The 288,358-nt window shown below is 41.6% G+C and overlaps 3 protein-coding genes across 13 annotated transcripts; all 3 read right to left on the minus strand.

Moving 5' to 3' along the window:
- Positions 1-2,444: 2,444 nt before the first annotated feature.
- On the minus strand, positions 2,445-7,625 carry LOC134150638 (uromodulin-like 1). The gene is made up of 5 exons (XM_062594700.1): positions 7,321-7,625; positions 6,487-6,723; positions 5,439-5,595; positions 4,122-4,251; positions 2,445-2,827 (listed from the first exon to the last, which is right to left on the minus strand). The coding sequence occupies exons 1-5, from the start codon at positions 7,617-7,619 to the stop codon at positions 2,676-2,678; spliced, it is 975 nt and encodes a 324-aa protein (XP_062450684.1). The 5' UTR covers positions 7,620-7,625; the 3' UTR covers positions 2,445-2,675.
- A 7,724-nt stretch (positions 7,626-15,349) lies between these two features.
- Positions 15,350-35,730, minus strand: TTC12 (tetratricopeptide repeat domain 12). Of its 5 annotated transcripts, XM_062594687.1 has the most exons (21): positions 35,572-35,729; positions 34,999-35,150; positions 34,408-34,438; positions 33,828-33,905; positions 33,210-33,331; positions 32,286-32,345; positions 30,697-30,768; positions 29,946-30,006; positions 29,527-29,715; positions 28,872-28,941; positions 28,041-28,129; positions 26,759-26,927; positions 25,069-25,161; positions 24,472-24,535; positions 23,348-23,482; positions 22,706-22,810; positions 21,850-21,918; positions 20,931-21,032; positions 19,426-19,525; positions 17,004-17,229; positions 15,350-16,037 (listed from the first exon to the last, which is right to left on the minus strand). In XM_062594687.1, exons 1-21 carry the CDS (start codon positions 35,633-35,635, stop codon positions 15,962-15,964), a joined length of 2,127 nt encoding a protein of 708 aa, XP_062450671.1. In that variant the 5' UTR covers positions 35,636-35,729; the 3' UTR covers positions 15,350-15,961. The 5 variants fall into 5 exon arrangements, with proteins under 5 accessions (XP_062450671.1, XP_062450673.1, XP_062450672.1 ...); XM_062594689.1 differs by lacking the exon at positions 20,931-21,032 and having other exon boundaries at positions 35,572-35,730; XM_062594688.1 differs by lacking the exon at positions 21,850-21,918.
- A 14,688-nt stretch (positions 35,731-50,418) lies between these two features.
- On the minus strand, positions 50,419-192,606 carry NCAM1 (neural cell adhesion molecule 1). Of its 7 annotated transcripts, XM_062594620.1 has the most exons (22): positions 192,313-192,583; positions 116,571-116,645; positions 114,728-114,946; positions 113,855-113,998; positions 112,892-113,029; positions 112,267-112,384; positions 111,276-111,445; positions 110,233-110,375; positions 104,809-104,838; positions 100,052-100,202; positions 99,210-99,394; positions 98,778-98,874; positions 97,763-97,933; positions 96,729-96,860; positions 95,434-95,448; positions 90,864-90,899; positions 88,770-88,811; positions 73,828-73,952; positions 70,562-70,742; positions 56,896-57,103; positions 56,250-56,366; positions 50,420-50,742 (listed from the first exon to the last, which is right to left on the minus strand). In XM_062594620.1, exons 1-22 carry the CDS (start codon positions 192,362-192,364, stop codon positions 50,622-50,624), a joined length of 2,670 nt encoding a protein of 889 aa, XP_062450604.1. In that variant the 5' UTR covers positions 192,365-192,583; the 3' UTR covers positions 50,420-50,621. The 7 variants fall into 7 exon arrangements, with proteins under 7 accessions (XP_062450603.1, XP_062450604.1, XP_062450605.1 ...); XM_062594623.1 differs by lacking the exons at positions 50,420-50,742; positions 56,250-56,366; positions 56,896-57,103 and adding an exon at positions 61,440-67,521; XM_062594619.1 differs by lacking the exons at positions 88,770-88,811; positions 90,864-90,899; positions 95,434-95,448; positions 104,809-104,838 and adding an exon at positions 53,414-54,190 and having other exon boundaries at positions 50,419-50,742; positions 70,562-70,739; positions 192,313-192,606.
- Between the last annotated feature and the right edge of the window lie 95,752 nt (positions 192,607-288,358).

The raw sequence follows: 288,358 nt of genomic DNA on the forward strand, positions 1-288,358 counted from the left end.
TAAAGAAATTCTTCCTCACATTCAGATAATCAGGCTGCTCTAAATCACACGCCTGTATTTAGTTTATGACGCCTACTTCAGCTTCCAGGGCTTTTTGTTCTGAATACGTATTCCTTTCACCCTTGCATAAGAACTCACGCACATGAGGAAGAAAGAGGTAGAATGCCAGCTTACCAGTGTTTTTTCCATACCCTTTGAGTGCCAGAAACTTGGCTTTCCAAAGCAGGAAGCCATGTGAACATCATCTTCCGAGTTTTAGTACCAAATCACCACAGATGGTTCTATTTGACAGCCTGAACTGATAGAGCTGTAAGAGACCAAACAGTTACCTCTCCACACTGGAGTCCAGTAGCAGATACAGAGAGCATTTCACTGCATAAACTGTTCTTCACTTCTTGTGCTTGACTTGGTACATATGCCCAATGCCACTTTAACCCAGTCCTCTTCAAAATCCTCCTTATTAAAAAGACAGTTAAGCTGCTCAGATGCTGATCTAGCTCTGAAGTCAGGCCTGCAAACACAGCCTTGCTGGCTGCCTCCTGCTCAAGTGGTATCAGAGTAGAATTAAGAAGCTCTTCCTACTTCAGATTTGCTTAAAGAGGTGGGGAGTTACCTGAGATGACTCACCTTCCTCACTGCCAAGAGGTGGATTCTCAGAGTCCCTTTCAGTCCTAGATGAGGGAGCTGCATTACTGCATTCCACGCACCCAGGCCAACTACTGAACAGGGCTTGGCCACACCGGATGTGGACATCTGGCTACGTTTCCATAAAACTGCCCCTCCCTCTCATAATTAGCAGTAGATAGAAAAACGTTAAAGAGCACAAAGTAAAAAATGGTGCAGTGGAGTAACCTTCTTGCAATTGCAGCGTGTTGAAGAAGGGAGCCCTCACCTCAGCTGTGAGTATGCACTAAGTGAAAGCAAGGCAGACTGACACTTAAAGGAAAGGTAGGCTTTAAACAGAGAGAAATCCACAGATACTCCTCCGCAGCATAGCCCTTGTGAGCTGGATGAAAAGGCAGGGTGGCAAACACTCCAGGAGGTCAAAGAACAGAGAAGGCCCCAGTACACGTTGGGGAGGGGGGGTCCCACATGGGGACCATCAGTGCATGAACCTGAGGAAGTATTTAAATAGAAATACAACAAGCGAGGAGAACTAGGATGCTTACTGCAGGGATAAAGCATGTTACTGAATGCCTGCAAGGGGCATCTGAGAAGATGAGAATTTCTAATAGCTGGCCTGGGCAGTTTAACAAGCATCATATCAGCACAGGTATCCAGGACAAGTTACTCATATTCTGCCAGTGTGGCTTATAGTTTCAATTGGACACAATGCCTGACTCCTTGAGAACCACAAAGTGTTCTTTTCTGTGTTCCTAAGATGCTGCTGTACTTCAGATGTGGCTGCATTATGGTGCCAAAAAGCAGTATGGCTTTTTACAAGATATTCCTTCGGCTGCTAATTTTAACAGAACCTGCTGCATCAGTCTTAGGGATTCTGTTGACAAACCTGTTTTAGGAAAGAGGAGAGCAGTCCTTTGGTTGAAAAACAGGGCAGGGACACAGGAGATCTGAACCTGTCCTGGCTACGTAAGAGTCTTGATCCATATGTGCTTTTAATTGTTTTATACTTTGACTCCTCATCTGCAAAAAGTACCCTATAATGACACTTCCCTGGGCCTGTGCATTTAGGTCATGAATGATTTAGCACAGAGACTATTTTCATTTTACTTAGGTAAATCCATGTCAAATATAATGTGCTACCACTTCCTTTAGCACTACTGAAATGCAGATAATTGCTGTTTCTGAAAGGTTAATTGTCGTTGAATCTTGTCCCAGCATTTTTAGCTGCTTGGCAGACCTGAAAAAATTCTTGGAGGAAAGATGATCCAGAGAGAGGTGCAAGCTATGTTTTTGTTGCATATGACACAAGCTGTTCTGGCAACTGCCCCTCCACTGCCTGCTGTTCTGACAACAGTGGCAAAGAAACTGGGCCTAGGATTTGGGTGTGGCGAGTTCTCTTCTATGCGCTCTGAAATTCAGACTTGTGGAGAAAACTTCTGAATTTTTAACTTTCATTCACTATTTGGATTTTACCAACAGACAGCTACGGGAAACTTGCTTCCACAGAAAGTGAGAAAACATTACAGTGAGTGAAGCAAAAGGATAAAGGGGACTCGCCATCTTAGACATGAGAAATGCTGATTAGTTGAGTGGTTGGAAGTCTGCAGCTCTCAGACCCTTGTCCACATTAAATAGTAATCTTGGGTTTTGTTATTTTTTCATAGCCATTTGTTCTCCTTAATGTTATGCTTCTACTTTACAATGTTTTATTTTACATTTCTCTTCTGCACTTTGATTTCCTGTCGGGTTTCCCATTTCTGTGAATAGACTGGATGCTGGTGCCTTGCAGACATAGCATTCTAAGTTTTGATCTCCTTTACAGCTGTAGCCCTACTACAGCCCTCTTTCTACTCTGCAGTGTTTGGACTGTCTTCTGCAGAAGGAAAGAAGGGAGAGATGGGCTGAAAGCAGAAATTGGGTCCCTTGATCCATAGGTCAGCAGAAGCTCTACAAAAGCAACACAGTGTGCAAAGCAAAATCAACTGCTTTTCTGATCAGTGTAGTAGTGGCGTGCAACCTGCAGGAGATGGCAGCTGCATCTGCCTGATAGTTCACAGGCCTTGGATTTCTCCAAGTGGTGGATAATGAAGGTTTTTAGTGCTCTGTCTGTGATGCAGCCAGAGGCTGAGGAAAACACCACCCAGGACAGCAAAACCAGTAAGGGATCCCAGCAGAATGGGTACCAGCATAGCAGAATCAGGACCTGAAAAGAAAGAAGTGATCAAGCCATGAACAATATTAAGAGAGGCAGGCCGAGGAAAGAGGAAGTAAAATCACATTCTTCTTTATACCATGCCAAGCAGGTATGGCTAACTCTTCTTCCATAGAGTAATCTGAATGTGTAGTGTCTTTTCAAACACAGTACCTTCTTTGCTATAAAAGCCCAGCAGTAAATATCATATACATAAATTCATCAGAGACACAAGAAGCTAAGTGATGCTCGGGGATTGTGCCAGTGGATTTAATAAGTCTCATGTTCATATGCCAGATTGAATCTTTCACATTTCTAATAGCTGGTCAGCATGACAAGAGGCAATGGGCAGAAACTGAACCACAGCAAGTTCCACTTGAATGTGAGGAGGAATTTCTTCACTGTGAGAGTGACAGAGCACTGGAACAGAGTTCCAGTTGCCCAGAGAGGTTGTGAAGTTTCCTTCTCCAGAGATAGTCAAGGCCCACCTGGATGCAACCCTGTCTACCATGCTCTAGGTGACCCTGCTGAGCGGGGAGGTTGGACTAGATGATCTCCAGAGTCCCTTCCAACCTTACTGATTCTATGATTCTAATTAACACAAACCAGCTGCCGTATTTCACCTATGCACAAAAAGAAGAAAGAAAATGCTCCTGGCTAAAGAACAACCTCACCTCCTCATTCTGCTTCTAGTGTTCATAAATGGGAGTGAGATTTTTCTCCAGTTATCTGGAGATGGACTTACCTTGCTGTACCAGGTAATGACCTCTAATTTTGGGGACTCATCCCTAAGCTCAGTACAAGAAATGACAACATTGCTTTTTGATTCTAAAAGCTCCAAAGCTAAAAGGAGGCCTCTATATCATGTCTCATTCTTCCTATCCCATCTTGCTCAGAACTCTGATTCTTGAAGTGAAGAGTTAGCAGATATCTCTCACAATTTAATATCACTCCTCATCCTCAGAGAATGTATTTCGCCAAAATACTGCAAAAGCTCTTTTCAGCTAGAGGATACTTTTCTTTGTTTTCCCTCCCTTTCTTTATTCTAAAGCCTGACTCCTACAGGGAATAAAGTTGGCTGCATCTCTTGTCTGACAGTGTATGAGATTTGATACTGATTAATCTGCCCATCTGGGATTCAGGAAGGCGAATGCAAACATGAGGAGCCATTTGGATAAAACTTAGCCACATTAGTGTCAAGAAAGCTGTTAGACGTGTACTGGTTTCCTAACAGATAGAAAAGTTGTATGTTGAATAGAGATTGCAGCTTGAGAAGGACAGAGACACAAGAAAATGAGACACTCACCTTCCACAGGTTTATATAGAAACCTGTTTTTCATTCTCAAAATTGGACCAAATGAGATCAGGTTGTGCAGGTTTCCATAGCTGTTCCTATTAGTTGGTGGGGGAAGCATCTCCACACTTTCAAAGCAGTCCTAGGAAAGACATGCAAAAAAAAAAAAAAAAAAAAAAAAAAAAAAAAAAAAAGAAACTAAACATGTATTGGAGGTGCCTGAACAGGATCTCCTGCACTGGTGACTGTGTGTGTCCACAGCAACCATTGTGTCAGTTGGAGCAGATCTCCTCTGACTCAGTTTTTGCCTAGCTCTGCCATCTTTCCAAAAAGCTGATTACCTAACGTCTGGAGAGCACACATGCGTGTCTCTATTCCCCCGTTACTTTTCTTTGGGGATTAGCACCTATTGCTACCTTTTTGTATCACTAACATAACATATACTCATCTTCCAGGCTTTTAACAAAGGGATTGACCAGATACAGGATGCTTCTATCTGAGGACTTTGTCATAAGGAGTGGTTGAGTTCTTCCCAAAAGTGTCTGACTGTGGTTATAGGCTTATAATTTGTCTGCACCCTAGAAGTGCTGTTAGAGCAGCCAGGACATATGGAAGATGCAGAAATTCATCCTTCACAAACCTCTCCCCAACTGATTTCTCTAATTCCTGCTGAAGTTCCTTAAAGCCTGAGCCTGAGTGAATGAAATTTCAGAGCCTTTCTGGCTTTAATGGGGGACTGGAGAACCACTCAACCTTTTGTGAATAGATCTGCTACACCCCTATCAAACACTCCTGTACCATTTAAATCTACAGTGTTGCTCATGGCTAAGAAATCAGACACCATGCTAAGTGTTTCACAGAAACACATATCAGCTACCTCATCCCTGAGACCTCCAAGCTTGCAGAAGCCTGAAAAGTCCCATCTCCCAGATCCAAGACAATCCAATTTAGAGACAGATTTGAGCCATTTTGTGTAATTCTGCAATTCAAAAGTTGCTACTTGCTTGTTTATTAGTGTGCTTCTTCAGCTGATTACACCATACAGTGGTAAATAGTTTGTGAAACAGTAAGGTGAAAATAGGGCACTTTGAGCTCTGTAAGCTTAACTGAAAGTAAAAAATTCAGTTGGGGCTTTAGGAGACACACAGCATGCAGAAGATTAAGAAAGGACTGTGGAAGCTGGAAGAAAGCAGAACTCCTCAATCTACCATCACAGATCTTTGCTCAATCAATTGTACTTGGTGAAAGCACTCAATTCTTCCAAGAAGTCCTAACTGACAGACATCAGTCACAAGACCAGTGAGAGAGGAGAGGACTCTTTCCACATACCTGTTCACACCCTGTTTTGCCACGCAGACAGACATTAAGTTCACAGTGCAAATAGGCCACTGAGTGATTCAGCATCTGGAACAGCTGGACAGTGAAGCTAGCATCTTTGGACTGGCTGCTCTGCAGTAACTGGATGTGTCTGCATTCAGATGGCAACCTGGCAAGGACAAAAGGAAAATAGTTTCAACTTCCAGCACTCCTCTGAGATTCTGTCAGGAAAGATGGAGTCTGTTGGCACAGTTATACACAAGTTCTAAGCCAAGCATCTGCGTCTACACAGTCAGACAGACAAAAATCCACAAAATCACAATGTTTCAGGCTAGACATGTCACAGCTGTAGAGGCCAAAGTCCCAGAGCAGCAGAATTTTTTATGGAAAGTTGATTTTGCTAAAGCCATTAAAGGGACTGATGTAGTGTGGCAATTGTTCCCTGATCCATGACATTGTTGTGGGTGTTTCCTACAGGCCACATTAACAGGAAGAGGAAGATGCTGAGGCCTTCTACAGACAGCTGGAAGTAGCCTCACGATCACAGGCCCTGATTCTCATGAGAGACTTCAGTTACCCTGGTATCTGCTGGAAAGACAACACAGCTAGGCACAAACAGTCCAGCAGGCTCTTGCAGAGCACTCATGGTAACTTTTTTGACAGAGGTAGTGGAGGGGCCAACGAGGAGAGGTGTGCTGCTGGGCCTTGTACTAACCAACAAAGGAAGACTGGTTGGGATTGTAGGGAAGAGTGTTGTGCCCAAGATCATGAAGGCTACCTGAGAAGTGCCACTGCTCATTTATAAAAATCAAAAGGTGGAAGAAGTAGAGAGATTTTTTGCCCTGGAGGCCCCAAGTCTTATCAAAGCCTTAATATGGATTACAAGACAGTTAAAAGAGCAGTGCAATCTCAGATGCATTCTTACTGCTTTTAGCTTAACCTTAACTACAGAGAGATCACAAACTCCTTGTAGCTAATAAAACACAAAGGAAAGCTTTCTCTAAGGATTGAGATAATCCCTATCGCATTTCGAGCACATCTCTGCAACTCCATGTCTGACCTGTGGAACAGACAGCATGTGGCATCTGGTCCCTCTGGCCTGCTCATAGGGGTCACACAGCATGACTGTATTTGTAGCACAGGGTGGCTGCTGTTACTCTGCAGCGTGATTAAAACCAGGTAAGTCTCTTGGGAAGGAAATGGTCCATGGACCTCAGAGCTTGCTTCTGTGGCAGGGCGCAGGCTCATCTGTACAGTGTAGTTACCAGAGCCACAGACATCAGTCACAACTGCATGGCTGAAGGAAAAGAGGAAAGAAAAGGTGAGACCCAGGCATTTTCTGCAGCCTGTTAAGAACAAGACAGCATTACAGTCTCTTTCGTCAGTTAAGTCAAACAGAAACATGAATCCAATTTACAAATAAGTTGAAACAAACGAACAACATCTAGACCTTAGCATAATTGAACTCCCATGGCTAGAAACATCTCTTGCCTCTCTGCACTGTCAAATCATTTGAGCTGAGGGAAGCCCAGAAATATTTTACTGAGTGAGAGTATCTGTTTCCCTTGCTAGCACGTTTACTTAGCTCTATTAAATGCTGCCACTTACAAAATTGCGTATAGAATTTGTGTGGGGGACAGTCACAGAATAGGAAACTACTAAGGAGAAAAGAAAAAAAAAAAAGGCCTGAAGAGCAGTATTAGGATCTGAAATGCAGAAAGGCCCATCTTTTATATATGATGTCAATCTAGAAGGAAATAAAGAGTTTTTAAAATCACAACACAGCTTTCCCAAGTTACTGAGCCCACGGAGCAATCTGGATATTGCCTCCCCTCCACCCTGCCTTAAATTATGTAGCATAAAGATGTAGCAGCAACTCCACTGAGATAATTACCCATTCAGAAGGACATCATCTGACTGCAAAACACTTCTCTGGCGTGATTCACTCAGCAGTGGGCTGGACTGAGAATCCAGCAGTGTCAGGATGGTTACCAAGCCATCTGCTTCTTCAGTCACTTCATTTGTTTTAAACATTTCCTCTGTTTCTGTGTTCGAGAACGGCTCCTCTGAGCGTCTACTGTTCATAACATCCGGCAGAGAATTTCTCTCTGGTGTAAGTGCCATCAGAATCTGAGAATACGAGTGGCTTTCTGGAGTTGGAAGGAACTGGGTTAGATCTGGGGTTAGAAGCATCTTAGCATCATTGACAAGTACTGCGTTTAAGGCAGGTGACTGATACGTAACCTTACTTACAAGCCTATTAGCAGAAACTGATTTTGTTCTAGATGACCCAGTGGCCTGCATGACAGTGTCAGGACTTGAATGACCAGGTTCATGTTCAGCGTTATCCTCCAATACTATTTTCTCCAAAGGGTGACTTTGTAGACTTGCCGATGCCTGATGTGATGAAAACACAGGTGCCTGAATGGGCAGCTGGCCAGTTGCTGCTGAATATTCCTCTTTCACTAACATGCTGTCGCTCTTCCCTATTGATGGTGAGAGTACATTTGCTTTGTTCAACCTGGCAACCATAGGCAGTGTCACGTATGGATCAGGTCCGATAGCTGATGTTGGCAGGAGATAGACTTTTTTGTTTGTAAGTGAAGCAGTCTTAGCTGCAAAAGTCATTGCTGAGAGAGACTGTGATGTGCTTTGTGTTAATTTAGGCTCTCTCTCAAAGGCAGCAGATCCTGCAGACACAGATGGCTGTACTAGAGTTAAAGCAATCTTATTGCCAAGAACTGCTGAGGGGAGTCTCTGTGTCCTTGTGTCAAACATGGCTGGCAGAGACATGCTTGTTCCCAAGAGCGTACTAGTTCCTATTTTTCTTGCATTTATGCTTATTTCAGTTGGTTTTGCATTTCCACCCATGTTGGCCAGTGAGAACAATTTAGTAGGTGCTAGACTAGTTTGCTTATGTTTCAGGGCTGATGGCAGGGGAGCATCTGTCAAAACAGATGAAGCTAGGCTTGCATATATCCTTGTATGGGTAATTGTAGCCAGCAGTTTCCCAGAAACAGCTGTTTTCATTTGGACTTTGGTTGAAAATGGGTCATGTATGGGTGCTACTGCTGGTCTCTCTGTCACCATAAAGGACTTAGGCACAATAGGAGTAAACGCTAAACGTCTAGTAAGATGAGGTTTTATAGAAGTAGTGAGTGTTTGTACCACTGTAGCATGTGCAGTGATTCCTCCTGAATGAGCACTGCTTCCTGCTGCTGAATCCTTAAGGTTGTTCCCAGCTGGAAGTGCTGAGAAAGCTGGCAGTGTGCTGGGCGCAAACTGTACTTGTGCTGGCCGCCTCTGAAGTGATGCCATGCTTGAGACACTTTGTGAAGTGGACTGCAAAGGCATGATGTTTGTGGACATCTTCAATGGCTGTTGTGTGGTTCCAGCTGAGCGCAAGTTCAAACACTCTGTACATCGTGTATTGATGGAAGAAGATGTGGTCACTAGGCCTTGGTGAAGGCTGGTTGTTTGCAGCATTAGTTTCATGCTGTGCTGAAGCTGATTCACACTCCTTCTCACAGTAAATAGAGGCTGAGTTGGTGTTTCAGAAGCAGGGAGTCCCTTTGCTAACAGTAAAGAAGTTACAGAAGAAGAGCTTGGTTTTTCAGCTGTGAAAAATACTTTTGGGGAGACAGAAGGGCTAAGCTGAGTAGACAACACTAGCGGTGGCACAGTAGAGGTGAGAGCCTCTGCAAACACTCCCTTGAGTAAAAGGGTATCAGTGTCTTCGCTGTCTCGGGAATAGGGAACAGATAACTGAATCCCTTCAGGCAGACTGTATGGATGGATGGCCTGCACTGTACTGCTAATCCTTGTCAGTGGATATAGCAAGTGATCTGATGCTGAAGTCACACCTTGAAATAAACTAGTGGTGACTGTAGAATTAGTATTAACCAGCATCGGCCGAGAATTTACTTTCATTTTCTCTACTGATTGGTTAGAAATAGCGAAGAGAGTAGTTTCAGGCCACAAAGGCTTACTAGAGGAATAAGAGGACCTAGTTTTTACTGAAATATCGTGGCTGCTTTCAGGTGTAATCAAATTCCGAACTTGCTTGTTAGTGAAAGACAAAGCAGTTTTGTGCTCATCTTCACCTTTAGCAGAGTGCAATACCTGGAACCCTGGTCTCTCAGTGGGAAAAAGGATAAATACAGGTTTAACCAGAATTAAGCTAGAAGGACTCAGATTTTGCAAGTTGGCAAGATCTACTGCTGAAGAACTGGATGCTGTCAACATTTGTTGAATGGAAACCAGAGTCCCAATGCTAGTGTTTGGGAATCCTGTAGGCAGAGAGGAGTCTTGCATGGGTTGCAAGCACATTGTGCCATTACTGTTTCTAAGCAGAAAAGACAAGTACTGAGATGATGGTAGGACTGTAAGTTGATCAACTCTAAAGTCACTGAGGTTTTTGGTAGCTACATCATCCAACATACCAAACTGCTGAACTACTGCTTGTATCAGATGTGCCAGGATCTCATGAGAGCCATCAGGCAGCACTGGTTCAGGATGTGCTGTTGAGTTGAGTTGCCTTCCTTGTGCACGGAACAAGGCTAGTTTTGGAGGAAAAGATTCCAAGCTGACAGGTTGCTGGTTCCAGGACACTGAAGGGGCAAAGCCAGGAAGAACTTCTTTCTGGTTCTTGTTGTCATACAATACAGGGGGACTAGTGGTTGTGCTGGCTTGTGGACTCAGCTTAGGAGAACCAGCCTTATCTATCTGATGTGGGAGACTTATCTTTCCCTTGGAGTCTTTCACTGTGCTCATCTGCAGCTTCATAGGAAAGGTTTCCTGAGATCCAAGGTGGGCAGAAATGGCTTGAATTGGAAACCCAGAACTAGTAGCAGCAGATGAAATCGGTATGCTAAATCGCTTCTCAGCGGAACTGGAGATGCCTCTTAGCTGCAATCCCACATAGACAGGAGCAGATGTAGCTGGTAGCTGATGTCCTGCATGAACAGAAGCAAATGTGCTTAGCGGCTGAAGGCCTACACTCAGAAAAGTAGAAGTACCTGGAAAGAAGGCAGGTGTTACTCCTTGCTCTCTAGTAGTTTGGGAAAATTTTAACTCTGACATTTGTGATTGAATTAATAGGGATGAGCTAGGAGAAGTCTGTGGGCTCCTAGGGGATCCAGCTGTTTCAGGTTTGCTTTTAATTGTCTGATGATTAGCATCACCTTGCAAAACTAGCACTCCACTTTTTGAGCTCCTGCTGGTTTCCTGAGAAATATGCTTAGTACAGGTCAGAGTCTGGAACAAAGAGAGGGACTGTGATCTATCAGTTGTGCTCCTAGGCCCCTGAGTTGAGGATTGCATTAAGTCATCATGAACTAGTGTTTCCAGAGGTATTAATAATGAAGAATGTACATTGCCCTGTGGAAGTGTCTGAAGAGCAGCCAGCTGGCTTGGGGGTTTAGAGTCCTTCACTTCAGCTACTGAGTTTCTGGCTTTACTGTCTGTTGGTTCTTCCTTCAGAGATAAAGTAGGAGAAAACTGGACAGCAGTTGATTGCATCATTCTGGAATAGACTGCATCAAGGTTCCCTGAGGCTGGCTTTTGGAAGAATGCAGAAATTTCAACTCTAGCATCCACCATCTGAGTCTTCTTCAGCGATGCAGGACTCACACCAGCTTTAGTATCAGGCTGGGCTTCTGGATTTGTGTCTTTTGGCCTTTTGCTGGTGGGAGGTGTTAATGTTGGTAACCAATCCACCCTAGCACTTTCGAGAGCCATTTTAACTCTGGCGGGAAAGGGAGATCCTATTTCTTTTGAATGCAAATTTACTGCTGAAGTCAAAAGAGATGTTTTAGGATTTGGCATCTCTGTCTGCTTGAGAGCAGGAATGGAAAAGACAGCCGCAAACTCCAGAGAATCTTGATGCGCTCCCCCACTGTGCACAGGCTGGAGCAACCCAGCACCAGTGCTGGCAGGTCTAATACTGGGCTCAGTATTATTGTCCCTTTCTGGTTTTCCTGGTAATGTCTTCTTGGGCTGCTCCTGATGGGTGGCAGACTGTAATCCTTGCCTCGAGATAGGGATGTTTGTGCTACTCAAAAGCCTGCTAGGAAACACGTCTCCGCCCTGGAGTTTTAAAGCTGCTGCTTCTTTGTGCAATTGATAAACCCCTCCAGGGTATCTAACCAATCCTTTGGGCACCATAGCTGTTAATTTCACAGCTGTCTCTGTTTGCACAGGAACGATGTCAGCTGTCATTTCATTGGTAGAGTGAACTGCTGGAGCCTGAAAACTAAAGGTCACCTCATCTAAGTTATCTTCTGTAATGGAAAACATTTCACTGGTCACTGGGCTGCTCTCAGCTCTCAGTTGGGCTTCTCCAGAAAGGTTCTGGTCTACCAGTTCACTGACATGATGTTCATTTCTGGAGGCACCTAATGAACAGAAAATAAGCCCTTTGTCTCTTTATTTGTATACAAACTTTTAATAGTTTGGAGCAGCACTTTGCAACAGGTCAGGAGAGGTGGAAACATAAATAGCCACTAGTTCCATTTAGAAGCACACAGAAGGGAGGGCCAGCACTTCTGGCACTGCCATTCTTATGGGCAGCTGCTATAGATCTGTTTACATTCAATGTTATGCAAAGGTGACACTTCATACCTGTGCCCTACTGACGCAAAGGATTAACTAGTCAGAAAGAACCCTTTGTCTTCACTGTTCAAAGACACAAATGACAGCCTAAGATGCAGGAGGAATGAAGCCCTAAGGTTGCTCAGGGCCAGGCTGGTGAATGTTATACAGCAAAGCAAGAATGAAATATACATTAAAGAGCTCACTCACCTGGCCCTCCTTAATCATTCCTCCTCTCACAATATCCCAGTGCTATGCTGAGTTTCCTGATTCATGCTGGCTGATCAGGCCACCTGTAATTGTCCTGTTTCCATTGAGTCTTAGAAAGCAGAAAAAACATTGAAAACAACGTTCCCTTTTAAGGGCTAAACCCTAAAATAGATACACCAGGCTTACAAATAATGCAATAGCCTTCTCCTACAGACAGGTCACAACAAGCCTTTGGCTTGAGGAAGCTTGGGATCAGGCTACTTAAGGTTCGGTATCAGTACAGTATGAAGCTGTTCTGTTTTGCCTAAGTGACACAAAGCAGAACACAGTAACCTCTCTGCTTCTAAATTCTCAAATCTAAAGCAGACACTGTCATTTTAGAGGCAGACTTGTGACTGAAAAGGCTATTGTTTTATGAACAGATTTTATTTTTTTCTCGTTCACATTCACAGGGTCGACCTTTGGCATGCTTGCCAAATCATGGCCTAAAATATTAATGTACTTTTCTCCCCGCAAAAATTTAAGCACTTCCCCTTAGGCATTTGCCAGCAAATACAGTTATAGAAAAGCTAAGAGGTGATTTGGATCCTTCAGATGGAACCCCAGGGGCTCACATCCAAGTATTGTGCCTTTACAGCTTCTCTGTGGTCATTTGATAAACTGGTACTATTTTGGTCAGGTATAAGCAGGCTAAGCTAATATAAAGGGAAGCCAAAAGAAAAAAAAAATCTAGTTTATTGCTAAAAATAAACAAAGGTTAACAGATGGAGACTAGTATGTTACATGTAAAAAATAGTTAGAATTGTGATTTTGTACAGGAAAACAGAACTCCTATGGTTTGGCCCAGGCACAAAGAAATATAGGTACTGTCTAAAGGTATAGACAAACTCAAATACTTATCTGAGATCCTGATTCAGTGGAAGTGTTATAAATATACATAAACAATTTTGCACAGGAACAAGGTGTGTTTTTTTTTTTTTTAAAAAAGAGCAAAAGACTAGAATTTCAAGATGGATAGAATACTCTTTGAACACACTCAAGCTTATCTTTACTTAAGAGATGTGTCCTGCTGAAAATACACAAGACTACTTAAATGAGCCAAGTTAAATTTATGAACGCTTGCAGATAATATGAGGTAGAAAGCAGAGACTGACTGGTCTGCTACGAGTGACAGCAGCCCCAAGAACTCATCTGAAGCATGACAGCATTACAGACTCATCATTGATTTCAAGCTGTCAGAAATATTCAGCAAGACAGCTGTTTCCAGAGAATAATGCAGAAAAATGTGGTACCACACAGTGAAGAGGAAAAATTCTGCTTATTTTAATTAACATGAACAGTGGTGCCCAGAAAACTGGATTCTAAACCAGGGTTCAGCAGATGCAAGTTCGATCTTCCATTTCACTATTAAACTACTGTGATAAGTCACCCCCCCCCCTTTTTTTTTTTTTTTTTTTTGCTTCTCCCCCAACTGCACACTACTTATAGCAGAGATTGTCTCTTGGTATGTAGCACAACTGAGCCCTGATTCAGGGCCACTAACACTCCCATAACAAGTCCTTTAAATCACTATTTTGAGACTTCCAGGACAGCTCTATGTACAGAGAGAAACTGCTCCCTCATCTTATTGTGGTCACACATCTGAGATTGAAAACGCTTTGTAAGATACTTAGCTATCATTCACAAATACTGTAGGAAAAGAAGGCTGGAAGACATCACTTGAGGTTAGAACTAAATGTATCACTCACCAGACAAATCCAGTAGTTCAGCCGCAAACAAAATCAAGATGGGAAATTTTTCCTGCATCTTGTGAAGCAACTCCTGAATCAGCCCAATAACAGCATATTCAGACAGGTAGCAGCTGGCTAAGGAGTCACTGCTGTCTTTTTGTAATGGGCATTTGCAGTGTTTGTTCTGAATGGACAGGGTATTGAGTTACTTTATAACAGCTTAAGCCAGACAACAACCAATAATCTGTTGCGCAAAAAAAAAAAAAAGGAAAAAAAAAGAAAAAAAGAAAAGAAAAAAAACCTGCACCAATTGGAATTGGAATCAATTGATTTTTAACAAAATAAAGCTACTTAAATACCTTTGAAAAGGCTGTTTCCAGAAGTTCCACCTCTCCAAGTTTCACTCTGCTTATTCCTCTAGCTGATAGCCTAAACATTGCTTTCCCTGAAGTGTCTTCCCATAGCTGGCAGTGAGGCCAAGCCTATATTATTGTGCTATCTAGACTAAAACAGATATTTTGCATCTTAGATACTGTAATTAAATTGCGATTTACAGTTCAATCTGTATCACACTCACAGATGAGAAGCAGCACAATAAATCATCAGTAGATACTGGAATTGCAACTGTTAAGACTAAACAGCAGGAACCTTCACAATTATAACTAGAGAAATAATTCTAATGGAAATAGTGGTATTACTGTCTTTGCAGACCACTTATGCCCTGAAAAGGCATTTCTCTATATAATATGTATAGGATAATCTATACTATATATCATGTGCATCTGCTTATATGTAAGGAGACTATTTGTTAATATACAAAATAATCTATACTCTAGGTCACATAATCTCTTCACAAATAAGCGGATGTACTTGTTAAATTTGAAAGCCTTCAGCTGACAGCATTATAGCTACTCTTCTGTCAGCAACACTGCCATACAGTCCTCACTAGATGCACTTTCCAGAAAATCTTGAACACGAACTAAAGCTGCATTTTTATGATTTACAGGCAATTATTGTGTATTCCTTGTGCTTCACCTTGACTCCAAGGCTCTTTATTTTATGGTTGACAGTGAACTCCAGCAATAAAGTTGCGATGCTTTAGTGCAGAAAGCAAACTCTTCAACCTCTTACAAGGTTTAAACTGCATTTTGGAACAACACGTAAGAGGTAGGAGCAATGCATTACTAACTTTCTTTTCAAGTTACACTTCACTGTTAATATTAATTCACTATCAACCTCTGTAGGAAACACACACACTAGAAGGGCGTTGCCATTTGTGTTACTCTTTAAATAAAGAATGACCATACAGAATATCAAAGATGAGTACCAGGGGCCATGACAAAGTTCCTAGGATTAGGAAAGTCAACTACTGTACTGACACCACACAATAAGAGGACAAAGGAATCTGATTAAGTTTACTAAGACAGTAAATACAACACTGCTAGGAAAGAGAGCTCATAATTCATCTGTAAACCTCACTGCCATAAGATTATCATTGACACTGATCACTTATGAAATTAAGACCAAAACACATCAGCAGGTTAATATGAGCACCCACAGGTTTAAGCAGAGCACAAGGTGGTATCAAGCGTACTATCCTGAAGCACAGTCTAGCTGCTAGTGCACAATATTTGTATTTCCTTCTGAAACACTGGGTACTGGACACATGAACTGGAAAGCAGACTAGACAAGCCCTTGGTCTAACATTGCTTGACTTTTAACATGATTTAACAACAAGGAACTTGCCAGTAAGAAATGGCACCATCATTTATTACAGCAAAGACAAGTCCAGTGCAAGCTCCTATCTTTAACTGTTAGCCTAGAATACAAATGAACTTTTCTTCTTGTATTTATATTGATGTTGTTTCACTTGCTTCTATAAAGGAACAGCAAAAAATGAAAAAAGGATTAAAAGTCCTATGAATAGTTTTATTAGAAGAATGAAGAAGCAATACTCAACAACAAATGGTATTAACAACATGTACCGAAGCTTTCTTGAGAACTTTAAACACTATGCACGTATTTCATAGAGGAGTTCAGAATGGCCATTCCATTGAGCTCCCGCAGTTGAAAAATATGCCTGAAAAGATCAAAACAGAAAGGAAGGATAAGATGCTGAGATGATGTAAGACTGACCAAACAAAAATTCTAAGCTTCCATTGCTCTGCTTCATCTCATGCCCAAACTGTCAGGGATGTTTAATGCTACACCCAAATTCCTCCTAAAGATAGCATGAGAAACAGTTTCTAGATTACTATTTCCCGCAAGAAAAAAAAAAGAAAATTAAAGTTCTAAATACTTAAATGATCAAGCAGGTGATACTTCAAATTAACAAAACCAGCAAAACAAAGTTCTTCCTTTTCAGTCCTCAGGAGTGTTTCGCAAATCTCAGTAGATACTTTCTCTACTGCTAATTTGGGAAGTCTGTCTACCAGCAGAAGCAAGGTTCTCAAACTTGTAAAGCTAAGCATTATCCCTAGATTTCTAGTATAGTAATTAAGAAGTATATTAATATGCTGGAACTCAGTTCCTCTGTCTGGAATGCAATTCAATACACAATTGACAGTTTGCCTCTAGCTAGGACTCAGCATACTCTCAGCAGCACAGACCTTCTTTGCTGACATTTATCTTTTGTGCTGTTCTCATTTCTCTGACCCCTACAAACTTGTAACACGACTCTTCTTCCATTCTTCCAGCAGAAGTAACATCAGAAAACAATGCAAAACGACCTTTGAAAAACCATATAAGCAAGCCAAATAGTAACACAGGAATCCTAAGGCAGGACTCAGGGAACAGTATCACAAGTGGGAATTCCAGCTGGTAGGAGGGTGACAAATTCCACAGGATATTTATTTGAACTGCTTTTTTCCCCCCACTCCCTGCTTGCTCTACAAGTAAAACTGAGTGCACCAACTAGGTGATACTGGATCCCCTGTTTATTCCTCACTGGCCTCTAGTTGCCAAATAGGTCCTCACATCAGTTCAAGAATTCCCACCTAGTAGTGACTGGTTGGCACATGAGAATAAATAGTCTGTTTTACAATACCTTGGTTCAGCAACACAAAGCTTCCCCAGAGCAATTGCTGCATTCTCCTGCACAGAAGTGTTTGTAGCATCACCACCAGCATGTTTCAACAAAATCATCACAACATTGGAATTCAGTAAGGATGTCGCTGCTCCAGGAACTACGAGGCACTGTCCAAGGCAGAAAGCAGCATTTCCTACAATCATTTCATTCTCTGACTCCAAGAGCTTCAGCAGCACACCAAACCCTGGGAGGAAGAAAGCAAGCGTTCACATTTTCTCCTCTCTTCATCTCAACTCTGATAGTTTCAGTATCCCGGATCCCAGAAACAGTGTGGCAATTACTTGCCCATGGCTATTAAGCAAACAGTGAAATAATCGCAACAGTATTAAGAGAAGTGAAGCTGGCTGGAACAGTGACATCTATTCCTATGGAAGTAACAAGAGCTCAAGGAACTGAAGAGAAAGCTCAAATTAAGAGGACTTAAGTACATATGGGGCAAGCAATACAAGAAACACATTCCAAAATGCTTGTTCTTCAGACAATCAGATTTAAAAGCTAAGCATAAACACTTGATCCCTGAAAAAATAAAACAGTTAATCCTATAAAATGCAGATCAATGGCATTAGATCGCAAGCCATTTCATTTCCATAGGAAAAGCCCTGCTCCCAAAAAGTAGGCCTCGCATCTGAAGGGATATTTTTCTAGAAAGTCTGGAGGAGCGGAGTAATTTCCTAGCAAGGTTCTGGATCCAGGATGATGTCTCAGATTCTCCCACCTAGATGCTGTTCTCACAAAATTGAGAGAAAAATTTACTTTCAGAGGGTCTTCAGCATAAGTTTGTTTCTCCATTTGTTAAATGTTTCCCTGAAACTGAACATGCCACATTTCCTGCTTGCAGACTAAAGGGATCTTGCACTGAACTTAAAATCAAGCCCTCTCACCCCATCATAATAACAGCTCAAGCATAGAGTAGAGCACCTTTATTGCCAAGCTAAATCTGTTAAGACAGAAATGTTATTTTGGAAAGACTAGATGGAAGAAAACAAAAAAGCCACACTCTCCTCTCCCAACACCCCTCCCCCCAAAAAAGAATTTACACATCTTTATCTAACATTAATCAACTCAGTTCCATCTACTTCAGTAACCTATGCTAACATATAGGAGCAGAGTATTTGGTCCATACTCTTCATACAGAATTGTATGGTTAATAGTGGCATCTGTAAATAGCAGTTACATCTCCTCAGGCCACAAAATTTAGGACCATTTAGAGAGGCTGCTTTCAAAATACAATACAGCCATGGCCTTCACATGCAGGAGGTTTCCCTGGGGTTACACAAATCCTCTTTGATTTCATTTCATAGTCCCATCTGTTCTACCTAATCATATCACACTTTCCCTTTTTTCTGCTGCAACAGAAAATCTTACGAAAAGGCAGGGTTGCTCCAGACTGCAATAGTGGTACCAGCAGTTGCTGGTGCAGAAAGCTGAACTAACCAGCCCAGCTGGAATGCAATGTAATGTCATAATACTATAGCTTGACTCCAAAGGGCTCATAACAGCAGGACAGCATGTAAGTTTGCAAACAGATGACAAAAACAGTAGCTTTACGTAAGATGAACACCCAGAGTGAGTTTTGGTTGAAAAAAAAAAATCAAAGTAAAGTGTCACTGCTTACCTAAGGAAATGAAAGCTTCATCTACAGATGACAGTGCTACTGACATGGAATATATAACAGGAAGATGATGCTCTAAGAGGATTTTAATGAACTAAAATCCTTAGGGTTCAAGTGGAACCATACAAGCTGACAGTTTCTTGACAGATTCAGCTATCCAGATAAAACTTAAGCATTTTTAGCTGTAATTACTTTATCACTAATTGAACCTAGATTTTAAAGCCAAGTAGTGTTACTCTAACAATTAGAACAAATATTAACAACTCAAAATACCCAAATACACCTGTTTGATATTATTACTCTTCCTCGGTACCCATTTCCTTTTAATATCAAGACAAATTTCCACATGTAAGTTGAAGGAAATTAAGAAACTCAACCATTAGAAATTAGAAGTCTAAATGAAGTACCTTATTTCAGCCACTAACTTTTGGACATAGGGCCCTCCCCTGTTATAATTAACAATTAGTATTTTCAAAATATACAGATTTATGGCCCTGGGGGCAAGGAGGGGGGAGTATCAAGCCATTCTACTAAAGAACGGTTTCTGTAACTCAGGCTCATTATCTGACGTGTGCACTTTTATCTACACAGTCAAGGCTCATTAAGCATTGCTTCTGGAGATAAAAATGGCACATTGCTCAGAAAACATGGCTGAAATCTTGCAGGAGTGAATCAACATTCAGTTGTTTGAGAAGGGAAGAAAGTATTCAGATGATGCTTAGACTGCCTCTCTTCATTCATTTTCTAATTAGTAAAGTTGTCACTTACTTTTATCTGACTTCACCACTTCTTCTTGAGCTTGGCTGTTACTTTTGGTGCAAATGGAAAGGGTCTTTATAGCATAATTGGATGTGATCTGTCCTCCAGCCTAGTTTTTTATTGAAAAAAATAAATAAATAACAGTTCATATCCCAGCTTACTCAAGGACAGAGAATAGCCTAGGTACCATGGAGATATTAAGGTATTATGCCTAAGCACAAATACCAAATTAAGACCTTTGTAGAGTATACATCTCAGCTCCCCCTCCATCTCTTTTAATATATTAGCTCATGACTACTCAGACACAGACCTTCAGTGACTCAGACCTTCATGCTATAATAACCTGACCTTTAATGGGACACCCACAAGAATAAATGTGCTTTTCAAATTGACATCACGGGAGTACTGTCAAAAATTAAAAACTGATAAGGGAATAAGACTATTAAAGTGGCAGATTTACAACACAGTGAAGGGCAGAGTAAAGAAACTTTGAGGAGAGAGAGGGGGAAAGTGAGTGTGTTCATGTGCATGTTACTTATGAAGCTGACTCTGCACTGTACAATACTGAAAAAAGTTAAAAAATATTCACAGGAGAAATTCAAGCTGTAACCAGGTCGCTCAGGACACTGGAGTTTAACACTGAATGTAAAATTAAGAGCTTTGACCATTTAAATGGAGAGGATAAAGTACAATCTCAGAATAGGCTGAAAATGAAACAAGAATATCTCTTTTCCCACCCTCATTATACATAAACAATTCCTTTAAGCTCTGGAGCCTGCTTCCTTTGATGTAAGCTATTAACTTCTCTGATGCTTGCAAGTTATGAGAGCTGGGCTGGGTGCCGTAGCCTTTTTCTATACTGATTTTATCTGCATCATAGTGATTCTATAGCATCCAGACAGGACTGAGTGGATATGCATTAGGCTTGATACACAGATATAGAGCAAAACAGTTTCTGCAGATTAAGGTATGTATAAATTTAGAGACAAGTTTTACCTTAGCCTGATTCAGCATTCATTGATAGATCTGTGAGGAGGGCTCCACTGCCTTACAATAGTCTGAATTAGACTACCCTAGCCTTAGGATTTAATCCTCAAGGTGGATCTGCAATAGCAAATTTCTGAATTTACAGGTCTCCTCAGTAGAGCTGTGTGCATGGGCACAGGCATCTGGCTCATATGGGAACTACTGAACAAACTGGGCTACAGACTACAAGAATAAGGCAGCATATAGGTGTCAAGGCAGTAGTGTCACAGTTCTTCAATGCCTTCCCTTCAGGGAAATAAGGGTCTAAGACTAAGTCAGTCTCCCCTCTCTGGCTGCCTATTCTTGTAACTCCTTAAAATTGCATTTGAGAGCACAGTTCCTCTGGCACAATGGACAACATGATGCAGATGTACATCCAGAGTAACAGTCTTTCTTGGAAAAGGAGGCTAAATACAGGGGAAACTTTGATCGGCTTTCCTCAGGGACTATAAAAGTAGAATCAAGTGAAATTTGCTAAGTTAATTTACTTTCAAAAAATTGATCATTTTCTTCACCACTCCTCCTTTTACTACTTCTTCTATTGCTGAGGAGGATGCCGGCAGGATGCGACTTAGCACTCCGATGGCTCTCTTAAGGAGAAAAGAAAGATTATGCTTATTTGTCAGAAGTTTTCAAAAAGAAAATAATTTGCAGTTTGTACAGTAAAACCAGAAGTGATAAAAAAATTACAGAAATATAATGAACAATACATCTTTAGGACATTACTCGCTCTTCTTACTGGAAACTGAACTCTGCATTTCTAAAGGCTCAGTGTAAAGGGGAGACTAAACTGAGATGATGACAGCTCCTCGCATATTTGTTCACTGAAATTCACAGGAGAAACTAGGCTAGCACTGCCGGTATCGAGTCAAAGTCAATGTAAGTAAAACAGATCAGAAATAAATGTTCGTGTAAGCTCAGCTAGAGGCGACAGCACTCCCATTTGAGACCATATCTACTCTTATCAATTCACCTTTCTGTAGGAGTTGCACAAAAATGAGAATACAGTCGTCTAAGAATGATTCACATGCAAGAATTGTAAAAAGAAACAGCTGTTAAACACCCAAATTGCTCTTGTTCCTTTGCCTCTAGATTGATTTAACACTTTGAAAGAGTTTTGTAATGAAAACCATCGTAAAAAAAAAAAAAAAAAAAAAATCAAATGATTTGTAAGAACTTCTATAAAAAAATTTTAAGAGAATACGGAGAACCCTACTGTATCAAACATAACATCAAGAACTGAGCAATACAAGTGCTATATTTCTTTACTGATAATAATTGCATTTTTTTAGGCTTCAAAGCCTAATGTGCCAACTTCAAAAAGGTTGCACAGGGCAGCAGTTTGCCCTGAAGAATTCAGTTCAAGTCAGCTTACACATTCTTTTTAGTCCACTAATATCCACTTACTGTCACAATCCTTCCATCCTTACTGCTGAGGAGACACATGCATCTCCCACTTATGTCCACAGCAAAATACTGAAAAAAACAATGTAAAAAATTCAGGTCCAACTGACCGCTTCAGGTCCAACTGCCAAGTGAGATGTTAGAGCAGAAATGGACTGGAAAGGAAAGTTAGCCTACAGGAAAGAATCCAAAGAAGACTTTAAGGTACACATGGCAGTAAGTTACTAACTCTTCAGTACCCATATGTAATTTTAAAAAATTCTACTTTCTCGATGAAATCTTTAGTTTTACATTATTTTGGAATATGCTAAGCATCTGCAAATACTGAGTAACTGGAGACTGATGTAAAACACATTTATACTGCTATGAAGATGTACTGTATGTACTCTATGCTATTTTTATAACAAATGTGTGTACACGGCAGGTGAAGGTACGGAAAATTCCTTAAATCTTTTCGCTTTAGATTTTTCAAACTGTCAGTTACCCTTAATGATCACCTTAAACACCAATAACCTTTTTTTTTTTTTAAAAAAAAAAAGTTAACTAAACACCAGTAAAACCCAGTGTTGGTGCTTGCAGTTCCTCAGCAAGTTTAAGGGAAAATAGGGCTCTAAATCTTTACAGCACAGCCAAGCTCTCCTCCCCTGTGTAGACTGCAAGGTTCATGATATTCCATGGTCATCCCCTCTCCACCAGCCTCCTACTTTTGAATTTTCTGGTATGATGTCAGTGGTTTTGTATCAGGTCCGTTTACAGTAAAAAGGGAGGAAGATACTGTAACTGTTCAAGCAATTCTAAATCTCCAAGGAAATAATTAAAGTAAGAAGGCTATCAAATAACATTCACACATCTTGTTTACCTGGATGGCTGCATTTGATTCAAGCAGCAAATTCATCATTAGGCCCAGTACTGCAAACAAGCACTCCTGGTATTTGAGTTTACTGCCACCAGACAGACATTCATCCTATACACAGAGGAGAGAAGAGTGCATCCAATTCAGAAGTTGAGAATGTTTATTTCTGTAGTCTACTGTGTGCTTACCTACTGGTAAGTGTTCCTCTTATGTACTGTGAACTGGAGGGAAAATAAAAAAAAAAATAAAGTTCTATGAGCAGAGCTGAGGAAGCTTCTTTCTTATTTGTTCTTATGGTTGACTTTGGTGTCTAAAGCTGTACAGTCCAACTGAGACTTCTGATATTTAGACAATTCAGAAAACCTTTTCCCACACACTGAATTCTTTGCTTGCTAAGGACCAAGTTCATACTGCATCCCTACCCTGAAAGGGACCACTGATGTGACCTCACTCCTCCACCCACCTACCAAGTCAACTTGCATGAGCAACAGACAACTCAGACCTTTATCCCTCAAATCTGACAAATGGATAAAAGTTAAGAGTTGTGAGTTATTAGGGGAGGCAGACAAAAAAGGGTCACACAACCATCATTTCCACAAGATAAGAGTCTTAAAACACTGTTTTGAGGGTACAATCAAGTCTCTTTACCATAAGCTTTAAGCAAGCCTGCCAACACTCTTGGCAGTCAGCCATCTGCTTTCGTATGACCACATCAGCACACAGATCTCCCATGATGCCAATACAATGGGCAAGCGCTGTCTGGTTCACCAGCTTGGCAGAGGTCTAAAAACCAGAAGAGCAGAGTAACAGTTTTAAGAACAAATGACAAGAAAACAACAAATGGGTGTTCCTACCCCTTTGGCAACGGAAACTAGGATTCTACAATCAGTCTTATTTGCATTAAACCCAAACAGTTTGAAGTTTGCAAGTTACCTTCATTTTCACAACTAAAATCTCTGAGCCTGTTTTGAAAAATTCACATGGCTGAAGAAATAGTTTGTGGTCCCTGATCTCGGACTGCAAATGTTGCCCACTGTCACATATTCAGATCACAGAACATAACAGCTTCTGCTGTAAGGTGTGCTCAGACAGAGAACAGCAAGCAGTGAAGAAAAAAAAAAGGCTGTTATTGCTGTATTTTCTTCATGCTCATTTGAAAAACCAGAAAAATATTTTACTTTCTAGCTATAGGTATACCTGCCATTCTGCAACAGAACCCATGCTCTGTGTTATCTCTCCACTCCTCCTGGAGACATGTTTTTGCACCAACAGTATTGTAAGTAAGTTTCTAGTGCAAATAAATAGTAGCCAATAAAGAGATCCAAACCACTAAACTTATTTCGTTTGTGACCTAATGTCATCTTTTAACCCTCAGATTAGGAACAGAAAATCATCCTCCAAGATACAACCAGTTAGTGACAGTAGATTAAAGTCACAACAAGGACTGTCTAAAGCAAAGTTAAGGGGTGAAATCTTGGCCTGACAGATTATCAGTAGGACTCTCCAAGAGTCTAGAGTTTTCACTGTTTATGAAGTCAGTACTGGGTATCAGCCAAGCTCTAAGTACTGAGGACTGAGAAGAATATTTTCTGAGGCAAGTTTCAATAACATAACTGGATTTCTTGCTTCTACAGAACAAGGCAAAAATATAGTAACCACCTCTACCACAGAGGAGTTTGATCTATAAGCAAGTGGCTATGACACTGAAAAGAATGATTGAAAGACATTATACAAAAGTTAACAAGAAATACAAGAACTGAGATCTTTCATACCAGCAACTGGCTGAATAAAGGTAAAACATCTGTGGAAAACTTGATGCGACACTGGGTTTTGAATCTGTTCAGGATAAAGAAAGCAATAATCAAACACGTAGAACTTTAGGCAAAAATCACAGAAATTAAGCCAACACAATAGCAATAAAGAGACAAGTTAAACAACTTTACTGCTGACAAACCATCTAGGTACAGGAACTAAGTCCTAGCTACCAAAGTTTAAAACAGCATGGATAATTTAAATAAGCTAATACATTTGTTTTCTCAATTATCCTCTTTCAGTATGAATAAATACTGCCTTATGATCTAAACTAATAAGTCAAATTTCTTCAGACTTACACCTGGGCAAACTTGATGGCACAAGTTTGTATCAGCCATAGAAACATTACAGGTCTTTGTTTCCAAAAGATACAAAAATCCTTTCATTTCCACCACAGCTTCTTATCTATTAGTACACTTTAAAATGGTTCTTTGTCCATGGGACAAAGAAAGCATTCAAAATATAGCTCTGCAAGCTGCCCTTAGAGACAGTGATAATGTCATCTGGTATGTTTCAAAGCACAACGTTCTAGAAATAAATGCAGAAATGCAAGTTACTTTTCCTCTTTGGTTAGATCAGTCAGTATGTTCATGGCACTGCTAGCCTCGGCATCAGTGCTGCTGACAAACATCATCAAAATCTGTAGCCACCTATAAAAAAAAAAAAAACACACAAACTTAGGTCAGTTTTGGTTTAAGGTTCAAAACTGCAGCTTAAGTGCACTGGTATAATCTGTGATCTTGAATGCCTTCGAGTTCAGTAGGATTTCAGCCAAGCTGCATATACTCCATGCTCCAAACATACTCAGTCACCTAACTGCCATTGGGAGAAGGTCTTGGCATGAGACTCTCTTACAAAACTGTACTTCCTTGCACAACTGCACCGATTTTAACAGAGATGCACCAATACCCATCAGTGTTAAAACATTTCATCAGCATGTAAGCTTCAAAAGACATTTGAAACTGGGCTGCTTTACTGCTGGCAAACTTCCTGAACAAAGATAAGCAGAATGCACCAGTCAGGACAGGACACTGTCAGCCCAGTACTCAGCTTTCAATAGACTATAAACACATGCAAGGAAGGTCAGAGTGTTGATACCTGAACAGCTGAAAGAAACAGACTGAGTAAAGGCAACAGTCTTGGGGAGAGGTTAACCTTCCCAAGCAGCAATGGAAACTTCATCTCCTGCCGGAATTGATAAATCATCATACCAGTTACCTTTTCAGCTCTTGGACAGTATGCTTATGTGATGTGAAGCTGCATACAATTCACATGATTTCAATACCTCATGCCCCTCCGCTGAGCTGAAATTTCCTGCCATCCTCCTCCAAGATTGCAGTTCAAAAAGAGAACTACAGTCTCCTCCCTTTTTGGCAGTGAGCCCAACAGCTAAGAAGCTCAATACCTGCAACTTCACCTTCTGAACATCCTCACTTTTCTAGCAATTAGTCCTAAAATCTTTTCCAGAAGCTGACACAAGATTTTTTTTCCAGGTTCCTGATATTCCAAGCCACAGCACTGTTATCTGCTTTTATTAAACTTCCTCTCACACATGGCTCATGTCTTAACTTTCCCTTTGAGGAACAATATCTAGGAGTTAACATGGTATATCATACACTAAAGTGCATATACCTGTTGAAGAACCTTTTCTGTTCATTAGTTACTTAAAATCATTTAATACCAACAAGTACATCAGATTTTCTCCTCTGCTTAACTGCAGAAGGAAATAGCAAGACAACAGTACAGAGGTAATAGACTAATTTCTTTCTCCACTTAGTGAGTCATTGCAGCACTGTCAATAATCAAAAATGCCAGCTGCCACAGGATGAGAGAGTAGCAGCTTGCAACCCCAAGCCATTAACAGATAACAATGTAAGTCCTTGCTAGAGTGCCACACAAACACACTCTTACTGTTTTAGAAAAGTAACTATGCCTCAAAATTATGTACGCACCTCCGAGAATAAGCTCTTTCTATTTAGCTTCACAAGCGTGTTCAGGTGCAAAATTTACCAAAGCAGCTGTCCCTACATACCTAACTTCTTACCTCTGCTGTTCCAGTACTATAGAGTTTCTGCTCAAGCAGGCCTACCACTCTAGGGCAGAAGTCTCAAAGTTATTGGGTTACTACAAATTTGCAAAAAGCTTGCCAGCTATTTACTGCTCAGCTACGTGCTAGTGGAATGAGATTGAACCTCTGGGAGCCCAGGGAATATCAAAATTTTTCTGAATGGCTGTAGCATTAATTACTTGGTTAGGTCCTGGTGCCTAATCAGCAATCTCCTCCCGTTCTCATTCTCTGAATAGAGGGAGATTAGTGCCAAGGTCTCCTTCTGGATCTCTGGTACCCCAGAAGAAAGTAATTCGGACAGCTGTACATTCATGTCAGGGTGAGTTAACAGAAGACGCTGATTTTCCCCTGGAAAAAAAAATTATGATCAACCATGTACTATAAAAACCCTGTTACTCTTGGGGTTTTTTTTGTTGTTTTTTGTTCCTCCCCCACCTCCACCCAGAGGTGGATTTAAAAGGCTTAATATCTTCTTCATCCACTAATGGGATCATTCACTATGACTGCTGTGTTCACCTTGCCCAACATTCCTACAGAGCAATGGTAAGGTAGAACATCCGCTACTCTTCCCTCAGCTCCATTGCTTTAATACATTTAGATGTTTAAACTTCTACTCTCACTCGTGATATGCCAGCTTCCTGGTCAGTGTGCACTGCTACAAAAGAACAGTCAGTAGAAGCAAGAGCACAGAGCGTTGCTTCTCTCCACATGGTTATTTCATCAGCTGTCTGCAAACTGCTAGGCACAAAGCTGCTCAAGCCCTGCCAAGCACACACATGGAGCTAAACCTTTATTTGAACCTGTATTCCCTGCTAACCATCTACAGGCAAAATATAAATCATATCTCCTCCATTACCTGAAGCACAGATATGCTCTTAGGTGTCAGCTGGATCCCATGGCATACAGGTCAGGTGAAATGCTGACTCTAAGCATTCCAAATCTTCCTTGTGTGCCAGACTGCTACATTTTCTCCACTAGCCCCATTCCAGTACATTTCTCTCCTATCTGCAAACCTCCTAGAACTGGAGGCAAAGACTACCTTCCAGTGACTACTAATTCCCTAGTTGCCAAAAGATATCAACCTCACCCTTTTCCAATGTCATTTCTATACAGACCCGCTTTTCACTAGTTTAACTTCTTAAAAAAAAAAAAAAAAAAGAAAGTGATAGTATCCTAACAGCAAGCAATAGCCTTGTGTAACTTGCTTTCCACTCCTTAAGTGGTCTTAAGATGCAACAAACTCACAGGTGTAAATTTCACCTTGTGATAGATACAACAGGTGAAATTGCAGTTGCAGCTAAAGTTCATCTCCAGCACTTGCACTTAACCTGTAAAACTTTGTTTATAGTAAGGTTTACACCCAAGTGCTCTGAGGAAGGGCTATTCATACAAAAGGATTTTAGACATAGTAAGGGCCATATTAACAGTGCATTAACAATGATTAGCATTGATTAGTTTTACCATTCCCAGTGCAGACAGCTTGCCAAAGGAAGAGAAGTGAAACAGACAGATCCACCTCAGTAGTATTTTTCCTCTCTGCGCAGAAACCTCTAAATCAGAAATGTTAGTTTTTAAAAAGAGCTAATGACTGTTGAAACTTCAAGAACAGCGCTTGCTCTGTTCAACCACATCATGTTCAGAACCAACTTAGTTGTACAAGAATTTCAAATCACATCTTTTGCACAAGTCTTGTTTCCATTGTCTATCTGAACCTGACTCAAATACATCTCACAGAACAGATCCCATTTAAGACAGACTTTAGGGAGCTATTTAAATAGCTATTTGTCAGATTTCTTTCTTGATTACCAAAATGTAATTTAACATGCATTTTCTTAGCTATCATTATAAAAAGCAGAAGACAAGTCCCCAAGGATGATCTTTGTTCTTAAATTATAGGATTAAGTAGTTTTTCAGATTACATTACAAAGCTAGGATGCCAGATATCGACCTATGTCAATTTGTAGGAGCCAGATATGCTCAAAGTAACTAAGCTTTTACATCAGAGGTTCTTTTGCAACTGGTTAACAAACCTCTCTCACTATTAGAGATGGAGAAATAGGAGATCAAAGACAGAAGCACAAATCCATCAATTTTGTCCACTGCAGCCAAGAGAGCATTATTTGTCTAAAGGTCAGATAGAAGTCAGTCAATTCAAACATTAAAATCTGTTATTACATTATCTTTCAGTCATTTCATCTGAATTTCACATGGTGATTGTGTTTCCTGAAAATATCTTTTCGTTTTCTTACTCCACTCTACTATTCTCCCTGTTCTCCTTTGGAGAGCACTTACCGTCTTACGACCTTGTTGTCATTGATGATACTGAATCCATCATTTGTTCTAAATAAAGTTTGCTCAGTGCCTGGGGGAAAAAAAATGATATAACCAAATAAGCCCTGTGATCCATCTGGGTGATGCACCAAAATGAAGGCAGACTCCTGCTCTTCTGTAATACAGTCTTAAATGATAAGTTGACTGGATCAACAGCCTGGGGCAGGGTAGAGAGAGGCTGCATTTCCAGAAGAGGAAAAGAGATCACAACACTAGTTGAAGCAGAAACAGCTCTGAAGCTGAAGACTGTTCTAATTCATGACTGGTGCTGCATAGAGTGATTGACAACGTTAAAGGCTGAACATGAAACTAGCTTTGCAAATCAATATGCTATAGCCATCATTTCAAAAGAAATTAAACATCTGTTAAGTGACCCACATAAACATTCAAACCCCTGAGAGGCCTTAACAGCTCAGTTACGTTATCAATTTAGGGATTAAAAATAGATCTACTGCTCAAAGCTTTTGACATATCAAACATACTGTTGATTTCTATTTTTTAAAATACAGGGACAGTTTTTCTGTTCCTTCAAAACCTACTCCAATTTTCCTAAAAACATCTGTCTACTTGGATTACAACACCCCTATAACTAACAAACTTTGCATTAACTACTTACAGCCCTTCATGGCTCCTGTCAAAACTCTGATCCCTCCCGTATAGTAGAGGATGTTCTGGTCAGGCCTATCAAGTTTGTGCAGAAGTTCTTTTATGGACAAAGCTGTAACACTGCCAGACTCAAATTCTTTCAATGCTCTCTCTTCTTCGTTCATTCTTTTTTCCTCTAAGTTTACTTCATTCATGCAATCTTGGAAATCAAAATGAAGTAATGCAAGTTAGATTAACCATTCTAACACAGTAAAGTTTCAAGTCAAAAATGAAACTGGCTCCATGACAGAGGGAGCACTCTGCTTTCTACAACAACCCATGGCTGTGCTGAGTTAAGCACAGGGCTTAAATACAAGCAACAGTTGGACAAAGGTTGCATGAGAAGACTCCATGAAAAGTTTTGAAAAGTATAAAATTTAGATTTCTTACCTTTAAATAGGCTTTCCTTTTGGGGATCAATTTCTAAGATCTTCTGATAGCACTGCCTGGACTTAACAGAGACAAGGAACAGACTCTTAAGTTAAGATGAGATGGGAAAATAATAAAAAATTTTATCCTAGAGAAATTCAACCAGTCTAAGTTGTACAGCTGTTGGATCACAGTACTTATTAAAAAGTGTGAAAAAAAATTATGAAGAGAGAAGTCAAAACCTTTGCAATTGGTAGAGCCAGATGAGTATGATTTTCAGTCACTACTTAAGCCTGCAATTTTAAATGAAAATTTGAAACGCAAAGCCAGGAATAAGCTAGTAGGAACAAAACAAGCCAAGTTTCCCGTGATAAAATAACAAATAAGGTGTAACATTAAAAACGAAGGAACTGCAACTATCCGCACGGATTTTATTTGTGTGTCTTGCTAATATGTTCACAATTAAACCTATCACAACTTTAGGACAAGGAAAAACCTTCATAGACTGAGCTGCCAGGAACTCCAAGGTAGACTTGTGTAGATTTGTGGTCCATCTTCTACAACTACTTTATTACAAGCATTTCTGAAATGATCAGAAATGCTTTTGATCTTGACTGCTCTCTTCAAGCACATAGATCTTTTCAGTATAACCTCTACAGACTTCAATGTAGTAAAGTATTTTGCAGTGAATCACAATTTGTTCCTCTCATCCAAATCATGTTGAAAGCAAAATAAAACATGGTCATGTGCCCACAAGACTTAGCCAGCTTACCTCACTGAAGTGCTTCAGTGCCAAGTGAGCTTTCCCCATCTGAAAATAGGCTTTAATACATTTTTCATTGCACTGTGGAAAAAAAAAATCTTACGTTTCCAGGCTTGGGCAGTTAAAACTGTGTTAGCCTGAAAAGTACTAGTAAGCACAAAAGCGGGTACATCAGGTTTGGCTCTGATCTACTTAAAGGTTGAAAGCAGCTGGTACTAACATCCTTCCCAGAAAACTGTCATTAGGTAATTCCAGCAGACTCTCATGCTCTTAGGTAACATTTAGATCTGCATGAATAAGTCTAGCAACACCTTCACATGAACAGGGCTCTCGATCTGTAATGCTGACGTTGTTTCCCTCTTCCCAAAACTGGCAGCTAATAGATTTCCTTAGCATCAAAATTCACCTAACAGTAGTAAGATCTTACAGTCTCCAAGGAAGGTATCTAAGACCATATTTTATCAGGACACAACACAAGCTTAAAATGCAGTTCAGTAATCCAGGCTGAATTTTTTCGAGTATGTTTACCCCGCCATGCAGCAGTTTATTCTCATCCACTCATAAGCACTTTACATTTCTGTACTAAACTATAGCACGAAACAACAGGTGAATTGACATTAGGATAAAAAGCGATGGGGAAAATTTCAAAAAGTAAAAGAACACTTCCAGGATTTTGTACCACAAGGAAACTGATGTATTTTTTCATTCTAAAGAAAAATGACGAAGGCAGAATCACAACCTAGAGCTAGGGAACACCCTCATGTTTTGAGGTCAGAAGCATTCACTAGATGTTTACAGGCAAGAAAAGTCTTGCCAAGAACTCAGCTGTACAGTAAGATTCTCCAACTCCAGAGCAATTAATAAAAGAGACTGTTTTGACTCTATTATAATTTCAGGAGTGTCTTTGTATTACTGCTCATTTTCTGCAAGCAAGTCACTTTCTGCTGTGTAAAGTTTTTATATTAAGCCTTAATAGAACTTCCACTTCTTTTGATTAGCTCTAGAATGACATGAGTATTAATTGCCAGCAGCTGTATTAAAACAAACACACACACACACAATCACAAACACACACACGTATAACTCGATGCTAACAGACCGGATTATCTTTTCTGGTTCAATTATCTTTGGAAAAAACAGATTTCTTGAAATGCTGTTGTCAGTATTATGATCTCTCAATCACATTGCACTCAATGGGCATAGCTGATGTAACAACTGGATGTGGATTCAGCTTTTTAGTATTTCATAATCTTAACCTATTACCATCAACACATGAAAAATTCCTCTTTGTGGATTTAAACTTTTTTTTTTTTTTTTTAACGGACACAACATTGTCCACCAATTTGTGCGATAATTAGTTTACTATCACTTGTAACAAATCTTTCAGTGAAAAGTTCTTGAAAAGTAGAAAACTTTTTGCATGTAGGCAGCACTGAAACATTTCTTTATAGCAAACAAGTTAACGCAGGATGCGCAAATTTGTATACCATTACCACATTCTTTCATTTCCATTGAGCTGTCTCTACATCATCATTATACGCAAACTATATTCTCATTGGCGCTTGACCTGATTGCAAGAAACAGAAACCTGAAGTTACCTTTAAAGCCCATTCACAGTCACTAATGGCTTTTTCATATTCATGCATCTTCAGGTAGGCCTGAAATTAAAAGCCAAGAAAGTCCAGACAGAAAAATTAGACTATTTAACATGTCTTCCCCAACTGTGGTACAAACAATAACTAAAAATTAGGCTGTTAATGTACCTAATACATGGATTTATTTTCAGAATAATTACCAGTGGTTTCTTAACCCTTCTTCCATCTTACTGTGATTGTTTGTCATTTAGATTAAACATGAGGAAAAAAAAAAAAAAAACAGAATTCAATATACACATATGGATTAAACTAGGCAAGTAGAGAACACAAAACAAGCATTATCATTCTACAAAAATGGTAATTTAAAGAAAATGCAGTACATTTTAAGGAAGCTATAACACAAGACAATTTTCACTCCTTTTGGAGGAGCAGGGATTGATCTGTGCTACATCAAAGAAGGAGAAGGCTTAAATACATACTCAGCAAAGACCAGTCACAGTAGAAAAAGCTTTCTGGAATTCAGATACATTATTGGATAGAAAGGAAGTAATTTACATCTCTAATGATCTTTGTGTAGCTCTTCCATTAAGATTGTAAAGTGACATTGAAGTATTACAAATGAGTCATCCTGGCAAGTAAGACAAGTGAATACTACAATCTCTTGGCAAGAAATCAAGTATCTAATGCAAACCAACTTGTATGTGGAAGTCCACCTCTATTCAATTTCCCTGAACTTTTACTTTTCAGATGTCTTTGGATATGTGTTATGAATGTCACAACACATTGCTATCTTTTAAAGGTACACAAGATGCAAATAAATTGTGTAATGCATCTGCTGAAGCACTTGTACCCAGAGGAACTTTGTGTTCTTTCTTGGCAATACTACCCTGAAAGCAGTATACTGGTGGCTCACTTTTGTATGCTGACCTGTGCTCTGTTTGTGTAAAGCTCCTGCTTGTCCTTCAGTTTTTCTAGGCCTTCGGTGTATTTCTGAATGGCTGTTACATAGTCTCCTTTCCTGAAGGCATCATTTCCTTTCTCTTTCAGAGCTGCAGAACAACACACACACACACACACACATTCAAAATCATATTAGTTTCAAAATGGTGACTGAGGAAGAGAGAGATCATATTCTCCTTTTCCAGCAACCACAGCTCCCTTGCAGCTGCCATCAGCCATACTTAGTAAGAGACTTCTGAGCAATCCAGTGTACACAGCCTCCGTTCCTCCATTAAAATGCAAACTCTGAACATTTCTCTTTTCTTTGCTTAGTCCTACTTTCAAATACTGAAACTTTCTCCCTCCATCCTAAAACTTTATCATAAGAAGAGTAGGAAGAAAAATGAGTTTTAACTGTATGAAGTATACAATCTTGTTTCAGCTAATCAACACTGTGCAGAAAAATCATCAATCTCAAAAATGCCACATGACTACCTCAGTGTGTGTTAGAATGGCATTCAGAAAGTGGCACAACAGCCTCTTAAGTCATCCATTTCCTTCTAAATAGTTTCTGAAGGCATTAGCTAGAAAAACTTTAGCAATTACCATCTGCTAAATGTTCATTTCTCTTTCTTCGTTTAGCACGCTCTCTTGCATCCTTTTCCAAAGCTGCCAGAAAGCCATCTTTGAGTCAGGAGATTTTATTGCCGGTTCAGTCAAAAAACAAACAAAAAAAATCATTAAAATCAAACTACAGATGAGAAGAAGTCATTTTTGAGGTATTTCTGAATCATTCTTCCATAAAGAAACTGGAAGGTGAATGACAATATACTATACATAAAGGTCATCCTACCATCTCAGGATTGCATACTCGCCTCTATGTAGTTCATCTCTACAGATCAGCTTGCTTCTTGTAATTTTAGAGTAATGAATTTCTAGATGAGAAGCCAGAATATGATGACAAACTACAGCAAGAAGCTTCCTAACTATGAACAAATGCAGCCATACTGCTAAGACTCCTGAATGTGTTGCCTAATCTGACTGAATGTTCATTAAGAAGAAAAAATAGCTTTGACTGTAGTGGGAGTGAGCTTAGGCCTTGCATGAAGTAACAGCAATCCTCATCCTTAAGTTAGCCAAAACAGGACTGAAGAGAAGGCAAGTATCACAGGGAACACCGTCCTACCTGAATTTATTGTCTCCACTTGTTCTATGTCCTAAAAAAACAGAAATACAGTACATATATGTACACATACAGATATCTAATAAAACCCATAGCAGCAAAGGAACATTTGGTTCAGTTATTCAAAGTGACAGATGCACTGAAATACAGTGGAAATGCCAAACTGACACTTTAACAAAGGATGTAAGGGACTTAACTTCATCTTTAATGAGCTAAGTCATTGAAATCCAGACCCTACTGCATGAATCAAAGCCTAATGAAATTAATGAAAAGACTCTTTTGTCCTTAACTAGTTTTGCTCAAGTCTCTGAAGTGCAAATAAGAGCTACATGTTGCAGAACCAAAATGCCTGCATCTAACTTGGATAAGTCCAAGAGAAATATTTTGTGTTCATAGCAGTTCTTGGACAAACACAAAATACAACATCAAATACCTTCCAGTAAGATTGCTCATGAAGAAAATAAAGTCACTTTCTAATATATGTGTATGCATTTTCCCAAGCTTTTTCCTCTGGGGCAAGATATGTGGACTCATGTCATTTAAAAGATCTCAACTGCACACAGTTTAAACTGCAAAGGAAAAGTTAAACCTTACAGAAGCTCGTGAGTTGATCACCGTTCTGTTCACCTTCGTCTTGCATTCTTCCTCCTCACTAGCCTCTTTCTCACAGAGCCTTTTCTCTGTCTCAGCAAGGGCTTTTTCCTGAATAGCTGGGTCTGTGGACTTCAAGCCTTCAACTAAATTGGCTAAAAAAAAAAAAAAAAAAAGGCACAGACACATGGACTTGGGTGACCCCAGGAAACCAGGAGCTCAGTTCTGCCTCGGGTTACACATGCTTCTGAAGCCACCGGCGACAAGGAGAGCATTTATAAACGGGAATATTCACTGACAAGCGTTCTTCCCCCTCCTAAGAGCTATCTGTAGCTTCCACATTGGCAAAAAATTACCTATAGCTCCAGGAAGCAGCTCGACTTGCGCACAGAACCAGCCAGGCCGAGGTGCAGGGCCAGGCCGCGCGGGCGGGCGGCGGCACCGCTCCTCTTCGCCATTTCGCGCCCTTTCCCGCCGCCAGTGCGCCCGCCGGCTCTTCCTCGACCGGCCGGTACCCGCCTGGGCGCGCCCGGCGCCCACAGCCCCGCAGCGCAACTCCCCCCCCGCGCCGCTTACTGATGTCGTCGACGCGGCGGAGGAACCGCTGGAAATCCTCCTCCTGCTGCTCGTCGCCCAACATGGCGGCGCTGCGGCGGGCCGGGGCGCGCAGCCCGTCCCGGGCGGGAGCCGGACCCCCGCGGGCCGCCGTATGTACGCGGCGTTGCCATGGGGACCGCGGGCTGCTGGCCACGCCCCTCGCCGCGTCCACGGGCGGCGCCACGCAAGGGAGGGCGTCTCCTAGCAACGCCGGCCGGGGGGCGGGCCGCGGCCTGGGCGGGCCTGGGCGGGCCTGGGCGGGCCTGGGCGCGGCGGCGGCGGCGGCGGCGGCGCCCGGCGCGGGGTGCGCCCTTCGCCGCCTCCCGCGCTACCCGACGGTAGCCGCCTCTTCTCGCAGCCCGTCCGACGCGGCCTCGCAGCCGGCGTGACTGTTGTGCGCGGCCTGGCGCCCAGGCGCGCTCGCTCGCCGGCGGTCTCGTCGCTGGCAGCAGCAGCCTCTGCCGCTGGATCGGCGCAGCCCTCCCTGCTTCCAGCTGCTTTCCAGCTGCCACCGGCAAGAGTGGCCACGAGCGTGGCGTCGCGGTGCGCAGGCGAACACGGGTTGCCGTTTGAACTGCGGCTCTATCAGGCAGCAGCACGGCTGTTTGCATCAGCGTCCGTTCCTGCTTCCTCGTCCTGTCAGACTCCGCTGAAGCCCACGCGGGTTCCCGGAGGTGCTCTCCCAGCCTTTGTGGCGATCCGTTAATTCCCTGCAGGGGGATTTGCTTCCTAACGCTCCTGATGTGCTGCTCAGAGCGGAGAAAGGCCTGCTCCTGGCCCTTCCTTGCCAGCTTGTTTGGAGACGCAGAAAGCAGCAGTGTCCTCTGGAGCACACGGAGCCACGGGTACTGCGCAGGTTATGCCTGTGTGTTAGAGATTAGGCCAGCTGGAGTAAAACTGGTTGCTGCTCTTCTGCACATACCTAGGGGGTGGGATGGGGGATGTCTGGACACACAGTGAAAAACAACTCTTACCCGTATCGACCCCACAGCAGGGAGGCAAATGGGGACACTGTGGCAGAGAGACACAGCTCTTACCTAAAGCAAGGCAGAGCGAGAGGCAGGAACAGCCCTTCTCTCGCCCTCTCCAAAGGGATGCTGGCACAGGAACCTACGATGGGAAGGAGTAAGTGCTCCTCACTGATGAATTCCTGTCCCCATTCCCACTGAACGGCCCCTGACCTTTCCATCCTTCTTGCCCCATGCAGGGGGATGATGGAGAGCACAGCTGCAGAGTAACTCCTGCTTTGCTGCTGGCAGTCATGGGAGTGAGCCACCTACAACCTCACCTCCAATTTGCACTGAACTGTTGCTTCTGTGGCACAGTTCTTCTCTTCAGGATGCAATACGAGGTCCCTCTTCTGGCCCAGTGCAGGCAATGCCATGCACAAACTGGCTTGCACTGTGCATCACTGCTCCTCACTTTGCAATCTGGAGAAACTTCGATCCCTGTAAATCCGGTGCTAACCCTCAGCAAAGAGCAGGCTTGGGCAGCATGCTCTGTCAGCACCTGAACATCTAGCTTTGCTCACAGATGCACAGACCTCGCACACACCTTTACATGACTACTGCTTACATAGTTTAAGCAGCTGGGTGGAAAATTAAGTTTGTGTATACTAAAATGGTGATGTACTGAGCACAGATGCTGGCAAACCCTCAGCTCAAGAGGAAAGCAGCCCTACAGAGTTATGTTGCTACAGGAAGAAATAGACTTTTATATTTGCAACATATGACAGAGGATTACGCAGCTAACTTCTTTTCTTCCTCTCTGTTGCTCTTGGATATAATCTTTTTGATGGGAAGTAGTGTTTATATTCCTACTGCAGCGGGATAGCTGGCCCAGCAGAGGCACAGCAGAGAGGCTCCTATAGAAGAGCTGGTAGACATCCACTCTCTTCACCCTCTTTTTCTTTGTACAATTTCAGGTGTGAGATCTCAGACAAATTCTTCACTGATTCCCCACTGCTGCTGAGTTACAGTCCTTTTCTCTGCTAAACAGGCCAGCCTTTGCCTTGCAGCTAGACTGTATGCAAACCAGAACTGAAATCTTCTGCTGCTCCTCCCTCTTGCTTGTTGTTTTATCAAAACACACATCTGGGTTTAATTTGCCAGAGTGAAGAGGAAGGCTACCCTGCTGGAAGCAAACAGCAGAGAGCATATCAGCAGAGGCGGCGGGGTGTCATTTCTCCAAGGAGCGTTTAAGAGCCTTTCAGTCTGCATTTTAAATACCCAGAGTCTCCCTCTGCTTATACTAAGCAGATAAGAATGGAATAGCACTGGCAAAAATGAATGAAAGCTGCCTCTTTGGTCAAAATAAAGATGTTGTTGTACTGAACTGTACAGAGCTGCTACCTGAGAGACAGAATGCGGTGTAGGACACATTAATGCTCATCCATAGCAATATCTTCTGGCCCCTGTTGCTGTGATTTTCTGCCAGACTTGAATTTCTTTAAAAATACCCTTTAAAGACGAGGATTTTCTCAATCTTCTACTGGAAAAGAGAGAGACTGGAATCACAGAAAGTTAAAGTCTTAAATCATTCAAAACCAGCACTTCTTTGACCTCTTTCCCCCTACCCCCAGATACCTGGATGGGTAGGTCAGAGAAGAGGCCCACCTGGCAGCAGCAATTGCTTTTTCCTCTGTGCTCTGAGATCGTCTCTGACAAAGCAATTGACCTGGCTTCCCCATGTTGTGCCTCCTGTGGAGGCGTACTTAAAACCAGCTTTGAATTAGCCATTTTGAGGCTGTAGCAGCACAACTGTGATGATACTGACTGCAATACAGGTTGCAAAACCCATCTGAGAAGCAGAGAAAATAACCTGGTTACAGGGAAGCAGAGGTGCTGCCAGTGAAATCTCTTAGTTGGAAACTCCCTGTCAAGGGTGAGTGAGGAGTGATGCACTTTACTCATAAGAGAGAAGCAGCAATGTGTTTTATTGATGTAAGATAGTGATTTAACAAAGTTCTGTCCTAAATAAGACGATGATTTAACAAGGGTTGATGGCAGGGTACACTTGTTTATTTACTGTGTGGAGGACAGGGTCAAATGAAAGTGCCAAGGAGACCCTCCTGTTGAGTCATGAGGTTCAGAATGGACCTCCTTGCTTTCCAAAGTCCTTCTCAGAGGAGTCTGGGTGCAGCTGGATCCAGTCACAGTCCCAGATTTGGTCAACAGTTTATGTCTAAAGGATTATGTTCACAGTCAATCAGAGATGTAACTTAGCAAAGCTTGCAAAGTTTTAGCATGCTGTTAGTCATTTACTGAGGAGATCGCTCCTCAGTAAGGGATCTCTCAACCTTGAGGAGTAACCTTGACAGACGTTCCTGCTCAAGGGGAGATTCTGCCATGCAGCCCACTGCCGTGCAGAAGAGCTCAATGGGCTCTGGGCTGCCTCCTATTTGTGGGGTAAGACGGTTGACTCATAGTCATATTTGTGTACTAGATGGATTTTAGTTGGCACGTGCTTAATTAGCCCCTGCTCATGTGCTGTTTACAAAGAGGTTGGGGTTGGGGGGCAGAGAGCACACCATCACACTCCCACAGGTCGTGTGCAAGCCTCTCTACAGAGTGGGCTCCTCAGGGGCCAGGAGCATGAGGCCATGGTTTGCCTCCCATCTATGCAACTGACTCTCAAGCTGACCAGCTGTCTCGGAGGGCCGTGGGGATGCCAGTGAGTGCTTGCACACACAGTTTGCACCTGAGGTGGGTTTCCAGGCCTGCAGGGCCTGAAGTGTCTGGTGCCAAGGGAGGCTTCGTGTGTCCCCCAGTGCCAGTGCAGCCCTTCCCAGTTTGAGAAATATGCTCTGTCACAAGTGAGACAGCCAGAGGGTGGCACCATCCACCAGCACAAAAAGCACCTGGCCAGATCTCCCCACACTCTTATTTCAGGCCTTTTGCTGCTTTGTTGTCTATGCCCTAAAGCCAGCTTGCGTGGCTGCCTGCTGGCAAGGCTTGTATGTTGTGTGTGCTGGCCAATTCCTAGCTATTAACTCAGCTTTACTCTGGGCACGTTATCTGTTCGAGTGTACCCAGGAAGGGAAACTCAAGGCTGGCTATCTCCAGTACAGCATGCAATGGCCTGGGGAAGTGTCTCTGAACCCCTTCCAAATCTGCGGGCCAGCTACCCTTTCGGGAAGCACCCAGCCCTGGTCTGCACCATGCGGTGCTGACAGGATGCGTGAGACCTGCGGTTCAAAACATAGTCTGTGCATCCAGCCTCAGCTCAGACAGGGCTGTCACACAAAGCCTGTCCTAATGGTTTTCTCAGTCAGCCTCAAGCCCACTGAGTTGTTTCCCACTGCTGCCACATCATTTGCCAAGGAGAGATTAACAGTCCAGTGCTTGTCTTTCCTAGGCTTCCTCAGCTGAGCAGGCAGCATTAATTCTCAACGTGGAGCTCATTTGTGCTTTGGTGGCTGAGTGATGCAGAGCTCAAATGTGTGCAGGGTTGTTCTAATTGTGCACAACGTTTGTAGTGCAAAAAAGGAGATGATAAATTGCTGGAATGCTTTTTCATCTGTTTTGTCCATGAATAGATCCATACCTCTCCTTTCACACATCCATTTTACCTCTCTTCTCTTTCTGTGAATTTTAATCATTTCTGCCCCTCTGCTTTATGATATGACATCTAAGCTACAAACCTAGAATACCAAGTGATTCATTACTGTGCATGGAAGTACCTGAACTTACCATTTTCCTCCCAGCTAATAAATATTTATGAAGCACTGAGTGAATTACGGGTTGGATGTTGTTCTGAGAGAGATACCAGGTGGAAACAAAGACGGAGAGTCAAACAGAAGTGGACATAAAGACTGGAGTCTTTCAGGTCTAGGTCAGCGGATCAGCTCCACTCCATCCTCTGGGAAAGGACAGGTGGTGCTAGCGTTCCTCAGGGCTGTCCAGCTACAAGCTAGTTTTTCACATGTTCGTGTCCATGGTTTAGCATCTCACTGTGAAACTGTTAGGGAAATTGTTCACTCCAGCATCCGTAACAGGTTTGACTCTTGGTTTCAGCTTTATCCAAAAGATACAAAACAACTTCTTACCAAGACAGTTTTATTAATATTACAGCTTGAGCCGGGTGCCTCCTCAGAGAGACCCCGAAAAGAAATTTCAGGTACAATTACAGGTAAAGTTCTGTGTCCATTCTCTGGTTTTTTTCCCCTTTCTTTCTTTCTTTTCCATCAATGATGACTTGACAAGTAGTAGTTTCTTCACTCTTGGTTGTTTTCCTCGTTGCCTGCAGGCAGGTTTATGGTACTTACTGATCATTGTTGAAGCTGTTTTCTTATTTTCTTATCTCCTTGTTCTTTCCTTGTCCGAGCCAGCTCAAACAATTTAGGCAGAAGTTAGCAATGTGCAGCCTTAGGCTTCAGTAAATTTAGATACTAGTGCCAAGCAAATGCTATTATGTACAACAGAAAAAGGTACAAGTCATGAAACCCTAATCCTTGAATAGAAGGGATTGTCAGGGTAGGTTTGAGAGATAGTAATGAGGGGCCTGTGGAGTGATGCAGTATCACCACAGCTACCTCTCCTAGCCACCTGACTCAGCACCCAAAGCAACGTATCTGTTCCTGCTGCTTTTCTCTGGTCACTGTTCTTTGCACCAGCAGCTCTTCCCCCTGCAAGCCGCGCTGTTTTATCAAACAGATCACCGATAGCAGTGCTGGCTACTCCTTGCTGCAATTAGAGGAGAAATAGATCTTGCTTTAGCTGCAAATTCAATAAGCCTTTTCTATGACCGCTCATTTCGTGGCCTGCTGAAGTTTCGTATTCACCAAGTCTAGCTGGCTAAGAGAAGGGATATAGATGGGTCCCTGGCTAGGGGTTGATGGGCAGAAGGGTGTGGGCTGAATTAGGTGGAAGCAGAGTGGATACACTGGAGCAGCAGAAGAAAATGATATAAGAGATGAAGGTAAGTTATTACTGGATGATGAGCACACTGCCGTTGTCTTGTGAGAGCTGAATGTCAAAAAAGGTTATATGGACAAGCAAACACATGGACATGGATACTCACATGCTTCTCCTCCTTCCTTTGATTCTGTGGCAGTGAAGTTTGGTCATGAGCACAATCCCAGCAGCCAAAGCGTAGAAAAAGAATAAGTGCCACTCTATTATCAAAAGGTGCAAATGGTTTGGGAACCTACTTAGCTACTTAATTGCCTGAGCTGAGTGAAAGGAAACACGTGGTTAACATGTTTACAAGTTAACATGGTACTTGAAGCTGTCTTACTGCTGCATGTTTTCTCAATGTTGTATTCCCCTGGCAGGTAGTTACAATGTTGATCTCTCAAAGATGCTTAAAGGTCACCAACTCCGGCACAGCTGGTGAGCTTCCCACTGCGACATAGAGATGGGGGAAGCCAGTGTTAGGCTGTGTGTCTCTGGGCCTCCTCGTCCCCAGCACAGAAGGTGCTGGGTCTGCACACGGGCCAGTAAAGGCTATCTCGGAGGGGAGCAGATCACAGCAAAAACATGTCCGTAACAAAGCAAGCCCAGCTTAGCTTGGTCATGTTTAGTGAGTCCTGCATCTGCTCTCTGCTTTCCACTGCTGTGGCCTGCAGGCTGTCCTGTCAAGAGCGTGGGTTATTTCCTCGTCAGAAGGAAGCGAGCATGTATACTGATAAAAATACTAACAGATTCACCAGTCATTGCGCTGCCTAGATGTCTTAGGAGGCCACGCTGCTGTGAGTTAGATGAATAGTCCAGTGGTGACATTTTACACCAGGATCCTCACTTACCTTATCCCATTCCTGGATCAACATCACCTTCTTAATATGAATTGAATTTTTAAATGCCACTTTATTCTTATTCAGAGAAATATCCAAGGCAAGGAGAAAGATAATCCTCATTTCTGTGGTGCCCTTGAAGAGACGAAGGAAGTTTGATCCAACCCAGAATATAGTGAGAGGGTAGGTAGGAGAGGTCTATCCATTTGTCCATCCATCCATCCATTAGTGGATGGACCGGTTAGTCCAGCAAGAGGTATGAATGCCCTCAAGCCCTTTACAAAAACTGCAACTGTTTTTAATTAAGACTGTCAGTCCACCCTGGAATACATTAAACGTTCACACAGCTGGAGGAGAATTAGATGCTGTCAGGTTGGTGGATGAGCTCTGGAGCATAGCTTAACACCGAGTTACAGATCCCATCTCTCTTTCTATTATTAAAGAGGGCTGCATCAGACATATTTCAGGGCAGGACTGTATTAAAATGAAGGTCACCAAGAGATTCCTCACTTTTTGTGCTTCAGAGACATCTCTGGTCCCATAGCCATGCTGGTGGTACAGAAACTTCATGGTGGAGAAGGGAAAGTGGTCTGTCATGGCTCTGTCCCACTCCCTGCCCTGCAAACGCAGCTTTTCCTCCTAGAGACATCAGCGCCCCCCCTCCCTCCCGTTTAGCCCCGTTTCCTCTTGGTCATGTATTGCTAGTGCTACTCTGTCCCCACACCGTCCTCCCTCCTCCAGCCCTTCAGCACAGGGTTTTCGGTTAACCCTGGGCACAAGGAGGAACATCTCTGTCGTGCCCATCCGGCTGCTTCTGTTGTTAACAAGGAGCTGTGCAGCAGCCAGGCAACCAACTTGGTGACAAGGGGTGGGCTGTATTTGTGAGCTAGAAGTGTTGTCAAAGCAATTCTCAGATTCAGTCAGATTCTGTCAGATTGCAACAGAACAGAACAAAATCCAATAGGTTCTGTCAGATTATGTTACAACGCGACGAAATGTAATAGATTCTACCAAATTCTGCCAGATTCTTTCAGCTTCTGTTAGAATCTGTCACAATGCAACAGAATCTAATAAATTTTGTCAGATTCTGTCAACTTCTGTCAGATTCTGCAGAATATAAAAGAATCTAATGAATTCTAAGATGTGAGATCTGAGAGAATCTCTTAGATTCTGTTGCATTCTGAGAGAATCCCACAGAATTTGATAGAATCTGTCAGAATCTGATAGACTATATTAGATTTTCCTGCATTCTCACAGAATCTGACAGAATCTATTAGATTCTGCTGCATTTTGACAGAATGTGACAGAACGTGACAGAATCTATTAGATTCTGACGGGATCTGACAGAATCTTACAGAATTTATTAGATTCTGCTGCATTCTGACAGAATCTGACAAATTCTGACAGAATCTAATAGAATGTATTAGATTCTGTTGTATTCTGAGGGAATCTGACAGAATCTGATAGAATTTATTAGATTTTGTTGCTTTCCTACAGAATGTGACAGAATCTATCAGATTCTGCTGCATTCTGACAGAATCTGACAAATTCTGTCAGAATGTATTGGATTTTTTTGGATTCTGACAGAATCTGACAGAATCTATTAGATTCTGCTGCATTCTGAGAGAGTCTGCCAGAATATGACAGAATCTGACAATGTATATGATTCTGCTGCATTTTGACAGAATCTAACAAAATCTGACAGAATCTAATATTTTCTGTTGCATTCTGACAGAATCTGACAGAATCTGATAGAAACTATTAGATTCTGCTGCGTTCTGACAGAATCTGACAGAATATATTAGGTTGTGAGGGAATCTAACAGAATCTGTATCAGATTCTGTTAAATTCTGACAGAATCTAATGAACCTGTTAGATTCTGTTGCATTCTGAGAGAATATGAGAGAATCTGACAGACTCTATTAGATTCTGACGCATTCTGACAGAAAGTGACAGAACCGGACATAATGTGACAGAATGTGACAGACTGTATTGGATTCTGTTGCATTCGGACTGAATCTGACAGGATCTATTAGATTCTGTTGCATTCGGACAGAATCTGATAAAATATGACAGGATCTATTACATTCTGTTCCATTCTGTCAGAATCTGACAGAATCTATTAAATTCTGATGGAATCTGACAGAATTTGTGAGAATCTAGTAGATCCTGCTGCATTCTGCCAGAATCTGTCAGACTAATAGATTCTGTTAAATTCTGACAGAATCTGGCAGCATGTGATAGAATTTATTAGACTGAGTCACATTGTGTTGCATTCTGGCAGAATGCAGGAGGGAATCGGACAGAATCTGTTAGATTCTGGTGCATTCTGATTGAATTTACAGAACCTGACGGAATCCGACTATTCTGATTTGAATGGTAGTAACAACCATTGGTCTATGTATTGCGTTATGAGTTAGATGCCAATATATATTTGAAGTCGAGCTCTGAAATCCTCAAAGTGTCCCCGGACATCTCGGAAGAATCTTGGAAGACTCTGATAACAAGCCAACTCATTAAGATTGCTAGACGAGACAAGGAAAGAAGACTATTTTTATGGCAGACCTGCATCCTTCTGCTTTTAAGAAAATTTCCACTATATTCTAGTTTTGCAGGGAAACACACAAGGTTACAGTGCTGTGCAAGCGGAATATCTTGTCTGACCTTGCCTTAGCCCTGTTTTTCATACAAAGTTGAAGATCTGCAAAGCAGCCAGTTTAATATACCAGCAGTGCAAAAAGTTGTTCAAAGATAATACCAGAAGTACCAATTCAGCTAAGGAATAATTATAAGATGGACCATATTAGGCTGGCATGATACTATCACGTACTGTAACACAGCAAGGGGATTGGTAGATTCTTAAATCATGGATGGATCTGGTGGTTAGTAAACTAGTGTATTGAGTATGTAACAACTTACTATCAGTTAAAAGTTGTAACAAAAAGCTGCTCAGGATCCCTTCTTGTGCTCCCAGCCAAGAGACACCTTATTGCTAGCAATAAAACTTTAAAAACTTAAAAATCTGACTCCTGCTGCTCATTACTGGTGCCCATGAATGAACAACAGAGAAAAGATGATTTTAGCACTACCTTCAGCCTATCCTGCAGTAAAAGGAGTCCAAGTGATCTGGGACATAGTGACTCAGGCTGACAGCAGGGTGCAATGGGCTCAACAGGGGGAGAGAGAAGTAAAAAAAAAAAAAATATATTAAGAATGGCAGGTCTGAAGATTGATGAATGGCTGAATAAATACAAGGATCTAGTAAAGAGTTTTTCAATCCTATTTGTCATTGAGCACAACTGTGACTTCAGTTAGAGAACTCATCACTCTAACACATGGGCATGTGCTCTGCAGAAACAATAAATTAGGCCAAGTGCTGCAGGCCCCTCTATTAATCTCCGAGAGAAAAGGAGACTATCAGGCTCCTGACAAGGATAAAGGTGCTGCAGCAGGAAACAAGTCCAACACTAGGGAACAGAGTCCATCCACTAGGCACTGTGCAGAGTTGGGACTGGCAGGATTCAGGAAAGGAGCTGCTACAGCCAGGCACACTACTAAAAGCAACCACAGAGACTTACCTTGAAACAGAATCAGTGACTTCTATCAATTAAAGCCTCCTGACCAGAAATCAGTTGAAAAATCTTTTGTTCAAAGGATTAGACAAGGGGAAAATACTTCTTTTTCAGCAAATTGGAACCTTTAATCTGGAAATAAAGTCTGTCTTAACTGAATTTATGGAGCTATTAAACAGACACCTCCTCCCATACAAATCTAGAAAAATTAAATGAAGTTTCATATTTTGGTAGATCTGGGCCAAAAAATATTTTGAAAAAAAAAAGGAAAAAATAGCCGAGAAGAAATTCTTTCTTAAGCAGCGCTTGACTTTGCAACTCTCCTGCAGCAGCAAGATGAATGATTTAATGGCACAAGTGAACCTGGGTCTGGGACTGACAGTATACCACATGTATCTTGCCCACTCTCCATTGTCTGTGGTTCACAGGTGAGCTCGTCAGTATGTGAAATATGGAATTGTCCACAGTAGATACCATGCAAAGCTGCTTTGGCAAAGGGTAAACAGTGGAAGGTCAGACCATAAACTCAAATTGCCATGGATGTTAAAACTTCCTCCTAAGTGGAAGCACAGTCTGCCTGTTGGCTAGCCACCTTGGTTGTCTCTGTGAGGGCTGGGACTCGGAGAAAGGCAAATTGCTTACGTAGAACGAAGTATTCAGGTCTTGAAAACCAGAGAGCACAGCACACGGGTCTGTATTTCAAACAGCCGTTTTTTCTATAGGATACTATTGTATGAAGAAATTCTGCACCACTTCGCACCACTTGAATAGCTGATCAGTGGAGTCGTACGATATCAGGTACTCTTTCTGCACGCTGCCACTGTTGCTGTTTAGAGATGTACCAGCTTGAATCATGCAGAGCGATTGCTCACCAGCACGACTGTGCAGATAGTTGCAGGTCCCTGCATACCTTCCACCTGGAGCCTCAGGCACATGCTTACTTCACGCTGTGAGTACGCCACAAAGCACACATGCAACCACAGGCCTGGGATGCCACTTTTGGGCACATGACATAGCAGACTATGTAAAGAAGAGTAGACTTTAGGCATGAGCTTTTTTGTAATTTTTATTTGAACACAGTATTCTGACAGAATGCAAAGTCAAAATCCTCAGTTAGTATCAGTATTTACACCGGTGAGAATGGGAACAAAGGTGGAATTGATGTTTCACTTGGTAAAAAGATTTTTTGTTTTTTTGTTTTTTTAACAAGATAGAAGGCCCCCAAAAGTAGGGAATGCTGGATAAGGATGTCAATGGAGGGTCTGAGAACAACTATCAAAACAGCCTAGTGTGAAAATCTGGGGTCTGAAGGCTCCATAGAAAAGTGTGAAAATAAAACTCCACTCTAAAAGCTGAACAACTGGATGCACTATTATTTCATCATCCTACATATGGTGCAGCATGAAATGTAATCACCCCACAACTAGAAGCTGATCAGTCTGAGTTGCCGTATAGATATATATATGTATGTCATAGATACATATATAAACATACACAGCATAAACGGCATCAGGTTGGTCCCTCTTCACAGGTTTAAATAAAAGCAATGAAGCCTAAACTATCTTGGAAGTGGGATATTTCTAAATTTGAACAAATTATTCTCCATTAAGGGCAAGTATAAAAACACTCTTGAGAGTTAATCTACAAGCTTTGGGTATTGGGAGGTGTCGGGCAGGCATTAAAAAGAAGTTGGATGGACACTCCCAGTGTTCAGGCAACCACAGGGTTCATGTCTACTCTGGAATGACACTCTGTGAATCTTGACACAAACCCACCGCAGTCAGCACAATACTTTCTAATCGTGTGGCTGGATGTTGGATTGGGCCTTGACCTGGTTACCTTTTAAGACAGAAATGCCAATTCAGGTAACAGTTACCACAATTTTCACCTGGCGGGTGCTGACCAGTGTCACTGGAGATGTTCCTCATCACTGGCGTTTTGCAGCATTTGTTTACTATCTGCTGCTCAGCTCTCAAGTGGCTAGTAACTCATGAGGTATAACACACAGTTGACAAAACCAGTCAACAACTTCACAGAAAAAATGAACAAATTGTAGTGGTCATCCCCAGAAATGGAGGTACACACTGTGTGCCCACTAGTCCTCTGCTGTCCCAAGCACCTTCCCCAGCTGTAGACCATCGTAGCTTTTTCTGCCATATTTATGGACTGCTTTCTTAGAAAAAGTATTCCTAGGGACCATGGACCAAATTTCCCCTTAAATACACTGACACTGTGGTGATGGGTCAAGCAAGGGTGAAATTTGACATAAGGCTTTGAATTGAAAACCCAACTGCTCTGATGGCCTGTTCAGGATGGGTACTGCATGAGTGTCTGTGCCTATATATACAGTCGTCCTTCATTTCCATCCCCAGGAACTGAGGAAAAAATGCAAAAAAATCCCACATTTAGCAAATGACAAGACCATTATTTTTCACAGTTTGAAATTACAATCTAGTGATGTCACTGTTAAAGACTGCATAATTAGAATACACTGACCAGAGTGGCTCAAGGTATCTAAGCCAAACTACAGTTGCCCCGCTCCCCATCTCCTTCTGTTCATTACCTTAGCACAATGGAATGGATGCCAGAGTCAGCTCAGTTTGATTTTTCATTTAAAGGCTTCTGTTCCACATAAGAGTTGTTCTTTTTTTTTTTTTTCCTGAATATCTTTTTTCAAATCTGAACTATCCGCTACACCTTCCACATCCAAACTATGTTGAAGCTTTTATTATTTATTTCAATACTATGACAAAAAACACGTTTCACACTAAAAGTCACGCACCCACAGTGCACAAGCTTGCAGATCTAAAGTAGAATAAAAAAAGAAAACAGAAGAGAAAAAGAGAAAAAAACCCCCCACAAACTCCCAAAACAACCCCCAGAAAAAGGAAGGAACATCTCTATACAATGGGCTGGTCTTCTCCTACTTACTTCTATTTTTTCCTTGTTCAAGCCTCCTTTCTCCAAAATCTCAGTGTTACTCTGCAACTCCGAATGGTAACTGTCACTGATAAGGCCCTCCTACGTAATAACATGCATCCTACATCAACCTCCTTTTCTGACTGTCAAAGACATGATCCAAAGACCAATGTAATCAATGAGAGTCCTCGCATTGATTTCCAAGCTCTCAATCTCAAGGCTTTGATTCTGCAAAGCATATACAGATGACAACACACGCAATGGAGCTGCCCTTTCAGGATGTGTACGCAGCATGACTTTTATGCTCATGAATCTGACACACATGAAGGGAGGACACTCCCTTTTCGGTGTACCACTCCTCAAACTATTTTCCTGAAGTGCATAAACTCTTTCCTTTTAAATCTGCTTTTTAGGGTCAAAGTAAATGGTATCTACTGACCTGCTAGGAGAGAACTGATACAGTCATACACCTGAGACTAGACCAGATCAGACCAGCCCTAACTGTACTAACTCCCTTCTGCTTGTCAAAGCTCTGGGAAAGTTCCATTAAGAAAAGGGTAGAATGTCTTAGAAAAGCAGAGATTATATTTCTCTTATGCAGTCAGGCCCAAGTCCAGCAAGGGACTTAAATTTTTGCTAGCTTTAAGTATGTAAGGACTCTCACCAGCAACTCTCCTGTTCAAAGTTAAGTGTGTGTTTACGTGGATTGCTGGATAAAGACCTTGATTTATGATAAGTGGTCTGAATACCCACAAAGAAAAAAAAAAAGAGAAAAGAAAAATAAAGAACAGCATTACTTTTCTTCTTACTCCAGTAAGAAATAATAATAATAATAATAATTAAAAAAAGATAAAGGGGAAACAACTACTGTAAACATCCATATTTAAAAATGTCTCCCTCTGCAAAGCAAGCATGCTACTAACCTAGTATCTATAGACCGTATTTACTTAAAAAAGGCAGCTATTTTACACATACATTTAAACACAACAAAAGTTAAAAAAATTTGTCAATTGTAAACACTGGAAAGAACAAAAGTTGGCAAAAAATTAACATAAATTTTAAAGAAATGTAGAGTCTGAATACTGCAAATTGAAATATATCCCCGAAGCTGCAATTTTGGCATTCTTCCTAAAGAAAAAAAAAAAACAAAAAAAAACCACCCCAAACCCAAACAAACATCTAACGTGGAGAACAGGATTCAGTCACAAAGAGCACAAGACACTTTGCATACTGAACAAATACAAGGTGAAGAGAAATCATAACTTATTTATGAAGCTTTACATATTTCAAACTTGACAGAAAAGTATAAAAATAAATTGTGGACTTTGTTCATTAAGTACCAGCTGCACCAAGTAGTACAAGTGGTTATATCTACTATACTAACCAAGGAAAGAATAGGGTCTTTTCTTTCTTTCTTTTTGTCTGAGACTAGTTGATTTTGAGCTTCCTAACCATGCTATAACTGGTATTTGCAATTTTGCTTATTTTAATATATACAGGGTAAGCTAAGCCCCGATTTGGTTGTGGGTTTAACCCTGGCTTTAAAATGTATTATTCCTTAAAAGCAAGTGCACAACAAATAGAATCTTTCTAGAAATTAAAAAAAAAAAAAAAAAAAAAAAGACAGAGAGAGAGAGAGAGAGAGAGAGAGAAAGAGAGAGAGATTCCCCCCATTTATGCATTTTCTGTTTTGTTTGTTTTTTAAAAAAAGGCAAAAGACACTAGAGGAATGAGATGTGTGGTGTGTTTTGTGTTTTAAATGCTCCGGTGAAGTTGTTCTGTCATTTGTTTTCATCTGTTGCTAATCATGCTTTGCTCTCATTTTCATTTGTTTGTGTGGCTTCGTTGGGAACCGTCTTGACTTCTGCTGGAGGTGTCTTAGTTTCCGTTGCTTGCACTTCAGATTTGTCTTCTACTGGGACTTTCCTGTAGAATAATCACCAAAATGGCACAGTTTAGAGACAGAGATTATCTACTGGCGTATCTCTTTTTAAACGAGATGAATTGGTGATAACAAAAGAGTAAATTCTGGAAACACTCACAGATATCTCCTTGATAGAGCAAGATGATAAATGCAACAAAATTAAAATAAACCTCCCTTCCCCTCTGTTTAGCTCTATGGAGACGTTTCTTAATTTTCCTTCTGCCCTCAGTTAACACAGCAAGATGAGGTCTCAGGCAGCAGCCAGGATGAGAAGCACGCTGTGGTGTGAAACACCACAGAAGCAAAAGGAAAAACCACACGCAGTTGCAAGGAATTTAATTTTACCTATCACTCATTTATGTGACTCAAATGTCCAATTGAAAGAGACTGTAGCACAGACTTTTTAGCAGTAGATCTTTTTTCCTATAGGAAGCCAGTCCCCAAATTTCACACTATGTTGCAGGAAGAGAAATATAGCAGAAGTGCAATTTGTCTAACATATTTTCAGATGTCAAAGGCAGGTCAATATCTTCACAGGCTAAAGCTCACTCATCAGTCTGATTTTAGGCACTTTACTGAATAATCAGAGAAACTTATTTGTCCCATCCCTTCGCAGTCATGGGGAGTACTACATAAGGCAGATCTGGTTTTAGGTAGACAAAGCCTCCTCTTGAAGTGCCTACCTCATCTCATAAGCCACAAATTTCTCATGAAAGTCTTAATTTATCCTGCCTAGCAGGTGAGGTGAACCTGAGCCCACAGTCAAAATACTGATTTGCACCAAGGGGAGCAGATGTGCGGCACAAGTTCCTAGGTAAAAGGTGGTTGTACTGAAATTCTTGGAATTCACAATGGCATCCAGCCAAATGACAGAAGCTACACGACTACTCCAATTTACACCAATTAGAAAGACTGTTGGAAGCTCTCCTGCCAAAGTAGAATCAGTGCACTACCTTGTGTGCCAAAACAATAGGCAGTTCTGCTCTCTCACTGACACCAATGTGGTACCTGCTGAGCGCTCTCATCTTTCTCCATTGTTTCATGCTGACTTCAGGGGCCCAAAGTCTAGTTAAGTCAAGACACAGGTGTTTTTAGGCTCAGATGCCATATAAGTACTTTGGGAAAAGGAATGGGGGACTCATTGTTTCCTATTTCCCAATAAGCTCTCATTTCTTGTGCTTAAAGCCCTTCTATTTAAACCTACCATGAGGATAAATCTCAGCAAAATTAAGTAAGTGCCTTTGTTTTTCCTCCCTTTCTCTCTCTCCCCACAGAAAACTCCTGGCTTGGGATTGGTGAAAGAAAGGACAAATATTTTGTTTCCATCAGTGGAGGCTGTTAAGATCATCCAAGAACGAGCTGTCCGGGTGCAAAATGCTTTAACCAGAGATGGAAGTAAATATCGGTCTTGGACACTACTCATGCATTCCTAGCACCCTGGTTACCTTCATTTGAGGGTCTAGCTAACAAGGAGACTTCTGGGTCTTTGTTTCACTACTTTTGCTTTGTTCACTGTGACACTAACCTGTTAGTTGTTACTGACAGCTGTGGAGGAACGGGAAAGGGATGGCTCAACAATAAAATGCTCATGTGGCTAAAGCTGTCCTTTCTGAGGTATTTTCATAGTCCTTTTGATTCTGGGACTCATCTGGGTTGGACAGAGGGCAGAAAGAGTACAGTTCTGCATTTCACCATGCCAAGAATTTGTTTTACACGGTGCACATCAAGCTATATTCATTCAGTTGAAACACTTCCTCACTATGGGCAAATCATTTTCTATCTTCCTTCAGTTCAAGTTCAAACAGTGAAAGCACTCTGGTTCAACATCTGCATAACAACTGGGGATCCTCCCTTCAGTTACCTGGGCGAGGAGTTAATGCTGCTTTCATTCTCTAGCTACAGTGTCTCCAGCCAAATAAAGTGCAGACTGGTTACAGCTAAGGAAAATGCATCCTCTCCAGATGGCATATGGCTCCAAAGGACCTCTAGAACTGTCCTGCCTAGAAGCATGCTGATGTTTTCCAAATAAATCAGCTGAGTAGAAAGGAGATCTATCACAATGGATGCAGACTCATTCCTACTACATCAGAACAACACACTACCAAGTTATCCTTACCCTACTGTGATGCTGACTGCTTCCCCTCTCTGACAGGATCACATTGCCTTACCCTTTTGCTAGCTTAGGGACGAATCCAGAGAGGTACTAGGCTTCTGTGTTTCAAGTGAGGCTAGCTTCTGCTCTGCCTTACAGTGAACTAAGTACTGAATGGCTCCAACTATCATGTTAACAAACTGAACTTGGGTGACTGTGCTCTGTGAACTGAAGGAACTTAGTGCCTCTGAGAACAGCACCTTCTTTGCACCAAACTGAACCATTTCTGCTCTCTTTCACAGAAGAAGAATCCAGAATTGGACAAAGCTCGAAAAAAATCTAAAGAATAACACATAAATGATAAATGCCTGAAACTGCCTTTTCTTTGCTGCTCTGACACAATCTGTTTCTGCTTTCCTCCCGGACTTTTAAAGCCAAGCCCTGCCTAGTGGGTTCACAGGTGAGTTAGTTTGCTAAGGAAATAATGAGATTAGTTAAGAGAACATCCAACAAGAACACAGCACAAGCACTAGTGCACAAGAGACAGCACACAATCAACAGAAGATTAAAGGCAGCCATACTCGGTCTTCTCAGGTGCAGCAGGTACAGAGCTGTCTGCAGTGGAAGAAGCAAGCTCATGAGCCTGCCCGCTAGTCACACTGGCAGGAGTAGTAGTGCCAAGAGCTGCAAAAACATCCTTTGCAAGATCAATGTCTGGTGTCTTGAAGGTCCCTTCGTCCATTTTAAAGTCCTCATTCTGGGAGGGGATTGTGCTGCCTAAAGCAGCCTCGCTCTTCAAATTGCTTGGGTTCTTGGCTGTCTCTGTTGGGCTCTTCACTGTACTAGGCTGTACAGCTTCCTTTTCGGGGCTCTTGGTGCTTGAGAACTCCTGCTTGGGCTCTGTTGGAGCTGGAGGACTAGCGAGGTTTGCAGGGGTTGGGGCAGCTGACTTGTTACCAGGTACCACTTTGGAGGTCTCGGCCATGTTAGCAACAGCACTGGGGCTGAGCACTGTGCCTTGGTTGGCCAGGACACTTGAAGACAAATTATTAGTAGTTGGAGTAGAGCTTGGGGTATCACTGAGATCAACAAGGGGGGCCACCTTTGGGGTGGAGGAGGGTTGTGGTGAAGAGACTGAGGCAGCTACCCCTTTGGCAGTGGACTGGCTAGGCGACATGGAGTTTGAGTCAGGAATGGCTGTGGCTGGCAGGGCAATACTGGAAGTCAGTGTAGTGGTCTCGCTGGTAGGGCTGTTCTGAGCAGTGGCAAAAGTTTCAGTGATAGTGTCAGAGTTAGTGGTGCCCGTGGTTACAGAAGGCAGCATGTCCTCAACGGTAGCTGCAGTATCAGCGGGGTGCCTGTGAAGAGGACAGGAGTAGAAGAGAAATAGAGACAATGAAGCCCATAAATGACAGTAGGTGAAAGAGGAACAGAACATAAGTGCGAGAACGCAGGCATGCGGCACAGCAGCAGCAGCATGACGTGTGATTACAACACACACAGAGAACATGGAGGCAAAGGAGGAGAAACCCTTCAGAAGTCAAACGTGCAATGGGTAACAGGTGCTTGCTGGGGAGATCAAAAGGCAACCAGGAAGAGTAGGAAGAGCAAAGAGGACACATCCTACAGGAATGGCTTGTTCACATAGATTTTGGTGCAAGTCTTGGCCAAACTTAATCCCAACTGGCAACTTGTAAAAAGACTCTTTCTCTTTTAGTCCAACTTCCTTCCTCAGTCTTTTCCACCTAACCTCACAATGAACCTTTCTCCTCATTACTCAGGCTTGTAGCCCTGTGCCATGTCTCACCATGAACAAGGTCCAATGTAGGGCCCTGAAGCCAGTCCCTTGTCTTGCCTCTGCCTTCTGCCTGCAGGTCTAAGGCCTTCATCAAGCCACACAGTATGCAACTCTTTCTGAGACACACACATAATATACACACATGCAGCTTTGGGATGATGTTTTCTAACCTTCTGAGCAGATTCATGTCTGTTGTTCTAGGTGTAACAGGGGTTACTTTAGGACTATCAGTAACAGGACAGTGTAATCTTGCTTTAGCAGCCATAAGTATATTACTGGCTGAACGTATGGGAATGCAAGGCTAGAAAGGAAATGGTTGGGTGAAAAACCAGCATGCCTGAGAACACCACTTCAGAGTTATTAACCAAGGAAAAACCTCTATAGAGGCGGAGAATTGAATTAGAACTCTGATAAGACACTCCAAGAAAAATATGAGAATATAAATCCATATATTCCACAGAGCTGCACAGCTGTATTTCAGTGTTGCTTGTGGACGTGGCTTCCTCTCTCCTCTCACCTCATAGAGATTTCCAGCAGTCATATTACTAGTGAGTCCTACTGCTAATCTGACCATCTCACCACTGTGATTGCTCCACTGAAGGAAGAAAGGACCTCAACTTGTGCCATCAACCCCAAACCTGAGCCAAGTATTAACCCCTTAAAGTAATTATGTCTTCTTCAAGAATTGAACGTTAAACCTGTGGTGAAAATTTCAACGTATAAAAGAATGTTGTCAGTGCCCACAGAAGCTTCGTAACGCATCTAATTTCTATAGAACAGAATAGTTCCAGCAATCTAAAACCTGATTAGGGTGAGCTCTTTTCCTGTTCATGTCATAATCAGCTCCAGATAAGGTCATTTGAAGCCAGCTTTATGCCAGAGATGATGCAAACATACAGAAATGGCACAACTTCTCTGTTAGCTACTACCCCACAGCATTTCAACAGCTCTTGCCATTACTACCCCAGAAGCTGTGGAACAGGTACCCAGAGGGTACTAGAATTGTAACACTTTAGGAAAGGGCCTAACGTAGACACTGGGCAACTCTTAACCAAACCTTGCCAAGCTCAGGTAGCATAGATACACAGACCCAGGCTCTAAATAAGTTCTCTGACATAAACAAAACGTGTACATAGCTTTCAACCCTCTCTCATCTCAAGGAATAATCAAAATTGCCATGCCACCCTCAGCATCCACAGCATAGCTATCCCTGTTGCTATCAGTGAAGACAGGTGCTGTCAGGAGGTGTTCTCGCACTCATTTTGCACACTAGAGAAGAGCTTGGCCAGAAGTCAGTTTCAGCTTGGGGCTGCTTTTGCTCTTGATCACTTTCAACGAACCAGGAGGGGTGACTGATTTACACTCTGGACAGAACTGACAGAGGCAGTCCTTCAAAGCAGCAGACTTCATTCTCCTTCTTTCCCTTCCAACACTAGAAATAGAAGAGTCACTAAATCTGGAGGAAGACACAAGGGATTTCCTCACTGCTATGTCAGAAACGGGGCATGGACATTTTCTCCTCTCTTCCTGCCCTGAATCGTGTACATCAGAGATCAGGGATTAAGGCAATTGAGGACGCTGTATTGACCCTATGCTAAGATTGCCTAATATCAACATACTCTGGCTCCGTCAGCGGTGTGGTCTCATTGGGCTCTGTATGTTTTCCCCCATCATGGTTAGGAGTCCGTTCCTCTTCAGTCCGCACTTCCACAATAGGCTCCTTGGATTCATCTTTCCTGTAACAAGGGAATTGCATGGAGATTGGTTCCTGTCCATCCTAGATATCCTCCAGCAAAGCCATGCCTCCAACAGATGGTAACTGACAGAAACAGATTTGCCTGTACAGCAACTTAGTTTTTTGCCACTCCACTTTCCAGCTGTTACCTACAGCACAGAAGAGCACTGCAGCATCCAGCATCTGGGTCAGCCATTTACTGGCCTCTAACAGGAATGGGACAGAAACGAACACACACCCGAAGAAACCCCTGCCCAGATATATAAAACAGAACCAGGGTAGCCCCAAACCTTTTCACAGCCCCTTTCTTCAGAGATGGGGCAGGCAGAACACTCTGAAATACATTTCTCCCCAACCCCCAGAGTTGAAGAGATGCCTTCAGAAGTGTAAGTTTCCAGGAGAAGGAAGGACCACAGGTTCAACCTCTTCTGGATTAAGTGTGCCAAAAGGTACCATAGAACCACTTCAGGCTGAAGGGATACAGTAATCAACAGAAGGACTGAGACAAAGGAAGCAATGACAGTACTCACGAGAAGGCAGCTTTGCCCTCCTCCATGTCTTTGCCCTTGGCTCCTGGGCCAGATTTCCCACATAAGTTGACAGCAATGCACATCAGCAGGCCACACTTGTTCAGGAAGTAGCAGGTGACATCCACAGCCACCAGGAGCAGCACAAAGATGACAATGAGGATGCCTACGATGGCAGCAGTCCCAAGGCCTGATGTGGGGCTAGTGCTGGCTTTAGAGACCAAAAAAGAAGAAAAGAAAGCATTATAGTAAAAAAAAAAAAAAAAAAAAAAAAAAAAAAAAAGTGAGTTGGGGCCAGCTAGGTCTCAACTCTGGCTATGCTGAGGTGAGTACGTATGGAAATTTTCAGAAATCATACCTTCTCGTTAGCAGCCTCATGTTATAACAAGTATTTTATCCTAGCGACATATGGTAAAATTTGCCTGAAAAGATAGATTCAGTAGGATTTCTCTCATCTCTACTGGGCTACAGCCTGGAAAGTAAACTATAGGAAACTCTTCTACTGTAGCATATACCCAACTGAAGACTTCTTCTGAAGACTGAAGAGCCCTGAAGACAGGGCTCCTGTTCCCCTCCACCACTTCTCCTTCCCCTCCCAAGGGAGAAGGGTCTACAGAATGACTTTGGCACTGCCAGTTGGTGTAAGGACAAGTGTCATATCTGGAAATGAAGCCTGGACTCTGCAGTAAAGCTTGCCCTGCTGGGACACAGAACACAGTGAAATATTTGCAAAGTCCCAGTGTTGATTATCCTGTTATACACAGAAAATAAACCCAACCCAAGTAGTTGACTGGCTCAACAGGCCTTATTAATAGTATGGGTCTTGCATGGAGCTCCCAGTCTCTCAGTAAGTTCCTGCTTCCAGGCAAACACTCATGTGCGCAATGCCTCCTAAGTCCTACCACTTGAGGTCAACTTCCACCAGCATGAAAGAGACCAAAACAGTCCTTGGCAGAGATAGATTGGCATCTCGCAGCATCCAGGGATGTGATCGAGGCATATAGCAAAACTGGGACTCACAGTTCATGAAATGACAGGAGGAGCCAGACTTTCTAACGGGTCCCTCGGGTCCCTTCTCCCCAAGCCTTACTCTAAAAACCACAGAACTGGGAAGATCTGCTAACTTCTGCAAAAGTATGTTTTGAAAGAAGGTGGTGGTGGGTTTGTCCCAGAAAGGAGGACCAGTAGTTCCTGAAGAGAGAGGAACTACTCCTCTCCTCTCCTCCTCTCACCGAAGGCACATGCATGCCTACGTGTGTAGAGGGAACAGGGCCAGCAGGCACCTCTACAGGACAGTCATAAGCGCAGGATTTCTACAAAATGAAAACTCGAGAGTTTCTTCAAAGCAGCAACCAGGCAATAAGCAATGAAATCCAACACAGAGGTAAGAGACTTAAGCTCATATACATTCTAGTATACAGTCTGACTGAACTTCATGCTGCTATCTGAAACTCACAAACTTAGATGATTTTGAAATCTGAAAAAAAAAAAAGCGAGACATTTACATACGTAACACAAATCTCCATATTTACAATAGCAAGGCAAATCTATCTGGCAGTCTAGAGTAAGCCCTCTAGAATCAGAGCATGAAACAGTAGTAGAGCAAGATGACCTCAATCAGGCAGCTCCAGAACTGCCTTTTCTACTGCTTAATTACAGCTTCCTCTGACTTCATTCCATGTTGTGCTAGCAAGACCTGACCATCCCCCTGCTGAAAGAAACCCTTTGTATTCCATGACTCATTTGCAGTCTGCAACCTGTCAACACCTTCATTTCCTCAACAATATTCTAACATGTATCTGAAGGGAGAACAGTTACTGAGACAAAAATCTAAAACCCCAAACCAAATGTCACAGTCAAACAAGACTTGAATCTTACAGTTCCTATTATCTGTTGCAGATATAGGCAGCTTTTAAATAGCAGAGTAGTGTAGTCTAGAGTCTTTGACTCTGCCAGAGCCAAGGTCTTGGGCTCTGTTTTTCTCCAGAGTAGGCCACTGCATTACTGTGCATTTGACTTCTTGTTGTGTATTTACTTTATTATTATTTCTTTCTCTGATAGGGGATGACAGCAAAAATGAACAGAGATTGGATATGGTTCAGCATCTGGAAAGCAGAAGAAAAGAGGAAGAAAACTCCTCCTTTCTCATGCAAGAGCCAGCTATCAAGAACTGAATCAGAGAAACAAGAGTGAAAAGCAGAAAGCTTCTCTTGTCTAATTCAGAGATCTTTGATCTGATCAGTTTACGTTCTAGGAAGCTGGGAGTGTTGTGGCTTGGATACAGACAACCTAATCCAAAGAGCCTTCTGAGGAGGCAGACTGTAAAGATGAGCAGACTGTCACTCTGTTGACATTATTCTGGTCATAGTAGCTGCCTGCTCCACCACATCAACCTCCAAACACACTTCCCCAGCTATGAAACTGACAAAAATACCCAGCTTTTTCCAGTAGAAAAAAAGAAGGGCAGCAGGTAAGAGGAGGAGCTGAAGAAGATTCAGAAAATACGTGAGATTGTCCATAATGATAGTAAGCTTGGGGAAAGTGCTTCCTGATTGCAAAATGTCACAGGCTTTCTTAGAAGCAAGGTGTGGATGAATGTATCAATTCATCACATTAAAGACTGCTATGTGTATTGGCTTTGTGACCATCGAATCAAATGCTACCAGCAGGGCCTTCCCAGCTCCCTTACTGTCATGCTCTGAACACAAACTACCTTTTGTTTCCCTTGTTTTGTTCAGAATGACTCATCTCAAGCTGCTGAACTGTAGACACAGCATTTGGCTTTTGGATCATACAGGTTAGCTTCTATCAGATGTACCAAATCACTCCAAAAGCAGCTTGTTAGTCTCAGAAGTCATGTAATCCGCTTCTCATAATTGGGTTGGGCACTCAGCAAAGGTGTGTGCAGCTGACAGATGTTTACTTAGGCCACTGAAGAGGATCAGCATGCTTGTCTTTGTCCTTAGAGGTCTGCTTTTCTTTTTTTTTTTTCTTTTTTTTTTTTTTTTTTTTTTTTTATTTAAGATGCTATTCTATTACATTTTTTACTGCTGCATATCAGACACCCTAAACATCTGAAATCTCTTGTACACAGAACAAGCCCAGGAAAGCACTCCTCTCCCTCAATCTTTAGTCCAGTACATGTTCACTTTGGCTGTAGAGAGATTAATCCCAGTGCTCAGAGACAGAGGGTCAATCCCCACGCCTCACAATTTATTACTTAAGAATTACTTCAGAACATCCTCAGCATGTGGCAGATAAACCTTGTTCCATTTTGAGACCCTGACACGTATTGAGGAATCCAAACTTCCATAGAAAAGTTTCTTTTTACATTCAACTCCATCTAAAAGCCACTCTGAAGTATCAGGCTCTGATGCTTACATCACAAATCCATTAAATATTCAGTAGAATGTCTGTGCCAGAGAAAGATTGATCCCTGCCAGCACCTTGCATCAGGCTACATAATTAAAAGAATTCATCACCCTCAATGCGTGCAGGGATTGAGGAGGTCACATATTTGATCTCATGTATTCAGGAATCTTTTATGGATTATTTAATAGTTAACATACTCTTTTTCACACCACTTCCTGGAGGAGAAGCTAGAAATGTGTCAAACTTCTCATCTACAAGTTCTTTCTGAGAATGAGCTCTGTGTCAGACTAGTAATGACGCACAAAGAAAAGCATCATAGGGGCACAGAATTATGCTTTTCTGTTGTGCCTCTACAACATACGTCATCCCAGTCATCATGGCTAGGGAGAAACTAAAGATGATGTTCTTGGACAGAGGTAATTCTCCCATGTGCTAGAAGACATCTTCTGGAGAATGTTCCGTTTTACAACTCCTCCTCTTTGCTTTCTCTCCCTACTCGCTTTTGTAAGACTTGTCAGTGTTAGCTATAAGCTCCTTAGGTCAGGAATTGTCTGTGGCACAAATCACATCAATAACCTTACACCTTGCCTACATCTTGTCTCCGGACCACTACAAGTGACCCTGCAAGAACTGCAAATCCAAGTTAGGACAAACAGCCACTGTCAGTTGGGCACAGTCAAAAGCTCAGATTCCTCATCAGGCAGGGCAGCAGGGGCTGTTCGTATGCAATTTAGTCTTCACACATGGCACTGGACTTGGGCAAGCTGCTTTACATGAATAGTAAGGAAGGAATAACTGACTCCTCCTCTGGACAGCTATTGGCTGTGCTGCTGGAAATCAAAAGGTTCAGGTATTCCTAAGGCAGCCTGGGCCAGCCTGTTAGCATCGCACTCCTGGCAATACCAAATGTGTAAATAGGGATTGAAGGAGCTGGAAAAGAAAGGACATCCCACTCTTTGGCCTCGGTATGGGGAATCTGGGAAATATAGCAATATTCACCAAATTCAAAAAAGGTGATGAACAGTAAGATGAAAAGAGCTAGGAAATACCACAAACTTGATTAAAGAATAGAAAAACAGACTCAGTAAACTCAATCTATTTAACTTAACAAAAGAAATGTGCAGAGATGAATCAAGTCAGTCTAGCCTTATGAACACCTACATGCAACAGAGTAATACGTATAATAAAAGGCACTTTATTTCAGCAAATATACAACAAGATTCAAAAGCTGGGAACAGAAGCTAAATGAGTTTAGGCTAGAAATAATGAACTTTTATCAGTGAAGGTAATTAAACACTGAAATAAGGTTGTCTTAACTGGAAAACATTCAATCAAGATGGTGGTAGACTTTATCATACAAGCTTTGCATTAGTTCAGACAGGAACGGATGCTGACAAGTCTTTGAATTTATACAGAATAAGTTAAATAAGCATAATTGGCTCTTCAAGCTTTATAAATTAGGAATATATGAAATTCCAGAGTGGGAGTAAACCATCACTTTTTTCTCCATCAAGTTCGGTTGAATAAAGATCTGGTTCACTTTCTCAACAGGAATGCTATGCAGATTACTTCGCACTATTGCAGAAAAGGCTGCCCTGATACTAATCCTAAATGGGGAGAGGTAAGTAACAGAACGGCCCAAACACAAGGCACTGCAAAAATGGAAGAAAAACGTGGTTCCTGCCCCAAGCAAATAACAACCATGACATTTAAAACAGCAACGGTAAGTTCTCTTGTGTTTGTGAGTGCATGATCACATGCATTTTTGTCACTCTTTCTTTATGCTTGGGAAGTACTATACTAGTTCTCTGATAGTCCTTGCCGAACACTAATATCCACTGAGACAGCAAACTCTCTACCCTGCATTAAAACCCAGTAACTATCAGATCTCACAAAACTACTCATTTTGCTAATGGGGGCAGTGGAGAAACCACCAGGCCTGTATTCAAAGAGATGGCTTCATTATTTGATCTACAGTTTATTTAAGTTTTGCTTTTACCTGGCTTTTATCAGTTTCTTGCGGGGCACTAAAAAAACTTAAGAATGAAACATGAACAAAATCTTAAATGTCCACAGACAGAAGATCTGAAAGCTGTTGCAGGTATCCTGTGGATTTATGGAACTTGTCCAAACCACAAGTACACTACTAGGTAACCTGCAAGACCTTCCTCACATGAAAGATTAGAAAGACTAGCAATAACTGAGGAAGGACGGTCTTGTGATTAACACACTGGACACACACACACACACACACTCTCATCCAGGGTCAGTTCTCGACTCTGCTGCTGATTTTCTGTGCAACCCTGAGCAGCCACAGAACAGCAAAGCCTCAACTGTTGTAACTTTCAGAGCTCTGCTGAAACTACTGCAAACACTGGCTTTTACCACTTAAAGATCTGCTCTGCTGTCTTTCTGTTCTGTCTCAGGATTCTATCTTTTATTTTAGGCTGCAATAGCATAAAACATATCTAATGCTGCATTAGAGAGGCTCCCATGTAACTGCAGAATAATTGACTCTCCTCAGTCCTTTTGGATTAATGAGCACCCAAGTATTGTTCTGATACAGTTGCTTTAAAGAAAATTTTACTGAAAGTTTAAATGTAATTTTCAGTAACTCTCAAAATCTCCTTAACTAGTTTTGCTTTTATAAATTTTCATTCATCACATGATCTAATATTCCCAGTCTTTCAGAGACTAGCAATATTTTTAATAAGAAGGAACAATTTAAGAATCGTTAAAGACCTCATAACCTTGGAGGCTGATTTTTTTTTTCTGTGCATGTTTTGTGAAAAAAATTTGCTGTTGCTAAAAAAATGGAAGAAATTCAGCTTTAAGAACTAGCATATTTGATTAAACTAATGAAACAAGTACTTCAAGAATTACTCGCATCATCCTATAGCTCAAATAATTTTGTATTTAACCATGTTAACATTTAACTAGTTTGGTGTGGCATAAAATAATTTTATGAAACTATATTAGGATATAAATAACTTGTCAGGTCATTGAGCATGCTAACACTATGTGTATATAGATGCATGCGTATCACAGGTGATGGTGGAAGTTTCTGACCTGATCCAGAGCCCATGCAACCTCATGAGGATCTTTCCACTGATTTCAAGTGATGACAACTTGTCCAAAAATGTGGACTACACCCCAATATGCATGGTAAAGGGTAATTATTTGCAAGCTATAACCCAGAGCAATATGCTGTTTCACTCTTAGTTCTAAGAGGAAAAATACCTCTATAGGTCAAGTAAGGGAATATAGAATGTTAAAAAATGCTTCGAGTCCTTAATTCTAAAGAAGCGAAGAACTTCTTTTATTATTCCATGGAACATGAGCTTCCTGCAAGAAAGGCCTTCCTAAACACCTTTTCCTTAAAACATACAGCACAATGACCAGACTGTGCTTCTTGCAATTCTGCAGATATCTGTCCTGTTAGATAGGACAGAGCCACTCAGATATGTCTTCCCCTTGGGGTCTTTGCTAAAAAATGCTTAGGCACAGGCAGACATAGAGATGCAAAAGTGATGGACAGAAGCACCTGAGGTTCCAGGCATTTCAAAGGTCCTACAACATTTGGGAGAAAGGATAGAGACACACAAAATAAATAAAAATGAATTGGGTGCATCAGAAAAGAAAGAAAGTAAAAATCCCACAGAAAACCCATTTGAGGGTGCTAACAGCTTTAATTTGCAAATGCTTAAAGTATCCGTCAAACAGGTAGAGCCAGATTTTAGAGATGTTATTCTCTCCAACACCTTGTACAATCTCCAGTAGAGAAAAGCAAGATGCAAGCTATCATCTATTCTATGTGACAATAGCTTCTGTTTCCATACAGAATTAGGCTTGACAATTGATGCTTGCTTTAAACTCAGCTACTGGCAGCAAAAACACACAGCAGGCTCTTGAATACTCCTTCCAAGACAAGAAGGCAATGGATATCTTCTAGAAATACTACTACTTTTAGATTGTCGCTAATATTGTATGGGCTTCAGTGGTTTGCTCCTAGATTCAAGCTGTGCAATTTTCCTATGACTACTTCCTTTAGGAAGGATGAAAAGGAGTATGCAAGCATACAGAGAGGGAACAGTGTCAGCAAAGATCCTCTCTTGGGGAGTAAATATGACTACAAATTTGAACAGCTGACCCACACAGTCTGACATTCACCACAGTTGCCCTTCCTCTACCCTACCACAATACACACACCTCAGAGTGCCACTGGCTGCTCATTCTACTCCACTAGTTTCAACAGTCAGGAAAGCATCACTACTTCATTTTATCTAGTAGAAACTAAAAGGTGCTCAGTAACTGATGCTGGTAGAGCAGAACATCATCAAACAAAGCCTTGCTGCAAAATGAAGGCAACCAAAGTAACATGTGAACAGACACCTCTGAAATAAAACATATAGACCTGACAATAAATTGAGGGTACAGCTGCTGGAATCCCATAGGCCATGTGAGATTCTGCAAAGTTCCAAAGTTCATCTCACAGAGAGTCAATGTGACAGCAAACATCAATTCTAAGTCTTCCTGGAGGTATGACTTGCTCCTCCAAAACATGTGCTTGCAAGGTTGTGTGTGTGCCAAAATTCTAAGTGAGTGAACCTATTTTGGTTCCAGATCTAAATCTGGTTTCAGATCTAAATCTGCATATCACCTCTGAGTGAGCAGAGCAAACAGACATGGTTTTTCTGTAATTTTTTTTTTTTTTAAACAGCAGTGATGAGCCTGGCACCTTGTTTAATCTTGACTGTCAAATGTCAAGGATCTGACACATACAATATAATAATCCATTTAAATTGGTGGTGAAAATATCAAGTTAAACTCCAGAATTCCACGTTGAGTGGATTACTGTATTCACTTTAGCAGGGGATTCATTTCAAGTACTTTATCCATGTAAACATATCCTATCTACATTAATTTTCTGGGGTCTTGTCTAGTCACCAGACCAACGCAAGCATCTTAGAAGGTGATTCTTCTCTGCTGCCTTAAGCACATCTCTTTGAACAGGAAAGAATGGCCTCTGGAGGTACTGGTCTCCCTCCATGGAAAAGAGTTATCTAAAGAAACAGCTTATTTAATTTTAGTAATTAAGAATTGCATGAGATATACCTCAACTAGTAAGCTCTGTCTGTGAGAGAGCTAGCAAAGGGGAAACCCACAAAACAAGCCAAAACCAGATCTGAAGATGAACTTTTAAAATGCAGCTACAGAGGAAATTCACATTACTTTATATGATTATGATTATTCTTGCTGTATTTCAGTAACACTAAGATGCTAACTGAAAAGGTCTAACCTATCTTCTGTGCTCTAGAACACTGTGAACAAGTTAATAACCAATAGGATAATGTTGTTGATAACTAAAGATGTAAAGATGTTACAAATTTTGAAAGTGTGAGTCTATAAACCAAAATAAGAAGCTCCAAAATGAAAAAAAAATAGAAAGTGAGCTAAAGGCTGCTATGGGAACTCAGGGATGCTTGTTTGCGCTACTCTGATTTTTACCGAACCTACACAGTCACTCCTGTCAAAGGATGCAGGCATGTAGAAAGATCTTCCACTGAGATTCTGTGCCTATACACTTTAAGCAGTACAATCAATTCTCAAAGCCTTTCACATCCCTCTGAGCTTTTTGTCTAAGGAGTTATCACAAACATCACTAATGTTTTCCATGGAAGTCTGTGTTGCAATACATCTTCTACAGTATGAAGGAATGAAAGGACAGTTTGGAAGCAAGATAGTTTTTTGAAAGAAATCCACATGCTTACGTATGCAACAACACCCGCATAACGTTTTCGTTTATAATTCAGATAGAAAAGACTGTCATAAATTATAATGGTCTGACTGAACACAGCCAGAGACTTATGTGCATAGCATAAAGTGAATAGTTAGACAAAATTAATGGCAAGGGGCTTTTGTTGTTTGTTTTGTTCCCAATAGACTTTTTTAAAGAAAGATTAATCCCATTCAAGAGCACTGATACTATTTGACAAATTTTGCACAGATATTTTACAGCTGTGTCTAAAACATGTTTACAATTTCATTCTTTGCAATCTCAGGCCCACTTACAGAGAGTAAGAGAGAGAAAGGGAGAGAAACACCCATTTTGGGAGGCTTCAGGGAACAAAGCCAAATGGATTTCCCATGACAAAAGACAATTCACAAAGGGTATAGGTTCTTTTTTAAATAAAGACAAGAAAGAGAAGGAAAGTCAGTTGAAATTGGTTGAACGAAATGCAATACACGAGACTTGATGACAAAGCTGCATTATATTGTCAATTTACACCATGGATCAACCCATTCTGGTAGTGTCACATGCACAGTTTACCACGAATGTTATTAAGGATCAGTAATAATCACTTAGATGGTCAGGTTACTTGATCTCAGCTAATCGTTTCTGTTCAAATGTGAAAAAGAGATCCCTCTATGAAGGTGATAATACAGCAGTGGAAATCCAGATAGAATGTTAGACACGCATCCACTGCAAATCTGTGTGCTCCTGGGCTGAATTATGCCCAAGATGCACTACGAGACCCTTGATCACACTTGAGGGGCCAGTGAAGTTCCAAGGGTTGAACTACATAAAAGAAAGAAAGAAAACTCTTACATGCAGTTCCTATCAAGGTGTTTTTCTTCAGGCCACTGCATCAGGAAAACCTTCTGATGGCCTTAAATTTCTATCCACATGCAAAAGCTGTCAAAGAAATTTGGGCAACAAATAGGATTTCCTCTGACAAGTTTTCTTTTTTTTTTTTTTTCTTAGACTGTGGGTTTAGATTTGTGGATGGGGCTTTAGAAATCTTTTCCACAATAAACAGTGATGATCAGCACTAGATGTCTGCAGAAATCAGCAGACTAACATTTTAAAGGTTTTAAATAGTGTACCTTCCGACGATGAAAAATAAAGCAAACAAAAAATCTCTTTTCATCCATTAAAAAATGGCAAATTGATTTTAAGTAACAAAAATTTTTAAGAGAAAACACTTGGCTTAAACCTTTTCCACCCCTTGTTACAAAATATTTACTCCTTCAAATAAAATGATCTATTGTTTTTATATTTTGTGGGGTTTCTTTCTGAAATGACAGGATCCTCCAAAGCAAAACTATTTGCTTTCACGCCTTTGTAGGAGCCAGGCCTTTTAAAGCAAATATTGCTGTATTTTGTTTTCAGTGCCTAACAGAGCAAAAGGAGAGTCATTGTAGAAAGAAGCAATGAAACAAAGGAGGACGACGTTGATGGACTTCCCAAGGTCGCTGCAGGTGCCAGACAATGGTTCCCAGGAGGGGAAAATATGGTTGTTTAAAAACAAATTTGGTGCATGTGGCAAGCGTGGATGTTTCCCGTGAGGTCCAAGGTGACATGTATGACGACAGACATAGGAAAGGAACAAGGATAAGAGGGGAGGGGGAGGGAAGAAAGGACGAGGAAAAAGAAAGAAAAGAGAGAGAAAGAGAGAAAAATAGATAAAAAAAATTAGGTCATAAATATAGAAAATATAAGAATCAAAGGTTTATTTAGTTTAGTAAATTAAAATGGTTAAAGATTAGAGAAGAGCATTAGCACATTCACACTGACAAACGGGCGGGTTCAGAAGCTCAGCAATGCCAAAAGCTGCAGAGCAGGTTCCAAGTCAGGGTTTATGAGGTTAGCAAGCAGATGGGATTAAAACGAATGATAGAATAGGAGGCTCGGTGAGAAATGTAAGAAAATGATTATATGGTATTTGAAAGGACAACATGGCCTCAAAAAAAAAAAAAAAAAGAAAAGCGCAAGTCTTTACAGAACAGACATTCTATCTAACACCCTGTCCTTCCCCAAAGTTTGTACCAAGGACCTGGATTTTAGATCCAGCTGAGTATAACTCTGCAAAAGCAAGATAGTCTCAAGAATACAAGGCTGACTTTTCCACTAAGACTTTCAGCTGCCTGCAAACTACTCTAATACAACGTTTTCTTTTATAACACCCTTATCTTTCCAATCACTTTAAGGACATTGTGAAAACTGTACAGATGTCATACTACAGACATTAGTTCCGATCTCTCCCCTGTGTAGCTCATTTCAAAATCGAAATATAAAAGCTAAACTCCATGAAAACTGTAAGAGATGCTAAAGCAACATAATAAACAGAGTTCCTTCCTTACTGCAATGTGACATAGCTGCCTTCATTTCAAAAGAGGCCTCTGATTTGCATGCCAAAAATCTAGCTACCTCAGGGAATATTTTTCCTAGCATTATTAGTTTGGGGATTGACTCAAGAAACCAAAGTGTCTGGAAATACTTCTGAAAATCTAATATAAACCAGAATACTCTACAAAATTAAAAAGCTAAAGCAGCTAACAGCAGTCACTTTACTGTGCAGTGCTCTACTTCCCTCTGAAACAAGGCACATTCTTTCTGACAATCCAACTGTTATCAATCAGCTGCCTTAGCCCTGCAGGAAATACGCACTCTGAAACAAAGGCTGCATTTCAAAGCGCTTCCCTGGGGCAAACTGCAGCATTTAAAATGACAGCCTCAAATCCTGATTCCTCCCCCCCCCCCCCCCCCCCCCCGTGTTTCACATCAGAGAAAGTGTGGAATTATTACAGGGAGGCTAAAGAAATTACACCAATGGGCATTTTTCATCCTTCCATTCATTTAGAGAGTCCTTGCCCATGTAACTGTTGCATTTAAAAGGCTCAGTGGAGGCTCACTGCTCCTCCCATTACCAGGGACTACTGCATGAACGCTGTGTATTTCAGAGCAAACAGAACTCTGACAGATCACTAACACACCCAGTTGTCCCAGGTACATCCTGGCATCCCAGTGAAGCATGTAAGCAAGACAGAGAGAATATCTGCACACCGGCTACCCACTCTCTCAGACTGACCTGCACTTGTCATTTTTCCCTGGGCAATACACAACAGTGCAAAAGAACCAGCTTTCTGCTGTTCCCAGGCTACTTTCTTTAACTGCTCAGGTCTGAAAAAACCTTAAGTAATGCTTTGCCAAACTACCCCTACCTTCCCACCTCCACCACATCAGTCACAGTTGTCCTTCAAATATGTGACAGTAATAAGCATTAGCAGTGTTGAAAATGCAAATCAGAATGTAAGTTGTTTAAAGTGTTACTGAGTGTCCTTCCATCCAGGATGACAGCTTTGTTAAAATAAACATCTCAAACTCTCTTGTGTCCCATCTCCCTTCCCCTTTCCTGCCATCCATATTTTCATGCCCAAGCATCTAGTTCACTCTTTCTATGCTTAATTTTGTTATTTGACTTAATCAAGTGGAGTTTCAACATGCATACACACAAGCCCTCAGCTTCATCCTTCGGAGAGAAAAGGAAGGAAGGAATGTAGGGAAGAGCAGAGGCAGACCAAGAATTGATGTTTCAGTACAAGGGAAAGACTGAGAAAAATTTTTATCTGTTTTGATGAAAAACATGAGACTTGCAGTTAAGAATCTAGAGGACAGAATGAAATCAAATCACTCCCTTCAATATGGGATGTCCACACCAATCTTGGCATATACATACTTAATTCTGGCTGTGAAGGGAGGACTTACTATGCTGACTGACCAACTCACCAGGTTTCAAATTTTGTTTTTCACAGCACTATGCTTTCTAAGGCTAGAGCCCTAAAAGGTGAGGTCAGTCAGAAACAGCTCTAGCAAGGGACTGATGCAATTTTTTTCCCTCCCCTAATGGACTACTCATTGTTAAAGTAAGGCTGTTTTTAATTTACTTTAATTTGATCTCCATTTCATTCAATAAAAACCCTCTACAGAAGAATCTTAAACTCCTCCCTTTTTGACCTCTAGCAAGATCCTTAAGCCTTTACTCCTCCAAAGACTGAACTGGATGGACAAATGAACAATAAACAAGCACAAAGCAGGCTTAGAAGAGAAACTTGCATTATGAAAAGGGTCACATCAGAGATCTGAATGTTCTTTTTTTGCTTTCGTTTGAACTGGAAATCCTACTTGCTGTTTTCAGAAAGCTTTTTTTTCCCCCTGATTTTTGCATTGGACAATCCTGCCACTGTGATACAAAGAGCCAACATTCCTTGTGAACAGTCAGACAAAATTTGGCATGTAGCATTCTTATTAGTGTATTTGTAGTGCTGTACATACTGTAACATGGACTATAATACAGGTATGTACAAGGCACAACTAAGCTCTGGATGGGTAACTAATTATGATAATGGCTTTAAGCAAGCAAGTTGTCTGGGTTTACTCAGGCACATTAAGGGATGCAGCACTGTTGCATTAATTGGAAGCAGAAAACAACGATAAAGCTAATGACCACCGTACCTGGGATGACAGTAGGCTGAGCAGAAGTTCGGAAAGCGTAGTGAGCTGGTTTGGACTTCCCTTGCTGGTTTTCAGCTATTACATAAACCTCGTACTCTGCATTCCAGTCCAGGGACTTGAGCATGACATGGTCACTGCCAGAGGGAAGTCTGATCTCTGGTTTCCATTCTGAAGAATGCTTCTGCAGAACAAGGAGAGGCAGGCAGAGATGTGAAACATACAGCACAACATTAGTAGTCAGTTTTGAGATTAGGGTGACAGTGAACTAATGAATGTAAAAGTAGGAGGGCTTCTATGCAGAAGCCCTATGCATGCTTCTCTGCTTCAGGGGTGCTAAACTCATTTGCTGACACCTGTAAATGGAGAGTACAACAGATACTGAAGCATCCTCTTTCCTGCTCACAGTCCTGTTTCCTTCAGCATTATCAAGTCTGAAGAAAATCTGTCGATTTTTTCTCTTATCTTTGCCACATTACCTGACTTTTCAGAGAGAAAAAGCTGCAATCTCTGTGTGTCTTTGCTCTGCAAAGCACTCTAAGACTGTTTTTTCAGGCCTTAGTATGTGAAATTTAAATCATTTCAAGGACAGAGATTTACCTCGTTGACAGTGGTCTGGCCTAGCTTAGCACAAACGTACTGTCCTGCCTCTTAAAAGGAGATTTTAGAAAGTACCTATCATTAATAACTTTGTTAAGTCTTACTTCAGTTTCAGGGAATCCAGATGTCCAAATCACTCAAACGAATCTGAAAAATCTACTGCCAAGGTATCCTGAGAGAAAGTCTAAGGCAGCTTCTGTTTTCTGGATAAAGGCTTCCCTTCTGTAGCTCTTGCAGAACGAAAGGCAATCTGAAATGCTCTAGCTGTGCAGCTCATCCTGCTATTACTGTAAGGTTAACAGCAGGGTTATGTCAGGGTGCTCCCACATCTCTGACAACGTTTGGACAAGACCAGGATAAGGTTGGTTGGTTGGTTCCTCAAGAACCAATTAGAAACAGGTTTCTGAAGTCCATGCTTCCAAGGAACCTCACTGCATGCCTGTGGGCTGCATAAATACAGGAAAAGTACTCCAAAAGAAGATACTGCCTCCTCTTAATGCTTATTTACTACTTCAGGAAACACTATTCCCATGAAAAGTCTCTGCACATAAGCCAGCTATTCACAGCAATATTTCAGCCTGCTCCTTGGTGGGGGGGGGGGGGGGGGGGGGGAAGGAAGGTCCTTTGTGTACAGCTCTGTGTACAAATACATCAGCCTGGTAATGCCTAAGGGTAGCAACTACACGCAAGGAAATCAAGGAGAGATAGGCAAGTTCAAAACAGAACTGGTGGTAGCATGTGATGGGAAATGAAGTCAAGAGAAAAAAAAAACAAGAAAGTTTCTTGATACTTTTTCAGGACAGGCGGGACATCCATAGCCATTGTAGCTGATTTAGCTTTCTATGTAACTCATACTGCAGACTTATATCCAGGAAATCTTCCATCAATCCTATACATTTTGCCTGCACAATGAGATATCTCCTGCAAGGACAATCACCTACTCTTCTGGAAAGATTCCAGATCACAAAGAACTTGTAATATTCCTACCTTTAGGGCCTGAAGAATGACAAACACTATTGGGCAAAATGTTACACCAGAAAAACATCCTCCTTAACAAATGTTTATCTCCTCACTGGAGGAGAGAAACAGTTAATCCCACCACACACACATTTCTTCCTGCAAAATCATCTGCTATGTATCATCTTTGTGAACTTCTCATAAAAAGAAGACAGGAAAAACTTGATAAAGAACAATGTTTGCTCCACTCAAGATCTGACAGAGCAGAGAAAAGCTATTTTCTGTATCTTTGCAGTTATATTGCAATTAACGTAACTACACCTATTTGACACTCTGTGTCAGCGAATGTTTTGAAGGTCTAGGTGGTCCAAACTCACCCAGTCTCCCAGACTTCTAGAAGGGACTGGAATGCACTAACAAGCTTTTCCATCTCCACTAGAATTCACGGTTCTGTCACAGTCAAGTGCCTTTTAAAAATTCTAGAGACCCTCCTATTCCTGAGGAGCTCCGAGTAACTTGAAAAGCACAAAATGGTGGAAAGGAATATTCTTATGATTTCTAGACAAGAGTATCAAGTTCACGCTGTGACTCTAAGGACTGTTCATTTGCAATACGTAAGGAAATGATTACCTAATAGCTGAAATAGACTAACTTGGGAGCACATCTACCAGACCCAGTCGTAAGTGTCCATTTTTTTTTAATAGCTGGGAAGCTTCTACGTTTTACCACAAAAGCATTGGTGCAGCTGAGCTGTCCCTAGATGTATTAATACTGAGACAAAGCATACAGACAATAGAATAAAGCTTCAGTAATTTCTAACAATTCTTCCTGCTGCTTTAAGGATTTTTGGATTTTCAATGACACTCTGCCAAGTTCGTATTCCTCAAGCTAAGCAATCTCTCTGACTGGCTGTTATTTCATTTCCTGTGGTAGAAACAAAATCAAATACCATCTAACACAAAACAAAAGTGTGTTTAGCTTACAGCAACACTAGCTGCTCATCAAATGGAAATTCTTCCCTAGATCAGCGCTGAATGTTTTGTTTAATCACAGAATCATGTGTTTTCCAATCCCTGGCAATTTACAATTTACATAGGCAATGAGAGCTAGCTTAGCTATGCCTAAAAGAGAATTGCTTCAAATAGCATCTTCCATATGGCTACAGATACGGACAACTCTTATCTTATCTGAATCTCTGCTAAATACACTGAATCTGCTACTCAATAATCTGTGGAATAATTTAGTACTGAAACATCCATTATGCAAAAATTTGGCAATTTGAATGACACACAAAGAGGAGTGGTTAGATACGTGTCTGAAGACAAGCAACGCTCCACACTATGAGCCTTTGGTCTCAAGGTATTTCAATTGTTGCTGGCAATCCTGTTTCGTAAGTATTTGAAGTGGACTTATGCTATGTGCATGTAATTGCCATATGCCCACAGTTCTGCAGGAGGCACTTAGCATGGAGGAGTAATCTTTCATAATCAAAGTCAAGGAAAAGAAAACAAGAAAGATTTTGGATGTTTCTCCTTTGCATGTAACATCTCTTATCCTATCCATGATCACTCCATCTGCTTGGCGTATTTTCCTGCACTGACCTACCTGTATGTTCTAAGCTTTAGGATCCACTGCGGTAGCTGCCTGTATAACGAAGCCTGAGTACTCAACAGGCTAAATAAAAATCAGGCTTGAATGTCAGACATACTTACAGCTTTGTATTTGATCAGATAATGCCTAATTGGGGAGCCACCATCATCCTGCTTGATAACATTCACTTTAATGGAGTTTCCATCTTCTCCCATCTGACCTTCCAGTTTGGGTGCGCTGGGTTCCCCTGAAATAATGGTGGATTCATGTTTAATTGTTCAAAAATTTCATTAGAAAAGAAGTACTAATCAAAATCAGTAAAAATGCTTCATCAGAATCAGGCACAAAGTAGACTGTGCACATCTAGGGACACAAATATTTGTAAGACCCAAGTGTTTTCAGCATTTAGCAGCTCTTTTTCATTTTTGTGTGTGCCTAAATGGACACAGAGGCTAAGCAGAAAGGACCTCAAGGATGTCTTGGAGCAACAAACCACTCTTGATTGTTTTTATTCTAAAATGCTGTTGTGAAACATCAGGAAAATGTCAAGTTAGGGTACAAGGCAAACACGCAATCTGCTTCTCTGAAATGTTGATGAAAGGAGCATCATTGAAAAGGAACATGGTATTTGTCACACAGACCTGTATTTGTACTTAGAGTGCTGTTTAGGCTTTACAGTCCTTTCACCAGAAATTCACTTATGTGGTCACTTAAATGGATGTGAAAAATGGTACTGAATCACAGCCATGCAAGTTTTCACTCAGTTTGCACTGGTGTAACTAACTGCAAGGAATACAGGCTGCAGAGAACTAGACCCCTTCATGCTTCTGTAATAACTATTTAAGAGAAACAAACTATCATTTCCTAATTTGCATTCCCCTGACATCAGCAAAAAGAAAGAAAAAAAAAAGAAAGGAAAAAAAAAAAAAAAGAGAGAGATTTCCCTCTCCTCTCCAGGTCTTGCTCACTTACAACTGCAACCTGTCTCACCAGAGTCTCTAAGAACTGTCATTTTATAGACAGTTCCCCCATAACCTCCACAGATGTACTGGAGAAGATGGTTCCCCACTCCCCAGCCTGAGTATTTCCTTCTTGTACTTTTACTATACCTCCCTTGACAAAAGTCAAATCCACACCTTGTCTATTTATTTAGAAAGCTTCCTTTCAGAAATACTGCAGTAGATTACTGAAGACATATGCTTTCTATTTCCTCTTTCACATTACCCCAGGGATCAGTTGTTCCCAAAGTGGTTTGATAGCCTGTAAGCTCACTGTGGAAGAGGAATTATTACCTACTTATCTGTTTTTGTGAAAAAAGAAACCAGTCAAACAAACAACTCCCACCCCAACATATATATTAAACTAGCAAAAGACTTAAATGGTAAATGAACAGTTCTCTCCCTTTTCTAAAACAAAAGACCACAAAAGAGCTCAGATTCTGCTAACCGTTGGTCAGAGCTGGAGTGCTTGCTTTACTCCATTTTATGGAAAGGCAAGAAGACATAGTTTCCTCCATGACAATACTCCTCAGAGATGGGACTTAGAATCATATTCCTAAAGCTCTGAAATGTCCCATGAGCTTAAATGCCAGTGAAAATTAATAAGACTTTGCAAAATTTCTTTTCTATTGAAACTTGCTAGTTTTTTTTTTTTTCTATACTACTTTCCGTTTATTTATCACTATCTCTGTGATATAACCTAAGTGCTCAAGTCATTGATTCTGGGCTTTAAAACTGCTTAAGATTTTGGACCATTTTAGCTGTTATTTTGGCTGCCCTTCCTGATTCAGAAACATGATATTCTTTGTTAAGCACACATATACCCTAAACCAATAAAAGTGCATGGAGAAGTCAGCAATACACTATTACTAATAATGGTGTGTATAAGCACTACTGCAACAAAGCATTAAGACCACAGTGAAGATACTTCCTGTCAGAACATATCTGTCTCATCTAACTAATACATTTTGGGAAAGGAAGCAGACAATGTTGACTGCCATCCGTCCAAACAAACAAGTGTTAAACAAATCTATCGTTATTTGTTCCAAAACTACCAGGAAGAGGTATTTTTCACTGTCCTGACAGCCATGTTTGTTTATGTAGACTTAAACCATCATGTCAGCTCAAATTCATCACAGTGAGCAGTGCTGAACACAGCTCACGCTCCCTTCTCCCTGCAGGTGTTGAGGGAAGGAAAAGGGGGCATTACCCTGTCCCCTCCAGGGACCTGCACTTTTCTGGCACCCAGCAGAAGCCTGAAGGACACAAACCATAAACTCCAATGGAAACAGGAACATGTTCATGAGCAGGGCTCCTATAGAGCACCTACAGAGAGGCAACAAGGCAAACTGGAAACAGGGCAAACAGTCAGAAAGAACACACTCTCCTTCAGCACAGACTGGTGATCACTAGTGGTTTTACACTGAACGGCTGGTCTGCAAAATCAAAAATATCACTTGCTAGGATTTTTCTCAAAACAGATGAGCAGAAAGCTACACGTTTAACTCCTTCTCCTTTGTTTTACTCCACTCTGCTTTCTGAATCCCCATTACCAATACAGGATAAACAATGACTTCTCTCTCATACTCTACTGCATCTCTGGTGCAGTTTTCTTATTGGGAAAGTCTATGTCTGAAGAGCAGTGGTCAAAGTGGTACTTCTAAAATACCAGCAAAAAATACATCCAAAATAATAAACAAACAAAGGCAGCACAGCAAGTTCTTTCCGTTTTTCCTCTGTGGTAAATACCAGCATTTCTTTCTAAAGCACTCATGTTTCATCAGCATTTCCTTTCTGAAGATTCATCACTAAGGAACTAAGACAGGACTGTCTTATTTCAGACCATGCCATTTGCACTTGCAAACTGAACAATTTACTTGGGAGCCACTCAGTGGGTGTTAAATACCTGGACAGTTTTAGAAACACTTTTAGGAGCCTATCTACATCTTCAGATATCTAAGCAGTTCCAACACCCTGTGCTGTAGGATTAACTGCCAAAGTCACTTTTCAGGAAAACAAATGACTTTATCTATCATGAAGAGCCACCAAGCCTTATGGAGTACATGAGCAAGGCCCAGAACACAGCAAAGGCACAGACCAGTGCTTTGAAATTACCTTAGGAATCCTGGTTAAGAAGGTGTTTTAGGCTTCCTGTAATTTCTACCCTCAATTTAAGACTGAGATGTGTTTGGGAAGGTAAAGCATCCATTTGGGGATACTGGGAGCAACAGATATACTTTACAGTACATCTGTCACAGAAAAGTGGTTGTAAGATTTTTATTTTAGTATAGTGTCACATTATCAGACTCATCTCTAAAATGTCCCTTCTCTCATTCTCATTACTTAAATACTCTTGCACTGAAGATTTCAACCCGTTAACTGTTCTGAATCCTCTCTATAATTCACTCTAGTGTTTTCAAGGATGATAGTTCCTACCCTTTCTCATCCCAGTTCATCTGGTTGGCTACTTTATTCCATCCTTCCACGCTTTTGTATTTCCTCTTTGCTTTCTCAACAAAAAACTAACACAAGCAATACAATGTGATCTAGCATAGCAAAAGTAGTCAAACTTTTAGTAAAATGTACTGCTGGGCTCCTGATGCTTATCCACTGCAATCTATTGTTACTAACAATGAAAATTAGGCTGGAAATTGATTAAACAAATTGATAAGATATATTTTGTGCCACTAACTTGCCTCTCTTTAGTTAGGAGCTCCTGAATTTTTCCATGGGGCCTTATGCTAACTGGTGTGAGTGAACAGAGCTGCCTTGAAACGATGGGTATAGAAGATTTAGTCTTAGGTGAACTTAAGAGTGTGTTTCAGAGCTAACCAAAAGAAATTTAAGTATAGAGCATACAACAGATCACGCCCATGGTGTGTTTTGCTGTGCACCCTGAATCCAAATACACTTCCCAAATCTTTACGGCTCCAACTGTTGGATATTGCGTACAAACTTCACCATTTCTGTTCAAAACAACCTATGGTTCTGCTAAAGCACCTCTGTCTTCACTTGCAGTGCTACTTTTGATTTGGACAATGGCCTTTCTTGAACACATGCTGACAGATAATCATGTAATCATTTAACCTAATTAAATGATGACCCAATTCTTAACATATCCAAATGAGAACAAGATCAAGACAATGAAATGGTAACATCTGCAACTTAAAATCCTGAACATATCGAAAGGAAAATGAGGCCAAGACACTGAAATGATAGTATTTTGACTTAAAAGCTTGGTCTACTGCCTGGAGTAAAACCTTTTAATACTTCGTTCTGTTGAGTTATTCTAAAAGTGAAAGGAAATAATAAGCCTACAGTTATATTAAGATGAACTATGCACTCTAGCAGCTAACTTCAGCCATGGAAATTTATGGGAGCTCCTTTCAATCCAAGAAACATTCTCAATTCTAAATCCATTCTGTCTGGATTTGCATTCAACTGGTAACGGAAAGCACGTGCAGATTTGATACGCAACAGAAATGTTAATCTTTCAGTATCTTTCAACACTGATCTTTGGAAGTGCTTTCAAGCCCAAGCTCTTCTGCTCTCCCTCTCCCCCAAATAAAAGGAAATCAAGCAGTTTTTCTTGAAATATCAGTGAGAAAGATGCAAGGCCTAGACTGAAATAGTAATTTAGGACTAGTTCGATTTCCTTGCAGGCTAACACATGCTCTGGCTAACATACCAGGTGCTCCAAGAAGGTAATTATAATCCCATGGATGCACAAAGTTCTTTGATGTGACACATATACTCGTGTTTCACAATGTGGTGTATTTTCTTAAAGATATAGAGATTGAATGGTCCTTTCTTCCATTCTAAATTTTCTGTTCCAATCCCTTGCATCTGTCTACATCCCCATTGCAAGATAACTAAGACAGCAGGAGTGGACACTCAAGAGCTTCATTCTATCCTGCAATAGCTTCCTCAGTGACAGAACCTTGAAAATACAAACGTAATGTTTTCTGGATGACTGTGGAGTTGCCCTTGCATGGATCTCTGATGCACTTTGAAGTAGACAGCACATAGGAACAGGCTTTTGTATTTGTGTTATAAGAGGTACTTTGTACTCCATTGGAGCTGTCCTGATTCACAGAACATAGATCTGTAGAACACAGGGCCAACTGCATTCATATCACTGGCAAGGACGGATAATTTCACAATTAACCTATGACCAAATGTGATCAAAGGACTTATTTTTTCTTAAAAAAAAAAAAAAAAAAAAAAAAAAAAAAAAAAAAAAAAAAAAAAAAAAAAACCCTTTACTGCCAGCTTAGCAAGGCTGCATATTTGAAAATCTCTTTTCCAGGCTTGGCTACTCCTGGAATTATGAAATGCTAAGGTGAATACCATTACAGACTGAAAATTAAATGGAAACAGAAGAGTTTTAAATGAGCAGAGTCACTTTGCCTGGATAGCCTGAAAACATCAGATAAAACAAGCAATCATTGTCCTTCCTCTCTTTACTGCATCCTAAAAGAAAATACCACTGTGAAGGTTATTGATTGAAATCACTGAGTGGCTTCAAGCTGAAGATACTGTTACTGAAATAACTGCTTCAAGACTACTAGCCAATAATTAAACAAAAGCAGAAATGAATGTCCTGTTCTGCCTTTTCCACAGAGGAAACGAGCTCTCAGTAACAACTGGGGGCATTCACAGCTAGTTATTTTGCTGGACACTGAGCTACTCTAAATGCGTGAAATACTCATGAGCACCAATGCTCAATTCTGTCCTCATGTTGCTGTACATCTAGTAGACTTGCTTCAGTAATACCTAAAAGGTACAAAATCAGTATTTCCTTGGTACTCTTTCTCATTCTCATCTCAACAGAGAGATAATCATTAATAGCTAAATAGACCTTAAAGTGGTAAGGAAACACTGTAATTACAGAGTTTGACCTCTTATCTAACACAGGCCAGAGCATTTTTTCCAGCTGTCTAGCACCAAGACATGTGAACAAACATCCTTTTGAAGCATACTCATTCTTAACAAGATTTCAAATGTTAGAGAAACTACTGTACCTTGCACACAACTATTGCAATGATTAATTACCCTCTTTTCCACTTAGAATTTCTCTACTTTCTAACTCCTGATTCCTTCTTTTCAGGATACTTTAAACATACTTTTGCTCCCAGAAATAGTCCCCCGAATAGAGAACACAGACCACTCCTGAAATGCAGCAGGTGTGGCAGTGCAAGCCCTGCCAAAGAGTATTTTACAGTTTTCCTTCCAAAAGTGCGTAGCATCTCTCTTAAACAGGCAGACGTAATCCAAATATAGGGCTGTAAAATAAAAATGAGTTAGTATGTAGTTTCAATCAAAGGAGGAAGAAGTTTAGTGGTAGAAGTTTAGTCCAGTAGAACCAGCATTCCTATTGTGAGTCAAAGTGTCAGTAGCTGAAGAGAAAAGGTTATCAGGTTAGAGAAGGAACTCATGCTCACAAAACATGCACCCTTCCTACAGGAAAGGAGCTGGAAATAAAGAAGTGCATTACAAAGGAGTGTTACATGCCCAGGGGTCTCCAATTTACACTGAGCCACTAGACATATTGCAGAAATCTGCATATTCCAGCCATACAATTTGGGATCCTTAAAGAATCCCCCTTGTGATGGTGGTAGTTAAGTTACTGGGAGCACAGAACTCCAACATGTTAGACTTCTCTCAAAAAATCATTTTACAAACACCAACCAGAATCCACAACTTAGAATCCACTTTGTTGCAGGAGGAGGAATGCAGGATCTTATACTTTCACCATAGGGTGTGATAATGCTGAGTAATCACTTTTCAGCCAGATCACACGCCGCATGGCCCTCTGACTATGCGCTGTCCCATAAAGAAACAGTGGCCTTTATTCAGCCCAGCACTGGGAGCAGCTAGAAATGGCAAGTGGAGCCTACTAGAATGTGGGAGGACTCAAGCAACTTAAATATTCACCCCATACTTTACTTTCCTTGAAAAATAAGAAGGATTTAACTCAGAGAAGTAAAGTTTACAGATTTCAGCTACTTTACAGACTTCGCTAGAGCTAGACCACTTTCACTGGATTTAAATTTCACCCACGGGACTTGCTTCAGCAAAGCAAACTGAAGTAAAACAAATAGGTGCTTTATCTCCGAGATGATGTGCATGATACAGTGCCTGTTTTTCCCAACTTAAATTATCTCTGACCAATCTTTCTCTCTGAAGCCCAATTCAAGGAAGCTCACGAAGGCCTGTATTTTGAAAGGCACCTCATTTGCTCTATGACGGTTCTTCCAATGGTGCCATCCTGTCATTGCCCAGAACTGATCAGCTGTGAATAAGCTAGCATTAAATCTCACTGGTGCCTTTGGGGAAAAAAGTTCTGCTTCCGCTCTCACATTTTCTACAGCTCTAGGGTTTTTTTCTTGGTTTTTTTTCCCTATTACCCCTCTTTTCTCTGTCTTTTATGGCCAAGAGCAGTTGCATGAGGAAAACAGAGTCCAGCTCTTCACTGCTCACCACCCTCCTCCTGCTGGCCTATCACAAAAGAATAATGGCATCAAGAAAGACTTCTGCAATGCTGGTTTGCTTACTACCAGATTTTAGTTCAGAAATTTCTTGCTGTCCAGTGTGAGACACAAGACAGTGTGTCTAAGTGGCTTTAGCCTTCTTTCTAGGAAGTAGCACAATCATTTTACTGCTTTCTATGAGAGCTACCCGAGTGTTACATTGTAAGAGCTATCAGTTTTCACTATATATTGGATCCCAGGAGCCTTACTGCACAGTCTCTTCCAAGAACCAAGTTTGTAACTTTCAGGAGGACAAAAGCCAATGCTTTGCCTGCTGACAATACAGGCATACTGCACGCACCTCAAGTGAAGAGTTATTTATGATGACATTGCCACTGCCGCGTCAGGGTACACCACTGATGATTCTATGCTGCTCTGAGTGACCAATTCTTTGTGCTTCAAATGTAAACTATAATGAATGCAACCTACTGTATTTGAGATAACAAACAATTCCGAGGCTCTTAAAGCCTGTATTGTTACCTGTTAGATCCTACACATAATATGAGAGCATCTGAGGACCACAGTCTGAGTCATTTTGTTTTCAAATTGGTTTTATCCAATCTTGCTAAGCCACTAGCACCAGCAATTTCCTAACAAAAGTGGTAAAGGCTTCCTGGTGTCCTTTTCATGGTTATTTTATTTAACAAAGTGCTTCCTTGTAATATTAGACTGATTTGGTCGAGATTTTATAAGAAGCTGGTGGTTTTCAGAGATCTGTTTTTCACAGAGAGCCACATGTACCTGAGCTGGAATCAGCTGTTCTGAAAACTTGAAGTGAGGAGGGAAGAGAACATGAGAGCGCAACACAAATTTTCCCTAGTCACAGGACACTGAATGCATGTTGAGCCCCAGCAGTGATAGCAGTGCAGATGATGGAGATGTTTTATCATATCTTTTTATCCCTCCCAGCAAACATGTTCCAGTTGTCTGCTCTTTAAAAACAGCTCCACTGCCAAAAAAGATCCTGCATCTCTGCAGTGCTTTGAAAATACAATTGCAATCAGTCTATGGTCATTTATGCAATATGTGAACAAGGAAGCAGCTGATTTCTGCAGTCTTTGACCATCGTGTAAACAGGACTAGATTGTGATCTAGTGTCACAATTTGAAATAAACATAAGCCACAGCTATGCAAAATTTCCACAAGTGGTAAATACACAACGTTGTGAAAAAATAGGAAGAGAGGATCCAGAATGCACACAGGAGAAGCAAACATCAAAAATAAGAAACAAAAACAAAAGGACATGCAAAACAAGACAGCCAAGTCTTCAGTCCTTCTGGATGTCACCCAATCAGCTTTCAGAGAGGGAGAGACCCGAGGTAGAGGGGCTACTTCCATGCATGCAGTCATGTGGAAAGATTACTGGTGTTAGTTTTGTTTTTCCTGGCAAAACTCCACCCAAATTCTTTCCTGGCAGTGATGCAATACAATAAGGTGATTTCAGAATTAATAGATCGAAAAATAAAGCTAGCTGCTTTTTGGATTTCAAAATAATTTGCTTACTTGTGGAAGTAAAACAAGCAAGGGCTTTCCCCTCTCTTTAGGGTATGCATAGAATGTTAAGTGAAATTTCAAAAGTCAGTGTTATTGATTTTTTTTTAATTTTATTTATTTTTTTATTTTTTTTTTTTTACTACCACAAGCTTTACTTGGACAGTAATCTCATCTCCACAGGTCGCAAAGGTCAGTCTTTTGCTTCTTGATTGCCTGGAGTTCACCAGCTACTGTGACTGTTAAAAATTGTTAAGGACTGTTAAAATGATTTCCTGTCTTGATTAAATCCCTTGCCTGGCTCTAAGAGATACTGTATGGGAGGAATGAGATGCTGTGGCAAGAGACATGTAATACTACTTCTGATGCAAACAGTATGAAGTGTTGCTTTCCATTATGTACTCTGAGTATGTCAATATAGGTATGATTTCATGAAAACACAATGCCTACTCTAGCTGTATCTAAATTTTACTCATGCTAGAGAAATTTCTTTCTTAAATCAGAATGGTATGTGCCTACCAATGACCAAGTTTCACAGATAAGGATTTTCTGATGCTTTTGATAGGCTACTAAAACATATAGCTGTGAAAAGAAAATGTTTCCAGGAGCTGAATTAGCACAGGAAAGGTAAAAATGTTGCTAAAGCAAAAGACAACACGGTGGTTTGAGTATGGTTCGCATGATTTCCTATGGATTAGCAGTCTGAAGCCAGCATACTGGTCTCTTAAAAGGTAAAAGGATTTTCACCAATAGTTTTAAGGGCAGAAAGTGTTTTAGATCATTACTAGGGCACTGACTGTTGGATTCTGGCAATAAAAGAAGCAAATGATTGAGCCGCATTAGCTTTGTTTTGTCATGTTTTTTCCAAGTTTTAGGATCCTTCAAGCTCAGTACAGAAGACTGGAGTTTAGTTTGCCACATGCAGACAGTGGTGAGTAATTTCTCCAATGGCTTGTAGAAGGCTTTTAGAGCAACAGAATTTGGAGGTCCCTCATTGCTGGGCAGAGGGGATCCTCCCCCCAGATGTAGTCAACCAATCAGAACAAAGTATTTTACCTTCTGTTCACCAGCGTGGACGACATCATCAGCACCATGCAAGCCACATGACAAAGTCACATGATACGCACGCACATGATTGGTTGAAAGGAAAGTGGAGGAGGTCACATGGAAAAAACAAAAAAATTAAAAAACTGATGTAAACAACGGGCAAGGGAAAAATCAACAACAGAATTACAGACTAAATAAAACAAACAAAATCAAATTAGCCAGTATACATCAGAAACATTGGGGAGACAGTAAAATTGCCTGGAAATATAAGAATATTAAACCATAGAAAGCACTGAGTTATGACCCCACGAGTGTTAGGCACAGCTGCATCACTGCTTATTAATACCAAGTCAGAGAAGAAATAAAAATTATTGTGAAGAAGGACTCTGCCCCAAAACTTGGACAGCTGAAGGAATCCACAGGACTGTTGGATACAAGACTGTTGGGAAAAAAAAGGGAAAACATGTTATTCAGAAACAGTCCAGGCATCAGAGGTGAAATGGTTCAAATTATAGCCCACATAGTTCAATGAGGACAAATCACGATATTTCATTCTGATGTATTCTCCCTTCTGCAGAAACAAACATTTTTCTAAATATTAAGAATAGTAATGACTGAGAAATGTGAAAACCTACTGTGTGTAAACACTTCCAAGGACAGAGCTATCGATTAAAGAGCTGCCACAGGATTTGGTCAGGCTAACAGTTACCACTAAAAGCACTTGAGCTCCATCCAATGTGGTCAGCCTGAAGATTCAAGGATATGGAGTGAGTCACGTGCAATGAATCACACCAATGATTTAGTGTGTGCAATGGGATGTTCTGTCAATGAGGAGAGGAACGAAGAGTTCTGCACTGAAAGCTAATGACAAATATCACCTGAGAAAGACACAGCTACTACTAAAGGAGGTGAAAAAGTGGACAGACTGAATGATAACCCATCACGAAAAAAGCAATTGCTGGACTGGACAATACCACCCACTCCATGCACTGCCTCCCTTCCTGAATTACCATCTACTTAATAACATGCATTTTTCATGACAGTTCTGTCTCATCTTACTGAGATTACTTAACTGCTCTGCTACTTCCCTGTCAGCTGGGTGTAAATGAGAATTAAAATGAGGTGCATGTACTGAGAAATGTGGATGACCAGAACCCAAGATCCACACCTGCAGTGCCTCAAGGCAAGCAGTGCTGGGGTTGCTGCCCTCAAAGGAATGTAATGTACGCAGACAACTCTAATCTAAAATCTAGTTAGAAAGATCCCTGCATGCCGTTATTGGGGAAAGATACAATAGGACAAAATGTAAAATGTTTTGTGTATCTAAGCATTCAAGCCATCTTCTCCAGTTATCAGTGTAGGCTTTCTCTAGTTATCAGTACATGCTCATGGAACTCCAGGCAGGGGCACCATGAAGGGGGAAAGCCATTACTACTAGTTCTCCCAGAAAGGTATGCAGCGTCTTTTGATCACGAGGAAACAGATTTCCAAATCTGAAATGAGCTTACTATTAAACCTTACAGGCTACTAATATATGAAAAGGCATAAATATGGACAAGGGAGGCTACCTTTGAGATCATTTCCTCTCCAGTGAAAGCTTTAGCTAAAGATCAAGGGCAAAACCTGCAGTATACATCTGCTATAAAAGCCAAGTTGCAGGAGGCTTCTAAGACACAGAAGAGTTTTGTAAACATTAGTCTAAAAAGCTGAAATTCATCATGCTGCCATGGGCTAAATTCAGGTAGTCAGAACACCAATTGCCTTGGAACTTGCGAAACGAATGTGGTCATAGTACACATCAGCTTCAGTCTCCAGGCAGTACATACTGTGGTAATCTGAAAGTACAAGGGCTTTCATAGTGAGACCTACCTCTCAGGATTATTGGCCAAGGAATCTAATGTCTGTTATTGCTACTGTTATTATCAGGGCTTAATGAGAGATATAGGCAAGATATCTGCTTACTTGCAGACCATATTTAAACAAAGCACGAGAAGGAGAGATGTAGTCTTTTCTGCTCTGGAAAAATGCTCACAAACCTCCCTTAGTCTCACTTTCTAACTAGATTTTAGATTAGAGTTGTCTGCGTACATTACATTCCTTTGAGGGCAGCAACCCCAGCACTGCTTGCCTTGAGGCACTGCAGGTGTGGATCTTGGGTTCTGGTCATCCGCAAGCAGTGGTAGAGAACATACACATCTGTAGTTACTTTCTGGCAAATCTGGAATGAGTGAAATGATGGGAAGGAAAGGTGAGGGTAAAAGAATGTGAAACACAAATGAATTAACAAACAACCACTATAAAAAATTTTCAGAGTTTTTCTTTTTCTGTAAATAGACTACCTCTACCATTTCCACCACAGATAACAAATTTTTAGTGACCAGCCCCATTTCTTGCAGAAAGAAATTCCATAGCAAAAACAGTTACCATCTCTACAGGATTCCCATGCAATCTTTCTCCAAGATACTGTGAGCTGATCGGGTGCACAGTGCAAGATACAGTAAGAGATTTCATGGAAAAATCTTACTTTGTTTTTTATCTGCCTGTCTCTTGCTCAGTGTCCTCAACCTCCCTCATCCTTCAACTTCTGAATCTATTCACCACCTTCTAATAAATAGAACAAAAATCTCTGTAATTTCCAGAAAAAAAACAGGAGGCTAGATAGAGGAAAAGATTCAAATTAGTACCTCTATTGAAAAAAATATTTTGATGTGACCTCAAGAGTACTCAAGGCAAAACAATCCACAGAGGAGCAGCTGCAAGAAAATAAGCTTTGTTAAGCCACTGATACGGAACTACTTATCTGAACAGCTAAGATGATTAATTCAAATAAGGTCCACGTCCTAAACTCCCTACATGATTTTGGACATCTCCTCTCATATGCTATCCATCACATATCAAAGTCAAAACTCACTAAAGCCAGCGAAGAAACACTCTTCAGCTTCATTAGGTTTTGATTAGATCTACTGTTCAGTTTTTCATGGTGCTATGAAGCATGTTCCCCTAATTTCTAATTGCTCCTGATTTCATTAATTTACCATTGAGGTTAAGTTATGGTAACAGACAAGCTCACTCAGCAGTGTCATCCATAATTAAATGATGACAAGTTCTAAGAGCATCTGCCCAGTGCCAATTCCCTGCTGTTGCATGTAGTGCATTAATATGCTGCAGAACAGCTTAGCATATGAACAAATGCACCTACTGTTTACATAAACAGATTATACATACAAATGACAATGAATCAGCGAAAGGCCAAATCTGCTCCCATTCAGCATCAATCTGAATTTTGATGCAGGTAAACTCAGAAAGGTTTACAACGTAAAACAAAAAAAACAAACAAAAAACATGGAAAATATTTATCGTGAACTAACTTTTAATATCTTTTTTGGATAAAAAGGCCCATTCTTTTTAAAGGAACAAAGAATGTTGCACAAAACACAAATACAACATTTTCTCCCACATGCAAAGCTATCTCCTAGCCCCACACGTGAACAGGCATAATGGAGCTCCTTCTTCCTAAAGAAAGGATGAAACAAGAAGCATTGGTTGAACTGCTTGCTGTCATCTTTCTCTTTCCCTCTTCCCTCTCCAACCCACTCTCAAAGTGTGATTAGAATGAAAAGTTGTCCTCAACAGCACAGAATGACTGCTGCTTCAGAAATGTCACGAATTAAGATTCTGCATGCTGTATACATGAAAAATACTGCAAGGAGGAAAGTATTCACTGCGGTTACGGGCAGATAAAATAACATTTCACATGATACGTATGATCACAGAGTGTACCATACTGTTTTAATAGTAATTGTATTATCCTCCTCTACTCTATCCCTGACCCAGAAAGAATCACATACTTCATGCTTTTAGTATTTTCTGGTTAGAGGTGATGACCCATCTTCTAACCCACTTTAAGTAAACACAGCTTTACTCTCAAAGACCATATTCACACATACTCACACAAAATGTATTACTGCAAATCAAAGGAAAAATATTTGAGTTTCTAGTAGTGATTAGTTGTACAAAACACATCCATGTGCAGATAAACCTATGTCTTGCTAAGTGTTTTGCTTCATCTTCCAGGACTGTGTTGCAAGTAATTTGCTTGGTTTGTGCATGATGTGATCTATTACAAATCTCCTACAGGTAGGGATTAAAATTACACATTTGATATACCCCCAGTGTCAGAAAGCTGTGTCACTGAACTCTGAACATCTAGTCTAAAACAGACATTTTGAAATAGTTCTTTTGCCTGCAGATCTACTGATGCATATTTTAGCTATTTTTTTTAGACTACTCAGGACCAGCACGGAAGCATATGCTTATTTGACTCAGTTCCACCAGGAGCAGCCATCTAACCAACCAGTACTGAGCAGGAACTGAAGCAATTTGAATCCAATTTACAGTTCAACTACAGACTTCCTGTGAAATCTTGAACCAGTCTTTTAATACAGAGAGGGCATCACTGGTAAGATGGAGTAATACTCCTTTCTCCCTGCAGTCCTTTCTCCTGGAAGATATTCTACCTCCTCATTATGGTCTTCATTTGCATCTTCTCTCATCACTTCTCATCTTCTCTCAACACTGCGGCCCCAGTATCAACTGCATCTCACTCCCTAAATTCACGGAAAACAAGGCTAGGCAGGATATCATGTCCATGTCCCTTTCGTGAAGGCAGCTTTCAGTCTAAAATTACTGATGGAAATCAAGCAAGGAAATGTTCCTTTTGGAAACAACCGTTTAAATTCTTTTTCCTTGCTCTTTCCTTCCATGTTTCTTCTAACAGTTGCTATCACATGGCTTGGTAGGACAACAGGAGGAGGAGGATGAGTAGCACCATGCCAGATTCTTAACACCTACATGCTCACACAATCCATTACTGCCCAATTGTTGATTAACAAACATCAAAATAACATGGCACAGTGCTTTAATTGTCTCAATACAAGGGCTAGAGCATAACAAGTAGCACTCAGGACCAATGCGGAGCAGTTCCCATCTACTCACTTGGTGTCTCTGTGCTTTCGGATTCAATAAAATGCTGAGTTGCTAAGGAAACATGAAAGATAGACAGGACACATAAAGGTGAGTATAGCATGAAAATAAATTACGAGAGATTGAAGCAGGGGCTAAAGGAAGGAAAACAGTGAGAAGTTCTAGTAAGGAGGAAATGAGAAAAATGAATAATGAATCCCTGTGCCAGACGTGTACTGCCTGAAGAGCCAACAAAAACGCATCGTGCTGCTAGTATTTTACAACTCCTCTCTGTGGGGAGAGTTCTGCCACCTAATGTAGTCCCCTCTTAGTCCATAAAGAAGCAAGCCTGAGTAGTATAGTTCCTCCAGTAAGCTAGCCCTCCAACAGTCCTCATGGATTTTCATCCTTCAGCATTTTAAAGCTCTGATTCCAATTTCAGGAACAGCTGCAGCATTTTTGCCTAATTTTGTCACAAAAAACAACTTAGGTTCACTTGAAATCTGTTACTAGCCAGGTAAGTACTGGAATTTCTAGGAGGCCCTCTAGAGCAGCATCCCATCTGTAGCTTTAGCCAGACCTGGCTACAAAAGAGGTAAGAGTAAGGTGTAACAAGAACTTACCCTCCTGATACACAGTTCTTCCTCACCTCCATGAACTGGGGCCAAAACATGGCCAGAGGGAACAAGGGGAAAAGATCTTACAGCCCAACAAGGATTGAGTACCCTTGTTGATGGGTTACTTCACCCCTTGTTTCTGGCTGTTCATTACCAAGGGGAAGAAACAGCCTTGGATTTCAGTTTGTTACCCTTGTTCCATCAGTATCTTTTAACAGGAGCCAAAGAAAACCTCTTGGTTATCTTTGGTAGACTTTCAGACTTTTTTTGTACTTCTCTGGTCACAAAATAGATATGAACAATGCCAAGAGAAGATCAAACATCCACCCTGAACTCCTCTTTCTATTCACACAGATGGACCAGAGTTTTCAGAAAGCAAGCACTAAATGTGTCTGGTTAGCTTTAAGGGAATGTCTTCATTTCTGCTACTTGTGCATTGCCAGAAGATAAACTCCTCTGTACTGTGCATTCAGAACCTCCTTTCCTTTCTTGTTAGTCAATACTTTTACAAAAGAAACAGGAAACAGAATTCGAAAAATGACTGTTCCTTTGCTCTGTCAAAAAAAGAAAAAAAAGAAGGAGAAGAAAAAGACATGCATTATAGAAAGTACTAAAACAAAGAGAAATGAAGTATTTGTGGGACAAGGTGATAGGCTGAAAGCCCCGTAGGAATACTACTAAACACTCCACTCCCAAGAAGAAAGGTAGGCTGTATGAGCATCAAATTTGAGGATTATCAGGAATGAAGGACAAAGAGGAGTGAATATAAATATTTCCAAAAGCCACAGGGAGAATGCAGCATAATAGAGAAAGCTATAAGGGATTTCCTCTACTATAGTATGTAACATCTTTAAAGATAAAAGACTTGTGGTAACTTTTGCACTGGGCAGAGAAATGCTACAGCTGCAGAGTGGGGTAAATTAGATGTCTTCGGTTAATCTCTTCTCCTCTCCCATGCTGCCATCACTCCTGCTGATGTGAAGGGAGAACAGGAGACACTTGCACAGTTTGCAGCTTAAACCTGATTATGTAGTTTAAAAAAAAGTGACTTAGCAACAGGCTTAGGGAGGCACTAGTCATTCACTTCACTTCTATTTAGCTAAGAAGCTAAACTCTTTTGTTGTTTATTGTGCCAAGGTGATTTCAGGAAACGTAGCCTTACATCACAAAAGCTGAGCACATCTCATAAAATGTTCCTGAGAATGGAAAGCTAGCTGTTAGGAAATCTCAATGATAAAGGCCAGGCACAAAGCACTTGCTAGCTTTGATATGGACAGAGTTGCACTTCCTCCACAAGGCCAGTGCATCTGGAAGCTGTTTATGGCTTTTCTGTCTGTCCTGAAAATCAAACTTGTGCTTATTTGCAGCTCCTTCACCAGAAGGTTTAGTTTCATCTCAAGAAAAAAAAAAAAAAATCACTCAAGGATGTTAGGCAGACTACACCACAGCCAGTGAGGAGACACATGCAGAGCAAAGTGGAACAAAGATGACCTCTTTCCATCATACTCACTCTCTGCTAAACAGGAGGTAGGGGCAGCAGCACTTGCTAAAGAAAGAGAAATGAATGTGAGCAGAGGAATGAACTTCTGTTAAGTATGCTCAAACTACGGAATACAAAGAGTAAATTGGTAAGATTTTATCTAATCAAAGCTCTCTGCAAAGAACAAGCAATATAAATGCTGCTTCTTAATCTAGAACTTTATACTTTGCCAAACCTGAGGCTGAGGCCTGACAACTCTCTAAATATAAACCTTGTCCACCCAAGTTACTAGCACTAGAGTAGCAAGTCCTAACTGTCGGTGGAAATGAAGTGGAATACACCTAAATTAGTGACCACACATGTTATTTTTAAGCATGTCCCTTCCTTTGACTCTTCTCTTATACTGCCCTTTAAGAAAGTACTGTGTCCCATTTATCAAATCTTATGGTTAATCCTTAGACACCGGAGTCTGTTCTTCCTAATGTTAAGTGATAATACAGATCTCATCAGCAGTAAAACAAGAGAATCCAAGCTCCGCAGTGTGCCGCTGACATTTGGGACCCTACATGATATTCAATGACCAAGACCAAAATTAGTTTCAAAAAATCCTTATTTCATCTGATAGTCCATCCTGCCAATAATTCCAGCTGTGTACCAGGTCCTAGTTTCTCACTCAGCAGGAAATATATAAGGTCTAAGGAAAAAGACATGAATAGATCCTGCTAAGCAGTTTTGAATATTCCCCCAGTCCTCACTGGCATCTTTGCTTTATGATCCTAAATCTTTATCAGAGGCTAGTATTCACTGTGTCAGATAGATTTATTTTGAACCTTATAGGAAAGCCGGTATTCCTCAGAGTCCTGCCAAGAATCCTTATAGAGTCCCAGGGATGTCAGGATTCAGTCTGAAAGCGTCACCACACGATCTATAATAAAGGTGTAATGGTGCACCATTTCTGTGGATAGTACTGCCCTTTTCACAACACATTCCAAAAGGTTCTTCTCATAGCAACTAAGAAAGCCAGAACACTGACGTTATGGCTGCAGAATCTCAAAACTTGTTGTGATGCAATCAGCTGTCCTTTCACATGTGGCTACACTTCTAAGAAGCCTTCTCTTGATTGGAAGTTCTTTAAACTATCCAGGTAAAAGTAGTTTGCTCTTAAATTCTTTAAGCCAATTACATAAAGACATGGTTGTGGGTATCAATTCTATTGCTAAGCTAACCATCAAGTCAAAAGCCCTAAGTGCTGTGATCTCACATCTTTCACGGTTATCTCTGTCCAGCTGGCTCATTCCAGCAGTTCACAAAGAACATTGAGAGGTTTGAATGCTGTGATATTTTCATAACACCAAGAGGAAGTGTGATAAAACATTCAGATGTTTCATTGTTCTGCAATTTTTTTTTTTGCTGCCAAAATTACAGAAGTCTCCCCAAAATCTGCTCCATATTTAATGTTAAGCAGGTCTGTATTGACTTTCAAAGAACAGACTGTGATGGTAGTCATCATTATTATTTTGAAATATTTTGCCACAGCATTTGTAAACTTATGTGAAGGGATATCTTCTTTGACTCTCTCCAAGGTTTCTTCTGTGAGACTCTTGCTCAGTATGAAAAAGGGATTCAGAATCTCTTTTTACATGCCAATCTCATCAAATATACTTCACATGCTCTTTCCAGAGTACTGAGTTCCCAGTGTGAATCCTTGCAGAAAGCACAGTTCAACGCTTTTGAGGAAATTTTGCCCAAACCTTCCTTTTCCTTGAAACAGTCTCATAATGCTCACTTCGATGAGATGTGTGACAGAGGCGCTGCAAGCAGAGAGCATTCTGCAGGATATCAGGGGCTGAGAAGAATCAATGTTTTTTTCCAGCATGTTTGAAGATTAGTTTGGGATTGCAAGGATGTGGTAAATTTTCTTCCTTAAAGCTTACTGTCTCTTTAAGGGAGTTCATTTGAATCAGTCATTTCAATGACTTCGGCATATTGGTACACAGGAAGTAGCGTATGCTACCGCTGATGACCCTGCATTATTCAGTGCATAGTCAGGGCAACTTGGCTAAAGTGGCATAGCATGAACCACAGAATGCTTTTCCTGACTTTTTCTTTTTCCTGGTAAGGAGATCAACTCTGCACGACAGCAAGTCTTTGCAATCATTCAACATTATTCTTGGAGCTTCTGGAGAGAACTCAGCATAGGGCTACAAAGAAGATCAGAGGACTGCAGCATCTCCCCTGTGAGGAAAGGCTACAAGAGCTGGGCTTGGATAGCCTGGAGAAGAGAAGACTGAGAGGGGATTTTATCAATGCCTGTAAGTAACTGAAGGGAGGGTATCAACGGGATGGAGACAAACTCTTTTCAATAGTGTCATGTGACAGGACTAGAGGCAACAGGCATAAATAGAAGCTCAGGAAGTTCTGCCTGAATGTGAGGAAGAACTTCTTTACTGTGAGAGTGACAGAGCACTGGAGCAGGTTGCCCAGAGAGGTTGTGCAGTCTCCTTCTCTGCAGATATTCAAGGCCCACCTGGATGCAACTCTAACATGCACTAGGTGCCCCTGAGCAGGGAGATTGGACTAGATGATCTCCAGAGGTCCCTTCCAACCTCAATCATTCTGTGATTCTGTGACTCCTAAGGACCTTCATACAAAATTCTACGCATGAAGTTAACAGGATGTTCCAAACAATCCTTCACTGCTATTTATTCCCCACTTTTCTCTGTGACTCTACACTTGGCTGTTTTCTTCATATGTTCTCCAATACACAATCAAAAAATCCTCACTCTGTTGGCATCAAATGTTCTCTGTGCCATCTCTCAGCATTGCTTTTGTCCCAAGATTTTCCTTGTCTAATCTTCTACAATTCCAGCTGATTTAGCAATCGCTTGGCAGAAGGGATAGCTGTTCACATTAGACTAAAAATACTCATTGGTAACTCTGTACCTGTTGCAAATAATGCCATGATCACAAAAGGTGTATTTTGGTTTTGCAATCTGAATTCAAACAGCTATTGTCACAGTAAAAAAGCAAACAAACAAAAAACCCCACTATGTACTACAGGTTTGATTTCATCTCCTTCTTCATAAAAACCACATACTAGCATTGAAATGATGAATGAGACTTGGCAGACAGACCTCTAGATGTGGCTGCAACCAGGCTTTTGAATCTCTTTTCCCTCCTCTGCGTAATTAGAATATTTTCCTTTTCCTGTTGCAGTAATCAGCACAGAGACTGAATGCTTATGATCTTATCTCCCTTATATATCATTAAAGGTGTCCATTGCAGAATGGCCTGTGAAACCATTTGCCAAATGGATATAATACTAATCACAATTAACTTTATATAAGGGGTAAATTGGTCCTGATGAAATTAATAAGCTCTGAACACTTCTGGACAGCATACTGCATATCAAGGAACACATCAGGTAAGATAAATCTCCCGGTCTACTATGCGCTTTGTTACTACTGCAATTTGAAATTCTGTCTGTACATCTGTCAACTCATTCATCCACCTTGAGACATACCTCTGAACCTATCTGCTGATCCATTCATCCTGTTAGTTATCCACTAATTCCAAACTTTTGAATGACACCATAAGCTAATGAAAAATAGCTGATATGTGCTTCAAATCCTGCAGTTAGGGTAAAAACAATCTTTTTGACTTCAACTTCAGAAATCTCAAAGCATCCAACAGCAGCTTCACAGAGCTCATCAATCCAATCATTGGAAACTGTTTCCAAACTGTTGGAATAACAACAGTTCATCCCACAGATATCTGTTTGAATACAGAGAGTAATGCTTAAAGAGGTTTCTTCTGCTGCCATTGTGTAACTCTGATTTGAAAGAAACAAAGCTATGGAGCATATATTATTATACCAAACTTGACTGACAAATACATCCATCAAATCCACTATGACTTCTCTTCAACTGATTTTTGAATTTTCCTGGGAGGACAAAGAAATGCATACTTTAAAATTTAGTATAGTTTTTTTGTGTATGTGTGGGTGTGTTTTTTTAAGTGTCAATTCTACACAATTGTTGGAAGACTGCCTAAAGCCTTCTAAACGTAAAGAATATTAGAAAGAAAAAAAGTGAAAATTTTTCGAAGTTTATTTCTGTTTCAAAATTTTGAAAAAGTTAAAATTCTAAATTTTGATTAGCTCTTTGGTCTGAAAAAGATCTGTAATTTAGCTGAAGTTTTCTCTCTCTCTCTTTTTTTTTTTTTTTTTTTACATTTTATTAAAATTCGAAAAATTTGGATCAATTCCTAAAAACGAAGCCTTCCACTACTTCACTCTGTGGTTAACAAGCTAATCTTTACTATCACAAAAATCATGTAAGTTGAATATTTCAATTGCATGCTATACAATAAAGAAACAGGTGTTAATCCCTAGATCTGTTTCAAACAGAGCAGTATTAACCAGAGTAGAAGAACGGCTACTCTAGTGTCAGTCTTGTTAGGAAATGGACAGTACTGATTACTTCATTTCTAAGGACTGTAAGAGGAAAATATCACTAGATTAAATACTAGTGCTATGTATGTTACAGGAACACTCCAGGAACAGAAAAAGGGAGTGAAAGAAATGCAGAGAGGCACTTACGTGAATGAGATATGCCTGCGGTTTTTCCATGGATGGAACACAGACAAAAAAGAAAAGACAAAGATAGAAAAAAAAATGTAAAAGACATGAGAAGAGGAGATAGAGACCATGGAGCTGGAAATTCAAAACACCACACTGGCTGTTCCAAACCCAACCCTAGTAAGTGGGATGGGCAACAGGAGTCATCACAACAAAATGGACATCAATTGTGAGGGCTGGCTCGTTGTGCAGGTCTTGGATTTCCAGGCAGCAAGGCACATGTGCTGTCCCATATTGCTCAGCAACTCTCGTGAGGCAGAAGTTGATAAACCAAATCAAGATCAGACACAGTTCATAGGGCCTCAAAGCATGCACATACATGGGCTGGGAATATTGTTAGCTCTGAGCTCAGGGAAAGGTCCTGCACAGTAGTTTCAAAAGACTTATGAAGTAAGTGAAGTATGGGTGTGACAGTGGGAAGAAGAAGAGGCACTAGATTTAAATGCAAATGGAACGGAGGAGAAGAACCCCAGAAGTTGTGGTGGGTTCATTAAGGATCCTAAGTACTTGGGTGAGGCTTTGTACAATGGTAAGAGATGCACCCCACCACATCCCTGCTTTTGTCACATCTGCCCTAGCCACAGCTACACTTCTTTTCCTCCCTCGCCCCTCCCACCCCTGTCACTTGCTGCTCAAGACTCTGTTTTTTTGATTCTTGCCTTCCCCCCCCCCGCCCCCAGTTGTAACATGAGGGAAAGTGTTAGGCCACAGTAGAGCATCCTGTCTTTGGAGTGGAAGATCGTGCAAATAAAGCAGACAAGAGGCCCTAGAAATTGCCTTGTGTGCTGCAGTAAGGCTGTAACCTGCAGAAAAGAGAAATCCCCTCTCCCTTCCTGCCTCCCTCCATAGTTCATGGCCACTCTTGTGATAAACCTATCAATTTCTATTTTGGTAAAAAACAGTCTTGCAACAATGAAGAGACATTACATTCTCTATGACAACATACTTAATTCACTGCTGGTTTGCATTATTAAAACATTGCTGAACTCTTCATTGCACAATCCCATCTTTTTGACAATATTAAGTTTATACTAGTAATCCAGGGAACAGACTAGTGCAGATAGCTCCTCTGCTTCCTACCTTCAAAGAAGAGTTTAAATTAGTGATGAAAATTCACTACTATCAAAAACCACAACAAACAAAGGATGCAGCAAGGTCTGCAAGAGAAGGTGTCATTCATGCGTGGTAGAGATTCCCTGGAATGATGCAAGGAAAAGAATACCAGAGAGGCAGAGGTAGGTCTCAGCATTACTTACGAACTGGCTGTGTCTTGAAGTCAGATGGCAGGCTAATCTCACCCACACCCTTGCCATTGACTGCAGAGAGTCTCACAGAGTAGGTTGTCTCAGGTTTCAGGCCAGTGATGGTGATCATGCCCTCCACATTTGCTATTGCAAAAACAAAAGAGGAAAAGCAAAGAAAAAGGCTCAGGCCCCAAATCAACAATAAATGCAGTATTCCTATCGTACTCTGCCTCTTTCACTTCATATAATGGAGCCCCCCTTCCGGGCCCAGTCTCAGAAAAAACAATGCATACAATGAGAAAAGCCAAAACTACCACCTCTGTGTGACACATTTTATTACACAGGTGGTATTGCCACAAGGCTCATGGTAGACACCACAAGGAACTGGCCCCTGGCCTGTTCCAGGGAGCTCTTTGATCACTGTCACAGGAGGCTCTGATTGTAGTACACTTATCACCATCAAAGCTGTTGGGCTGCATGATCCAAGCCTGATCTCCTTCACTGAGAATAGCAGCCGCCTTCAAAGACCACTGGCAAGGTTTAAGGCATTAAGCATTCAGGTGGAACTAAGACTGCTACAGCGGGCAGGAGCCTCACTCCTGGATGCAGAGGAATATGTAACTGCTTGGGAAACTGCATTGTGAAGGCAAGCACAATGAATCCTGCTTACCAGCATTTAGCTATATACAACTATCAGCACTGTAGGGCCCTCATTTCTAATTGGGAATACAAGGTATTGCTACAAAGCAAATGTTAAAGAACTAGTCTGGGGCCTTAATTTATGTTCTTTCTGACCATGCACATCCATGCTAAAAGGGGAAATGGCAGGTCCAGTCTGGACGTGTAGGTCAGCTGGGAGACAGCTGCTCCAGAGTGGCTTCAGAGTGCTATTAGCACACTGATAGCAATGGGATTCTGCAAAATCCTCAAACAGGTGCTGAAATTGCACAGCTACAGAACTCTCCTCTGCTACTTCCCCTTAAAGAAAAAAAAAAGGTCTTTTGAGATGCAAGAAGAGGGGACAACACCTTTCTTTGGTATCCTACCTTCTTTTGCATCATACAACCTGGAATGCCATTCTCCCTCGCCCAGTGCCCTCCACTCCGCTTTGTACTTGAGGATGGGCACCCCACCGGTAGCTTCAGGCTCATCAAACTCCACTTGGGCAGTACTGGAATAGGGCTCCACTCTGTCAATGGAAGGAGAGGACGGAGTATCTGGAGGAGGAAGGGGAAATGACCAGTGATATACAAGAAAGGGAGCAACAAGGACCCCCAGCTCCAGTAGCAAAAAAAAAAACCCAGAACAAGAATCTCAAAACCATTCTTGTCATGGCCTCATACGCAAAGGGGAAGAGAGGGCAGATATAAGGCTTCATCAGAGGGCTTGTAAGAATGCTAATTATGCAGCACAGAGGCCTTCATCTTCTCTCTTTTTTAAGAGGCTATAGACTTACCTTCTTTAAGGTCACACGTTTTCTTCAATAAAATAGGACAACCTGAACAGGGCAGCAAAAGCATCCTGGATGCTGTTCTGTCTCTGCTAGTCTTGCACACAGCACACATGCACACAGCATTCCAATATAAAGCTTGACCATTCCTAAATCTGTCCCTATGGCACCACTAATTAGTTAGTCCACCACGGGCCCTCCTAGTCTGTCAGTAAGTAAGAAAGGGGAGCTCCTTCATTGGCACATAGCTCTCTAAGGTGTCTAGTCTGGCACAACCTCAATTATATAGGATATTTTGCTAAGTTTGAGCAGTACATGCACATATGCAATGGCTATCTGAAACCAAAGATCACAGCTCTGCCAGAGCGCTTGCGTGTACTAAAAGTGCAGAAACAACAAAGGTCCTCCAGAGAAAAGGGTACAGAAATGGCAAGGATCACGTTATCTGCAATCCATCCCAACTAAAAGTCTATCAATCGTTTCCTTGATAGTGAAAGCTGGTTGTCCTGTGTGTAACCCCACCAACATAAATCAGAAAAGAACTTTCCCTCTGTCACCCCAGCTCAAGGGCTGCCTGCCCATTTCCTTCTTACTCTGTCCAAGATGCTTACCTGCCTGCACAAGGATGAACTCTGAGGACTCCTGGCCAATGCGATTCACAGCAGTGCAGTTATAGTTTCCAAAGTCATTTTCAGAGTCTGGTGTCACCTGCAGGAAGAACAGATCAGAAAGTCATTTCAGTCTACCAATACCCTTTGCATTTTGTTGGAGTGAAAAGCAACAATAAAGTATACGTGCTAACACTCTGAAAGCTGTCCGTGGAGAGGAGAACCACAGAGGGCAGAAAGTCAAATGCAAGGAGGAACTGGTGTTTTCCTTTATCTGGTTCTCTTAGCATTTGTATGCCAGAAACAACACTCAACTTCTAACCTACTAACAGGGAGCCCTAACAGAAGACTGAATTCCTTCAACATCAGGTATGTACATCATCTAACAGCACTAAACCCTCCTGACCACACATCTCTTCCCTTGCTTTTCCTTACCTCCAGGTAGCTTGCTGATGGAGTGTTGTAGATATTGATGTTGCTGTAGTTTGAGCTAGGAAGCAGCTGTCCATCCCGGAACCAGGAGATGACAGCACTGGGGTAAGCAAATACCTCACAGGTGATGTTCACTTGATTCCCTTCCCAGGTATAGACAGCCACAGGGCCCTGAAGCTTGGGGGCATCTGAAACAAAGACACATTTTTGAAAGCAAAGTGAGCCACAAAACCTTCTAGTAGCCCAGTCAGACTAGCTTTAAGGAATCCTTGACTAGGGCACGATTTAATGTTGGGAAAAGAATTTAATGTGGGGAAAAGGGACAGCACTCTCACGCTCCAGGGGGTGGTATTTTGCTGAAGGACTTGAAGTGCAAAAGGAAGCCTGCTCAGCCCCAAAGCTTTCTCCTACCAGTGTGGTAAGATGAACAGACAGCACACTACGTATCTGGGAGAAGCATCACTGACACACCCAAGGAATAAGACCATGGCAGCTACACTGCCTTCCTCAGCTAGCCTGCAATGCAGGAGCACTGAGGGATCTCAGGCCCATAATCTTCATAGGGTGCAAACAAAATCCCAGTTGGAGACAACCAGTGCAATCATTTGCATGTATGCACACAGCAACCTATATCTCCAACAAACTTATTTCAGGCTGAGCTGCTTCCCATGCCCTCTACCTGAACAACATACAGCTCCAAGTGGCCTAGTGCAACAGCCTGCAGACAAGATGCCACCTGTGCCACTCCTACATTTCTGTAGCTGTGGGTGCCTAAGTCTCAGAGGACAAGGAAATCAAAAGACAGTTCCCCTCTAAAGACAGGAACCCCTCCCCTCCTTTCTTACACTGCACTTCGAGGTACATGGCTTGGGAGTCCTGCCCGATGGTGTTGCTGGCTGTACATACATACTCTCCGGCATCTGTGTACTGAATTTCCTTGAGCGTCAGGGACGACACCCGGGCATGGCTACGTACTACGATGCGCCCATCCAGGGTCTGGCAGGAAAGGAAGAGAAAGTCAGAGGCTGAGCTCTGAGTCTGTGGTGAGACTAAAGGGAGTAAGGGGATGGGACTGAATGCAAATTATCTCCCACCAACCCTTCAGTGCTCAGTACTTCAGAAGTGATCTCTTCAGGCCAGATACCAAATCATGGGCATGGAATGGCATTTGCAACAGCAACAAGAAGATTCCTTGTTGCACAGGGCTGAGTGTGGTTCATTCCAAAGCACCCAGGTGACAGGAGAAAATGAAATAACTTATTCTGGGACATGTCTGAGGAAGGACCAAAGTGCCAGACGTTACCTTTCTGATGACAGCTGCATAATGCCAAGCTTTTTCTCAGAGTAATAATTTTAGAGATCTAACTCTGGTTAAAACATCTTTGCCAGCACGCAATCTTGTAGAAAACTGCCCTAACTGATATTGTTTCCAGTCAGAGAATTCAGGCCTTACTCTCCCCTTACTGATGCTCGTTTTATTTCAACATCCTTGATTCACACTAGCATAAATAAGAGAATCTCCAGACCTCAGAGTTGAATAGGTAATCAGGCAAAATGAAAGCTCAGAACTTTTCCCCGAACATGACACTGAGCTGAGCATGGCAATGACCAAGGGGAGAAAACTAAGAGACCCTTCTAAAAGTGACTCTGCTTCAAGCTCTCTTAACTTTTCAAGAAAATTCTACAGTGAACCACACTGGTTATATGGCAGTTAAGAAATTGCTCCCATATGCAGGCAAGTGCAGGGATGTCAATGATAGAGAGGCAAGGATATATAACATCCAGATAACCAGATGTCCAAAGGGATTGCAGTCATCAAGGGTTCCCATCCCACACCACTGTCTTTTTCTCTTCTGAAATTGGATTCCTAACTCCCCAGTCTGTTACCAAACTCAAGTGCTTACTCAGTTCATGAAGCACAGAGTGTCATGGACTCCTCCCTCCGTCCTGGCGCTTGTGCAAGCTTCTGCAGCTTGGGCTTCAGCTTAGAGACTTTAAAGCACCAGCCTTCTCTTCTCATTTCCAAAGTGACGCAAGCAAAAGTGAATAAACAGGTTTCGCTACCCTTGTGGCTGTGCCTGCCACTGCAGCCTGCTGCTGCAACAGCCTGCTATACTAAAGGCAAGCAATGCTCCAAGAGGGTCCTTTTTCTTGGCACATTCAAAGCAAACACTGAGATTATGAGTAAACAGCCTGAGGAAATTAAACAGCCAAGTGCAGTGAGTATAGTGTAGAATACATCTCTGGTACCTCAAGTGCTCAGATCCTCTGGGCCTGAGGACTCTTTCTGTTCTGAATTAATGGTTTCAAGCTCTGAGGTGACTCAGTTTCTGCAGGTAAATGTGATTATCTGCTCTTTATGAGATGTACTAAAAGACAAGTCAGGAAATGTTTTTTTAAACTCTCAGCTCTGCATATTATTTCATTTGAAGTAGTCAAATTTCATACACAAATAACATCTTTTGACACAAAAACTATGTATTTTTCTTCTTCTCTTTCCTCTGCTGCACGCAGGTCTGCTGCAATCCAGACCAATGCCACATGCTAATGACTTCACCCTCTCTCCTGTGGCTGGTTCCTTGCATTGCTGGGAACCTTTTATTGTTTCATGAACACATGGTGTTCTGTGTGCATCACTTTCTAGAGCCATGAAAGGATCTCTTAACATGGCATTAGTCCATTGTGGTATTTTACACAACTGAATTGTGCTTTAGTATTTCTTCGGCAGCTATGCTGTGATTATTTTGCTTGACCGGTAATTTGCTTCTAAAATCCAGCTCGTTTCTGAAACCATTGCAGTAGGATCCATAAATGTCAAGACTCCATATCCGTAAAGGCTCACAGCTTTTCTCTCAGCTCATAAGGGAGAGGAATAATCTAAGTATTTGCTACTATGACCCTTTCACTAGGCAACAGTATAAATATAGCAAAATATTAGTGCACGTTTACTACAGCAAAGGTAGTTTTACATTCAGCGTCACCTCTCTTTCCCCAAGATCCAACACAATAAACAAATCAGTGCTAGGCAGCCATGATAAAACAGTAACTTTTTAATTAACGCAACCAGTACTGAAGACGAGGCAACACTTCCCAACACAAAGGGTATGTGGTAAGAAAAATAAAAATTAGGGAAAATACTTCAAAGAAGGGAGAAATATCCACCGAAGAAAGTATGCTACCTGCTTTCTTCTTGCACATTTCATACCATTCACCAAATGTTAATAATTTCTGACTAATAGAGACACAGGTTAGGCAGAAACTTGCGAACCAGATACGCAGAAGCCTGTAATGCCTTTACACAGTTTCCTTGGTTTATATGGTTTTGAATAACTGTGAATGCTTCACAGCAATGGCAAGAAAATTTAGGAGATGAAGGCAGTTAACTTATTCTGTATCAACTGCCTCTCTATAGAAAAAGGTACGATGACGCCTCATATCTGTGATTACTACAAGTTATCCTGAGATACGCATAGGTATTTTTCTCCAAATTTTGACAATGCCATGTCATACATAGGCATTATGTAAACAGTTGGCCTAGATTTCAATGCTTCAGTGCCAAAGAAGCGGAGGAGACAGATGGGAAATGCATTTACTGCATTTACTTTAGGATTTTTCAGTCCTTTCCCAAAAACATACCCATAACTTAGTTTAATACAGTCATATACACTCCTTTGTCACTTTCCACACAGCTACTGTTATTAACAGAACAGCACCTGGAAGTACTGACCACAGCTGCAAATTCCAGTGGACAGAGATGAGCGATCTCTCCTAACCCTGTGGTTTTACTTCACTAATGAGGGCTTGCTGTCGTCCTTATCTTTGGGAGGCTGTGCCGATTGCCAGATAACAGAAATACGCCACTAATTCCTGTTGGAATTGATGTATAACTTTCCCTGTAACTGAGTTTTCAGCATTAGATAGTGATAACAGTTTGTTTTGTTAGTATCTGCCAATAAAGTATGACTTCCATCCATTCTCCAGTACATGCAGGACTAGAACGGTGAACTAAGACATCATGGGCTCTGCAGCTGACTGTGGTTTAGAGGAAGAAGCAGCCAACTGCAATTATACCTCTAAAGCAAGGAAAGCATGATTTAACATCCATTATCTGCTGCCCTGACTGAAGCTCATAAAATTTCCTTACTTTAAACTAGCTGATGCATTAGTGAGAATGAAACAGATTTAATGTCAAGTATTCACTCAGCTTCCTGGGAACTGAACTCGTGCTGCTGAAATGTGCTGCTAACAGTGCCCACACTAGTTATTTTAAAGACATGTCTACAGAAGCTACAACTATAAGTTTCAAAAAAAAAAAAAAAAAAAAAAAAAAATCACAGAACCCCACTCAGATACTTTAAAAGCCAGAGAAGGTGAGAAATTTAGAGACAGTAAGCTTAATACTGTTAGTGTTCACATTAATAAAAAGCTTGAGACAGAGGGCACAGGAAACACTGCAGGTGTGGGTGGGTGGCAGGGGAGGAGCAGACAAACATAATAGGGACTAACATGAAGCCTGAAGAGATACAACTACTCAAATTCCAAATCTTTCAACACAAAGTGGCCTGAATAGAGGATGCCTCCACTTACCACAATTAGCAAATTTCAACAGATTATTTCAAAATAGGAATGGGAAATATCAGGTCCATATGAAAGAATGACAGTGCTTAAAATAGAGGTTTCCTACATCTGGACCGCATCACACACTATTTTAAGTCAGGGTTTTGTTTTGTTTTGTTTTTTAATCAGTATGCCCATAATGTTGATCCTACAAGCACAGACTGGAGTCATCCAGTTCTGACAGCTATCGCTGTTCTACCCCTGACTCTTACTATTTGCTTGGAACAGAATTTCTGGTCCATTTGGAAGCAAGAATTCTATAAATCAGGTGCATGTAAAAGTAGATTTTTATTACCGAAATACAGCACTGAATGTGAAATAAGACAACAGCAAATCACATTCACATCAAAATGAGTTATTGTATTACCCCTGCATCCCATCACTGATCCTTACCAACGAACCGTAACAGCAATTTAACAGTTGAGATTATTTTCTGGAGAAATATAACTTGGGAAAGATTTAACTGCATTGGTTTTGAAATGGAAATGTGATACAGTCGCTCTTTAGGAGAAGATCAAACCTAAAAAGTGCCATGAGCAAACAGATGAGTTGGCTGGAGTGGAAGAAGCTATGCTTAGAAAAAATTACCATCCCAAAATACATGCTGTAGGTAAGTCTCGAAACTGTAGATGAGAGACACGACCCACACTGGTAGTATGGTACAGAATGTTATTCGTCAGGTTTCATACCTGTTGTTTTCTCTCCCCACCTCTTTTTTTCTTCCTAAGTGACAAGCAGGATCACTAACTACTGATGTTTACTCACTCCCAACACAGCTAGTTTGCTCATTCAAAAATGCATCACTACATGCTAAGCAACTGCTAACTCTATTAGCCAATTCTTTTATGTATTGAGTTTTAATTCATATTATTAAGGCTGGTTTAGTTGGCATAGTTACTGGACTAGAGATATGTTAATCTGTAATGCTTATAAAAACGAACTCAAAAAACTAAGAAGGTTGTCTAAAGATCTGATAATCTTATACCTCTTGTTTCTCGGGCCGGGTCCACGAAGCCTGGAGAGAACAGATATAGAACACAACAAAACAACAGAAAAAAAAAAAAGCAGTAAAAGTTTATCAAAGGTTGCTTTTAGGTATCATACTGTATGCATCACGCTTCATTCTGTGCGCATGCAGGCTCCAAGCTGTATATCCTACGTGTGTTGGGGGGTGATCAAAATTTTATTTCCATTTCCCAATATAATCTCAATTTAGATTTGCACTCAGAATTTAATATCCTATAAATCAAACTTAAAATGATCAAGCAAAGACTAATTATATCTAAAGACTCCGTGCTTCTCACAGATCAAGTGACTGTGTATTCCCTTTGCCGCATCCCTCCATTTCTAGACATCTCCAAAACACTAGGGAAGTGATTCTGGTGACCCAGGTGACTTAATTACAAAGACATTCATTGAACTGGTTTCCTAACACTGATTTGTTAGCCTCTCAGACACACCGGTCACCATTAATACTCATAAGGTAGACATGCATTTGTACAGGTCTTTACAAGCATGCCATGTCAGGAGTAGGAAACTTCCACCTGCAGAGCAACAGAACATTATGACTCCCTGGACAGCAGACAACAGGTTAAAACCTAGTAACTTCACAACAAGATGTCCAGTTCACTATGCTTAGGAATGTTTGTGTCCAGTCCTTACTGGGCTTGGAATAACCAAACTACAGGCAGACAAACATGCACAAACCTTACCAATAAGCATATATTTCCCCTTCAGAGTGGGCCAGCAGCAGCGTGGACCATTACAGAAAAAAAATTAAAGTTGCTGGGTTCCCCTTTTTTATATGAATCATTTTTCAAATGGTTTTCTACTCATGTCTATTTCAATTGTAACTTGATTCATTTCAATTCAGGAGTCAAAAATCACCTGCTAATATCACAGCCCTTATGTCATTATTGAATGTGAAACCCAAAGGCACAAGCGTTACTGACAGTTGGATGTAACAGCATACACAAGAGTGACATTACAGAAATGGAGATGAAAGTTTTGGAAATGAAAATAGGAAACACAGTATTGTTTCCACAGTGAAATAAATTGCTTCCAGTGAAATAAATGCAACTAGTGAAAACAGTGAGAACTATTAACATACAATACAGACAGTCTCATTTTAGGATGCCTTTGGTAAAGGCAGCTTGTTTACTTGAAACTAGAGGTCTGAGGTGGAGCCACCTGAAGGAGAAGCTCACCAGCACCTGTATGGACTAGGACTCTGCCCAGCACTTATGTCATCTATCATTTCCATTTCTATATACCTTTATCCTGTTGAGCCCAAGTTCCTCAAAAGCTAAACAGGCTAAGTATTTTATAGCACAATCCCTTTTTTATGTACCACAGTCATTTATTTTGTCTACATTATGCCAGAGCTAGCAGGCCCAGTATTTGCTCTGAAGCCTGAGCTCAGTCTCACAACACAGCTCACCTTCCTTTTTGGCCCTCCTGCCTGGCATCCATCCCAAGATATTACTGAAAGGGAGTTGTGGCTAGGAGATGGTGACTGGGTGAAGCACACAATGAGACTGCATGGCTAAAACATATATCACACTTCAGACTCTACCTCTGGCATTTCAAACTGTAGCTTCACAAGATCAAGCACAGAAGCTACTTCACCAAGCTAGGAGGCCAGTGAACCTGACCATTGACAACCTGGAGATATACTATTTGCTATGCGATTCTCCAGATCCTGTCCTCATTTCCTTTCAGGTAAGCACTTCCTGGAAATGATCGGCAGCATGTGAAGGGACAATGGCATGCCAGGAAACTGCATTGTTTATACTCGGATCCAAGTTCCTCTCCAACTCTATCCACTGTATTCCTACAGCATCAGCATAGTGGGTTAAAAACAGATGCTCTGTTCTCTTATCCTTTCACTGGTGTTCAGTACCTGTCAACCTACAGGAAAATAGAGGAGGGAAAAAGTGTACTCATATGCTAGAGTTCGCTGCTTCTTTGTAATAGGGCTGGTGGTAGAATTACAGCTCCATCATAGAGTTTCATGCTAACCCTCCTCCCTGAAAGAAATGTAAGTTCAGTTCACATCAAGTAAGGAAAAGGCCTCACACATGCTACCATCTACCCTTTGAAAGCACGGAGTTAAATTGAGAGTATCTTCAATTATGACAAAGTTCCTGGGAATTGCCTGTGTAGCCTACTCCCTGCATTACTAAATTCAAAATTATTCACACGTGTATTTCATGAGATGCAAAGTACAAAGCACATGTAAGACAGGAAACTGTGTGGAAGGCTTAGAAGAGAATCAGGAAAATGAAATTTAGATGAAGCTAAAATGTGAAATGTTAGATTTGCTGCAATACTTCTAGAAACGTTTTGCTGAAGACAATGCACCAATGCTCATTTGTGTCAGCAGAGGACTTAGCTCTTTTCCGCTCTTCAATTTACTTTGTGTTCTAAATTACTTTACTGCTATATTTGAACCAATCTGAACTGTGCAATGGAATGAATCCCTTTCATATTCTGTTTGTTGTCCCCTAGCATGCTGCTGCAACACTGGTAACCCAGTACCGACGCCCTAGCAAAGGGGGACTCCTGATCTGGCCGGAATTGATTCACGTTGGTCTAAAGATTTTAAGTTTTGAAAAACTTATCTCTTTGTTTTAGCTGCCAGCAATATGGAGTTGAAGCCACTGGTAAACAGCGGCAACCTTGAAAACAAGCAGGAGGCGGCACTGGCCTGTTCTCAGGATAGCATAAAGGAGTCTATGTGATTCACCTGCTAAAGGGGTGAGTAAAGATATCTGTTAATCACATAATCTGCCACCTACCACAGGGGCCTCTCATAAACTATGCTCCATTCAGAAGTCAGACATCTGCAATTTCCCTACTTAAGTTACAAGGTAGCTTCTGGGATGGCCTTTGTGGAAGAGACTCAGCAACAAAGTATAGTATAGGTTAAACAGCAGCTAGTGTAAAGGAGAATAGCAGGGCAGATCACTTCTGTTCCAATTCCTTCACTCGGTTGAGTAAAGGTTAGCATTCTCTTTGACTTGCTTTGCAGAAGATGATAATATGTGATGCTGCTCCTGACAACTAGTGTGGGAGGCTAGAGAGCCACGCTGAATAAGATGCTAAGCCATAAGTATTCCTGCTGCAAAATGATATGATGCTAAAAGGCCTGCGGAAAAGCACCACCTGTTATCTCTCCTCCCATTCCTCACACACTGAGCTACTCTGCTCTGCAAGAAACTTAAAAACTCTCAGTTACTGCTTCATGAAAGTGCAAGCAGTTAAGTGATTGCCTCATCCAAAAAAATCCAACAAGAAAGTCATGTCTGTCTTGAAACCGTAAAACTTTTATATATCAACATACAGCAGATCAAAACTGTACTTATTGAATAAGAGTCGGTATTCTGCAAGAGGAACAGAAAAAACATCTCTTGAATAGGAATGAAATACCACGAAGCTGATAATAGATACGGTATATTCTCTCAATTGACATTACATCCGGTATGACGAAGAGAAAGCAGTTTTCTCCTTCCCACAGTGGCACAGCAGCAAACACTTGAGGAAAGATAAGGTCAAGCCATTTCAAATCATCATGTTAATGACCTTCTGGAGCTTCTAGTTCTCACTATATTCTTCTGCAATAGTGATATACAGGTATCTCAGCTTTATATGGCCAAATGTTTCACATAAATAATATGTTTCTGCATTCTCAAAGTAAACTGCATATAATCAAATCTTCTCTCTTTTACTCACAGACTCTAGAAAGGAAAAGAATGCAAACATACAAATTACTAGCAAGAGAAAGCTTTGGCCATGCCAGTATCTGGAATTTTTGTCTGCACATCTGTGCCAATACACAGCTGCCAATCATCTCATTTTCCTAGATCACAGCAATACTCACTCACCCTTACAGAGCACCCTCAAAACAAAAGATTGTTTGGCCAAGGCATGCCTTGTGGAAAGGAGAATCCTATGCTGGCTGTGTGCGCTAAGACATCAAAAGGTCTCTCAGGAAACCCTGGAAACATTCAAAAAGCTGTGACATTGGCAACCTACGTATCACCTCCTGCTCCATGTTCACATGCTGGACAATCTCTCTTCTGCAGCAGGGACTTGGGGAAAAGAACTGCAAGCCAGAACTGTGTTTTTTTTTTTTTTTTTTTTTTCCTGTTGGTGGTAGTTTTTGTCTGTTAGTTTTTAGGTACTAAAGTACTAAATATTCATGGGAGCTAAAGCATCTCTAGATCTTTCAAAAAAAATGGACTAAAGCATAATTACAGAAGTAAACTTGTAGCAAGACAGATGCATCTAAACATCTAATGTGTGCTTAAAAGTGAGGTTTGAGCTTTTTCAAAAAAAGAAGAAAAAGTACTGTTTGCTCTACACTGAAGTTCATCCATTTCCCTGTGCTTTCTCAGACACAGTAAGTGGAGGGTAATATATACCTATCACTTCTCTTCCGTAGCCTACCATTCCTGCCTTCGTATTGAGTCAGACCCACTGGAATGTCCAAGCCTGAAGCATCTGAGCCTTGAAGCATTCTGTCCTTAGAACATTATTGGTATGCAGCAGTAACCAATTTCTCATCAGTCTCTTGTCTAGTTTTACTTTAGCTGAACTATTCCTCCTGGGCAGCCTATTACACTCCTATTATGAAATATCTACACTAATAGAAAACACCCATGTCTGGTAAAGGGGAATCATGGCCAGTAAAAAACAGCATGATATTTTAAAAGAAAAAACTTAAATTTATTTTTTGCTTTTTAAGAATAAAATGGTATTGATATGGGATCAATGATACAGGTGAACACAAAGGCAGCCAAGCTTTTGTGCTTTAAATACATGCAGTGCTGGTGTACAATACAGAAGGGCAAGAAGGAATTAACAGGTTCATTTTGGTCCACTACATCTCTGAGAAGCAGCACCCCCTCTGTCTCCATTTGCCTCAACATCTGCCCAGATCATTCCACCATCATGATGACAGCACGAAGAACACAAGAATCAAGGTTCTCTCTACCACCTCTCAGCTTGGAAACAAAAGAAATCTTTCAAAAACCTCCTACATCTGAATGGCCCTTTGGAAATTCCTCTGAAAAGGCTGCAGGGCCTGGTTCTTGGCAAATTAATTCAACTCAGAGTGACACAAGCAAAAAAACAAAAGCAGGTCCTCAGTTGTTAACAGGACGAGATAGTTCTTTGAACAAAAGGGTATCAAAGGCACTATGGTGATTTACTTCAGCTGCTGAGCTGGCCCTTTACTGGATGGTCTGTGCAGAACAGAAAATATTCTCACTACAAAAGGGGAAATCACCATGACTTTCATGTGTATCTGCCTGCTGCCATCATGTGCTCTGGCTCAGCAGAAGCAAGCAGATATGAGCTGCACTGAACCCAGTCACCAAGACCCTGGTTTTGGGAGTGGTTATACCTTTTCTTCATTGCTGATGTTCCGTGTGGAAGTTCTCCAAGTGATGGATGGGATTGGGTCCCCAGATGCCTCACAGGTCAGTGTGATCTGATCCTCCAGCTCCATGGCTGTTTTGTTCTCTACGTATGTGATTTTGGGTTTTGCTTAAAATAAGAAAAAACTCCATTCAGTTGCTGCTCAGAATGAGGCATGCCTGTAAACAGCAAAGCCTGAAAAGGCAACATTGCGGAAAAGGGCTTTTGCAATGGCAAAATTTCACTGCTATAGGCAAAATGGAGTAGAGTGATGTGTGACCAAAGCCCAAGAAGAGAGCACCTTAGTGCAAAACTAGGAGTCCTCCTCCACCCATGCTTACAGCTGAGACTTGTAGCAGAAGACTAGAAGGGGTCACCATCTGCTACAAAGCCCACGTAACAGTGTTGAAATGATCAGTCCTCAGCTTCTGAGGTCATCAGCTGAGTCTTCTACCTCACCATCTATACCTTTTCTGTCCCAAATTAGCCCACTCCATGAGCAGCCTGGTTGACTGGCTACAGAAGCATAACTAGGGTGCAGCGGGAAATGATATTCCTCAGCGCTCCTGAGATTCATGCAAGGTAGGAAATATGCAGATTCACATCAGCAATTGTGAAGTCCTTCGCACAGTGACAGGGTGGAGTTCACCTCACTGCCCAATTTACAGCAAGTCTTGTGAAAGTGCTAAAGCTCCTTTTACAGCAACTTCAATTGGATTTGTTTTCAGCACTCCCATCTTTGAAGAGATTCCAAGTGGCACGTGAGTCTCACACAACCCCTTTGCACAGGACTGAATTTCTTTTATGAGGGAAGAACATAGCTGGTATCTGTTTTACAGGTATGCTCAGAATCTGTTTTGCTATGCATGATGGCACAACGGTACACAGCATGACTTGGGAAAGGGGCAGCACTGGATAAATCATGTCAGGCATTACCTGGGACAAGCAGTCCCCTTCCAACTTGCACCAGGTAGCTACCAATACCCAGCTGGCTTGGAAAGGAGGGACAGATAGCAAGATCATGTTTACCAAAAACTTTAAGGTGAATGGTGGCATCCTGCTCGCCAGCCTTGTTCTCAGCAATGCAGATGTACTCTGCTTCGTCACTCTTGTCCACCTTCTTGATGACCAGCTCAGAGCCATCAGAGTTGAAACTGTATTTCTCTTCGTCATCCTCCTGTTCTATTGGCTCTCCATCCCTGCAGGTAACAAAGCACACACGGCTGTTTAGAGAGAAGCAGCAATCAAAGGCTATTTATTTTAGGTATTATGCTAATATTAGAACTGTTAACTACCCTAAAGTGCCTCAGTTTGGAAAATACCTCAACTCTTGCCCTTCTGCAGGGCTAAAAGGCCTTCATCTTAGTCTATTCTTCGTTTTTCCTGCCCTACACCTCTGGGCTGCAGAACCTTTCACCTTCTAACACATGGCATATTCTATAGGCAAGACCATCACCAATGGGGGCTTCTGTCCTTTCGTCTTAAGGCAGTATTGCAAGTTTGCTGTCAGCTTTTTCCACATTATAGATGGTCTTTTACCAAAGGTTACATGAACTGGAGAATTGGAATAGCAGAGGTATATTCCACTGACTGAGAGTCAAATTTTGAGTCCATGAAATAAAGGGAAAACCTTTGGATCAGAATGTCCTGACACGCCAAAGACAAGTTACAGCATCCACTCCTACCTCATTTTGCCCACCTGTGCAATAGATAAGAATAAATTGACCCATACGACAGGTCTCGTCACCATGAAGTTTCATCGCTATTTGCAGCGTGGGAAAGGATGCAAGGGGACAGTGAATAATTGCTTTTGTTACTGTTGTTATTCTTGTTTTTTCTAGAAAGCTAACACTGAAAGCACTTTATTTCCCCTGTTGTGAGACCATTCCTTCTCTTGTGAGAGAAATGAGCTAATGGTATTCCAGTTAAAAAGTTGCTGTCCATTCTGCATGGTTTTTCAGGGCCTTGGTGAAAACATCCATGCTCACACATAATCAGGACTCTGCAAACAGCATCTTACTTTGTCCACGTCATGGTTGGCTCAGGAAAGCCATCAGCATCACATGCTAAGGTGACAGACTGGCTGAGGTTGGCAGTGGCATTCATAGTGCTCTGTCTGGCACGCACAGAAGGAGGCACTAGAAGAGAAGGAATTCACATTAAGAATAGAAAAGGGGACAGAACATGTGAGCAAGAACAAGACCTGGAAGGCTCAAGGTAATCTCAGCAGTACACATAGACGTCATTAGAGATTCAAGCTCTGATATCATCACCTGCAGGTCTGCATCAACAGGTTTGATGCATGAGCTCTCCAAAGCAATAGATGGGGAAAGAAAGGTCCTGGAAGCAGCAGGGGAGAGATCCACAGAAAATTGTTATTATGGACAAAACCACCTATGAGTTCAATGATGTCAACACCTCACTGAGTCATGAGACACTTAGGCTTTCCCTTGACATGCTAATTTCCTGTAAACATCTTGTAAATGCTCAATTTCATGGTTGTTTTTTAATTTGACATAGTACAGAAAGATTAATAAACTGGTGGTAATTCATGAGTATGAATCTACAGTAATACTTCCATCAGCAGCCTAGAGCATAGGTGGTTCAGACTCTTCCCCTCACTAGTCTTACTCTGAGCTGCTCACCATTCACAATGACTTGAATATCTTTGAAGTTGATCTCCCCACGAGCCAAGATCCGACCCTCACAACGGTACGTTCCTTCATCTGTTTTCTTGATTCCGCGGATCTGCAGGTAGTTGTTGGACAGGACTATAAATCGGACTGGAAGAGAAAAGGAAGGTTCATCCAAAGATGCTCAGGAAAGCTCACTGAAAGTAGTAAGTACTTCTCTCCTTGCCCTTTCTGGGTTGGAGAGGAGGCCTAATGTAATGAAACTTTCCTTTCCATCATGCTAATAGAGATGCTGCTGTTATCAGATACAACATTGCCAAGAAAGAAACGGTAGCAACAGACAAACCACTTTGGTATTTTATACCATGTGTACACACACAGAGATAGATGGGTGCAGCCACACAAACACGTTTGTATTTAATCAGAATCAGACAACATTCAGTGAGCAATCTGAAACTTGATCCTCTTGCCTGAGTAAGGCAGAGTTCAAGTCCTACTACAGCTCCTTTGTGCCTGCAACAAGCAGATGGGGCAAATACTGCTGAGGCTCGAGTGCTCAACTGATGGAGTCAGGGCTCAGGAGTAAACTCTGCCAGTAAAATGCCACTCTGGGTATGACAGTCCCCAGCATCTTCAAAGAAAGGGAAAGTTTCCTGCCATGAGCTTTTAGCTCCTTTTCCTTAGGAAGGCTAAAGAATGTCACAACATGAAGTTTTTCTGTCCAAGAGAACCTCTTATGTGAGATTTCTAGCATTCCATAGTCTATTCCAGTGTCAAAGCCTGGCTGCCATCTTTGTGAGAACACTACCGCCCTGCACTGCCAAATCACAATTATGTACGTATTCTCTTCTCCTCCCTTGTGACTGCCACCATTTTGCTCTCCCAAAACCCTTGTATCAGCCTAATTTGGAGCTCTGATGGCAGATGGACATTTGACCCTTGAATAGGCAAATACTAAGACCTCTTGTGCCTTACCATCTTTTTTTAGGATAACATCCCTGCCTTTGTGTTTCCAGATGATGGTAGGAGGCAGTGAACTGACCACATCACACACAATCACAGCATCGTCCCCTTCCTTGAATTCCTGAGGGGTGGGAGCATTCTTGAACATTAGTTTTTCTGAAAGCAACGGAAGAAGAAGATCACTGCAGCTTCTTCAGCACACCTCAAGCTGTGCCACTGATTCAGGCTTGAGTAAAGCAATGACATCCCGGAGAGCACGTTCCATATACAACCCAAAGTTCCCAGAGCAGAGGAAAGAGGCGCTCCTGACTCAATACACTGCACTGTGATGCAGGAACCCCGTTTTCCAGCCCTACCTCCCAGGTTAATCAATGAGCTGAATCAAAACTCTATTCACCCCACAGATTTACACACACTGGAAAGAGTAAATGGGAATGTGGAGATGCCTAGCTTCTGGAAAGGAAGGGGAAGGGGCAACTATCACAGCTGGCTGGAGAACATGTTAATGGCTAATTACAAGCCTCCTAAATGTGTGATCCTCTTTACTGAACACTGGATGTTTGCTACCCACAACACATGTTCTGCTCACTCCTCCCAGAAGTTCAAGATGCATTAGAATCTTTTGCTTTTGCCCCTTGCCCTCCAGAAGAATTTAAGCAGTAGGCAAGCTGGTAAACCCCTGACAGGCAGAGGTCTCAGTTTCCACTTTTCCCCCAAAGATAAGATAAGAAAGAGGATTGTATCTTCTTAACATTCCCCCTTCTCGTCACCCTCTTTCCTCCTACTTCGAAATAGCCTTTCCTAGGAAAATAGAGTGGTTGCCTCAATAATCTTGCCTCATAAATATGTGAGGCAGATCAGAAAGTCTGAGAGTTGCTCTCTTACGGAAAATTTTCACATTGACTGTGGCCTCAGAGTCTCCTTCCTCCACACTGCTGACAACACACTTGTAGATGCCAGCATCATCGATATTGGCGTTGTAGATGGTGAGAGTGGAAGAGAAGTCATCATTCCGCACCACTGAGATGCGCTGTTGGTTGGGTGTCAACTTCTCACCATTAGGAGAAAACCAGGAAATGTCTTTGTATTTGGCTTCTCCTGCCACTAGGAACAATAAAAGAAAACAAAGCACATTGAACAGCGTTCCCAATACATCTGCATATAGAGAATCAAAAACAACCAGTAGCACTACACAGAAGTGCTAGGCCAGGGGAAGGGCTTCCACTTCCTGAGAATCAGACAATGAAAATCCTCTCTCATAGCAATGTAATGGTCAGCTTCTCTCTTGCAAAAACAAACAGGCTGGTTTTACAATCTGAAAGGGGAACAATCCCTATTTCAGCCCAGGATGGCCCTCTATGCAACCTGCTATTCTAAATCCCAGCACCTCCACTGTACAGAACGTCTTGAGAATTAAAAAAAAAAAAAAAAAAAAAACAAACAAACAAAAAAAAAACAAAACAAAAAAACCCAAACTTTTCCTCCTTCAGGTCCATCATATTTTCAATAAAAAATCCTATTGGCAACCTGCGCTACCTTGCATATCGAGATGGTGAAATTGCTGTAGCAGCAGCTCTGGCACTGATTAGCTTAAACCTGATGCTGAAAATAAGAATTGCTGCTAAGTGGTTCCAGGCTGTCTCTTGCAGCTCACATCTCTGCACTTCCCAGTGTGGCTTTTTATTTAGGATAAATTCCTATTATTGGAGAGGACTTAACTGATCCCACAGTTCTCTGAATTGGAGTGTCACCACAACAGCAGTTACTCAAAGTGTACTTTCATTTTCAAAGCACTAACGTTAACAGATTACAATGCATTTGAGCCCTCCTGGATCAGACAACATCATTACTTGTCCCAATTTATATGCTTCTGAGGAACTTGTGGTCCTCTGAAAGTATTTTGCTCCCACCAACTTATTACAGCACCAGTTTGCTCTGTGTCATGCTCTAGGATACCATCACACCCATTTCCCATCCTCCCATTAGAAACCAGGCCAGCTGCTTTCATGAGAACCCTGAAGAGTATATGATGATGCTGGTATGGAGAGTGACACAAATTGTCATGCAGGATCCACATCGGGACACATGGAATTAATCAGTACTGCACTGCCTTGTGCAGGACAACAGACTGGTTGGAGCAAACAGTAAACTGAGGGTGGAGCAAACAAATTGTCATGAGAAAAACAGGTTTTCAGAAGCATTAAAAACCCTTAGCCACAGTGGTGACTATTTTCAGGACACACTCGACATCCAGCAGCTTAGCTCCCCTTACTGGTGTTAACAAGTGATTAGAAGAATTATTTGTCAAAAAACAAGCTTTATTCAAAAGATCAAGTACCTATGGAAAGATGCAAGATGCTACTGTTGTGGATACTGCTCAGGTTTAGAGATAGCACTTCAGTATCTGCTTTTGATTTAAAAAGCTGTCTGCTAGAGCTATTTTCTACTGCCATCTCTCAAGGGAGTTTGCCTTTACTGTCCCCAGTAAACAGTATCAGTTGCATTTGTAATTAGCAAGAGAACAACAACTGGAGAGAAACTACAGGAGAGAAAAACAACCGGAAAAATTGTGTCCTATGTCTTAGCTCACATAATTTTGTCTTTGTGATCAAGCAAGAAATCCTGCAGCTATATCCAGTGCTAGAGCTTTTATTCCAGACTTAAAACATTGACTGGCTTTCCTAGCAAACCCAGATGAAGATACCTGATGCCAGAAACGATCTCTCACCTTGACATAAGAAGAACTTGGATTCTCCAACGCTGATCTCCCCTTGACTTGGTACAATATCCACTTGTAGAGAGGCTGAAAAAGAAACGAGCACAGAAGAGGATTAGACAGCAGGAGCTTTCTGCAGTAAAAGAGCTTTATCAACCTTTCAGCCCATGTGGCTTGTACTTATCCCATAGAAGAGCATAAGGTAGAGTGTTCTTGGCTTTATACTCATTGCTCCTGATCATGCTTGAGTATTCCTTGCCACAGATCCCTAAGGACCCAAGTGAACTTGGTAACATTTATTTATGGTCGCTTCTGACCCATTATGAAACTACACAGAACCACACAGAAAAGGCTGATCTACTTTGCAATCTCTGCTATACTACAACACAGAATGCAGAGGGCAGGCACACCAGAACATCAAGCAGCCTTTGAATGTAAGCTGGACACCTTTGAATGCAAACTGGCACTGGCTCAAAGGCATATTCTGGCACTACTGTATGTAAGCTATTTTTGCTTTGCTGACTTTTTTTTTTGCTATGTGTGATTTGATATTCATAGCCGTCCTGTTTACCAACCACCACAAATCTACAGTGGGACCTGCTGGCATACTCTGTGTCCTTGTCAGAAAGACCCTATCAGGCAGGAACCTGGTTCAAGTAGCCAACAAATCCAAGATGCTTATAGCAGCCAGAGCATTCTTGGATTAAGAAAGAGATTTCCTCTAGGTCATATTGACAAGGACTACAAGGACAAGGACGTTAGTTATTTTGGCCTTCATAGTATTGGCTATGACTTGTTTCCAAGGTCATCCAGGTACATTTCACCTAACTCTATCCTACAGCAGGGATGAAAACATTAGCAATATTTTGATCTCTCCTGTTGTCTTCCAATGGAATAATACCAGTTTGTGGCTGTTATGTTAGGCTTTTTTTTTTTTTTTTTTTTTTTTTTTAATAACAAACTGAAGGTGGTTGGGGAAGACAGACCCTTCTGAATGGAGCACCTATTAAATGCTTGCCTGTAACTGAAGGAGCCTGAAGTTAGTGAAAGAAGTTGTACCTTCTCTGTTCCCTACAAACAAACTCAGCCCCATCTAAAAAGAATCATTTAAAAATAATACAAGTCAGAACATAATTGCATAGAGAATATTTGAGGATCATATTGCTGCAAGAAATCAAAAGGGTCCTTAGACCTTTTAAATCTTCCTTTGGAAACTGGTATTTCACTCACATGTCTTGTCTGAGGTTACTCTTTCACCTTCCTGTTTTCAATGAAGTACTACCTCTTTGTTCCTGCCTGTTTTATTTCTGTGTAATCTAATTCCTTCCAATCACACTACTTTAATACAACTCCCTCCCAAGCAAAACTGCAAGTACAAAGAACCAAACATAACCAAAAGGCTAAACATCTATTAGATTCAGTGCAGTGAGAATTAAATAGCCTACTTCTACAAGTAGAATTTTTCCTGTTCTTCCTCTTCTTCTATAAATCCTTCTGACACCTCTGACATCTAAATTTTATATCCTGAATCATATTCTTGGCTCCTCTTCCAGGGAAGGTCTCTGATGAAGGGAATCATTACAAAGCTATCACAAAGAACTCTTAACATCTGAAATATCAACCACTGAATTCCTTCAGACCAGATTTCTGCTTTGCTGCACCATCTGAAGAGGTTTACCCTCCTGCTTTACAGTGGAACTAGATTCAAGCATGTTCACCGTTACGAACTCAATGAATGTCACTCGGCAGCAGCTGCAGCAGTATGTAATGATACAGTTACCCCAGAATGACATTACAATCATTTTCCAGTTAAACACTCTGGAAGCTGGGGGCATCAGTAGAAGACAGTTTTTAATAAAAATGCAATCTGGAACATTTTAAAGTTTTTTTTTTTAAATTATCAATTCAATCGTCTTTTATGATCTTCAGTATATAAGTGAGGGCTCCTGTTTAGAAATGAGGTTTACAGAACCAAGAATCCTCAGTATCACCCAAGTGAAAACAATTTACCGAAGAATATTTAGTGAATAGTTAATTGTTTGTTAAAGTTTAGAGGCTCCAATAATTTCTGTTATGAAAGCTTTCTAACCTTCTCTCAGAAAGTCAAAAAGACACAAATGCCAACGTTGACAACAGGAGCCTGAAGTCAGATTTCTGATTCTATATCTAGGTATCTAAATGAAAAGTTGGGCTTTCAAGAGCAAACAACCCCTCTAAGCTGTCTTCTGAAAAGCAGGACAAGTTTCCTATCTCAACACCTTAGCACAATTTAGGATCTTAGATTTGGAGTCCTATTCCTAAAAAAAAATCTATGCTTTTTTTTTTTTCTTTTTAATGAAATGAAATTCACTAGCCTTACTGGAAATCAATAGCGAAAACAAAACAAAAAGGCTGAATTTGCTTGAACAATCCTGTTTTACTACATTACGATGAGAACAAAGATTCAAATCAAAGCATGTTAAAAAGCCAAGGGAAAAAGGTAACCAGATTTCTAGCCTATGTTTTGTATAGTCCAGTTTTGTATAGACTGCCTATTTTCCCAATTGAATTACACTAGGACTGTACAAGCAAGAAAGAAAATTATGCTTCCCCATTTGTGATTTACATGCAATCAACATTCCACAGAAGAGATCCAAGGGCATCCTATGCCCTTTTTACCCTGCAACTTCACAGTCTTCATCAACGCATATATTATGATCCATTAGGCATAAACTGTAAGTGGATTCTGGCTTTCCTCCAGTTAACGTTTCATGCTGCAGCAGCTCTGTGGTGTAAGACGACTAGGTCAGGTAAGAATTTCAGGAGGCCAGAACTAATTGCCTTTACTCCTAAACTGCAACCATGAGCTTGCAGAAAACAATCATCTTAATGGAACTACTCCTGTATCTTGTGTAGCTAGAGCTCTTACCACCACCTCCTCTGCAAAGGCTTCCTCTGTCATTCTCTGTGTTTTCATGCTGTAGTGCCCATAACCCTTCTCCTAGAGCAGCTAACTTTACTGGTAGACCAGAGACATTAGTTTTGACAGTCAACTGCACATCTTAAATAAATAAATAAATAAAACTGCTTCAGAAATTAACAACTGTCATATGCCAAATGCATCATTCCTTAAGGTACTTTGGAAATAGACACCTGTGCAGTGGCATTCAGATGTTAAGCACACAGCTATACACAGAATGAAGGACCACTGTCTGCCACTGTGGAGGGGGGAGAAGAGTACACACTCCACCACACACTGTGGGTATGACAAGGTGGGTGAGTGCATTTCTTTGGCTAATAAACACTCTGATATGGCATTTCTCTTTCTTCAAAGGCCATGAGCAAATTCAGAACTGTTAACTGGAGCAGTAGAGCTCCAGAAGGGATAAAAATAATCTATGGTCCAATCTACTTTCTAGTTTTACTCTCACCAGATTTTAGTAAGGCAGTCTGAAAAATAGATCATTTGAAAAGAGTAGGATATAACAGTAAAGAAAAACAATCCAGTCAAGAATACAGTGAAGATGCTTTTGAAACCACAGCTTGCAAGTTCCCATAGCCCAGGTCAGCTAATATTTGCATGCTGCATATATCTTGACTAACCAAGAGATTTTCAAGTAGGAGGAAATACCAAAGCACCCCTTGATCTCTTGAGTAGAAGCAAGAGGCTTATTAGAGTCCCTCTCATTCTGTCTGGCTTATAACACACTCTGAGCCATGTACTTTCTATTGTGAGAACACACTAAAATTGTGACTGGATTCCTCCACAGCACTGCCTTGGAATACCAGACCAGCTCTCAGGGAGGGCTTTTAGACCAGTTATCAGCTTGCTTTCTACTCAGTGAAGCACTGCCAGCAAACAGTGGGGTGCTGGAAAATTGGTTCTGACCTACTTTCCCATAAGCTAGTCTGAGATCTTGTATAAATCCACGCCTCTCTTCTGCTACCCTACAAGATACAATGTATCAAGCATATTGTACACTTCCCATAAGGGCTGCAAGCTGGGAAGGCAGTAGCAAGGGGCTGGTGTTACTGCTGTCTTTCATTCCATTTGCAGGTGTTTTTTGTCACAGCTAGAAATGAGGGGGAAAAAAAGCTTTATGAAGAGCACTGAACTTTTCATCACCGCAGAATTCAGTGTTACATCCATTCTCCACCTTACATCCTTTTCAATGCACATTTGTGCCACAGTAGGTATAAAGGATATGAATCTGCTTGTCAGATTCATGGAAATAGCATACTGTAAGCACAGCCCAAAAGGCCAGGTAAGAGTTCAGAGCTGGAGGTAACACAGTCCGGTTCTCAATATTTTCCTGTGTTTTACAAAGGACTCAAGTCCTTTGGTGCATTTAAGTGAGAGGTAGGTTTTCAAGATATTGTAACCTAGAAACTACTATTGGGACATAGAAAGGGAATATGTTTTGGAGTTCTAGAAAAGAGAATGAAGAGCATCCTTTCTTAGGCCTCCTTTAGTCAGTGTTGCTACGAGGCCAAGAATTCCCCCCCGTTCCCTCCCTTAAAGCTCCATCAGCTGCAAAGGCATGGTTAAACCTCCTAATTACTGGCATAGGGAGTGGCAATTTTGGAAAGCTTATGCGTAGGGCCACAAATCACATCTCTAATAATCCTGTATGTTAGTCCAGGTCCTTCCACCATGATAGGACGGAGGTGGGGAGGAAATCTTTTGTTATTATTACTAACACTTGGAAATACACTCGTCAAACCTAGCAAGCACCATGACACAGCAACTGAGCCCTAGTACCAGAAACAAGACGCTGAAATAACTTTTGAAAGAATAAGGTAACTCTGATGCATACTGTGTACGCTGTGACTTCTCTTAAAGGATACTGCTGAAACATACCATATCATATTGCATCACTGGTGCCTTAAGGCCTAGTTAATCCCCTTTACAATGAATCATCAACCTTAGCAACCTTCTCATCAAACAATGGATACTTCTTGCTAAACAGATTTCATGAGTCAAGTTGAACAGGCGACACTACATGAATCTCTGACACAAGCAGAAAACTGATGTGACTGCTGCCTCTTTTACTAAACGTAGTAATTTCACCACTGTCTTTTTCATCCACTAGCAAATCTATATGCACTGTTACAATCTGTCTGACTATATTCAAAGCACATTATCTGTGTGTGCAACTTATAATACGAAGCGGATGCACCTCAAGCACATCTTTTCTAGAGGCTCAACAATATACAGTATTTCACCTACACCTGCGTCCATTTACATCTTCAAATATTTTTATTTATGGTTCCCACTGTTTGAAGAAAACCAAAATTATTCATGGATCTACTATATATTAGAAAAGTGGACTGATTTAGAAGGTGCCTATGGGTAGCTGTGTTGCAAATAATGCGCTGTAAGCTTATACCCTAATGGTACTTCAGTCACATGTCAATGCTTCTGGGTTACTATCATGCCGCTGGGACTACTTGTATGTTCCTATTTTAAGGAGCTCTGCCCTCATATCTTCTCTAATACCCACTTACTTTCTTTAAGGGACAAGCTGGGGGGGGGGGGGGACAACTGGAAGAAGCTCTCCTCAAGCACTTATTCAAAGAGAGAAAGTGCTGACACATATGAATACACTCCCTTTACACTTGATTTACCTTATCCCAGAAAAACCGCCCAAGACCAGTGTCATTCTTACAAAAAACTGCTGCTGTCAGAAGCACTGATTTGGCCTTTAAAAACGTCACTGTCTTGTCGAACACTGCTATTAAATAGTGACAGCTTGACAACAAAGTCACTGGCTGGGGAAAGAGTGCAGAATAGGAGTAGCAGTGCTAGCCTGGGTCTATCTTTTTCAATCTCTTTGTGTTTTCTTGTAGTACCAGTTCTCTGTAGGAGCCAACATAATAGATTAGATAGGCTATCTAGACAGGTGGGTCTGATCCAGTTTGAAACCCGCCCTGGCTTTTGCTCTGTGTGTTTGCAAAAAAATTTGAGGCTTTCTCCTACAAATTGCATTAATAAAAGGCTAGGAAGGAGACACCCTAGGGAGCAGATTAGGCACCCAGAGACCTCAGCCGGGTTTGCCAGGAGTCTTCAGTCAGGGAAGCCAAAGACAACGTGGAAATTAGGTATCATGTGAGAAGTAACGTTTCTCTGAATTATTAACATCAACCTCATCTGCACTCTTCATTCTACAAAGGGAGAATTCAAGTTGTTCACTGTGAACCAATTGTTCAGTGACAAAGGCAGGCTGAACCAGTTGCTGGCATGACAACCTGAATGAACACGTTATGATGAACTACACATTAAATTACACAAACAATTGCTCCCTACCTGCTAAGCTTTATTGCTGAGTATACGATCAAGCTAACAAACCCAGTCCTTCAATGGATTTTAATCTCTAGTTAATCATTATTTTTGCTCCGTAGTTCAGGGAAACAGAGACCTTCTTCCCCCCTTTTTCACTTAATAGGCACTGTGAGCCTATTTGTATTCTGCTTCCAAGTTCAAGTAATAAAGGCCTTTTTAGCATCACATAATTAGCATTAAATGCATTAAAAGGCTTCTTCATAACCACACAGTAACACTTTTTATAGCTCTGCCCTCCCCCGTATCTTTCATCTACTTACAAAGGTCCCCCCCAACCCCCCAAAAATGCTGAATATTTCTGCTTTGATTTGAAAAATTCTACCAATGCAACTTCATGTTCATTTGTGGTTAAATATAATTAGTTTTGCATTTCAACAAAAGAAATGAGCTCAAATTACCCCATGATTTTGCTAAGAGGCAGGGAGGATGCCTCCCTGCTGGGCTAAAACTAAGGCTAGCACAGCAGGCTTTACCTGCTAAGTAAATAACATGCCACTTCAAGTGGAGAAAAGTGTGTTAATTGCTAGGTATTGGCTCTATATGTCTAAATTCATAATGACTCAAGTGAAACAGCATATATATGAACTGCAGCGGGCCATAGTTACCCTTCCACAAAGTAGGAAAGTTAGTTATACACACTACTCCAGTAAACCTATCTGGAATAGGAATACTAAATATTCCTAAAAATGGATTTTCATCAATGTAAAATTAGTATGCGGTTATGTGCATCAGAGCTCTGTAGGGCAAATATGCATTCGTCCCATCTCATCTCTGCCTTCTCATAAAGTTATGACTCCTTTAACCCTCCACTATATTGCCAATGGCCCTCAAGGTTCAGATTTGAGCTTCTGAACTAAATAAGCACCTAAATTGTTTTGAGCTGACATCATGAATTGGCATCATTTGCCACGCAACATGGCAAATCTAAGTTCGTCTGCAGCTGAAAGAACTGGTCAGGAACTTATAGCACAAGGCACGTGCACATGACAGGTAGCCTATCCCTCTCTATTTCACAACAGATTTTGCTGCAAATGTCATACACTTGTACTTGCTTTTTGAAAAGATTCAAGTCCTCCAGCTCCCAGACAACCAATTTCAAGCAGAGACAGGAGGCACCAGCAGTAATCTGAAATCTGGCTAAGCCAGTTACTGTAATATTTTTCACCTTCCTCTCACAGAACTTGTTTGCCTTTTAGACGAAATACTGGGCTGAAGAGCATAGGTCTAGCTACTCTGCTTTATCCATCTGTCATATTGTCACGTAAGAATTTGTCCATGGGCTCGGGAAAAAAAAAAAAAAAAAAAAAAAAAGGAAAATCAAACTGGAAATTACACTATGGTGGCACCTGCAGACAACTAGCCTCTGCAATAAACACTGACAGATTCTCCAGGGGTTTTCTTTTTTTCCAATAATCTTAAAAACAACACTTTTCGAACACATCATCCAGCTGAAGAGTGGCAAAAAACAAGGAAAAGAATCATCCCACATTCCCTGTTCATGTCCACTCTACTAAATTCCTATTCTTTCAGTATAGTAATAGTACTGACAGAAACACTTATTGACCTACAGTTGAAATGTCTCCGCTCATTAATATTTCTAGTCTCCCATCTACCTTCCTGGCTTAATGTGAAATATGGATATCAAAACACAGGAAAAAAAAAAAAAAAACACACACACACACAGGTAAGGAGGGGCTAGTATTCACTGACAAACACAAAAGCCTCTCTGTCACATAATAAATAGCAGTCTCTTCCTTGCCTAAAGGGATGCCTTTTTCGTACCTCTTGCAGAGTGTCACATTGTCTTCACAACAGTCTGTGTCAACATCAGATATCCTATGTCAAAGCCCTGCAAATGCTGTGTAATCTTGGTGACATATTCCTTTGCACAGCAACATTTCACTCCAGGGTAATCTGACCCTGACCAGATTGGCCTGTGGCAGTACAATACCTTTCACTCAGAGACCCCTGCTTACAGTAAAGGCCTGTTTTGAGCAAGGGTCAGTTTCACATACTAATACCTCCCCATACACCTTTCATTTCATTCCTGACAAACATATCACCTGCTGAAGCACTAGCTCCCTCATTCACATCTTCCTGAGATGGGACTCATGCTTGCTGCTGAACACTAGCCTGGCCAGAGATGCTCTGTCCAGCAGAACAGTGTTGCTTGAGACACTCCTAGCTCCAGATTGCTTGCTCTGTGAGTAAAGAAGCCTGAACATGGGACTCAAGATACACAATTGCAGCTCAATGGCTCAGACAGCTTGGGAACAGCCATGAAAGAAGTCCATCCGTAATATCTGCTCCTCACTACAGACCAGCCTCAGCAGTAAGGGAAAGCGTAGTGATCCACACCAGCCTGAGGTAGTTGTGCAACAACCAGAGTTGCTACACAGGGCAATAAGAGGAACCCTTATATGCATTTTTCTGCTTACTACATGATTTGGCCCATTATCTTCCTCTTATGTGTTAAAATAGCAGGTCACCCTAGAACCACATAACCATATGTCTGCACCTTCAGCAGCAGAACCGATGTGAAGAAAGCCACCCCAAACTCAGAGCTGTGAGCCTGTCTGGCCACTGAGGTGGTGAACAGAAAGAGTAGTGAAAACATAACCCTGCCACCTCAGACTCTAGTTCCACAGATGCTGGCTCTGTGAATATCACAGTACAGAGCCATTTGCTGGTAACATTTTTCTGAACGGAGATGAGATGAACACTGTAAAGAAAGAAAATATTTTCAGAGAAAAAATTTCCACACCCCACAGCTATGCCTATGTGATCAGCTCCTTCATTTTTGAACCACAGAGGAAAAAAAATCCCAGAATCCTTCTAAAAATGGACCCAGGCCATAAATCTGCGAGTCACGTCAATCGCTTCCATGACAGCAAGCACAGAACAATGCATTGCCTCTGCCAAATCTTTGCCATAGATCCTGCTCTTACTCCCACAGATGAAGAATTATTGTGATCAGTTGGATCTAAATGGCTTTCAGCACCTTCGAGCTTGATGAGACAATTCTCTAAAAGCTTAGGATGTTAATCTGCCTTGGTGCAGCAACTCTCACAACAGCCCAATAAAGCAAACTGACAGAGCACTTTGTATGTAAAAGAAAGAGTCACTGTGGCCTCAGCAAGCGCAAAGGCTGAAGCAGATAGACAAGAGGAGGTACAGAAAGCCAGATTCATCCTTTACACAAACACAGCAGGCAGGACTGTAAAGGACAGCCCTGGAACTGTGGAATGCTGATACAAACAAAATTGTCATTTGCAAGAATCAGCCACTCATGCTCTTTCACTGGGTGTCAGCCACTTCTTAATGTCCCCAGGAAGCATCAGCAAGCAGGTAAATTAGTGGCTTCAACCATTCAGAAGAAAGTAACTTCATATAGAGTACCAAAAATACCTTTCAAAACACAGTTCTGTCCTTCTCATAGCTTTCTCAAAAACAGTCTTTGAAAATTAAAATAAATCAAATACGAGTAAATTATTGGGTAAAGGAAAACATACAGGAAAGAAAGGTAAATACAGAGCAATAATTAACAGCAAAAACAAAGCTATTTCAAGCTGTCTGAATTCACTGTTCCAACTCCATAGTCATCCTGTAATAGAATAGCTGACAAAAGCCTGACTGCAACAGCACCAGAAGCATGTCTTAGGAATATGGACTCACTGCAAAGGAACTGGCTGAATTTGAGGCCTGGTGATCAAACTACGCAATCTTCTGACATTAAAATTGTGGAAGCTGTGAATTATGCACCTATTTTCTGTTAATTTAAAGGCAGCCCTAGAGTATGTGCATCTAGAACTGGCTAGAGAAGATTCAGCACCTACTCAAGCACTGATATAAGCAGGGATTTTTCAAAGTTGTTCATCCTGCTGGCCGACATGCTATTGACAACTTGGAAACAAATAAGATTTTATGGAAATTGCTGGCAAAAAATATGGAGTAGAAGTTAAAAGCTAGAAATAAATCAACTAACAGTACAAACATTCAGTGTTAGGTTTAGACTAGATTTTTCTGCAAGACATACAAGTGAAGCTATGAGAAAAATGCATCACCTTTTGGCAAGCAAACAGCAGTATTCTAATGGCAGGCAGCAAGGGTGAAAAAAAGGCTGATCTGACTGATGTGGTCTACTGGCCTTGGGCTTTAGAATAACAAATTCTTATAAACGGTACAGCAGTGAAGGGCGAGACAGTAAGTTCTAGCTGGGAAAAGGATTCTACTATGTTCATGAACAGACAATACCCACCATCGCAGCCCAAATAACCTGGCAAATTAGTCATAGAACAAGATGTTACATAGGACTCAGGCAGTGTGGTTTATCTTCCCAGCCCTCTTAGTCATCTGTTTTGCTGGCACTCTAAATCACCTTATCTTTCTGTGCCTGCTTCCGCTCCTCTCTCCTTTGTCCATTTTGTCTATGTAGCTGTAAGGTTTGAGGACTAGTCAGAGACTATTTCTCCATCTTCCCTACATTTGAGCTCATTACCTGCAACAACCCTCACAGCCAACAGACTGTCACTCTACAAACATGCTTTCTCAGATCTATTTTAGACATCTACGGTAGAATCAGATAAATCTGGATGCAGTGTGCTAAAACTCTCCCTCTGACTAAGAAGAGAATGCAGAAAGCAAAATTCAATCTAGACATCTACAATTGGGTGGGGGGAGCAATCTCCCCTTTTCTGTCTGGATGCATGGCACATTGCACAGTAAGACTCTAGTCATACCTAAGACTATTTGAACATTACCAGAGTAATATAATGTGTCAGCACTCAGCAGAAGTCCTTAGCCACATTTTGCAGTGCAAGGGTAAGGATGTTTGTTTCCTTGATGCTCTAAATTCGGTTCTTAAAGACCATACCCTTTCATTTGGTGTATTTTGAGCAGCAGTTCCCCAGTTTAACTATGAAGTGCCCCAGAAATTAACAAAACCAAGCCAAAACCAAAACAAACTATCTACCGAGTCTAATGCACGCAGCTCTTTGAGTAATGGGTAGCATTTGTAAGGCTTGTGAGTTTGGCAGATTAGGCAGAGGCATTCAGGATTTAATATACAACAAAGGCTCAACAAGACAAAGACATGCCTCCTGTACAGTGTCACTTTATTAAAAATACGCTGACTGTTCAGAAGTAGGAGGTAGTCAGTCAGCCAGGACTGATCTCAGCTGGTGCCCCAATCCAGTTCTTTCCTCAGTCACCATGGTAACTGCTGGGTAATTCTGCAATGAATTGGAGGAGGGAATTGTTGATACCTTTGGGAATAGCAGAACAAAGATTCAGAGGGTAAGCGAGAAGCAGTTTGCCACAGTAAATTGTCTTTGCCATGACAAAATGCAAAGAGAAGGAGATAACCAAAGCAACATCTGGGGAAGGGCTGACTGAAAAACACAAGCTACAAGTCTCATCTCTGCAGCTCATACTCAGAAGATATTAGGCTGAATTGGAGAGTGGTCCCCCCAATTACAAATCACTTATGTCATCATTTATAAGAACACTGAACTTGCAGTTCCACACCCTTCCCACCCCAAGATCAGATCTGAAGTCAAGACCTCATTAAACATCACTAATTCATACATACTTTAGGAATTAAATCAGAAAGGTTTCCTTGAGTGTGCATTTTTAACCACTAATTAAGATCAGTTCTTACTTTTAGCAACTATCCATCTAAATAAATATGTAACCTAAATTCATTCAGACTGGACTGAGTGATAATGCTGTGATCTGGCTCTTCAATAAGGCTTAACTTCCTGAATGGCCTGGGCAAAAATATTTTGCATCAGCCCAGAAAAAAAAGTGTTTCTTTCCTTCCATGTAGATACCTCCCAGTATGTGCTGAACAGAAATACTAAAACTGACTTTCCTAGGCCCAGTATATATATATATATAAAAGCTCCAACAGAAAGATGCTGTATAAACTGCATTTGACATCAAAACGCATGCCTGGCACACCCCAACATTTTTGAAGATAAATCTGACTTTCTCCTATAAATTCAAACATTTACACTCAGGAGTTTTCAAGCCATTTCACATGAAGACTGTCTGTATTTAAACATAACAATTCTACATTTTCCTAGCTTACATCCTCTGACAAAAGTTTCAGAAACTAATTTTGGTTAATCAAAAACCAAATCTTGCTGATCAATTCAACTGCTAGGAAAACAAACCAAAGACTGCAATCAGGAGTTATGCAAGATCACCAATTTTGTATGATACCATTTAAAACAGTCTGTTAACTATCTGTACCTGTGCTTCCCAAAGAGACATTTTACATCTTGGTAGAAATACAGAAGACATGTCTTCTAGTCAAATTTTTCTACTTATCACAGTGAGAAGGATGCTTCAAGAATCCTCTCAGGCCTGATTTAGGCCATGGTTTCACAGACTATAATCAAGAACACAGGATGCAAGTATAATAGACTGTATACTATTTCAAGAGAAAGACATCCAGTCAAGCCTTCCAGAGTGCCAGAGGGCCAATATCACTCTGCTGTAACAAGAGCAAAGTCAGCGATACCACACTAGAAATTAATTTGACTCACACCCCCTGAAACCCATAGCTGCACATTTTACAACCAAAGCAATTTCTACATCCATAAAAGCCTTCTTGCTACGTAGGATGTACTGCGTCAGCATTTCTTTTACAAATTTGTCATCTCCAGAATATAACTTGGCTATTAAAAAAAAAAAAATTACCTTAGTAGAATCTTGACACACAAGCAACTTGAACCTAAAGCATTAAGGAAGGCAACTAAACGTAAGGTTAAAATTAGCGGTGGAAACTTAGCCCGGGAGAGCGCAAGTGAGAGCGCCTAGGGAATTTCTTCTCACAGTGCAAAAACTGAGGGAAATGTGTGAATAGCCACCAAAGGAAGTGTGTAAAGACTGCTAGCCTTGGAGTATACCTTGCCAGAACAACTGGCTCATAATGCGCACGCTGGAGACCTTGTTCAACTGGCATTAGTAAAATAAGGATTTGTCAAGGGAAGTGAAGCAGCCAAGCTAGATTGCAGCCACCAATAAGCAGATGCTGGCCAGCTAAGATAACACTCAGGGAACAGAGTTTCCAAAAGGTGATTCCTGATCATTCATCAGTAACAAAACAAGGAGAAATATGTTGACAGTTAGCAGGATCCCAGAAAAAAAGAGAGATGTTTTTAATAGTAAAGCATAGATAGAAAGAACAAGCACTACAGATTTATAGCTGACTTCTCTATACCAAAAAAAGGAGTTATCACTATTGCCTTAAAATCTAATATTGCACGATTAAACAGTCCCTTTTCTCCTCACTGTTTTAACTGTAAAGTAAACAATGCCTTCCCTTACACAATGTTCTCAGTGTGATTTTGCACTTCACAGTATAAAACTGCACTGAAACAGTAAAAGATAAGGGAAAGCAAAAAACCCAAGAAAATATGTTAGCATTTGTGAGGAAATCCTACATTAATGTCAGTTTTTTCCAAAACAGCACAAGAATGCAAACAAAGCCATACCTCTAATTATTACACAGACTTCTAGCATTAAGGACCTGCATTTTGCGGCCACTAAATCAGAGGACTTAGCGCATGGGGAGCTGTAGGAATGTGCCTGAGGGAAATACCACTTCCTTTTATTTCCACCTCTCAAACCTCTCCATTGCAATGCATAATTCCCTGAACTGCCACAAGGCATGAACCGTGACAACACACAAGATGGCTAAAAGAGTTCTGCTGGTTTTAGAATTTACAGCAGGTTTCTTTATCACACAGCTTACCTCACCACTGTCTGTTTTTGACACCTTAGTAGGTCAGCTGTAAAGGGGGATTTGAAATACCAGACACGGTATGCAGAGGTTATCATCTCCACTCGCAAATTCATAGTAAGATCCACTGTTCTGTTAATCTACTGCTAAATTCAGCCAGTCTTCTAAATTCAGAAGATTAGTCTCTTCACTCTCAGGAAGTAGCCTGTAAGAAAGTCAGTATCAGCTACCTTCTACCACACATTAGCCTCCCGATATATGATACAGTTATTACCATTCTGGAAGGCATCCGAAGAGAAACCAAAATCTGAAACCTTGAAAAACAAGCTTCATAACAGGCTCTGCAAAACAGTGGCATCTCAGCATATCTGATTCTGAAGAGAAAAATTTAAGCAAATGCTGGGTGACTTTGAGTGAGGAAAAAAGGGAGCTGAATTCCAATTTACAGAATCTGAGAAATAAGGAAAAGCATGCCTGCAGTGAAGGAAGAAAGCAGCATTGCACACTTGAGACCAGCATTGCCACTAACCTGTTGCATGAACTCAGGCAAGCCACTTAATATCTCTAGTCAGCTACCCCACAAGTGAGTCAAGAGATATGACTGAAAGCACCTGTAATGTTTCACTATAAAACAGCTGCATGAGAAAACAAGAGAAAAGGGGAAAAGAGTGTGTATGGAGGGAAATAATTTTCATATTAAAGGGGGAAAGTGCTAGCAGCATTTCAGGTGTTCATGCAGAACACAGCATCAACGCTGAGGCAGCTGTTTGATGGTTCCATTAAAAGCAAAAAAAAAAAAAAAAAAAAAAGCAAATTCAAAGCAGTTGCATGTCCCTGAGATCTACAAGTCATCAAGTCTCCCCATCTCTTGAGAATGTCTGCTAGGACCTGTCTGTTAATACTACCTCAGTACTGTGCAACACTGTAAAGACAGAGAGAGGCATTTACAAATGTGGACTGACAATAAGAAAGGCACAACACAAAAACTGAAGTGCACAAACATACTAGAACCACCACTACATACTTCTAAGGATTCCTTCATCCATCCTCCTTTCAAGTTTTCAGCCTTTTGGCTTTTATAGCATCCGTGGAAAACCAGAAGCAAATATAACATGGCTTACAGCTTTGAAGGAGACTTGTATAAAAGCAAGATGGTCAGAAAAACCATGGTTTGCAACAGTTTGTGTTACTCCAAGCTCTTTGGCATTTAGCCTCCTTGTACAATTCTAGTTTTCAGTTTATTGTTTTTTCCTGTCTGGAGATGAAAGACCCAAGTAAATGATGGAAGTAAGCAAGCACTTAGCTGATGAGACTGGAGACACTGCAGATTTGATCAGAAGCAAACTCAGGCAGCATGGATTTTGTTCTTCAGCTCCTTCAGTTAAGAGTGAACTTGTTTTGGGACAAGTGTGGATGTGTTAAGAGTGTTCTAGTGCCACACCAGTGCAAGCTGGAGCCCTACTTTCCATGTGAGCACAACCACATCACCACTGAACATACTCAAAACGCCTCTCACTATTCATTCTTTGTACAAGCTTTGATGATGCTGAAAAAGGCCAGCCTCTTTCTGTTGAGCACTGTCACAGGATAGAGTATTAGATACTTCTGGGAATTTGGTGACTCAGTAAATACACTAATGCCTACAGAAATAACACTGCAATTTGTGGGTGGGATGTGATAACATTTTAACTAGTGTACTAACTGGAAGACCTTCTGCAGCTATCGTATGGATGTAATCTCTAGAATTTCAGAAAACCATTAGGAATATTAGCATCATTAAGGCATCCTTGCCTTGAATAAAACTTAAAGCATTAGTGTAATAAAAACAGAAGCCAATAGATTAGGCAGAATAATATGCTAATACACTGGCCTATTTGCTTAACCGGTATAGAATGAAAAGTGCCTTTGGGCAAGAGTGAAATGAGTTTGTTTACTGCCTCTTCAGTTTGCTGCTGAACTGCTATTTCAACTGTGTACTCAAGTTAGAGTAATGTTTCAAGTCACAGGCTGTAAATCACCAGCCCTTCTCACTCAGGCACTAAAACACACAGAAGGAGGCCAGTTTACTAAAAGAAAAATTTAGAAGTTCTTTACAGATAAGAAGCTTAAAAAAATAAATAAAGAAGAAAAGAAAAAAAGTCATCCCAGGGAAGGGGGAAAAAAAACACCCACCAACCCCCAAGCTCCCCAGACAGAATACTCAAACTTGGCTTCGCACCAGCTGTGACTGATAGGATAAACAGTAACCAAATTGCTAGGAGGCAAGACAATGCAGGGTATATTCTCCTCTAGAGAATCTCCTGGAAACCTAGCAAGAACTCACTACAGCAAATACAAAATACCTAATTCATGTTTGAGGACAGGACAGTGGTTCAGTTCTTCTACAGATGAAAAGCTATGCAGAGGGTGATTGAATTACATTCACACTCCAGCAACTTTTTGTAATGTAACTCCAGAATGCCCAAGTATCTCTACAGTACTTTGCTGGAGACAATAGTTTCTGAGCAAGAAAGGGTTTGCTTAAACTATTCTAATTACACAGATCAGTAAATACGCAAAGAAATACTCAGCATCTCCACTGAACCATCCACACTTGTCCCAAAACAGGTTCGGTATCTGCATCCACCTGCACGCAGAAAGGAGATACTTTGTTAAGTTCGTACGGCAAGAACGCATCCAAATTCCTTGATAAGCTCAGAATTTTACCAATGTCTCATGAACTCCACCCTAGAAGTCATTCACATCAACATTTCATTCCTGTGCAGTGAGCTGGTAAAGCTGCAACAGTTAGTGCCCAGTTACGTTCCCACCCACTACAGAGGAGCATTCCTGGGATTTTGTCTACCTTAGTTTCTAAAAGGATCTGAAAAGTTTTCCCCAGGACTCTAATCTGTACTGAAAAGAGTTAGGTATTTCACGTAAAATCGGAATCTGGAGCAAGGAGAGCAGTATGGCGCCAGACTGTGTGTGTCACCCACACCTTGAGAAGTGAAAAGTTTGCTCCTTGTTGTTTTAAAGACAGCTCATTAGCTTTTGAATTGATCTGCTTGAAGAGACAATCCCATAAAGCAACAGCAGACTCAGAGTTCTCCTCAAAGGGCTTCACATTCATGAACAGCACCGTGTGCAAATCACTCAAAAAAAAAAAAAAAAAAAGTTTAATTTGTTTCAGATTGGAAGAAAGTTGAGGAATAACCATTCATTCTTACATGTCCAGAAAATGCATGCCAGAAAGGATACTGCTCCTAAAGCAATTGCTGTTTTCAAAGCATGAAGTCAGAGTTGTCCAAAGAGAGACTGCCAAAAGTTGGCTTAAAACTGGATACTGAACCATTCAGCTCCTTCTCAAAAAGAGTCCTTCCAATTGCATTTGAGTTTTGCTTTCCCAAATACTACAGCCAATCTGCTATCAACCAACTCCTCTGCCAGAAAGTTTAGTTGCCTTATTACTGATAATTAGTCTGCTTTAGGTAGCTTGGAGTGTTTTCCACAGTTACCTCAGTTTTAAAAAACACACCACGGCTAGGTTTCCTTTTACTGGAAAATAACATCTGATATAAGGGTTATACCTGGCATCAGGAGCAGCTTATACGAGTGAGTGCTGATGCTGTTCTTCCCGGGCATCCACAATCTTTGCCTTGCTGTATTTCTTTTTTTAATCTCTGAAGTTTATAAATTATGCAAGTCAGACAAAGAACATTTTAGCTGAACATTTGTACTTCAAAAAGTAAGTGAAATGGCAGTGTTAAGGACTAAACCTCTCTTGGTTACTTACAAGAAATGGACCGTGCTCCTTACAATCAGATCAGCTTTGGACAGAGAGAGATTAGGTGCTCTTTTCTCATCTGTTCGCTAGTGGACCAGATTGTGTCTTCAACTTGCAATGCCTTCTCTGTGTTCTAGGCATCAAATCAGATGGGACAAAGCAGAGCTCTCCATCTCGCATTCCACCTTCTGTAACCTAGGTCCAGATTTAGTAAAATTACATGAGCAATGTATAGGAATAAAATCTCTTGTCGTTATTTTTTCTTGTATCTTTTCTAGTCTGTCATGAACTCAGATACCCACCATTTTATCTTATTTAAATGCCAATAGCAGATCATGGTCACTAGTTATCTAACAGTGGAACTACAGACAAAACAAGCCTGGCTCGAGTAAATGGATTTCTACTAGTTAGTGACAAATGATATAGAAAGGAGATGCAGTTCCTTTCCCCTCTCATCCCCAACATGAATTTTACTGGTTACTAAATTAGTATCTTGAAACTGATTTTAACATACAGAGGGAAAAAAAAATCTTTAGTTTTCCTAATGAGCATATGATTTAAGCATATGACCAGTACGTGATTCCTTTTTCAAAATAGATAAGCAGTGTCACAACAAAACATTGTATATGGATTAATTCTAGGATCTCAGACAAGTGTAACTTGTTTAAGACCATTCCTTAGAAGGACAGCTGAATAAAAAGCCTCATAATTGTCTGGTTAAGAACAAAGCAGTTTGTTTATTTTTCCATGGGCGGATGTGGAACATCAGAGGAAGAAAATAAGACTGAGAATTGAAACAGTTGTTTCTACACAATTTATTTTTGTATCCATGTAAGTAGTCTGATGGCAAGATCCATCTTCCTCCTCAACAGAAAACAGATTCCTTTCCATCTCTGTAACAACTACAGTACACAAACACCAACTACAATTCTAAGGCTAGATGCCTCTTGTGTCCTTCTGGTATTTGAAGGATGAAGTGTGCACAGATAATCCCTCCTTGTTCCATTATCAGGAGACATTCATACCCGCTCTAACACTGGTATGAAGACTGTGCGCTTAACAGTGGTGTATTCCAGACACAGTCCTAAACTCTTGTTAACCTTCTGCTTCCCAGGAAACAACAGAAGTAAGTGTGAGCAGAGCCACAGGCTACTCAAGTTAACACTGGAGTATGAAACCACATGCACAAACATAAATGTCACAGGTGCTAAAGTATTTTAGTTTACAAGCACTTCCCTTCCACTATTTCCAATCCAATTACAGGAAAGAATCCTGTAAAAGCCAAGAATCTTTATGCTGGCTAGTATGTCTGCCACTATCAAGAGGAAACACGGTGTGACTGCTGTTAGTATCTGCACAGCTTTTAGGTTCTGAGGAACAGCTCCTGCAAGATGAACCTGACTCAAAGCAGATTTACTTTTCAAACTCTAGCCTGCAGTTTTTCCTGAAAAACAGATCTGTTGCACTACAGAATCACTTCTTCTCAAACATGGCACCAAGGATATAAATTTATCTTCTGTACACATAAAGTGGTTAAAATACAAATGCTGCTTGGAATATTCCTGCTCATAGCTTCAGTGGCTGAGAAAGTGGATGAAGTAAATACAGGTCACTTTAAACAATATGTATCCAAGATGAAGAAAGGAAGAGAGTAAAAGTATGCAAAACAGCTCCTAAGCAAAGCTATTGTTATTCCACATGCTACCACTGGGCTTCTCAATCAAGTCCCAGCAGAGTTTGTAGAGTCCCTGCTGAGCAGGCCTCAGACCACTGGCATAATTGGGTGTATCCAATATTTGCTAGGCTCAAAACTTAAAGAGCAGCAAACACATTCCAGACAGACAGGAATCCAAACCGACTTTTGTACAAATAGAGCCCTTAACGATATGGCTGATTCTCTCTTGTTCTGGATTCTCCTTGGTTATTTACTTGAAATGACTATCAAGAATGCCTTTGGTGCAGTCTAATGTCCTTTAACACCTCTCCCTGTGCAGCCAAACACAGGATGACAGGGAACTAGACTCATGCTGCTCATGCTGACTGGTAATACAACACAGCGCTTTTGCTACAGCAGTTTTGATGGAAAAGAAATTAACAGGTCAAGATTGTTGATTATGAAAACTGAGCCTAAGCCATAGCTAATCACCAAAGAGTCAGCCTTATACTAAAACCATAAATGTTTTGTAAAACAGGACCTATCTGATCTGTGCTAAAAGCATTGCAACTCTATCAAAGTACCTGATCACAATTTAATCTCAAAGTGATAATCTTACGGAGGCAAAAACAGCCTGGTCAAGCCACACGCATTTATCTATCATTTATTTCTTCTAGCTTTGCACTCACCTACACTCAAATTCTTTGTTCCGTCTCACTCTGCCCCCTCCAGAACTGCTCTTTACAGGAGGATAATATCCGAGCAATTTGGCACATGAAGTTCGCTGCCTGTCACAAACACCACGATCCTTCTGTGTTCTGCAGGAAACTTCTGTACAACACCAGTACACTTCTCTGCCCATTCTGCTCTCTGAAGTAGGCTATTGTCATTCTCTGTGCTACTCCAAGTCTTTCCTAGGATGCTGTGTTTGTTTCCATAGTAATGTTAGTTGCTTACACTCCTCCTCCATTGATTTACACCAACGAATGCCTCTGCCTTGGCTAAACTTTATCTCCTCAGCATAATAAAATCAGCACGAAAAACAAGTCTGCAAGTGTCTTGAGTACTGAAATGATGCAAGAGGCCTGTGGTGTCCTTAACGAAGCTGCCTTATAATTTTATTTAGCAACTGATTACTACATTTGAATAAAGACAGTAAGAATCCAGCTTAAAGCTTTCCTAAGAAGTAGAGTTTACTTTTAAATAGTTATGCCTTACATGTAGAAAAAGAAAGAACAGTTATCAGTTATCTTCCAATAACTTCTGAAAATTCAGTTCAGTCCCAGCAACAATTTTTGCCCAGTCTGATTGCAAAAGTTTGAAGATAGTGGTAATATACTTCAATGTAAAGAGCAAAATATACCAGAGCAGCATCCAAGACTTTCAGAACACAGGAGCTTAAATTAATGGTCACAGGCAGAGTTTCTCTAAAGAACACTTCCTCTTTCAGGCTCCATGCAAAATCTCAAACCTGAAATCCCTATTTAGATTTGCAAAGGCACCTGCTAGCCACTGATTTCACACTGAGCACCCAATGTCAATATCTATTTGATGTCCCCTTTGCACTTTCAAAAATGGTACCTTTTTATAGAGATGTGTTCCCTAAACAGAAAAATAGGAATCGTCAAAAAGAACTACACAGACTAGAGCTGCAGCTAAGCTCTTTAGGGCAAGAACTGTTTTTTCTGTTCCACATTCAAAGAGCACTTAGCCCAACAGTATCCTAGTCCATAATTGTGGCCTGTACACGCTATCACAAAATGGAATACAGCCAGGTCCAGGTGTTGGCTTCTAACAGTACATACTACAAGCTTTTGAAGTATAAGTAGGCAAGGTTAATCCCTAAAATAATATGTATCCAGCAAAAGGCTCCTCCTGCTCCCTGTTGGCTAATGACTGGAAGATACCCTGAAGCACAAGGATTTATCAGTCTTCTAAAACTGTGTGTATTAATTTCCATATTAATCCTATTAAACTCTCACCAGTATAACTTTTTTTTTAAATCTGTATTTGATTAGAGATATATGTCTTTTTCTCCCTCCTCTTTTTTTCTTTTTCTTTTTTTGAACAAATAGTACGTTTTGATCTGGGAAAGGAGTGGTAATACCACTGGACAACTGAAAGAGCATTTTCAGTTCAACACTTGTTGCAAAACTCTAGGATCTAACTAAGCTTTAAAGCCCAAACAGTAAATGGAAGTGTTTCTCTAAGCATAAGTTTCCTACTTAAACTATCCTTTCCCTTCCCTTCCTCCCTTTGCTTACAGCCAATTATGCTTTTTATTATCAAAAATTTGAAGGAATATTAATGCAATCAGTCCTGGCTTACAGAACAGAAGCATGATGCTGTTAGGCTGTAAATCTGCAATGCTAACATTAATAAAATTCTGTTTATCGCTACTGCTTTAGAACAGTGCTTTGTAGGACATTTTCTGTGTGGCTGAGATGACACTTTGAACTTACTGACATTTAGCTAGAAGAATTTTTAATAGAATCTGTTTCCTGACTGCTCTGCCAGCTCAAAGAAGAAAATGCCAAACAAATGAATTCCAGGTGAAGAATTCATTTCAGTTTACATCATATTAATACTGCTTTTCCCAGCAAGGTTAACATTTGTATTTGTTTTAATACAGCAATTTCTCCCAGCTCACTCTTCTCTTCAAAACCTGGCAGAGCCAGCAAACATCCCTAATACGCTGATGCCGTTTAGCAGTGCAGGTGAACAGCTAGATGCTAGCACAGACTAAGATAAGAGCTCTGTAGGAACAACATAAATTCAACTTTCACCATGTATTTGGTAACCAGAAACAAGCAAGACAAAGGAAATGTATTTCTGGCTAGTGCAAAGGGAAAAATAATTAGCCAGCCAATTCCACACAACATTTATGCGGGTGTATAGCAACTGCTTAATCATCTTACTGTCCTAGGATGTCCATTGTCAGTGTAGTAGTGAATACACCAGACATCTGAGTCTACACTAATTCTTTCCAATCTCTGCATGTACAGCTTTAAGCTAATTACTCACAGCCACATTAACTCTTCACTCTACCAGTATCTCACTGAAATCAATTAGATGCCAATGCAATAAAGGCTTTATCACTGTCTTTCCTGTTTCAACTCTCTGACTATAAATGAGGACTGTACTGTCTTTTTCTTAGCTTGTCTTGCCAGTTTAGCATGTAAATGGGGTCTGTATTTCCATATATATGTAAAAAATATACATATATGAACCACACCTAGCAATACAGTAGCTAGGGGCTGATGTATTTTGGTTGACCACATCTTATTACTACCTACTATGTTTGTAATGCAAACATAGTAAGATAGGAACTACACAGTGAAAGAAAGGAGGGAAGAGAGGGCTGAAGGAGATTGCTGGGATGGAGCATTTTGACCCAGATGGCCACACTGACCTATGTGGAAACACCCAAGGATTCTCCACTGAATAGCTTTCCTCTCCTGTGCTACTTTCCGGAGTATGAAATAACAGCATAAGAACACCATTATATGCTACACAGCAGCAGAACAGCAAACGCAGAAGAAATAAATGTCCTTTGAGAATACAAGAATAAAAATATTCCCAAGTTGGAAGGAAGGAGGAGTTAAAAAAGGATGGGAGCAATATAAAAGACACAGACACACACAGAGAAAGAGAGAAAGAACGTGTGAGCACGCACGAGCAAGCAAGATAATCAATACAGAGGGTTGCTGAAAAGAGTAAACTTAAGTATCACTGTACTGACATGATTAAAAACAGCAAAAAATTGTGTACCACTAAAAAACCTTTTAGATTCACCATTACCATTATTAATTGCTCTTTACTATAAAATGTCCCCAGTGAACAGTGAGATGGAGCACAGGCAAATGCTTAAGGCTCCCAGACACATTATACTGCCTTTTATCTCCATCTTCAAGAGCCAGTATTTGTTTTTACAACCAAAGTCTCAGTATTTCATTTCTTAACCATACCCAGATCCACAGCTATGCAAATAATCACTAGCAACATTAGTCACAGATTCACACAGTTGTACCAGCCTGTTAGCTGCATTTGGCTCAGACTGAAACAGCTGATCAGTAAGGTATGAAAAGAGCTCTCCAGAGAGGACAGGAATGAGGGGTGTCTCTCTCTCTCCCATTTGAGGATGATGAACTATGTAAAAACTAAGTGGGTTCAATAAAGCTGTCGCAGGGTACCAATGACTTCCATTACCAATCTTCTTTAAAGCCAAAATGACAGCAGCTAGTATCAGTGGATGGCTAACTGAGTCCCTCCTGCAATAAAGCCAGGTCTTGGGGTTCAAGCAGTTTCAATCCCTACCCTAGAACTATGCTATATGACCTAAATGTCTCCAGAGATGTTTCCAGTGATCTACAGAGAAGGGACCTATTTTATGGAGACGGCTGTGAGGACAGACATATATGGAAGCAATTACTCGATCATTAAAACAAGGGGAGGTAGGTAACTAAAACAAGCATTGGAGATCTTTATGCAGGAGCTGTACTTCACCATATATCCATTTCATATCCAGCAGCAACAGGCCTTCTGATCTACCACATTAACCAAAAAAAAAAAAAAAAAAAAACTTTACTAGCTGCAAAGGATGGATAGTAATCCTGCATAAATAACTGACCTGTACCATTCAACATCAGAAAAAGCTATGCTGGAATTCTTTGCTAGAGATCCTACACGAGTTGCTGTATTCTACACCTAAGTTTTGTGCTAACTGTTGGAGAAACATCAGAAGTCTTAAATTAAACGAACAAAAAAGCTTCTTGGCAGCAGAATTAAGTCAAACAGGAGTAAATCTACTTTAAAGTTAGGAAGTAAAAATTTCCCTTCTAATGTAAGCTAAAGCAGATATACTTGTTTGAGACTTGAACCAACACAACACGAATATCACACCTGAAGATTAAACAACAATATAAGCTCTGCATTCCCTGAGCGGTGCATTCTAGCCCTTGAGAAGCCCTTAAAAGGCATCTGCTTTGTATTCTATAAAACTCGTAATAGTACGACTTAACGTTACAGGTCAGCAAGATACAGTTGGGCCCTAGTCAGCATACATACGAAGACTAGCAGTTTGAAAACTAGCGTTCTAAAGGTTATATACATGCTTAAGAGCTTGCATGAAACTGAAACACTATTTCTAACAAGGCGAGGCCTGTTCCTCAGTACTGACAGCTTTTTACAGCACATTTACAGAGTAATACAATAATAACGCTCAGTTCACGGGGCTACAATCTAGGAGTAGTTCCCAACTCCAAAAGTAGTCCACTTGAAACCAAATGGAGATGACACTAGTCTAAGGGAAAAACAGAGTACACTACGGTCCTCTTTTTTTTTTCCGATTAGAAATATTATCATTAAAAACTTCCAGAGCCAAGCAGCACTGGCTGACATCTTTACTGAGAATATATTTTGCTCAGCTCTCTACTATAGATAAGGATCTTCTGGGCAGTTAGCGCAGCAGCTGTCTCCCACTGAGAGTCGCAATTAGAATGTCTCCACTGCATGCATATAATTGGCCAGTACGGATGAGACAATAATCTCTTTGGAAAGGCCTTCAGAAACTTAAGTGCATAATATGCATTTCACGGTGGGCAACGTAGAAGTTATTTTAGAAGATACCAAAGAAATGCTTTTATCACTTTTTTTCCTAAGACAGAAATAATATTTATCTAGCTTGTTTGTTTGACTGAACAATAAAAGGCAAATGCACTTACTTCTTCGGGATGGGTTTTTTTTAAATGCAAAACAGACAGTGGCATAAAATTACACCAACTAAGGTTCATCCACTACTGAAACACCGTGTACTTATCCATGGGCGCCACTGTGTGATGAAAACTGCTGCTGACTGGCTGGATGACACTGCTACGGAAAGAGAAGTATTAACCTGCAATATGTAGCACCACCTAGAATAAGCCACAAGAGGGAGTGTGCAGCCTATGGCACAGGAGAGAGGACAGCCTTATATGTAGACTGCTGCGAGAGAAAATCCATTATTAATTAATAAGCACTATTAATTGTGGCTAATTCTGCCTCTAACATATAAAGGTACAGTAATCTCATCCGTAGGTTGCAATCAGCAATTATGAGAGTAATACTCAAGAACCAAAAGGGAAAATAAACCCCAAAGCTGCATATCCCCTACAGTTGCACATCCCCTTGATTAGCAGAGGAAATAAACACTTCAGAAAGGGGAACACTGTTAATGTCACTTCCACAAATAACTTTGTTTTCTAGTACAGCTCCTTTTTTGTTGTTGTTGATGGTGCTTCAGCCAACTGCTTATCCTGCAGGTCCCTAATTCCCTCAGACACCAAGACATCTGGGTGACACGTCATAAAACACTGAGAAAACGTCAGACTTGCTACCATTTAATTTTGCACATAGAAGTCACCTACTCACAGATGATGCCACTCAGATTCTACATGAGAAAACCAACTGTCTTAATTTCAGTAAGTTTAAACCTAACAGTCTTTTGTCTACAATTACTTCTGCTGTTTTGCTAGTCAGTCACTCGTAACATACGTGCATTGCATTTGGACAAGACTCACTATCTGCACAAAAGGGGTTCTCATTTTGTTCCGTCACACGTCCCTGTCTTTGTAAACTGGGATCAGAATTAATACGACACAGACTGTAACTAAAGAAAATCAAACATTTCCTTTAATATCTGCATGGTGTAAAGCAGTACAGAACTTAAAGCAAATGCCATTACCGTTTAAGCAAGCTACTAGCTTCCATTCCTCAATGCAAGCAGCATGCAGTTTTCTTTCACCTCTATGCATCACGGATTCATCAAATCACACCTGTAAACTTCAACCTCGAACAAAGCCTGGGGAGATCCTTCTACTGAAAGGCCTCTCGAGTGCTTCCAAAATACTCTCTGCTTCAGAAATGACCTAGTTCAGCAGCTAAGGCTCTCTGTTATGCTTCATTTCAATAATGAAGCTTTAGATTCTAGATCATCAGTACACAGGTGATGAAATGATCAGAGCTTTCTTGTCTTCTCAGATGACAACATGACGACCTCACTGATATTTCATTTAGACTGCTTCCTATTCTGGAAAGAGCACATGCCTCAAATGCATTTCTGCACTCCTCTATGATAAAGGAATACTAAGAGGAAGTCCCTTCAACTTCCAGGCTGTTTCCACCAAATATTTTCATTATCATCTTCTCACTTCCTCTCATTCCATTGCTAATTGCAATCTTGCTCTCTTTTGCCCCGACAGAAGTTAAGTTCTTCAAGAATATCACTCTTATTACTGTTGCTACATTACCAACGCACATCAAGGTTTTACCACTGCAGTCAAGGACAAGCATATACTTTTATCCACCATAATTTAAACAGAGGTTTGTCTCAATGAGACAGCAGAAGATTAATAGTCAAGGGATGGCAAAAAAAAAATCTATTTACATTTCTACTTAATTTTTCTTACATTTCTGTTTTCCACCATTTCAAAATCCCTTCATGTAGAAGGATGAACTGACATCAAAACTAAGCCAGTGCAATGGAGAAGTAATAACTTGCTCCCACTGAAAGTAACAGGTTCTACATGTCTACTGCCATCAGAAAGCTTTAAAACTTTCAGAGTAAGAGAGCAGGGTCTGCAAGCTTTCTGGCTCAACTACCTCTGCCAAACCCCAAATATAAGACAAATCACCACAAGCTATTCTTCAAACTTTGCTTAGAATGCCACTATCAAATATGGTTCCACCTACAGGATGGCAAATTATCCATGGGCCTCAATTTCAGAACAGCTTTTCTATGTATCCATTAATACTGCTCCTCTTTGTACTCCAGACAGCAAATGTTGAATTCCTATGATTTTAACCAGAAGTCCTGCACTTCTAGATGGCTTTTCTTTTTTTAAATTAAAAAAAAAAAAACTGTTCTGTAGTTCAGTGATGAGATAAAAAAGCGTGTTTTTTTTTGTTTGTTTGTTTGTTTTTTTAAGTTTGCCTTCCCTCCCCCTCTTTAGATATATTTTTATCCTTCATGGGCTTTTTGCAAGATTTGAAAACAAGACCTAGTTGTAGCTTATAAAAAAAAAAGCACAAGATAGCTAGTAAGAATACACTATTAGTGTCACTATTATGTGTCACAAACTAATCATCTCATCTGGGATCTGACACATGAACTTTGCAGCTCTTTGGGCTATCAACACACAAGTTTTGTAAAACCTCGTCTTCTATGTCATCAGCTCTGCTTCAGTGAATGCATTATTTTTCAGATTCTTGCAATCTTTCTAACTTTGGTAACCAAACGCAAGCTTCCCAGTTATCCCTCCCTTCCCATTCCACCTAAGATTGATTCCCCTGTGATTAACTATGCCAATATTATGGGTTCTAAGATATAAATCTGGAAAAAAATGAAAAAAATAACTTACTGTTCATTCACCACTGCATCCAAACTGTAACTTTCACATGAAAACAAGACTAAGAAGAGTTTTGAATTTTTCCTTACAAGGACAATCTCATTGCCTGATGCCTTAAGTCACACAGATTTAATTGCTGTATAGGTGAAAAAAGTTACTTTAAAACTCCCACCCAACCTGCCTGGCTGTATCTTGTGATTGAGTATTTTAAAAGGTTAAGTAGCAGACAACTGATCTACACTGTTCATCTGTAGAAATCAGACTGAACCTGTGTTAAAGGCTACTGCTCTGAATGTTACAGAGGTTTAAAAAGCTTCTTTAATGCCTCATTTCCCAGGAGGGCAGTTATGCAGTATCATACCCTACAAGTCAGTTTTCAAACAGTGTCAGAGCATAAACAACAAGGATCTTAACAAAAAGAAGAAAAAAAAGGGAGAAAAGAATTACCATATCTCTCCTTCCTCCTCAGAAACTCACTTCTTATCCTAATTATGGTACTTACAAAAATACAGAAAAGAGGAGAGGGGAATTCAGCAGCAGAAAACTGCTGGGACTGGCCTCCCCAATCTGCACTACACAACTGCTCCTGCCTGCCACTTCTGTGTTTTTTCTTCCTGCATGCTTTATTAGGAACAGATGGAGCCCATGACTAGTGTATTACCAGTCCCTCTACACAGCTGCACAACTCTGAAATCGCAGAAACAGCAATCTTCTGAATAAATTTCTCCCACCACTAACAACTGCTTTCTTTTCTGTAATGAAGACCATAGTGAGTCTGGAAAGCATTCTTCCAGTGTCAAGGGTCATGGTTGGATTTAGTTTGAACCACAGTGTATTTCTGTATTCTACAATGAAATCCCATGGACACGTGCCAGATGACTTCCCCCATGCTCAGAAGTCACAATGAAAAGAAGCTAGTATACAGTCTGCAAGAAGCATGGGGATGACAGGCTCAGAAGCAGACCAGAGAAGTAAAATATGCCCTTCTTATCTGGCAGTCACTTGAGTGAAATGAAAAACATGTCCAATAATCCTAAATTGTTCCTGTTCTGCTTAGGTCAATCAAATAAGGGATATATACCCAGCAGCAGAAGTTTCAAGAACAGAAATTGAGGTTGCAGTGCTTTGGGTCCTTAAAGCAAATCAGCAAGCTCTCTCTGCCTAATAGCCTTATCTTGCACATAGTAACTCCCAGTGGCACTGCAGCAGACCTTCGCTAAGAACCAGCAACACAGATCTGTATTCGCAACACAACAACAAAAAAAAATACCTGGTGGAACTACAGCTCCCCATTCACTGGTGTATCTGCTTGTTAGTTGTTCTTTGCTATATTCAAAAACCCAGGTAACGCAGGCATCTACTTATACTGCCCTATATCCATGGCCATACTCAGGTTTACAAATATCTCCATGAAGCTGGTACTCTGCAACCCATCCCTATCTAGCACTGGGAAATAAGTTTCACATCCTTCTGAGATTGAGAACTTTGAAAAAAATTAATCTATGAAGGCCTAATGCCAAAACAGAATTTGCTAGAAAAAACTCCCACTAACTTTAATAGCCTCTAGATAAATATTTATGGATAACTATTATTATCAGTTAAAATAATGTGTCAGTTATCTGGAAGGTATCCCCATAGCTCTCAATCCCCTCTTTGATGGTCTAGTACAAGTCAAATTCTGTCCAGAAGACTCCACTACATGGAATTTCCTTGAAAGCAGTTATGCAGTGGAGGAGGTAGGCAAGTTGATAACACATACAAAGGGAAACAGGGATGACTCTCTCACTCATTATTAACTGGGACGAAATCTGAACTCAAGCATCATAAAAGGAAAAGCAAAGTACCAAAACCAAACACTCCAAATTCAACAGCAGTCACAAACAGAGACTAGAACCTCAATTTTGTTCCTATTGTCTATGCGTCAAAACAGACTGCATTCCAGAGGAAAAAAAAAGGCAATCTATGTCAGTCTGAAAATACAGCAATGCAAAAAGCCACATCACAGAAATAGCAGTGCCTATACAAAGAGGTCTGTGAAATACCAAAGACTTATTATAATGCAGCATTCACGACCTCTCATCTGAGAACAATCCTTTCACAGGACCTCAGGAGTGGAAAGATTTACTGTCTTACTTGCTGACTGAACATCAAAAGTGCTTCAAAAATATCACGTTTCTGCCAGAGCAACACCACCTTCTTCATCTTCACCTCGGAGTAAAACAGATACCCTAAAGCAGAAATGAGATAAAGGCTCATTTTAAACATAGGACAACACTCTGAAACAAGGATTTCAGGGGCTATATTTACCTGAGAAAGGAGAGGAATAGCTGATGAGTGCCCCACACGGCCCAGTTAATGAGCTCCAGACAGGAAAAGGTAATTTATAGTTTTGTCTCTTGCTCTGCATCATTTGCTAGGATGAGTGAAGCTTTAAGGTTTAAATCTCACTCCTCCTCTGTTGTCCTTTTGGCTCCCATTACATTGAAGCAGAATCCCACACTGATAAATCATTTTGCAATAATGCAAAAGCTCCTCCATTAAGGAAGTGCTAATTTAAAAACCAATTTCCTATAGAGGCAGTACCCTACTTGTTTCCATTCTCACCAGACCACGGAGTGTTTTTTGATCTTCAGAGAAGCAGAGATGGAAGAAGAGACACAGCTAAAACTGAAATTCAGTAGATGAAGATGCAAATATACTGCAAATGTTTTAAAACAAGCAGTTCTGTGAGGAATGGAACAAAGCCTTGTTGTCAGCAGATTATGTTTCAATCCTACATGGATTTTCTGATATACAAAATAAGGAGCAAGCACAAGCTGCAGCTTTTCTCTCAATGGGGAGAGTAAGCCTCTCCCTTGCATAAAGCTTGTTGGAACACAGTATATTTGAGATATTTATCTCCTTATCAAAACTGGTTAAAATAGGTCAGCATGTTAAAAAGTGACTGGAGGGAACTGGAACAAGCATCCAAATGCATTACTTCTGTAAGAAATAAGGTTAAAAACTCTACAGGGACAGAAAAAAAAGCACAAACCAAAAATCTGCATTACTGCATTTGTACACTATGTACATTTTAACAGGGCTCCTCACAGAAAGACTGGATATTACTTTACATGATGCAGAATCAAGGGTTCAAGTGACACATCTCAAAGGAGAAACCAAGAATAAGGAAGGAAGGAGAGGGAGGTTTTTTTTTTTTTTTTTTTTTTTTTTTTTTTTTTTTTGAGTGACTTGAGGTGGTGAGCAGCTATCTGTCAGTGAAAATATTAACTGCTAATGCTGCCAACAAAACCTCTGAGAAAAGTTGTTCAGCTCACCCCCCCACCGGTTGCTTTGGAACAACCAAAGCTCATCTAGTACATAAATATTTCTCTATTACATTATTTATTTTTAAACGAATGTCTCAGTACAAGAATTACTCTGCTCTCTCTCCTCTTGCACAAATTGCATAGTGCATATGCTGCATTGAGGCTTGGCCAAATAACTGATGTTCACAACTGAGCTCTCTCTCAAATTAATGTCAAAGATCTTAATCATCGCCCCTCCCTCTCCTCAAATTAAACAGTTAACGCAGCAAAGCTATCTGCAGCAGAAATGCTGCCTTATCAGAAAACAAAAGAAAATCTGTTGCACAGAAATTAGCATAGCTGGCAATCAACTATGGAAGTAAGAGTAAGCCTCTAATACCTTAAGACTTCATCGGTCCATTTATTCTGTGACACTTCAAGGAACAAAAGAAAAAAAATTCCCTGTGAAACAACTGATGAATATTTTGGCTTTACTCATGCTTGTGAAGGTCTTTAAAAGATTTTCCTTTGATCAAATGATTCTGCATCTCAATTTTCCTCTTTAATTATTGCTATTCGGTTACAGAGCTGGGGAGGAGGGAAGAGGGAGGACATGGTAACTGACAAAGAGACATAAATGAAGAAATTAAAAGAAACATTTCCCAGTAAGGTTGTTCTCAAATCTAAAGCACCTATGTTTCTTGATGGATATCCAAAGATTCCCTGCCTCCCTAAAAGACCTTTATTGACTTTGCCCTTTATTCATCTGCATCTGATCCAGTCACAGCTTGTCTATATTCCACCTCAGAGACCTGAAGCACTGTCCTTCCATGAGACAGAATCACTTCACCAATAAAACCTGGAAGACATTTCACCTTCAGAGCTGTGGCCCCCATATATGAAGAGCTAGAACATTTGTTTACATGAATTGGTGCATTCACGTCCACTTCAGTAGAGCTGCTTCAATTTACGACGGTAGAAAATAAGCCCACTGTCACATCAGCTTGTACTCAGGAACTGACTGTTCAAGCTATCTATTATAGGAAGAAAGCAGGAGCACGAGAGGTAGCATCCTGTGACTACTCTATTCCCACATTCATCTCATCTGGCTCCGCTCTTAATCAGGCTGCCCTCTTAAACCTTTTGCATCTTTTGTGCTCCTGAAAGCTAGTCACCACTGGAACCATACAGAAGACTGGGCTTATCTCCTAGTGACATGTCCCAGTATGCTTTACTAAGACTCAGGATCTGTAATGCCTGAAAAACAGTGTAAAGCACTATACATTTTGACATTCCCCCTTTTTTTAAGCCTGTACAGAAAAAAAAACCAAAAAAAAAACCTCACACAAAATGAGGCTGGCTCAACTAAGTAGCTGGATCTTATGTGCAACCTGCACTCATATTTATATATTACTGAAAAAAAATATAAATATTAATATATATATTTTTCAAACTTAACCGCATCTCCTACAGCAGTTATGGTTCTGAAAAGAAATATTACTTTACAATATTATATGAACAAGCTGAAGTCCTGCAACAAGTCCAGGAATATGGAGAAAAAAAATCTGCCACTGAGTCATCTCTGGCATACTCAAGAGAAGTGGAAGCAGCAGCAAGATAATGCCATGAACTTCACACACTATGTCACCTGGCTGATGTACATTTCCATTTTAGCAAGCTTTGTTTGGCAGCTCAGCCAGCTAGTGTCTTAGTAGACAAGCGCTTAGCCAGAGGCACAGCAAGCATCCCTAACAGCAGGATGTCCAACGCCAGCAGGAACTCCGTTTTGCTAACGGGAAGGTAGGTTTCAATCCTAAGAACAAACCTGCTTTGCCTATCTTGGTGCGTACTGTATTTTCAATATATGTAAGTTACCACCATAAATCCCTGGAGCCTACTTGTGCTCCATCCTGCTCCACTAAATCAGATATAAAACAATGCTTTGATAGAGTTTCCTGGAAATTATCCGGTTTCATTCAGCAGAAATCAGTAATATGCAGCAGACAACGCAACCAAGTTATGAAAGTGAACGGATTATGTTAGCTACGTATGTGCTGCTAAAGCTGGGCTGCCTTATATTCACTGTACATTTGCCCCCTGAATTTTAAAGTGCTTTGAGGCTCCAGTTAGGAGCTTACAGTAGGAAAGATGTCTGAAACCAATGACAAAAAACCTTTATAGGATCCACTTAAAGGTAATGACAACCAGTATTCTTAAAGATATTAACAGAATCCAACTATTTATAACTCTGCATGTGTGTTAGAAGTGTTAATGCAAACTGAAATCACAAAATGACTGTGATTTGCTTTCAAGGGCCCTTTATTTCTTTCACAATGTACAACAAAAGCAGTAAAGCAAGCCATGCTTCATGCGAACATGAATCTCTACTGAATTTTCACTGGAGCCTGGCGGCCAGCCCAGCCTTCCTCCACCAACCACATCACCACCTGCTAGAGAAAATGCAGATATCCACCCACTCCCCCAAATCAGACTCCAAAATAGCGAGTGAGTTCCAAAGACCTGAACAGCAAATACCCTGCCAGTTGTACCCTCCTCCTACTACCTGCAACATTTAGGAACATGCCAAGTTTCCCACAATGGTCACCCTGAATATGGATGTAACTCACAACGGCATAACAGTTTGCAAGGATCAGCACTGGCCTCCTGTGGGAGGTTTAGGGCTGAGATCCTAGTTCACTCTGTTGCCCTCTGAGCTCTACATATTTCCAAGAGGGAAACTCAAAGGGATAGGAATACTTTACTACACTAAGCTTACAGTACTAGCTATCTCATTCTCCAAAATTCAGGATCTATGTCCCAACTTACTTACTCAGGCCACTTATGGTACAACAGGAAAGAGATTCAAGAGTGCAGAGTTGCTTATGAGTCATCTACTAAGACAAGGTGATACACATCTCAGTTCTCCCATCTTTTATCTCCATCTGATCTCCCTTCCGCCAGCATTTTGACATACGCCTGCTGTCCATGCCTGTGCTGCTTCAGGATACTACGATTAGTAGTATTGTGTTTCATGTGAAAAACATTCCTCAGCTTTCCAAAATAATCACCTGTTAAAAGAAATATTCCAAGAGGGTGAGGGAGCATTGAAAATGCAAGAAGTCCTATATTGTGCGATGTTCAAAAGCTTCCTGCCAAATCCCTCTATAAGATGACTTCCCTGCAAGAAGTCCAACAGGTCTCAACACATGTTCTAGCTAGTAGTCTTATAGAATAAAAATGTTCTCATGCTATATCCCATGTATTCAGGCATCATCTACATTGCAGAGATTTTTCTGTAGTTAACCTACAGTCTCCGGGGGGGGGAGGGGGGTGGGGGGGGAGTGGAACTTAAGGAGGTTAGTGTGTTCAGCATAAAAAGAAAAAAAAAATAGCAGAGACTTCTCAATTTAAAAGGCATTAGCTATGAAACACCATCACTTGTTTAAAAACAAAAAACAAAGACACCCACACACAAACAACCCACCCTTCTTCAGCTACAAAGAAAGATTTGGAACATGTGCTTTTTGGGTCCACCACTAAATGCCACAAGGTTATGTACAGAATCGCAGCACAGGCATGGACAGCAGGCGTATGTCAGAAGTGCTGGCGGAGGGGAGAGCAGATGGAGATAAAAGATGGGAGAACTGAGACGTGTATCACCTTGTCTTAGTAGAAGACTCATAAGCAACTCTGCACTCTTGAATATCTTCCCGTTGTACCCTAAGTTGTCTAAGTAAGTTGGGACATACATCCTGAATTTTGGAAACACAACTGATACACTTCTAAGAAAGCAGAGTGGAGTTATGACCGTTATTTCAGAACCTGTTCGTGAGCCTCCAATGCTGACCAAGTCTTTCCACTCTTGCCCTTCACCATCATTTGAGACCCCTCTATATATAGGAAAACGTAAGATAAGCCTATGTAATAGCCAATTTTAAAAACTGTCCTCTCCTCACTTAATGAAAAGCAAAAGATTTCAGTATATAGGACAGAAAGAAAAAGGAGGGGGGGGAAAACAAGGAAAACAAAAATACCTACTTCTCATTTAATTCCACCCAGTAACTCCACTAATCATCACTGAGCTATGTGACACAAGCCTATCCGTCATATATACTCCAGTATGTTAGCATAACTAAAGCACCCAGAGAACGAGGCATGAAGAAAGAAGCTATAAACAAGAGCACTCAGGTCACTGCAGTAAATCACAGCCCTTAATTTCATGTGAAAGAGGGGAATGTTAGACTAACACAGGACCCTCAAAGAGTCCTTTGTTGAGGCAAGGCCTGTGTATAAATAAGTTCCCGAAGAAGCCCAAAGAAAGGAGGTTTAGAAAGGAAAATGCCTCTAGATTATTTGCCTTATTTTAATCACCTTTTTAGAGAGTAAAGAAACCAATAAGCAAGCACTGATAAAGCTGACAATTAACTTTACTCCTAAGCACGTATGAGTAACCACTTCATTTGCAGGGTCTCAACAGCAAAGAGTTCCTCCAAAGAATCCTGCCACACCTTTAAAATCACAAGAACATAGGGGGAAATGCACTAAATCTTTCTACCTTTAACAGTGAGGATCACATGATTACTAGTCAGATGATCAATATAGTTTAAAATCCCAGCCTTGCTACTCCATCAGATATATCCCTAATTAGCCAAAAATTAGACAATTAGACAACTGCTGCACACTGCACTTCTGCAGTATTTTAGGTTGTTGGTTATTCACCCCCGATACACCCAATACTGATAGCAAGTTTTTTTACAGCACTGCATATCTTGTCATATGTAAGAATTACCAGCTTTAGCAAGTTTAGTTCAAAAACCTCCATGTGAATGCCTGTGATCAATTGGAGAATGTTACCAAAGATCTCCAGACAGCACTGTTCGTGAAAAGTGACATCTCTTGACACTTGACCATGACCTTCTCATTACTTAACTGAGAAAGCCCTGAAAGGTCATATTTGACCGAAGAGTAACCCAAGCAGCACAGCTGGAACTTCCCCAACATCAGTGCTGTGTCCTCCACTGAACCACAGCTATTGAAGTATGTTTGAAAAAGAGCCTTCAGACCAAAACAGCCCAAAAAATCAAGCGCATTAGGATAGAGCTGAAATTATTTAAAACTTTATGGCAAAATACCATATCGGAAATTAGTGGAGGGATCATTAGAACAAATGGTTTAGTTTTTTACCGTTCATTAATGCAAGCAATTGAGAAGGGAAAAAATTTCCTTTCCTGGGCAGTAATTACGCTACATGCAGAATTGATACATGCTTTTCTTCTGTCAAGAATTGCAACAAAGACAGCAATATGTACTGTCCCCAATGAGCTCTTCCAAAGTAGATTTCACATCTGACAGCTTTTTTTTTCTCTTTTTTTCCTAAAAAGGAATAGTCGTGTGAGAATGGGAACATTTCTAATAAGAACTGAATTACCCTATTCTCTGGCAGATCGTGCTGATGTCTATAATTAAAGGCCTTCAAAATGATGCAGCAGTTTTCTAAAATTGAATCCTACATTAATTATATCATCACAAGCAGATACTGCGTTGTTATGTATTATAAATGGAACTGTTATCAGCACATGACACGACTGGTCATTAAACCACGCAGGAGAAAAGTAGCTGCACTTGTATTCCATATGCACCATCCTCTGTTTCTTTCAAAAGGTAAAGAGTGCATGTTCAGAGGGTAGTCATAAGTCTATTAAAAATCATTTAATTATAAGCTTAGATTGTTTGTTAATGGATATGTCAGACTGCAAATCAAACCCGTAGGATATGCTCAGCTACTCTTCAGCCCCTCTCAGACATGCTGCCAAACGCTTGTGTTAACAGTATGATACAGCAATGCTTTCCCAACTGAACCGTTAGCCTCTAGAAAAGCTTTCGCCCTTAAGCTACCGTAACTGCCTGCTGCTTCAGGAATGAATTCCATTGTCAAGCCTTAAGAATGACATCATATAGTTACATAAACATTTGCTCTGTTGAAAGGGCATCATCTGCAGATGACAAGCAGCCTCCTTCCAAAATTCCACCACTTCCTTGCTTGCCCAAAGACAGTAACAAAATGGTGGTGCAGAAATAAAAATGCATTTTAGCCCTTTATAAACACCTCAGATGTAGCCAGGCCCTTTTCCCAGCCACACCTCTCCCACTGCAATTCCTTTTCTCTTTAACAAAGAGGCCAGTATTAACACACAAAACATTAAAACATAGTGTTTCTCTGCAGAATGAAGGAAGTTCCTTTGCTTCAATATAGACTGCAGTCCTAAAAGATCATCTCCAGTCCAGGATTAACTCCTTAGAGCAGGTGCCAGGGAATTTCACAAGTTTGAGTTCCTTGGCATGGTATGGTGGGGAGTAAAATTTTCTAGAAGAGCACATTAATAACAGGATTGCTGTGATTGTAGTTATATCCCTGAGGCAGAAAGTAAATAGATGGGCTAACTTGATTCAAACTGCAGGTCCTAGTCAGACTCTGCAACACCTCCTTCTAGAAGAGAGATCAGTGTTTGCAGAGCTGCTGGACTGTGTTTTCCACAGTAACATTTGTGCTGAGAGTAGTAAGCAAACTACACAATCTCCCATTAAAAAAGAAGTTGTTTGTACAAATACAAATGCTACAATTTATACTTCCACATGGCTCTACAGTTCCTTTATTAGAAATCACACCTCTGTAAACCCAACTGTTTTTTTTTTTTTTTTTTTTTTTTTTTTTTTTTTTTTTTTAATTTACAAATGTTTCCCCATCACCACTGTGGCTGCATCCAGCCCTGGAGCTGAGAAGAGACATGCAATCTACCTACACAGTATACCTACACTACAGCGGAAGTGCCCAACTGCACCACTGTAAGTGAACTATTTCCATACCAGGGAACATGGGCAGTGGAAGTACAGCAGCATGGGAGCAGCTTGTGCTGCCAACCTGGCAATTACTCAAGGTCCCTCACAAGCTCCAGCTAATCACTTATTTGTTGCATGAGAACAGTCACTCCTAGATGAGGTGTTCCTCAGTGAAGCTGAGGAGGAGAGTTAATACAAGCAAACCTTGACACAGACACTGGAAATATGATACACCATTACCTCTGTCTTTGCAGTTGCCAGTAATTACTAGTACACATCTAATACTGTTTTTCAAATGTCTCTTTTCCCTCAGTTACCAAGACCTGTACACTCAGTTACAAAAAATAATTAAGTTTGATTATAGTTGTTTTTCAACCAATTTGAAAAACCACATTTCAATTCATTTAACCAAAGCAACACACAAAAGACTTGGTGCATCTCAAACCCCTTTCTACACCTTTGGCAATGGAAATATGCCAAAAAAAGAGCTTCTCTTCCGCAAATCACGTTTTCTTGCATTTTGTTCAGTAACAGTAAAGATACTTTTCTTGATCCCTGTAATATGGGTCAGTAAAAGCGTAAGTAGCAATCTCTGCACTGCAAAGTCACTGTCAATGTTACCTCAGATATACTGAAAATAACTGATGTATCTTGAATCACAAAAACTTGCCTAGGAAAGAAAATGCAGAGAGAGCTTATGAGAACACGGGATTTTTTTTTTTTCTTCAAGTGGCTGAGAAAAGCAAACAGGACATTGAAATTGCTTAACACAGCTTCCTCAACAGTCGTAAAGCAATCAATAAAATCTAAAAGTTATGCCGTTCACTTCACTGGAAACACAGGCTAAAGGGCTGTGACACAGAATTGAGGTACCCAGTCTTAACAACTTCATGTAAGAAGTAACAGACTGCACATGCCATTAACCCACATACTAGCTAAAATACCCATCACAGAGGTTTCCCATGCACCTTTAACAAACTAAAAGGCACAAACATCAATTAAAATGGCTCCAAATGTAGCCCACAGTAACTCGGTCATGTTGGAGCCAAAAGACACTGTCCTCCAGCAACAGGCCAGAGAGCAGTCAGTAGTATTTATGGATATTCGGGAAACAGAGTAAGATCCTGAACCACAGAACAGGAATAGTTCTGGAATCTGCTACTATGAAAGAGAATTTCATCTGGAAAAAACAGTCCTTCTTTCACAGAGTTCCTTCAAGCAAATGTTTCACTTAATCAGAAACAATGCTCATACGCAACTTACAAGGAGAAATATCCATGTTGCACTATTCACTTAAAAAGAAGCACCTAGCCAGTTGTCCATTAAAGTTAAGAAGGCTTCTGCTTGCTTGCTCTTTACTTCTTACTACATTGTATGCGACAGTGAATTTAAATCAATATGCTAACTGGCAGTGTACCAATATATGATTGATAAGAGCAGAAGCAAATTAATCGGCAATAGTCTTTCTTTCAATCTGTTTTACATTGTTCTAAGGTCCATTATCAAGTTACCCTAACATATCATAGACTTCCAATCAATAGGAAGTCATACAGACCACATACTTCCATCTAATTACCAATAGGCCCTTGCTGAGTAACATAAGGAACAGAGAAATATAATACATCCCTCTGATTACTGAGCTTCATTACAAACATTTAGCCAAATACATCAGCTAAGTGGTCTCATCTCCAAATGTGGAAGGAAGACCTGCGTATTTCACTGATGAAATCTGAAAACATACTGTGATGTCCTTTTCATTCCCAAGAAGGGATCATCTCCGTATTTATCATTTTTATGTGCTTTATGATCAGCTATGTCAAAGTTAATCAAAGCTACAGCAAGAGATATAATAAATAGTGAATCATGGCATTTGTGTTGAATTATCAAGTGCATTTCACAACAGAATAATGACTACACTTTCACAAACAAACTAGCCTTTGAAGATACTAACTCAGAAGCATGATGAAAAGCTTCATTTTGAAATATCAACAACGCACGTTAAACTTATTTATTATAAACAGCTTTATTATAAACATTATAAGCAGTTTACAGGATATTAAGTAAACCTACTACTGTTGCTATTTAAGACTGCAAAGGACATTAACACGTTTTAGTAAATACAAACAGATGAAAACTGCTTTGCACTACAGGGTAGTTCAGTGTTATCCAGAACTTGCTCTTTAGCTGTGGCACAAAGTAACAGTCTGCTGTTCTTGTAATAAGGCACTGCAAACTTGTGGAGCCTGTAACTGGTCAAATCCTCACTAGAAGCAAGTTCAGTAGCATGAAGTTATGGGCCTTTATACTCTATTTTAATAAGCACAATAGCCCTTAAAATAAGCTACAGCTAGAATTAAAACACAAGCACTATCTTCATATTAAACAAAGTGAATTGGCAGAATTAGAAGAGAATGAGATATGAATGGCTGGCCTATTTAAGCAACACAATAAAAAACAATATTATCAACAGCAGAATCAATTCTGCAGAACATGTTCTTGCTGTACAGACTGTTCATGATTGGTTTTGCCACAATGGACAAACCAAACATATTTGCCTCAAAATTAACAAACATCTACCCTCAACCATACAAAAACCACCAAGAAAACTGTGTGCTAACAAAAGCCAACTCTTACAGACAAGGACTAGAACTGGCCTAATTACAGATCAAAAACTGCGTGTTCTGTAAGAAGCAGAATTAGAATGCAACTGTTGTGTATGCAGAAGTGTTAGAACTGGAACAAGCTTGTTATTAAGGAACCGAAACAATACTTACTTGTTTTACTAAAAACAACAACAAAATCATGTTCCTCCTAACCATCCAGAGGGAGAGCTGAACAGACAGTCTGGAAAACTATCTTTCAAAAGACCACAGGGAACAGATTACACATGGCTTAAGCATCTAATCCACTTCTAATTTCTGCAGGTCAATATAAACAAGACTGAAGTACGTGTTAGATAAAAGTCTTATGAAATTTTCATGTAAGACAATATAGAGTTACATAAATAAAAGTTCCTCTAAATAAAACCATTTCCTAAGTGGTAAATTTCACAAAGCCAGAGTGTTTTAAACAGAAGCTGTGGAATAATCTTAGCTAAAGAGCATAAACATTGACGACAACTGATAACAATTTCTATATAAACAGGTGTTTAGACATACAGACCTCTGTACTTATATTACACTGAATTTTTAATATCTGTAGGAGTCTATGAGCACAAGAGAAAAGGACAAGCAGGGAAACCCGGACTCCCCACTGCAGGAAGAAATAACGCTGAGTAGGTAAACAGTTCCAGGAGAAGCAAAAAGAGATGACTGACAGATTAAATAAGTCAAGCCGGCACAGATTTCAAGGCAAACAGGAATTGTATTATGTCTCCTCTGACTTCTAACATATTTTACCCAAGTCTACCACATGACAGAAATATATTGAACTACTTTAGTTAACCGATTACTAAATCGCAAGATCTGATCACAAGAGCAGCAATGGTGAAAGTCAACAATGCATAATGTAGGAATGAAAAGACCCAGTTAGAAGAATCCCTGATCTAGCACTACAGCATGACACATTTCATTCGTTCCCAGCCATCCCTGAAAAACAGATCTCAAGTCAGTCTCTGCTGTTTCTTGCAGTCTATCCCAATGCCTAACCATTGCAGTTAGAATAAATCAGCAGTTTACAGCACTGGCCCTGCTTACACAGTGCCCAGGAATAATCAGTGAACTGGATCACTAGACTGCCTGAACATGCTATCTTTCTTTTTAAAAGTAGCTCGCACAGTAGAGTCAGAACTTCATTATGGTCAGGAAATAATCTTTTTTCTCAAAGTCATCTCAAAATGTTGTGGTGAGAAGGCAGTGACAAACATATTAAAATCTTTCCATCTTTAGCTCATCATCATTTGTAGTTCTTTTTAAGAGTCTAGAAATCAAATTGTTCAAGGGATTATATACTTGACAGAGTAAGCTGATGTCAATCCATTATGGATTAGAAAATGTCCATCTCCTTCCCTTGTCTTTTTGACACAACTATTTATCACTGTGCTCAGTTCACTTTTAGCGTGCCACCTGTCTCCTCTAAAAGGTCTGAATAACATATGCAGTTCCACATGCAATCATCAGCAGAAGATACATGCCCATGGAAGTATTTCATCATTAGTGTATTAATGTAAAAAAAAAAAAAATAAATAAAGCAAGCTGCACTTGGTTTGGTTTACAGCAATTGATCAATGGATTTTACACATAAACGTGAAGAGTAGGAAGCTGTTCTGCACCATGTTTTATAATTGCTAAGCTTAAATCAGATGTAGGATTTAAGTACTGACAGATCTAATTAATTTCATTTCTTCTCAAAGAGAAGCCTGTTAGTCTATCCTATGGCTACATGATACCAGCCTGCAGCAGGAGGCATGTTATTGATCCATTGCTATCACTGGAGCAACTTCAAGGATCTACATTAGATGGAATTCTACATTGTGATCTCTTATTCATTGAACTCACTTTCTTCAACATGCTCACAATTTCAAGATCCATAGCATAAAATCAAAATTAATAGGAACTTTTGAGAGAAAAGCTAAGCAATAGGTTTCAAGGCATAAGTTGGTCTCTGCTGAGGGTTCTCAGTCAGCCTGAGAGCTTCACTTACAGTGAGGTCAAATCAAGCCCTTAAAAAAAGGACAAAAAGAGGGAAGCAAAATGTTAATGAAATGTAAATTTCCTTCCTCAAGCCCTTTTCCCAAGTGACTCCTACAAAGAGTTGTCAAGAAGGTACATTCACCAGTAACACAGACATTCTTTTCTTTTACTCCTTTTTACACGTGTCAATACTATTCTTCATTCAGCTGGTCCACAGAACATGAGCCAGATGTGAAAGAGAAGGATTACAGAAACAATTACTTCCAACACACAGCAAAGGTGAAATGAGCAAGGCAATGCCACATGTTATTATCTTTCACCTTTATTCAGAGCCCACAGTCCGCATTTCAGACACCACTTCCATTTAAGCATCTCATACTTGAGAACAAATCATTGGGTAATGCACACACAGAACAAAGACCAGGAAGGAGCTCTAGGATAAAATCCCTTGCATTACCACACAAAACATACGGCCTGCACTACTACTGAAAAGGGTTGGGTGAGGAAGGGAAGGTTCTTTTATAGGTAACACACATGCTATATACAGTGAAATATGGCATTTATCCAATCACTTTATGAAAAGAGAACTTGAATCCAGCATTCACCATCTCTCAACTTAGTATTTTACTTGAGATATGTTTTACTGAAAATTACATAGTACAAAGTACCTATGAAGCTGCAACTATACCTAGCTTTCTTTAATCACTGCTCAATGTTCCACACAGAACAATCATTTTATTAGCAGCAGACGACCATACGGATACTTTAAAGACAGTTCAGATGCTGTTTACTGAAAATCATGATGATGTGTTCTAGAATATTCAGCTAAAAATATTACGGATCTTTTCTTGAAAATAAAAGTGCAGCATAGGTTAGATGCTTTCTCTTTTAGAGATATTTTTAATATTACTCAAATATACAATCATAAATTGAAATGTCATCACAAAAATGTACAAATGTCATTTTTACATGCATCATTCCAGCCTGGAGGATTACAGGAATAAAAAGATGATGAAAAAAAAATACAAAAACATAAATTTGATTCACCTTTTGTTCACTATATAATACCAAATTTGGTTGAAAAAACATTAGAAAAATAAATGCACCGGGAAATTTTTACTCCTTATCAATTCAGCAAACAGAAACAAAGAAACCAGACAATGTATTTTTTTTCCCCCGTGACGGGCAAAATAATTGTAGTGAAGTGTTTATTTTAAACTATTGATTTTAAATAGGGAAATAAAGAAGGAAGTGCTCTAAGAAAGAAAAAGGGCCACCATATGAAAATGAGAAGCAAAATTCTAAAGAAGTAATAATCCATGCAGACATTTGCTTTCAGTTGTTGATAAAAAAAGATTCTTTCTCATCCCACAGATTTTTTTTTTTTTAACATCTAGTTCTTTCAATCTTATTCTGTAAGATTTACATTAATAGACTGCTATATTTTTCCAAAATTCAACAATTTTAGGGCCTTTTTTATTCATTATTCCTCACAGTAAACGATACATATAGCAAAGTTTGTTTTGCAATGAACTCTACTGAAAATTCCTTTTCAAAGGCATGTTTTTCACATAGAAGTGATAATCACAAAGCAGCTATACACTGACATACAAAATTGAATGAAATGAGAAAACTGCTTTTTTTTTTAATGCTGCAATGCAAGCACAATTAGCAGAAAATAGCTAATTTCCTAACAGCAGTGCATACGTTGCAAAACCTTCAGCTTCAAGTCTCATGGCCGTCTGAGGTTTCCTCACACACCTTAAACAGAAGACACCTATTCATTGTTTTTTTTTTTTTTTAGAATTAGCTACTTCAGATCATTTGATATTCAGCAAACAAAACAACACATGTATCCGAACGATCTCAACAGTGTAGAACAAAGATTTGTTTCACCAACTACACAGAACTTGCATTCACCAGCAAAGGTAGCTCACAAGCAAAACTGTTCATAATGGCTGCAATAGCAGCCCCACAAAACATAGATATCAATATATAATGATGTATATATACGTACACATACACCTACATTTCTGCCTTAGAAAACTTTAGTAGTGTTACACAGGATAGACAGCAGCACACAGAGTTGCTTTCTAGTTCACTAGACTAGTTTCTTTTCTAAAATTGAACACAATCTCTTTAACATATGTAACATTCAACTTCAAATAAAAAAAAAATTCTCATGTACATATGTGAATGATGCCATCCCAAGTGGAGCAGGCACCAGCAGAGCTTCAAAAATACACAGTATTTGACTCTGAATCCCTTTTTATCACCCTCTTCTTTTTGCTTAGGAATTGTTGTACCAGCTCATACGCCTTATACTTTGGCAGTAAGAATGCAGGATTTCTCTCCATATTTTCCAACATATTATCAGACTACAAAAACCTGTATCCTCCTATCATACTAAGCACTTGCTGTCATTAAGCATCATCTGCTTTAACCTAAAACCTCAAACTGTATCTTCATCTGTTTTTTATATCTCCACGTTTGTGTATATGTGAGATGGATACATCAGTACTGAACTATTTTGTAAGATGAAGGACGTTCTCGCAGTTGAGGCCATCTACAGGGACTCAGGAGTTTGGTAGTTTCTAGCTCTTCCAAGGGTACTCCATACTTTCATGGAAGTTGTTGGTTTGCACTTAGTTCAGTTCTTCCTCATTGCAATTACGATAACACATTTTCTTTCTCCCAATTTTTATAATGCAAAATCTTAATCTCTCACTATTCCTGAATACAATGATTTGTATAATACAGTTCCAATCTTTTTGGCAATACTGAAGAACATAAAAATACATAACATACATCTTTAAAGAATAAAATGTATGTCTTGCGAGTGACCCAGAAAAGTACTTTCCCATTTCCTGGATGGCAAATTAAGAAAAAGTCAGACATACCAAATACATTTGGAGAGAAGTGGAATCAGTATGTGTCTGTTTTCCGTATTTGCTCCTTAAGAGAACTATAATAAAGGATAGCTCTCCTGTTCATTCTGGAGCATCATAAAGCATAAGCTTCAAGTCAAATCCTTTAAACCACTTAAGCTTCAACTGAGGTTAAACAACAAAGAAACAGTTTTTTTCTTTGCACTACACTGTCCCCTTCATTATACGCACAGTTACAATACTGCTGCTAATTACAGGCTTAAGAACTCCCAAAATGCACTCAAGTAAGTTCCCCTTCAGAGCAGATGTGCAAAGAACCTAGTTCACAAAGAGAATGCTTTGTCTAGCAACACTTACTACAAAGAAAAACCACACAGACATTAGTATGAATGACTTCAGAATTATAACAGTATTTATACATAAATAAGACAATCTGTACTTCCTAAAAATAGAGTGAGATAATGACAGGTCTCACTGACAGTACTATCAGTGTGGAGAACTCCCTTCAATATCAATCCCTATGACACATGCTAAACTAATGATACTGTACTCAACGGAAAGAAAAAAAACACTTTTACATGACACTAAATTAAATAAGAATAAAGAAATCAACTGCCAATGCTAATGACATAATTAGAAAAAGAAAAAAAGAGAGAGAGAGACATTTTAAATACAATAAAAAACCCCTAAGAGTATTCCATATGGATGCAAAAGGGCACAGGCTATAGCAATAAGAAAAAACCCAAACAAATCTACAACAAAACAGAAAATTAAACATTTGAATTACTCATTAGGAACAAATGTGTCCCTGTCCTTAAACAGAATCCTTCCTTTCCTTAAAAGTGAATGGTTATTTTTTTTCTACATCCATTATTTTAAAACTACAATTCATACACTTCTCTCTGGCAGGCCTCAGACATCGAAGAAAGGCAGTGTGGACTCCCCCACACCTCACAGGCAAACAACTTTTTCCAGGACTACACTGTCCCTGGTTCACCCCCTTGAGGTTGAAAACAACATCCTGCCACTGAACAGAGAAAATACTGCTTCCAGTAACTTTAATGACCATCTAACCACACAAGAACTTGCCTTTCACTACTGCAAACTGGATAAAATCAGTTGTGCCTCCAATCATAACATCCTCCAAGTCTCTATACTGTCACAACAGAGACATCTACAAGCTTCCTGGAAGCAAGCTACAAACCCCAAAACATTGCTGTTGCTCTTCCCCAGAATCAGAGAGGCTGGAAGGGGCAGTGCTATTCCAGTTGACTCACTTGCCTCTGCATTTTACTCACTAGAGCAAAGCCAGCAACTTTTTTCGATTATTTTAACAGAACTTATCTCTTCACTATGAGTACCATTTTGACTATTTTTACATAATGAAATATGAGGATTATCTCTTCCACTCATGAAAAATCTAGTACCATCACACTCAGTGAAACTGTAGCAGTAACAAAACCTTGTCTATGATTGCGAATTCAGGTGTTTTTATGCTGCTCATACCAAGTAGAAAAGATCTTGTGTTAATTGCTTTGAAAAGCCTTAAAACAATAAAATTTAGCCAAGATAGCTTTCAGCAGGGCATTGTCATTTAAATGATTTGGGGGAGGGGAGAATCAAGCAACTGCTGCCAAGTTGAGTCTTGGCTTTAACTTCTTCTGGAAGTGCTTTGTGGGTAGACAGATGAATGGACTGCTATACAACTTGTGCTGCTGGCATTTCATTATTTCCGTTTTTCTGTTCTTTGGCTGCATATGATAGTTTTGCTTGCACAAGAAATGTCAGCCCTGTAAAAGGGAATCTGTATGGAACAGTGTTTTTATGTTCATTTCATATCAGCTGTGCACATTAAAAAACAAGTCTTTCAGTAAAGCCTCATTCTAACTGCAAGATGGACAGAACAAAAATCCAGTCATAGACTTAAGGTTCCATAATGGGAAGGGTCTTTATTTACTGAACAGTTGAGGATGAGTAGAGGACCAATATATTTTCACTGAAAACTAAAATATGATTAAAGGAAATGCTCTAGGTTGGGCCTCCAATCTGAAGGATACTTGTATCTCCAAACTGAAAATGATGAAGTAAATGTAAAGATAGTAAAAGATACTCTTTCCTAACCAAATCATCTCTGGGGAGAAAAGACTGACTTCAAAGACATGCAAACTATTGTCTGATCTCCAGTTATCCAGAGCTTTCTGCTGGGATATAAATAGTAAACATAAAATAATCAGAAACTAAGACAACTTTTCATCCAAAGGCATGATCTAACATCAAAACACCTTTCTTAACTTATCTTGCATTGTCACATAGGCTATGGAACACTGAACAAACATACAGGTGGTGATACACACCTGCATCTTTTAACTGTCTTTCCACAGTTAGATAGTATTTTTTGTGCCTTTTATAAAAGGCTCTTAATCTCCTTCCAAAGGGTGTGGATATGTTTAGTTTCACAAAAGTCATGCCATGCAGAAATTTCTTAACAAAGCTGAACTTGGCTAGGAACATGCTAGGCTCTCTATGAAAACAGAAACTGGAGAAATTGCAGTTTCTAAACTTCATAGAAAAAAATATTTACCCAGGGGAAAAAACTTCTGCAGTCAGGAGGAAGGAAAGTTCTATTATGAATATCTGTGCATCTTCTAGCAACCTTCAGCGGTCTCTAACTGGTCTATGAAACTATGGCGGGCAGAGAATGTATGAATCTTGTGACACTGTGAGGTGAAACCTGTCTGGTCAGCATCTTTGACACTGTACCAGATTACCAGGGCTGGACTGCTGATTTTAATAAAGCCTAAACACATTTACAGTTGTTCTGAAGAGGGATCGAACTGTCAGCGCTCAAGAGAGCCCTGGAGTTGAATTATGAAGGCTAGATTTTAAACTGATTTTCTTTGGGAAAGCACAAAATCATCTGGTGACACAAAAAGCCAACAAGATGAGACTCATCATTTGCTCTTTTCTTTACAAAATAATTATCATCTGCCTTTCCTGAAGATGACAGTAGTTCTCTTCAAAAACGTGTGTGTCCACACATCATTATGTCACGTCATTTTAGGTGTACCAGGAAGAAAGGACCTTCCTTCCGGTGTTCCACTATTTGAATGAAGTAACACTAGTAAAAGTTGGGGGGGGGGGAGGGAGGAATCCAAAATCTGCATGGCTTTGATGGTGACATTAGGGAGACTATGCTGTCCAGTCTGGCTTTTACTTTGCTTTCATATGTAGCTGAGCATTCTATCATCTTGTTTCTCTAGTGCAATGAATATGTAGCAAAACATTTAACAGTTCCCCCTACAAATTTTTCAAACAAATATGAGCAAAGCTTCTCTTTTAGAAGCTCAAGAATTAAAAAAAAGTTTTACGTAGTTACAGCTAAAGCAAGCAAATCCATACTGTTTATAAATAATAAGATAAAATAATGACACTACTTTAACAGTAGCCTTCTAGTAAGTGGTACACTTTCCACAGGAATACTGTGTTGATTGTCATTTTCTGTAAAATACATGGAAAAAAGCAAGAAGATTTGGAAACGAAAATAAAAGGTTTTGTCTAACAAAAGCTTGAGAAGATTAGGATTATTCGTTTTATGGTGAAGACGAATAAGACAAGTGAAGCAATACAGAATAACTTACAACAGATAAAATGTTAGACACATCTATTAGCCTTCTTTGTAACAGGAGGAAAAAGGTATCAGAGGAGAGAGAAAGACAACACATTTAATGCTGATGAAAACATTGTTAGTATTTTGTTAGTATTACAACATCAATCTTTGCACAAAATATTATGGAAGTTCAGAATGCAGTAGGTTGCAAAACAAAGTTATTTTGCAGCAGTACTTTCACAGCAATACTGACAACATCTTCTACAGAATATTTCCAGTTGTAAATTACTATTTTTTCAGAGGAAAAAAAACCCATCTAACACAGTAGCAAACTGCCTCCAATGGCAAGTAATGCTTTTATCATCCAACATAAGATGTCTCTCAGCTGCTGCCAGATACAAGAAAGTGGACTATATGCGCTCAATTTACTTAGGCATACCAATTCGTACAGGGTGAAATGAAGTTCCTGCTTTGCATCATACTAAATCAGCTCAGCACAGACTGCGGCGCTAGTACATTTCCACACCTTAGGAAAAGGTTGTTATTTAAGAACTATAAAGTGTAGCCACTCTCAAGTATTTAATACCACTGATGCATAATATGGACAGCAGAGCACAGGATCCTTTCAACACCACATCCTTAGCATATCATTATTGAAGATAGAGAAGAAAGCTACCATAGTACTGAGTAACACTGCAGTAAGTTGTTCTTGCTCTTCTGAGTACTTCACAGCTCTGAGATGAAGGATGAGCACCTTATAAGCATATCAGTAAGGTATGCAAAAGTATCTTCTACAAGAAACAATAGAGGAATAATCGGTATCAAGAGCTTGCATCTTTTCTTTGTTAAACAGCTAATAAAATTCCAGACTATGACTTCAATATTGAGATCACCAAGTGATGAACAATAACCATCATCTTTTGAACAATTACACAAATTATTTTGTTTTGACCAATACTTTTACTTACGACCTCTTGCACCTTAATAATACTCAGTTTGTTCATATTACTACCAGTCAGCACTGTTTTCCCCAGATTGCAGTAAGAGCTGTCACTCTTAGATTGGTTGAATTCTTTTACTCATGCCATTCCAATAGTTTAACGACATTCTGGCAACTATTATTATTATCCGTAAGGCTAGCAAAACAAATACTCAACATAATCAGTAAGGGCACAATATATATATAAAAATATTAACAAAGACTTCTAATACCACGTAGAATTACAATTCTCTTTGAACATATGGATTAACCAACACATTTGGAGGTAATTAGAAACACATTTGTACGAAAGACACCCAAGCACAGCTAATCACGAAGCAGAACATCCAAATCTTAATTGATATGACTCAATCAAAAATATGCTTGTTTCTGGATATATGCTGACATATCAGTTATGCGAGAAGCATAAAATGAATAATTTCCATCCTGCTTTTTGCTTAAGGTTGCAAAAACATGTGAATGAGATCATCCAGAAACAGAATAAATTTATTACTCCTTCTAGGTAAAAAAAAGCAACACTAAGGTAAGACAAAATGGTTACGACTGTGTCGATGGAAGAAGAGGGCAGCGTGTAGCCAGGACTTAAGACACTAACTCCTCAACAGTCATCACATTGTTCAAGTATACAGTTCCAACTTTCTAACTTTATAGAAATGAACTGTTTTCCAGAGTTTACAGGCAGAATTCCTAAGAATATCCCTCATGAGTTTCTGATCCGTCTTTCTCACCTCTGGTCTCTCCAGCAAGCAAAAATCCCTCACACAAGGCTTCCCTGTAGTTAAATGTTGTATGCTCTGGTTATACGAAAGACCAAAACAGTAACTGCAAAAACAGCAAAACCAAGACACTATAATTATATAAAGGGAGTATTTAGGGAGCAAGAAAATTCAAGATTAAATTTTTTTTGCATTCTTACTCTACCTATAAAACACTTTCCACAATTCTCAATTCATGTGCTAAATAGAGTAGAACAATATTGATATGAATTAAGGAGTCATTTCCAAGGACAACAATCAATGAAGTTCTGTCAGAGAAGCATAAACTGCAAGCCTTTGACAGTTAGAGATGCCCAGTATTTTACTATGTAAATCAGAGTCATACTCAGCATTAACAGGCACTAGAGTAAAAGGTACAAAATAAAGGGTCAATGTCACTGCATTTCAACTGCAAGTATATCACACTCACAGGGCCTTGAATAAGCTCTGGCCTTTCCTATAGTCAATTACCGTGTTTCTCCTTCTGGCTCCATAGCTGATGGAGAAGTAATTTGTGAACAAAACTGACAGTCATCACCCAGGGAAAAAAAAAAAAAAAAAAAAAAAAAAGAAAGAAAATCAGGGTTTCAGAAAAGTATGATGAGAACAGCAAGGAAGTTCCCCGCCTTCCCCATTACTCTCCACTTTGGGCAAAGTATCTGTCTATGCCAACTGGCCTTTCTAACCTACATCTTCCTACATCTTTCTAACCTACAGTTTCCACCTACATCTTCTGCTAGAAAAAGTGCTATCTTATGTCTCCAAACTGGTACTGAGACCTTATTCCAAAATCCCTTTGGAATCAATAGAAAAACTCACAGGAGAATGGCAAGGTACAATCAACTCTAACAAGCAACTTGAGAAGGGTAAGTCCGTATCCAACTGTACCATTCTTTATCAAAAAAAAAAAACAAAACAAACAAAAAAAAAAAACACCACTTCCTGCAAGACCAACACGATGAATCAGTACCACAACCAATCTGACTAAATGAAAATATCAAAGATGTTATTTTTTAATCTAACACTCATAAAATGCAGTATCCTTCATTAGCACTGCAAACCTCGAAGAGGTTAAGGACAGCAGCAGCACAAAATGATTGAAAAGATCAAAGCTGCAGCATCCTCATTCATTACGAGCGCACAGTCATATTCCATAATTATACAAGATCTTTTGCTCAGCAAAACTTCACTTAATAATCAGGTTAACCCTACTGTTCCTAACAGCCTGCCATAATTCTCTTGCAGTCAACATACACTCTTTTGCAGTCAACATACAGCCAGTAGAATAGTTGATGAAGTCAACTAGGAAATGAATTGCTGACTAGTGTTTCAGTAACATCAGAGAAAAGGTAAAACCCCTTTTCCTCTAAGAGGACAATGACTGTATTTTCTTAATTTCTTCAGACTTTCATTTCCTTTTGATAATTTCTGATAGGAAAGATTTGTTTAAAATATTTTGTGATACTTAATCTTTCTTGGATTTAAAAATTGCAAAGCAGAATGTTAAAGCTGTTGTGTGCACTGATGGGATAGTTCTATAATAGGAACCATACAGGAGAAATTCTGTCTGGCTCTTAGCTCCATTGCACTTCTCACAACTTGTCCTCCACACTTGGCTAGTCCATCCCACACATCATCCTTATGTTCAGTATCAGTCTCTTCAATTCTACCAAACACTTCTCTCATTTGTCAATACGGAATGAGAGAAATGTCCTCATGCTCCCTCCAACAGGACTGTACCTATTCACCTTTCAATGGCTATGTATGAAATAACTCCTTACTTCCCCTCCTCTTCCTTCTTGCACCCCCAGGCAGGACAAACAATTTAGAATTCGCTCAATATATACTTACACGAGAAACACCTAAGAATCTAAGAACAAGCACCTCACATGAACAATATTATTCAGGTCAGATCAGTCTATGCCTACTGAAGATTTATTCACCATTTCAATTTGAATGACCTACACAGTGTAGATATAGGTGCACTACACTGTGCGAACCACAAGCGTCAACACAGAACTGGACAACCATATAAGCCTGATCCTTACCTTAACTTTTGGTGACAAATTATTTCATATGCATACTCACTTAGATTACCAAGAAAGAAGGGAGAAAAATTATAAAGTCAACGAATCTCAATCACAAGCAAAGTTTATCACCTGAAATGAACTATCTTCATAATTTGTAACAGGGGACAGGGAGATAACCATACAGTGGTCAAAGGTTGCCTTTTGAAGTTGCCTTCTTGCTACCTTGTGCTCTGCACTCTATGTTTGTTCCCTTTTTCAAAATTTTTCCAGTCTACTTCACCAAACACAGAGTAGAACCAGAATCAGCTCCCCATATTGCCAAGTTTTGTACAAATATAATACAGTAAAGACAATCCTCACCTAGTACACAGATATTCCTCTACTGTTTTTAAATACAGGCGATTGTCATCTTCGCAAATATTTATGGGATATAAATTAGGACCTCGTTCATCGAGTCATTGTTTCTGAAAGTCAAGAGCTGTTGTTACTTTCTGTCACACTGTCCATCCAGATCTCAGAGTTATCTTCACCTTTTTCAATCTTCTCTTGTAGGTACTTGCAAACAACAAAAACCCCTCTGGATCTCGTTTTGCTGACTCCATTTTGAAGCAAACATCTGTCACAATTCTTCGATACATTAGGCAAACAAAGAGAGCATATAGTTAGAGAAGAAAACAAAAATCTTTCACCATTGTTTTTACCAACCTAAGACAGTAAACAAAACCACTGTGATGGTACCTCTGTTATCCTCTCCTTCATGATGCTCTGTAAAGCACAAAAAGTCCCTGAGTGCAATGAATAGCAACCTCCTGACCTTTACAAATCATAAGTGAATTGATTGATTCTATGTATTCTGGCTTATCTAATTCACAAACATACCACAGAAAAAATCTCTACCAATTCTCCAAAATACCAGACAGAAGGTTTTTTCTTCCTTTGCATAGCTGAATTTTGACAATGCACAAGCAACGTCACTCCAATTAGATTTTTTTCCTGAAACCTACCTTTCAACTCTCTCCATTGTACTAGTTTTTTCCTCCATCAAGTACACTTCCCTCTGAATCAAGCTGGATTTTTCCTTTCAAGAGGGGCAGTTTGTTATCCCTTTATCTTCTCATTTATTTGTCATCATTAAAAATCTGCTGCTTCCAAAACCCATCTGTGATAGCAATCTGACATGGTACTTAAGTTAAAATGACAGAATTTCTAAGTGATTTTATTCCAAAGACTCCTGTTAGGTGTTCTTCTTGCATCTTATGCAATAATCTACAGTCAACGGTTAAAATAAACAAAAACACAAAAATAAAAACACCCATCACAAGTTTAAATTGTTTTTCATTGCTAAAACAGTGATCCACCCATCCCTACAAGACAAAGCACATCATGCAGCTGTTTGTAATGGGCAAGTACTCAAGAGAACACAAAAGCTTTCGCCTAAATTTGATTAGTTGGAAATGACATCATAATTTATAACACAATTTTCTAATTTTAAAGCATTAATCTATAATGAAATAGACATGGCTCACAGGGGACCCGATTAGTTTTTAACTGGAAATAACTGCATTATGTTTTCTCCCCCTTCTTTTTCCATTTTTATGCAGAATATGGGGTGGGGAAGGAAAGAAAAAAGAAATGTGTCCTCTCTTGACAGAAAACGGAAAGAGCAAATCAGAGCTTGAGAAGTTAAAAAACCATTAAATGATGAAAATACACTACAAACAAGCATGATGGAGCATAAGTGGTTTCTATCCAAGCCTTTCATTAATAGTTACATGTATTCTAAATGCATGAAGACATCATTTCCCCGTTTAATCTATTGTTAACACTCATGCTGTGCATTCTTCTTTCAAATTAGAAAAAAACAAAAACCCAGGAAACTGAGCTGCCTCCACAGCTGTAAATTGTAATCTTCAGGTCAAACACATTTCTGATGCAATTCCACAGGCCCAGGAATCGGGAAGGTTTAGGTACCATATCCTCAATACTCAAACGACCTTTTGACGAGTTATTCAATCCCTCTACACGTTCTGATGGACAATTTTGCCAAGTTATACATTTAAAGAAGGTACTCACACCACCTAACATAGCTGCCCACAGGCTTCCCAGACAATGGAGTGGCACAGGTGTCCTTTGTTGAGTACAGAATCTAATTTCACCCTTCTAATTGCCTTTACAACTTTTACCTCTCTTCCCTGGTTCTGTAAGAGACAGAAGGGACAGCCACTAGTGAGATGCTAAGTGCAGGTGGTATGAGTAACCAGCAGTTAATCATAAACTCTTACTACTGTTTCTATATAACCTCTGTGTACTCCAGAGCCTTTAGGTACTTCTGCAGCACTGTCTGATCATGTTCCAAACAATATGAGGAAGAAATCCAGGGGGCATTTACATACCATGAGAAACAGAAACTCGTAATACACAATGCAAATACTCTATGGCTTATTAAACTTCCATGTCTAGAATAGCAGACAGTGTCCATGCTATATAAAATTGGGGGTGGAGGGGAAGTCAGTCTAGGCATCTGGAGAAGACTTTATTGATTTTAATATACTTTTATTCTGTTTTTTTTTTTTTTTTTTTTTTTTTTAATTCTGATTATGTAGCACATAATATAATGGAGCACAATTAAGTCCATAGTTATGGCTCCAAAGAAGCAGCTTTAAGACACAGGTGTATGAGCTAGCAATGTAGGTATATGAGGTTAGCAAGGAAAATGCAGTAATGACAGCATACAAACATTGAGGGAGAAGTCCTGGACACCTTCTGTTTACTTCAGCTGACCTAGAAGTGACTTAAAACTCTGGACATGGCTGAAACTCATCCACTTTGGTTAGGGACCTATGCAGATTTAAAACAGAACAGCTTAAAAGAGGAAGAACTGCCAGAAACTTTCAGTTTCTTCAGAATGCTAGCGAATAGATTTTATCTTTTCGCAAAACTATTGTGCTAAAATAAGTTTTAGAACTGCTGAAAGGCAATTACAGAAAGAATTGTACTTGGAAAGATTCTCATCGGCACACCAGCTATGTCTGACTTTATTGTTATACCAATGTTATCAAAACCAGCACTAGTTTCTTTTAATTTGCAGAAAATGAGAATCGGGTCTACTATTTATGGTCACTAAAGAAAAGTAACAAAACAGTGAATTTCAACATTGTCATGAAAGTAAAATATAATGACATAAATAAGGAATGCAAGAATGAAGTCTAAATTAATAGTTCCTTTTTAGTCAGTCACCTTGTAAAACAAAGACAAACAAACAAACAACACACACACACACACAAAAGAGTAAAATCAAACCAAGCCACAATCTAGTACAAAAGTGTGCCATTAATGTAAATGGACCCATACAGTAAACAATTAGGTAAGTGCCTGCTGATTCAAATGCCATTTATTCAAATGATCACTTCTGAAGAAGAGGAAGCATCTTAACCCTTTAACAATTCCTCTTCACAAAATAGTTATCTCCAATACAAAGTCCCCTACTACTGTCCTATGTCACACAAACACAAACTGTATTAGTAGAATTATGCATAACTCCCTGAACTCATTGTACTTCTTAGCCATTCTTATTCACACTTCTTTCATTTATTTAACACATCAGGTTGGATTATTTAGGAACTTTCTGTACATGTCTCAACAGCAGGATTCTGCCAAATACCACACAAGTTTGTTTCCAGTAACAGAGACTGGCTTAGCTGCTCTGTTTTCCTAAACAAGCAAAAAAAGAGGGGAAAAGAAAAAAAAATGCAAAATCTTTTCTCAAAATTCTTTCCCTTGTAAATTTATAAGCATAGCATTTTCCATTTGTTTTCAAAGAACGTCAGATAATAAATCACTATTCCACCTTCTGTTCTGGAGAACAGACCTTGCATTCGTCCCATGTCTCCACCCACCTCAGCCACCAGTCTTGATTGATTATCCCAACAGAACAAACCAAACAGACCCCGATATGCTCCAGTAAATTTCTCCTTTCCGGGCTGATTTACATTTAGATATGTGGTATGTCCAAACAGGCATTTGGTCCCCAACTAGCCTCAGAAGACGAAAAACCTTCCCGAGCACTTGCAGCCAAACTTAACATTTAGATACAGTTAGTAACAAAGCATTTATATAGCTGTTATGAACAGTAGCATCAAAATCACAAATCAGTAAATAGTATGCAGCAAACAGGATGCAGTAATTGTGAAGAACAGAAAAAGGTAACAGTGGAAAAAGTTACTGGAAAATATACTGATCGTGACCCAGAAGGTTAATTTATTTTCACAAATTCTATAAAGCTGTTATTCTGTAATGCATGTCTGTGTAAGATTTAAGCACTTAACCAAAAATCAAACCACTTGGACTAGCATACAACTCAAAAATCATGACTGCCATCTCACAAAAGTTTATAATCTGAAAGCACATTAATTTATATAAAATATTATGGCATTAAGACAAAAACAAAGAGAGAAAAAACCTTGTCAGTTTTACAGGACAGAGTCTATGCTAGGCCAGGTAAAGAACAAGTATAATTGGGAGCCAGACTAACAGCTGAGTCTGCAACATAAGAGAAAAATAAAAAATATCCTAAAACTTATGAAAAATATCAACATATAAATCACACTGCTTTACTGCATTTACAAAATAAAGGCCTGAAGGTAGACTGCCAACTGAACAAACAAAAATGTATTTTAATTCCTTCATGTGCGTCACTGTAGCATCGTGTCTGATTAGATTACTATCAGTACAGACATCCCGACAGAGGTCTTGAAGGGTTATAGACCTGTACTTTGGATTTTAAACCAGCCCTACCACTGTTGCAATGTTAACTTCAAACAGAGAGCTGGCTGGCTCTGGATTGATTCAGATTTTCAGGACTGAGATCCTGAAAACTGGTGTCAGAAAATTCACAGTACTGCAATTCACAGTACTGTGGAAAAACCTCAATCCAGACAGGAGAACACAAACCCACCAGCTGCTGGAAAAATACCTTGATCTATCTCAGCAGCACAGCAGGCCCCAGAGAGGTATGCGGTTCTATGGGTGGCCAACTTAAGTTGTGCACTCAATTCCAAAATGTGTAACACAAACACTATTGAAGGATCAAAAGCCTTTTGATGTAGTACTATTTAATGCTTATAGTACTCAAAATGGCTGAGGATTTACTACTAGATTTGATACTTCTGAGACTTGACATTCTCACGAAAGACTTTTCTCCTTTAAATACAAGCCAGACAGAAGACAGATATTGTCAAAAGCAAAATAATGAGACTCTTTCCTGTGAAAGAGCCACTTAATTGCAAATCTTTTGCCAGGGAGATAGAGGAGGAAATACTTAGTCTTTATATAGGGAAGGAGACTGAGAATAGACCTACACAGTATGAGCACAACAGGAAAAGCTCTTGATTCCAGACAAAAATCTTAACGGGAACCCCATTTCTCTTGTACTGCACTGGATAGAAATAGTAGGTACTTCTGGATTCCGAGCCAACAGAGGCAAAAATATAACATTGCTTATATGCCCCTCAGCTTGATGGAAAATAAGATTAGATAAAAGAATCGTTTGTTTGGCAGAACAAAGCATTATTTAACATATATTCTCATATACATGCCCCTAAAATCTCCCCTACTGGCTTGAAAACAAGGTCGACACAAGGCCCACATATTTACAACGCCATCAAAGCAGTATTTGATGGGAAGAACAATGCAGGAGAAAGAGACAGAGTTACTATATGTCCTTCTCAAGTACCACCTGTTACGGAGCAAACTAGTTAATTTTCTACCTTGCCACAACTATAACCAGAAGATTATCTCCAGCATTTGCAGACAAAATGCACTATCCCAGCTAAACAGTCTACTGAAAGCAATGAGAAATTCTGTCTCAAACAAACCTAAAAATGATCAACTGTTAATTGCGTCAAAAAAGATACCAAATGTCCTCTTTAAAATAAACTTTTCAGGGATGGAACATAACGTAACAGCCTAGCTACTCTGACCAGGCTGCTATCTTGGAACTATGAATATACAGCTTGACTCAACATGATACACAGAGCATTTGGAGAGAACTCTGCCTATCAGTGACTTCACAAGAACAGCATTAATGGCCTTTCCTACCTACCGTATTAGAATAAAATATGCCCATGTGCCCTTAAGCACTATCATATTGACACTAACAAAAGGCAAAGCCAAAATTTGTGTGATTGTAACCTACTGGAAACACTCTTCTATTCTATGTATCAGTCCTATCTGCCTGTCAAACACCTGGGATATGCTGGAAGCAAAGAAATCAACAGAGCATGCAGCTAAATTCACTCATCATCCTTTCAGGAGTAAAGAAACATTACAAGTGGGTTTTTTTGTCATTACTGTTGACAGCCTCAAAGTTTTTCTCCTAGCTTAATTTTGATGATGTGTTTTCACCTCACTGTGAAATCATTTTTGTTTCAAAGGAATATTTTTCCAATTACAAGGCAAAAATGTCTTATTATACTAAACTTTCTTTGAACTCTTCTCTCTTCAGGTAGTCAAATACAAGCTATTTCAGAGACATTTTGTGAATGATCTGCAGTGCAGCTTATGGCATCATCATTTTCGGAAAGATTGGTTATTTAATCTCAGAAATTACTGTTTCATGTCAGAAAATGCTTGCAACCTCTACTAACAAAAAAAATGATCTGCAATTACAGTTGCAGAATTAACAGAAAATTTTGAAGCAAAGGTATCTCCACTCTAAATCACAGATCAGTCATTTACTATCTTATCAAAGCAAGTATTTAAGATATTCCTTTGGTATGGCTCAAAGTTCATCTAAGACAATCTAAACCAACTTGTTTAAGAAAAAGGATGTTGAATAAGAGCACAGAATATTCAATCACTAAATTCAATTTTTGGTTTTCCCCTTGTTATTTGGGTTTGGAATGTAAGAACTGCCACACCCGGTTGCAGAGAAGAATCATTAGCCAAATCTCTTGTCTTTGACACCAGTAGAGGATGCTTAAACAAGGAGAGTAACTGGGCAAGTACATCTCCTGACACATCCTTCCAGTTTTAACAACAATTTTCTCATCATTCTGCTATCCCATTCAAATCATCAGTTTATTATTCCACTATAAAAGTACAGCGCAGTAAGGGATACCATATATGCATATACAAGGTAAATAAGTGTGCATTCCTGAACTTTTACTTTAACCTTACTACCCCAAAATTAACAGCTCCTACCATGATTCACAAAGTGCACTTGTTTCAGAGAAAGCAATGTTACAAACCTTACAATAAATTAGTGCCACCTAGTGGAGTTGACAAAGTTAACCTGGACCAGAGCTTTCAAATCTCACCTGCCTTTTATTACACTTTTCAATTTATGATGTCTATAAATATCAAAACAAAATAAAAACAGAAACATCGTAACAGAGCTTCCCTGCAGTGCACAGTGATCAAATGTACCACTATAAAGTGCACCAGGGCTTTAAGATTTCTCAACTTCTAGAAATCTGTATAAACAACAAATGAGTACTGATACATGTCTAACTGATCAGAAACTTATTTTTAAAGCTACAGACCATGCAGCCAATAACTCTGCAACCAGTTATAGTGACTATGGACCAAAAATTAACAGAAGTGTTCAGTGATATGGAAAAGAAAATAATCAATTGATAACTTTTTTTTTCCAAAAGTTTTGAAAAGAATGCATAAGTAGCGAGACTTACCATAGTTGTATCACTACAACTTAAAAAAAAAAAAAAAAAAAGAAGACTACACTGCATCACCACAAACCACCAGGTTTCAACCCTTCCGCAAGCACACTAGGATTACCACAGGCTACTATAAGTTCTGTATACACTTGCTGTTGTTTGTTATTCCAGCTGGGCATAGTAAATAAATTAGTAAGCCTAGCGTGTAGAATACTGCTGTATTCTCTTCTGCTGTGTGAAAGGAAAAACTTTTATAATTCTCAAATTAGGTAAGATTGTGTTATTTATCCTTGTTCTTATGATCTTTGTCCTATTACAACTAACCAATCCATCACAGTTACTTCAAGCACCATTTATATGAGCTTCCCTACCTCTGCTAAGATTTAGGATTGTTGCTATATACGCAGCAGACTGAGGGTGCTAAGCCTAAATGTTAACATTGCGTGTTAACCTTCTTAAAGTTTAAGTTCAGAATGTTTGGGGGAAAAAAAGTGCAAAGAAGTATCATTATCACACATCCATAAAGCATCAGGAATGTTGAGTCATCATCCTTCCCCAGTATTCCTCACGTGGGACATAAACAATGAAAAAGCACTCCAGACAATCTGCTGTACTAATAATTGCCTCTTGAACAAGAAATACATCTTGGCACATTACGCAACTTCCAAGGCTAACTGCACAAAAACATCCTATAGAACACTCATGTCTCAAGTGAAAAATAATCAATGCAATTTCTTCTTCCAACGTCTAACATGTTCTGTAGAGAAGAAGCATCAAAGCTACTCCCATTCTACGAGACCTGTATCCGATACGCACAATTGTAAGCAAGGCAGTTATCTGGTATGAGGTATGTTGGCCACAGTATCTCTTAATATAACAAGACCAGATCTTGCTTACAAAAATGGAAGACAATTCAATGGTATTTGTCCAGCAACCAAAGATGAACGTGCTTTTTCGTCTCAGGACTGCGAAACTGAATATAGTCCAAACAAAACTGAGGCACACACTGGAATCTAAAAGATGATCATTTGTGCCAATGAAAGTCAAGGAGTTTGGATAAGCACAAAGTATGGTTATCTCATTTTTCATAGGCAAAAACATAATTGAAATTATTTGTAGCACTACACTCATCTCAGGCTAACAGCATCAAGCTTTAACACACCATCATTTAACAAAACCAGGAACTATGGGTGAAATTGTTGTCACTGGAATCCATCAGTAAAAAAGAAAAATGACTTAGAAATGCAAACTTATGTTTTTCCTCAAGGAAATTACAGTCAAATAACCAACCACCTTTTTTTTTTTTTTTTTTTTTTTGGTGTAAGCTATGCATTCTTTCCTCATGCATCCACATTTTACTCATCTTGTAGCACTACAGAAAACAGTACAAACACAGGGTAAGGGCAGGAGAGGCAGTTACCTCATAAGTGTAAGCACAATGCACAGTTATGCACAGTTATGCAAGAAAAACTAAAGATGTTAAAGACACTGAAAGATACCAAACCACTTGAAAGTTAAAATAGAAGGTTAATTTTTCCTAAAGCTTCCACATATACGAAGAGTAAAGTTACACATGCTGCACATAAAGACTAGATTCTCTTTCTGAAACACTTATTCTATGGGCTACCATTTCAGCAAAATACATAGTTATATATTTATTTTCAACATTCAGATATTCCAATATTAACACTGACTCCAAAAAAGCTTGCATTTACAAAGCTATCATTTAACTCAAATGTGGAATTCTCAAAATTTACATCAAGTATGTAAGTGCAAATACTTTAAAATGCTTCTGGATCTGATGCAATGTCAGGCAGAGGTATTTTTAGTTCTAATCCATTTAAAGTGCTAAATTCCTAGGGAATCAGCAGCATTGCTCTCACTCATCACTTCAGCTAAATTCTTCTGTGTCTGTAGTCATTGCAGTCTTCAAGAATAAGGGCATAAGAAAAAAAAATTCATTTGATTAAAAAGAAAGATTTTTCTTAATATTTGCAGCTACTTCAGTATGCACCAATATTTATAAATCACAACTGCATTTGCATGCACAAGACACTGTAGAAATAAGTAAACAATGTATGGCCTTAACACAATATAATTTAGCATTCAGATTTGCCATTTTAATCTCGTCTCATTTGCATTTACTAATTTAAGTATATAAGAAACAACTGCCAGGAATGCAAAAATGCTTCTAGATATAGCACTAATTGTTCTGTAAATCTGACACAGTGACTGTATTCCAGAACTCTGAGCTAGCTACAAAAATACAAAAAACCAGAATCTTCAGTTCACAGATAATACCAATAAAAACAGCCAACAACTTGCTTCCTCTTTAGCCTGTGATTTGATTTAAAGGTAAACTTATAGTCATAAAAAAGTATCCTCCATCTAAAGAGGGTTTCTTTTAACCAAAATTTTAAAATAAAGAATATAGTAAGCATTTTCATCTATAGATAGATGGCACATTCAGTTGTTTCTCTGGAGATTAACATTTTCAAAAGGTAGAGACGACCTGAAACAGAGGCTGCTTACTGGAAAACTTAAGCGTACATACTACAAAAAAAAGTAACTGCTTTCATTTATTGATACTATGAGAGCAGTACAATATTTTCAGTTTTCTCATTTACCAGAAGTTATTATTTTAGCAATAAAATGATGCAAGAACAGCATGCTTGTGCCCAGGATGTTCAATGTTTATTTTTACTATTGTTCTTTACACAAAGATCATTGATGTGAATTAGATATATTTTATATTTATTTTTATATATATAAAAATATATATATTATATATTAACATATATATTTGAAGTGTGTTTGTGCTGTGACTATACACAAAGTACAGGAAAAACAATGTAAACATACTTCAGATATTTATTTCATCAGCTTCTTCTCCAAGTAAAAAGTAAAAATCTTTTCAACTTTGCACTAGTAGAAATCTTTCAGAGAATGTATACTGGAAAACACAGCAACAAAATGTCCTACCAAAACAAAACACTCCAATATACTGCAAACTTCCTTCCTGGGGAAAGATTGAGAGAAAGAACAAATCATATGTGACAGGTATTAGTTTGCTTAAAGCCATTAGCAGATGAGGTTCATACTTCGCAGTGATAAGAAGAGGATTTTCATTCTTACCACTGGAATGAAATACAAGTGTAAAATAGTACAAAATGATGACAGTATAAGTGTTCTAATAACTAACACTACTACTATTTAAAAGAGGAGATATTCAAGACCCACCTGGACACAATCCTGCCTAACACACTCCAGGTGACCCTGCTGAGCAGGGAGGTTGGACTAGATAATCTCCAGAGGTCCCTTCCAACTTTACTGATTCTATGATTTACTAAGATCATTTTATACATATATTTCTTATAACTGTTCCTAACCATCCACTGCAAATCACTATTGGAAACAGAACATTAGCTCAAATGATTTTTAGTATGAACAGTAAGGGAAGTCCTGTGTGGAAAAAATGCTTCCTAATTAAGCTACTTTCCCCTTCACCCCATTCCAGCTAAGAAAAATCCCTATCTTTTCAGCAGGTGTAGAAAAGATTACCACAACTCACTCCGACTCATAGGAATGCTCACTTATGTGAAAAGCATGTTCTGTGGCCAGTCTGCAGATTTATATTCTTCTTCACCCACCTAAGCAACTGCTTTGAATCCTTTGTAATAATCATATTGACAGAGCAACCACTTTACAAGATCCCTCAGTACAGTACCTCAGAACACGTGAGACAGCTTCCCTCCTGCTTATCATGTATGACTTCCACTGATGTGGATTACAGTTGAAGACACATGCCTAAATGCAGAATTTGCCTCCTTAAGGACTGTGTGCCAATGCAAAGTGAGCAAAACAGGGCCATAAAAAGGCACTTCTTTGCTCAGAATAAAAGCATCCAACTGAAAGAAATACTCATTTTCAAGTGCCTAGACAAAGTAAGTTTCATTCCACAAATAGAAACAGTTTACCACATAGCCTTAATCTACAGCTAACATTCATGCTAGCCTAAAGAAGAAAATTACAGCCTTCTCCTAGCTGCAAGTACGAGCATGTCCAGCAGTACTTCACTCTTGGCATAGTTTTTGTCCATAAGCACAAAATGCTCTAGATTTGCTTGCACAAATGAAGTATTCTATGAAATACTAATTTTACAATGTTACAGAAAAATAATGACTGTCTAAAACCAAGCCACCAGAAAAAAAAAAAAAAAAAGGCAAAACTAGGAAGCGAATCCACGCATTAAATTGAATTTCTACTCCACATGCTGAATTTCTTCCCAGAGACTACTGAGCTTTCTCAAGCGAAATGCAGCTTGAAGACCAAGGCTGAACATATTCGACAACCAATCAGCTTTTAAGTTGCAGACACAATATCCCTACAATAATAAGCAAGCAACCCATAAACAACTAAGGGATAAACAGTGAGATAAGCAGTAGAAGAGAAGGGGCTTGTTCTTTTATTCGTATAGAATATCCAGCTGTGAGAAGACAAAAGCTAAAACAGAAAAATGTTAATGAGCTAAAAAGAAGCCAGGTGTCAAGTAAGGTATGTATCAGCTATGGTTTGATTGCGACACTAGGGATGGAGAAACAATCACCTGGAATGATAGTGATGATACCAGGAAAAAAAGCTACACAGCATTCATACTCCTCATAAAGCTCTGCAAGATTGTGTATTTTCACTTACGTTTTTCTAAAGAACTATCAGAACTTGCAGACTAAGCGTCAGTAATAAATCCTGGTGTATACATACACATATTTTCTTAGTAGTATTCCAGTATACTCAGGTCCTTCTAATAAGTATCAAACCACCAGAGAGTACGTAGTAATTGCTAAGTGCCTTCGAGTTGCATTCCACAGATCATGAAGAGATTAAACTCCAAAAGGATTTAGGAGACTATGGAGTAATTCTGTATGTCAGTTCACAATCTCTAAAACCATGTTATACTTATAAGGGATTATCTTTTGAAAACACCACAACTGAAATACATTTACAGTATTCTACTCTTTTGAATTTTGCAGGCTTATAATAATTCATTTAATAAGTTACTCGGACAGGCAGCTGCTGATATATTTTCTACAACAGCATACAGAAGTGTCTGATGACTGTGATGCTCCTCCCAGCACTAAGATTTTAAAAAACTATCAAGTTCTTCAAAAATTATTAGTCAGTACTGTCAGCATACATTTCGCATGCTAGATCCTGAAGTGCACAAAACGAATGTTTTAAGTACATTGATTAATGTTATGTAGACTCACGGCTGCAGAAAAAGTTTCAAAAAAGGTTACTTAAAGGCTCTCCAAATACATAGTTAGCTGCATAAATGCACTGTTTTGTCACAATAATGCCACAGCTTATACAACAGTTCAATGACTACATGTAAGGTAGCTATAATTAAAACAACACAGATGCAAATACAACATCACTATTAGATGTATACATTATTTGCTATTACACTAAACTTCTAAACACTGCAACTGTTAAGTGCTTCATATAAACTTATGAAGAAAATAAGTGAACAAAGTAGGGAAAGTATATTGCATGAAGGGAGATTCTTTTGAGTACAGCTATGGTAATTGCAACAACACAGGTACAATCTCAATACGTTATGAAAAATTTTCCATCTCTTCCCTAAATGATAGATATATGAGAGCGCATGTATTTTATCTACCCATTCTCACTAAAAAAGGACAATTGTGGAAGTTCGTAAGAACTGCTTCTCCTCCAGTCTTCTTATATCATGACTAAAATTCTCAATTATACTAAATTATACCAAAATTCCTCACATATTCACAATAATAATTGTATCTGTTCCACTTTAAAAAAAAAAGCATTTTTTATTATTAGAGACAACAGTGAAAGCAGCAGAAGCTCAGCTCCTTTGATAATTTTCTTGAAAGACTTTCTCAATTCAAAGCAACTTTACCCCAAACCAGAACAACAGAGGTCAGGATTTTTCTACGGTTTTTACTTCCAAGGACAAAATTGGTCCTAAAACTCTTACTGACTTATACTATTCTATGTGAAGCCATGCAAATTTCACTCTAAGAGGGAACTGCTTGATTTTTTCTAGCATAACACAATTTATGTCAGTGTATGTTAAGAGGTCTAAGTGAATAATGCAAGGATGAGCAAAAGAAGAAATCACTCCAAAGACTTCGGTAAACAGTAGAAGTTAATTATTATTGATTAAACACAAATACGTAACAACAACTTTGGATTTGTAAATACATAGTAATGATGTTACATGTGAACTGCATTTTTTCTATTCAATAGATATTTTAATTTCTTCATTGCTGTCAGTAGAAACAAATCATTATAGGAATAGATTTGAATTCTCCTGTACTTAAAACAGAAGTTTTTGATAATGCCACTTAAAATAACTGCAATCACAGATCCACTTGCAGGCCAACACTTTGATTTCTCACTGTGCCATAGCTCTCTGAAAAATTAATTTTCTTTGTAGAGTAATAAAAAAAAGATTTTTTTTTTTTTAATCTATACGTCTTCTCATTTGGGATAAGTAGTGAATTAGTTTGGGAGCTATCACTCATCTAAAAATCTCTATCATTCTCCGAAGTTCACATTTCAAACTCTCACAGTTCCCCCCCCCAGACAGACATGTCTGCTCTCAACCAGATACCCTCCTTCCTTCTACAAGGATGTCTAATCTAAAAGTTACAGGAAAGCTCACATTTTTCTCTCTGGGATTTGCAGTCAGAATAGAAGAAAAAAAAGTACCTGCAAAGATAATAGCACTCATTAGTATGTTACCTACTTTGCTTCACAGTAACAGCTGCAGTAGTGTTAAACCACAACATTACCAGAGGAGGGTACTAGGCCTACAAAAACTTCTTATTCCAAAAATTATCCAACCCGAGAATTTCCCAAATCTTTACATCTCCCAAATGTTTTCCAGAAGTATCACAGCTAAGAGTCCCAGGCATTGTATTCACAAAAAACCACGAACATTAAACATTGTACATTTCAATAATATTTTAGTTCTTAATTGCCCAATCATCTGAAGAACATTCGTACATTTCATTGAGAGTATCTATATCCCTGTAGATTACATCACAGAATGATGAGTCACTCCTCTCTTAACCCTACCCCAGTATTTGGGCTCCTTACAACGCAGGACTGCTCCACATGAAATGCAGTGACCAAATGGGACCGTTCTTCTACAAAACACTGCACTAATTCTCCTGCATTCAGTCTTTCCACTTGAATAGAATAAAACCCCTTTTCAGAACAACAATTCCAATCCCCTCTTTTTCCCCCCCCTCAGACACACTATGGGACTCCTCTGTGCCTGCACAATGCAAATAAGGCAAATTTCCTTTGAAAGAGTGATTAATATGCAAAGACAGCCTGCTTTTTAGTAGGATACGAAGAACCACCAACAAGCATTTCCAAATTCCGAGGTTTCTTCAATTACTTCCACTGTTTAAACATAAGATTATGTAGTAATACCACATATTAGGACCAATTTGTCAATATTGTGTAAACAGTTTCAAGTTGGCTGTTCATCCTTTGTATCATATTTAAATCTAGCCATGAATATCCTAGCTATGAAAGCACTGAAAAACTTAGGGCTTGAAATTTTGATTCCTCAATAAGTCTTGCTCTTCATGTTAAAAAGACTGCATTTTAAACTCCAAGTAAACAACCGGGTATTGTATTTCTTGAAAGTGTGCAGAAAAACTTTTAAAACCCCCAAACAGAATACTATTACTCTTCATTATAAACTGATTTCAGAGACAAGTAATTAATGTCCTGTTTCAAAGCAATAACAATAACTGCTCGGAGTTGTTTCTTCGGAGTTGTTTTGGAGATAAGAGAAATCTGAAAAGCCCATTCAGACCTGGACACCTTTTTTCACTAATTTTATCTATAATAGTTTCACAGTTCTCTACTCTTCATCACTTAGCATCTTGTCAACAACACTTCCTCTGCATAACCCAGCTAGGACTCTTCTATGGCATGAACTTTCTACTTCAAGTGCCAATAAATCAAAATCTGCCCAAAATGACCTCAAGCTGTAGCCTATGCTAGCTAAGTCATTTCTTAATGGTTATCTCTAACCTTTTAATTCACACCTTTCCTAATCTTTTCATGCATGTTTGTGCATAACCCCCTTCCCTTTGGAAAGGGATTCAAGTTACTGAACAGGATAAGTCACGATTAAACTTTAAACAGTAACCAATAATTAACATTCCTGCTTATTTAAAAGTTTTCAAGGTCAATAAACCTATCACTCAATATGAACAAATAAAAATGTAAATAAGTGCCCATTATACCTATTTTTATAGCAATAACCTGTACTAAAATTAACCTGTCTTGTGTACTTTTAAATCAAAAGTATTCTGTAAAATCTATCCATCTTGATTTCCAAAGACCTAATTGTTGTAAGATTCTTAAAAAACTTGTCTCCAAATAGAGCAAAAATATTCTGAATCAAGAACTTGTAGAACTAACAATCTTGAAATACTTAAATGAAAATATTCAAGACTGCTGCCTTGTTCTGTCCTTGTAAATGATAACCTGACAGAATGATAGGATTCTATGCTTTCTCCATCCTAAGAAGTAAACTATTTAATTTATTTTTATACCCTGCAAGTATCCTTTTGAAAAACTTCAGCACCAGCAAAGTTAAAAGAAATGTTCTGAGACAAAAGATATGAATTGTTATCCAGACAAGTAAAAGGCAAGGAATGTTTCTTAGCTATTCAACAATGAAGCAAATCTCAATTTTGTCAAATGTAGGAAAACTAGTACCTTCACAAACATATTTTTATCGACTCCGTTTTAGTAAATCATGTTTACAAAAGATGCTATTTCCAAACCGCTGTTTAGTAGGATATTCGGTTACTGCAAATAACTGTTTTCCAAGGCTTTCATTTCTCTTGCAATTTGAAACTTCATGTTTCACTTAACTGACCAACATCTTGAAAAGATTTAACACTAAACTAGTTTGCACAATAGGTAGCAAGAGCTACAGCTTTTAAAACTTTCATTCCTTGCTCTATGAAACAAATCTCAGTTTACTTTGAATTCAAATATATTTTATGAACTTCTTTTTACATCATTCTACCAAGCTGAATCAAGAAGCTCCCAGTTTTCACAACACATTCTGAAGATTTCTATAGCAGTCTCTTCATAAGATGTAGGATGCAAATACTTGGAAGACCAACTATGGCAGTTATTGCATTATTGTCGCTAGAAGCCTAAATCTGTTTTTCTTCCATCAGATTTACAAATTTACATCTTGAATCCTACCCCCCAAAATTGTTACTGCACATAACTGGAGGATCAGTTTCTGTCATTCACTGTACATAGGTCCCTCTGTGAGCTGACTTCAAGTCCACTATGTCAAATCTACTACTGATCTTTGTGTATAGTCAGAGCCTTACAGACCTTGAGTATCCCTTGAGACAGGGAAGAAGCTCAGAATTGGGACTGTAGAAAAAGTCAACAATTATAAGCTTAATTTGAAAAAAATCTTACCCTTATTTTTAAATCTAAGACTCAGTTTTGAAGCAACTGTAGAAAGCTGAGGCACATCCTTATCTTCAGGAGCAAACATTATTTCTTCAAAGAAAACATGGCTGCCTTGTTTCTGTTACATATAAATTGCAATTGACTTGGCACTCTAAATGGGTACGAATATCCATAGCAATTATTCAATTATGTGTGATGGCTTAAGATGCTGAGTAACTCATTCAGCTAGTAAGTTCTGTACTATGCAAGTATTCCCCACAGTGTCTTCTTCAGTGTAGCTGTTGATGTATGATTTCATGGTATCTCTCTTCTCTGTAGAAAAGCATGAAAGGGTGACTGCCCAAGAAACTGAAAGAAGCATTAATGAAAAGATGACCACTCCACTGTCTGCTGTTGTGCATTAATTTCATTTGCCCCTGTCTCAGGCTCTACAAAAATGACACTTTTTCAAATTCTGCAACATAAGAAATGTTCTTAAAAAGCAATCTGCAAGAATTCCCTTCCAATTCCAAACTGTGTTCCTAAAACCTACATTTTGACTCACTGCCTTTCAAAACAGTCTGAAAGAACTAAACATTTTTCTAAAAATGTGTTGGAGGTCACCTCCTAATAAAATGAAGTTCAGAATCTCCAAACGCCACCATGCAGAGAAAGGAACTGTATCACTGAATCCAAGCCATATTCACCGCCAGATTTGTCTTCACAGAGCAGAAGAGGCAGAAAGAGAAATATCTATAGACCAAATTCAACGGATGAGAACGTTGGTATTTCAAATCAATTTGTACTTCCTTAACAGTAGGCTTCCACTGTTACACATTCCCCCAAAATCACTTTTATCATTAGCAGCTGCCTAAAGATCTTAAGGGCCATTAATGTTCTGCAATTAGCCAAACAACAGTTTTGCATAAATATCAATTTTCAAATACATCAGGGTCTCCACCGTATACCCCAGTATGTTTTGGCGTAACCTTTTCATTCATTAAATACTTGGAAGATTTAGAAGCTGCAAGTATGAATCATTGTATGGATAATAATTACATTATTTGTCTTCTCATCTTCTTTTAAGACTTTCAGATAGATGCAGCAAAAACTATTAAACTTGAACTGTAATAGAAAAGATTATTTCAGTCTGTAGTTTATCCTTGATCTTTTATCTATTTCACTTCCTTTAAGCACCTATATTGTAAATTAAAAACGACACATAAAAATCTTATTCTCGGTATTGGTAATAACTGCCTCAGACACTTATAAATGCAATGCATTAGAAATGCCTGAAAGCCCTCCATTTGGCTCTCAGGGCAACTTCAAAAGGTAATGTTACTAATGAGCAGCTGCAGCAGAGAGGCTGCATTTCAACACCATGAACTGAAAGGGCATAATGGCACTCCTGCCAAACCCACCTAATTTACATCTCTTTGCATCAGCAAGGACTTTAAACTTTTGTAATGTGTTTTCCTAAACAAAAGCCAGAGCCAGCATAGATCTGACCTCCAAACTTGCTTCTGTGATTTTAAAGTCTAACAAAAATCTATTTGCCTGGTGGCTCTTTTTTCCTTCCTCCAGGATTTGCTAGTATTGTGATGAAAACCAACACATCAAGTTCTCTGAAAACATGCACAAAAGGAAGTGTTCAGAAAAAATGGAGAAGCCTGGGAGCTGTAGTTCCCTTCGCAGCCACACCCTCAGTCAAGTTATTCCCAGATGCTTTCCCTGTTACTGAAAGGTATCATAGAAAGATAAAAGACTCTTTTTCCTGTTTTCAAGCTTTTATATTTACAATTGAATTTGCTTACTTGTCTCAGTTTTCAGATCTTCACGAGGATATAAAAATTAGGAAACCAACAAAGGCTTGTTTCTTTTTGCTTTAAGAACACTGCAATGGCCCTACTTAAATTGTTCTGGTAGTTCCTTGTATAAAAGCTATGATACGCTCTCCCAAAGAACACAGCTTTTTCCTAATTCGGTTGCACAAATATTCTGGTATGTTCATAATACCTACCTCACTATTTGCCAGTTATGAGTTACAGTGGAACAGCACTATTATTAACAGATCAAATTATATTACCCTGCAAAACCAATATTTCAATAGCCCCACCAGGAAACAAGACAAATAAACAAAAAAATCCAGAATCATGCATTCTCCACATAAATGCTCCCAGAAGATGTGTTGAATAATCAATAAAATGCAGGATAGCCTTTTAAACAAGGAAAGAAAATGTGCTTTTGTCTCTTAGTAATGCTTTTTACTGTTCCTTGCAGATGGATGGCAGCAGGTGCAGTATCACTGCCTCCTCCCCCATCAATTGGTTCTGCTTTCCTGCCAGCCAGCCAACGCAAACCCATGGCATTACCAAAAAATATATATGCAAATATATACATGTGTGTGCGTGCACATATATAAAATACACATTTCTTTAACAATAAGAAACCAATCACTTATACCCAATGCCAGGAAGGTCTCTGTGCAAAATAAATTTCTGGATATGAGCCAGGAAAACACGAAGGCACTTTCAGTCTGGAGAGCAGCAACAATCTTTAAACACTCCCAAAGACTTAAATATAGAGAACTCATTAAACAACTATTATATTAAATGTTCTAAAAAATAAATAAAACGAGAAGCAGATCAGGGCTTTTCAAGTCCATACGTCAAGAGGATAAAGTTTATACAAAATACTCCCCATTATTTTAGAAACCATAGATCTAAGGATGTAAATGAAAGGAGATGAGCCATCTGCTGTGTCTATAAATCAGCTTCTAAGTTACAAGAGAACGCTGTTTCAATTTAACAATAAATTAAGTCATCACTATCACAGGCCACAGAAATACACAGAACAATTCCATCTTTTGTAAAAGATGTGACGAGTCACTTTTCTTCTCAACCCAGCAGGTAACCATTTCTCAGAAAACATCCTGTTCAGGGTTTCTTCACTAATAAGCATCTATCTCTTGCTTTACATCTACGCTACTGTAGAGATGCATTTAGGATTTATTAGCATCCTTATAGCTGGCCTCCCCTTTTATTGACTTCTCCTTCAACATGCCAGCTTCCTAAGCCCATGTGGTAATCATCAGTCAATCAGTCTCTGCCCCCCTCTATCCCAGAAACACAGAGCGGGGTGAGGTCAGGGAAAAAAAGAGACACAAGTTTCAGAAAACCAAAGAAGGATCCTGTACTGTGGAAAGCATGAGTGACATGCTGAATACTGTTTTTACCATACAGTGCTTCTGCTTTGCTCTGGCTTTTTAATATTTTGGGTTTTTTTTTATAGTCTCCATTTTATGCAGATTTAACAACCCAATTTCAGTTGTGCAGCTCCCTAGGCACTCTAGGCATTCATAATTATTATCATTGAATAAACATGTATTTGAGTGGGGCAGGAGGTGATGCACAGCTGTTTTTCTTTTCTTCCTCCAATCTGCTTGTAAAAACAATAATAATAATAATAATAATAAACTCACTTCCTTTTCTCCTCCCAAAGCTGAGAATGCCTGTGTGAATGTTTAATAGAGGTTGTAGCTAACAAATCACAGATCTGTAGTCAGGCTCTCTAAGTGGCTAGCCAGGCATCTGATGATGGCTGAAATGAAGAATGTATGCAGTGATGGTGATTAGGGAGGGCGTGGCTGAGCCAAATGCAAAGCTGGCTACAGAGGAAGTACAAAGACGATCTCCTTATTTATATATAAAATGTAATCATCAGTAACACAGATTTTAAAACATGTAATAAAGAGAAGCTATATAGGAGTGCTTTTGACACCAGAGCTGTGTATCAGGAGTGGGTGTCATGCTGATGCTAAATAGGTAGCTTTATTTGGCAATGGACTAGAACATACTGGTGGCAATGGTTTGGCATAGTGGGAGCTGGAACTGTTCTGCAGAACAGTGATTGTTACTACATTAATAGAGGTATAGTAGCAGTGACTGCTTAAGGAGATAAGATGTCATCAATACAAGAATAAGGCAGTGAGGAGCTGTAGTAGCTAAGAAGGGCACTGAAGTGAGGGGGTGAAGAAAACTGGTACAGCAAGGTGTGTAATAGCAGTGATGGGTGTAAATGAATAAAGCACCAGGATATATCACAAGGACACAAAACTGGGCACAGAAGTATCACAAAGGAGCCCAAATCTAGACAGGGACAGCTTTGGTATGATCACAACAACAAGCTGGAGGTAGTTACATAACAGCAGACTGGGAAGGGGTCATAAGACATAAAGCTGGTAAAATAACTGTAGTTTTGGGCTAACTGTAGTGGAACAACCATGGTGTGGGGCTGCAGGCCACGACGCTTTCAAAGAAACAGAGAGCACTGAAGAAAGGTTGATAGAATGGATGTAGGGGAGAACTAGGATGCAACAGCGACACAAGCAGGAGCGGAGATAACAGGCTTTGGGAGATACTTCCCAGCAAGCACAGAGAGGGACAGCGCACTGCACTACAATCGGGGCAGGGAAGCCCCCTGAAGCGCGGAGGGTGGATTACCGCAGGTAAGGGGCGCCGCAGGGCAGGCCATAGTCTTGCTAGCGGTGGCAGCGGGGCCAGCACAAGCGTGGCGAACGCGGCCCGTCCGAGAGACGTCGCGGGCCGGCCGCGGGACGCCGGCGGCAGGAGGGCGAGCACCGGCCCGGCCCGACGCAGGTGAGGCGGCCCGACGCAGGGCGGCAGGGCGGCCGCCCGGCCAGCGCACCGGACCGTTACGGCCGTTGGCGATCAAAGCCCCTAACGGCAGTTCCCGCCCGGGGCCGCCGCTCCCTGATTGGCTGCGGGCGCCGCCGACCCCCCCCGCCCCCCCATTCCAGCCCCCCCGCGAGGACGGGGGCTCGCGCCCGGCCGCCGCCGCTCCCCTCCCCAGCCGCGGCGCGCGCCCCGCGCACGCGCCCCCCTCCCTCCCCGCGGCCGCTCCCCCCTGGCCCTGCGGTGTCCCCACCGCTCCTGCTTCCAGCTGCCATCCTTCCTGCCTCTCCTTCCCCGCTTTTGCCTTTTTTTTCCCCGCAGCTGCTCTCACCCCCGCCCTTAATTGCAATCGCATCCCCCCCCCCCGCCCGCGCTAGCTGCATTTTCTCTGCCTTGTGCATGCATCGTTTGCAAGAACGGTGCTGGGGGGGGGGGGGGAACCGCTGCGTGAAGGAATAGCATCCTTTTAATATTCACAATGCAGTCAACAAAACAACGAACGGCCACCGCCTCCTCGCACGGCGACACCATTAACACACCGCACGTAGCATCCATCTCCTTCGCTTCACTCGCCTCCTCTCTCCCCTCTCCATTGTCTGCGATTTGCAACACGCAGAAACCTCAGCCCAGATGAGGTGGGCTCGAGCGGTAGGTGCAATTCCTCTCTTTGCACCTAAAAGCATCAGCATCACCGTGCAGAAGCAGCCGCTAGCTCACGCCCTCCTCACCTCCCCCCTCCACTTTCTCCTGTCAAAACTGCACAGCTCGAGCCATCTTTCCCCGCCGGCTTCCACAACGGCGAACGGCGTGCGCGAGCCGGGCACCCCACCACGCACACGACGCGGGGGCACCCCACCACCGCGGGGCTGCCCACGCCGGGGCAGCGCGGGGCCCGCCGGCTGCGGGGTCCGCCCGCCCCGGCCCCATTGTTCCCCCGCCGGGCACCGGCGGCGCCCCGCAGGAGCCGCGCCCCGCCGCCCCGGGTACCTGCGGCTCCGAGGAAAAACAACGTCCAGGGCAGCGCCGTGGCTGGCAGCATTGCAGCCGGCTGGAGGAGAGGGAGCCGCTGGCGAAATAGAATTTTCCCGCAATTCGGACGAAAGGCGGCTCGCTCGCCCTTTCCTTTTCCTCCTCTCCCCGCTCCGCTCCTTCCGCTCCCGCTGCTCTCGGCGTCCGCTCTGGGCGTCCCTCGGCGCGGCCCCCGCGCGCCTCGCACCCTGCCCGCCCGGCTGCCTTCTGCCGGCTGCGCCCCGGCCGCGTCCCGGCGCCGCGCGGCGGATGAGTGACAGCCGGCCTCAGCACCGCGCGCGCGGCGCAGATCCCTGCGCCGGCCGGCCTCGCGCCGCGGGTGGCGCCGCGCCGTGTTCTTCCACCCGCGCCGCCCTCAAATAGTACAGCGCGGCGCGCGCGCCGAGGGGGCCTGGCGGCGCGGAGGGGCGCTCCCGGCCGCCTGCAAAACGCGGCGCGGAGCGCGGCCCGAACTCGGCGGTGGCGGCCCGGGGCGCGGCGCGGCGCGGCGCGGACCGCGCGGCGGCCGTTTATTTTCAAACGGGGAAGCGCCGGCTGGGTGCGGCTTCCTCGCCGCCGGGGACCGCCGCGGAGCCCCCTGGATCCCAGCCCTCCTCTCGGGGCGGCGGGGATGCCCCTCCGGGCCGCGCTCTCGGGAGCAGCCCCCCGCGGGAAAGCCCGTTGCCGTACTTGGCTCCCCGGTTGAAGGCCTGGTGCAGCTGGCGGCCTGGGGCCTGGTCAGCGGGCACGCAGAGGGCTCTCAGGGCTTCCCCAGCCAGCAGGCCTTCGGGGCACCGCTTCGCCACACGAGGGGCATGTGACAGAACTCGTAGGGAGGGAGGCTGTCCTGAGGAGACGGGGCTCAGGGACTCAGCTGTGAGGGAAGGAGCTTCCCCTGCTCTCCAGGGCTCTGGGCCCTGCCGCCCTCCCTGGCGCTCCCCTCCCCAGCTCACACAGCTGTCACACCAAAACCTACCCCGTAAAGGGCCTGTACTGATTCTGTTGGTGTACTTCTTTCATGTATAAAGAACACATTCTCACTGTTCACCTTTCCTCAGCGTCTACTCTTCCTTCTGTCTGCTTTACCAACACCAAAAGCAGAAAGTGCTATTCTTCCTTGGACATACAAGATAATAGAGAAATACATATTTGTGGGGTCAGCACTAGGTATACAAAAGGAGGATATGGTGCAAAAAAGTCAATCTCTAGACTTACGCCTTAACAGCACTCTTCCAACACCTTCCCAAAACACAGAAGTTATTAAGAGGTCTCATTACTTCAGTGTAATATGCAGTTGCTTTAAGACCCCAGAACAACTCTTTAAGGGACAGAAAGTATTATGACAAAAATATAAAAATGCAGTTTTGTTCAGGTGTAGCCTACAGTCATTAGTATTAGAGGGAAGCACTTCAGATGAAGTGGACCATTGTCATAACATGCAGAATAATTTGGTTTAGTTGATTAATTGCAATTCTTATTTAAAAAAGGAAATTTAAAATCCTTAAAATGGACAGCTCTGAACACATAAAAGACTCCTAATGACACAGATACTTTATTAGCAAAGAACTGACAAGTCTAAAACATTTAGGCAGAAGATACTTAAAGAACACACTTTGAATACAATTTGACAACATCAGTAATTCAGCAGTATTTTAATATAGATGAGCCATTCCAACATTTTGCTGTTAGTGGTCTAAAGGATCGTTCCAGACCAGACCATATTCTTTCATTTTAATGGATTCTTTTCTGTTTGAGGATTCCCTTCCCCCTTTCTATTTTATAAAAACGCTTCTCTGAAAGAAACAACCAAATTACTTACTGCAGTGTGATTGAAAACATGCCTTCTCTGCTTCCTTGGCCTGCCTAGCCCATGGCCTCATATTGGAATGATTATCTCCACAGAGCAACCTTGCTCAGTGATGCCATTTGCTATTACTCTCTTTACTACCCTGCTGCTCCCCTAGTTCAGGCCAGTCCCCACTATCCTGTAGTCTTGCATTCTCGCATCCCCACCTCACATCAAGTCTCTGGTCCAGGAGGATGCCAATATAGAATCTAAGTTATTCAGGTGATGCATGGACTCTACTCCAGCCACTTTCAAACAGAAAGACAACTATGTGAAAGCACTTCTGTCCATGATTAAAAAACACACACACAGAAGAAAGGCCATCCTGTATCTTCAAAGCAGCAGCCAATTCATGGAGACATTTCAGGTACTTGTTTTTTTAATCTAATCATAAGGAGTACCTTGAGTCTATGTCCAGTATTATATAGCTTTAGCAGATGAAATGAAGTAGTGGCTCTACAAGAGAGGAAGGATCTCCATCATCCATCAAACCAGAACATTTTACAAGACTCCCACCTTGTTTCTCCATCCTTTCACATACTAGTTGACAAATACAGAAAATCATAGTGGCAAGCCATCTGCTTCTCCTTTGGATCTCCCCTCCTCTCCCCCATCAAGTTTCTTAGAGTTTTCCCTGTAAAAAAAGAACCTCAGAGGATAACAAAACATTGCTTCGTGAAGTGGTCTTTTCATACCAGCTTTACCAGCTGGATCCTTGGTGCTATGCGACTTCAGAGCATTCAAACTAAGCAGTTAGGTAACTCTTTTATATTCGGCAAGTCTGGTGCCCAATCATTTCTTAAATAGGAAAGAGAGTGAGTTGCCTCACTTTTATTATTAGTGCTGTCAGAACTAGTTTGTACAGTTAGCTCCAGTTCCTAAAGGCCTTTCACAAGTGTCTGTTTCTTTCCATTCAGTTCAAAGAACATCTAGATAGATAGCTACCTTATCAAAATTACATTTATAAATCTTCCTAATAAAAGCTAGTGAAAGAGCTCAGGTCACTACATATTTAATAAGGAAGCTCTAGTACTAATTTAAGTACTGTAACTGTCCATGTCAGAGTTTTCCAGAAAAATCAGAGTAATTCCTCTACAAAAATAATTATATATGCTGTTGCTATTCTTTTTCAGGTGTATTGAACTATAGCCTTATATGGGATTAAGGCAATTAGGAAGAGTTCCCCCCCTCCCCCTCCCAAAAAAAAGCTGACGTTGCACAAAATTGGAACAGAAAGACATGAGAAGAGATTGTTACATACAATAAATATGACAAAGTCATGGAATCAGTAAGTTTGGAAGGGGCCTCTGGAGGTCATCTAGTCCAACCCCCCTGCTCAAGCAGGGTCACCTAGAGCATGTTAGACAGGGTTGCATCCAGGCAGGCTTTGACTGTCTCCAGAGAAGGAGACCCCACAACCTCTCTGGGCAACCTCCAGCAGGTCAGCCCCAGCCTTTACTGGTGCATAGGGTTATTTTGAATCACTATTTATTGAGAGTGACTGTGTCTTAGCAATACCTGTTACGTATTTATTGCTATTGAATAATACCCTATTCTATGACTTAGCATCATATTAATTCCAGGATAAGTAAAGGAACAAGTGGGAAGAAGTCACATGGAAGTTAGCAATGGAAATAACATCCCAACCCTTCTCCAACCCAGTGATGGAGCAGAAGAAAGTAGAAGGGGCACTCTTTCGCTTGTAGTGGACTTCCAGAAATACAAGCTTCTTTTTCTTTTAAAAAGACTTCATAGAGCAAAAACACCAAAGGTCTAGTCTGATTTTTTAAAGCTAGGTAACTTAAAAACAAAATTGTGACTCTTATGGTGAAAGCGGAAGACCGACTAGTTCCAGGTACTAGTAGGGTCAACATCAAAGTTGAATGGGATGTTCCAAGGAAGTAGAGCATCTGAACTGTTCTTCCTTTTTTGCTGTGAACAGGAGTCTATGGGCCATACCCATGCAATTTTCTTCCTTCATCTATAAAAGGGCAAATCATACAGGCAAGATTTAATTGACTTTGTTGGGTACTTTGCATAAATAAAAGTGAACAGGAAATTTGGACTAAGTTTTTTCCCCAGTGTTAAAAACAGCAGCAGCAGCAGCATCTATCAAATAATGCTACTTCTATCATGCAAACCTGAGAACAAATGAATTGGAGTCATAGCTAGACAGGCATTTCACAGAGTAGGTGTAGCTGTATCACAAAAAAAATTGCAAAATAACCTTTTCTATAGCTACCATTCCCCTTTTCTTGATACAGCTGTTCACTGGTTGGTGGTTGAGGCACAATTATTACGGGATGTACTGGAAATTCTTTCTGTGACATTACAGCATCATGTGGGGTTAAGGGAGGACATCAGCTGTCAAACTAGAAAGAAGCAAGAGAGCAGACAGTTATGCTTTATATTCAATCCTTGTGAAGAGAACTTTACAAATCAAGAATTACTAGAGGTCAAATCCCCAGATTCAAACCTGATACAACAGGATGGTAATAACCACTCCTATCATGACAGATGTGATATGTTGCTGATCACTGAAGAGTAGTAGTAATCATGTTTTTATCAACATGCTCCTTATACTAGCATCGTTAAGGAAAGGTAATCTGCAGAGAATTACTTGTGATTTTCTGTGAGAACTATTAAACCCAGATTTATAAAGCACAAAGCAGCTATATTACTTACTTGTAGACTGCAATATATGGGCAGGTATTACTAGTACACTGAGCCAATGTACTTCAATTTTCTCTGGTCAGAGTATTATTCTGTTCTGTGTAGTTATTTATTGGGATGGGTAACAACACTAGGCAAAATGCACCTCAAGATGATGCTCCTCTTAGCAAATAGGCAGTACAACCAGCAATATTCCCTACAAATATCCTTTGGCTTGTAACATGCTTTTCTGCAGGAAAATAAGAAATAAATGTCTCCTCTTTATCCTCTAGGCAGTATGATTTACAGGACTAATTATCAAGGTTGTTCTAGTGATGTCATCAACCACAAGAATGAAGATGAAGTCATCAGAATTTCGGACAGAGTTATAGCCCAGAAATTCAAAATCTTGGCATTAAAGTTATCTACATACCTGGAGCAAATGCCAAATCTATTTCAACATTTGTCCTGCTCAGGGTTTTGCTTGCCACATCTGTGCAAATAGGTAATGGAATGATGTTGCATGGTTCCATGCACAGAGACAGGAAAATACATGCGACTGCTATAAACCTATTCATGCAAATATCAAGGGAAAATAAACTTCATGAAGATAGTCTGTCAGCCTGACTCACAGTGGAAGTGTCATCAGCAATCTAATGGCACTCTTAGAAATAATCTGGCAGTTATTTTCAGTGTAATTTTGGGTTTGGAAGTAACAAAATCTTCTATCTCTGAAATAAAAACTTGAAGCTTGATGTTTATGCTCCCATGTAGAAATCCTTACATTTAGTGTGCAGTGAATGTCTCATTTTTAATACCTTTAATTCTTACCTATCCAGTTAACACTGATGTTTTAACTCAGAGAGCAGAAACAGATTCCCAGCTGATCAGAACCACAGAAAAGAAGCGGGACGTAGAGAGTACTTCAGGATGAATTGCCTATTCTTTTACACTCTTCCTATGCCATCACTCGTATTTTAAGTTGGAGCATTTTAATTAACCCAAAGCATTTGAAGTGCATCCACCCCCAGTGCCTGTAAACTCATAACAACATAGCCACCACTCTAATACCTAGCTGTTTTAAAAGTAGAACCCTCCTAGTTCTGCTTTTATACTAATTAGTAGAAACACCATATTATATGGACTAATACACGTCAAAACAGAGCATGCAAAATTGGAACAGAAGAGGCTAAAACTTCAGGTTCTCTCTAGCTAAACATTTGGCAGCAAGTAGGAAAATAGTTATCTTAATTGAAAAATCCATCCCTCAACCTGCTTTTATTTTAAAAGTATAAATATTCCTGTCAGGAATGTTCAAGCACATATGAAAGTTATGAGAAACCACATTCTATCAACATGGAGCTCTATTTCACATTTAGACCTAGGATAAACAGTTCTTTTTGTAGAAGCAGATCTGAAACATAAACGACCAGTGGGTTCTACTTGGCAACTTCTTAATGAAGATTCTTTCCCCCCCCCCCCCCGCCTCCATTGCCTTTCTTATAGTGAAAAAGTTACCCAAGAGACTACATAAAATGGTCTTTTTGTAACCCTTTCTTCTCCTTCCTTCTTTCTAGAAGACTTGCCCCTACTCCTTTTTTTGAAAAGGGCAGATGTTCCTCCTTTCCAGTTAAGGCTCTAGGAAGATGAATCATGCCCTCTGGCAGAGCTGAACTACATAAAACTTGTGAAAGCTTTAATATAAATCCCTATTTTCAGGACTGCCTTGCTAGCTAACATAGGTGGTTGTAAGCTGAGTGTGCATTTGTGCTTGCATTTTTCAGGGCATCAAACACTGAGGTACCTAAATCAGGGCTGTAGAGACAACTCTGAAGTTGTTTGGAACAACTCAAGCGTTACTGTTCTTCAGACTTTTCCCTAGTTGAAAGTTAACTAAATAGCACAATGCTGACTGCATCAAGAAAACAGGTACATAGTCAACACAAGCAGAAAAGGAGGAATTCCAATTAGAAAAATCAACAGAGTGTAGTTTGAGGCAACATGCAGCATTTTTCCCCATCTCTGCCCAGGCTCTTTTTTCCATTTCCTCAGCCTTTCTAATTGCAACTAGATTTTGGGCATAAAATAAGGCTAGTAATGGAGTCTCAGTCTCCAATTTTCTGTTATGCTAGCCTTATACTACTCTAAAAATATTATGGAAAGGATAAAAGAGGAAAGAAATTTTTCTATTTCTACATAATGTTCTTAAGATGGTGCTGAAATGCAATGAGTAAGAAAAGACCCTAAAAAATTCTTACTGATGAAGCAGGATCATTGTTCTTGAACCAATTTTATCCTCTTTATTACCAAAGACTGAATGTAGGCTCTGTGATACACAATATACTGGAGCCAGTTCAGGTTGACTTGAAAGGCACATCTGGGCAGTTGCCTAGCTCACGATGCTGTTTGGCAGTGAAACCTTTTGGCATCCTATTAGTATTTTAATCTTTATCATAACCAGCCTGGCAAAATATGCAGGGGCCAAATCCACCACTTGTTAAATAATAATAATAATAATAATAATAAAAAAAAACACCCAGTGATAACAGTGCAGCTTTTGCACATTCAAACCAGGTTATATTTTTTAAAGGTTCTCCTGTTAAGTCTTTCCTTGGTTTTCTATCTTTGTTTTTAATCACTGCTTATCTTGCAACATAAATCTGCAGTCCAAATTAACATAGTATTAAATAATCTCATCACTGAATGGTAGGATGTAAATAGGCACTTCATTCCTTTGCAGGGCATAGTCCGTTGTAGAAAGCACTTCACATTAATTATTGTGGCAGTTTGCATCTCTGCACCTACAGATAAATGGTCTTAGGCTAACAAATGCTAATCAAGCCTTCAAAATAGGATTTAGGCAATGTCTTGGATGTTTGGTACTAGCCACCTTCCCAGAGGGAAATTTCACCTCTACTGAGGCTGTTGTTTGGTAACACAGATGACTATGCCCACAGTGATAGCAAGAATGAGACCAGACAACATGACATGATGCAATTCTTTTGCCAGTGTCTACGATCTGCACAGCAGCATTGCTCTCTGGAGAAGGGTCATGCTTACCGTGAGGGGGAATGAAAGGAACTTCTGCTAACACTCAGGATCCTCCTCAAGTACCAGTTCTAGGACAACTGGAGAAAGATACCGCACTGGGCAGAGCTCCGCTACCCTATGCAGAAGTGACCTTTGGTTTTCAACATCAAAGAATTTCCACATAAAAAGATAAAGCAATTTCATTCAGGTCAGAAGTTACAAAATTGTAAAAAATTTATATAAAAAACGTACACAAAATACCAGTTAGCGCTCTCAAAGCATTATGCAGCCCCAGAGATCAGGTAGCTTTCTAAGCATCTGCTGTCCATGACATACACTGTTTGTTCTTTTTGTCTGTGGTCTACAAGAAATATTGTTACACTATTTGCAGTATTTTATGTGCACTGCTTGGACACAAAAAGGACATGTTTCCAAAACAGAAATTAATCTTCATTTTCCTTTAACATTTTTTCACCAGTCAGTTAGTCCCTAAGGGACATAAGGTATTTTGATATATCTCACAAAGAGCTAATTACCACACCTAAAAGCAACATACTTTGTTTAGACTTCGCTGTGCTCCATTAGCAGTATTGGCAAGCAAGTGTGATTCAACATCTTCCTTTCTATTTCTTTGTATTTCAGTACATTTGTTTACTTACTGAGTGCTGCTGATAAATTTGTGTTTCCCAAATTCCTTATTTTTTTTAGTGGACCACTTAAGAAAACTAAATTGAATAATTTATAAGAGTACAATAAAAGACAGTCCTTGCCTAAGACAGCATACATTCTAAGGAGATGAGACAGAAGTAAAGTCAGCTTTACTAAACATATTGAGAAATTAAATTAAGTGATGTGCCTTGTGCTTCCATGTAGGAAATCTGTGGCCAACCAGGGAATTGAAAAAAAGCCTCTTGAGCCTCAGTTTAAAGCATTAACCAAAAGACCAATCTTTCATTTCACCCTACACTACTGTTTTCAAGCACAACAAAAGATTGTTTCCTGCACACTCCCCCATCCACTTCACAAAAACCTCTATTACAATAATGTCAGTAATTAAGAGGCTGACAGCAGAGTGACTGAGGAGTCTTGTGCAGCCTTGCGGTCTCGTGAGAGGCTGTAGACTCACTGACTACGCTCTCCTGATCTAGCATGCTTACCACAGTAATTCGGCAAATGGGATTAGCTTACAATAGTGTCTGCTGTGCTCTGATCTGGATGAAAGAGCTGGGTTTGGTCTTAATTTAAACTATTTATTGGATCGCCACTTGTCAGACAACTTGCTTTCAGCATCCTTGTAAGAGCCATGAGTCGCCTGGCCAATTTCCCTGACAGTACCTGTGGGATTCCTCCGTGATCCTTTATTTACTTATTTTTAAGATGTGTGGAGTCAAAAAGTTGTATTTGTTGTTCTATTAATAAAACTAGAACAGATGTATGAAATTTCAAGTGAGAAGGTAACATCCACATCTCATGTTATTTACATATGAAAATCACTTCCTGGGGCAGGGGGCAAGCAGCATAGAACATAAAACACCCTCTTGATGGTACTCTATCAAACTGTATTAAAAGGCTATTAAAAGTCTTATTTCATGTCAGTCAAATGTAAATGATAATTTGTTCTTTCAAGTCTACATAATCTTACAAAATCTTTGAAAAGGTGGCATTTCATTTGGCATTTTTTGGTTTGACTTTTTTAATCCTCTAGTTCCATATTAGAAGGGGTGTGAATTCTTTCTTCTCTAGAACTATCCTGCAAGGGTAGGGTTTTTTGAATGAAAATCATTCCCATATTACAGAGCATGTTCCCTTTCTATTTCCATTCTTTAACCCAAAACAGCCCCTTGGGCATCCTAAGCTTCATTGGCACAGGCACTATATTAGAGGAGGAAATGACTCATAATTATGCTAGCAATCAATATCTGCAATGCATTTCTTTCGCAGTATTACAAAGAAAATCAGATATGTCCATTCAATCAGGCTGTTCAATATAGCCATTTGTAACACGCTTAAGTCTGTTGTCAGCATTTACTTAATAAACACATAAAATGATTATGAAAAGGGTTGCACTGGGCAAGGAAGCTATACTACCAATTAAAAAAAAATGAAATTTGTGGTTTTTTGACCAAGCTTCATCCTAAAATAATCTTATCCCAAAACAATCTTATCCTGAAAAGAGGCATAAGGCTATCTTGTTGGGATGGTCATTCCTTAACAGGAATAGATTTTAAATGTAAAATGTCATACTTAAACTGTAAACAAATCATCCATATGGTAACAAATACCAAGGGCTGCATTCAAACAACCCAAATTCCAGCTACGACTGCATTCTCCAGGGTGCTTGCCACTTTACATAGTTCATCCTGGTTCCTCTTTAAAGGCAGCTGGGGATCTGTGTAAAATGAAAGCCATTTTTGAACTCTACCTGAATTTACAGGCTGGATGTAAATGTCTTACCATGCAAGACATTGCAACTGCATCTGTGGTATTATACTGTAGACCCTTGTGGATAATACACAACTTAAAGTATTTTCACACAATTTTTCACAAGATGTATCTACCTAAACTCATAATTGGATAGCCAAACTCTCTTGCTAAGTCACTCTAACAGGTGAGTGACTGTACCATTGCAGGGCTAGTGAAGATGGGGACTCCTTGCAGTAGCCAACATACTCCTAACTATCTGGCATGATCCTGGGCTTTAGCTGTACTAACCTTATTATTCTTTCTATCTTTGGTTTGTCCGTGAGTTGGAATAACTGCCAAAATAATGAGGGATGAGAAAATCTTATGAATTCCTACAAAATAGAAAGTCTGCAATGTCTTATCCAAAGGAAGAAAAGAACAGCCTCAATTCCTTTCAGAGAAAATTCAAGGTAAATGCCTACTCTTTTACAACAATATTTCCAGGGTAAGATCCTTGTGCCATTTAGGTCAATAAAAAAAGCCTACAATAATTTTAATGGAATAGTGACTTCACTCTCCTGCTTTCCTGCTTATAAGTTGCTCTGTTTCTGCTGTGAACTTTCTCTTCCACAAAGGAACCGAAACATCCCCAAACCTCTCCTTCCATATTTCTTGAGACAATCCACAGGAGCATAGAAAGCTTTGCTTTATTTTTCTAGACAGAGCAGCAGCTGACCCTTCTCCATTGCTAAGCAACACACCCAGTCTGGTTCAAGCAGCAGCTCCAATTTTTTCTATAAAGTAAAGGTCAGACTATTCAGCAGAGGGAGCAGAGTTATTTTATTTATTTGTAGTTCTTTTAACATTGTGTATGGAACACCCGTATTCTTTGAGAATACTTGTTGCTTATTTAAACTCTAAATAACATCTTCCATTCCAGAATTCTCCTTTCTCTACTCTTTAAAATTACTGTAACACAAATGGAATTATATACACCATTACCCTAGCCTCCAGATAGAAACCCCCAAAATCCAGATGTGGAGAGGCTCAAAACCATCTCTAAACTCAAAGAAATTGCCATTGTTTTTCACCTACAGTTCACACTTTTTTTTGGGGGGGGGGGGGGGAAGAGGGCAGAAGGGGAGTAAGGGGCAAAATCAACCAAGTTGATGCTCCTCACTTACTACAAGGACTTCAATCCATCAGGCTCCTTCCTGCTTTGCCCACCATACCAGTCCTCCTGCAATGCACTATGTCTTGTTTCTTGGAAGAGCACATTTCTGAGCTCAGCTTCAGCAGGACTCTGTGGCTAGGAAGCTATCAGTACTGTTTCCATGCTTGCTCTCTCAGCTGTAAGAGGGCACTGCCGACTCCTAATTCACTGTCTGTCCCTACATCCTCTCTGCCTGCCAGCACTGTTCATTAAGAGAACACACCTGAAAATGATTGAGTCACAGTAAGGAACGAATAATGTCTCTGGAGTTGTATCATTAAGACAGAGCTTAACAACTGAGATCAAGGAGTGTTACATTTTTTGCCTTTGCTGTAGCCAGTGATCCTGATGACTTCAAAAACAAAATGGATTTTAAACCCTGCATGACTCCTTAAAGTACTCCTACTCGACAGGCTGCTGCTGAGCATGGAAGGAATAAGGGCAGCATGCCTGGCCCTTCAAAAGGAGCCCTTCCCTGCAGATGCTGGGGAAATACCTTGCAGAGGTGCTCTGTAGCAGTGGGCACAGTGTTTTTCTGTGACTGCCATAAGCTTTCCACTGCTATTTTTGCCAAGTGGCAGGACAAAAGTCAACATTGCCTTGCTCTCTTTATCCTGCTCCCACTTTGAGATGCTAGATGAAAGCTGAGGGGACTGAGGGGTCTTTTAAAACTCTCCACAGTGGCCAGCTTACCTCAGGTTCTAGCTTGCTGCTTGCAAACAGCACGTCCCACCTTTACGGGGGCTGCCTGGTTAGCTCCCGTTCTTCTTATTTCTGCAGAGATGACAGTTAGAGCCATGGACTGGGGAAACTGCACTATTTCACAGTAAGCCCAGGCAGAAACTCTTAGTCAATACGATAAAAGGGAAAAGTATGGAAAAGCTGGAATTTAAGTAGAGGAAGATATATCCGTAATAGAGCACACTAAGGGAGGGGACAGGATTCATTTCAGCTGAGTTCGTCTCATTCAAAAGCAGGTGCCAGCAACTGAATAAGATAGAGACACCTGTTAGAGGAGTAAGTAACATAGGTGTAAATGTCTTCACTGTAGAGTTTCAAATTTAGGATCACTCCAACCTGAGCTTTCAGATACAGCTTGGCTTTTATCACAGTGCAGAGTAGGCCTGAAGTTGTTATTTTAGAAAACAGGCCATGATTTTACTCTGGAGAATTGTCCAGAGATTTAGTGTCAATAGAAATATATTTTCAGCTTCCCTATACAATTAATTTCTGCTTTTTCTCAAGGAAAGTGGTATTTGGAGAAGGTGAATACTATCATTCTTGATCTGTTGCCTAGATTCAGCTAAGGTCAAGTTTAGGTAATTAACTGAGGAAGTCAAGTCAGGCACCTAGTGCTGCCTCCCCCTCTGAAGGGAGGGAGAGGGGTGCCTCAAATGAGAATTTGTACCAACTAAAGTCAGAGTGAATTTTTTCCTCAGAAATTATATTTTTGTAAGAAATTTCCAGTTTTTAAGGTTATTCCATTTTATAAACAAAACATTTCAAAATTTGGAAAACCCCGTGAAACAGAAAATCCAGTTTCATTTCAGGTTCATTTTCTACCCACTGCTCCAATTTATCATTTAACAACATGGAGAAAGTTGCAAAATAATATGTCTCAGGGTAAGAGTCAAAGAACACTGCGTGGTCTTATTGCTAGAATAACAACAAAATCTTCCAAATTGCGTTTTCTGTATAAATCACAGAACAAATTGAGCAAATAGAAGAAAAATACAATAGCAGAAGAATCTGTTCTCATTTTTGTGGTCTGTTTCCAGTTCACAGCTCTTCAGTCTGAAAACAAAAGTGAGGCCAAACTTGCAGCCTACCAAATGGTCCCTGCATGCAGTCAAACTCTTGTTATCTGTGTATTTGTGATACTTGTAGGGTTTTATTTACAGATGACCTTTTGTACTATAGTCCTCATCACAAATGACATTAACTTGGAAAACTAAACTCACATGATTAAATTAAACTTGATCATGCAGAAGTTCTTAGTCTGTGTTTTCAACAAATCTACTGAGGATGAACGGCGCAAGATAAGCAGACTTTTCCTTCAAGATAAGCTTACTTTCTTGCCATGTGAGATCCTCATATAGCCAGTGAGATGAGCATTTATTAAAATTTCAATAAGTAGTAATTCATAGAAGATAAGGATTTTCTACCTCAAAGTTAGCATGCCCTCCAAAAATTATTTTTGGGTAGATGTTGCTAAAGCATTAAAGTAGTCCGAGTACCAAGTACAGAATTCTTCTGTTGTGGATGTTCTGCTTTCTCCCATTGTCTCTTTTACCTTCATAACATGAAACTAAATAGCATCTATAAAGCAATATTAATGGGCTGATACCAAAGAATTGATAGTGGGAGATTCAGAGGTGGTGGCTAAGCCTCTGGGATTCAGTGACTATTCTTTTTCTTTCTGCTCATAATGATATCACTGTTTTCTTGTGCTTCCCCTCTTTTAGCAATTTGGTCTGATGATACATTTATACTGCAAACGCTTTGTGGCAGGAACCAACTTTTTGACTGGTATCTCAAATATTTAATAGAATGGATTCCTGATCAGAGCTTTTAGATACTACAACAGCACAAATATTAACTGCTTAATACAGAATATTGTTTTTAACCTTAGATGAATAAAAAATATTTAAACTAGATTGAACTTCACTTTCAGAATAATTTGTTATTAAAATATTTTGGTGATGATACACAGAGTTAGGTATAGTGAACTGATACTTGGACACCTTTCTAGAATTGGAAAATAATCAAATTTATGATTAGCCAAATGACAAAATTGTTAACTCAGATATTTTTCTCTTTCTTTTCAGACTTCATGAGAAAAAGATCATTTACAGGAATAATTTTCCAAGTGTGTCCCCAGAACTCCTCTTGGCATTTTAGTTTGAAATAAATTTTGTGTGAAACTTAGGCTGAAAGTACATTCTCCATATTTTTGTGATACAGCCACAAGCTTTTGCCCTAGGATTGTTTGCATGGTTTATGATCCCTTGTACACCTAGATGAAATTTCATCTTCCTAACTGACCTCAGAAAAGAAAGGATTTTGCATTTCTGTATGTCTTTGTAGAAATTCAAGTAATAGCCTGGTTTTAAAATGGTGATTCCATATGAGTAGAGGCATCTCTTTCCCTGCATTTCCCCCATCCCCAGCATTACAAAGAGCACTTGTCAGCTGTGTGGTCAGTGCGTGATGTAAACAGTCACTGATGAGTGCTTCAACACATTTCTCCTTTGAATGCTAGTCTTAGGCAAAGAGATGTCATTTGAAATCCAAAGTGGTTTTATAAACAAGGAAAGAGAGCAAAATCTAAAGGCATCCTATTTGCCTTTGAGGTGGCTCGCAAAGGTACTGGGGGCTGGCAGTTCCTAACAGCATTGCCACAGAAGAAGTCTCCAAGCCACTGACAATCTAGAGTGAACCGAGGGAGGCAGTGTCATTACCTGACTTAGAACATGACCAGGAGAATTATATCAACACTATACTTTCCATGTATACAACTATGGGGATCTTTGATGTTATTAATTTATTAGAGTCAGTTTATTAAGGTAAGAGCACGAGGGTTATGTATCAGTTGACACCTCCTACCCATCAGTGTGACAGTAGTTCAACATCTGACAGCAAAATGTGCCACTCACACGATGATTGCCAAAATATTTCACACAGAGAAAGATTCCCTCATTCTGATATGAGCTAAGTCTGACTGTTTAACTTGCAAGAGTGGACAAGGTAACAGCCCCAAATGCACTGCTGCCAATATACAGGAGTGCATTTAGCTTGTGCCGCTCATAGAAGCATAGTTTCTTTTACAAACTGATTAACATATTATTCCCACCAGTTTACTGAAGGAAGGGGATTGCTGTGTGGGCTGCCTGTCTCTCTGTCTTGCTGCACATCTAGGATGTTGCCAGTAGCATTCACTGGTTCAGTGACTGATTAGTATAAATTCTTCACAGTAAACTTGTGACATTCAGATCAGTATAAAACAGAGCCCTTGAAGCAGTCTAGCCATGGCATTCCTTTCCTGCCTTAAGTCTATTATATAAAGGAAAATAAAGGAGAATGCAGCATGAATAGCAATGCTAGCGCTGGAGGCTGCTGGAACTGGCTGTTCCATTCTGCAGAGCAGGCGTTCCAAGCTCGCGGCGTGGAGACGTGCTGCTGGGGGGAGAGCAGCTCGCTTGCTGTTCGGAAAGATCCCACCTGAAGGTCATGTGGCAAGAAGGGAGTGATGTTGTGAGACCAGATCTAGCACTGTAGCAGGCTTACGGAGCTCCTGCCACATCTGAATAAGGCAGAGCACACATGTTGTTGTAACGTCATCTATACCAGCTCTCAAAGATTTGAGTAAATCACACTCGAGTAATTAATTTTGAAAGGATCTTATCAATGGACTAATAGGCTAGAAATTTGCTCTGAAGTTAGGGCTATGGTTTGAACAATGATGAAATCTTAGGCAGGATTTTAAACCTGACCCATCCTGGAGACCCCAGAAATGGTGGCTGGTTTGCTATAAAAACCTGCAAAAGAAAGACCAAGGTGTTAACACTCATGGGTGGATATGCCAGGTACTAGGAAATCTGCAGTAATGCTAATCATGACTCATTAGCTGTTATGCTGCCTACTCTACTCTCAAAGGTTAGGGACATATGTTTGAAAGAGGGGTGATCCTCCAGTGTTAACACGCGCAAGACCTAGACCAAACAAGAACAGAAATAACCCACACCTAGCAAACTAAGAGGTCTGAATTCTGTTGCCCTGAATCATGCAAATCATTTCTGCCTGCACGGATTAGATGTGGTATAACTCTAAAAATCTGCCTTCTGCATTGACTTGCAGAAGCACTGTGTGATTACTGCAGGTAAGGAATGGAGGAAAAAAGCCCCATATTTCATACTTGCATTCCTGAAATTTATTATTCTGAGCTAATTGTCCCAGTGTATTTATGGAACATGATTGTGCATTTACACAGAATCTAGTGCAGTGGGGTCTCAGGCATGACTGGCAGCCAGGGAAGTCGCTTCAGGAATAACAATTGTCATCACCTTCCTCACCATTATAATTATCATTTTTATTTTAAGTAGTTACAGGCAGGAAAAAAAAAGGCACTAGAGACCTCAGGAACCTCAAGCTTCTTGACTTTAGAAGCAACGTGATCCTGTGGCTGAGCTGAAGAGACCTTGCTGAGCTCGTGTGTTTACTAACCCGTTGCCGGCATTCTTCTGCTGTGACTCTCTGCAGTGCATCACAGCGCTTCTGCCTGTGAAATGTTCTCGTTCCAATTAGCCAAAATATTTAATAAGGAACAAGAATATTGCAAGTCAAGTAATTCAGCATTTCTTTAGTGATGTATTGCGTTAGTGTGTGTATCACTGAAATCAACCTTTAATTCAGACAATAAGTTTTCTGCTTTTGCAAAGAAGACGGCTTCCGCTGTTCGTTACTTCAGCCTCTTAGAAGCCTGCAAGACTTCCTTTAGGAGTCTAAATTCCATTAAGGTGTGCCCTGACTAAGCTGTCTGACCTTCCAGAGAAATAAATAAAACTCAACTAAAAAAAATTAAAAAATAAAGGTTTCACTCTGTTTTTCTGCAGGAAGTGACATAGGCCAACTTAAAAAATTCAGAATTTGTTACAAGCAGACTGCATCCTGGCATGCTACTGAACTGCAGTTCCGAGCAATTTGCTGCCTAAGCCAGAGTTGTGTTGTGTTGTTATGGGGCACTCAAAGCACAGAATTCGTTAGCTTGACTATAGACGTGCAAGAAGTTACTGAAACCATCTGTATCTGGCATTTCTGCCATTCCAGTATTATATAAAGTGAAGTTCAGAGATGAGATATTGACAGGCAAGTCCAGCTTTTGGAGCAGTGTAAATCTGAGGCTTTTAGCACCACATCCAATATGAAGCTAGTTCAAATTTCACTGAAGCAAACAAAAAAATTCTGACTGACTCTGTGGAGTTTGGGGCTTCATCTGAAGATTCCAAGGTGCCTGACACAAGAGTGGAGGGGGATTTATTTTTCTGAAAAATCCTCATGGAGGCACTGAAATCATCCTTCCTATTTGCTGTAGCACCACTTCTACATATTTTGCCTTTTCTAGTTGCTGTTCCTGATTTTTTTTTCCCTGCATCCCTGAAAGGTGTTTTCACTTGGAAAATACTTTGAAGCCCTTTAATATAAAAATCTCTGTACACATTAGCTTATGTCATTCTTGGCAGAGGACTTGTCAGAGCATCACACTACAGTCTTTCTACTTGAGCTCCTGTGTATGATGCCAGGCAGTACCATCCGCCTGCCGTTCCCTCTGCCTAGTACACCACGCAGGCAGAAGGGTATCTTAGCCTTAAATGAGCTGCAGGCTCTGAAGGTCTGAGCCCACCTGCCAAGGTAAGTTTGTAAGATAGTGGGCTTGTTTTAATTACAAAATCAGCAACATGGCAAAAGGTAAAATTGTAAATGTAGTGTAAATTTTGCTCATTTGTAAATTTTTGCTTTCGAGCAAGATTTGCTTTGAGGATGGGTAAGTACTGCTGGAAGGCTCAAAATCTCTCCTATGGTGGTGATTTTCCAATTCAGTTCTCAACTGGTGAGAAACACTTGCCTGGTATTTGTCCTTTGGCTTTCAAAATTATCTTACTGATATTTCTCTGCCACTAGCTATTACATCTCAAAACTAAAAACATGATTCATCCTCTCTCAGCAACCCTATGCATGAAATGGAATAGCCAGGAGCACTCTGGCAAAGGGGTCAGGGGCTAGATCTTCCTCTGCATGCACAATTTGAAACTGTGTGACTCTTAGGAAAGGCAACGATAAAACCGTTAATGCAGCAGTTTAAAAACTGAAGGCAAGAGGCTTGTCGGAAGCCTTCAGCCATCGGCACTGCAGGGGCTGAGGGACCCTCCTGGCTAAGGCATTAGCTATTAGTGTCCAGAGTCACTGTGAAAGAGAGATCACTGGACAGCATACCGAGATATACCCAGGATCTGCTTCTTTGCAGCCTGCCACATGGCTATCCTCAGCTGCACTCACTGCCTGAAGCTGGGTGGTGGCCAGAGTATGACCAAAGATTCCTTTTGGTGATCTAAGCTCCAGCCGTGTATTTAGTTAGCCTTCTTTGCTAATTATACTGACCCTACGGTGCAGCCCATATCCTGCAGTTAAGACTCCCTCGACCTGAGGAGCTGCTTTTCTTCCCTATTGTTTCCCTTTCCCCCCGTCCCTCGTCTGTGAGAGCAAGGTTTCCTACAACTCTGTGCCAAATTCATTGCAATTTTGTGGAGCCACTCTGGATTGTTTCAGACCAGTCTCATCTAGTGCATGTTATGAAGTGTGTCTTAATACAGACAGGCCCACACATGTCAAGTCCCTTCTACATCAATGTGTGGTTTACTCACTTGTCTTCTCCTGGCCTTTGGGATTTCAGCTATTGGTCTGGGCTGGGATGTGGCAGCTGCGGGAAAGGTTACATTGCAGGGACACTGACAGCCTGCGCATGGAGCTAGGCGAGGGGTGGCCCTTCTTCCTTCCCAACCTGCTCTAAGGACATGCTAGCGTTAGCCAGGGCTCGTTATTTTAACCACACATCATGTCTCTCTCTGCCAGCTTGGCAAGGTGGTGACATTTTTATTTCAGTGTTGCCAAACGTGCGGGTGCTGCTCTGTGTGTTTCTGGAGAGTTTCTAGGGACTGATTGTTCCAGGCTTTTGGCTTCCTAGAGAGTCACAGCACCATCTTCTGCCTACTGCTCCTTTTAGTTCCCCCACCTTATCTTGCTTCTATACTCCAAAACCTTCCTACAAAAAATCCATCAGTCATGTTTTCTGAGTTCCTGAATGCTTTCCTTGCCACCTCCCCAGGAATTAATTAAGTCTTTGTAGCACAGGTCTGCCTGGTCTGGCAAATCCAAACGTGCCTTAACACGAGCATAGGCTCATCCACCTGTGTATGGACTCTGAGGTGCATATGATACCCTCACATAAAGGTAGCGTCCTAAGCTGAGAGCAAGGGAGAGCTTTGATGTGCTGGGCAGAGATGACTGGTATTTGCATTTGCTCTGGAAATGTGTTATTTCCAAAGCCCCTTGGCAGGGAAGGGTAGTTATGATTTGCATCATCTTGCTGAAATCCTGCAGGGATACAGTGGTTTGGACTCAGATGTCAGCTTTCCTGTGCTGTTGCTCTAATCCTGGTCCCCAGTTTGTTATTTGTTGTATTTCTCCTTAGTGCTCCCAGCTACTACTGGGGAGGGGTACTTAAGTGAAAGAAAAAGAATGGGGTTTTGCATTACATTTCTGCCTCAGTCCTTATTTGCTGAACCCTAGCTGAGCTATTTAGATTGCAAATTCTCTTGTTCATTACTGTTTCTAAATATCCAGCCTGAGGTATACAAGTCTTTATTAGAAGACAATATTTCAGTTACAGTTATGTTTGCTCAAAAAATACTTCTCTAAAAGCTGGGCATTTGCGGAGGGGTGGTGGGGAACGAAAGCAAAAGTTGTTAGAGCTGTTAGTTGTTACATACAGAAAATGAGTTCATGTTACTTTCCCTTTAAAAGAATGATCACTAACTTCCTGAGATTTCTGAAAAAAAGCTGTAGTTGAGGAGTAGTTAATTAAGGCATTAAGAAGAGTGAATGAGATGGAAGCTGCTCTGAGTGATTCCCTGCTGTGAGAACAAATAAGAATTTTTGTAAAGAGAATCTGGTGAAGGACCCCAAGTTCAGATATTAAAGCTGGTTCTCTATGCTGTAGCTGTCCAGCTCCCCCACACCTCCCCAGTGGTAAACAGCTCTGTCCCTTTGCTTTGCCAGAATGGAGTTCTGCCAAACTAAATGCTGAAGGGTTGACAGGACAGTGAGTGCCGTTGGTTAGTCCAGTGACCCTCCGGATATTGATTGTGGTACTGATGAGTTCTGCTGCTGCGAGCCAGTAACCCCTCCGGGAAAGTCTGTGCTTGGCAGGCAGCCTATATCTATACCTCATGCATAGGCTGTAGTGCCTTATTAATGTGTACCTTGGGCTAGTGTTTAGGGAGCATTCCTTTGCACAGAGCAGCAGATGATACAGGTTGCTTTTCAGCATCTCTGTAGGCTGGAATGATGTTTGCAGGTCTTACTCTTCTGCACGTTGTTTGGCTGTCGTCTCTCCTCCTACTCTGGGCCAATGCTGGAGATAGATAGTGCAAAATTTTTTTCTTCTTTTGCTTTTGCTTGAAACAATGTTTGCTAGCAAGTCAAGATGCCAGTGGTGGGTAGCAACTTTTTTCACGTGCTAGGTAGTTTAAAATGAAAGCAAGATCTCTTGTTATGGTCTAGCCTATGTACTGTCTGGCAAGTGCAGCATTGGCTCTGTTTGTTAGTTTTGGGAGGGTTTCTGTGACACTAACAAAAACAAACATGGAAAGAGAGCAAAGTGACTGCCTGAAAGTAATCTGGCTTTCCTTTTCTAGGGGGTAGAAGCTGAGTTTCGTAAACAGGTATGATTCATTGTTATTCCAGCCAGATTTCCCCCAGCAACAAGGAACCTGCCCCGGCTCTGTAACATAGCTTAAGTCCCAGTTTCCTATTTGGAGCATGGGCATTGTATTGACCATATGTACAGGCCTGAATTTCACACCCAGTTCTGGAGCAGCTGAAGTCCTGATGAAATTCACATATTACTGGGTTAGAGATTGGGGAATACTACATTCTGACAGCTTAGCAGAATGTCTTAAGAAAAAAGAAAAAGAAGAAACAACCTACTCTTTTTCTTAACATCTCCCAGATGAAAATTTGGCGTGGCAGATGAGAATTTTGCCTGAAGTAATGTTAAATTTCTTTAGACAAAATTAGTCCTTTCAAGCCAAGTGAAGTCAATGGGCACTTTGTCTAAGTGAAACATTTTGCGGTTGACTTGTATGAAGAGCAGATTATGTCGATGGTAGATTATGCCTACCTTCCTGTTTGCTTCTCGATATAAAAGCTCTGCTGCTCTAACTCCGTCTAGGTAACCTTTGCCCCTTCTAACATCCATAACGTCATGGAAAAGTGCAGAATGAATTCTGACAAAATTAGTAACTAGTCATTGCGCCACACAAGGAGTATTTGGGCCAGACTTTTGACAGGGATCATTTCTCCTCTATGCACCTAAATGGATGAACTGGATCTTGTGTGATCTTGTAGGAACAGCTTTTAAAATTCTACTTGCAAACATGGACACAACTCTTTCCAAAAATGATGGGCCTCAGTACAAAGCCAAAAGGTGCTGTAGAAAATCTGGAACTTTTAAGACAGACCAACATAATTCAAATGTATTTTCTTTCAGAGAGAAATTAATACTGAGAAAAATAAAATGGTACTTTTTGACAGGGATTTTTCTGGGTTCAAGATTAGACTCACGATGTGTTTTCAGAAAAACAGTTCAATGGCCAAATACAACCCTAGCCATGGCCCATGGTGTTTGTTATTATGTATAATAGAAAATCTATTAAAATGAGGGGTTGCATCATAAAAGAATGCAATGATGTTTCTTGATATCAGCAGTGAACTTTCTACAAGGTTTGGTAGAAAGGTTAGTGTTGTTTTGGTGCTGGGGATATTTGATATTGTTAAAAAATACAGGAACTGTAACTAACAAAAAACAATCTTTCCCTTTCTTCTGCTAATGAGTGTTTAGATATAAAGAATGTTAACTGCAACCTTCAAGAAAAAATATTTGGTTTGCAATAAGTTTGTGCTAGACAACACCTGAGTATTTCTGTGTTTAAGTCTGTATGGTGATTGTGACCAAACTTGCAGGTTCCTTTGTAACAGCAGTATCAGTAAATACAGCATCCTTCTTGTTTGTGCATGACAACACACCCTACTTCCATGGAAATCAAATTCCTAACATTCAGAATGGAATGGGCCAGATATCCAAACTTCGTAATAATCTAGAATCATCTGAAAACTAGAAAATGATTCCTCTCTGAGGAAAACATCCCAGCATCACCTGCACACTAGGTTTTCTCAGAAGGGAGGCTTTTTATGTTCACATTTCAGGTGTGGTTTCTTTTGATGAGTTCATTTGCCTTTGTGTGGGTTGTCTGATTGCAAGGCATCTCTCCACAGAAGTAACATAAATACTTACATGGTGCCCTACATCAGAGGTGTCTTTTATAGAGAGATTTCACCATTTACAGTCTGCAAATAAAAACTGCAATTAACTGCAGCAGATTGCTGGCATTAGCATCCAAGAGACACATATAGATATACAAAGTTTGATGGCACAATGATTTGTAGATGCCTCTTAAGAAAGCATGCAACCTCCACATTTTAAGAGGGCAATTCTGCACCAAATTTCTAACTGACCACATCAGCTCCAGACCAGCCAGTGAAACTAAAAAGTGGGCCCAGTGGAGTGGCCTTCATACTAGCATTGATTGGGATAGGAATGAGCATGCCAGCTGACGGGACAGGCAATCTGCCTCATGAGCTCACCCCCAGGGAATCTGTGCCTGGGTGAGGGTGATGTGAAGCTTCAAAGCCCTCTGACCCTGATTACTGTGTTTCGTTTCACGCGAGAAACACTTGTGCAGGATGGCATAAATTTCACCCCCCTGCAAAGCTTCTGAAGTGAATTGCAGAAGAAGTTACATGAGAAGTTTTGTAAAAGAAAATCAAAAGCTTGTAGTGTGTAGGCGAATGAAATACAAATGAGTTGCCACTAGACAAATGACATCCTAGGGACAGGAGGATGTAGGAATGGAGCTTTCGCTCTTCAACTAGCCGATCCTGACAGTGCGTACGTCACGGGTGGCACAGCCTTTGCTAGCTTCACGGTGTGACACCATGCAGCACGGTACCTAACTGTCTGAGCGACTATCACAGCAGTGTCCAAGCAGATGTACTAGCTCAGGTCCCCAAAGAGACCTGTCTGTGTTTCCACACTTTGACATCCCAATTTTCTCAGATTATGACAGCTGTCATCACTGTCCTACAGCTAGCTGAGGCTGCCCACCAGACTGCCAGGGTCAGAGGCATGGGGTTTCCTGCCCTGGTAGCTGCCAAGCGCTGCCTCTCTAAATATCTTTGCCTTGATAGCTTAAGCGTGATAGGCCCCCCACACACCATTCAAACCTTTATTTTCCTGTCTCACTCTCATTTTTACAGCAAATTTTGGCTTTGCTAAAAAAGTGATGGTTTAAACATCATCAAAGAAAAGAAAGCAATCGGCACCTTTTCTAGCACAGTCCTTCTTGTTGCTATGGCAATGTGTCAGAGGAGGCATCAGTCTCAGAGACAAAATTTAGTTCAGTTGAACTGAATGTGGGGTTTCTTTGTTCAGATTGCTATCCACTGGTAACAAAGCCTGTTGAATCTTCTTGTAAGGGCTGTTCAGTGTTGGATGGCTGTTTGCCAAGGAGCAATAGGAAGGACACCCACCACTGCAGACATCAGTTTCACTGCATCCTTTCTCTCTGCAGAGTGATTCTGTAGTTAGTACATCATAATTTATCATGTTGATCTTCATTAATCTTAGTGGTACTCAAGCACACACTCTGGTAATTCAGTTGCTTTTTTTTTTTTAATTTCATACACAAACAAGACTACTACAGGAACAGCTGGTTTTAGGCAAAGTATGAAAGACTCCAGCAGGATCTCTTTTAGCTACTCCAATGCTTTCCCATAGCTTTGTTACTGGCTTGTGGCTGCACGGCATGCAATGCTAGCGATGCTTTAGTAAACACTGCCTAAAAGCACCTGCTGGGAACCTGTTTATCAGCTCTAGTAAAGGCATTTCCTGCCTGTTTTTGCAGTTTCTCTTCAGGGAATAATCCTGAACAGAGGTTTCCCTGCAAGCTCCTTCATCTTGTTGGATTTCTTTGGGTAGAGTCTAACATCTGTACAACATAGAGGTGATGCTAAGTCTTCCCAAACATGGAGATCAGCCTGTGTGCAGATAAATCTGCATGAGATTCATCTCTAGTGCTAAAATAAAAGTTTTTTATGTGTCTATGTTCTGGCTAATGGACAATGACACTTTACATTACTCTTTGGCTCATCAAACTTGTAACTTCCATAAGCAAAGCTGCTCTGACAAATGTGGTCATGACATACCTCTTGCAGAGTGCTTTCTTGCTGAACCATGACTCACTGAAGACAAACTTCTTCCTTCCCACGGTCTCCGACTAGTGAACTGTAGTGAGAAGATGGGTGGGCCTGGAGTTCTTTCCCACTTGTATGCCAAGACGTATGTGGGGAATTGCCCTGTTAGGTTTTTAGGTGACACACAGGGCTTCAAGATCAGGACAACTCGAAAGCATTGGCTAGATGTTAATTTCTCAGAGGTGGGACAGAGGGACGGACTCCCGGAATTTCTAAACTTCTGTCCTGGGATAGGACTGCTGACACTGTTTGCATCAAAGCAGCACTCTTTCCAATGACATGGTGACCCTATGGTAACTTTTAAACTCTTATGTGGTCAGACAGCTTCCAATATTTGCACGGCCTGGCTTAAACTGTAAGCTCCATTATTGCCTGATCACTTTTGCTTTCCTTGTAGCTTGTGATAGCCCAGCATGAACTCCAACTCCTTTCAGCCTGATGTCTTGACAAAGATAGCATCTTGTTTCCTAAGACGTGGTTCTGATCAAATCCTGTGTGGTGGGAAGAGAGAAGAGCTTTTCTTTCAGCTCTAGCAGAGTGCTAAAGAGTAAGCCTTTCAATACTTCTAGTTTTTTTCACCTTTGACAACCTGCTCCCTTTCAAATGCAAAGGGTAGATATTGTGTAAATCTTGGAAATCCTGCAATGATGTGTTTCCTGCCATGAAGCAGGATTGCAGATGATGGCAGACAACAAGGACACTGGAGCTGTTATTTCAAGTATTGTTATTTCGAGTTCACCATGACTTTCAGTTTTGAGTTCCAAATCCCCAGCTTCTGCAGCCCCCAGACCATATTACATCTCAGCAGTCAGTTTAAACTAGTCTAAGTTTCTAGCCTTTATAGTTGCAAGGTAAAGTTAGAAAAGGTGAAGCCCAGCCTACATGCTATCCCACTCAAAAGATGGACAGGGAAGTGGGCAGGATTTATTATCAGAGTAAAAGCATTTAATTATTAAATTGAAAAGGTGTTGACTTGTAAAACTGGGTTCTTAGGGCTCAAAACTTGAAGCATTTAGAAATGACAATGGAGTATACCTTCCCATCCTTGACTCCCCTCTGCGAGACACTGCAATCTGCTGCCTGGGCTGGTCCTATCTTATGTGCATCTGACCTGTGAAGGAAGCAGTAGAGTTGCAGAGCAGAGCTTCCATCGCTGGCTGAAGTCTATTGCCCTGCTCCGTTACTTCCACTGCTTCCCTCATCCGCCCCGTGCAGCTCTCCTCAAGCCCTCTGCTTCTTCTAAGAAGAAAAAAAAACATTTTTTTTTGGTTGAAGCCAATTGTTTCTTGTAGCATATTCTTTCAAGCCTTCTGGCACCACTATCTGCTGTGTCAAAATAAAACATGATCCCCTCCCCTCCCCTATGCTGAAGATAAAGGATGCTGGTTTGCACAGGGCGCTATATTTCCATATAAAAAGTTGTACTTGGAACCCAGCAAGAGGTGCAGGGAGGCTGTCAACTCATTTTTCACAAGAGTTCAAATACGGGCCAACAAACGGCTGCATGGGCCTTTCCAGCGTGCATCCTGCTGAATTACAGTGACATGTAGATGCATCTCCATGCTGTGAAGAGGGTTTCACTCTCCTCCCTCCCTCCAGGACTCTGCACATTTCAGCCCCTTATCATTCCACGTCTTCTTCAGCCAGTGCACTGCGTTTCCTGTCTGTCAGTTCAGGTTTAAAGCGCTCTGCATGCTTCCTTTCCCAAAGGGCAGGGGAGTTTTACTGAGACGAGGAGTCAGAAAGTCTAGAAATCCCCCTGAGAACTTCACCGCGCTGGAGTCTAGCAGAATTCCTAACTTGGAAATGACTCAGGGGACAGAAAGCTTTCTCCTTGTTACCCACCCACCTGTCCCGCCAAGGCAGAAAGGATCCAATATCAGGTGGGTGTGCTTTATGGGAAGAATGCACGACCATGAAAACAAACATGGTCTAGCGATTAAAGTACACACTGAAGAGCTCCACAGAGAGCAGGAGGAAGAGGGCTCTGAGAAGGGGAGTGGGAGCTGGCTTCTGTTACTGGCCACTGATTTGCTGTGTGACCTGGAACAAATCCCATCTCCTTTCTGTGCCTGTTTTTTTCTTTTAATATGGCAAGCAGGATGCTATTCCTTACCTAGTTCCCAGGCAGTGAAGAAAGGCAGACTCATTACAATTTCCCATACTGCAATTACTCTTGGCAGCCACAGCAGAGGTCAGATCCCTTTGCTAGGACATCTACATGGTGAGAGGCCTTGTCCTTAAGACTAGACAGGCAGAGGAATCATAGGATCAGTAAGGTTGGAAGGGACCTCTGGAGATCATCTAGTCCAACCCCCCTGCTCAAGCAGGGTCACCTAGAGCATGTTAGACGGGGTTGGGTCCAGGAAACAGCACCTCATGTTATCAAACGGACAGAGTCAGAGAGAAGTTGTGTGCTTTACCAGATCTCTTTGCAGAAGCCAGTAGCACAGCTGGGAATAGGACTGTCGACATCTGAGTCAAAATCCAGTCTTTTAAAATATTCATCTCCTTGGAGGCAGTATCATTTGCTACTTACTGTTGATTTTTGTTATTACTGGGTTCTCCGTCTTCTCAGGCTGTGGAATGTAGGCCAGTCAGAAGATAGGACTTTTCTGCTTCTGAGGAGTGGAAATTCTTAGAACTTTCTGGCGTATGAGATGTGTTGATATCTTTACATATGGTCTGAAAAAAAGCGAGAGCATCAACAAATTGTTTTGACACAGAACAAAGCTATGGCATGATTTTTCCTCCCTTCCTCCAGTTGCAAGGTCCTTTCATGGTACGCTGGGAAACGTAAGTGAGGTGCAGCAGGCTCCCTTTGGAGCTAGCTATCTGGAGGTGTTATCAGGGAAGTGACAGCTTGTACAAAAGTGTCTGTCTCTTGCTGCACAGCCTTTGTAACTGCCAGGGGATCAGAAACAGCCAGCTGCCTTTTGAAATGATGCAGCCATTGCAACAAGAATGGGCTGAACATGTTTTAAAATGAAACACTGTCCAATAGGAGTGGAGGAAATGAGAAGTATTTGCTGTTTTGGAGCAAGAGAAATGTCAGGACTTAGATAGAAAGCTGCAAGTCATAACTGACATCGAGGTACAGCTCTAAAGGGGGAGACTGCTGTTTACATACACATGTAAGAGGATGAGAAGTGCTGAAAACAGTCCTATTTCCATTCTCATCCTGACTTGCAGAGTCATTCCTGTCAGGCTGTGGGCTTAACTCTTCTTTGCAGTCTCAGATGATGCATTCCTTGCTGTGGGTATTGCAAGGATTAGTCCACTTGTCAGAATTTGCTGGCACATGGAAATCCTGCCTGAGCCAGAGCTGAGATACTATTCCAAGACCTGCAACAGCTGCAGCAGCAATAGGGGAGATAGATAGGTATCTGCGAGTTTTACAGTGGTAAGAATAATTCCACTGGCAAACTGTATGGTTAGAAATGATTATTGCTTTAAAGAATCAGAAAAATGCGTCTGTCTTTACCAGCAGATAAATATAGAAGTAACACTTGCAGAGTTGTATAGGACATGGAAGAACTTGTGTCCACCTGTAGCCTGTTAGAAAATAACTTCTTGGACAATATCCCCAAAGCTGTAGATGCTGGGGTGGACATGATTGAACTGAAAGGTGCTTACTTGTGCTGCCTGTCTTGAGAAATACCTGTGAGAAGAGGAGAAAGATCAACGGAGAAGACAGCGAGGTGGGAGTGCAGAGTCTTCTGTTGATGATCCAGTTAACACTCCAAATACTAAACATTTCAAATGCTTGGTAAGTGACTCCCTAAATTGTCTGTGCTTGAGGTTTTCGTCTGTCCAGAGAAATGCTGATTTCAGGAAGCTTTGTTTTCTTCTGTCTGATGAACGATTATGGGGGGAAGAAAAACAGAATTGAAAACACTTCTACTCGAGAAAAAATATAGAGTGGATGGAACTGCTCTAAATGACTCAGTAGACCCTTTCCCTGTTTGCATCTAGGAATTATAGTCATGGTTAATACACAGCACCCTGACTGTAGCAAAAGAGAGGGCAGTTACAGAGTGAAGTGCCAGTGTCTCTGGGTGGCCTGTGCAATTAAAAAATCCTCCTTAATCCATCCTCTAGCATGGATTTATGAAGCAAATGCAGTTGTACAAGTGATTCAAAGCCATGTATCTCTCTTAATATATACGCTGCATGCATGCTATCAGGCAGGCAGAAAGCTGCACCTTGCAGTGCATTAATTTATCTCCATAGTAAAAGTGAAGTCAGAAGGGACTTGGCAACAATAGTTTATTGTTGTTTCTTTAGTTATTTCATGGTGTGCACTATTGTGAAGCTCATAAATTCATGAGTGGGGACCACAGGGCATGATTCCCTGCAGTAGCAAACCTTGATAACTGCAGATGCTCCTTCCTATCCTATGTTTCTAACACAAACCATTTAAAATCTCAAGAGGAAGAGGTTTCTGGGAGGAGGTTTCTTCCCAAAATAAACATGAGGGTAGGAGTTATTCCCTGGTTTTGCATCCTGAGCTAAAAGGATATATATATAAAGGATATAAAAGGATATTGTATAGCACCTCTTCTATTTGATACAGGGTATACATGATCTTAATGAGATAATCTGCTCTTAGTATGGTCATTTCATATTTGTGATTGTGATGTATGAGAGTGAGTTTTACATATTAACTTATACATGGGGGAACACGTGCTCTGACACATTCTAAGTGTAATGCTTATATTACCCTTTTCCACCTGGAGAAAGAGGTGAAAGGCAGCCCTATCCTGAAGAGACTGTGCCGTCCAGATGGCAAAGCTCTCCACTGAGATTTAAGAGTGCAGAGCTCTTTTCTGGCTGTCCTGACTTCAGCCAGCTCCTTGTACCCCTCAATTCTCTTTTTGTCTTTCGTATTTTTCAGTAGTTGGGGTAGAGACTGTATGTTCCATGAAGCCACAGTAACAAGCACAACGGACTTCAAAGTCGGTTGGGACCTCTATGGGCTAAAGTAGTAACATTCCCGACCATCAAATTTATTATGAATATGTAGGCTGTTCCTCATAGGTGGGAATGAACTACCAGATTTAAGCCTGAACTCTGAAACTGGAAATACTTATTCTGGATCCAAATTCTTGCTGTAGACCAAGTTATTCATCTGGCTGATAGCGATATCCCATGCCATGTTCTTTCCCAGATTAAAAGGTTCAAATATAGCAAATCAGAACTACTTACCTCAGTCCTCGGTTGTGGGGTTTGTGAGCACTTCTAAATCAGAAACATTACAGAGAAGGTAACTGCTTTTTAGTCTTTTTGTGCCTTTACACCAGAGCCTCAGACAGGAGCCTGCACTCTAGCTTTTGGCTAAGTGTTGAGACTCAGATGCTCCCCCTCTGGCAGCTTGCTCTCTCCCTTTGTAGGTCATCAGGCCAAATCATTTTCTGCAGATGAAAAACACATGCACACCCTGCTTTCACAGAGTCCCTGGAAGATGGACAAAGATCTCCCCTTCAGCTTGCTGGTAAAATGACCCCTCTCTGAATCAGGCTGTCACACACTGCATTTCTGTGCTGGAGGCTTTCAAAGCTTTTGCAGGTCACTTCCTCCGAAGTCACTGGGAATCTTCCCACTACCTTCAATAAGCTTTGGCCCCTGCTTTTGGCCCTTCAAGCCACCTCACTGCTGGGGAAGGGAGGAGACAGAGGTTCCCAGGGAGTCACAATTCACAGCTTGATGCTTGCAGGTGAGCTGTGACTCTGGTCTGTACGGATCGGCTCAGCTGTTGTACTCCTCTGGCACGCTTCAAGGAGGATTTTGAAACTCTTCATGTGACCCCATCCTGGTTGTGTTACGTGATTTGGGATTGGCCTTCTCAGAGGAGGAGACCCAAGAATTTATTTTCCTTTCGTTTTCCTCTCCTATCCCTCCACCAGATCTGCTTCTGGTCCGCAGCAGTGACAGGTCGTATTCCTGCCGGCTGGCGCTCACTCGTGGGGCGAGTAACCAGGCCCGCAGGGACTCTGCAGCCTGGCACCTGCCTTCTTCCCTCTTCCGTGTCTCCCTTCCCACGTGAATAGAGTAACACTAGACAGGAGCACACTGCGCTCCCCTCCTCCTCTCTCCTGCCTGAGGAAGCAGAGGCAGCATTCATCTTGCCTTGTGCTTAGCTGTGATTTATGGGATGAGTACTCACTTCTTGCCAGCTGTGTTTTTAGCTGTGTTTTTAATTGCCTCTAGTACCACATGATAAAGGCAAAGCCCAAAGAATCCGTTCGGGGATAAAAAGCAAAGGCCTGGCAATAAAGTTTGCATTTTCCAATGTTGTCTTCTCCTCAGAGACTGCTGGTGATACACTGGCCTGCATGAATTCATCCTTCAGTGCAGGGAAGATTTGAAAGCATTCAGATCATGCACACCTGGGGCATTGCACAAGTAATAAATAATAATAATCATTTGCAATTACTTCCTAATGTAATTTAGTTTTTAAAAGAGGAACTCAAAGTAACCTTCCTTCTTTCTAAAGTGGCTGTAACACAGGCCCCAAAGGGGTTGGCAAGGATTTAATTGTGGCACTGAGTAATTTATCTGATGTGGAATGCCAGGAGCTGAAGTGGAGCAGGTTAGCAGGGGGAGTATCACATCATTGCAAAACCTTTGCCAACATTCAGCTGTTGCAAGAGTAACTGTAAAATAGAAAGGTGACTTTTGTCTTTTAAGTCTACCCTTCATTCTTTGCCTCTTCAAGGAGCACTACTTTTTTTGTGGGAGAGTTTGAACCTTAAAGTATCCAGTGTATTAAAAACACAAAGTTTTTGGATTGTCCTATGGATGTAGGTTGATTTAAATTTGCAGGGAGTTAATGGATTTCAGAAACAGCAGCAGTACTTGAGAAGATTTTCATATTGCAGTAATCTTCGTTGTCCTCAGGGCATGAACCAGAAGCTGCTTTGTTGCAGAGATGTGACACCTTTAGCATGAGTCAGGTAATACTATTTAAAACGATGGCTGTACTAATTCCCCTAAACTCTACCCTACAAAGGGAGACCCCTGCTGAACCTGCTGGACAGTGAAGGAAAACGTCTATTACAGTTCCACTGTGATGGATTGTTTCTAGTTTCTGGTTTCAGCTTTGCAAAATGTGAGTGATGGCTTAATTGTGCAGTTCCAATATTGTGAGTTTCGAATGTTCAAATCCAGTGGGTCAGGCTCATGGAGAGCAGCCTAAAGGCCTCTTCCATAACCTCAAGCCACCTATTCAGGAACAAGCTGGTACCATGAATCGCTGAAACAAATGCACTGAAGCAGAAGAAAATGCCAGTTACAAAGATGTGCAATAGGGCAGTTTGTTAAACAGTTCATAGACTGCAGTTAGATACAAACGTCAAGGAGAAAGATGGAGACATTTCTGTAAGTAGAAATGATCTCTCTGATGTGGGTTATTCTAATCAACGAGGCCCTACCTCCAGCCATCCAAAGTCTTTCCATGTTGCTGGATCTCGAGTCTCCAGTTGCGCTGTGTGCTTGCAGAGCGCAGGCTTTGATGAGAACACGTACACAGCGGCGTGTTAGAGTGTCCTTGCTGGGCCAGAGCAAAGCTCCATCTCCCAGTGTCCTGCCTGTGGGAGGCCAATAGCAAGTTAAGTCTCCTATATTCCTGCTTTGTGAGAGTTAAAAGTGCTGTGTTACATTATTTTTTCTTTTTTTTTTTTTACATTTGTTTTATACTTTCCTATTAAGCAGAAGTCACACAACTGGTTTTTGAAAAAATAAAACTTAGGAGACATGGTATCTCATACTGAACTTCGGCAGTTACTACTTGAGCCTTACTGTGAATTAAGTTTGGGGTTTGGCTTACATACTGAACTGGAAATAGGGATACACCTGTATGTTCAGTATATCAGGTGCTATTGCTTTCAGATGATTAGATGAAAGTATCTGACATGGCCTTCTGATTCAAGGCCATTGACTTATTTCTTGACATAGGTGCAATAGAGACCTATCAATTAAGTTTTTATATGATCTTGCTTTACATTTTTTTTTTATTTGAGTGCATTTCTCTGTTAAAATGCAATGCAACAATGAGATAAAATTAAACACTGATTACTACTGCACAGGTGTTTGTTTTTAGTTTATAGCCAGCAAAGCTAAACACCATGCCTGTCTCCCCCCCCCCCCTTTTTTTTCCTCTCTGGGAAGGCTGGTGGAGATTTTAAATATCATTACAAACACATTCCGGATGTTTTCCAAATAACTAAAATACAAACATACCATCACCAATTGCCCTGAATTTCTACTACGCCCTGAGAACCAACACGCTTTGGCCTGTTGAGCGTTATATTGATTTGGCTTTATGAAGGCGATATTTGACACAATGACTTGCTTATAGATTAATCACAACCAAGCAACTCTAGTTAGGGAAATGCTTCTAGCTGGTCTGAATGATATGTATCTTAAAAGAAACACAGCTGAGGCTATTATCCAAATGAGAAGCCAGTGGAGAAGTCCATAGTGAGTGTTTTGAGGAAAAACAATCTTTAGATACTAGAGTGACTTAATAAATCAGAGAACTTGTCAGATCCCTCATTCCATTCTTGTAGATGTAGTTTTCCTATAGTCCAAGTCCTGGATGAAGTGTGAATAAAGAGAGCTGACACAGGTTTGCTATCTATTAGGTGCCTTACTTTCACTTGAGCTTAAACTTTTCCAGCTTACTCTGTGTCCTCTTTGTTTTCCAGTAACGACTTGAAAGGTTTGCCTTTCTTGGAAGATTTTACTGAAATTCTTATCTAAATATCTAACAATTTCCTCCTCGACACCATCTCTTCTGCTGACAGCTCAGAATAAGGTCCTTCTCTGAGGAAATACTCTTATTTGCTTGGATTTTGACAGATGAACTTGTCTCTGCATTTTTTCAGTCCTAAGGACAAACTGTAGAGAACAAATTCTTTCTGCCTTCACAGCCTTTTAAAAGCTTCTAGCTGCCATCACCTATTATTGCCTGGACAGTGCAAGAATTCTGCTAATGTTTGGCATTAGACTTTTCCATTCATGCTTACATAGTAGGAAGGTGGAAGACTACCGGATAATCTGGATTTACAAAAATTAGGGAGGAAACAAGCACAAAAAGTAAGTTCTACAACAATATCCATCATGTAAGTATTAAGTCCTTCAGTGGGATGCCAGATCTTGGTTGTTTAGCAATTTGCTACAAATATAGGCTTTCATTGATGGCTAATTACAGTTTAATTCTTGGACTGGCTGAGGCTCTGCTGATCTACACTGGCTGAAGAAACGAGGCAGCTGTTACCACTGCCCCCAACTGTTTGCACTCCAAGATGAAGGCACAACTCTGCTGCGTTAGAAAGTCTTTTAGCCTTGTCCAAATCTTGATCAGCTATTTTGTCTCTTTGGTTCTTTCCTGATTCTCCTTTTACTGCTTTGTGACCCAGTTTTCAGAACTATCTTTGTTAGCAAACTTTGCACTCCCACATTGCAGTGGATTAAGAGCTTATAATTGCCTTTGCTTTAAAGTCCTCGTTAAAGAGCTGGTCCAAGCAAATTTAATCAAAACAGCAGCAGCTGCCTGTCTATAGAAAGGCTCCCAGTGTTGGCAACAAGCAGTGGGAGTTTTTATAATATATCCCTGGTACCTATGGGTCCCTAGAGCCTTTCAGAGACTGGATGTGCATAAACAAGTCACTGATCCCCATAGGCCTCCATTGCACAGGATCCCGAGTTACTTTTCCATGCACTTTGCTCTCAACCCTGAGATCTCCTTGTGAGTAAAGTCAGCAGCTTGTCAGCATCACGCCGTGTGCTCAGTCCAGGCTGTATTAATACACAGCAGACTTGACTGCATGTGCTCAGCCCCCACAGACTATGGATTTGGCCACAAACACTCCTTCAGACTTTTCTGAAAAACCCTCAATTTAAGTATTCAGCTGAGAGATTTTCCGATCTCTTATTTCTCACTTTTGCACTGAGCCCCTCCTTCCCATTGCTGCTTCCTTGTCTCTGCTGCCAGAGTGGGGAAAGACTGAGCTTCTCCCACGTTCTTGCGAGCAGTATTCAGCGAGTTCCTCCATGGAGAGCCCTTAGCAGCAATTGCCCACGACTCCTCATTGTGCTTGTTCACTCCTCTCCCGGCTGCTGCCAACGCAGAGCCTGCTGACCCACTTCCTCTGTGAGCTTCTCTCTCCTTGCGTTAATTTATAGGAAAACATTCCTAGTGCCTCACAGAAAGCAGGATACCAAAATATCCATAGCATGTGTGCACAGAAGGGAGCACACGCATGTGAATGTACAGCAGGAGCTGGGACTGATGGTTGATCCAACATACCTCTAAGTGCAATGTAAATACTGAGTCAGCAGATGATTCGGGGCTGAACAAGGCAGGTTGTTCCATTCTCACTGAAGTTTGATTCATTAGTTGCAGCTGGTGCTGTAGCAAGCCTGAAGGCAGAGAGGCAATGGATGAGAGAAGAAAAGGGGAAATGAGCCCTTGTTTTCCCAGTGATTACCGGGGAACCCATGCAGGGTGTCCCACTCATTCCCCTGCTTGCTCCTTTTCCTGCAGTATCTCCTGGGCAAGTCTCCATGAGGGAGAAGAGGGGACAGTTGCAGCCAGGATTTGTAACTGTAATTCTTGCCAGCATCTGTTCAGTTATTGCTATTGAATACCACCAAAGTAACTGACAGTTTCTGTGTGGCTCAGAATCAAGGTTGCCTGGCTGGCAGTGCAGTGCCCTGGCCAGAGAGTCTTGGGAATCTTTGTTTTTCTTTTTGGAAGAGCACAGCAAAGAAATTCTGAAGTCTAAGCTGTAGAAGGAAACACTCTTTTCACAAAATACACAGTGAAACTGTGGAGCTCTTCACAGCAGGCTATTGCCAAGGTCCAGGATATGGCAAGATTTGGCAAGGCAGCAGAACATCCACTTGTCAGAAATAACACTACATTTGGGGAGAGGTAAGGGGTATGAACTCCTCCTCTTTAAAACACTGTCTAATTTCTAATGACTAGGAGGACATTCCATGTGCATGGAATTCACATTCTCCTAAACCAGGCTTCTTGCACTTTTCTCTGGAGCATGTGGGAGATGTAGGCTGGGCTGGCTTTAGTTGTTCTTTTGTTTGGAAAAAGCCATACTTCCCCCTCAAACAGAAATCTACTATTTCTTCAAATAATGTTATGTTTTTACAGAAGAAAAAAAATCACACTAGTAGAATGGCTTGAAAGATCAGCACTGAATACTCTGCACAGCCCTGTAGAAAGCTGATGTTTAGGGATCCATTAACCTGTCACTTACACCAGCAGCACCATCATTTTCAATGCAGTCAAGCCTGACTTACCCGAGTGTGAGAGAAGAATCCCATTTCTTGGTGGTAGGCAGCTGACATAATCCAAACATTACGGGAACAGCAGAGAACCAGACTCCAGGACCTGGAAGACAAGCTGCATTTCTTCTGTCACTTCTGTGTAAACTTCTTGACGTGATTTTAGCACCCCCCCAAAAAAAATAAATAAATAATAATCGAGGGCCCTTTGGGCTGATGTCATTCTTCACCCTCAGATTTCAGTGCTTTGCAAAGTCCACGCTGTGTTGTTCATTCCTCCTCTCCAGCTTGCTTGGCGCACCAGTGTGCCTGTGGCCTGTGAGCTGCTGAACAGGCTACTGGAGGTGGTCTTAGTGATACCCTCAGGCTCTGAAATCTGTCACCTGGCAGACAGTAGTTTTGGAAAGAGGTGGGTGAGGGCATGTTGGAGGCTCTAACAACATGATGGGAAGTCCCCTAACCCTTTACATGGGTTTGGTTCCTTCCACAGTGACAGCAAACATGAATGAGAAAAACCTGTCAAAGCATCAAAAACAGCTTGGTATTTGAAACGGCTAGGAAGGAGACTTTTGACCAGGGAGAAGTTTTAGTACAGTGGGATCTTAAAAATAAGATCTTAAGAGCAGATTTCCATAGTTAGACAGTCTTCGTTATTAGATATTGCACATAAAGCTGTTTTTCTTTCTTAGCCCTGTTTATTTTTCTCCCTCCCTTGCTCCTCTCCCCATTGCATTTGCTGATGTAGATCTCAAATCAGCACACATCAGAAACTCTCTTGACAGAAAAGCATATTTTCAGTGTCTAAATATGTTCTAGTAAACAATGAGCCATATCCTAAGCAGGGCAATAGGGAACATTTCATTGATAAAACTGCGTATGAGGAAAAATGCTCAAGGGCAAGGAAGAGCCTTGAAGCTTATGACAAATGCACATCCACATACAGACAGGGCCTAAGAGACTCCAGCCTGTAGATCTTACATAAATGAACTTTCTGGCTCCTCTGTGTTCAGGGATGAGAGAGATGCAGCAATCAGCACATGAAAACAACAAGGCATATTCAGCTTAATGGGCTTTTTTTTTTTTCCTGCAGTAATTTACTCTTCACTGGATTTAAATAATGCAGTTGACCTTCTATGTTATCTAAGGATGTGCCCATGGAATAGAAAAATCAACAAGGTAGAACTGCTCTCTCCAGACTGAGCCCTAATATTTAGCCTTAGAATTGCCAGTAATCAAATAATATTATGGTACCTCCAGTGGCTGGTAATTTTCAAAGCAGGGCAGACACTTTAGGAGGATTGATCCCCCATAAAATGAGTGAGGAATATGTGACAGAAACCACTCTGCTGACCTGGAAGCCCCAGCTACTCTGCTAAGGGCCCACGGGGCAAGTTGCAGCAGGTGCTGAACGCTCACAGCCCCAATCTATGGGTGCCTCCAGCACTCAGAATCCATCTCGCAGGGCTTTGCGAGGGAATATGATGTTGTCCTCCCAAAAGGTGCAGTCTAGACACAGGCCATGGAGCCTGTGGGTCAGAGCTGCTGCAAGCTGACCATTCTAACTGCTATCAGCACAAGGAGTAAGAGCTTGATGTTGATTTGAGGCAAGTGAAGCAACAAGCAACCATGGCTGTATCCTGTCTGCACTCTCTGCACTTCCCGCCTCCCTGCACCCCTTGCAGCAGGGCCACAGTCTGACCTGCAAGCTTGTCCGATCTTGGAGCTCTCCGTTTCTGTGGGAATGAAACCCAGGCCTGCAAACCAGCGATGTAGCACTTGAGGGCATGTTCTCTGATCTGGACAGTCTGAAGACCAGCACGTGTGCACCACGTATCTGCCATGCAATTTAGATACAGCCTAACAGAAAAATTGCCCTTGTGAAAAGTTTATCATCATTAGTACGCCTCTAACATCTCCATATAAGTTAAAGTAATCAGGATTGCTCCTGCAAGCTAAGGACAGTTTAGACTAATGATTAAGAGGAATTCACAAGTATCAATCTTGAGGTCAGTGTCTCATTCCTCAAGACCTTAACAGTTATTCAGAAAACAGCATTTAGGGGCAGCACCCTGGGCTGACTGGCAGGGTGAATTAGATATTATCAGAGTTCAAAGGACCTATTGGGTTATTTGCCATAGCAGGGTTAGGTATAATCCTGAAATTTAAAGCCAAAGATGTATGTGTGGCCAGGCTGCTTGGCTGGCAATTCTTTCTAGAGGATCGCCTTGGTCACTTATTGCCCTGTCTTTGTTTTGATGGATCCAATGCTGGGGCAATCAGGGCCACACTGCAGAAACTTTTGCTGATTAAAGTTTCTAATTATGTCATCTCAACTTCATTCCAGGCCCATTTTTGGATAACCTTTGCTCTCACCCAGTATAAATTCTGAAAAATATTTTATAAAGAGAGGTCTGCTAGATGCTATTTCTTTTCCGGCAGATCCCTCCATCACCTGAACTTGAGTTTTGTTGCAGTGAATTAATTCACATTTCCACCTTTCTTACAATTCCAAGGTTACATTGTTACATTTTTTTTAAACCATCAGATCAAACCTACTGCACAGCCAAAAGGGATTAAGAGACACTCACCAGGAATTAACTCATAACAGCTGAATATTTGGTAGAAAATAAGGCTTCAGCTCCAAGCCATGGTTGTAGCAGTGAGAATAAGCATGAGTCTGAGGAACAGACAGAGAAGCAGGCAATATTCACTACAGCATGTTTCTGGCTTTCTGCTGGTAGAAAATGAAGATTAAACACTTGGTGAATTCCTGAGCAAAACAGTGGTAGTGCCTCTGTAGAGTTTGGGGATTCTCCCCTCACACATTCTGGTTTAGCTGCAAGTACTGTTTACATTACGAATGCAGCCAGACTGCGAAGCAGTCAACGGGGGCTGGTTTGGAAGGATGAGGATCTAAATATTCTCTAATTAACCTATTAGTTTTAATTAGATACCACAGCCACTTATTTTCAAATCTGAAAACTGAATATTCCAGATGCAAAAGGGAGCTTTTCTTTCTTTCTTCCTTTCTTTAATTCTTTTCCCCCCCTATTCAGTGAAATGTTTAAATGCCTTGTCAAACAAGAAACAAAAAAGTGACACTTGATGAAAGATTAAGGAAAATGGGGAAGAGTAACAAAGCTTGATAGGCAGGCAATTAAAATAGAAGTGAAGGATCGTTAGTATTCATTACCAGAAAACACAGGCAGGGAAGACTGTGCAGCTGTTGGAAATCCCCAGTATCCGGCTAGAGAGAAGTTATTCCAGAAAATGTCTTGCTCTTTTCCCTGGTGAAGTGTCCACTGGCAGCCGAATGAATTAGCTGCTTTTGTTGCCTCTTCACCTTCCAAGTCTTATCTGGACTAAAGAGCATTTGAAATGGCTTTGAAATGGGGCACTACTAGGTTCCTGCCAAGGAAGCTGTTGCTTTCAGGAAGGTGAGAGGGTTAATAGCTCCCAGCAACAGTGACATCTCCCAATTAAGGTCCAGTGAGGAAGCAGTGGCCCTGGAGCGGAGGGTTTGGAAGTCAGAAAAGCAAGCATCCAGCAGCTACACGTGGGACTTGACCTCCATTGCCCCAGCTGATCTTCCTCTTTTCTCTAATGGGGGAAATTATTAGAATAAAGGAAACAAAAGGATGAAGGAACGTACAAACTGATAAGGGAGAACCTTCCGCCTGGGCAATTATTTTGGCTTAAATGAGGAAAACAAGCTTACTGTGGTCTACCAACGAGCTTTGAGAGCACAAGAGAGAAGCTAGGACTAGATCAGAAAGGGATCTCTGTAGCAGGGCTGCTCTGAAGTGATTGCAGAGGCCACAAAGGAGTCTGACATTGCAGGCAGGGACACGGTCCTGGACCCAAATGGGTCAAAGATGCAGAAGACCTAGCAAGTTTGAATCGCTTCTGTCAGAGTGAAGAAAAGCAAATCAGACCTGTTTCTCAAGGACAACTGAAGAACTTGAATTGCTTCTTTGGGCTTTGCTGGGAGACCAACCAAAGCAAGTTGATTACATATTCCTGTACTTAAAAGATGAGGGGAGAATTTGTTTTTACCTGAATAGTCACAGTACATAAAGGGAAGAGAAGAGGAATTTCCACCTGGGAGCATGTTTATCCAGAGGATGCAAACATCAATCTTCTTGGCACCTATTTAATATAAGCAAATGTGTTAATCAAAAAAAGCAAGCTGATAATCATGGGCAGCATAAAGGGATAAACACGTGATTACGCACGTGGGAGAGAAAATGAGCCAGAAAGTCCTGGGAAGTCTCTCCTTGCTAGAGGGCAACTTGGAGCCCTGCACAAGCAGCAGGAACCACAAACAAATTGAGCAAATCGCCCCAGCAGTACCTGGTCAGCTCCTCGGCAGGTATAAATCAGCTTGGCTCCCGGAGCACCAGTGGGGGTGTTTCACCTGCTGTGAGTTACACCTGATTTGCTTCACTGACTGCTGTAATGAGGGTCTCCTTCCTACTTCCTACCCCTAAAAGGGGAACAAAGATATTTGTTTCAGGTTATCTTTCCTTCAAGAAGAGTGATCTGGAGCCAGTCTCATGGAGGAGGGTGTAGGAGGGGCTGTGGGTGGCAGCTCTGGACTGTGCAAGAGAAACCAGCTCCCTTCAAATTATTCCCACACCTCTGTGGCTCTGCAAATGTTTCCTTCACATCACTGACTCATTAAATCTCTGGTTCTAATAACACCTTGTTTGATGCTTCTGTGTTATCTGTGGTGACAGCCGTCGTGACCGAAGCCTGGGTTTCTGCTCACAGCAGAATCTTCTTCCCGGCTTTCCCGACCTCTTCACCCATTGCTGCTTCACAACTGGGCTGCTAAGAGAAAGCAAACCCTCCCTTCTGCCATGGGAAACTGTATCACAGTATCACCGCCTGCTTGCCCCTTGCTCCCAGCCTTTGAAGTCTGAGCTGCCAGGCCCAGTCTAACTCCATGCATGCCTGAGCTCTTCCCCATCCCTAACTCTGGACTCTTTCAACCCAAGCATTGATTCACTTCTGGGTAACTTCAGCCTCATCGCTTTCATGTCTGATGATCTCTGATCTGGTAGATTAAGGGGATTATGTAGGGCTTGAGCCCAAATCAGTGATGTTGCTGACAGGCTGAAAGGAGATGAAAACGACCCCAGGCTTTTCATCTTTCTGATGCAAACACAACTTTTGTACTAGAAGGTACCTTATACGTCATTCAAATGGAAACACAGCCAGAGCTGGTTGGCCCAACTCCTGGAGGTGACAGTTACAAAGCTAAGATCAAAACATGCGTGTGCAGGGGGCCGTGTGCACACTACGTGTACGTATCAACCGCCAGACGGATCCTTCTGTGCACTGTGCAGCTCTGGGTGCCGCCCAATCCAGCCGCTATGGCTTTAATTTCATTTCTGTTCTTCCGCTGAACTGAACTAGTTCTTCCACTTGGTAACAGATCCAAGCTGAAAATAGGAGTTGAACGCTGTTCATGCTGGCTCAGCCAGGGACAAAGTCGTACCAGCACGTAGGTCTGCAAGGCTCTTCACTGCGCGCAAGGGGTGGTCGTTTCCACTCAGTCCAGGTCAGAAAGACCCCTACTTGCTCCTGTGTGGAGAAATGACTTTGCTTCCCGCTCCCCTCCTCTGGCTGGCCTAGAGGAGAACGGGTGGACACAAAATGAATTGCCCTAAAGGATAAAAGCACTGCTAAGGTCCTCCTGAGCGCTGTAGTTTGCCAGCCTGACACAAGTGCAGTAAGAAGTCCAGTGCGTTTTGCTATGCGTTTCCAGGCCTGCCGCAGAGCAGGTGCCAGGCAAGGCAACCGTTGTGCCTTCTGTCCCGGGTGGCACGAGAGGGCTGGAGATCACCACTTCACACTGTGCAGTTTGTTACCCTGCCAGTACCCGCTGAGCATCTCCCCTGATGTGGTCCTGATGCATCATTAAACTTGGCTCTTTTTGTTGGGGCTCTGGGGCTCTGGCTCTGGAATGGTGCTAGAGAGAGATGAAAGCTCAGGTGGGTGTTAGGAAAGGCTGTTATCAGCACTAGCTGCAAGGAAAGCTTCATTGCTGTGAAGAATCCTCTTCTGCAGACTTTGGAGTCTTTTAAAGAGCTGCGTTTTCCAGAGCTCTAATCATCTTGACAGTCTGCTGCTTTGCATCTGGCAGGGGCTGTGTGCTGGTACCTGAATCACGGTTTTGTCTCTTCAGAACAGGTCAGGCTTTTTTTTTTTTTTTTTTTTTTTGAAACGTTCGTATAATTGATGAACAAGCAAATGTGAGTGGAGCTTCCCTGCCCTGCCCTGTCTTGCACACTGGAGAGCCACGCACAGCTCTGCCTTGCTCCGTGCTGGCCGTCACAAGCACCCCACCAAATCAGGCAGAAGGGTCGGTCCCCGCCGCCTGCGAGCGCTCCAGCAAGGCAGCGTTCGGTTTTGTTCTGCTGGGAGGGCCCTTCTGTCCTGGGAAGGGAAGAGGAAAAAGCTTGCATTGCAGAGGGAGGCACATGCTGTACTTGGCTGGATACTTTACTGGGAACGAGCTGAGCTGGTTAATGTCTGCTTTCTATTCTTTACTGCTGTCCAGTTTGTTGGAGGCCTCAGACATGCTCCACTTACAGACCGTGCCTGCAGAATGGGCTAATTTAGAGGGCCGCTTCGGGGAGATTTTAAGGTATTTTTGGCCAGAGTGAACCCTTGTAGCTCTTCCATAGATTTTGAACCTTAAATATGGAAAAAGACAACCCAGCTTCAAATGAGGCTGATAAACATTTATGATTTGTTCCATGGCCAATTGACTCTTCAGGGGAGCGTGAATACATGGTGGCCACATGTGTCAGTGAACGAGGCGCTTTACAGGTTCATGGAGAAAATATTTATCTTCGCATTCTCAATCAAGTTAGAGTTTTGAAAGCAGAAATAAGGCTCACTCTATCCATTTCTTCGGGGATACTTCTCTTGTTTTGTGTGCCTGGTACCCTAGGGAGCCAGTCTCTGACTTGCAGCCTACAGACTTATAATAATAATGAAAAATAGACCTTATGAAAGATATAACCAAAATGATTGAATCTGGAACAGGAGGCAGGACTTCACACAGCAGTTCTGGATACTTTCTAATTTATATCAGCAGAGAACAGCCCCCCAATAATACAGAAAGAAGTGCATGGTTGAAACAAAAGACCAGGAGTCAGAAGCAATGCACTTCATTCCTTACAAAATTCCTGCAAACCTGCAGACCTCTGTGTACAGCAGCCATCTCTGTCCACAAGGAGTGTGTTGATGCTGGTAAGTCACTTTGTGAGCATGGGATGAAAGGCTCCAGAAGAGACAGGTTTTAGTGCTATAAACAAACCGGACACAAAGAACCAGCATTGTTGTTGCTCTCTGTTGATGCATCTCTTCCACAGCAGAAAGAGTGAGGAGTCCAGTTTGAGTCTGATTTGAACGGGGATATAGCTTACATGTTATATAAGCATTTGCAAGTTGACTGTCAGGAATGTTATATCAAGGAACAGGAGATAAGCACAGCTTTTCCAGGTTAGCAGAGTGCTTTAGGGGCTTTTCTTTTTCTTTTTTTTTTCTTTTGCTTTCCAGCATATCAGAAGCCATGTTAGAGTGTAAGTATAATCCAGCTGCAGCTCACCAGGGGATGAGTAACCTTGCAGTGGCCTTGCCATTAGCAGTCTTTGCTTCAGATACAGGTAGCTTTAGGTGAGTCATGCTTCTAATTAATGCCCCTGCCTGTCTGAACGAAGCAGCGCTTTGATGCTGGAGCCAAACAAATTGGTCCCTAGAGAAAAGAAGGATGCGTGGCAATGCTAGTTGCATCAGACAAACAGTGTCATCAAAACAGCCAGGCCACTTCACTTCCCACAGCACCGGCTTTTGTGAAAGGGAACTGAAAATAAAGGGAGCCCCTAGGGACTAGGGACATGATACACCTGTGAGTGTGCATCATTAAAGCAGTGCGAGTGTGCTGCTAGAGAGAAGGCTTGCCAGAGCTCTTCTGTGTGCATTTTGTCATTTAAAACCTCTGCCATTTCAAATCACGTCAGGCTTAAGCCATATGAAATACACCGTAGCCCAAGTAAAGTGTGGAGGCAAGAAGGGAATGGGTTTGCATCACTGCAAACATTTCAAAATTGCAAAGCTGCCGAAAGATTCCTCACACACTTGAAGGCTGGAATTAAATACCCTTCCCCCTGCTGCCTTTGGTGCCCAGTTGTCAGACAGCTGTTGGGCGAGCTCAGTTCCTGAGATCAGAGGCTCACCAGAGTTTGTGCTGGTATGTGCAGTCAGTACAAACCTGTCTGGTATTCCCTAGCCCTAGACCCAAAATGCATGGCTCCATTTCCCAGGTGGAGGTAAAATGCAATACTTATTTCACTCATTTGTCATGCTACTAGTTATTCAGCACGTCACTTCACGGCAGGCTATCCTTACCTTTTTCCTCTGGATTTATTGGAAGGCTAGGTGTCTGGCAAAGGTTTTGGGCTGGGCTTCAGGAAAGTAGGGTTCATTTCCTAAATTCATGGCAACTTTTCCTTGTGAGTCAGGACAAGTAATTTTGAGCATCTGCAGCCCAGTTTCTTATCCCTAAAGTGGGGATAATGATTTTCCTTTTGTCTAGTTTGACCAAAAACACTTGAGGAGAAGATCATCCTTAAGTGTGCATGTCCTTGAACAGGGCTGAATGTAGCAGGGTCCAGATGAATCAGCTGAATCCCAGATGAATCAAGATGTATCACAAATAACATACTAACACTGAAGAATCTTCCCGTGGAAACTGGTGGGAATATCTGGCAGGAGGCCGTGGCAGGCTGTCCCTCTGCACTGCTGCCTCCTGCGCGCTGTCAGCTCTGGATGGATTGTCCCCTCGTGTGTGATCTGTCTCATTCCTCCCATGTCCCTTGCCACACTATGTATAAGCCCTGCAGCTGGATGAACTCTCTGTTAATATCCACCCAATTAGGGTCTGACTAAGAGCAACAGATCTTAATTACATGCACTCAGTTTTTCTTTCCTAGCTGGGCCAGTCTGGCAGTAAGTGTGGTGGTGGTTTGCCTAACTACAAGCAACGACACCGAGAGAAGGATGGTGTCCTGCCAAGTGTTGTGGTTCAAGAGCAATGTTCTTCCTCCCCTTAAACAGCCAAAGCTGCACGTTGCTTGTGTCTCCAGGGATCTTGTTCTTCCCTCCTGGATGGCCAAGCCTTCCTCACTCCAGTGTCACGTAGCAGCTACATGCTGCCTGCTTTTACCTTTTACTTGCAAAGGGTGGGATCTCACATGCCCTTTTTTTCTCAGGTTGCTTCTTTGCATCAGAATCATTTCACTTCAGGAAGCTCTGCTGCAGACCCTGAGCAAAAACCCATTACTATACTTTGTGGAGCAAATTGCATTGTGTTCTCTACCTCTTTGTTATCTCAGGCTGATACTCATTAAAAGACTCCCTGTAACACAACCTCTTCTGATCCACGAGCTTCTGTCTACCATAGATTTTCCAGATATGTTTCCTAAAGAATTTTTCTCTGTTTTTCTTAAGGCAAATCTGGAGGATGACAGTTTTACCGGGATTGCCTTCTTGTAACGGAAGCTGGCTGTTAGCACTCTAGCTTCCAATCCTGTTAATTATGAACTTCACATACTCTTCAGAAGATGAGTACAAAGAGCTAAATGGTTTTACAAAAACAGGTCCAGCCATATTCAAATGGAAAGAAAATATAATGCCAAATTTCTATGCTGATGAAATGGACAATCAAGAACTTCTGTGACCTAAGAGCCTGCAGACTTTAAGGCCCAATTCTTTTATTTCCTACCCCAGCTAAACTCTGTAATTCAATATAATTTTCTTCTGCTTTTGACTCAACTAAGAAAGAGCAGAATCAGATCTGGTAAAACAATAGACTGTCAAGATTAAATGGAATTCCCTTCTGAAAATAAATCTCCTGTGAAAGATGTCCAGTCACAACCAGGTGCTCAGAAGCAGCACAGTCTGATTTTAAAATGCATCTTGGATAAGAAGGAATGTCAGGTTTCATTTCACAGAACTGAAGCCCAAGCATGAGGTATGTGCAGCTTCCCTTTGCATGGATGGAAGATGAATGACAGATAACCTAGGACATGGAGCCATGTCTAGATTACCTCAGCTTTTATGTTATTACAAGATAAAACTGCACTCACTGGAGACCCTGCAACTGTTAGGTGGTTGCGATAGCTAAAAGAGTCATTACCTTTTCCAAGTTATTGGGAACTGCAGAACAGGAAACAGTGTTCTTGGAGCTAGAAGTAAGGGAGATGGGGAGAAAGGAGTACAGCTATGATGAAGAAATCATAGGAATAATCCGTGCAGGAATGCGAGTGTGCCACAGTCCATAGAACAGGAGAGGAGCCATCAGCACTCTCCATAGCTGCTACTGCATTGCTAATTACTTTTGATAAATGCATGCTGTGGAAATCACACCTTAAGTTATGCCCCAGTCAAGCCACAGAGCTTCTGTTATTTTCTTCAGCCACCTTGTGTATAAGCACAAGACTTATCGATAGTAAATAAATGAGATCAGCTTGTTGGCAGACTCACTCCCCAAACTGAGCATGGAGTCTTTTCAGGTAAGACCTCAGAACAGGTTACCGCGTTTGAGGCTAGGTCACTGCTGACCTTGTTTGTGTGAGGAGTACTAACTACCTTAGCCCATTGTACCAATATCTTCTGTATATGCATAGAAATCCTATATGCAGCTGTGTTAACATGATCCTTGAGGTTTGAGTCTGCAGTACATTTGGTATTTCCATTGTTTTTTACGGACTTGCCCTGTAAAAGGCTGTACGTTTACCCTTGCAGGAAATACTATCTGGATTTTTTTCATTTTCATCCGAAATATCTTATTGCTAAAAATATCAAATTTCTTTACTTCCAATGAATTCCAAGGGGAAGAAACTGAAACTAGTGCGTTTTTTCCTGAGGTGTTAGAGAGAAGCTTTGTTTTCCAAAACATCCTTGTTCTCACAGTGAAGATATGCACCAGCGTTCACGCATAGTTTCTTTCTTAGACTTGTGAAAGAAAGCACTGAACTCATCACTCAGCCACGATGTCCTCCTTCGTACCGCGTAAATTATGGGCAAAGTTACGGAGGTGTGTGAGCATTTATAGCTACACCGTTCTGGCAGAGCGCTGCGGCGAGGCTGGCCAGACGACCTTTAGAGGTATTTAAAGGGAAAATATCCACCCCTTCCCAAAAATTCCTTAACAAAAAATAAAGACACTTTCCAGAGATTCCTGTGCCTTTTTGTTTTCTGTCCAAGGTACCAAGCCCACTCCTCACATCCAGCAAATAATTCCACCCCCACACAAACCCAAAACAGAACTGGATTCAGAGGGGAATGAGGTGCATTTGAATCAGGTAGCAACTCCCTAATGAACCCTGACGAATTACTGAGTTTTTGTTCTGCACAGTCAACATCAGGAGCCCATTGGAATTTATACAGGAAAAGAAATGTTTGATTTACAGAATCCAATGGTCAGGGCACAATCCATTTTTACATCTCTCTCAGGGACCCTCGTGCCTTGTATAAAGAAGCCTGGTGCAAGAGAGCGCCTCAGCCTCGTCCGGGGAGAGCGAGCAGCCTTAGCAAAGCGCTGGAAGGCCTTGCAGAAAAAAGGCTTCTGCCCCGTTCTGGAGCCATCGAAAGGAGCAAGGGCCGGGTCTGGCTCCCAAAACATCGTCAGCTGGGACCACGGGGTCCTCACGCAGTCAGCCGCGGGTGACCACCTGTCTCCTCGGTGCTCTGTGTATATAAGTACCCCTTATCCTACATTTCAGACAACCTGAATTTTCAGTGGGAATCAAATTACGGTTAAGCACTTTGATGTTGTTAGTGCTGTAGCACCTGGCAAATGGGTTATACAACTTTGTTTAGGGAAAGTGATCAAGGTGAAACCCCTGACTTTGTAGCAAGTTGGCACTTTCCGTTCCTTTTTAACGGAGAGGAGGAAAAATGGTATATTCTCTTCCACAGAAATCATCATTGGTGTTTTCCTGAAGGCAATAATCAATTTTGAAATTAAGTGAAAACTTCCCTCCCCGCCCCGTCAGCCCTTGTGTTTCATGGTTTTAGGAAACCACAAGAAAAACTGAACTTTCTGGTCTGGTTTTGGCAGCAAAAAGAATTTTCAGGACAGGCTTCAAGCTTTCCTTTCACCATGGAGATCACATTTTAAATCAAATTAGACTAGTTCCTTGACACAAACCCTTTGAAGTTACCTGTTTTGTTTCATTGTCACAGTAATGATGTCATTTCAATTAAAAGTGACTACCTAGAGGTTCCCTTAGCAAGACAGCTACTGCTTATTACCAACCGCTGCACCAATTAGATCTGATTAGTGATATAATCATTAAGGCAAATGCATTGATACTGATAGCCAAGCTTGCTGAATTTTTCTACAACTGCTGGTACAAATGCTTCTCTTTCTGCAGCATGAAGCTATCTTTAGCAATGCAAAATATTCATTAAAATGGTCACCTCTCCCACAGCAGAAGCTTTTTTTTCATACGCATGCAGCTCAGAAATGTAATAGTTCCTGCCTCATAATGTTTCTGCTGCTTAGTGTGTTGGAAGGCTTGAAAAGCATAGAAAATAGAGTGCAGTCATATGGAGGAGATAACTTGAGCTTGATTGAATGGCAGGCTGGGGTTAGCTGTCTTGTGCTGATAGTATGTGAGTGCAGAAAAAGATATGAAACTCTCTACCAGTCACTGCCAGAAGTGAAGTCCTGGACACACTTGTGTATCTTCCACCCTGCAGCAAGAGGCCTGGTTACTTTGACAGATTCATACTATGGTCTGCTTGCATGCAGTTCAGAGCCCCACAAGTGCTCTGGAAGATCCTGGTTCTCATTTCTACCCCCTCCTTGCACAGCGGTGCTCTCCTGATCCAGTCGTGCAAGCTTTCCACGTGCAGAGCTGCTATTCACTAATGGGCAATAGCAGCCCTGTAGTCCTGCTGCGGGGAGGACTGTGCATCTAATTCTCACTGAGGAGGAAGTGCAAGGGCACCTGTCATTTTCACTGCAGCGAAATGAAGACGCTTCCTCTCTATTTAGACACTATCTTCTATCTTTGCAAAGGTTCTGTTCTATTATTACCTGACTGGGATAGATGCATTTCTGCTCACATGCTCAAAAAAAATGAGTCTAAACTGTCATCCATGGCATAACTATTCTTAGGCTTTAGATACACTTTGAATCTGGAGAATAACTGCACAGCTCTTGGGCTGATCTTGTTCAGATGCTTCCTGTCTCATGCCTGGCCTTCCCTCTGCTCCAGCCTGCTTACACAGGTTGCAGGCACCTCACGACTCACAACGCAGGGAGGCTGTTCATGCTCACTTTCACTAATTAATAAGAAGATAAACAATCCATTGCTTTTTTCATCCTCACCTTGAAATGCAGTCTTGGCTTAGACTTTCAGAATTTCATCTCTTTGCCAAGGACTAGCTATAGTAGCTAGTAAGTGTGTCACTCGAAAATCCTCAACCCAAGTGAATCACAGACTTGAGAGCAACTGTATTCTCCAGAGGCTACTCCCATGAAATGAATGAGATGCTGACTCTTGCAATCCACAGAGTTCATTTTCACCCAGCTGAGCCTAGCAACGCCGGGTAACAATTTCTAGTATTCCTTGAGACTTCAGGAAACAAGGAACTAGTTGTAGCACTTTGGTGTTAACCAATGGTGACACATTTCTGGTCCTTTATGGAATGACCTTCTCACTAAGATTTTCTTTTTTCCCTACTTACTGTATTAGACACCTTCAAATCTGTTACTCTCTGTAGTATGATGTAAACAAGTGCACCAGTCAGAAAAAAGCTACCCTGGTGACAGAAAAGCTTTCAGCTCTCTCTCATCCCAACCCCCCCATCTCTAGGCTAAGACATTAGAAAAGCTACAGAGGCCTTCCCTTCTCAGCTTTTCCAGAATGTCTTATGATTTCTAAAATCCTACTATTAATCTGAAGATATGACTAGCTTCAGACAATGAAACATATTATTAAACATGTATTAATCAACTGCATTTATTAAGCTATGGTATTAGACAATACAGATATTCTTCCTTTTAGCAGCTTTTAGCTTATTTAAGAAGATTCTCTGGGTGGAAGTTCAGGTTTTTGGGATGTATAGTGCTGTGGATGACCAAGCCTGGCCAAAGAAATCCTGTGCTTGGAGCCTCACCTGGCCCCAATTTACCATGACAGTGCTGCACTTACTTGCACACACTCACTGGCTGGCTGTCAAGTCCACCACGGGTGCAGTGGGATCCGGACAGGCAGCAGGAGATTAGTGGGAGTCCACTGAGCCTTGAAATTGTTCCCAAGTGCCACTACATGGTGCTGCCGATGTGAATGACACGACCTGACACATCACTCCAGCCAGGCAGCAGCTGCTTATGTCAGTGATATGCTGACACTGACTGGTATTTGGGGAGGGAAGGAGCCTAGGCTACCCCTGCGCTGGAATGCAGAGGTGAAGGATGTCTGAGGGGCTGGTCATGAGCAACGCTACGCAGCTCCTGAGCACTTGTTCGAGTAAAGACACTTGATCTCTCTGTTGCAAGAGGAGGATGGCTAGAGAGAGAAAGTGGGAGCTGGAAAAGAGAGATGAAGGGGAAAGTTGCATGGATAGGAACAAGGCGACTGGACCTGGGAGTAGGGTTGCCCTGAGTTTCCCTCCAAGGGCAGCATTGCTGGAAAGCCTCGCCTGCAAGGCTTCCACAGAGGTACAGCGTTTGGGTGTGCACATATGAGTGACCTTTCTGAAAATAAAAGGCTGATGCTGCTTAGCAATGAGAACAATCTCAACTATGGTCATGGGGTCAGCAGAAAACATCTGAATTCCACTCCATATTTGCAAGCATGGAAATGTAAGGTATGGAGAGGAGGGGCAGGACTTCCCTTTTGTTCTGTCTTTGCTGCTCTCCCTTGTAACTGCTGGGCTCCTTTGGTCATTATGAGAAACACCAGCTGATAAAAAAAGTTGCAAAAAACCTGGAATTCTTCCTTTTTCTAACACCTCCCACCTGCTAAAACCCACCATTTGTAGCTTTCTAAAACAGTGTTGCTATTTTCCTCTTTTTTTCTGCTTCCTACTAAAACCCATGTGGCTGTATTTCTGGATTACCACCAGGACACGCACACCAAGTTCTCTCCAACCCACAGAGAGAGGGAAAGCTACAGCCAGAAGAGAACTAAGGATGGCTTAACTTCCCTCAACTGCCTGTGCCTTTTTGCACTAGGTTTGCAGAATTGATGCATTCTGCACTATATGTTCAGCATATTAATTCAGTTTATATTCCTGGGCCTACGGCAGAACTCTCTGACAATTCTCTAAGCTCTTGCCCCTTTGATAAATGGTGTGCCAGGCCAATTACCGTTTTTACTGTATCTTCCTGATGTCTCTTTCATGGCCCAAAGCAACCAATATATATTTTTTAATGCCTAGGGTGAACTCTATCTCAGGGTTGAACATCCCTGATCATCACTTTTTCTGGTTCATCAGTTTCAGTTTTTGCTCCTGGGAATGACACCCTAATATATACACCTACACCTTGGTGTCTGTGCTACTAAGTTCCTTAGTGATATTGGTCACTTCATCACTGATGACAGCTCTGTGGATGGAGTGAAGCCATCCGTCAGTACTGGACAAAGGTTGCACGAAGCTTTGAGTCCTATGGTTCACAGCTCATGGTTTGCATATTGGCATAGCCACGTAGATTTACGGTTTTATGTTCTTTAGAGATTATGTACATCTGGAGCAACTTTCATTAGTTTCTACTTAACTCCAAAGTCATGAGTGATGGGTTTTCCACCTGTTCTGAACAGCCATATCACAAATATGCCAATGAATTGTCCTTTAATTGAAAAGAAGAATGTGCATGGGCATCTTGGTGTTTGGGATAGTAGCTGGTTTTTCTACCATTATCAAAACTAACTGAATTCTTGTAAAATGTCTTCTTCCCTTTAACTCTTCCCTTTGTGAATGTTACACTAGGAAAGAGATATTTTTAATAATGCATGTGACTTCTAAATCCCTGCAAATTTAAGATCTGCTGTTTGTTTCCATTGGGTCAGTGCCTCCATTAGCACTCACACTCAAGGCCCTCAATCACTTGGCTTAAATCCCAACTATGTCCCTGTGTTTCCATTCAGCTAGGTGTTAAACAGCTCCCTGCTTAATGCTGCTGACTTGCTCTTTGGAAGCAAGAGGGTAATGCTCTTCATATAGCAAGCATGGGGTGAATGTAGAATTTTGGTTGTCTGAATATGGCCTCAAGCACATCCCAGAGGTGGAAACTTGTTCTCAGTAGTGCTCTTTAATCCTCTACACCTATGTGTTTTTAAACCACTGAGCATCTGTCACCACCACCTGCTCTTCCTTTCCTTGAGCCTAGATTTACAGTAGGGCTTTGGAAAGAAAATATTTTGATTCACTTGGCCATTTGCTTCTACTAGTCTGGCTTGCTATCTCAGTGAAGCCCAGAAATTGCTCACATACAACAAAACTCCCCTTTATCCTGAGAGGGATTGTCTGTGCCAGCTTGTCCACTTATTGCCAGAAACATCAGCTGATTCATGAGCAATTACTGAAAAACAAAGCGATGAACCAATTCTTGACTGCAAATTAGAAACAAGGACATTTCCCACAAACATTACCACTCTTTGCAAGGGCTATCTGCAGATGTAAGCACAGTTTTATTTCATACCTGCTTTCTCATTAGCATCTGCCTTGTAATTGTACTATTCCAAAAGAAAAAAAAACAAAAAACAAAAAACAAACCAAACAAAAAAAACACTGCAACATTACCTGCCATAAGGAACTGGTGAGATCTGTAGACAACCAAATTCAGACTCTCCATGTGGGAAAGGTGAATGTACGGAGTTAGTTCTTGCAAGCTCTTCAGTTCTGGACCAGTCCTGAAATTAGCTACATAATGTCCAGGCTAACTCAGCATTCATGATTCATTTTTCATTTATGAAGTGGAAAAAGTGGTTAAAAACAGAAAGTTGGCAGCAACTGAGCAAAAGAAATAGCCCTTAAACAGAAAAGATGAGAACTGGAGCTGGAGTGGAGAAAAGGTTACGGAGATTGACTGTTTCTCCTACAGTTGCTTGTATTGTTTATCCCAAAGCTTGCCCTGCAGTTGAACTAGATGGAAAGAGAAGAACAAGTTCTTGTAGAGCATGTGTGTCACAGAAACAGGCTCCTCTGGTGCAACACTCACCTGGCCATCTGTGAAGCTGAGAACCTCAGAGGTATCCTCACTGGGGCTCCCTGACTCTTCTGAACCCTAGAGGAATACTGAAGGTGTGTGGGGGGGTATTTCTGCCCAGAGCCTGTTGATTGAATCCATGTGGAAATCTCTACCTGACAATTAGGCTCACACACCTGAGTGGGAGCGCAGTTCTCCAGTGAGCTGCTGCTTTGCGAATTCAGTCTTTGCAAGAAGTTTTGCTCTCTGTGCAGGCACCCTGCTTCCAAATATTCTGGGTAAAATACACACACAAACAGGCAGAGTCACAAACACATATTGAATAATGGAGGGATCTTGCTCTCTGTGAAGTCAAGGTACTAATGTTTTCTCATACCACTTAGCCGTGAATCGTCTCCCCCCAGCCGACACAGATATGAATGTGTGCTCCCCACCCACCTCCCCCTTCCTCAAATCCACGTGCACGCTTCACACTGCTCCTGCTGTGGTGGGGTAAGCGAGAGCACTCCAGCCCCACTCAGATTAAGGAGCAATGTTTGAACCACAGGCAATTTGCTATCTGAGGGCTCCCTCAGCAGAGGCTGGGTCCAGCCAAGTACCCAAGTGATATCAGAATAAGTGTTTCTTCGATGCAATGAGAGGATTTGCCACTAAAATGTTTGAGTGAGGTGAATCTACAGGACTTGGAAACCCAGCAATATTTTGTGATCAAGAGAAGAGATTTTGCTTCAGCAAAGAAACACCCCAAAAGATTGGACAGGGAGGAGATAAATGTCAGCCAATTTGGAGAGATCAAAGCCTCTCAGGCTCATGCATAGGGGAAAGAAAGCATACATGTCAGATATAGCTATAAGTCACAGCTCCCAAGGCAAAAGCAGCTTTCTCTGCTCGCGAACAGAACGCCCTTCATAGCAGCCAGGCAGGTGTTTTTCGCTCATTGTCATTTGCTGGCCTGGGGCTGTGCTTCAACGCCAGCTTGGGATGGCTCGATCCGTTCAGAAGGTGTGAAAGATGCTCAAGTCCACAGTCTTCAACAAAATGCAAAGGCAGTCTTTGGTACAGATATGGTAGGAGACTTGGTTTGGAAACTCTATGCTTTGGGTAGTGTAGCCTCCCTGTATCAGCCTGAATAAGTTATTTGTGTGGGGCACATGCGTCGGCAAAGAGGCCTGTTTAGCTGCTGATGTTAGGAAGCCAGGCTACAAGCCGTCCGGGACAGCGAGGTTCCCCTAAGCAGTCTTGCAGAGCACTCATATTATAAGATTCTCACTCACCAGGAGAATCTCGGAATTGCCCCCGGAAGCCAATGGGACAGGAATCAGCAGCTGGTTGAAAGCTCAGAATGAGACCTCAGAAGAAATTTACCCGTCCTCAACAGTAAAGCTGCTTTTCCAGCTCCAGTTCTCCCCAATCTGCACCTTGCTCTCAACCCTTATCAAAACCCTGAACGACAATCAACCCAGATGACTGTAAATTCAGAAGTTGGTCCTGGAAGGAACTAGTTCCACTCCTCAACTTATCTCTTCATTTCACAATGACCTTGGTTCCTCAGCTCTTATTCGTACAATACCAAATTCTGTTCCCACCCCTTATTTTTAACTTAAACAGAGAAGACTATGCATTTCTGCCTCAGAATAATCTTTTTTATTATAGCCCTGACTAAGTTGTTTTTAATTACCCTTGAGGTTTTGTAATGCTCTGTTTAACTAATGAAAATGGTATAGGTCTTCAGCTGATACAGACTGGGTAACTGTATTGATATCAGCAGAGCTGTGATGATTTTCACTGGTTCGGCTCTGATCAGACGTGAGTAGCTGCAATAACTAGTTCATGTCTGTTGGAGTGTTTTGTGGCCATCACTTTGCATCCGTTTCTATTGAAGGAAAAGAATCTGCGCTTTCAGCCAGCTGTGGTTTCATCCAGTTTCTGAACGCAGTGTAATGAAGACGTGCAGAGGTGAATCACACACAGTTATTTTGCCTGCGGTTCTGAAAACTGATCCTTGTGGTGAGACGCTCACACTGATAGTAGGGGAGTCATCACTGGAACAGGTGTTTTGGGTGTCTGCAGGACCATGCTCTTCGTAATGAAGAGAGAGACATGCAGTTCCCACCTTTATATGAGCAACCGTTTCCATACAGCATTAGAGGTGATCGAATCCTCTTCTCTCCAATTTGGTGCCTTGCCCATTAAGAAGGCGCATGTGAGCCTCTTCAGCAAGCAATAGGATGGAGCTTTGTGCCTGGAAAAAGAAGTGCTTGAATCCTGGTATCCTCTTCCCCACTGATTTCATCCCGCTTGCTTGACCTTGGGATATGGCCATGTCAAGCCAAGCCTAGCCTCTTTGCCAAGTTGGCTGTTAAGTTTTGAGGAAGTGTTCAAAGTGAACAACATATTTATCCTTTCAAAGCAAATGATAGGTTTGTTTCCAGCCAAGCCCCATTCCGCTATGATTTATTTTTGTATTCTATATCCCTCTTTCCTTTTTTAAAAACTTATTGAATGCAGGTGATATATTTTTGACAAGATTGATTTTGACCTGAATGTGCCTGAGCTAAATAAATCAACGTTGCCAATTTCCCCGCCTGTGACTGAAGAATGGCCAAGCTGATAAGGGCATTTTTCTCTCAACTGAGATGTTTTAGCAATAGCCCTTGTTTCCCAGCAGAGGAGTCATCTGTGTTGTATCAAACTGCACTCTGCAAAAAGTTGGAAGATTCACACAGCAAAACTAAGGGTGTTGCATTTCCTTTGGATTCAGCCTTCACCTGTCCCGAGGCATTTTGGTTCGGGTAACAGAGGAAGTCAGGTGGATTAATACTGGCCGCTACCAGGGCCAGCGCCTGTCGCACTGAGCTCCCGGGAGGCAGGCTGGCCGTGAGCGTTTCCGTCCGGGTCTGGAAGCACCGGCCTTTTTGTGAGTAACGCTGTTGTCTTATGACACTTTTGCCTTAATATTGCAGACTTTGGAGGCTCAGTTAAACAGCTCAGCTCTCTGTTGTTTCTCTGAGCTCAGACTCTTTAGGATTTTGTTTCCTGGCAAAGAGCGACGCACCTTGGAAATGCCAGGCTCCCAGATTAACAGTAGGTGTCTAGGACAAAATCATTGCTGTTTGCTTTTGCTCAATTCCTAAGCGGAAGGAGGGGGGATACTCTGGGACCCAGACAGCTTTTGAGCAATATGAGAACTGTAAGTGCTGTGTCCTACCTATGGACCAAATCATTGCTAACAGGAAGAAATGGCACGTGGAATCGTTGTCCTTCTGGCTGATGCTGGGCTGCAGCCTGCCTTCGCCCGTGTGCTGACCTGCTGTCCCCAGCTCTTTTCTGATACAGATTCCCCGAGGGCTCAGAGGGTTCTGGTTTCCTAGCAGATGAAGCTGGATCAGAATTGCAGTCTGCCTGGTTATAGTATCAGCTCAGGGATTTTCCATTTCCCAGCTGCTGTCTACATTTTTTTTCCTCTTGTTGTCTCCTCTTTAAGAGTTTGGGCTGCTCCCTCTCTTCCAGTAGCTCCTGTTGGTAACAGGGCAATATGAAGGAGCAGATCTGCTCTGACTTCTTACCTGTCATGTTATTCCTGTGAGAAGTTTGTGTGTCAGCTCCCAATACCACTTCACCCATTCCATACATAAAACTGCTTGCCTCCCCATCCTGCGGTTCAGGCAGGCAAAATAAACCAACAGGATGTTTCTATGGAGAAGTTTCTCAAGCCATTACAAACTGAGATTTACAGAGATGAGAGGGAAGTGACTCTTTCCCATGCAACCTTTTGAGGTAAATATAAAGCTCAGAACAGGAGATGCTGAATGGAGAAGATGGCTTTGTTTTCAGGATGGTCCTCGCTTTTAGCTGCAGCATTGACTCTTTCTGCAGTCAGAGCTCTTAGCCGAGATTGAATCTAAAGTCTCGTCTCCAAAAGCCTAGGCCTCTGACGACTTTGGACAGAGCATTTTCCTGGCAGAAGCTTTTGGAGGAACACAGCTTCTGGAGCTAGCCACCGGAGGGAGCCACTGGAAGGAGGCTGGGCTTGGGCAATACCAGTTAAAATGCAAGTGTTACACACTTCGTGATTTAGTCATTCCTTTCTGCAAACAAGCAGGTTCCCCAGCTGAGGGAGGATATAAATATGCTACGAGCACCTTAAAACCTGCAGGTTTGCAGATTTACGTGTCCCCAGAGAAAGCCAAGGTAGTAAAAACCATGTCATCAGAGACGTAAGGCTGAAAAGACGCTCAGGTCTAGCTCAATTAAAATTTTTGTTCCTAATATGGAAACACATGATGGCTTTGATAAAGCCAAGAGGAGGAAAGAGTTGGTAAGTATTTAGGTGAAGTTGAAGTGTCAAGCAAGAGAAGACTTAGTGTTAGTGACAAGAAGAAACCGTCTGGGGTAACTCTGTAAGAAGAGCTCCAGATAGTACCCTGTATGGACAGTCTATTCTAGAACACACTTTTTTTTTCCCTAGGCTAAACCCTGATTTGTGATCAGAAACAAGTGCTGAAATCCCCCATTAACCAAAAGAAGTTCTTTTTTTAGCAGAAACTGGGTAGTATTTTTTCCTCTCGCTCTGGGAAATTCTCTGTTTCCCTTCCCAGTTCACTCAGCGACAGTCCATCCTGCTCAGCTGCAGAGGCTCGTGGTACAGCTGTGGTCCGTCTCAAGATCTGCTGGAGTTCTAACATTCCTGGAAAGTTTGAAATATTTTGAGAAAGTGTATGCAAACAATATGGTGTTGGTGCGAAACAAGGGCTGGAAGAAAAGTCCACATGTGGTGGAACAAGAATAAAGAGCTGAGGGTTATGGGGAAGTGTGTTCCTGCCAGTCCTTCGCTTATTGTCCCTGTGTTTGCTGGCATCCTGGGTGGCAAAGGCGAGAACAGACCTGTCTCAAAAGCAGACCCTTGTGAGCAACAGCTCTGCTCACTCCTTGTCTTCTCAATCCCTGCAGTTGTTCAGCAGGGGCAGCGTCTTGACAACAGCAATCTGGCATCACAGCAGGGATGTTGCACTGTCTCAGCTGCAACATACTACTGAAGAGGCTCGCTGCACTCGCTGCCTGCTCAGCCCCCGTGGAGGGAGGTGCCCTACACTGCCCGCAGGGAAACCTCTGCTCCCACAGCTGGCTTGTGCTCAGAGAGACACCCCCCATATGGAGGGAGAGCTATTGAGATAAAGGTCTTTGACAGCAGGAAAGTGAGAAGGGAAAACACACGGTCCTGATACAGAGTCTAATATTTCAGCTTAATATGTGAATATTAATGCTGAACACAGCCAGTGCCCTCTGCACTGGCTGAGGTTGGCGGTGGTGTGCAGTAGCTGGGCCCTGCCCTGCCTGACAGCTCTGCAGAAGCAGCACATCAAGAGAGGCAATGAGCAGCCGAGGCCCAAGTGCAGTTTTTACTGACACTGCCAGCTCGGCAGTGTGTGTGCGAGGGTGGGCTGAGATCAGCTGGGGAATAAAAGTGGACCCAGGACATTTAGTATTTTCAAAGTTTGGGGAAAAAGCAGTGAACTGTACAGAATTTCATCCAGACTTGGCCTTTCTCCAGAGCACTCAGACCACAGTGCTGGAGGCTGCTAGCCAGGAGAGCTCCTGGCAGGCACAGCCCTATTGATTTGCAAATGGCAAATTAAAATCAAATATGGTTTCCTCTCTGTGTCTCTTCCGCACTTCTTCAGTGCCAGGTTTCATTAGAGTCTGTATCTCCAAATACTGATCACAGTCAGTTGCATCTATGCCAGAGCTGCATTCAGCCCACCTGTTGGTTACAGTCGCACAGACAGTCCTTGCAGGTCCTGGGTAGAGCGCAACCGCTCCATGTGAGATCAGGAGCTACTCAGAGCCCTTCTTCTGAGCTGCAGTCTCTGCTACAGCTCAGTAATGACCGTGTCTGGTGCCTGTAGAGCAAGGGGTATGGAGATCTAAGAGACGCCCAGGGTGGCTGGGAACTCAAATTTGCCTCATTCAGGTTCCTAAAGATCATGAATTTTGTTTGAAAAGTTGTTTGTCTTATCCAGCTCTCCTTGCAAATCTTTCTTGCTTCAGTTAAATCTTCGTGCACTTTGAAAATTCCACCCCTAAGCTTTTATGGCGTTGGCAGATCCTAGATATTTTCTCTCTCAGGGTAATTGACAGAGTAAGTGAAATATCCCCAGACAGTATGGGCAGCTGAATGACTGTCGGAAATAATAATTTCTGTTGGTAAACAAACACAGACACACATCTTACTAGAGCCCGAACAGACTCTGGACCCCAGGATTTAAGAGCTAAAAGGTTCCACATTTTAACAGGAAGCTCCTCCTCTTTGTTTTAGGGAGATAAGCGAGGGTATGAATGTGGACATGCTGTTTATCCTGTTTCTTGGTGCTGCCTCAGCATTAATAGTAAGCAAATAAGGCCAACGCAGAGAGAAAGTGACAGTCACTGCCCCGGAGAGCCTGGAGATAAGACGGGGGCCAGGGCTAAGCAGCAGACACGAGATCAAGGAAAGGTTATGCATAATTCTTAGGCAAGTGGTAACATTAATTATAACTTGCCACGTGCCCATCCCTTGTCAGGTTGGTAGCGGTTGTTATGGTGAATAAGTAATTACACGAATGCCTAGAGGCACTGCTCAGGATCTCTTAGTGCCAGAGAGCGTCACTTTCCCACCTAGTGCACACAGAGGCTGTGCTGAAAGATTGCTTTGAGCCACAGAAAACCACTTAGAAAAGTCTGGGGCAGTTCTGTGAAACTTTTAAGGGCTTTGGTCCTCATCTCCTATTCTCTAAAGTCAAACATTGTTAGAGCAGACCTCCTGATCTCAGCCCTAGCTTGTTGTTTTCCTTTCATCTTCTTTCTGTCTGTGATAAATGAATCCGTATTTACAATGGGTGACAAAAAAAGGACTTCAGAAACAAGCTAGGGGGTCAGGAAATTGTAAGACATATCTCCTGTTCTTATTTCCCTGCTTCTGATGGGTGGTATGGTGTTATCTGATATTTTTACTGATACACGAGAACACGGTAGAGAGAGTCCAGGGCCAGACGCAAGGTGCCCTAACCCGGGAGCCTGTCTCTTTGAGAGCCCAACAGCAGATGCTTCGAGAAGAGTGTAGGAATAGGGCAAGCAAGCAGAGATCCCCTCTGCCCCCATATTTCCCAGTTTCTTCCATTTCTCACAGCTCCCAGGCATCTCTGGCTCAAAGATGTCCTGTGCCAGATTTGATACAGATGCCATGACAAGGAATTAATTTGTTAAAATAATTTAAGGCAAGGGAGAAATACAAAGACTATGGGATGACATAAAGAAGGACTTGGCTCCTAGGCATGTCCATGAATGTTTTGATTTCAGAGGAATATTCCTTGGAAAATCAAGGAATAAGCACAACCGATAGTGTCTTCATCCTTGTCATGGGATACCTATTTTGACACAAAAACAAAACTGAGTGGACAGCAGTAGGGAAAAGAAATGGATTTAGGGCTTTCTTTTGAAGGATTCGGGGCTTTCTTTTGGATTTCTCCATGTCTCTCCTGTTGAAAAACAGTAGGAAAGGAATTTGTGACATTTGAATTTGCGACTGGGTGGCATTTCAACAAAAACAAGAAGAGGGAGCATGAGAAAAAAAAAAGAGCTGAAGTTGTGGCAATTTTTATGGCATTCACAAGCTGTCAATATGTGTGTATTTCACCTGTGCTGCCGACGGCCGAGGGGAGAGCGGTGAGCCAGCAGTGATCCTATTTTGGGATCTTTATTTTGCTGTGCTTTTTAATCTTTGACACAACAGCAGCATGCCAGTAACTCTGCATGATATACAATACCTCTTTAAATTAGTTTATGATGGGTTAATGACTCATAAGTGCTTTGAGAGAAGGTTAATCAGTTTTTCAAAGTCTCACCAGTTGATTTAAAGAGAAGCTAGAACACAAGGGAACATGGAGAGCAGCAGAAGGAGATACACATAGGTAATTTTGCAAAAGGAAGAGGAAACCTGATTGTAGCCATTGCATTTCTATGAGCTATTAATAGCAGCAGATAGAAACAGCAAAAATATTATATGCCAAGTTCTCTGGTTGCATGTGTGATATATATAGTCAAGAAACCTCAGTCTTGGAAGAACAAGCATCCCTTTGCCCAAAACCTTTGAAACTGAATTAGACAGCAGGCGTGGTAAGGAGCAAACTTCCAAATTGCTGACATGGACACAGAGAAATGCTGTGAGGTCGCAGAGATGGCAGCAAGCAAGTCCCTTTCAGAAACACTTATCTCCGCGAGCCCCGAGAAAACCAGCAGGCTCGACGCGCGGACGTGCGTGGAATTCAAGCCGATAAAGGGCAGAAGCTCCCTGCCGAAGCCATCAGCTCCGAGCACGCAAGCCTGGCGCGCCCCGCCGTCCCCCCGCCGCCTTCTCGCCGAGGGGCTCTCGTCTCTGCCGGCGGCCTGGAGGGACGCTTGTGCCAGCAGCCGCAGCAAGGGCCTCCGTGCGAAGCAGAGGTTTGCTTTAACCAAGCCCCTGTCACCTGTTCCTATCAACCACGGCCATGCAACTGTGTGCTGTCTACTGTGCTGTTCCCCGAAGTATTTCCTATTTCTGGGAAGTTTCCTACTTCCTATTTCAGATACCGCTACCGAAGCCTTGTCAGATGAATTTATGTGGAGCAGGACAGAGATGTTAAGGAGTAAATGTAGGTCAAAAGCATAGATGTTTCTTGAACATCCTTTCACTTCTGTGCTACACTCTGGTGGCTCCAATCAGACCCAGCTCTGAGTACTATTCTGCAAAACCAAGCCCCTGAAGGCACAGCTTTGCAAATGTTTCTAAAGGCAGTGGTTTTTTTGTTTGTTTGTTTTGTTTTGTTTTGTTTTTTGCCTTCTCTGACTTCATCCACTGCTGGCAGATGGAAATTTCTGTTTCTCTCTCCCTTCCCATATATCTGCCCTCGTGGAGCTGGAGATGAGCCCCTGCAGGGATTCAGTACTGCTTTAGCACCCGCCATAAATAAAACCTGCTCTGGAGGAGGACAAAGGCGGCTGCGGGAGCGGAGGGGCCGCCGGGGCTCGGCTGGGCGGACGCAGCCACATCTGGCGAGCGGCGGGACAGCCGGGGCGGCGGGCGGCGGGGAGACACCTGGCTCGGGGAAGGGTTGCCCGGTATTGATTTCACACCGAGGACACACAGATGTGCATTCCCTTAAACTAATTAACAGGACGAGAGATGCCTCCTCATCTGGCTTTGCTGACAGCTGGCGCAAGCTCATTTTTGTATTGGTTTATTAGCTCTGATAGCTGATCTTATCTAATTAAATTATCCCCTAATGATATATGTATTAGGAAAAGAGCAACCAGAAACTCCACGTCACTTCCGTGGTTTGCTTTTCTCCTCCTGGAAGGAAGGAAAAGCCTAGTCTGTTTTTATTAACTTTGACCATGCATTATTAGGGAATTTGAGGGCTTGGCTTGGGGGTTAATGGCGTGGAGAAAGGATTAACAGCAACTCAGGCCAGGCTGCAAGAGCCAGTATTACAGCCTGCACACTGAGGCCTGAGTTATTTTCTCAAATGAATGAAAAGGGGAATGACAGAGCAATGATCACAAAGATAACGAAAGACCCAAAGTTAAAAAAGCCCCAGACCCACAGCAGGGAGGTATCTCGACAGATGTGCCGCCGTGACGTGCTCAGCGAGAAGGGGAATTGCAGCTCAACGGAGCAGAGTTGCTGACGGATGAAGCTCTCCACTGGCAGCAGATAGGCAGTGAATAAATGTCCACCCAGCTTGCAAAGAAGAGTGAGAGCTGAGCAGGGGAGACTGAACAAGGTACGAAAGCCTGTACTGTGACATTTAATGCGTATGTGTGAGAGCATTTCCCCAAAGCATTGTGGTTCATTCACAGGTATAATTCTGCAAAAAACAGGTCTCTCAAAGGCTTGGTGCCTCTTCTCCGGTGTGGTGCATTTCGAAAGCAGAGAGGCGCCGCACCCAGCCACCCTCGAGTTCTTGCTTTCTCCTTCATCTTGTCAGTATGCTGAGGAATGTTTATATTTAGCACAGTGCTGGAAAGAAAGATTTTTTTAAGAGCTGGCTTCATGCACGTCTTCTCTTGGCTTTTTTTTCTTTTTGTCTTTTTGTCTTACTAAATTAAAATTCAATAACAGACTGGATAGAGGACGGTAATGTTCAATAAATACCTTCAAAGGCAACAAAGTCACTAAAGCTTCTTAATGAATTGGAAGCATAGTGGCTGCAGCCACTACCGAAATTGCATTTTCCAGACAAAGGGCAGCAAAGCCAGGGCAGCTGCAGTGGGATGGGACTGAGCTGCCCTTATGTGGATGTTTATAGTACAGATGTCTCCACCTCGGCTGCTTGTCTGGCCTCTCTATATTGTCAATGGAGAGAAGCAGCTGCTTCTAAGATGCAATTCATCTAATCTGGAAGCATCTAAATTAGGCCAGAATCATCCCTCGTTGCCTGTTTCTTTCTAATGGCTGTAGGGGGAATCTTGTTAAGCAGCGTGGGCACAGATTTGTAAGGGTGGATGAGTCGTAATGAGGATGGCCTTGGATTTGTGGAGAAGGCTGCCATATGCTTGCTGTTGAAAAACAAGGTGCCTTTTGTCTTAAACATGTTATAACACTGACTGGGCTATTCTGTTCTCCTCAGCTTCCTGATGGTTTTGCAGTTAGGCATTCAGAAAGCTGAATACTCTGTTGCATTGATTGCACGGTGTACAGAGCACAAGAAAACGCCCATTCCTGAGAAGCCATGCTGATAGGGAGCAATGCTGCCATCCAAGCCCTTGGGAACTGAAAAGGCTGTCAAACGCCAGCCTTGGAGGATTTCAGCAGGGGTGAGAAAGAGAAGCTGCTGCAGTGCTGCCCCCAAGAAGTTCATTATTCTCATGTGGGTGGAACTTCTCCATATTGCCAGACATAACATGGGCAGCATTTGATGCCAGGCAAGAGGCTGTGTCTCTAGGGTAACGGTCCAAGCATGACTGGCTGGAAGCATTCAATGGACCTTTTTCTTCTGCATATCATGCACATTAGAGGTTTCCAGCATCTTTCTCTGTAGCTCATATTACCGGGCTTGTCCACTGCTTGCGTTGGAACGCTGCCCGCGACCCCTCAGGGACGTAAAGCCAGAAGTAAGGCAGGTTCTTCCAACATCAGCAAACTTCCCCCGTGCAATCAACTAAAGTGCTTGGTGTTTGCAAGCAAACAAAAAAGAAAAGAAATGCTGAGGGGGAAATTAAAATGGGAATCAGTTGGGAATGGTGCATAATGCTAGGCTGAGCTTTGCTAGGGTCTGAAAAATGTTTATTTGAAGCCTGAGGGATTTAACAGGGGCCATGTAATCAACCAGCATCAGCAACGGAGGCCACTGCCTGCACACCTCCGTGCTCCCGGGGGCCAGCTGCAGCAGTCAGAGAGGCAGTCGTTGAGACTCCAGCCCTGGCTGCTTTGAGACTGGCAGTGTTAGTCTGGAGCAGAACAAATGTCACTGCTCAGAATTTCTTGACCACTTTTTCCAGGTAGGGCCGCAAAGCTAAGAGGAGACCCTAGGCCTGGGCTGGAACTGGGAGTAGTCAGTCTGGTGATAAGTGTTCTGCACAGCCTGACCTCTAGATAAATTCCCCTTTGACTTACAAGGTCCGTAGGTGTGTGGGCAGGTTTGGATTTGAAGGGTGAAATGCTGAGAAGGGATAAAACATAATGAGGTGCATGGCAGGAGAGCGAAAAGGAAAAGGAGCTAGGGAAGACTTGTCTGGGATCCACAGATCTCTGGGATGGGACATGAGTTTATGCCAAGCTACATCTGATCAAAATGCAAAAGAATGCGCTGAGCTCGCAGGGCGCTTCAGTCCTGCCGCGCTGCTCCTGCACGCCAGACGTGCCGCTGGGCTGAGAAAGCTGCTGCAAACATCCTTCTGAATCTGATGGCTGGTGTGCGCGCCCCAGTTTGCTGTGCTGTGGGTGTCTGACTGCTGCCTTCTCCATAGCTGAGGTAAAACCGTTTGTGTAGCTTCAGATGACTTCTACCTAGAGTACCCCAAAACAGACTGTGCCAGCTGCCATGTGCCAGCACTACTGGGAGGGAAGAAAACAGGTTGCCACTAGTCTCATGCAGCTGTCAGAAGTAGCAACACGATCACTGCAGGTTTTCCTTAATCTGCTGAAATATTGGGAGCTGCAGGAACTCCTCAAGATAAATTGTGGTGAGGCAGATGAAACAGCCACGTGGAAACAGAGACTGCAGTATTTTCAGGCTGGGAAACCAAAGCCACATCCTATGCTGAATGGGAAGTAAATATCAGAACCAGTAGGAAGGGAAACACATAACTGAATTCTCCATCTGGCCTCCAAGGAAACCCAGAGGACTTGCTGAATTCTTACCTGGGCAGGTAAAGCCAGGGAAGTGCTAATTATTTATCAGGAGGCTGCTGTTTTAAAAAAGAAAAGATATGCATCTCCGAGCTCCTGGCGCAGCTCAGTGAGGCCCCAGGGTGCCCGAGCTGACGTCTGCTGGCACGGCGGCTCCGTGACCGGGGCGGCAGCCCACGGCAGAGGCCCCTGAAGCCACGTTCGGGTCAAAGGGGCAGGAGCCAAGGCCGAGCTGCTGCGTGTCGCGGAGAGCTCGGCCGTCGGTGTGCCTCCGGAAGGGGCCACAGCCACCCTGGCAAAACCCAGAGAGCGCAAGGACTGCGGCAGGGACTGCACCTCCTGCAGGCTGGAGCCTCCCGTGGGCTCTTACCTGGTTTTCCTAACTGCATGTCACGTTCCTTTAGGGGCAGAGACCATCTCATTATTTGAATGTACAGCGCCTAGCACAGAGATAAGCTTCTTTAGTAGCAGAACACTGTCTCTTTGAGTGTCTTAGGAAAAGGCAATAAGGCTTTCCTGATTTCTTTTAAGATTTCCCAAAAGGTGCACATTCTGTGCAGCCATTGAACCAAGCTAGAAAACAAAAAAAAAAAAAAAAAAAAAAAAAACCCAAAAAAACAAAGAGAGAGAGAAAGGAGAGTAAATAAAAGGCTTTTCCTGAGGAGATTGTAGTTGTTTTTCTATGGGTCATTTGGGCCATCCTATAAAATTCTACAGAGAATGAAATCCCTGCCATCAAATTCGGCAATATATTTTTAAACTCTGTTGGAAGGGATTGTATTATCTCTAGTTAATTTATTTTTATTTCCATTCCGCAGGTTTTAGAGCCTTTCCTTTGGACCCCTCTTGGTTTCCCTTCCTGCCTTCCCCTGTTCACGCTGGAGTACCTTTTCTGCAATGTGCCAGACTGGTGCAGAGAGGACGTCTTCACTCCGCACTGCCCTCTGCATGAAGCATCCAGTACGGAGTGTGCAGCGTCTCGCCAAGGGCTTCCCGCGTGCCGAGCCGGGGAGCCTGGAGCCGCGATGCTCCCATTTGCGTGGGGCTGTGTCTCTATTTGCGCAGCCCGGTGCATCCTAGCCCCGGCATTGCTATAGAAACGAGAGGAAGCAAAAAGACGTGCTGGAATCTCTGTATCTGGCTGAAAATAACTCCTATCTACCCGGCGTGCTGGAGCCTTTAGCAGCCTGACCTTTCCACTGGAGCCTCCTGTCCTTTGCAGAGGAAATACAATTAGCTGTCGTTTGGCCCCATTAAAACTCACAGCGAGCCGCTGTGCTGCCAGCTGGATTCCTGAGCCGGCTGCCTGGAGGGACGGTAAATGAGCAGAGTGTGCCAGTGTGCCGGGCCATGCCCCAGGAGATGCTGTCCTCCCTCCTGCTTGCTGAGCACCTGTCACCCCCAACCCACGGCAAAGAGCAAAGCAACGTCTTGGCCGGAGGGTATCAGAGGACAGAACAAAGGAGAGTTTCTTGTAAGAGCTGTTTTTTGCATCCCTTTTCCAGCACTCCCCCGGGACAGGATGGGAGCAATCCTACCTCCTCTTAGATGTGCACTCTTTGGATTGATAACTCTCCTCATCTCCGTGCTGAGCACGGGCCCCCCTTGGTGCTCTAGGCTTGTCACTGGGATGCAGCTGGGCTGATGCTGCTGCCCGTCACCGTTGCACCAGGCTCTGAGCAAATGCAGTAGCAGCATCCCTGGTGGAGACTCCGTAGCCAAAGAGAAAGAGGAGCCTGTCAGTGAAACTGCTGGGGAAGCAGCCCTCCTCCCGAGGGGAGCCTGCAGCTCCTGCACCTTGGCAGGACTCAGGCATCCCTGCTGTGGATTGTGGCTCTCTGGGGATTGCAGCGCTGTGTTGCTGGCAAAAAAAAACTTGTTATTTCTGAAGCAGATGCCTGACAACCGTGGGATCTGAGAGAACCCTGTGCTAGTTTCTATTCCTAGGATACCTCGAGTCATGGGACCTGTGAGACAAAGTCACGTTATGCATCTCACCAGGGCTTTCCTTTGGGCTAAATCGGGATGACAGACTCAGGCTCTCTAGGAAAAGAGAAAAACCGACCTTTGTCAGTGCCTCTCCTCCATTCCCCAGCTGCTGCCGCCGGTGAGGAGAGGGACTGGCACCAGGCGGGTCGGCTGGTTTTCCCCCGCATCCCCTCGCCGTGGGGAAACACCCCTCCCAGCGGCGCTCACCAACCCCGCATTCACCTCCACGCTGTCTCGGGGCTCCTTCTCGCGGTGCTGGTGAGCCTCCCTCAAACTCTTCCAGCAGCACCTGGCCTCGGCCCTCCCTTTCGCTTCTCCACCCCCTTTAACGTCCCCGGGCACAGCGCTGCGCTGCTCAGAGAGCTCCTTTCGTGCGCAGCCTGGCCGGAGCTGGATGCCTCCCGTCGCGAGGACGGCAGGAGCAGCGCCGGCAGTCTGAGCTTAAACATCCCACCACAGATGAGAGCTGGAGAGGATCTTCTGGAGAAATCATTTATAAAGAGCCACTGGGTTTAAGCTAGTACTCCTTTTTTTTTTTTTTTTTTTTTTTTTTCCCTTGGACTTTCAAAATCAGATGGATTTCTTGATCTGCCAGCTAAAGGAGAGGAGCACTCACGGCTGCCGCCCGGGGCGTTCCCTGGGCGCCCGCTGATGCTGGCGCTCGCGCGGCTGCTTTCTCCTCTGCTTCTTGGGGAGAGGGGCAGGACTGCACATCAGCAGAGAAGGACGGGCAGCACGACCACAGAAACCTCACCTCCTGAAGAAGGCAGGCTGAACATTTCTTTGAAGGAAGATGACTTTTTTTTGATATATTTTTACCTTTTCTAAAATATTCCATTTATCTCAATGATAAGTGAGCCTCTCTTTGGTCTTTAGGGATTTGTTTTTTAGCTGAAAGAACTAGGAAGTTTTTGTAAGCTTTTTCTGAACAGAGGTTACTTTGAAAACTTCTCAGTAGAGGAGGCGAAAGGTACTTTCCTTCTCTGGCCCAGCTACCATCCCAGCAGTCAGCGAGTGGACCATGCTCAGGGAGCTGCAGCAAACAGCCACAGCAATCACAGCGTTAATCAGCAGCTAACAGTGAGAGCAGGCCAGTGTTTATGGCAGGTTTTGTTCCGCAGGGACGGAGCTTTGACTTGTGTTGTCTCGCTCCTGAAAACGCTCACTGCCAAAACCTGCCCTGTGTATTGTGGATACTACCTTCCTTCCAAGCCAAATACTCACTGGACATGTTAGGGCAAGTTAATGAGAGCTAACGAGGCTGGACTGATTTACTGAACCCAGCTTGCCTTTTCTTTCCTCTCTCGTGCTGCTATAAACAAGGGGTAACTGCACTGACGTCACGGTGTCGCTCTGATGTAAAGCCAGGGGATGCAGAGGCAAGCACACTCACTTCAATCAGACGCTCTGGCTGCAGATCTGTTTGGTGTCTCCTATTTCTCTCACTTGCCTCAAAATAGGAACCACTGGCACTCTGCTAAATGCAGTGGAAATTCCTTTTCTTTGAATGCTGGGGCTGTAAAACTTCCTTGAGTGTCCTCAGTCACACTGCTTCTGAAACATCCCTGGAAGTGCTCCCGGGGGAAACGCAGCAGCCAGCTCTCCCCTCCTCTCCAGCAGCAACAGTCAGCTAGAGGGACTATTTCTGCTCTTTAATCCCCGCAGAGGAGGCTCTCCAGGCCTGCTGTGCAGCCTTGTACGCCCTAGCACTGCTGCCGCTTTGCCCAAGGACCGCATGCAATTCCAGTAGGACCAGGGGGTTGAATCCACCACATTGCAGTCCCTCATTTAGGCTTCCAGCCAGAACTTTAAAGAAGTAAAAATGGGCTTTGTAGCTACAGCTATTTGAAGTGCCTCCAAGTTGGCCACCTGGTAGGTTGTGTAATTTATATGGCATGTACAGCAGTGCCTCCCCTGGGAATTTTATGACTTTTAAGTCCCTGATAGAGTCATTCTGACACCATGCTCTGCATAGGTGTTTTCTTTCACCACTTAATCTGGAAACGGTCGATGTCTTGTTTGTATTCCAGCTGAGGTGTGATACAGCTGGACTTAGACATATAGGGTCATTTTGGTGATTCAGTCCAGCAGGACTGGGAGAAATACCTCCAGAAACGTGTTATAAATTGCACACTGCTTTTTGGTGCTGTAAAGGTGCTGTAGCTGTCTTTACAACGTGCATGTTTGGGACATGGCACGACAGAGATCTGTCTCTGTGTTGGCCTTCCAGGGGCTTTGGTAATACAAATAAATCATAAATGAAAATAAAGCAGTATAGAGAAAGGAAAGAGCCTTAAAAGGTTTAAGCTTCCAGAAGAATTTTACAAGTCCTGGCTCTCCTAACCTAGGAAGTCTCACATCTCATGGGTGCTGGATTTTTGATGGCCTAGCAGCATGGATGTTTCTTGTTGCAGGCCTGTGTTCTTCTGTGTCAAAGATGACCAGGATTATCCCTTTGCCAGTGTTAACTTATCTGTCTAATGGTGGACTGCTGCCATTTCCATGCTCTGTTTGTGTATTGCTTCCAAGGGCTGCACGGCAATGACCCATGAGCATATACCCCAGTTAGGTATTAAGCTGTCTATCCCATGTATTGCTTCCTTTACAGGGATGAAAAGATTTAGGGAGTTCCTCCAAGCACAGGATGTACAGAGGAAGGTATTGCACCCAGCTTGCACATGACATTACTTCATGCCAGCCTCTTTCTAGCAAGCAGCACCAGCTCTCAGAAAAACAGCCTCTTGCTGCTCTTCCTTGCCTGAATTCTGTCACAGTAAATATGTCTCTCCCTAGAGATTTTACTATCTGGCTTTCATATCAGCAGATTAGCTTTAAATTCTGAAAAGCAGCCTTTGCAACAGGGGGATTTGCTGGCAGTGATAGCAATGGCTCCAAAGAGCCCGTCAGCAAGTCTGAATTCCAGGAGCTTGATTCTAGCGTGCCAGAGGCAGCAACACACTTTCACAAAAGGACTCTTTCTATCAACTTCTGTCTCCTACTCACTTCCTCTCCTTCCTTCCTTCCCTCCCTCCCTGTGCACCCAACCTCGCAGAGAAACAGTAGGGCAAGCTGGGTTAAAGCACAGAATCCAGTTCGTGGGTGCTGAATGCCCCGGGATTTAGGCGCTCTGTCCAGAGGAGGAAACGAGAAGCCTCTGCAAAAGCTGTAGCTGCACAACGAGCTGGAGAGTCACAGCTCATCTGGAGCATGGCTGTGAGCAGTGCTCACAGAAGAGCAGTCATAGCACAGTACCAGCCCAGGGTGCTCGTACCCAGCAGGGTGCTTAGCAGAACTGGCCTTCTGCTGAGAAATGGTTCTGGCACTTCAGAAACAAGCAAGTCCTACCAGCAGAGAGAGGGACCGCGCTCGCCTCACCTGGGATTGCAATGGCGGATTCACTGCTGGACTGATTCTATCCTCAAAAATAACTTTCGTTAACTGAAAAACGCCAACTTTATTCAGTGGCACCTTTACCTGATTACAGAGGATATGACAAGCTAAGGGATCCCAGTACAGTTCAGTGCTGCATAGCTCCTCTCCAGGGTCTGTTCATCATTGTAATGTTGCCTGTTCTGCTTAACACATGATTCAGGAGCTGCTTATGATTAGTGCAAGTCTGAGAAGCTGGGCTAATGTGTGAGAAATGGGATGATCAGTCTGAAATTGAAACCAGCCACTTTGTACTGGATCAAATTAACCTGAGAGCTTTGAAATCCTCTGCTCTGTTTAACACTCCGAGGAAGATGGGCACGAGTCAACCATGGTCTCCCTGCTTAGGCAGTCCAGGGTTCCCTGCCCGGAGAGGGACCTGACAACTGCTTTGTCTCCTGCACTTAGTGCTATTAAAATAGCAGAGGAAGACAAACAACAGAAGGAATCCCCCTTTCGCTGGCATCAGGAGCTGTCTGTTGAGGTTTGTGGTGGCTGGTACTAAAGATTTCTGAAGAAACCCAGAAGGTGCCCGAGCCAGAACAGCTGCAGTGGCTGTTTTGCCCCCCTCCCAGGCTGTGCTTCCAAACACGCAGAGCAAGCAGCTCTGTCCAGCCACTGCTCCTGCCCAAAGATCAATACCTGATGAGCCGGAGGGGCTGCATTTTCAGCAAGCCAGAGGAGCCCGATATGTTGTGAGTACGAATTAATGAAGACTTTCATTAGGCTTTAGCCATGAGGCTAAATGACATGAGGACAGCTTAACCTGCAGCACAGCAGCTCTTCCTCAAAAGCTGAGGGGGCAGCAGAAACGCTTTACGATATGCACTGGCAGGAAATAAGGACAAGACGAGCTGCAGCACTGGTCAGAACAAAACGGGGAGTTTTAGAGAGACAGAGTGTGTCACTGGCCAAGTTACCGTTTATTCCCGTGAGGCGGGTGTATTGCCTTACTTCTGGAGTCTTCAGAACGCACGGGGAGAGGGACGAATGCGAGAGAGAAGCAGGACATGTTGGGGGCACACGCGTAGAAATGGAGGCAAAAATCTCTTTTCTGCTGTGCTGAGTATCCCCCGACACAGAGAGGGTGCTCTCTCCAGCGCTGAGGCTGACATCAGGGCAGAGACTTGGGACAGGCGATGGCCTGGATGTGCAGAGGATACAGCTTTGAATCTCTCTGAGCTTCCTCCAGCACAGTGTTTGCAAGGAGCTCAGCGAAATGCCAGTGCTTTCCCGTGAGAAAGACCCCAGTGAGGTTCTTCATCCTGAAACCTGCTCAGTGACAGTCTGTGGAGACCATCACAAAATATTAGCATGAAAACAAATGATTTCTATTGGATCACTGCTGCTGTCATTAAAAAGTGGCACTAAGAGCTGGATTTCCAAATTAGCTGCCTAAAGAGCTCCACAAAGCATTTAGATTGGAAGCGCTTCACAGCAGGAAAGATCTTCTTTTATTTGTCTGTAAAGTGCCGTGTACATTCCGGGTAGCATATAAATAATAAATAATAATACATATTCATGTGTTGAGATGCAGAGAGCCTTAATCACACAGTGTGTGCGCATATTTGGAGTATGATATAGAGGATCAATTTTTCAAAACCTACCCCAAAGCTGCAGCATTAAAAACAAGGAACCCATTATGCCCATTTGGGTTTTTAAAGCATGACCTTCTCTCCCTCTCTTTTCCTGCTTCATGGGGCTCTTGGTGTGACACCTTCCCAAAAGGTGAGCAAGGACTGCACCTCTGTGCGTGCGCCCAGAGCGATGCCTGCACAGAGCCTCTCCGCTCTGCGAGGGCCGGGCTGCTCTCCCCCAACTCACCAGCCGCCGAGGGGCGAAGCAAGCCCCCAGCCTCGAGAAAACGCAACAGCTAAGGCAAGTAGTCTGTGCCTTCCTTCTCTTCCTCACATGTCATCTTGTATGTCTTCTCCCTCTGAAAGCTGCCATCACCTCTCGTTCCAACATTACTGTCACTGAGAGCAAGTTGCATTGTCAGTAACGCTTGTTTTAAGAAATGGCACATCGTGCTCAGCCTAATTCCTGTGCTTTCCACATAATGCAGATTGGAACTTAATAAAAAAAACAAGTTTTCAATGGCTCATACATTCTTTCTTTGTAGGAATTAGGCTCTTATTTAAATGGGGTTTTATCTGGTGGGTACAAATAGCGCATTCATGAACTGAGAGAAGTCATGGTCATATTCTCAGCAGGCATAGACCAACGTGGTTCCCTGCCTCGAGAGGGCCGTTCTGACTTACCCGTGCCGGAGATCTGACCCCTTTTCTGTGCAACTCTGCTTTCCTCTAAGCAGAGTCCAAATTATGGCTCTTTCTTTACCCAAAGATAATAAAGTTGAGATATGTCATGATTAATATTACAAAAAGGGAGTGTTTTTTGACTTGACAAGGCAAACATCCTGTTAGCCAGGTAAATGCTGGGACAGTCAAACAAGAACCTAGCCAGGATCCCTTAGGATCACAGTGTACATTACATTTCATATAAATCACCGCAGGATGCTGTCCTCCCCTTTTCCCAATGACACCTTGTTTATAGCCAGTCCTAACATTAAACCTGCCCTATTTACAGGGAGGATATTAAGGCACATACATTAAGAATTTCAAAAAAACTCACGTGCTTCAGGGCTTGTGCAGGTTCCTCCTGAGAGAGGGTGAGATTCACAGAGAGACTCGGGACTCTTCCTCCGCTTGACTTCAGTGGCTACACCTGAGAGACTAACTACCAAGAAAAAAGACCACACAGCTCATTCTCATCTTCCCAGTCACTTCCAGAGACTACAGGTGATAAAAATAAAATCAAGAGATGACACTAAGCAGCCTTTATTTAATTTATTTCACAGCAGCAACTGAGTCATAGGCTATAATTATTAAAAGCCCCTAGATCTGACTGCTTTGCCAGTGTTTAACAAACTCATTTGCATTTCTCCTGCCACCCTGAGCCAAAGCCCAGTGACTCCTGGAGCTTTTCCATGGCCAGCTTCTCACATCTGCATCCAGAATCCGAGCCTTTGAAGAGAGAATTTCTAAGATGGCTCCTTCAATTTATGAAAGACCTGGTTCAGGGTGATGGTCCCCATGTCAGTACACTACTATTAACTCTTCTGTGCAGTAACCTTTGGAGACAGATTGCTGGCATTCACATTCACTTTTTTTTTTCTTTTCTTTTGGTAACAAGCACCTATTGTTGTGTCACTTGATTGGGATTTTTACTATTTCTGCTTTTGTTTGTTGTTTTCTGTTTCATTTTCCCTTCTTCTTTGATTTTTAAAATGCCTTTTGGCAAGTTTAGCTGGTGTTCAACTTCATTTATTCCTAGAATTGTAAAACCCGTGTTTAAAGCAAGACAGGATTCCTTCCACTTCATGGTCTGGTAACAACCTCTATCTGAATTACGCTGCTAAGAAAAGTTACACAGCATCTGAATTGACTGGCTATTTGAAGATTTGATGGATTTAAATCTCAGTCTCCAGAGATTTAATCTTCTGTTTACAGATTGGTTAATAAACAAGTGTTACTTTTATTTTTTAAGTTACTTCACAGTTCCTTCCAAGTCCTATTTTTATCCAGTCCTGTACTGTGTATTCTTCAGGGTGATTTCTCATCTCCTAGTAAGTGTGTAAAAGAATTTACTCCCTTCACCCTTTCCTGGTCATTGCTGTGCCTAAACATCAAAGATTCGGGCACAAGTTATATTCCAGGCCTTCCCAGTGCTGCTGGTTTGTATTTTGATCTGCATAGGCAGTCCAGTCTGAATTCAGCCAGAAACAGGCGCTGCCAATTGCAGTTTTTGGCTGGGACAATCAAGCAACTTTCAGACATATGTTAAATTAAATTTGAAAATTAGCATTATTGGTCCCAGTATAAACAAAGGGAAGGAGAACAGGCTTTGCATTTTCTGCTTTACGGGATTTGAGGTTGTAGGAAAGTATTTCGGTGTGATTCTTTACCAGAGTGGTAGTCCCAACATCTAACATACTCCAGATTTTTTAAAACATTTGTAATGACAATGGATCAGATCTGTATCTTAGAGAAGCCAAAAAGACTCTTTCAATTGGATTCTACTGAGCCATATCCTTAGCAGGCATAAAGTGGCCCCGCTCCAAAGAAATTAGCAGAGCTGCAAACATTGACACCAACTAAGGATCTGGCCATATGTGGATTTGGATGAATACTTTGATTTTATATTTTCCAGGCATCATGCAAGACATTGGTTATTTGGCAAGATTTGTATTTGTATTTAAAAGGCAATTAAAATAGTAACTGTATTTATATATCAGTGTATAGAAAAATAGATGCAAAGATCTAATCTCGAGGAATGAAGAAAGAGAATTTCATTTTTAGGTCAGCAGCAGATTGCCTCTGCAACCTCATTAGCCTGTTTCCCCATCAGGTGCAGCACACTGCAACCATTTTACTGTATAGGCCTTCTTGCGAGGATGAAAACTGGTGTGAAGATGAAAGGCTGATTTTCATAGAGAAAAAAAAAAAAAAAAAAAAAAAAACAGAACTAAATCTTGTAGTGACTAGGCAGCTAATAACCTAAAAGTTTTCCAGCGAGGTCTCTTGCTCTGTGGACTGCAATCAGTGCTTTACAGTTGGCAGCAGTGATGGCAGTAAACACCTCTCCCGCGCTGGTGGCTCAGATCCCTTGCACAGGGGACTGTGCAAACCTGCATAAAAGACAGGCCGTGACTCAGTGGCCCTGCTATCTAAATATGCTAAAACTTGTTACTATTTCTCCATCTTTTTTGCTTCTTTGGCATCTCTCTCTGCAGCCAGATGGTTTTTGCCTTGCCATCCCCACGGAACATGAGTGTTAGTTACCATCTCTCTGCTTTCAAGAGTGCCAAGCAAGAAAGCCGTAGAAATCCGGGCAATGTTTTGGAAAAACATGTGAGTGTAGGATTGACTGCAACCTTCTACGCTGCTGAGGACCACAGGACTGAATCAGCATATTTCAGTGAAGGATGTGCTTTAACCGTGTGCCTGAGTAGGTACATTGCAGGACTCCTATTTACTGCATTAAGACCTACATTACACTGATCACAGCTTGTCTGCAGTTACTAAAGTCAAAATTAGTGCTAAAATTATTAATATCTACAGAACTTGCATTAAACTGTCAGCACCCTCCACTTCCCCAAAACAGTAGAGTGCAAACCTCCAGCAAATAAAGTCCAGTGCTGTTCATATGTATGTCTGCTCACGACAGATGTCATGGGACATTATGCTTTAACTGCATAAATTATGAGTACATTTGATAGGGAAGGGACTGTGGTATTCAAATGTGGTGCTAGAACTTTGTTTTCAAAGGTAATTTTGCTCAAACTCCTCTTCAGATTCACTAGCATGAAACAGGAGATATAAGACCATTGCTGAGATTTGCAAAACAATCCATCCTTTAAATGGTAGTGGTATAGTAAAACTCCCACCCATTTCTTTGCAGGCCTTACATCCCCTATGGACTAGTTATTGAATTTAGAACAAGCAATGCAGTGATCCTCACAGACAGGCCAAGGTGCTTTTAAGCCATTTTTATTAACCTGAAGATTGATGAATTTCTGCAAGTTGGCTTGTTAAGATGATTATAAAGCTAGTCTGCTGCTAAATTTTGCACCTAGAATCCAAACAACATGAAAGTCACTCAGATGCAGTGAGTCTTCAAGGATGAAATTTCTCTGAGGTGCTTGCATGTTCCCTCCAGTAAACCAAGAATTAAAAAAAAAAAAAAAAGAGTAGTAGGAGAAGCAAAGTCATCTTTGCCCTGGCTCTAAGGGGAAGTGGCAGATCTGGAAAGCACACCCTTGCAGGCAGCCTAGTTGGTGATTTCAGTCTTGCCTCTGCTATTTTTGCTCCTGAGTTCGTCACCGAGATAGAGCCCAGGCAAGGCACTGCCTTCGCTCCCCGGCTCCGAGGCGCCGCTGCTGCCCGCACCCGCCTGAGGACACAGACCTGCAAGGTGAAGACCACAGGGGGATGCACAGATTTGTCTCATTTCGAAAGGTGCTGCAGAAGCAGACAAAATCACACACGAGACAGGCAAATATTGACTTCAGGTTTGTTTGTGTGGAACCTGATACGAATCCCCACACAAACCCAACAATTTATCAGGTGGGCAACCGTCCCGTTATGAGTCCCTACTCCAGAACCAATATTTGATTTTAATATTATGTGTACAGACACTTGTAAAATAAACAGACCTATTTACGTTAGTCTCCAAGCTGTTGGAGTCTCTAACTTTTATTAAATCAGATACATTGTTTTGCTCTTTTTTGCCCTTCCAGAGCAAGCTCATGCAGAGCTTTTGGGGAGAGATTAAGAGTTGAACCAAAAAGCACCAATTTTTATTTTAAGACTCAACTGGATGTGAAATTGTGCATGTGTAAAGAGGCCTCTGGCTTTCATGAGTGATACATGGAAAGTAGTTGTCATTACTTCTACCAGAGAAGACCATAGATTTTACTTGCACTTAACTCAGCTGTGACCCCCATGTGAGGAGTGCTTTTTGCAATGAAATTTCCTTTTGGAGACTGCACTGCATTTACCCAGAGGAATAAGCAACTCAAAGTCAGCCTGTAAATGATGTTTTAAAGGAGACCATTTCCTCATAAAACTTGCTTTTCACACCAAATTCATCCCCGCATAGTTGGATTCAGCATCAAGTGGTTGCTTTCCAGTATCTGGATACTATTTTTGCTAGTACCTCATCAAGATAATATTTTTCCTCTGCTTGCTGCCAATGTACTGCACAGTGCTGGCTGCAGGGCTGAGGGAACTGCAGATGCTATGGAATGTGTTCTAGCGTGTAGTCAGTGTTAAAGCTCACATATAAAATGCGTGTTTCCAAAAAGCCTTTCCAAACAGATGCTTTGAACTGGGCAACTCCATGGCATTGCAAGTATTTGCCTCCAGAAATATCCATGATCCAGGATAATTTTGCTCTCAAGATCTTCCTCCAAGTTCTTTCACATCTGTGTGATCAGAAATAATGCTTTCAAGCTGATGGATTTGCCCTTTTGTAGATCAGGAGTCCAAGGAGATTCTAGCTTGTAATTCTCACTTCTTCCACAGATTTCACTTGTAGTTTATCAGTTACATCTGTAGGCTCACTGCAGCCTGGACATATGGTTTAAAAGATATAAAGACTCTGAGAGGAATTACCCAGCCATGTCCTGCTGGACTTAGTCTCTTCTGTGTCATTCTTCTTTCACACCCTGGGTTCCCCAGAGGAATTGATCAAACACTCTTTGCTTTGAGCAGACAAATGTTTCTTTCCCTACACAGTGAATCGTGGTATTAGGAAGCCTGTTTGGAGCATTAATTAAGGTTTCTGCCACTCAAGTCAAGCACAACACCATGCAGAGTACTGAGTAAAAGGACCCTGTTCTCCACAATGGCTTCTTTTTCCATGCAAAGGAGAAACAAATGACATTAATGCAACCCTCCAACCTGCTGTGCATTTTCCAGAAGTGGTCTCTGATGTGAATGCTCCATGTTGGAGCTCCTGCCTTTTTGGTGCCGGGGAGCAGGAAGAGGGAGGAGGCAAGACATATTGCTTCCTGCGCACTGAGATGAGACACTGAAAGAGCAGGGAGGTTGGACTAGATGATCTCCAGAGGTCCCTTCCAACCTTACCGATTCTATGATTCTGTGATTCTGTGAAAGAGGAATGTCCTTGTATACATGCTGGCAGGGCTGTAGCAAAGTGTTGCAGAGTAAAGTTCTCCTTGCTCCCTAAAACTGCCCTTTTCTATCCTCTCATTCCCCCCATGAAACTGAACATCCAGTCCATACCATAAACTCTACTTTGGATGCTCCTGCTGCAGGGCTGCCATGCGTGTTACCCCTCAGACTGTGAGCAAGGCTCTGCTTTTGCCGTGATGGAGTTGTATTTTTCAGCTGATATCTTTGTACTTTCATTTCTTCTTTTTGTGGTTTGGGAGGAATTATCCTCTCTTGGCTTTTAACTTCCTGGAAAGCAGTGCATGTTTTCAGTGTCCCTAATTCTTCAGGATAAATATATCTGTTGCTTCATCCACAGCTCCTACTTAATAGTACTGCTGTTTATATTATGGCTGGGACATGCTCATCCCCGTCCATTTTTATTTCCAAGTTTTATTCCATATTCTTATGCAAAGAAGAGCTAGTAAATCCTTTTTTATCAGAGCATATCCACAATGAATTCACATCCAGGCCTCTTTACAGGCTTTTGGCTTCAATTTATTGCACTTAGACCTCTAAATAAGTAAAAATTTTTCCTCTTGTGCAATAATAATGTTTAAAAGGGTGTGAGCACTTGACAGGATAACTGTAGTAGTTTCTGGGAGAAGAATTTCTATTTGTGGCCAGAAAATTATGGGCACTCCAAGATACTTGTCCCTATACATTTGCTTATTTGCTGTTATCCCATGTTCCCGAGAAGCTTACAGCGTGCACCGTCAAGACACAGGAAAAGAAGACGAAAGAAAGAACTTTCCTCCCATTTTAAGGATGGGGAAATGTCAGCACAGTGAGACAAAGCAACCCTGCGCAGTAAACCTGGTCTGTAGATTGCTGTCCGTAACCTGCCCCGTGCCTTGCACATAAATATATTCTCTTTCTCCAGAGGGCCTGTGTTTGTTTAGTGTCATGGTGTTTCAGTTGAAATATTGCTTCTTCCCATGCTCTGGCAAGCAAAGCCTTTTTTGTGAAGAATTTCCCAAGTCCCCAGTACTCAGATCATGGACGCCAGCTGGTACTGACTTTTCGTTTTTCCCTTTGGTTTGTTTGCAAACTTCACTATCTCTTTAGGCTTTTTCTGAACAGTGTAAGTGGGTCGATGAGAAACGAACTCTCCAAACACCAGTGTCCTAATTAATGTTCAAAATTAAAGCGCTAATTGTGAAATGGCATGTGATTCAGCTGTCTCTATTCAAAAGCCCTTTATCAGTGAGCTTGAGGCATGTTTTTCCTTTATTTTTCCCTACCATGTTTTTCCATTTTGAGAACACAAAAGGAGACTGCACGAATCTGATGAAATGCTGGTAGCAGACTCCTTCCACTGCTAAGTTAGCCTCTACAGTTTCGACAGAGCTGTGTTGGGGGTACCAGCAGGTGCTTGTTGGTAGCGTAGGTGGACCTGAGCAGGTGAAGCGCTCTGGTAGTGTTGCACATTAGGAGAAGTGACCTCTCACTGACTCCTCTGCGTCCTGAATAGCCCTCTGCTCCCAGCTGTGCCCTGCTGAGGCACAGTCTAATTGCACCGATCCAGGCTGACTGCGGGGGCTGGTTTCTGCAGCAATGAGTGACACTGGTAGGCTTCAAAACACCAGTGCCAGACAGTGAAGTTCTATCTGCCTGACTGCATGACGAAGATGCTCCTTGTATCTACTGTATGAGAGCAATGCAATTGATTTCAAGTGCTGGAAATACGGACTGCCTAGGGAGTGAATGGAGCTGACTGTCCTTTGCAAGAATAGGTGAGGTGCATTCCACAGAATGCAGCCCGTCCTTTCTTCTTGCACCAGCTTGGCTTCAAGGTTATTCTTCACAATGACTCATTAAACAGTTTTGATCATTTAATATTTTTAGAGATAAATAATCCGTAACATCATCTAAAAAATAACGTAAATTTGAAAAGTCAGCTGTTCTTGGCACCTACTGGGAAGAGAAAACCTTTGGTGGTGTATACTGGATTATATTCATTGTTACAGACATTTTCTGGCTGCTTCTTGGTGCCAGAGAATTGCAAGGCATGAAATAATTTCTTGATGTGAAGTCAGGGATATCCGAGACTTCTGCATCAGGGACAATATATTGCACGTCAGTGTGAATCAGCAAGGCTATTCCCAGCTTTATGCTGTGATCTGTGTCACTTTGGGCAAATCATTCCTCCTTTTCTGTTTCTCTTTCTCATCCAATTCCTCACCCAGCTATTCTGCTATTCTCACTGTTTGTGGTAAACCTTTTCTTACCCTCTCCACAAAAAAGCACCCGGCACCAGAGGACTCTTGTTTGGCTCTAGAGCTATTTTATATGCTTCTAGGGAATATAAACCATCACACCAAGATATTGAGTATCAGCACAGACACAGCAACAATGTGATCTGCTGGAGAGCAGAGGTACCTCCTTGATGAAGATCTGCTTTGCGAAGTTGGATTAAGGATTTGGAAAATACTGGAATAAATCCAAGGTGCCATGGTTCCTTCCAAATGTGTTCAGTTTCCAGCACCTTACACTGCTTTCCCAGTGAGTTGCTGTCTTATCACAGAGGAGTTGATCTTTGAATCATCCTGGTTCAAAATGCCCCTTCCGTTGTGACACTTTCCGGGAACCCAGAGAGAAGTTTTGCTGTTCATAAATTTGAAATGGTTAGCTTGAAAATATGGCCCTAAAGAATCAAGATCATAATTCAGAATCTAAAATAACTGAATAGAACAGACTCCGGATCCTGAGAGCCTCTCTGCTCCAGCCCATCACTTCTTCCCTGGGACAAAGCAGCAGCCGCTTCCTGCGCGTTTTGGCACTAGCCTGCCTTGTCCTGGCACGGTAGTACTTTGCTTACATTCATTAGTGCTGTATTGCATTTGCATAAGCAGTGTCTCAACAAGCATGGCCCTTTATCACTGTGATTCGTAGAAATGACACAGTAGATGGTTGTGCTAACTTTGCCTTGAAATTAGGATGATTTATTCATTAGGAAGGTTCGTTATGAAGTCATTGCCATTGCTATTGTCTTTGTATAGAATTAGAAACAAGGATGGTATAAGAGAGGTACAGGGTAGGATAAAAGGATCCTGGGGGGCTCCCTTGTCTGTACTCTTCAAAGTGTGCAAGTAGAGGGCAGGAGAAGAGCAAAGCATGGCCCAGATGCACTGAGAAAACTTTGGTGCACAGATCATTATGAATTCTTGTGGTATCTCCTCTAATCGCATTAATTGTGATGGATTCTGGTGGTGTCCGTGCTGTAATTTCCATTGCTGTGCAGCATTAGCCCACTTAGAGTCCACTTTCTGTGGAGTGCTTCCAAGCAATTAGCAATCTCCTCTTTTATCTGGAGGGTCATGGGTTACATTGCATTACTGAGGAGGATGGGCTGGAAGGAGGGGGGGCAGCATCCCCCTCTGCAGGGAAAGGGAATAAAACACCACTCAGCTCGCTACAGAGAAAGTCATGCATGCTGATGTCCCGCCTGCTGAGCCCTACAAGGGTGCCCTATATGTTCACAACCTGACTGTCTTCTGAGATGAAATCCTAGCTCCATCTTCTGCTTACTCTTCAAGATTGCCCTGGGAGAAAGACTTCAAAGCCACATGCTGCCAGGGGCTGACTTCCATATCTCTAGCCAAAATACCCCCATGGCCCTTCCACACACATATTCCAAGTGGATGTTTTACCTTCCAGAGTGGAGCTCTGAAGATCCAGGCCGGGATGACAGTGGGATGCATAACAGAGCCGTAGGTGGTCTCAGAGCACTAGAAACAGAGACTGGCAGAAACACAGCTCACATCACCTTTTCACCAAGCCTCCGCTGCTCTGATTTTCCTGCCACCACCATACGTATTGACACATTCCCACCTGTTGACGCCTGACTGCATGCGTGTGGCTTGGACGGCTTTTCTAAGCAGAGCATTTATCCACGTCCAGGGTGCTGTGGGGTGATACACACGGCTCTTGTTGTAACACAGTGATATTAGAGATAATCAAACATGCCACGGTCTGCATCTAAAAACCCCAGATGAGAAGGGGAGAGCAGCATCCACCTTGCTCTTAGCACTACCTGAAATGCCAAGCTTTTACTAAAGTCTCCAAATAACTAGCAAGTCTATGTGCTGCAGGTTTCTGCTCATGGTCAGAATTCAGGCTTATGCCCTGTTTGCTGTTCAAACCATCCAGAGAGATGGGAGGCAGGTGAGTGTCCTGGAGAGAGTCTGAATGTGATGAGGAGAGGTGAAAAGAGAAAGATTTGGGTTTGCTTTTCAATGGGAATTGCCCTGGTACATAGGCAGGAATATTGAAAAGAAAAAGAAAAAGAAAAAGAAAAAGAAAAAGAAAAAGAAAAAGAAAAAGAAAAAGAAAAAGAAAAAGAAAAAGAAAAAGAAAAAGAAAAAGAGAAGAGAAAAAAAGAGAGGGAGAGACTTCTGCACACTTTCCCTGGTCCCTCCCTGCACAGTTTTGCCTGCAGCACTGGCCTGACCGAGCAGAGCCGAGTGCGTGGTGTCATGTGGAATGCATTAGTGTGGTGGAGCACAGTGCACGTATTCCCCTGCGGAGCTGGGGGGATGCTGAGCAGGGCTCCTAGCCGCCCCTGCATCCATGTAAGGGCAAAACTCTCTGCTTTCAGTAGTATCGGTGGCATGGAGGGAGGATGGGAAGGAGGAGAGGAGGAAGGCCTGTTTTCATATCACTGCTCTGCCCACAGACCCTTGCTGCAGACCTCAGCGAGTTGCAGGCATGCTGCTGGCAGGGGTGTCACCCCCAGGCCAGGGTGCTGAGTGCCCTGCACCACTTCTTCTGGCAGCGTGCAAATGCAGGTTTGCACAGTGTGTGTGAGCATGGAGTGGGACACTCTACCTGAAACATCTGCTATTGCCCTTACTCTTAAGGGACCACAGCCTAGCCTGGTCTTTACTTTGACCAAATGCAGTGACTAGACCCTGGGAAGATCTTTGTATCACCAGCTCTGAGCTCCCTGGAGCCTCTGTTGGCTTGATAGATCCCTTGATAGATTCCCCATGGGCATTTCACTATCAGAATGGAATAGTTTGCTGAGAGTATTTTAAAAAACCTGTTGGTATAGAAGATAAACCTAAATGTTCTTCACATCCTTTCATTTGGTAGTAAACTGTGTTGCTCTTCCAAATGCTCAGTCTGTTTCAGAGACAAAGTGTGAGCAGTGCCATCAAAATGCAGCCTGACCTCCTTGCATGTCAAAAAACATTTGTTTTTCTCCTGAGGTATGGTTATGAAAAAGTGACCTTATGCAATAGGAAATCAATAGTGCCTGTCAAAACTAGAACATCTGGTCTGTGGGAAATCCAAACATTTTGAACTGGGTTGTGGTTGTGTCCACTTGTTGGGAATTAACATACTAAATTAGTATTTCAAAAAATTCCCAAAATTCTTCCCATAATTTTCCACAAATCATAAAAATGTTTAACTTGAGATGACTGTAAATTTCTTGTTTAAAAGGCATGAAAATAGTACCATAAAGTCATATGAAGTTCATGAAAAGATGTCTAAATCATGCAATAAAACTTTTCACTATTATGGAATTGACATCAGAACCCTGAAATGATTCACCTTGACTTTTTCCCCATTGCAAATTTCATTTTCATTTCTCCCATTAAATATTCTGATTTTGATGCTGAAATGGCACTTTGCGACAGAAAAATGTCAAGCAGTGGAAACAAAGAAAGGCGCACGTTCATCCCACAGCAGCACCCCTATAAGGTGTTTTTAAGGCTGAAGAACTACTTCTGGAAGCTCTTTGTTGCAGTGCTGACAGCCTACCCCAGCCTGCAAAGCAGATCCGTGCAGCACAGTGGATCCCTGGGCAGTGATCTTGACAGTACCGCAGAGCAGATCAGTAGGAGGTTGGCTGGCAGCTTGACAGGAGAGAGTAAATTGCTTCTTTCTCTTTCAGAGAAGAGTTTCCCAAGATGCTTAAAAATATTTTTTGCTCAGTGTGCCAGCTGGCAGAGTTTCAGTAGCCAGGCTGGGTCTGGCAGTGTGTGACACCACGGAAGAGCAGTGAGAGTCTCCTTGCATGCACTTGCAAAAACCCAGAGAGAAAATCATTTCAGTGCTCTCTCCTCTCTCTCTGGCAAGACAGTGTGCTTGTTTCTCCCTCAAGTGAATCTTTCTGGCATCAAACAGGGGGGCAGCATGCCTCCCAGGGCTGGGAAGTTTTCTCCTAGAGAGGGTCAGCAAATTTAGCTTGCCAGAGAAATGGCTGTGGACATGTTCACTAATCTCAGCTCCTGCTGGGCTGGGCTGCACAGGCAACTGCTGGCCACGTGCTCCAGGCATGCAGTGAAGACATGAGATTGCATATGCCGTGGAGGTCCCAGGAGATCGCATCACATGGTGGAGTTTCCTTGGGAACCCATCTTTCCACTTGGGGAATCCCACACAGCGTTCCTCATATTAACTCCTTTTATTCCCAGGCACCACAGCCTTTCTCTGTCACAGCACACCACACTTTCCTGAGCAGCTCAGAGAGCTAATGAGTGGACGTATTTCTCCGTATCCTTGATCTTAGTCTTGCCCTTCAGCCGCCCTCAGGAAAGCTAGTCCAGCCCCATCTCTCTCCAAAGAGATGAGAGCCTTCTTCCCCAAGAGGCTCTTCTGCAGCTCCCTTTGTAAATGGCAATGTGTTTTTCTCCCCTGTTCCTGTTTAATGCTGCTATATGTCTTAAACAGTGTTTCTAGACATCTGTCAGATGATGCTGGCAGCAGGAACTGCAAATATTTTAGACATGAAGCAACTACACAAGGAAAGAGGTTACCTAAAATTGCCATTAAACCATAAGGAAGAGAACACAGCACTTGAAATCACTTTGCAGTTTGCAGAACATCAGACTAATCAATGTCACTTGAATGCAACAGAACTGTATGAATCCCCTTGTCATATCTGGTTTGTGTACAGGATGCTAATGAAAACTGATTCTGGTTCTTGGTGCGAATAGGCTTTTTTTATATTTAAAAGATTTCTTGTACAGCCTTCCCCCAATTCAAGAGACGAAAGTATAGGAATGAAACACTGAGTTTTCTCAAGGCTACTTTAAAACTCTTCCAATAATCCCATTACTAGGAAAAAAAAGGATTCTTTATGAATCCCCAGGTAGTCCATTTGACTGCAGAATTTAAGGTTTAGGAACAGCCATTGAAAGGTATTTAAGGAAGGACTTATCCTGGCCTCTTTACACTGCTCTAATGTAAGGGGAGGCTTTGGAGGTAATGGGGGCCACAACAAGCAGAGCAGGCCACTCTCTTACGACGGGAAGGCCCAGGGGGATATTTTACCAGCACCTCTGGGAGAAGGGCTTTTCCCCCCAACACCTACGTGTGCTCCATACCCTTCTGTGACCTACAGGGGTGGCACTGCCTGAGTAGTACTTTCAGGCCACAAAAAAGAAGTATTTGCAAGAAAAAAACCCTGCACTTTATCAGTGACTGCTATTTCCAAGGCCTAGGGAGGCTGTCTACCTGAAGGTGCTAACAGGATGGATGACCTGATTTCTTCAGGAATGCCAAGCTGGCTGAGAACTCCTTCTGCCTATGGTGACACAGATCTGCAGACAAAGAAGCTCTTCTACTACTTCTGGGGAATAGGGGGAATAAAAACAGACCTCTGCCAGCTATTTATCCTCTTGGTAGACATACCAGCTCGACGCTTAATGTGCGGAATCTGAGCATAATCTTTGCCATAAAGCACTGCTGCTGGGGTGAGTTGAGTGAGACGACCCACCAGTTCTAAGAGGCAGACTTGGTCCCCTTGGGTGCCGTGCTTTCTTTGTTGTCACTCGGGAACAGCTTTGGTGGCAGATGCAGTTTGGTGGCCTGAGTCAGACAGATGCGTCTCTCACTGCATTGAATCTGGCTCATTCGTCCAGATCAGTGGCTGCGTCCATGAACACGAGAGCAGCCGGTGGTGAGGGAAGGGAGCGGACATGTCTCCTGGCTGAAGCCTCAGCATGAAGCTGTTTTTCTGCATGTTCTGGTTCTTGACAGTGAGCCAGAAATCCTGCGGCACTAACATGAGTCAGACACACGGTAAAGGCTCAGCTTTCCTCCTTCATTAGCACCACCAGCACCGGGGCCAGCAACAGCTTCAGCACGTGCGCGTCTCCTCAGCGATTCCTGACGAGTTCAGGAATTGGCTCCTGGGGAAGCACCTTATTGTACCTCCTTGGCAGCTGTCTAATCTATAGGTGTTGTCAGAAGAAATGACATTAACTCACTTACTACAGATTGGCTTGTCCCTCTTTGCTGTATCTCCAGGTGATGGATGAGAGCTACCTGCGATCTTTGAGCAGCAGCCGTAACTTTCAGAAGCCTAACTACAGTCAGGAACTGAAAATGCTGCATTGCTTCATTGACAGAGCAGCCAAGAAGCAATAATCTTTGCCTCCACAAAAGACAGCAAAGAACACATAGGCCTTTTAAAGCCACACTTTCCAGCTAGGGTCACTTAATAAATGATGAATAGATATTCTGAGTAAGTTATAGGCACAGTCAGTTGCAGCAGAGATGTGTGTGTGTCACAGCTTAAATCACTGGACTCTATTACAGTGATCAACAATTTATTAACGTATCTATGAATCATTTATTAATCTTTCATGATGTATTCATATTTTTGCCCCATTTCCTTCCCCATTCTTTTTTCCATGCCCTGAATTTGAAAAATCTATCTATAACACAGAAGACTTAAGTCTTCTACGTGCATGTGACTACCATCTTCATATAGTCTTCCTGATGGAAAAATATCCTACTTCAAAAGTGATAACTATAACTCAAAAATCATCCTTGTTGTGTGACAAAGAATGACTTTTCAACAGGTTCCTCAACACAGCTCTTCCAAAAATTATTTATTCATATGTCCAGGCTAGAAGAGGCAGGGATGAGAAAAGAGAAGCTGACAAACAGAGACCAGGGGACTAATGAAAAAAGTATTCTTTTTAGTTTTGAAAAATCACTTGGATCAAGTATCTGAATGGATGTTTAGTGCTGGTTTCCATAGCTACACATAGCAAAACAGAGAGAAAGCAAAGCAAAAGTAATTGAAAATGCTGGCATTGGCATCAAAGAAAATATCAAGATAAAAGCCATGCTAAAAATGGGCACAAAGGCAGAGAAAATGGGGCAGAAAAACTGGAAGAATGAGAAAACACTGATGTTTCCTTCTCCCCTTTGGAACTTTTAGCCTTTTGATTGGGAAAAGCACCAGTAATGTGTAAGAATTCACAGTCCCTAAGACATACTTTCCAGGTTTCCTATTGCTACAAAGAGAAATTGGGGTCTTTTGTTCTGGGGGCTGTATGTATGCGTGAAGCTAGGTAGCCCCAGTGTTCTCCACATATAGGACAGGCACCTGCAATCCCCTGAGCATCTCCAAAGCAGGGAGCTAACTGTTTTATTCGGCAAATGTATGAGAGACAAAAATAAATCAAAGAAGAAAAAGCACTTGTCCAGGGACACAAAGCTATCTACAAAACATACTTACCTTGAACTTTCAACTCTGGAGGGATGAAGACTGTTCAGCTGCCCTGGACACCAGAGGACTGGTTCCGTATTTCATCTCTGTATCAAAGGAAAGGCTCTTTGGCTTCAAATTGCTGGCACGGATCCTCACTAGCATAGATCAGTGCAGTTCCATTGATTTTTAACTAAACAGTGCCGATTTACACCCTTGAGCATGTGGTCTTTTTTTTTTTTTTTTCCACTATGATCAAAAGTTGCTTTGTTGCTGTATTTTCCTGCTGACAACCAGCCGTACCCCAAGCGATCCAATGGAAGTGGTGAGGTGACTACCAGCCACATCAGCTCCTCCTTCGCCACCAGCCTCTCCTGTGCAGTCCCTCAAAGGAAGCTTGCATCAGTAGGAGTACAACATAGACTACAATTTAAAATCTATTAACTCTGAACATCAGTATAGCACATAAACTTAACTGGCCCTTGCAATACTGCAGTAAGTTCCTGTTCCTAGTTATTCCTATAAATCACCCCAGATAGGCTGGGACTCGATCGATGGGAAAAAATTATACCACAACATTAGATTTCATCATACACGACTTGAGCTATTACTTTTCTGTCTTGTGGTATGAAGAATCATGAAAATTAATAGTCTCTCTGTGCCCAAACGAAGTGTTTATAGGACAGTATTACCTATCCTGTATTTCTTGCTTAAAACCATCAATTAATTTCTTTGCACTTACAACTGGTCAATCGTTTTTTAAAATTGCTGTGGTACCAAAAATACAGGAACATAATGGGATTTTTTTGTTTTATAGCCTGCTTCTCCAGAAACCTTCTCTTGATGCCCTTCCCATAAAAATGTTCTGCCCCGTTAGACTTTGTCCAGCGCATCTGCACACACGTGGGCAGGGTTTAACTTTGGCCAACATTCAGGAAATAGCTTGTTCTCTTGACAGCGTGGCCAGGTCTGTCACCTCCATGCTGCTGTGAGAAGGTCCCAGCTGAGAGTCACATTACGCTTGTTCATAGACGCAGGAATTCACCAGCATAAATTTACTCTGAGGACATGATTTTTCAGGATGCTTGTTAATCCCTGTGGACTAAAGCTATCTTGTGAATTGCAAATCACACCACCTTACAGGGCTGTCACACCCCCTTCTTCAAAACACCAAGAAGTAATGAAAACAGGGAGTGGCACCAGAAGGTGACAGCCTTCTCCTTTGTTGGTGTGTCTTCAGCAGCCCTTCTTTGGGTCTTGAGACACCCCAAACTTCCTGAGGTCCTAGACCCAGCAGATCTAGATAAGTTCCTCAAAATAAAGGAAGCAGATGAAGCAAAACAGGAACAAGCCTAATGAAAGCAGTGACATTAATACCATTTTCATACCAATAGCACAGGTGACCCAGGAAATTGTACAGCTGGAGTGCTGCAGGCATGTGAGTCATCCCTGAGCTAAGAGAGAACTGGAACACAAGGAACAGAAATTGCACAAGGCAATAGGCACAGTCAGCTAGCTAAGAGCAAAGAGGGACTCACAGCTGTGGTACTGCAAACTGAGCAGTATATTAGTTACTTCATGCATTACGTGTCTCTTCTGCTAATAGAGTTGCAGATAAAAATGTGACGAAGGATAGATGCAATCTTATCTGCCCGGCAGTGAAAAGTTACTCTAACTGTTCAGGGCTGCCATGAAGAAGAAGACAGCCTGAGACAAAAAAAAAAAAAAAAAAAAAAAAAAAAAAAAACATCTAGAGTAGACTTTTACACCTTACATGTACATAAAATAGAGCAGACAAGTCTGCGTGTAAGTGCATGTGTTTGCATAAGTGCTAACTTCTCTCAGCCTCTGAAGGCTGGTCATACTGACAGACACTCATGGAGGCAGGGGCATGTTGTATTACGTCAGGTTTTGGGCTCTCTAGCTACAGAGGATGGCCAGCAAAACCTTCAACAAACCCTTTCTACCTTTAAAATATATCATGCAGGCGTTCCCAGCTAAATTCGTGCACTACAGATTTGTCCAAGGAAAACAGTTGAGGTTGATTGCTGGGCCTTCTGGAGAAAAAGGTGGATATATGCATATGCACATATGTATGCACAGCAGTAAAGCAAATGCAGAGGCAGCTTCAGCAGATAGAACAGGAAATGAGAGTAAATTAGAAACAATTGTCACTTAACACGGTTGGTCTTGTAGAAACAGCCTGATGCTCACAGGCTGGGGCAGTATAGGCACGCGTTGTCTTAGTGCGTGTCTCTGTTCTTGGGACAAATTAGTGCCTCCGTGCTTCAGAGCTGTCAATTTGACCCGACCGAAAGTAGATCATCCAGAGAATACAGGGTGCTAGCCTTGTAAAGGTCACTGGGCTTCAGTAGATTTTGCTAAACATTTAATTCCCTCAGCTTTGGTGATAAAGCAGCTAAGGACTCAAGCTGTGATTTTGTATTGTAAATATTTATCTGTGTCATAAAATGCCTTTGACAATGTGTGCCGAGTAACTGAGTATTTGCAGCCTTGTAAAAGAGAAGCCAGATGTCCTGCATTTGGTTCTGTGGCTTACCTGCTCAAGTGCTCATTGGCATCCTTAAAATTAATCCACCTGTGCAATTGTATGGATGAAATATTTTATGCAGCTGCAATGAGTAGACAATATTTCTCCTCTGAGGATTTTTTTTTAATACCTTGTTTTAAATCCATCTCGAAATAAATTCTGCTGGGGGGAGGAGGGTGATAGAGCAGGAAGAACAACAGTGATCAGAGAAGAGCAAGACGTGGACGCTCGGAGCATCAGGCTGTACGTGCCCTGCAGGGAGCCAGCTCTCGGCAGCTGCAGAGCTCCCAGCTCTCCACGAACACTGCTGAAACCAAGGGGTGGATCCGGCCCCTTGATCGTCACTGTGGGCTTCGCAGCTGGACGCTGCTGCGGATGAAAGGGGCCTCTCAAAGCACCCACTGCTGCTGCAGTAACGAGCCAGGGAAGCTAGGGACTCCTGGATGAGAGCACGGTGGCATCTCTGCAAGGCAGACCGCTCTCCGTCTGCCTGGAGTTGGTTTGATTTCCCTCAGCACCTCTGATTAGATACAAGCGGCTTCTTATTTTATTCAGTGACCTGAAAGGCTACTACTGAAAAGCTGATGCTTATGAGCAAAGGAAGATTAATGTTCACATGTTTTAAACTGTGCACTTAGAAAAGCTGGTTCTAGCTCTCAGCCTTGCTATGGACTTTGTGCAAGTCACAGGTGGACTGCAGAGGTATTTTGATTCCTGAAGATGCATTCTTTTTTATCTTTGCGCTCTTACAAACAGCATCATACACTCACCTGTTTTTAAATGGCAAAATCTCTGCCTTAATCTTTCTGGTTTCCCAGATGTCAAATATTTCTTTGTGTCTTGGAAGTTCTAGAACTTAATTTGTTCACATAAATGGTATAGTCTGTGGTGTGAGACGTGCCAAGGGAAAGGTTGGTAGCAGTGGAGGATACCTAACAAGTAGCAGACAGAAGAAAGGATTTTTCTTGCCACTACTTTCAGTAGGTGTGTGTGGGGGGTGATTTTCCGTTTCCTTAGAAATGGCAGAAATTAAAAATTTTGTATTTTCATGGATTCCAAAATGAAATAAAAAGGTTAAAAAAAAATCCAGGATAACAAAATCTAGACTGTCAGTTTGCTTTAGCTGGAATGTGTCATTTTAATCAAATGAAAAACTTAATTCACTCATTCATTCATTCAAAACCTGTCCTGATTTCAATCTTCTCAAATTTCTCAAATGATTTTGGTATTAAAAAAAATGCATTTCATCTTGAAAGATTCTTCTGAAATGAAACCCCCAAACTTTCCACTATGAAAATGTCACAACAGGATGCTTTGACACTAAGGCACTTTGCCTCTTTTGTATATATGTGAAAAGCTGTCAGAATTGGCACATATTTCTAAAACATGTCAATTTTAACAAAGACAGAAGCTTTTGCTATAATATTCAGTAAAAGGGGAGGAAAAAAATCCCAGCCTCTTCACTCAGCCTGTGTCAGAAAGAAAAGCATCCCAGGCCACAGGACAGGCGTGGACCCTCTCTCAGATGTCCTTCCTGCCCTTCAAGCCCTTCAAGCGCCTCTGCCGGTCCTAGCCTTGGACAGAGAGCGGGCGCTCTGGGGACAGTCATGCTCGCCGGGAAGGTTGTGATAACCAGTTCAGGACAGGCTAAGGGCGGCGAATTCCCGCGAGGACCCAGCCCAGCTGCGCGCGTGACCCCCGGCAAGTCAGAGCAGTCCTGGGCGCTGCGCCGGCCGGCCAGCCCCCGCCGCGGACGGACAAACCCAATCAATCGGCGGCTAATGACCATCCCAAAGCAGAGCATTTGTAGCCAGTGAAAATCAATTGAGGGAAATGTGACAAAATGGAAAATACTATAGTGTGTTCAGCGTTTTGCCTTTGGGAAAAGATTGCCCCATCTCCCAGGCTCTGGGACCCAAGCCCCAGCGAGCAGAGAGGGCCACTTCTCCGGTCATGCTTTCACTCTGCAGACTCTCTTCTGGGCTGCTCAAATGCAGCACAAGAGCTCACAGGCTACTGTAACAGCTACAGTTCAGGAGAGGACGGTGCCTCTAAGGCCAGCTCCAAGCAAGGGCCGATGCAGATAGCCAAATGTGGCAGGCGTCATCCTTTGGAGCTGCCGAAACCCATGGGTAGCCATTCTGCATGGCGTCAGTCTTTTCTTGCTGCATCTTCTGAACAGAGTTGTTACTGGCAAATATTTCAAAGAGGAGCAAATTACAGTCTGCCTTGCTGTAGCTCTGCAGAGCTGGGTAGCCAGCAGGAGGGCTGGAGACAATCCTGGGCAACCTGCTCTAGTTGACCCTACTGGAGTAGGATGATCTCCAGAGGACCCTGCCAGCCTCAGCCGCTCTGTGATTCTATAACTCATATCCGATCTGGACCAACTAACAAAATCCAGATACACTTTTCATCTCCTGACTCTCAGATACCTGTCCAGGGCGGCATAATGTCTGCATGCTGAGGACGTGGGTGGATGGTAGGTATGGCTGCACAAGAAACATTATCTGTTTCTCATCTTTTAAGACCATTAATCCTTTCAGCTGTTTGTAAAACAATCATTTTTTTTCTGTTGGTAAAGCAAAAAAAATGGAACAATAATTCCGTAAAGATCAATAAAAGTGTTTGATGAGATGGTTTGCAGAACAAGAATTTCATATAAAGAATATTAGTGTGAGCTTAGAACCTTGGAGCAGGCTCAGTCTGGAACATAAGCAGAGGGAATTCGTGTCTGCCTGCAAAACAGTGTGTTAATACACTTAGTGTATTTGGAAACTCAGTAAAGTTTGAGAACTTTGACCTGGAATAGCCCCTCAATCTGCATCTCCCAGTATTCTTTTTATCACGGCTTCTCATTTTTACTTCATGTTAGTAATGGTGGAGCCAAACCCATTTGTGCTATACAAATGTACACAAACACCCGGTCCATGCCCAGGAAGTCCTTCAGCATGAAGCTCCCCAAGTGCATTCTGTGAAAGTCACTATTGTAAATTCTGTGCTGTAAAGGGTTGTAACTGCCATCAAGAATGTGCCAAACCCTGATCTGAGTTTCTACTTCATCTCCTCACTTCCCACCCACTCTTTCCTATTCCTTATGTCACATTTGTTTTACATTTAGGAGTTACAGAAAATTTCAAGTTTTGCAAATGTAATAATAATTTTCCCTCTAGAATACTGAGTTTCCCCTGGCAACTGTCTCAGCTCCTGGATTCAAAAATGTATTTACTTGACCTCTAAATGGGGAGAAGCAAGCAGCTGTAATGTAGATAGAACATATTCTACATGATGTGAGATTTTCTTCCAAGACTTGGAAGCTAGAAACAACTTTTTCTCTCTCTCTCTCTCTCTTTCTCCTTTCTTTTTCCTTCTTTCTTGTAAGAGGATTTGAGGTCTTGTATAATTACATGAATGATTCCAGGAACTGGGACTCTAAGGCATGAGCCTGTCATGGCTAATACTTAATGTCACCTGGCACTGCTCCCTTCAAATTAGCAGCCCTTGCTGTCATTTCAGCAGAGCAGAAACATAAGGCATATCATTCAGCCACCCTCCTTGCTGGGAGTTTTGTCCATACACTGCCGGTCTTCTGGGCTGGGGGGAGAATGGCAGCAGCTTTCGCTGCTGCTGCTATCATGAGCCAAGAGGAAGAAAACCTGCCCCACAGAAGCAGGATCTCCCTGACCATCTTTGTCCTCTCGCAGGCACCATCTGTTGCTTTCTGCAGGCTGCTGAAAGTCACTTATGAGCAACCTACTCCACAGGAAGGAAGACACTGTTAAGGGAACAGTTATATTGGCATGAAACTTAAAAGCAGAAGTAATCCCCTAAATCCACTGCAGTGTGCTCCGTATTTAGAACATCCCACAGCCCCATCAATGAGCTAGTCTCATTTGGGTAATGAAGCCATTAGGTATTCAGAAGGGAGGAGGTGGTGATGGAGTGGTATTTCATTCAAAACTCCAACCAATCTGTTCCAGCAATAAGGACATTGCTGTGATTCACCTCACTATAAAATGGATACTGTCTGGGCTGCAAATCAAACAGATCATTTCAGCAGGAGTTTTCTCAGAGAAGGTGGAGCTCCACTCTTTGAGTGATGGGTAGAGAAGGTGCATGGAAATCACAAACCTTTATAAAGCCACTAGTGGGCTAGAATGTGTGCAACTTGCTGCTTCTCCTTTGCATCTTTAGCTGCGGTGCCCCTGTACAGTCAGAGCAGCAGAGACGAGGGAGATGTCTGTGAGGGCGCAGCTCTGCGACTGTGACCTCTTCCAGTGCCTACCCCGATTAACTGCAACGAGAAGCAACATTAACGAAACTGCACTGCTGCCAGGACGTGAGCTGGTATGTCTGCAAGCCTTACACAGCGTTACACAGAGCTGGTTGCTCGGAAATCTCTGTATAACCCGAGCTGGCAGCCCTGGGCAACACCAGACAGCGTGGGAAAAGCAACTGGGTAAGGAAGCGTAGCCAGCAGAGCGTGTATAGAAACAGAGGCCACATGAGCTGTTACGTGCATCCTCGGGAGTTACAAATCTCTTTGGCAATAGATAGTCAGCTCATCCTGCAACTGTTGCAGAAACTGCACAATGGTCTGGACTACGTTTAAGACGCTGTTGTGTCCTCTAGAATGAATTTCTTCCCCGTGTCTCTCTCCTCTCCTGTTATCTTTAACACAGTACAGGTATGTTTCCACCTACCTCCTGCTAGCTTTGGGTGCCAGATTTTCTCAGGTACTTGTCAGCATATTGGAAATGTCCACTCCTTTTCTCTGTGCCCTCCCTCATAGAGAAGGACTCCTTGAAAATGTCCCCAGTACCCTTGCTGCCAAGATGTTCTGGGCTAGCCAGTCCTAACATTAGTTTGCACACCTGATAGGAATAACACTAACACTCGCCCACTGGCAGGCTGGAGACTGCTCTGAACTGAGGGGAAAAAGCAGATGAAACACATAGGAGAGGGAGAAAAATAGGAGCAGTCGCAGTTGCTCTACTTACGAAGGCAGCATTGCTCTGAGAAGAAGTTCTGCTATTTTAGAGACCACAAATCAATCATAATTGCTCTGCTCATCTCTGAGTTTATAATAGAATTCACACACAACCAGGATCTTCGGGTTCAAGTCACCATGGCAACCCTAGCCTAGAATGGCTGCAGATGGTCCGCGTTACCTTTCCCATTGATCCTCATCTTTTTGTGAACATGGTTTACTTGGTGCTTCATGACAGATGAAAACCTGAACATGCTGTACTTTCCCTTAATGTCTGTACTTGTTCACCTCATGGCAAATATAAGCATGTACCTGCTGCTTTTGTGAAATTAATCTAGTCAGAGTTTAATTGAGCACTTTATTTAGTGTGACATTATTATTCAACATGTGGATTAAAAAATGCATTCAGGATTTACACTTTTACAGCCCTTTTGATGCAACAGCCATAAAGCTGTTGAGACATATGTATGAATACAGGTGGGTGAAAGCCAGAATTCCCCATTCCATGGCAATTATGAAATGTCAAAATAATATTCGTTCCATCTGGATATGAACACTTGCTATTTGGGGAATTTCCTGTTGAACTGGAGCTTTTCACTTGCCAGAAACAAAATGTGACATTCTGCTTTTTCTTTATTTTTTTAAAAAAGTAAGGTACACTGATGAGGAACAG

This window comes from Rhea pennata, chromosome 24 (genome assembly GCF_028389875.1).
Source record: "Rhea pennata isolate bPtePen1 chromosome 24, bPtePen1.pri, whole genome shotgun sequence".
Taxonomy (NCBI): domain Eukaryota; kingdom Metazoa; phylum Chordata; class Aves; order Rheiformes; family Rheidae; genus Rhea; species Rhea pennata.

Bases quoted from the DNA above. Each gene is read 5' to 3' on its own strand.
- LOC134150638 (XM_062594700.1), bottom strand. From the start codon at position 7,619: ATGCTTCTAACCCCAGATCTAACCCAGTTCCTTCCAACTCCAGAAAGC. The intron at 6,724-7,320 runs GTAATTATCTCA...CTTTTCCTTCAG, and splicing joins GATGATGTCCTTCTGAATGG to CCATGCAGTTGTGACTGATG. The intron at 2,828-4,121 runs GTGAGTGTCTCA...CTTTCTTTTCAG, and splicing joins TCTATATAAACCTGTGGAAG to GTCCTGATTCTGCTATGCTG.
- TTC12 (XM_062594687.1), bottom strand. From the start codon at position 35,635: ATGTTGGGCGACGAGCAGCAGGAGGAGGATTTCCAGCGGTTCCTCCGC. The intron at 19,526-20,930 runs GTAAATTAACTT...ATAAAAAACTAG, and splicing joins AAATGATCAATTTTTTGAAA to GCTGGAGGACAGATCACATC. The intron at 17,230-19,425 runs GTAAGTGACAAC...TCTTCCTCCCAG, and splicing joins AGTGGTGAAGTCAGATAAAA to GGTTTGGTGTGCTGCTGAAG.
- NCAM1 (XM_062594619.1), bottom strand. From the start codon at position 192,364: ATGCTGCCAGCCACGGCGCTGCCCTGGACGTTGTTTTTCCTCGGAGCC. The intron at 114,947-116,570 runs GTGAGAGATCGT...TATTGTTCCTAG, and splicing joins CAAGTTCTTCTTATGTCAAG to TGGCAGGAGAAGCCAAATAC. The intron at 98,875-99,209 runs GTAAGGAAAAGC...TTCTTCCTGCAG, and splicing joins CATCAGCAAGCTACCTGGAG to GTGACACCAGACTCTGAAAA.